Source organism: Enoplosus armatus, chromosome 2 (genome assembly GCF_043641665.1).
Source record: "Enoplosus armatus isolate fEnoArm2 chromosome 2, fEnoArm2.hap1, whole genome shotgun sequence".
Classification (NCBI taxonomy): Eukaryota; Metazoa; Chordata; class Actinopteri; order Centrarchiformes; family Enoplosidae; genus Enoplosus; species Enoplosus armatus.
Window position 1 is genome coordinate 16,018,442 of NC_092181.1, and position 246,424 is coordinate 16,264,865.

The 246,424-nt window shown below is 40.9% G+C and overlaps 10 protein-coding genes across 11 annotated transcripts; 5 read left to right on the forward strand and 5 right to left on the reverse strand.

Annotated features, from left to right (window-relative positions):
- The first annotated feature begins 1,896 nt into the window (after positions 1-1,896).
- LOC139302238 (G-protein coupled receptor 83-like) lies at positions 1,897-10,933 on the forward strand. Its single transcript, XM_070925873.1, has 4 exons — positions 1,897-2,340; positions 2,973-3,098; positions 8,750-8,883; positions 10,216-10,933. The coding sequence occupies exons 1-4, from the start codon at positions 1,897-1,899 to the stop codon at positions 10,931-10,933; spliced, it is 1,422 nt and encodes a 473-aa protein (XP_070781974.1).
- A 24,406-nt stretch (positions 10,934-35,339) lies between these two features.
- cdk2ap2 (cyclin dependent kinase 2 associated protein 2) lies at positions 35,340-41,781 on the forward strand. Its single transcript, XM_070922663.1, has 5 exons — positions 35,340-35,396; positions 37,137-37,292; positions 37,753-37,844; positions 40,467-40,587; positions 41,111-41,781. Exons 2-5 carry the CDS (start codon positions 37,238-37,240, stop codon positions 41,176-41,178), a joined length of 336 nt encoding a protein of 111 aa, XP_070778764.1. The 5' UTR covers positions 35,340-35,396; positions 37,137-37,237; the 3' UTR covers positions 41,179-41,781.
- A 334-nt stretch (positions 41,782-42,115) lies between these two features.
- aip (aryl hydrocarbon receptor interacting protein) lies at positions 42,116-46,912 on the reverse strand. Its single transcript, XM_070917660.1, has 7 exons — positions 46,804-46,912; positions 46,039-46,221; positions 45,563-45,751; positions 44,797-44,973; positions 44,520-44,661; positions 43,428-43,651; positions 42,116-43,298 (listed from the first exon to the last, which is right to left on the reverse strand). Exons 1-7 carry the CDS (start codon positions 46,900-46,902, stop codon positions 43,293-43,295), a joined length of 1,020 nt encoding a protein of 339 aa, XP_070773761.1. The 5' UTR covers positions 46,903-46,912; the 3' UTR covers positions 42,116-43,292.
- A 3,761-nt stretch (positions 46,913-50,673) lies between these two features.
- On the reverse strand, positions 50,674-54,067 carry tmem134 (transmembrane protein 134). The gene is made up of 8 exons (XM_070923287.1): positions 53,892-54,067; positions 53,158-53,414; positions 53,001-53,068; positions 52,822-52,908; positions 52,659-52,735; positions 52,019-52,063; positions 51,160-51,213; positions 50,674-51,045 (listed from the first exon to the last, which is right to left on the reverse strand). The coding sequence occupies exons 2-8, from the start codon at positions 53,368-53,370 to the stop codon at positions 50,963-50,965; spliced, it is 627 nt and encodes a 208-aa protein (XP_070779388.1). The 5' UTR covers positions 53,371-53,414; positions 53,892-54,067; the 3' UTR covers positions 50,674-50,962.
- Positions 54,068-55,805: 1,738 nt separating this feature from the next.
- On the forward strand, positions 55,806-60,063 carry serping1 (serpin peptidase inhibitor, clade G (C1 inhibitor), member 1). The gene is made up of 10 exons (XM_070923196.1): positions 55,806-55,853; positions 55,980-56,088; positions 56,186-56,347; positions 56,513-56,815; positions 57,052-57,267; positions 57,680-57,823; positions 57,945-58,148; positions 58,233-58,372; positions 59,079-59,301; positions 59,816-60,063. Exons 1-10 carry the CDS (start codon positions 55,806-55,808, stop codon positions 60,061-60,063), a joined length of 1,797 nt encoding a protein of 598 aa, XP_070779297.1.
- Positions 60,064-63,377: 3,314 nt separating this feature from the next.
- Positions 63,378-93,282, reverse strand: doc2g (double C2-like domains, gamma). Its single transcript, XM_070921125.1, has 10 exons — positions 92,895-93,282; positions 92,309-92,388; positions 91,611-91,685; positions 85,223-85,332; positions 77,003-77,129; positions 76,715-76,771; positions 75,929-76,053; positions 67,986-68,067; positions 67,593-67,689; positions 63,378-63,517 (listed from the first exon to the last, which is right to left on the reverse strand). Exons 1-10 carry the CDS (start codon positions 93,280-93,282, stop codon positions 63,378-63,380), a joined length of 1,281 nt encoding a protein of 426 aa, XP_070777226.1.
- Positions 93,283-112,131: 18,849 nt separating this feature from the next.
- cabp4 (calcium binding protein 4) lies at positions 112,132-128,038 on the forward strand. Its single transcript, XM_070920853.1, has 8 exons — positions 112,132-112,187; positions 112,731-112,832; positions 113,155-113,290; positions 119,068-119,098; positions 119,517-119,660; positions 124,085-124,194; positions 125,870-126,017; positions 127,910-128,038. The coding sequence occupies exons 1-8, from the start codon at positions 112,132-112,134 to the stop codon at positions 127,936-127,938; spliced, it is 756 nt and encodes a 251-aa protein (XP_070776954.1). The 3' UTR covers positions 127,939-128,038.
- Positions 128,039-128,576: 538 nt separating this feature from the next.
- On the reverse strand, positions 128,577-141,390 carry lonrf1 (LON peptidase N-terminal domain and ring finger 1). The gene is made up of 12 exons (XM_070921307.1): positions 140,679-141,390; positions 137,943-138,061; positions 136,984-137,106; positions 134,420-134,611; positions 134,082-134,295; positions 133,625-133,730; positions 133,387-133,501; positions 133,132-133,253; positions 132,858-133,016; positions 132,441-132,603; positions 132,056-132,208; positions 128,577-130,479 (listed from the first exon to the last, which is right to left on the reverse strand). Exons 1-12 carry the CDS (start codon positions 141,280-141,282, stop codon positions 130,321-130,323), a joined length of 2,229 nt encoding a protein of 742 aa, XP_070777408.1. The 5' UTR covers positions 141,283-141,390; the 3' UTR covers positions 128,577-130,320.
- A 6,198-nt stretch (positions 141,391-147,588) lies between these two features.
- On the reverse strand, positions 147,589-223,538 carry dlc1 (DLC1 Rho GTPase activating protein). Of its 2 annotated transcripts, XM_070911861.1 has the most exons (17): positions 221,622-223,538; positions 216,527-216,661; positions 216,055-216,168; positions 203,441-203,474; positions 163,904-163,975; positions 162,237-162,318; positions 160,959-161,022; positions 156,862-158,510; positions 155,993-156,172; positions 154,101-154,260; positions 152,854-153,061; positions 152,044-152,260; positions 151,489-151,603; positions 149,954-150,169; positions 148,548-148,765; positions 148,252-148,425; positions 147,589-148,130 (listed from the first exon to the last, which is right to left on the reverse strand). In XM_070911861.1, the coding sequence occupies exons 1-17, from the start codon at positions 223,536-223,538 to the stop codon at positions 148,031-148,033; spliced, it is 5,655 nt and encodes a 1,884-aa protein (XP_070767962.1). In that variant the 3' UTR covers positions 147,589-148,030. The 2 variants fall into 2 exon arrangements, with proteins under 2 accessions (XP_070767962.1, XP_070767969.1); XM_070911868.1 differs by lacking the exons at positions 203,441-203,474; positions 216,055-216,168; positions 216,527-216,661; positions 221,622-223,538 and adding an exon at positions 170,565-170,852.
- Positions 223,539-233,375: 9,837 nt separating this feature from the next.
- Positions 233,376-242,809, forward strand: slc44a1a (solute carrier family 44 member 1a). The gene is made up of 16 exons (XM_070914123.1): positions 233,376-233,599; positions 233,863-233,949; positions 234,931-235,073; positions 236,173-236,309; positions 236,501-236,594; positions 237,114-237,283; positions 237,856-237,945; positions 238,082-238,224; positions 238,450-238,636; positions 239,723-239,891; positions 239,990-240,146; positions 240,238-240,321; positions 240,419-240,556; positions 240,660-240,896; positions 242,105-242,179; positions 242,358-242,809. Exons 1-16 carry the CDS (start codon positions 233,576-233,578, stop codon positions 242,379-242,381), a joined length of 1,959 nt encoding a protein of 652 aa, XP_070770224.1. The 5' UTR covers positions 233,376-233,575; the 3' UTR covers positions 242,382-242,809.
- The last annotated feature ends 3,615 nt before the right edge of the window (positions 242,810-246,424 follow it).

Genomic DNA, 246,424 nt, shown 5'->3' on the forward strand with positions numbered 1-246,424 from the left:
TTAAAGTTGTGACTCAGATGGTGATAAGAAATGATCATGAGTGATGGGGCTTTTAAGTAATTATTCTAAATTATACATTTTATTATCCACATCATGCTCAGAACAAAAAATATTTTTATGTCTGGTTGCAACACAGCAAGGAATAATTTCGCTCCAGATGTTTATGACATTTTGATTACAGGCCCCTAATTACTATACTTTACCTCAGGCCCCCCTACGAGAAAAGACCTGAGCTGACTACATGGTATTACATGAACTAGATGTAAACTTCATTTACACATTAAAATGCCTGAGGGTGAGTCCTTGCCTTGGGCGACTATGACTCAGGACGCACAACGTGGACTGGAGGGAAATGTGGAGAAAATCAGTTTTGCTCCGAACAAATAGGTTACCTATGCCAGATAGAGGAACTAATTTGATTTGTTTGGCTACCGAACACCCCGCGGCTCAATCTGCGATTCAAACAAGACAAACATTTCCTCTTTGTGTTGGATGGAGATGAGTATCTGACTTTTAAAACAACCGCTTCACCCTGTGGACAAACATCAAGTCACTCCGCTCTGCTCCCACGCTGCCCGGCAGACTGAGTCAAATGAAGTTTTAGCAGCGCAAATCAATAAGAGTGGACAACAAGAGGACGGATGGTTCTTCACACACAGGCTCCAGTTTCTGTCCTCAACTCACTGAACACCAGGTAGCTTTTCTCTGAAGTGTTCATAGTGGCAAGCCCAAAACAAACTACAAAACAACAACAGAGACAGAGAGCGAGAAAGGATTTCTATTGAATATTTGAACTTGAGATTTGTATCGTTTCAATGTCACATGAAAGATTACTTACAACTGCTCTTCAGAAGAATAGTGATTTTGCTGCTGCTCAGCCTGTTCAACAGTGACCACATATTGTGTTTTTTCTTTGGGATGCCAGTGTGTCTTCCTTTTTGTGGTCACTGAGCCTGTACTTGGTGAGGATCTGTCTCTGCTTTCTGTCTCTGACAGTAGAGAGATATTCTGCAGGTTCATAATCTCTGGGGCCAGGTACATTTAATCTACTTTGGCTTTTAGTTTCTTCTTTCCAAAGCGGTGTTGTTGTGAGACTGCGTCTCAGAGGGGACAGTTAGTCTCAGCGCAGACTGACATAGGGGACTCTCTTCTTGGCTCAGGTCTTGGGTTTGGAGGGCTTTGGAAGGGAGGGTGACTAGGGAGCTGGATTTAAGGCGATTAAAAAATGTTAATGAATGTTAATAATCAGTGGGAATCTGCCTAGTTCTGCTCTATGTACATTTGTTTTTCTGTGTATGTGTGTAAAATGTATTAAACCCATTTTCTCTTAATTGCATTTTGAGCTTTTAAGCTTTTTCTTTTAGTGAATTCACCGCCACGTTGAAACTCACTGATGTTGCTATGGTTATACCAAAGTAGGTATAACTCATACTTTATTGAACTATTTGATTATTTATGGTAATCTGGTATTTGTTCTCCTGACATCTGGGGCGTTTTAGAAGTCATGACATTATTTTGCTTCATATTACTGCCAGGGTCCAGTTCTTTTCTACTATGTCGCCGTAGTTCTTGTTCAGTAGGAGACATTATAACAAGGTCATCACCTCCCTATCCAGGAGGAAGAAGCCAGGAGCAGCATATTGATATAACTGACCTCTCTCTCTCTCTCTCTCTCTCTCTCACACACACACACACACACACACACACACACACACACTCAAGGTTTAGGAACAGCAGCCGCGCTGTTGAGTCGCATCAGTAACTTGTTGCTCATGCTTCAGCATCTCCACATCACTTGAGTGACACGAGGGACGGAGCCGGTGTCCAGCTGACAGTCGCACAGGTTTTCCAAAGAGAATAAGAAAAGCCAAAAAAGAAAAAGAAAACAGTGATAGAATGAGAGCTGTGCGTGTTTGTTTATATGTGGTCCTCTGCATGTGCAGCCCTGACGGGGCAGCAGCAGCTGGACGAAGCCTCAACGACTCCTCACTTCTGGAGGAGGAGATATTTTCTTACACGGAGCGTTTACTTAACGTTTCGGGGCAGGTGGATAACCGGACTTCTGGATTTTACCTCCTGGACTTTGACGAGGGGATGCTGGAGGACTGGCGCTCTCTGGCCAGTAAGAAGCGCCGCGGGGGGGAGTCGCAGGACGGCAGCGTCAAGGCGCTGCTGGTGGCCGCTTACTCTCTGATCATCGTGATCTCCCTGTTCGGGAACACCCTGGTGTGCCATGTGGTGGTGAAAAACAAGCGCACCCAGTCCGCCACCAGCTTATTTATTATGAACCTCGCCGTGGCAGATATCTTCATCACTGTGCTCAACACGCCCTTCACTCTGGTAAGACCCGCCCTCACCGTCCATTGACAGCTGGGCTGCTCTTGTCTTAAGAAACAAAGTGCAAACTTTCATTACTTTCTGTGGATTCAGGAAGGCTGGTGAAATATTTGAAAATGACCTAAATGTCTCTTCAAACACGTTTTTATTAGGAATTAAAACATTTATTCCCCCCCACACACAGTATCCCACCTGTTTTCCTTTTCTTTTTTTTTCACCACCTTTGCAAATGTCTGCATTTGGGCCATACCTGCACTGCCCCAAGTGTATAATGCAGTAGGCCTATTAAGACTATTGACACCAAGAGATGGCGCCATTTGTGTCATAGAGAGAGAGGGGATCTCTCTGTGTGGAGAGAGAGACTTGATACATGTATCTATCTAGGTCCTATCTATTCCCTGGATTTATGACTTGCTGTGAAACCCAAACTTTTAAAGCACGTTCCCATTGCCAGTTAAATATTTAATCTAGAGACACGACTTCATGAGTTTGATCATTTGTGTTTTCATCACTATTCCTGAACTTGACAGTTACAATTGATGTCTTATCTTGATGGATGGATGAGGTTGGTGAATTGATGTGCGTACATGATCTACTGTGTGTGTGTGTGTGTGTGTGTGTGTGTGTTCCCTCAGGTCCGATTTGTGAACAGCACCTGGGTGTTTGGGAGGACAATGTGTCACATCAGTCGCTTTGTACAGTACTGCTCCCTGCACGTCTCCACTCTCACACTCACCGCCATTGCACTGGACCGACGGCAGGTTTGTTCACATGAATGTTTTAGTCAGAAAGGTTTCTGCCTGCCAAAAATCAGTCCCACTTATTAAAGTGGTGGAAAGTAATTAAATACATTTACTCAGATACCGTACTTAAGTAAAATCTGAGGTACTTTTACTTCCTACATTATTTCAATATTGCACTTTTTGCTCCACAATATTTACACAACCAACAGATTGTAAAGTTTATTTATAGTGTAGTCTGTTTCATTTGTTTGCTTACTCTTACTCTCTTATTAAAGTTATTAATAGTGAGTCGTTTTTAATGCTGCCCAGCTGTGTAATAGATAACATCTCCTGCTGCCTTCATAACAGAACAATCTCTCACAAATTTCATACTTACTTACTTACATACTTACTGATTCTTAGGTAGAAGGAAATTGAATTTTTTCCAACAAAACACTTTAAAAACAAACCATTAAAAATGAGTCGATATGAAGGTGTGTTTGTTTATTATTTAAGATCAGACGCAGATTACTGTTGGAGCTGTGTGAGCTTTGCCCATCTCTTGCAGTGCGTGTGTGGGAAGGAAATCAAATAAATGACTTTAGCTGAACTGCATGAGATATACTGTCTTATAACGAATGCTTAAACAGTCACACACCCAGAGAAAGTTGTAGATTTATTGCCATTGTCACTAGCAGCACAGAGATGGCATGAAAAAAATCACCTAACGCAGATCAGACTTTTTTCTTTGGATTGAAGGTTTTGGGCTCGACTAAGAATTAGCAAACATTTAGAGCAACAGTTATTGACTCAGACCGGCCTCCCGACCCTGACGGGACTTAAACCTCTTCTCTCTCAGCTTTTCAGCACCTTTATGTTTTTGTCATCTCTCATCTTGTTCCTCTCCACTAATTATCAATGTAATGTCACCAACAGAGATGCGAAAGTGGCGGGGAGAGAGAGGCTGACAGAAGTAACACCCAACCACAGTCAGTCACACAGCACTTGGTTATTTTTATTTAACAAATAAGAATAAGATAAAGTGTTTTGTGTCTGAAACACTGAGAGGCAGGTTTGATGCTCATGAAATGAAATGAAAATTGCAGCCTGTTGCACCTAATTTCCATAAGCCTGTATTCTGACCAGAGGGGAGGATGTTTCATTTCCTTAAACAAGATGGTCTGGATTTACCCAGAAGTACTCAAGGGACAAGGGAGCCTGCTGCTCACCAAGGATTTTACTGGCTACCCGGTTTTATTGCTGATTTATAAACCTGTTTATAAAGCCATTAATGCAACTAAAACATGCTCAATACAGTTCACCTTATTATAAAGTGGCCACATGCATTCAAATATGGCCTGTTGTCCATTCCTTGGCACTGGACAGATTTATAGGCAATGGACAAAAATCTAAATCTAAAAATGACGTGTATCATGTCTGTGTGTTCAGATTTGAGGCAATTCTTGTTGGCTCTGAAAGTAACAATGAAATCACAAGTCAGACAGACTTCCCCCCTCTACTCCTCATAGCTGTGTAGAAAGACAAGAAGCTACAGTCCTATTATTTAAGGTGAAGATACCAGAGGACACTGTGCAGGTTATAGGCTGTAATCTTGTTTTACAGCTGGTTCTGAAATTGCTCCTTAGACAGTTGATTTTTTCCCTACATGAATCTGAAGTATGTAGAGTTCACACAGTGAAAGCTCCCAATGCAAAAAATTCTATTATCACCACCACACATTGCCCACATAACAAGCCCTCATAGGGTGCTCTGCAGTGAGTAGTAAACAGGGATTTCAGACTTTCATGAATCATTGTGTCACTTCTGCAGGTGTTGTTGACTGTGATGTATGACTTACCTCTGGAGCTAAAGCAATGCATTGTATTGTGTGATTTATCTTAAATAAGTAGTGCACATGCTACAAACACTGTACTTTATTTTTACTTTCAAAGTTCCTCTTTGACTTTGGAAACAGCTGTTGACAAGACAATCTCACCTCAAAGTACATTTAGTAGCTGTTCTGGAGCTTTTAATCATATCACACAATCCTCATTAGCAGATTGAGTTTACTCATTTGCCATGGAGTTGCAATTTAAAGACATTTCGTCCATGTTTGTTTGTTTGTTTAGTAATTTTTTTAACTATATATCTTGCAAGGGAGTCTTCTCACTGAGCCAGATGTGACACAATATATGGTGCAAATAGTTAAAACTTAGAATTCAAACAAACCCTCAAATAAGATGGCAGAAAGTGGATATAGTGAACTACAGTATAAAGCAGAGAGAGACAGTGAGAAAAAACACTGCTGCTGTATCTGCAGGCTCATGTAATTCCCAGTAAACATGACCTTGTAACAACAAATATAATCAATGATTGGCATCTCAAACAATAACAGTCTAATAGAAATGACATGCTGAGAGAAAAATGTTTTAAGGCAACAATAACAATAACAATAGTATTTTCATTCAACCACGAATGAAACAGGACTGTCTATTGACACTAGATAACCATCAACTACATTTTAAGTCTCATAGTGCAACACAAGCATGATTTTTTTTGCCAAATGAGTTTTATAGTTAACTCCTGCTGAAACTCTGTTAGACCTCTGAGTGAATGGGAAAATTACATCTGCCCTCAGATACAACCAAAAAATGACATCAGGCTGCGTCTCAACCTGACCTGAACAATGCTGAAAAAACTGGCCCACGATTAAACCTAATGGTGACTCCTGGTAAACAGCAGATTACAGTAGTTTTATAGTACACTGTTTGCAGTTAGTATAAAATAAATCAATAGAAATGATACAAGTGAAGAGAAAATGTTTTCTGAGGTGTCCCTGGAGCTTTTTCACCACCATTCACAACTCCTGAATTCCCTCTGTGCCTAGCATTGTGGGAGACTAGTGTCCACCAAATCCCACTCAAAAATCAGGGTATTTTAGTATTCATGCATAGTAAGTGCTTTTCAGTGTGAACACACTGCATATTCAATTAACATGTAGTCTGGATTTGGTACACGGCTACAGTGAGAGCCTGCCAGCGCTGTCCATGGTGCTGAATGTGAAGGGAGCGACAGTGTTGAGATGGAGAATAATGACTTCATGTAAATTATTTTTTTCAGGCATCCCATGATATCAGAGAAATGTGGGTGTACATGTGTATATCAATGCAGTCAACACCGGGCAGTAAAGGTTACATAATCTTACAGTGTCTTACATTCACTGTCAGGTAAAGGTAAGGGTCAAGGGACACAGCTCTGACTCGAATGTAGATGTGCTTGAGGTGAGTTTTAGTCTTGAAAAGATCCACTCTTTGGATGCCGTTTTTGCCGTAAACACAGAGAATATTACAATAGCAATGAACTGACATGGATACAGCTTGATGGCCTTGAAAAGATAATGTAGCCGATAATGATGTTTAATTCGAAGGCTTTCATTATATTCCGTTAAATTTTTCTTGTGCATTGCCTCTATGTGCACCATTGGGTCCAGCAAGTGTCCCTCCTCTGCTGCACTGATGTCTGCGCTGTACAGATCCCCAGAGATGTTTGGAAGTTACTACTTTTCTAATAGCCTTACAAATGGAAGATAAAATATCTTCTGTTGTGAGTGTGTGCTGGAATGGCTCCCCATATATACTGTATAGTGCTTCATTACCGTCCACGAACCACGTTTCATAACACCATCGCATGTAAATAACACAGTAGAATAGAGGTGATGATCATGCAAAGAAGAGGATTCATTTGAAAAGAAGGGCTGTAAATGGAGCTCATCATTTAGGCTGCTAATGTACCAATGTGCAAAAAGCCTCTATTTTTAGAAGTAACAAATGTACAGGCACCTCATACTGGAGACGTTTGATGTATCTGTATAAAATGAACAGACGGTGAGGCAGAATGTACGAAGATCACATACTGTCTTAATTGTGTTTGGGTGATTGTGAGTGGCTTTTAAGCCCGCTGTGCTTTTGGATGTATTCCTATTAATAATTGTTCCAGTCTGTGATGTACCCGTATATCAAAACATTTTTTGCTCAAGTAGCAGGTGTACTTCCAACTCCAACTCCATAATGCTCCTTCCACAGCCTGAATGTACCTTGGGTCAAATCTTTAATGGCACTTCTGATGACTAATGTGCCCTCTGCTGCTGGTGAAAATTACTTTGAAACATTTTTATTCTCAGATGATTTGTAACTCTACATGTTTCATCACCAATGATGCCTAGGAGAGTTCAAATATTACAACCACTCTGAAGTCCAGCTTAATTAAACAAGCTACACCCGTTGGTGAATAAAAGCCTTCTTCTTCATTTAATGTGTAATGAATGAATATATAATTATTCTCAGTTGTCTCCCTCAGTTTAACAGTGAAGGCAGCGTTTGAGTTGCATATATACAGCTGTGGAGCTAAAAAATGTTTCTCTCTACACTTGTTTCATTATTTGTTAATCTACAACCATAAAGTGTATTATGTGAATTAATAGAAAATATTGTTTTTTGTCAATGTGATCCTGTTTGTGGCAAGAGATGAATTTCTTCTACTGGTTCCGAGAGTTTGTTCTGTGCGATGCTTCGATTCTGGACTGTCTAACACACATTTGTGAAATAGCTGGTCCCTAGGCTGGCTGACCTTTCACCTCCTAACGTCACAAACCCGACTACTCTGCTGAAGCCTCATATTAACCTTACTTCACTTTTGAATATGTATGGGCTAAAACCTCCATTCTGTCTGAGGTTCTCACATGGAAATTACAAAATGTATTTTATTCTATTCATATTCAAATATTTGTATCTATGTTCTGTTAAAATTTTAAATGCAGGGTTCTTACTTGTGATGGAGTATTTTTATAGAGTAGTATAGGTACTTTTACTTGGGTAAACAATCTGAATATTTCTTCCACCACTGCTCTCTTAAACTACTTAAATGCCGTACATGTTTTCACACAGCCTCCCTACTGAGGCCAACATGCCTTTTGAAAAAAAAAAAGTATCTATAGTTGTAGAAATATGAAGGCAGCTGGAAACTTGAGAAAAACTGAAATTGTATTGCACCGAATAAACCAACCTACCAAAATAGAATATAGAAAATATACAAAAAAAACAAATAAACAAAAACAAGCAAGCATATTTGGCAAAGAAAGAAATGCAATACAAGTTTAACAAGTTCACAAGTTCAGTTTACAGTAACTAGACTGGATTTTCTAATTTCTCAGGAACAGGAAGTCTTTTCTTTTTGCTCAGTTTGTTGATGTTCAAGGTCTGTGCAGTCAGTGCAGCAGGGACGTTGTGTCTCCCCTTTGATGCCTCTGGTCACTCAATACATTCACAGTCAGGAAATATATAAAAACCCTCCGCTTTTGATGAGCAAGAGGTTAATGAACAGTTGTATAAAAAAAAAAATGTTTTCCACTGGTCGCAGCTGTGACTGTAAAAATGCTCCCAGCAAATTACATGACCTAATGTTAACACACTGCTTCACAAATTGGTTTGAGCTTCAGTGATGTTATTCTTTGGCCATTGGTGGACTTTTGATTGGATATGAGTCATTTCTGAATGTGTAATGTGTAAAAAACTGATCAACAGAGTGCTGATATTAAAATTCAAACCTCAAGATTAATACACAGATGTGGACGGATGTATTTCATGTATTGATCCAACGTGTGTGTGTGCATGCATGAATATTTTATTTTCCAGGTGATTTTACATCCTTTGAGACCTCGCATGTCCCCAGCACAAGGTGGTGTTTGGGTCGCTGTTATCTGGATAATGGCCAGCTGCTTCTCCCTCCCACATGCAATCTACCAAAAACTCCTGACTTTTACATACAGGTAAGATGATACACACTCGTACGTTTTAAAAAGGAGGGATCAGTTGGAAGTGTTCAAAAGTATTTATGGTGGTTAGCAGCAGAGAAAGATGTTGGTGATTAGACTCCGTCGATGTGAAGCATCTTCATTGAATGTAGGCTCATATGAAGATACGTGATTGGACAGGGTCCCTCTGAGTCTGGACTAATTTGACGGATTTTTCTGTGCTTTACAAAACCGTTACAAATCACTGCTGCCAAAAAATAAATGTTTTGTGATCTTACACAGCTCTGGTGAAGGTTTGGTTAGGTTTGGGCACAAACATGAAGGATCATGGTTTGGGTTAAACAAACTACTTGGTTAAGGGTTAGGGAAACATTGTGGTTTTGGTTAAAATTCAAAATTCGTTTAGGTTAAGCAACTTTCATTGTCATGGTCACAATAATAAACACGTGCATGGTTAAGATTAGGGAGGCAGGGAAGAAAAGAACCAAGGTTGATTGTCAATTGACAAAAAGTCCAACGCTTTGTTGACCATCCATCCCCCGTCCTCTGTGGTTCTTGATCAGTGTCACCCGACTTCCTCCTTTTGGTGACATCAGAATTGTGAATGTAAGCACTTTGATAGCGTGGGAAAGCGGAGGTGAAGGAAAAGATCAGAGTGGGAAAAAATAACAGAAATTCACCCAAAATAAAGACAAAAATGTGGGAGATTATTGTTATTATTGCTATTTATGGGATGGTATGCTGAATATGCAGAGTACATCAGATTAGGGAGGTGCGACTTGTCAATATCCCTCTAGTATGAACAACCTTTATCTTCTTATTTCTCCTCATTTAACCCTTCTCTGAATGTTTTATGACCATATCTGAGTCATTCCCCCCGTCATGTCCTCTAAATGTACTCACAGAGAGCTTAAACGATAAGTTGATTAGTGGATCATTAGGAACGTAATCAGCAAACAAAAACAAAAAACATTCATCAATTGAGTCAGTTTTTAAGCAAAAATGCCAAAAACTCTCTGGGTCCAGCTGCTCAGATGTGAGGATTTTTTTGTTTTTTGGTCATACAAGACAATTTTTTTTTGTGTTTTTGGGCTGTTAGTCGGACAAAATAAGCAATTCAAATATTTATCAACGTCCTCTGGGGCATTATAGTGTGGAATTTCACTATTTTCTGCCATTTTACAGTCGCAACAATTAATCGAGAAAATTAATTGTGTAATCGATAATAAAAACAATTGTTATTGTGTAATTGCAGCCCTACACTCACCTGTGACCTTGTCCTCACCTCCTTCCCTCCCTCACTAATGTGTCTGTCCCTCTCCTTTGTGCTGTAATTCTCCGCACCAGTAAGGAAAAGGAACGCAGCCTGTGTGTCCCAGACTTCCCAGAGCCATCAGATGTCTACTGGCAGTATATTGACCTCCTGACCTTCATATTACTGTACATGCTGCCACTCCTCATCATCACTGCCTCCTACGCCACAGTGGCCTGCCGGCTTTGGCGCCACAACGCCATCGGTGACACCACAACAGCTCAGCACGCCGCCCAGAGAAGAAAGCGCCGGCGGACGTTGGCCATGTTGCTCCTGGTGGTCGGGGTGTTTGCCATCTGCTGGTTCCCACTCAACTGCTACGTGGTGCTGCTGTCCAGCCAGGCCATCCACTCCTCCAACGCCCTTTACTTCTGCTTTCACTGGCTGGCTATGAGCTCCACCTGCTACAACCCTTTCATCTACTGCTGTCTGAATCCCACCTTCCGCCAGGAGCTGAGGCTCCTCTTCGACATGTGCAGGAGGAAACGGCGGTCGGCGGTCGGGTTGGAGCCAGCGCTCCGCCCCGCAGCTGCCTGCGCTCCTTGTCACAGGACTGCCTGGCCCGACAACCACGAGTCCTCGAGGCCAAGGCTCGCTCTGTCCCACCCGGGCCACGCCTCCTCACAGCGGAGTCACGCCTCCTCCAGTCAGGCCCACAACCTAAAAGACACACATGTGCTCTTCACCGCCAGGCAGGCCCTCACAGGACGAACCGATATCCTCTCAGTGGAGCCCATCGTGGCCGTGAGCTGACTGGGAATAGATGCCACAAAGTGATGGGACTTTGGTATTTGAGATTCTTCATCCCATTTTAGGATTTCATCATGTTCCAAAGAGGACTAACTGAAGTTTCTTAATATTATATTCTTGTGAGAGAAAAAACAGGCTCCACAATCTGAATCTGATGTACATTTTTTGTCCAAAGAAATCTTGTGCAATGTCAGGCGTTGATGTTGATGGTCCATATCTGTTTGCTCTGTCTGTGTCTTTTCTTTCTGTGACTTCACAACTGAATCTCCCTGAAACTGTGAAAAAATGTAATGTATCACTCAGTTGTGACAGGATCTGTTCATAAAGGGTTTCCCTTGAAGACTTTGGTGTCTGCCTGCAAGGACAGCATCTCAGTTGCTATATGAACATGTTGAGAATGAAATCGTGTTCACATTGATCCACATGTCACATCCTGCTGCTTTTTTCAGTTTATCTGTGATTTACATATAGCCAGAGGGTTTGTAGAGTTCACAAACAAGATATTACAGCAGTGAGGGTGACCTATCTTCCTCATCGCACAGTTCACAGTATTACTCTGTACCATGGACCGTTTAGTCTCTCAAAAGTGGACAGTCATGAGAGAAACGTGGTAAAATCCAGAGCAGTGATCCTAGATTGCACCACGAGACACGTCCAACGATGGCTGATTTGGCGCTTTGGTGACCAAACACAGCCTGTGGCAAAGATTCTGACAGAAATCTTGGACCAAATTCTCACAATGTGAATCTCTGCTACGACCCACATCTGCAAACTGTCTATGATGCAGAATACACTTGCCAGTGTGACATTTTGTAAAAATCTTTTTGAATAAAGTTTAGGATAAAAACACAAAACAAAACAATGGAGGCAGAAGTTTGCGAAAAAGGGAGAAAGAGCAAAACCTTGGCAGAGCCGTTGCAAAGCTTGTTTATTGTTTTGCGACACAGGCAGATGACGGTGCTTCTGCTCTTCTGCTTTCTTTTTTCTTCTGCGCTGTTCACCACGCATTCATCACACAGTCTGACATGGCTCAATTGATATTGTACAGCCATTTTATTAAACCCGTCTCACACAGTGTGACATGCATTAAACTTACGCAATTGTTGTTGTTGTTGTTGTTGCACAGTCTAAAGGTGCATTTAGTCAATCAGGTGATGTGCAGTTTAATAAATAGAGTATCTTCGTTTCAAAGCTGTTGTATGCTTTAAGAACAAGCTAAGCACTTTTGTTAATTTGATATTGTGTTTACGCTTTTAGGCATTTGAAAAGTATTGGGTCTTTATCTGGTGTTTCAACAGCGCATGCTGAACAAATATGATATGAACAATATCATATTTAAAAGCTTGCAGGTGCATCTCTGTTTTCATTTTGAGGTAGAACATCAGAGCAAAGTCATAGTTCATTTAGCATTGCTTAAGTGGAATTTGTTTTTGTTCACTTCCTTCATTTCACAATGCTTAAATAGCCAAATGATAATATGCCTGGATTATGTAATCTTGAAATTATACTCTAAGCGTTTGATAGGCTGCAAAATAACCTATTATGCTACTTTGGATGCAATTAAATAGGAAGGTAGAATATTTCGTTCTATACCTCAGGTACACATCAACATAGTCTCTGCATTGCTGTGTTCTGTGAAGATCATAATAAAGTCATAATAAAAACAAAGAATGAGTACATTTCCATTCAAAGACAGAATACAACAAAGCAAAAAATGCAGTGAAAAAATAAATGACCTGCTCTTGTGAATGGTATAACCAGCATTCCAACCACTGTATAACGCTTTTCGTGTCTTCTCAGATCAGATTCATGTTAGCACCTTTTGTAAAGCGTGCGTGTGGTTACTTTACTCCACGCCAATGAAAGGAAGCAAACCATGTGTGTGCATGCAAGCACAGCACATGAAAGTATGAGTAGGTTTGGTGTTCATGCCAGCTGTGCATCTTTGTGTCTTGTAAAGTTTATTTTTCTGCTATTTCAACATCGTCTCATTTTGAAAAAACGTGGGGGAACTGAAAAGACTGACATCATTCTCTTGCATCATGCCACCCTCACATCACATTACAGGCCGGAGAAACACAAACCAATGAAATTCTGATGATGTTCAACCGCAGAGCTGAAAGGTTAACCATAAAAGTACCACCGATGGTTTTCAGGACATTGCATGTGGGAGAAGTTTGCCGTCAAGGCTTTCTGCCAAAAGCAGTAGTTCAACACTGACTTACTATTTTACCCACACCATGATCTTTTCCTAAATCTAACCAAGTAGTTGCTTGGTTACTGCAACTGAAAACTGAAAATAATTCAAAAAAACTGAAAATGAGAAATCGAAAAATAATCAGGCACAATTGTCAAAATTGGCCTCACACAGAACCTTAATCTCCTGGATGAAAGTCCTGTGTTTGACCCATTCATCCACCACAACCTTCTCCCCTCATAGACTTTGTTGCTCTTTAAACTATGTCAGCTGACTTCTCTCATGTGCCAGAACATCTGGAGACAACGTATGCATCTAGCTGAGGACGGAAATTTGGTTTAACATCAGTACTCCACACAATCATACAAAAAAAAAGTCTTAATTCCAAATATGTGTTACTGTCTTTACTCACATACAGTGAATATTTAATTGTAGCAGAACTTCAGATAGAAAAGTGTACGTTAATCAAAACAGATTTTATACAATGTCCTCATGACAATCACAGTTGAAAAAAAAGAACATCATGGTTTCAAAATGTGTTACATATTTTCGGCTTTGAAGGGTACGACATTATAATTCCAGCATCGTTAAATTAAATAGAAGCTGAGACTTCCTGCAGTAAAAGCATGATTGGCAGGGAAAGATATTAAAAATATATTGCTGTGAGTGTTCAGTGTTTCTTGTGAGCAAAATATATTTTATGTCTCAGAAAGTCAAAACAGTAAAATGTCTGTATTTGTACATGTGGGTGGCTGCGAAAAACTGCGAAAATTGCATTTTTTCTCACTGTAATTAATGAATCAATTGCTTTATGTCCGGCTGCCACCCGGCTGCGAAAAACTGCGAAAATTGCATTTTTTCTCACTGTAATTAATGAATCAATTGCTTTATGTCCGGTTTGTTGAAGGGAAACGATCAGTATGCCAAAAAAAATTCTTTGCAACTTATGTCTCTTCTTAATGTAGTTTCATCTTCCAGAGGTAATGGTTCAGGAATGTGTTTTTCTGTGTCTGTCTTTGTCTGTTTGTAATGTTTTTCTGCAATTTGTGAATGTTATATAATAATAATGATAAAATATATTAAATTAAAAAAAAAAACTATCCTTACCTGTTATTTCTTTTTTTCTGGAACAATTAAAGGCACTGATGACGCGGCTGGGCAACTGTGAAGAAACTTTCTCACACACTCGTGACATGAAGCGTACTTTTCTGTTGAAGCTAGCCTGAGTGACAACTCCAAGCAGAAAAACAGCCTGGCACAGATAGTTGGATTCTTCAGACAAGTGACCTGTGGAGCCATCAGGTAGCAGGCAGGTATTTGTCTGGCTGGTGGGAGAGAGCACTCTGATCCGGTGGATCCAAACAGCACCAAGCGGGGTGAACCAGAGTGACCACTATGAGTACAGGACCCCATACGTATATGACAAAATACCGTTTAGGTTCACTCTCTCCGCCACAGAAGGCAGCTATTTTCAGTGACAAAAGCTCAGATAAAAACACTGTACACCACCTGTTCACCAACTGTCCTCCCAAGAAGGAACTGAGTGAGTATTTTTGTCACCTAACGCTAGGCTCACGTGGTACTCCCACAGGCTTTGACTAATTGACTAATGTTCTAGTATTGAGTGACAATCCAGAGAAGCCTCATTTGAAGCAAACTAGATAACAAGAGTGGTAGGTTGGATGCCGGTAACTGCTCAGTGGGCGTGGGAGTCAGAGGCTCGTGTGCAATGCATCTCTGCAAGCGGGAGAACTCAGCTTTCTCTGTCCATATAGCACGCACTGAGGAATGTATAGCTTCAATTGACTGGATTTACCAACAACAGTGAAGGAGGTGGCAGCACCCTCAGCACCCGCGGCTATGGGTGAACCCGCATAAGGCTGACCGGAAGAAAGCACTATACCGCTACTGAGCAAGCGGCCGGGCTTTTCTCAAATAACACATTGTTGTAGCGTAAACGTCACATCGCCTGGCTGAAGGCAGCACAGGAAGGTCTGTGTGTCAGAACCAGAGCACAAATACATTCGAGAGATTTCCTACATGTATGTATTTAAACAGTTCTGTTGTAATCATTCAACAGTAAAACAAGTTTATATCTAACAATAAATAAACAAGTTTATATTCATTTATTTCCATATATTACATTTATTGTTACAAATTGTATTCTTATCAAACATGGCTGGGTGGGCCCATTACTGGTTACACGCCTGGATGGAAGTAGACATTGTGGGTGATACTTGCCTTTTGATAAAGCCGTGGCAAAATGTTTCTCAAAAGCATTACTACATTACACTTTAAACAGTAGCAGTCAGCGTTACTCCCTTCCACAGCAGTTTTCTCTAAACTATAAGGGACTTGTTATGGATGGAGACAACATAATCGAACAGCTTCCGTAAAAGCAGCAGCAGCTTAGCGGGATGTGGGATGCTAAAGCTGAAGTTCGGTCTGTGTTGGAGAAAAAAAGGTTTGGGTTGTGTACGACACAATGTTCTCTCTCTGCAGAGTGATACAGTTTGAATAATACTATGCCTGTGTTTGAGTTGTGTGTGTTGGAAAGACATGCTGACTACCTTGACTCCCAGACACCATAAATGCAGACAGAGTTTATCAGCTTCCATGCCTGTAGCATGCTGGGCCTTTCAATGATTTCAAAATGTTTTTTGTATGAGGTTTGATTCAAGATGCAGAAATGCTGGTAGTAATGGTGAGGTATTTTTGGTGAGGTAATAGTCTCCAACTTAGAGTTTCTGAAAAAGGTTTGGCCTTCAGTATTCAGGTATGCAGCATTTCACTAGCTTTCATAATTCAAGAGAATCTTATAATCCAAAGTGACTATTATGTATTGTTGATAATAAGCAAACAATACATAGTCATTTTATAACATACAATTTTAAAACCAAGGCAACAGCATTGTATATAACTGATGTTTCTTTTAATAGATTGTTTTCATTCATCAATCTTCTGAACTCACTTAACCTCTTTTAGGAATGAACATTATATAATGTTTACCAGGTAATTCACAGCAGAACAAGTAAGGAGAGACTGCTAACCCGACTTGTACTTTACGCATGTACTGCCGAAGCTACACCATAGCTGTCGTGCACCTCCACTAAAATGTAGCTACACATCAGGGCAATGGAGATACCATGTAAAGACCCGAACAACTGTGATTGGTCAGCTTGGGCTTCTTGTGTTTTCTCTTACCAGTTTCCGGCGCCGGTGGAGATTGTTGATAGTTAAGATGACGGTCAAGCAAGTCGAAGACAGGCTCAGTAATTGTCTTCTTTTCAGAAACACACATTCAGCAAGGCTACTACAAAACGTTGTCGCTCTTTATCACAGTGAGGGAAATAATGTAAACACAATTTGTGCACGCTCTGTATCACAAAGCGAATGAAAGGATGTGACTACATTTACAACCTGATAATGTACGACAGATCCATTGACAGGTAAAATCAAGATATTGAACTTTAAATCAGTACCTGCACCAATATAGTTTAATCTGAATTGTGGAGAGAGGGAGATGCCACAAGGTCGTTGGTGAACCTCCTCGAAGCCCACCAAAGATGTTATTTGGGACTTGAGGCGCCAGAGGATTTATAAACTCTGAGAGGAGCATTCACCTAATGTAGGTGTGGGAGACAAACAGAAACAGGTGTCATCAAGACCCTAAAGTCTGAAGGATTACAATGCAAAGCGGAAGGGCACAGACCGTGCTCAGTTAAACCATCCTTGGGGTGTTGGTCTAATCTTTTCCAGGAGCTCTATTTCCCGATGCATGCAGGTCTTCAGCATCCTGGCAGCGTGTTCGATCAGGATTAAAGACAAATCTCACAGAGACAGACCTGCAAAGTCATCCATCTCAGCAAACTCAGCCAGCCTTTTGTAAACAATTTGCAAAAAACACAAATCCAAAGACAACTTTTCTCAAAGTTTTCTCAAACTTGTCTTTGGATTTGTGTTTTTTGCAAATTGGCTACTTGGCAACTTAATGATTTTTGGCCATGCCAGCTGTGTGGCTCTACATGGATAGGTGCGCCAGTCCACCACTTTGTTCCAGACTGAAACATCTCAACAGCTTTCGGATGGATTGCGATGACATTTTGTACAGACATTCGTGATCCTCAGACAATGAATGATACTGACTTTGATGATCCTCTGACTTTTTCTTTAGTGCCAAAATGAGTTTGAAGTTAATTTTTTTAATAGAAATTGAAACTGCTGAATGAATTGCCATGAAATTGGGCGGAGACGTTCTTGTTTCCCCAGAGGCTGAAATGTAATAACTTTGGTGATCCCTTAACTTTCCATATAGCACCATCATCAGGTTAAAATTTTGATTTTATAACCGTATACCAACAAAACTAATGATATTCCCATCGGCCTCAGCTGTACTTGCAAACTAGCAAATGCTAACACGCTAAACAAAAATAGTAAACATTAAACCTACTAAACATCTGAATGATATCAGGCTGACATTAGCATTTAGCTCAGTATAGCCTCACAGAACCACTAGCGTGACTGTAGACTAGTCTTGTTTGAAAATACAGTATTTACATCCGTGACCTGATGGGATAAAGTGAAATTATTAGTGATGGAGGGAATGCTTTAACTCAAGAGAGAGCGCCTTTCTTTGTCCTTCTAAATGACTTAAAGTCTAAACTCATCTGTAGGGCCCGTGGATGCTGCCACTAGCTATTTTAGAAAAATGATCATTTTGCCCATTTTCTTCAAGAAGGGAGTTATTTCCCACTTCCACAAAAGAGCCGAGAACTTCACTGAACTACTCTTTTAAAAGAGCTGCAGGTGATTTACTGGGACTTGCACAATCTGACAATTGGCTTAAAATTATTGCACCATTCTGTCACTGACGGAAGTTCTTGAGTAGACGTAGAAACGTGGGATGTGTGACGCCAAATGGGTTCTCTACGAGCTTGTGAGCCGATAAAGGTCACCCTGACCTGCAGAGTCAACACAATGCCATTTACAGAACATCACTGTTTCAGGAGTTGCATATTAAAGGGGGGATGATGGGACAGAAGCACACTGTGCTCTCATCATGAGTCAGCCTTCATTTGATTGTGCAAGAACTGACCTACAGCACATTTGGCCATTATGAAAATGCCACAACAAGGCTTTATATCTTTATAATGATGAGAACAATCTTGACTGAAGATGTGTCTTCACTGGTATTGTCTCTTACTGACATTAAACCAAAGAAGTTGTTGCTAAATGGTCTTTGACAATTTGATTAAAATTATTCTGGCAATTCACAAGGCCAAATGCTTTCTGAATTATGCCGTGTCGTGACAGATCAAACATTGGACAGGGCACTGAGTTTTAGTTTTTAACTTGTGTTAACAATCGACCCTATTTTATTCTGCTTTAAGAAGCATCTACAGAAGTTTGTTTGTGTGAGAGAAAACGTGACAAGGAGGAACAGGGAATGGTGTATTTTCTCAGTCAGCTTCTTACAATGAGAGATGAGATTGTACATGAAGATGCTGATTTCTGTCAAGAAATGCTGCACACGTACGGGGCCCCAGATTTTATTGCCACACCACTTATTAATGAAACGACATCACAGGAGTGAAGTGAAGTTTTCCATTGAGAGTTCTTGTGAAGGAAAAGAAAATAACTGGCTTTGAATTTCAAGAGAGAAGTTGGGTTTTTCCACATTCACTAAACATTTCCTCAGCCAATAGAGAAAGTGCTGCTTATAAGGTGGTTTCACACCAGCTTCAACAGTCAGCCGTGGTGGTTGCAACTCGTGTTGAACAGGTCCATCTGCTCTATGACCGCCGCCTCCAGTGTTTTAAATCATCTTCTCGTATGCTAATCTGAAAAACCTTGCTGACAAGTGCTCTGCCAGTAAACCTTGCAGACCACAAACTCAAAATCACAATTTCAATTATTGATTTCCATGATCTCACCTCTTCTGAGGCTGAAAAGCTAACATATCCTTGGTCCTGCACTCTTCTATAAAGGTTTTTTTTTAATTTTATTTTATCTTCTGTTCATTTTGTGACATTTTCCTTTGTCCTTTTACATTCTACCTGCATGCTGGTTATGTAAACTGTCTCGCTCACATCACCTGCTTCTGTCTTTGAGTCTAACGGAAGTCAACTTTACATAAAACGAGCACAATGTGGGCGACAGACATCTGGCAACACTTTACAATAACAACTTTACAATATTGTACACAAGAATGTCAACTAGTAGCCACTCATTCATTACTAATTACTTAATAACTAGTTACTCTGTTTGGGCAACCCCAAGCAAAGTGGTACATCACACTGAGTAGTTACAATGTAGTCCTTCGTTACTTTGTGATTTTGATTGGACTTTACAACTATTAAAACTATTAAAAAAGTATATAGTCATGAATGAGTGGCTACTAGTTCAGAGCTAATCAGGAATGACTTATGAAGAAAACAGTCGTTATTCTGATTCACGGATACTTATGAACTAATCATTACCTAATGATTCATCAATATAGTATCTCCCAGTCTGTTCTCTAGTGACTCATTATGAGTTATTCAGGAACTACACACTAACAATTCAATAGAGGGTCATTCCTGATTCCCTTGTTCGTTAGTAACTACTCACTTTCTTGTACTGTATTGGAAAGTGTTACCTACAATCTTTCCTCCTGAACTGTTGACAAAATGTTCAGTGAGTCTGAAGGCTTGGGACTTTGTAGTTACGGGAATATTATGTGGTTTCATAAATATGCAAGGCTTGCTGAGGCAATTACAATAATAGCCAAACATTTCTGCTCTGTTATTAGAGGATTGTTTTAAATAATAACTCTTCTGTTCACGGCTGTTGAGATATTGACTGCAAAGAAAAAGGTGGAGTGCCAGACATGAAGGTAGAATCTTAAATGCTCCCTCAGATCAAAGTGGCAACATGACTGTCAATACAATAAACTCTCAGTTCTCCACAACAATGAGGGTAAATGATTGTAACAGGCAATGCGGTTATTGACTAACTGAGTCTGTGGAAAAGAACATTGCTTGGTTTGGACTGTTGTGCTGCATAATGCATCAGTGAGATGGTGTTAATATGGACTGTATATAATCCTCTTTTTGTCCTTCTAGTCTGTACAATTGTCTGAGCTACATTCAAGGCGTCTCTGAACTTTGCTTGTTATCTTGTCTGCTTCGTTTTTGTTTATACCAATGTTCAGTTTGCCATGCCAACTCCTCTGATTTTATTTTTTTAAATTAAACTATGAGGTTCTAAAACATTTCATTTAATTTTCTGCACCTCGATCCTGAAACTGAAGCAGCTAAATGGAATTCAGCCGTCATTTATTTTATTAACACATATTGTGCTTTTCCTACACAGCCATGTCTACATGTCTTCAGTGAGAAAGGCCTTCAACTCATTTAACATACATATTGTCTGTAGGCAGCGTCCGATAGAAACATTAGCAACAGAACACAAAATGATTAATGAGTAGTTAGAGTGTAGACTACATAGTGGATAATGAGTTATTAGAAAACAGACCAGGAGATTTGTACATGTTCAGGTTCATGATTAATTCTGAACCATTGTGGCACAAAACTAGTTACGACTCATTAATAACTAATTACTTAATCAGTAAAACTACAAAACAAACAAGTAGCTACTGATTTTTTTCTGGAGTATTCCCAATTAAACCAGAGACAGCAGAGTTCTTAAAAAATACTAAATACGATTCATTTAATATAGTAACTCCCATTCTGCTCTCCAGTGACTCATTATTATCTTCATTTATTGGTTTATTTAACAGGGACAATGCGCCTTAATAAACATCAACTCAGACAAATTAAGATGACAATTTGCATGCATCTTTTTTCCAACTCTGGCATTATTGAGTACATCCTATGAGAGTCTTTTATAGTCAGAATAATCCAATTAGTTTAATACAAGCAACATTATTTGCTTTGACCTCTAAAATCATATTTAAGTTGAACCAACATCATTTCAAAAGTTGTGGTGATGTTAAAAGGTCAAATGTATGAAAACCAAGAACGGCCTGCTTGCAATCCATTTTTTTAATTCTGTTATGTCGAGGTCACGCGTTAATTATTTTGTTATCTCAAGATAATAACGCTTATTTTTTCGAGACATGCAGCATGTTAATTTATTTCGTAGCCTTCTCCTTAAATGACCAGGACTGATCTGAAGTACCACGTTGGTAAACTGATGAAGACTGGAGAGTTGAGCCGGGGTAATATACTGCAGGGGCTTGATGAGTGGATGGGTTGCAGGTGTGCAGGAGGATCAGCAGGTCCCCCCCCCCCCCCCCCCCACACACACACACACACACAGAGACAGGACAAACATGGGAGTCACAAGAAACACGAAACACAGGGAAGGGGTAAACAGGTTGAACACAAGGAATGAGGGAGAGGCACAGCCGGGACCATGACACTGACGAACATTATAAGTAGGCTAATAAGACGAAAAGACCTTTTGTTTTCTCGTGATATCGAATTGATTATCTCATGACCCCAAGATAACGGGATTAAAAGAAACTGCAGGCATGGATGTTGTCAGCACAAAATACTTGATTAAAGTTTCTAAGTTCTTTAGGTTACTTCCATCCTACTCAGAAATGTCCATGCAAATTGTTGCCTTAATTTATTTTGACTATTAGTAATTTATTTCACACACACAAGTCAGAATAAGTTACACATAGATGTTTCAGTTCCAACTGTTGAAACTATTTGGATCAGGAGAGACTTTGTATGAGTTAACAAATATTTTTCTTTCAACCATGAACATTTTTTTTTTATCACTGGTGCATGAATGTGTATGCTGCATTTTACTGCTGTAGATGTTTAAGGTTGTGCTGATTTTAACCACTTCATATACTGTTGGATAGTTTAATCTGCAGCAATGCATAATGTTCTAATGTTCTAAGATCAATGTATGTTTGAGATATACGTATCTCTTAGAAGTCAACAGCCCTGTTTTCAGCTTTGTGACGATGCATTTGCTGGCTAATCAAACGGTGGGTTTAAATAGTTTATTTAGCTTAAGAAGTTGAAGAATTTGGGGGATTCAAATATTAGAATTTAGAATATTAAAACATATTTTACATTTCACTTTTAATGCACTTAGATGAAGGTGCCTTTTTTTTCGAAGGATCACTCTCGCGCCAAATATTTATTTATTATTTCATATCATATGATTATTTCATATTCATATTTGAGAAACTGTATTTTGATGCATTCAGATGTGGTGAAGCATTGTGGAGCACAGTCCAAAATGTAGATTCACATTATCGTTGCATGCCATAACCAAATTGAACATTTTGAGCTTTTCATTGAAAAACATTGAAAATTGAAATAATAACATAAAAATGGCATGCACTGAAAAAAAGACGTTCATAATGATAGAAGTTAATAATGATAATGGAATATCTTCCCTCATGTCGTCCCTCAGAGAGAATTACGCCCAGGCCGCACAGCTGCTAAATACTTCACTATGTTCATCAGCGAGTCTCTAACTGCTGAGTAGGTGGTGTACTTTGGGTTTTAGAGCTCTTTCACTGAAAACAGCTGCCTGCTGTGGCTGAAAACCACGCAAGTTGTGAGCCGGAAAGCTAAACTATGAGCTGAAACTCACCACAAAGCTTTGTAAAGCCGAGGGGAGCTGCAGACTCAGGCGATAATTCTATGTAGGTCATCATGAGCGACCCCTTTCATATTGTCACACTGACATTTCATACATTGCTATCATAAAGATATCAGTTAAAGCCACTTTAATATAGAGAATATGAACATAACTTTCTCTTTTTCCAGAAAGTATGTAACTATTTCACATCTCATTTCAATGTCCTTACCTGTGGCTGAAGCTTCTTTTATTATTTACCATCATGAACCCGGTATTTCTCTTCTTGTATGAACTCCAGGAATTGTATGCGTCGTAAAGACCTCCAATCTCATTTTGTGTCTCAGGGCTTAAGCTCTTTACTCATTATATTGTATTGTGCAAAGAACAATACATCCGTTGCTGTCTGCACTCTCTGTTTGTGTTTTGAATTGCCATAATGCACTCTTAATCCCACCAGGATACTATACTTTGACTCTTAATCTTTTCACGGGATATTTCTTGGTGCTCATGGACTGATACAGGATGTCAAAGAACCACCTGGGATAAACCGATCTTATCCAGTATAGTTTCTTAGTTCTACCTCTCTTTCCTGAGAGAGATGAAAGCCTTTGAAAATCCTGCTTCGCCCTTCAATAGAAAAAAAACAGATGCACCAACTGTTAATCAACTGTTAATCAGTGGGCCGTGGAAAAGATGGTATATACATCATGCGTTTCTTGGATACATCATGCATTGCTTGGATACATCATGCATTGCTTGGAAACTAACTGATTCTGTAGTTTTGGAGCTATGTTTCTGTTGAAATTGAAAACCAATGAATATGCTTTTAATCATGTACCTACCTAAATATCCCAGTCTTGCACTAGTTTTACATGAAGACAGAGTTGAAGGATAAGGCTGGCATTATTTTATCTTTTTTTATTTTCAATAAAGCAAAGTCATCAGTTAATTTAGTTAAGTAATCTGTGCAGCCAATGCCCGAAGGAGCCTGACATGAGGGACGTTGACCATGTAAGCTCTCCACAGACCGACCTCCTCACCTAAAATTATGCGCATTAAAAATCCCCAACACAAACCTCTGGACAGTGGTAATTCAAAACAACACACGCCAATTAGTCTATGCAACCTCCATAGTAAAAGTTGTTCTATTGTACCTCCAATTTAAGACATTCACCCTATAATGGACCTGCTCTATTTTTCCTCCTGTACTACTACTACTCCTGTACTTCTTCCATAATACCTGCTTCGAAGGCACACCACACATTTCACAGCTCTTGCCATTAGTAATTACATGTTGAGTGTTACTTTGTAAGATATAAAATGAAATGAAAAGAAAAAATTGAAGAGTCCTTCAGCCTTCACTTCATAAGACGCTGACCTAAAAAGATCACGTTATTCACATAAAAAAACTTTTTTCCTGCTACCTTGTCCAGTTTCTTTCCCGTTTCTAGTTTCTCATTATTCCAGCCATCGATGATCCATCACAGAGAATCTTTGCCCCAACAAATCAGAAAGTAAGTCTGCCGTCACCTTGATAAAGCTGATAAACACAATTATCTCACTCAAACACATCGCAAGTTTAATCTCCATCTCATATTGATTTTCTGTTTTCCTTTTTTTGCTCTCAATTCTGTCAGCTGTAAAATGTTTCTCCCTCTCCGACTTTCCCTTTCCCTTTGGTTAACTAATAAAACTGGTATAATAGACCGATTACAATTCAACTGAGACACCAATTCCATGTCAACTTCCCCAAGATTCCGTCTTCCCCCCCCTGCCTACAAGTTTCCCTCTTCTCCATGTCTCACTTTACACAGTTACTTTCCTACCTCCCTGTGCGCATGTATTTCCTGCCTGTTGATTCTCCTGTTTTCTTGCCTGACTTAACCTCTCTACCCTTTTCTAACTGAAAGCCTGCGAGGTCATGGACTCTGGCCCACATACCTTCTGCCAGTAACCCATTACAGAAAACGGCCGGCAGCATCAGACGTCTTCTAGTCTACCGTACTGAATGTGCCACAAAAATACCAAGCTGAACTCAAGTCAAACCAATACAGTGAAGTATGTGGAAGCCAAAGGAGGTGTGGCTGAATGGCTATTTTTTTTTATCCCATTATATTGAGACAAGTTAATTTTCTCATTATCTATGGTCAATTAAGTCCCTTTCACATGACTATTGGGTTAGTTATCTCATTATCTACCTGGACACTTTACTTTATTCTGGTCACTGCACTGTTGTTATTTATCTTATCTTATCTTATTTTTATTCTTATTCTTATTTTAGCTTTTATATTCTACTTATTTGTTATCAAAACAATAGCACCTTCAGACCACAGCAAATTCCTTGTAATGTATGTTACTTGGCAATAAACAGTTTCTGATTCTGATTCTGATTCTGATTCTGATCTTGTGGAAGCAATTTCTTTTTGGTCTACAGGATAACTCTCATGACAAAACTGTTATCCTGAGATATCAATATAATTAACTCATGACCTTCCGTTAACGTTTTTTTTAAAAAAAAGTAACTACAACCACGGACAAACAGAGGCAGGCAACTCCCTGCTTTCACCTTGAAGTGGGTGATGGCGACGTTGGTCTGGCAGCAGAAGCAGGATGTGCAGCGCACGGGGATTATTACACAGACAAAACCATATAACTATAACTTGATGGCTATTGAGGTTCCATTTTATAAAACTTGAATGCCTGCTGTGCCGGAGAAGGTCAAGGAAATTACATGAACATGCAAAGAGCTCTCATTAAGAAGAGTGACATTAAAAACTGGACCTCTTGTTCTGCAAGCACATATCTTGAGTGAATCCGCAGCTTATATACTGCAGGTTGTTGTTGAAAAAAAAACTCTGCACCGATTCCCCACCTGGATAACCCTGTTTTTTGACTTCTCCAGTGCGTTCAACACCATCCGTCCGCCTCTACTGGGTGAGAAGCTGACGGAGATGCAGGTGGATGCCCCCTTCATGTCCTGGATTGTCAACTACCTGACTGGCAGACCACAGTATGTGCGCTTACAGCACTGTGTGTCAGACAGAGTGGTCAGCAACACCGGGGCCCCGCAGGGGACTGTCCTCTCTCCCTTCCTCTTCACCATCTACACCACGGACTTCAGCTACTGCACAGAGACCTGCCATCTTCAGAAGTTTTCTGATGACTCAGCAATAGCTGGATGCATCAGTAAAGGTGATGAGGATGAGTACAGGGCTTCTGTGGACAACTCTGTCACATAGTGCGAGCAGAACCATCTACAGTTCAATGTGACAAAGACTAAGGAGCTGACTGTGGATCTGAGGAGGACCAAGGCGCCGATGACCCCTGTTTCCATCCAGGGGGTCAGTGTGGACATTGTAGAGGATTACAAGTACCTGGGAGTTCACATTGACAATAAACTGGACTGGGCAAAGAACACTAATGCCCTCTACAGGAAGGGCCAGAGCCGTCTCTATTTTCTGAGGCCTGTGGCCATCAAACTGTTCAACTCCCCCCTCTGAGTGTCAGACACTCAGAATAAACAGACTGATTCTGGACCTATTTCACCTGTCACATAGTACTACCTGTATTTGTACATACTTTTCATTTCTAAATGTATGCTACTTTCTCCTCTTGAATTGGAGCACCTGTAACTGTGTAATTTCCCCCTGGGGATCAATAAAGTATTTCTGATTCTGATTCAAGCTGTCTCCTCAAGAGAAGTGTTTTGTTGATACTTGAAATCGTGCAGCATGGGGTTTGTAGTAGCCCATGCCAACCTTTTACCTGCTAAATAATTATTTTGATTTTTTGTATTTTGGCTCCCACCCTTTTGAAGAAAGAAATACTCAAGTAAAAACATATCTAGGATGTCCTAACATGAAATTATTATGTCAGTAAATATAAATACATGTGCTGACTGGATAGACAGCATACACCAAATGCTGCATATGTTGTACTTATCGGAAATTGTGACTCTGGTGCAGGAGTGTATTTGTATATTTTGAAAATGGTGGAGTTTTATTGTAATGTTTGTATATTTTGAAGTTTTTTTTGTGATACGTGTAATGGCTGTTGCGCTGTTGTGCTTAAATACAAGACGTTTGGAAAGTTTTTGTTAACATTCCCTCAGAGCCTAAGATATTTTTTATTTCATTTATACCCATTAACCTTTTCAGTGAGTAATGTGTGTAATGAGTAATTCATTACAATGTTCAAGGAACTTGCCCAACACTAGCTGGTGAGAAAAGTGAGGAGAAAGTGAGGGAAATTGGGGGGAAGGGATTTTGCCATTCTTCCATTTATATATTGTTTACAGACATATGATGTAAAAGGGCATGAATATTTGTTGGGAAAACTGATCTTCTTCAAAATAGTTTTTAAATCCAAACTAAATACTTCCTTGTATGCACTGGCTTTTTCGGCCACTAAACCTTTGATTGGTTGCCTTATCTACACTTCTGTACTTGCCCTTTGTTGTTTATTGTTGCCGTTGATATGTTTGTGTCTTTGTGTGTATTTAATGTCCCTCTGTATAGCACTGGTCAGCTTAAGCTGTATTTAAATGTGCTCTATACATAAACTTTACTTACTTACTTACTATGTATAATGTATCGGTGGCCCTGAGAGCTCAACGCTCTGCAAATTAAGAAAGCATCTCAACTTTTTTGTTTCCACTGGAAACAGTTTCTATTGTCGTTTGTGCTACTTGCAGCGTTTCTGTATTTGGTTGTTTTCTCACTTTGCAGCAGTTTTTTTTCTAAAGCATGCGTTGTCAAATTGGTTTGCAAAGATGTTTTCTTAATTTGCTTGTGTTTTGTCCATTTGTATGTGTTTTCTTAAGTTTCAGTGTTTTGAGCTCTCAGGGCCACCGTACAATGATGTTTTTTCTATATTTAATGTCATGTTTTACTTCAGACCAATGGTCAAAAATAATAATATATAATAATAATAAATAATAATAACATTTTTACAGTAGACTGAACAGCATATAAGTGATGTATGAGCCAGTGACAGATAAACGAATGAGACTTGTCTCCATGGAGGCACCTTGTATTAGACATTGGAACAACCCCGTGATGGAGGAAATAGGCAGAAATCAGATGTAGACTATACTGACTTGACAGTATAGTCCATGCCTTTTAAATGTTTTCCTTTCCCCCCAACCACATCTTATTCCCTGAGCCTACATTTTGTCATAACTGCAAGACATATCTATGACCTCAGAGGTCAGATTACTGAGTTTGTAATCATAGAGGAATGTGTTTTTTTGTCCAGATGTGGTCCTGCTCCACAGAGAGACAAAATCAATGACAATGAATAACTTGCTGACATATGTGTGGAGCTGCAGCCCCTCGCTGGCAACAGATCGCCTCTGTGAAGTAAACAAGAGTCACACTTACCTTCGCTGTCATTACTGCTAGAAGGTTTTGGGGTATTTCTCTAAAAAGAGAACCTGCAGACCGCGTTGTCAACACAGCGAGAGACGTAATTAAAGCACAAAGAAGTGTGCTGTTACAACAAGGCCAACTATGGAAGTAAGAAGTTTTCTGATCATGAAAAGAAATTACACTCAGCCTGTAAATACATATTCTTACACAGCCAACAAAAGGAATTGATCTTTACACTCATATAGATTCAGATTTATAATTGTCCAACTTGCTAAGATGCAAGATTCAAAGCTCTTAAATGCATTTCATTAGAGAAACGTTTACACTGTAAATCACTTTGGCTTTATAAATTTCCTTCTGACCAAATGGTTTATTAAGGAGAGCGCACTTTTTAGACTTTCCAAAGAGCAGTGGCCAGCCTTATTTAATGTCTTTTCAAGGTGCTGTTTATGGTGTAATTTCCAAACAAAGCAGATGATACAAACACAAAGGCAGAGTCTGTTCATGCAAGGGTTTGTGATTTTTGCCCCACCACACATTCAATGTTTGATGTGACCGGAATGCGGGGAGCATATCTATTATCTCAAGTTCTGGAGTCAGCTGTAGTTGGACAAATCACACCTCACATGTGAGATGAAGAGAACACAGTCTATAGAAAATGGTTCCCGGGAAAACTGTTGAATAATTCTTAATCAAAACAACCCATTGATCGAGATACCCTGGAGTGCACAATAAAAAAGGGAAAATCTATAAAAATGCAGATATCTGTTTTTGAACTCTTACAGACACAAAGGAAACACTTTTTGAAACTCGCTCAGACCACATGAGCTCTGAATGGGACAACAGTCAAGATACAGTCCGAGTAGAAGATCTCTAATGCGACGCACTTTCTTGGAAAAGCTTTGCCTTCAGCTTTTGTGGCATGGCTGGAGTAAAGGAAAGAGGTGCCACAACTTCCAAAAGCTGACTCTTTTCAGCGGAAGAACTCCCACAAAAACACTGGAGATGGAAACACTGTTTTCATGACAGACATTTTTTTGCATCCGAAACAGTGGAGCGGTGCGTGCTGCGCGCACAACCATGTTGCACCACAAGCAAGTGAATGAGATTGTGATTACTGTGCTGACTAACTTGAGACATTAAAGTTGTCTATGTTAAAGATAGCACAGTATAAACATGAAGTACACCAGGCTATGCTCAAATATATGAATGAATTTCAAAGGAAAATATTTTGAGGTATTTGTAATTTACCTGACTATTTCCATTTTATGCTACTTTACACTTCTACTTCACTACATTTCAATGGGAATTATCATAGTTTTTTTACTGCTCTACATTCATCCGACAGCTGTAGTTACTTTTCAGATTTCATGGGATTTCATGAGATTTCATCTAAAAGATCAACGTCTTCAAGAACCTAAAGCAAGTCCAACTCCACCACGAACAGTGAAATCCTGCCTACACATTGATGCAACAGTATTAACCATCTGATGTCATATATGATAATAGATCATTTTCATTTTTTCTGCAGAATAAAAGTGTATATAAAGTATATTTAGCAGATACCACTGCTACTCGACTTAAGAATTCTTTAAATGCATGACTTTTACCTGTAATGTATTTCTGTATGAGTATTTTTTCATCGTTATATTGGCACTTTTACTTGCGTAAAATATCTGGAAGAATATTTCTTTCGCCACTGCTCCTGTGTGTATTACAGTAAATAGAGAGACTGCATGTTTTATTGGTTATTTATATTTATTATACATTTTCATGTGTAAGAGGAAAGTCACAGTCTTGCTTTATGCATGCATTTACTGTGTGATAAATTAACTAGTTTCATCTTCTGGGTATGATATGCAAAACTAGTATTCTTGAATACTGATCAGCCCACTGCTGTTACCTTGTTTTAAATTTTATCCTCTGCTACCCTCAGCCAGTTCAATTTTCCTCTCCGTACACTATCCAGAATGCTGAAATCCACAAACACGAGGGAACAACAGATAAAGGCTCAGTTGGAGCCAACTCATTTTCACGTAATTCTGCTCTCCTTTCCATTTCAGCTATCAAAATACAACGCTCAGTCCTGGCAGCCTTATCAAAAACTAAATAAGGCTGATAACACCACTCTGTGAACCACAAACTCATACCATTGCAACAAGGCACTGTCTCAAACACATAACTGATTCTGTTGTTTCCGTTCACTTCCTTAAAACACTCACACATTGTGAAATTAACCCCTTATCTTATCTTCCTTTTTTTTTTAATTTATTTACTGTTCCCCATATAACTTGCATTATTTGTTAACTGTATCTAGATTGATCACTGGAATCCTTATGGCCTTCTGATCAGGGTCACTAATGCTTCCTTCCACTTTCTTAAATAACACTATATCTCTATGTACTTTTCTTGGTCTCTTTTTACCAGCCCTGTCTCCTAGAAATGTTTTGCAACATCAAATACATTTAAATGTAAAAACAAGATGCTGGCCGAATTATGTTTAACATAATGAGGAAATGTTTTTAATAAACGTATCTGGCAAGTGGCAGAATGTTGATGATGATATTCAACCTTTGGGGGGGGTTTTCTGCCAAAATATCTTGCAACACATTAAACTTCATGGTTATGTTAAGACAATGGCAGCAGTTGGTTAATGTTAGGGAAAGATCGTAGTCTGGTCTAATACAAAAAAGGCAGTGACTTGAGACAGAAAGTGTTTAACATTTAACCAAAAGCACAATCTTTCTCCAACCTCAAACAAAGTGCCTACACCTCTCCATAGACGGGGGTCAGGATACGAATCCTAGACTCTGGTGTCACAGTCCTGTGTTTTGTATGACCACCTCCTTGTGACTGTGCGGCAGATAAATGTAACACTTCATTTAGGCAAAAAAATCAAACGTTGCCTCTGAACATAATCCAGGCAGTCTGTCAGTTTAAATGGGAAACAATCATAAATGTAATATCTAGGAGACTTGGTTGCACTTATCTACTTATGTAACTTATTCATGATGTAACTCATGTGATATTTTCCCTCATCTCATCTCTCCCAAGGACAAAGGAAGATCCATTAGCCAGTCAACATTTTTGCAATTCTCTGTGGCAAAAGAATGATTTCTGCTGTTTTCCGCCCTCTAACAGGTTCTCTGAGCTATGAGCCTTACAAAAGACCATTGTCCCATCTTTGTCCTCATTACACATTACTAACACTAGATATCACCGTTCTCTTTTATAAGCTCCCGTCTTTTTAGTCATTCCATATTTATGTTCCAATTCTGTCACAGAATCGTTTTCAGGTTTTTCTTTTTTGTTTGGCATTTTGTTTTTTTTTCAGCACGTTTGTAACTTACCATGCTCTGAGCATTATGTGTATCCTTTAGCCTTCTGAATGCCTTATTCCTCTCACTTGTTGCAGAGGAACATACCTGTGTAGAACATATAGTTCCTCTTTGCATCTCTCCCTCACCCTCACAGTACCACACCTCTCTACAAAGAATCATTAGGTGAGGTCCAGACTCCAGAAGGATTCAATTTTTTCAGACTTGAGTGCATGAGACTTATTTACAACTGCACAACCTCAGCCCTTCAGTCGAGTCACAGTCAGACAAACTGGACCATCTTAAAAGCTTACATACACTGAATTGACTTACTAAATTAACTATTGACCCAGTGAATTAATGAGTCACTCACATTTGTGCAATATTGTTTGAGTAATCGGTGACACTGCTCAAACAGGCGAACGCCTCTTTCAGTCTAAAAGAAAGAGTGTTATCCATCAACTGAGCCATCACTGAACTGCTGAATGAACCAGATAAATCAGAGTCTGCTTACACCTTTGAGTATTAAATATTATATCTAGAACATTTCTTCTAGATTTGACAATACTGCTATTATAGTATGGACCCCTATTTAAGGCAAAAGATAGCACCATAAACAATTACTGTCACTATTAAAGAAGCAGTACTGGATACTGGGTAGAACTATTAAAAATGAATAAATAAAAGTAACACTTGTTCTCACCAGAACTCTGCCTCATTCCTTGTTAAAGATGCTGTCATCCTCAGCCTAAAATAACTGCATCTCTGTCTTACCAAGACTTCGAGAGTTAAATCAGTTGACCGTCATCCCTTACAAACAACCAGAGATGTGCACTAAGAAAATATCGTCTGGGTTTCTAAGGCTCTGACCTCCTCCTTGCTTCTCTTTTCATATTAAATTTCTGTAACTTTGCTGTTATTGTGAATCTTCACTGTGAAATCCCTGAAATATGAAATATTCTATTTCTGAGACATGGAGGATTTCTGGTGTTTAATGGGGACACATTTTCGAAAGCTTTTAAGTTGCCTGTGCCTAAAGGTCGAGTCAAATACCTGTCAGTAATTTATGGTAATTGAGGCAAATGTCTACTTATGTATCTCTGAGCAAAACCCTGAATATCTTCCATCTTAAAAGCCACTGCTCTATATCTTACCCTGCACCCAGGGGAAAAAATTGAAGTAAATGATTTGTGCTCTACTCACTTCTTCATTCCAGCTGATATACGTATGTGAGCAAATTGATATATAATGGAGATATGTGATTATGAATATTATGCCACAATTAAGGAGTAAATAGTGAAACAACAAGAATCCTGCATGTTTCTCTCAGTAATCATCCTTGCTGATTGTCACTGGCTATCATTTATACACTGATGAGGACCGTAGCTTAGAAACAGACAAGTGTGTAGTGTCAGATCTAAAACTATGAATCAGATATGTCCAAACATTTGCAAGGTAAAGCCAAAAATGGTGAAAACAAATCTATTTTTGTCTTACCTTTTTGGCAAAACCATGTTAAAGTATTGAGAACAATCAACATTCAAACATTTGAGAACCAGGCCTAAAAGGGTGAATCCCATCATGTTTCCTGGGCTCCATCATCAGCCAGGACCTCATCAAGAAAGCCCAACAGAGGATGTACTTCCTGAGGCAGCTGAGGAAGTTTAACCTCCCACAAACAATGCTGGTTCACTTCTACACTGCCATCATAGAGTCCATCCTCACCTCCTCCATCACTGTCTGGTACGCTGCTGCCTCCACCAAGGACAGATGCAGACTGCAGCGTATCATCCACTCTGCAGAGAGGGTGATTGGCTGCAACCTCCCATCTCTCCAGGACCCTGAGGAGAGCAGGGAAGATCGCTGCCGACCCCTCCCACCCCGGTCACAATCTGTTTGACCCCCTCCCCTCTGGCAGGAGGCTGCAATCCATCAGGACCAAAACCTCCCGCCACAAAAACAGTTTCTTCCCCTCTGCAGTCAACCTGACAAACACGGCCAACGTCTTGCACTGATCCCCCCCCCAACACAAACACAAGTTATACATTATATTAACGTACACCGCCCCTGTCCCCCCTGCGTTACATTAACGCACACACCCCCTACTGGACACTTTATTTTGGTCACTGCACTGTTTGCTATTTATCTTATCTTATTCTTTTACCTTTATATTTTGACATGCTTGTTGTCTGTCAGATTATATGTTATATGCCAAAAAAAAAAAATGTAGCACCATCAGACCACGGCAAATTCCTTGTAAGGTATGTTACTTGGCAATAAACAGTTTCTGATTCTGATTCTGATGTGAACAACAAAGGTGCGAATCAGTCAAACGAAGAACTGGCGAATATGACAGAAATTTCTGTACCTACGACACAGGACAAGGGACTGGATGATGCTCTGTCTCTCAAAGTCAAGGTAGCTCATTTACTGTACAGAACATGATACCCTTAGAGGTCGAACAAGGGGCAGTCTGCTCTCTCTTGTTATCTTTTTACTCACATGTTCTTTCAGCCAGGAAATCAAGCACCTGGTGGGGGCGGGCAAAGGCACTGCTAGTCATCACACACCTGTCAACCTAAAGTTATGAAGTACTGCCTTAAGCACCTGATGTGTGTTCATACATTACACTCAACACCATGATTTGTAGTGAATGAATATTCATTGCTCTGATAACTACAATCAGTGGCTTGCTTCCTGTTTCTATCTCTGCTACGGCTGATTGCATGCACCGATAAATAAGCCATGCTGCATAATAGTCAAGAAATCATTTCCACTCAGCAAACAAGGACATTATCTACACAACAAGTATTCTGGTGTCAAACTGTGGAGATGCTACAGAGTCAATGGGTTTTCTGTTCTGCAGTCTCTGGATGCAGCAGCTCAGATGGGTGAAATGTTACAGCCATGGCAAGACGACAGTGTGATACTTAATGAAATCATGTAGAGATATGAATTGTTTAGCTTCTTTTTCTCTTTTTTTCCAAACTACATTTAGAACATGTGTCACACTTGCGGCATGAAAACCAAAACCGAACATTGATATCATCATTGTCATAGTGTATGAAAATAAATAAATTACAAAAAAGTAAAATGCACATTGACATATAAACACCTGGCAGAAGTACTCAAAACTGCGATAGTTCCCACCACAGTAGGTGTCTCCAGGACCACATTTTGCCATGAAGAGACACACACAGACTCACAAGGTGAAAACAATACCAGCCACATGCGGCTGATAATTAAATTAAAACATGAAATGTCAATAAAGAAAAAGCTAGATAAATACAAAGTAGTAAAAACAGAAAAGGAAAAAGGATAAATAATAAATATAGTAAACATATTAAGAGTAAAGTTAAGCAGATAAATTGATAAAAACATCCATAAAAAATAAGATGCAATGGGCATTTACTTCTATTTACTAATCTCTTTAAATAAGTCCTGAAGCAGACTAATTGTATGTACACATTTTCTTATTATTGATAAGTTAAACAGACTGAATGTAATTTCCAAACTCAATAATGAATAACAGAGTAGATGGGAGCGATTTAAAAAAAAATGGACTTATGGATATGATTTTTACCCAATTAGACTAGTAAGTTAACAGCCACTTGTATTTTCTAGTCTACAGTCTATATTTTCTCTCTCTCTTTCCGGTCTATGACAGTGCGGTAGATGCGGATACCTGGGAATTAATGATGTTAAATGATAAATTAAGATGCAAACTGTTTAACATATTACATTTATTTATTTGTAATTTAGGACTATGTGTTCATTTCTCATGTTTGGTGCTGTAGTGATTCCTTGTGACGAAAACGTTTGGAACAGACGTCATAGGTTACATCATCCAATCGCATCGCTCTAAAAGTAAAAAAACGGTAGTACACTACGCTTCTCTTCTGCGCAGACTCACACACAGAGGAAGAGACAGGTCTCCCTTCCCACAGAGGATTTAAAGTCTCATTAAAAAGGTAAAAATAAACCACTGTTTTGAATTCTCAATGGTCACAGGTGTAGATAACGTTTCTGTCGTTCACTGTCTATATGTAGGACATCAACGCTGTATCACGACTATTTTTCTGCGTTCTGCTTATGTTGTTATGCTAACCGGTGAACGTTAGCTAATCTAGCTAACATTACCAAGTAGTAGTTAGCTTGGCACCTTCCTCTAAAGCTAACGTCAGCTTTTGTTTCACTGGGCACCTCTGGCTCTGGTTCGTATGCCTTTGACCGATCACATTCAGACATCCAAGGTGAAAGGTTTTTGTAAATCCGAACACACGAAGCTGATCAAGTAAAATCCATATCTAAAATGCATATCTCTAAGAAGTTATCAGATACAATATCTACCAGAATTGAATGACAGGTGAACCCTGTCTGCATTGAAAGTTGTAAAGATTAACTCTAGAGGTTATCGGGGATAAACCTCTGTCTCGTCTCGCATACATACGATAGATAGATAGATAGATAGATAGACTGTCCAACGTTACTAATCGGTACTGTGTCACCTTGTTCACTATATAAGTATATAAGTGTATATATAAGTACATGGGAGCAATGCGTCCTATAGTTTTATTTAGGCATTTCATCCACAAAGACAAGTGCTTTACATAATGCATAAACAATGTTAGAGACAGTGGGAAATACGACAACACACATTTAAAGGATGGAAACCCATTTTGTATAATTTCCCCCCAGGGATCAATAAAGTATTTCTGATTCTGATTTAAAGTCAATTTTAGGATAAAAATAGGGACTGGGAAACGGTTAGCAGATGACCTATGGTAACAGACAGTCATAGATGTATTGTGGTTCCAAGCCATGGGGGGATTTACAGAAAAGCAGGAGTCATTTAAACTCTCTTTGCTGTTTAATTGGTGATTTTTTTTACATTACAACTTTTTATTTGGTGCATCTTCCTAAAGCTAACTACTTGGAAGTTATATGTAGTTGAACTGTAATTATAATGAATTACTTGCAGTTGTTGTTGCATGACAGTCTGATGGTCTGAGGGTAAATGCAGCTACAAGGACTGTGAGCATAAAGCTAAACTCACTTCAAGCTTCAAATCTTCAATCCACAGTCCAAATGTTCAAACTGAACTGTGCGGTTGCCCCCTTAGCTATGGGTTAAGACGCTGACTGTAAGCATGCATGCCAATAAGCAATGCAAATTTTGCCAAGATGTTGGCAAAATGTTTGTAGTGCTTACCCATAAAAAGTCAGATACCGAGAAATGTATCAAGGTTCAGCCCTTGCTTTTAGCTATTAAGCCACCTTTTTAGATTGCGTCTACAGAGTGGTAAACAATGAAAAAATGAACCAATGTGCTTGAATTTTACATATTCATATTCACTGCTTTGATAACTACAAACTGTGATACAACTTTAATAACTTTGGCTCTGTGCGCCACGGCAATGGATTTAAAATGAAACAATTAAGGTGCAGACTTTCAGATTTAATTTAAGGGGTTGAACAAAAACATTGTATGAAACGTCCCCAATTTCCAGGGGCTTGTGTGTAATTTGACAAATTAACATAATCGTAAATTAAAAGTTCATTATATAACTGTATAACTTGAAAATATTTTGGTGCACAGCTAAAATAACAAAAATGGGGTCAGTGTCCAAATATATAGGGGCCTAACTGTAGATTTGATACCATCTTCTTTTGTTTGTGTTTCTGTGTGTGTGCTTATTTTCTTTGCCTCAGCTCTTAGGAGCTCATCACCACCAGTAAAGCTGTATAAGCACCGGGTTGACGGGACCGAAGGAAGTGGCGCGTCGTACGGGGAGCTGCCTGCTGACATCGCCATGAGTTACAAACCCATTGCCCCTGCGCCATCTGGCTCCAACCACACACCTCCAGGTTCTGATACCACACAGCTTTAATGTTGGACATGCAGTGATTGGCCCGTTGCCATTTCTCTATGTTATGAATATAAAACATTTTATACCATGGCCATGGAAAATAATTCTGGTCTACAGTCTTATTACCATTATAAATCAATGCTAATCTAGCCAATATTAGAGTGCAAGTAACCATAGCAACAATACATTATTATCATCATCATGCACCTACCACATTAACTAGGGGAATGGAATGTGGCCATGGTATGGAAGATAAAACACTTGAGGTGTCTTTAGTGTAAAAAAGAATGGACTTAATAATAATGGCTTATGCGTTTTAGGGAACCTTACAGTGAATGATTACATATATATCTTACTGAGATTAAATAAAATGTTTCAGAAGGCAGCTTTCTTCTCATTGTTTTTGTGTTACAAGTTCCAGCTGTAGTGAGTTGCAGCTGTTCTCCTCTTCTGCCCAGGCTCTTCTGTGCCCTCTCCATCTCTGCCCTCGTCATCCAACTTTAGGCCGGCTTTCAGTGACTTTGGCCCTCCCTCCATGGGCTTTGTTCAGGTATGTCTGCAGTGCAGCTATCCATACTGTTGTGTCGTCTCATACTTTGATAATGCCATATACAGATAGGCCCAGAAATATTTGGACAGTGACACAAGTTTTGTTATTTTAGCTGTTTGCGAAAACACATTCAGGATACAGTTATATAATCAATATGGGCTTAAAGTGTAGACTCTCAGCTGTCATTTGAGAGTATTCACATCCAAATTGGAGGAAGGGTTTGGGAATTACAGCTCTTTAATATGTAGCCGCCTCTTTTTCAAGGGACCAAAAGTAATTGGACAATTGACTCATAAGGCTGCATGGGCTCGTCCCTCGTTAACCTGTCATCAATTAAGCAGTTAAAAGGTCTGGAGTTGATTCCAGGTGTGGCATTTGCATTTGGAAGCTGTTGCTGTGAACCCACGACATGAGGTCAAAGGAGCTCTCAATGGAAGTGAAACAGACCATCCTTAGGCTGAAAAAAAAGAAGAAATCCATCAGAGAGATGGCAGAAATGTTAGGAGTGGCCAAATCAACAGTTTGGTACATTCTGAGAAAAAAAGAGCCCACTGGTGAGCTTGAGAACTCAAAAAGGCCTGGATGTCCACAGAAGACAACGGTGGTGGATGATCGCAGGATCCTTTCCATGGTGAAGAAAAACCCCTTCACAACATCCACCCAAGTGAAGAACACTCTCCAGGAAGTAGTGTATCAGTATCTAAGTCTACCATAAAGAGAAGACTTAATGAGAGTAAATACAGAGGGTTAAATAGAAAGGCCAGATTAGACTTTGCCAAAAAATATCTGAAGAAGCCAGCCCAGTTCTGGAACAGCATTCTTTGGACAGATGAGACTAAGATCAACCTGTACCAGAATGATGGGAAGAAGAAAGTATGGAGAAGAATTGGAACAGCTCATGATCCAAAGCACACCACATCGTCTGTAAAACATGGTGGAGGCAGTGTGATGGCATGGGCATGCATGGCTTCCAATGGCACTGGGTCACTAGTGTTTATTGATGATGTGACAGAAGACAGAAGCAGCCGGATGAATTCTGAAGTGTATAGGGATATACTTTCTGCTCAGATTCAGCCAAATGCAGCAAAGTTGATTGGACGGTGCTTCACAGTACAGATGGACAATGACCCAAAACATACTGCGAAAGCAACCCAGGAGTTTTTTAAGGCAAAGAAGTGGAATATTCTGCAATGGCTGAGTCAATCACCAGATCTCAACCCGATCGAGCATGCATTTCACTTGCTCAAGACAAAACTTAAGGCAGAAAGACCCACAAACAAGCAACGACTGAAGACAGCTGCAGTAAAGGCCTGGCAAAGCATCACAAAGGAGGAAACCCAGCGTTTGGTGATGTCCATGGGTTCCAGACTTCAGGCAGTCATTGCCTGCAAAGGATTCTCAACAAAGTATTAAAAATGGACATTTTACTTATGGTAATGTTAATTTGTCCAATTACTTTTGAGCCCCTGAAATGAGGAGACTTTGTATAAAAATGGTTACAATTCCTAAATGTTTCATAGGATATTTTTGTTCAACCCCTTGAATTAAACCTGAAAGTCTGCACTTCAATTGCATCTTAGTTGTTTCATTTCAAATCCAATGTGGTGGCTTGCAGAGCCCAAATCATGAAGATTGTGTCACTGTCCAAATATTTCTAACTGTACATACATACAAGTAAACCAGTAATCAAACCTCAACCACTCTTAATGATGATTTTTTATGTGGGCCTGTACAGGTGTCGAGTTTGTACTTGATGCCATGGCTTTGCCAGCCACTTTCCATTAAATTCCTCACTTGGGCTGAAGCAGTGTGATACTTGCAAAGCAAATGAATGATGAATATGCCACAAAATTGCCTACTCATTGTCTTATTAGTTAGAGAGTACAAATGTTGAGCTGAACACACCCCCAGCTATTATTTGAAAACTGATCGTTAATTGTAAACTGGCTTTTATTTTGGAACTGAGGGTGATTATAAGAGGGACCTTGTCTTAATTTGCAGCAGCACAGGTCCTGTTAAATTTTAGGTTTATTGGAGTTTTGTACCTAGACAAAAGACAAAAACAAAGGCACAATCAACAGTTTAGTTGGAGTAGAATTTCCATTACAACATTCAGATATACAACAAGATGGAAGAGAGAGTCTGCTTCAGTTAATTCACCTTCAGAAATCTTCAGTAAATTAAATTATCTGCAGACAAACATGTCTTTCTGTATTCATGGAGTACAGTAAATATTGATTGCTAGAAGGCTGTTACTGTGAGGCATCTGCAGGCATGTGACATGCATGGGAGTGTTGAGATAGATAGATTGATTGTAACCATTTGGAATCATTTGAAACAGTGGAAAGGAGGGATGGGCTTCACTACGGCCATGAAAGCATGGCAATGTAGAGAGGATAGGATGGGAAAAGTTATGGGACTATCTGTCAGACAGACAAAATAGTTCTAGCTTAGTATCATTTTGACTTAATGTCTTGAAAATAAAGATACCCAGGCTTTCCTCTATTTTACTTACACACTATATCATGTCAGCAAGAGTCTACATATTTTTTACTTTGTCTTGATAGATCTTTTTTTTTCCCCTTCCCCAAACGTTACATGTTTGTGGAAATACACAAACAGCCTGTCAAAGTGTCTCAAGGGTCCACCTACAGTGAGCTTCTGTCTGTCATTGAGGAGATGAGCCGTGAGATCAGGCCTACATACGCTGGGAGCAAGAGTGCAATGGAGAGGCTAAAGAGAGGTATGTTTTACTTGTCAGAAACATATACCTGTTTTCAGCGCTAGTCAAGATTTTTATGAATGATGAATAATTTTTTTGTGGTGGGACACCAAACATTAAGGAAGTAAAGCCGATGTCAACAAAACGCCCAAGTTAAAAAGACCATGTTCTGAGACAACAGTCCCCGACACAGTCAGCTTTATGTGTTGTGATGTATAAATGTGGTCCGAGGAGGAAATTATCATCTTTTTCTGATGGATAGTAATTAAGATATGTAGAAGTAATGGACTGGTGTGATTGGCATAGAATCACTTGCATTAGAAACCTCAGTAACTGCAGTGGCTGTGGTGTTAATTTACCAGGCAGACAGACCCCAATTTTGCCTTTTAACTTGACCTTATCTCAGCAATAATGGCTGTCTTGAATCAATTAGATTCTTGTAGATGGGACAGACTCTGACAGATGGCAGAAAATGACAAGATAAATTGCAAAAAATAATTAGAAGCAAACTGTTGATTTAACCCCTCGTGTTTGTCTTCTTCAGGTATAATCCATGCCCGTGCACTGGTCAGGGAGTGTCTTGCAGAGACGGAGAGAAGCGCCCGCACATAACCTTTTGGAAAGATCCCTTCACCTCTCACTTGTTCCCTGTAGAAGCCTGGCCTCATTAAGATCCCCATCGTCTGTTTTGCAACCATTTTTTATCCTCCCTCCTTTTGCGCTTTCCTCGCTTTTTATAGGTGCATTATGTCCTTCTCGTCTCCACTGTTCCCTGCATTCCACCACGCCCATTTTGTTCATTACAAACTTTCTGTGACCTTTGGGGTATATGCAAAATGCAGTTTTATATCAATTTTGAAATAAGAGTGTGGGTAAAAACCTTAGTAAAATGGAGGGGAATGTTTAAAGTATTTGTTCAATAATGGCAATTGACCAAGAAAGTTTTTTTTTTTTTTTAAATCAATGTTCCAACTGCGCCTCAAGTTTCTATTCTGAACATCACTAAATATTTTTTGTTAATCTGTCGTCTTGAATATACCCCATTTCCATTCACCCTTGCTTCGTTTATTGTATTTTGTAGCGTAAACACATAATAGATGTTTCTCAATCCCAAGAACTCTGTACATCTCAAGTCAATTTGTTAGAATGGAAATTTTGTAAACCAGATTTTTGCAGTTCAGTATGTATATCTTAATTAAATAACAGAAAAAAACACTTTCAGTGTCTGTTTCATTTGTGAAACATGGTTGATAGGTTGCTATGGAATGAGTGGGCGGATTTTTCAAACTGATGATTTGTCTGACAGTGATGAGACACCTGAGCGTTCATTGACCGTTTTGAAATAGAGGGAACTCTTCACACAAGATCATTGAGGGCATTGAGCTACCATACAGTAAATATGCTTGAAATGTTTGTTCTTTTTTTTTTTTATGTAATATGAACATTTTATACACAGGATTGTACTGATTATTCATCTAGTTGCAACAATACAAAAGGACATTGATTAGACATCTGCCTGCATGTCAAATGTTTTTAAAAAATGCAAAGCTGGGGATAAACACATTTATTTTCAGTTACATAATCACAACCTCAATAACAACTCACTTCAGACAGGTTGGGCGACCGACCCGCTGCTTCACATGAAGAGAAAAAAAGTGAAGGAGATACTGGGGCTTTTGCCAAGTACATATAGACAAAAACAACATAATGATATTTCTTACATACATGAAATAAGTACATAGGAGAAAGCAAAGACAACAAGTCCATGTGTGTAATTTAATGATTGTCACAGACAGCTCGGTTTCCCAGTCACATCTACCAGGAGATAATGGTCTCCTGCTTTTTCCCACTGCTTCCGCTGTGACCAAGATAGAAAGGGGGGGGGGGGGGTCTGGTGGTGCAAGGCATGTGAGTACATAATGTGGCTTGTGCAAAAAAAAAAAAAGTATTCCTGGGATTTCTGAAGGGACAGCATTTCTGTCTGGAAACCGTTGAAACCTCTACTTGTTGGGCTACGATTACTGAATAAGAGTAATTGTAGGATTATTCAACAGCTCTGCACATATTCCAGAGAAAGCAAGACAACATAAAATGCTTAAGCTACTTTTTTCTAATAATGTGGCCAATTGATGTTTGCTATATAGATTGCAATGCAACCGATAAATTCATCATTAAATCTAAAAGAAATTCTTTCTGCAGCAAATCCTGTGAACATTCAGCATGACATTCTGCAGGTCACCCATTACTGCGAGCAAGTTATTTACCAAGAATGTACACATTTCTGAAACCACAACAGGCTAGAACATAAGTAAGAACATGGAATTCAGAGTTCCATTAGACTGAAGACCACAATACTAAGAATGAATGGTGCTGCTAGCCAAGACAGACCAATGGTTGCTATGGGGATTTTTGGACTTTCATTAAAGTCAAGCTGAAAATGTCAGCATTTCCTAAACAAAGACTGAAGTTTACATTTAACGAGGGAGTTTAGAGGCATAAGGCAGGAATGAAAATCGCACCTTGGTATATAAATGCGTGACTTTTGGGTGCATTTGTGTGTATGAACTGAAAGTGTGTGAGGATGTTTCTGCGTGTACCACAAAGGGCAGTGTGGCCGAGTGTTTGGTTAGGATGCATGGATAAAACTGAAACACCAGCAGTGTCTTCTGTTTCTCCTCCATCTTGAAATTCACAGGTGTCCCTCTTGTTCCAACCCACTGTGAGATTCAACCCTGTGAGGAGGCAGAGCAGATATGTCTTTTAATTTCTAATACATGATGTTATAACAAATATGATTCAATGGACTATCTTGTGGCCAGATAGGAGATAGTTGCAATTTAAAAAACTTGAAGTAGACTGACTGTAGTGGCAGTGGCTGGTGGTGTGTTGAATAGGCCTTTGTAGCGACCCTTTTCCTCTTTGTCTTTGTTGCGGATCCTCTCCTCCATGGCCCTCAGCTCTTTGGCAACTGACGACTCCAGAGAGGGGTCCAGCTCCAAGACCTTAGCAAAGTCCCCCCGAGCCTCTGCCTCATTCCACACTGCAGCGTGGGCCTTAGCCCGCTTGTAGAAGGCCTTGACATTGTCTGTTAGAAAGAAAATGAATGACAATTCTTCATATGCACGTAAATGCAAGTTGGGAAAAAGACCACGGACATTGTTATCAATAACTTAATATGGTAAACAATTAAAAGGACAGGGCTGAGTTTGGAACGACACAAGGAGGATGATCGCTCCCAGGATAATGACAATAGGAGCTTTTGTTAAGCTAAAATAACATCTAACGTCTACTGGCCACATGGTTTAACCACTACATTACAGTTGTATGTCAGACTCATGAACCCTGATTAAGCCTAGTTGTTGTGTGTGAAGACAGTATGAGATAAAATGGTGTTAGGTTGGATAAATAAAGTAAATGTAATCTATGTATAATAACCAGTCTACGAGGTATAAGTTAGGTATGAAGTTGCTTTAAAATATATGGTTGTGTATCATGCCACATTTGACTGTTTTTACTATGTAAGCTGTGCAGTAGATTTTCTAGTAAAAATGTATTGCTATACAAGTGACAGCAATAGCTATTATACGGTATAAATAAACCACAGGGAATAACTTAGAGTTGTAGATTTTGTTTTTCAAATACGAACACAGAATGTAACAATTTCAGATCTGCTGTCAACACAGCAATCGGACCCAAAGTATCATACATCATGTGCTAACAATCAAAATTACACCTGAAAAAAAGTAGCTAGACAGGAGGAGTAATTGTTTCTTTCTGTAGCTACAACATAAAATGTATCCCAATACCATAGCAAGGTATTGTGGAGGAGGGTGCAGTCAAGTGAGCACCAGATAGACAGCTCCCTCTTTGAAATCACAAATACTTAAAATCTGCAGTAGCACAAATCTTTCATATCTGCTGGTTCTTGAACAGCACCAACAACAATGCCTTACCCTCGTACTTGAAGATCAAGGATGTGCAGTGTTCAATAACTTCATAGTACTGGCCCTGGAGCAGCTTGCACTGGCAATAGTTGAGGAGCAGTGGTGTGATCATATGGTCCAATTTTACCCATGCTTCATCTCCAGGATGCTCCTGAAAGGGGAGACAAAAGTCACAGAGAGGAGTTAGACAATGCATGTCATTGCCTTTTAGTGTGCACACTAAAGAAAATGGAAACTACAAAACTGGATGTGATCTCTTTTCTTTTGTATTGAACTGTGCCCTAACCTTCATCTGTAGGTTTTTGAGGCAGGCAATGCCATTATAGTACTTCTCTGTGGCTTCCTTAATTTGGCCCTGGTTGAAAAGCACATTGCCCTCCTCGTGGATCTGAGGCACAAGCTGGAGTTTCTCTGTGTCGGTCATAGCCCACACGTCGAGCTGAAACGATCCCGGAGGCAGAACCTGAGCACAGAAAGAGACAGAAGATCAGTGGCAGCTGGGGCTTACACTGTAGGAAAGTGAAACTGTAGCAACTCATATACAACATGCAACATATGATACATATATATTACAGTGTATTAGGTGCACCTCTGCAATCTAATGTAATTCATTATAAAATTCATACAATGAATCCCATCTTAGTGGGAGGCTTATAAGCTTCAGTTTTTGCTGAGACTGTGTTTTAAAGGAGTTCATCCAACTCTATGACAGTGATGGTGTCATATTGGACTGCATTATACTGAGAGGTGTTTCCAAATTTTTGGCACTGTCAGTATTGACAACTGTCAGGCACCGAAAGCTGGCATCAAATTTTTGATCAGATCTGTAATCTTGATAAGTATCAATATAAATTGAATAGAAATTTATATTCACATTCTTGTAGAGCTCCTTTTGCTCTGGCAACATTTGAGAACTTTTGCTTCTTTTGTACAAACAAAAAGATATTGGTACCAAAACTCAGGTATTGCGTTGGTGCTCAAACAACACTGTTCTGAGTACAACCCAATAAAATACCACCATTCATATTAAACTCTCTCCTGTGACTGCTCACCTCCAGCAGCTCGATGCTGAAGACAAGAGGCTGTGGACTGGCCTGAAGCTGATCCAGGTCCTTGTGTCCTAGAGAGTGGTGGGAGTGGATCTGGGCGATGCCGCAGCAGTGCCTCTGGCCTTCCAGGGGGTCCTTACCAGCACTGATGTTTCTCAAGGACTGAGACACGAGCGGGTACAGTGCTGTATGCTGAGGGGTGAACAGAAACAGTCAATGCACAGAAAGAACAAGATTACTACCCTAACATGGCATGGTGGTGCAATGGTTAGCACTGTCGCACAGGAGGTACAGCAGGACACTCAACCCTAAGTTGCTCCCGATGGAGGCCAGCACCTTGCATGACAGCTCGGTTGCCATCAATGTGTGAATGTGTGAGTGAATGGGACCTGATCTGTAAAGCGCTTTGGGAACCGTTAAGGTTGAAAAGCACCATATAAGTGAAGACAATTTACATCCCAAATGGCCTGCTCACTAACCTTAGTGTCGCAGGTAAATTCTGAAATTTCGCCTTGTCTCATGGTGATGATCACTCTCTCCCACACAGCTAGTTTAAACTTCTTGCCCAAGATGAGCTCCATGGGTTTGCTGCGGCCCCCCATGGTCCTGGAGTCATCCAACACTTTGCCATCACACAGGCTGGTGCGGTAGTGGAAAACCACCTGGTAGAACAGCGATAAGACGAACACGAACAACATTAAACACTTGTCAATACAGCTATCTGGTTAAAATAACTATTGTGACATAATCATTTTAAGGTTACGAGATCGATGCAGCCGATTGCTTGTTTACTAGAAACAAAAGAGCAATCTGCACTTCTCTGACAGGCCTGCAGTGCGTCTAGGCTCCATCATATTCTGACCAATCACAACAGTGGAAAATTGATTGACATGGCGTGCCGACCAATCAGCATCCATATACACATGTCATCCTGTCCCGCCCCTGTTTTACCATCAGATGGGGGAAAAAATAGGAAAAAAATCTAACCCGGCTAAAAAACATACCGTATCAAATCTAACGTTGTATCGCCACAAAGGCTGCCACGCTCACAAGCTTGTCAGCGGTGTTTGTATACAAGCACAATGCATTTGGTGTAATGTTAACATTAATCTAGCTAGTTTAACTGACAGTCTAATATGTTAGCCAAGCTGGTGATAGCATTAGCTAACGTGCTTCGTCGCATTTCTTAAACTAATTCAGAGGACTACACTCAACATGTACGACCGTTGTCACTGCAGTTTTACCTTGGTTCCATTGGGAAAGGTCGATAGCTCTCCTTTACCAGGACTGAACAATTTCTTTCTTATTCCTTCTTCGAGAAGCTTGCGTGCCTCTTCCTCCATCCTTGACCGAGTCTCAGTTCACGACAGATGACGATGTTTGCCGAAGCCAGCCCTTTCACTTTAGGCCTCAGAGCGCCCTCTACATGTAGACTGCGTAAGTGGCATTATGGTAGAGGCTAGGCTTTTTTTTTGTACTTCTTTTTCAATACCATAATAGCATAGGACAAAATATTCAACTGTCTAAGGTACTTGTTCTTTACTTAAGTATTTATTTAACAGCTGTACTAGTCACTAGTAGCAGATGGAGGTTTTATATACGAAATCTATGAGGAGCATATAAAATACAATGCATTACTATAGGTTAATCTACCCAACAGCATATCGATTCTTCACCACAACCAGCTGCAACATTGATGCATTACTAATACTGATGCATTATTATAATAAGTAATGATATCAAGTGCTTTATTTGTCATGTGCACAATTACAGTGAAGCAGCCATTGGCAATAAAAGTCTTTGTTCTCAGGCTCCCTCCAACAATGCTCACACAAAATGTATAAACAGAAAATCATGTTAGTAAAAAATTGAGAATCTAAAACATAAGACATAAAATACTGCAGAAGTTAAAGGCACAATGAGGAGGATGCGACAGTTGCAGTTTGTAAACACAGCATTCCTCTTGGATGCGTGTTTACAATCTGGCACCTGATTGCGTTTTTATAGTCCCACCGCCACTTGCTAGTGAGTCATAAGTGATGATTTAGAGGGATTATTTTTATGGGTCTATATATAGCTTTTTAGGAAAATCCTACTCATTCTGCCTTTAAAATATAGGAATAAAAGGTACATACTATATATAAAATAGAATAAAATAAAATTTTATATAAGACACAATACTTAGACTGGTAGTGATAAAATGAATAAACTGTACTGTAGACAGGTTGTGCAGTAATGTGGTAAATGTATATGCGTAATAAGAACCATAATATAACACTGACAGAAGCTATTCTGTTCCCTAAAGAGTACTTTTACTTTTGTTACTTGTGTAAATTTTTCTGCTAACACGTCTGAACCTTTACTTTACTAACTTTCTGTGTGTGGGGCTTGTATTCTTAAATTGCAGTACTCACTACTTACAGTAGTGCTTAAGTATCTGCATACTTCTTCCACCACTGTGTACAGCACATACAGTATCACATCACAAGCCATGCATAGGTATTACACACATCCAATGTGGTAGAAGATAGAAGTTAATAAGTCAATTTATCCAAATTATTAAGAAAATGATTTTCTTACTAACCTCTCTGGTACGAAGCCACATCAATTAATAGTAATAATTAATCAATAGGTTAGTTCACAGCATTGAAAACGTTCAACAGCAACGTGACTTTCCAGAAATAATGTCCCAGTTACTCTGGATAATCCACAGACTTCATTGTGAGTATTTCTGTTGACATAATGACAGCTTTGCAATATTTTCTGCTGAATGTAATACTCGTACATACAGTATATGATGCATTGTTTGTTTTTTATGTAAACCTAAATCTGCAGTCTAAATGTCATACTGTGATTTCTATGTGGTTTCTTGTCACTTCACATCTAAATAGATTGATTTTAGCTTCCTCACACATTCACCACATGCCTTGCCACTGCGAAAATGAGCACTGGTTGTTTCAGGGTTTAAATAGGCCAGAACTGCAGCAGAATATTTTGATCTCTAAAGAGCTGAGTTTAAAATATTGCCCACAAAAGGAGGAGGCATTATGCTGGTTGTCTATCCTACTGGGTTGATAACTGCCTGGCACTCGGAGAGTGCAGTAGTTCTTGATTGAAAAATAGTAGGGTTTCCCAAGGGCCAGGACTGAAGATCAATGTGTACGACACTGCAACTGAAGAAACATTATCCAGAGAAAAAGTAGCTGCATTTCACAAGGATGGTAAAAGTTGGTGTTCCCTAATAGGTGCGACAAAATACAGTCGAGTGTAAGAGATGTCAGTAAATTAGAGCCTTTCACACCTACACAGTTCTGAGAGCAGAAAAATGACTGAAAACTGTTGTGTGGGTGTACCTTAGATGTGTAGGTGTGTCATTTCACCTTTTATCTAAACTGGCTGATTTTATTGCCACATTTAAATTGGTACCTGATGTACCTCTGTTTCAGGGTTTATACAGAGATGAGTGTACTCATTGGTGTGTATATGGATGCTCTGCTGAATGACTCATTTCTTTGAGCCTTTCATGTTTTAGGGCATTTCTTCTGCTTATGTGTAAGCCTAAAGCTTGTAAAGTACCCAAATAAGCTTTTTATTTTAGCCTCCAAAAGCAAAGCCAAACGCCAACTATTTAGTCATATTTTAGGATAATTATCTGTTGAAAACAAAACATTTGTTCAATTGTGTACTCATGAAATGTCAGCAAATGCAAAATAACTAAATGCCAGTTAAAATGTATGATAAAACTGGATAGTACTACTTACTACCTGTGTCTTAGAGACATTGTGAATGTACATGATGTTACAGAACAGTGAACTGTCACATCTGTAACCAAGCAAATATTGACATAAAATATTGACAGACATCTTATGTCTACGCCCTAAATGCTCTTGTTGGCGCATTAACAGTCAGTGCTCTTTTTATTATAGCTGTTTAGTAATTGTTCATTCACCATTTGTTAATTTAGTTTTCCTGCGATAAGTTTGCTGCTAACCAAGCTAGCCACTGTATTAGCTCCTACTGTTGAGCTAACAGTTATGTATTTTACTCAATTTAATTTTACTTTTTAAAATTAAATTAAATTATGTTTTTATTTTTAATTTGATTTATTTGTTGGCTATGTTTGTGCCATTCTTCCTATGGGGACTTAATGTTGATCTTTTGCTGGTGTCATGAAAGAGAATGTAACTAATTTGACAGCCAGTTTCCTTGTTAGTGAATACCTTTGGTCTAACAATCGTTTATGGTATCTCAACCTTTTCTGATTTGTAATGACTTTAAATGAATTTGTTATACGGTTTTCACTTTCACAATTGGCCTCGAGTACAAGCTCTTTGCACATCATAGTGATGGCAGAAGATCCATGTTTTCCACCGGCAGTTATTGACAGTGCTGGAATTTAGTATTAGTAAAAATCATAACTTAATCTTTATCACAGTTTATATGCTACAAGTTTATATTTTTGAGTTTTCATGAGGATTTGAGGATTTCATGAAGGATTGCTAAACCAAGTGTGAAAACCAATAAATAGAGGGTACTCTGTGTAATATACACACTGCTGTATTCAGCATTAATTCATTTAAAGCGGAGGTGGCAACTGATTAGAAAACCAGCAAATCACAATAAACAGCTTCATACAGTCTGGGTGCATATTAGTTTCTGATTGGCCGGAGGGTGTGCATTAAAACTATTGTACTTGAGTTTAATCTATGTTGTAAACTGGCCATTGATTTACTAATAAAACCTTTGTAACCATGGCAACAAGATGAAACTGTAGCAAACCCCGTAAACTAAACCCAAATTCAGACAATCAAAAATAGCTGAAGGTATTTCTCTTCATTTTATTTTGGCAAATGACCACGGTATAGGCAGGATAAGGTAATTTTGAAACCAAGACAAGAAGTGTGCATTAGAGGATTTTACCACAAGCCACTGAGGTAACTTTGCCTTTGTTGAACTTTTCAGTTCTGAATCACAAACCTCGTCATAGATTATTTTTTACTCAAGCAGAGCTGCAGGTTTGACCCCACCCCAGTCTATATACTCTCTATAGACTCGAAGCATACTGGGAGCTCTTACTTTTCCCTTGTCTCGAAAATGATCTCAACTGACACAAATTAAAATATACAAATGTTTTATTGTAGTTTCACAGTCATTATTCACACAACACTTAAAACACAGGCAAGACCAATCTCCTTCTTTCTCGTGTACACATACAGCAATGTCAGTTCATGTAGTGGAAACATAGTCGAGGCACTGAGTGGTTGAATTAGTAGTGGTCATTACAATGACAAGAAAAAACAACCATGTGACAATACGTTGACAAATGTGACAAGTGACAAAATACAATTCATTTTGAGAGAGCAAACAAAGAAATGTAGTGAAAATGTAGTGTCTCATAAAATGTCATTTTTCAAAATAAGGCAGGTAGAACAATTTGAAGCCTCGTCTCCCACGGACAGCACAGCTGATGTATATCACATGGTACACTGGGGGAAATACAGGGAATGACATTGTAATGTCATTAAACAAGATGTGCATTTACTGGTACAGGCCCAAGGTCAAGTAAAACAAAAGTTCTAGGAACCAAATGGTCAATTTACCTCCAGGGATGAAGAGAAGAAATCCAGGTACAAAGAAAATAGCACTTGAAACACCTGTAAGGACAGTTTCATTAGTTACAACCCACAGTCACCAACACTAACCAATGTAACCAAACATTAAAGGAATAGTTCAACATTTTGGGAACTATGCTTATTTGTTTCTAGCCGGGAGTCAGGTGAGAATGTTAACTTAGCTTAGCACAAAGACTGGAAACAGCTAGCCTGGCTCTGTCAAAAGGTAATGAAGTCTGTCGAAAGCTCACTAATTAACTTATATCTTAAAACTGAACTTTTGCCATCTTCTGGATCATCATAACACCGTGGACCCGACTGTCCCATACTTTTTTTGTTTTTCCAGCTCCAGTGTGTGTGATGGTGTCACAAGATGAATATAAAGACAAGATTACACATTGAGTCACCAAGCTAGACTCCAATCTAAACAGTCCTGAATTATACCATTTAAATACGCCGAGAGACAAAGACTTCTTTTTAGTAATTTGTAAATTTTGTTTCATTAAATAGAAATGTTTTGTAATTAGTACTTTATTTCAAATGTATTATGTGTTAGTTGTTAGTATTTTGTTGTAAAATGTTGATTTGTTTCTGATTTGGTAATTTTCTGTCTCTGCTTTTCACTCAACAATCTACCGTTTTGGTTTTCTTTTTTTTAACTTTTACTTTTCTGATGTTTTAAGCATAACTTTTCTTTTGAAATATCCCCTACACACATTTAGCATTATATGCTTGTTAATAATGCTTAAATTATTGCAGAGAATATTGCATCTGGACTAACAGACTTATTGTGTCATCTCTGGACACAGAAGTCATAAAGTTTACCTACCTGGTTTCATGTGCTTACCTGCATTTGGATTCAGCTGTATGACAACACCTGTGAAAATAAGAGCTAAAAAGAAATGATACAAAAGCACATCAGTGAGGTGGGAAACAACCCAGTATATTTCTAGCATTTAAATATTTGTAATTAACTTACATAACAGGAAAAGATCTGTTATACAGAGAGGATCAACAAGGGGACAAAGTTCAGTGTGCCAAGCATGTCACTGAATGACACAACACTGAACAAACTACCTGAAACTTGTAAACTTGCAGAACTATTCAAAGCAGTGTGTTAATAACAAAATAATGGAGTACATGTACAATTTCATATGATGCACTCTTCTATCATATAAACCTATTTCTGTGCTGTAATATTCATTTAAACGTTTAGTCATTTAAATGTCATTAAATCTATTTCATCCAAGAAGAAAATGCACAAAACATTGAAATTCCTGAAGCATCTCCAAGGGTAAGAGCTATTATGGCCATACATTATTCCTGTGACACTAGAATAACCATGAGGAGAAACTGAGGAAAACGTGAGTAAACAGCAGAAGACAGAAATACATTATTTTCTCTTTAAGGACAGACTATCACAGCAAAAAACTCTGGTTGCATATTTTACATGTAATTAGTAATAAACAGCTCTGCTTAAGACTTACCAACTCCAGTGATGAGGAGAAGGAATGAAGCAAGAACGACTCTTCTGTTTTTCTTCACCAGCGGATGGGACACCCACCTGAGCAACACATTAATTTTGAAGTAACTGTGTTTGTTGTTGCTCCTGTGTGAGTGAGTGTGTGTGTTTGAGTTGTTTGAACTTACCCGCAGCAGTGTGCAGAGAGCTGTGTAACAGAACTCAAGGTGCTGAAGGACCACTGGGAGCTGCAGTAAGACAGATTCGCAGGGTCGCTGTGGAGAGAGCAGAAACAGGCTTTATCTCACATTCAAAGAACATGCAGGGAAAAGAAAATCACATCAATAGTCCTACCTATAAGACCCACCTGATTTTGAAGAAGTTATTGAAAGAGTAATTGCCGTTGCTGCCCAAGGCCTCTTCATTTTCCAGATTCTAAAGAACCAGCAGATGATAAAGGAGTTGCAGTTTCAAGTTGACAACTTATAGGCCTGTATTTGTACACACAGTAGGCGTATGTGTACCTGGTACTTTAGGTTACTGTGTTCAAGGGAGCCGGCGGCAGCAGGCGAGGGATGAGTCTGAGGTTTGGAGAAAGTTAGAGGACCGAAGGTCATCTCTCCTCCTTCCCTCTCCTTGTCTCTGCCCTTCCATCCCTCTGTCTCTCCATCAGACACGGCTCCCTCCTCGTCTCCCTCCAATACAAAGGCATCATCGATACTGAACTGCGTTGCCATGGTGATCGCCTCTTACACCCTGAGGTCCTGTAGCTTGATTCTCACTGTGGGTTCAAAGTAGAAATCAATGCACATGTGCTGTATCTTTTAGCAGTAACATTTACAATTTGTCTACAATGCTAATTTATTTCTGTCAGGCCAATAATACACGAGTAATGGAGCTAAAACTTTAACTTTAGGGACTTTTTTTTAGATTTAGGGTGTAATTTTTGCTCCTGCCCATCTGGGTATTTCCCTTTAAACATCTAAAAGTACGCGCACACATGCCTAAACGCGTAAGAAAACATCAGTCCATAACATCTAGCTATGCAACAAACTTAACTTCGTACTAAGCTAAAACGGCGAATACAGCCATAAAGTCAGAAAATAGCCACAGTATTAACTTGCTGCCTCGACTTGGCCTACATATTTGAGCGGATCGCACCAAAGTTAAACCAGCAGCTAACTGGCTGTGTTGGTGGTCTCTTCCATTGTTTGTGCTCTTTCCGCTAGTCGATCAGATGACCAGGAGGAAAACTTACTGTCTTAAGTAAATCTTTTCTCCAGGGAGGCTGAACTCGACTCCACGTTGTGAAGACCCGGGTCACATACTTGTACACTCCGAGGCAACTCTTTATAAAGCCTTTCAGCCAATCTTTGTTTTCTTCACGAGTGCGAAAAACGCTTGTGCAAAAGTTTTGAGTGTCTTCCTTTGGATGTTTAACACCCGGCTCTCGATTGCACAAGTCTGATTACGCCCAAATATCTCCTCGGGAGTCAGTCCACTTAATCGAGAGTCGCATCGTCGATCGACCCAGTGACTTACATAAGTATAATCAGGAAAATCAAAGTATTAAAGGTAAAAGTACTCCATGCAGAAAAATGGCCCCTGTAACTGTATATATATATACATACATATATATGCATTAATGTATATACAATAATGTACATTAATATATGCATTAATGTATAAGCAAGTTACTGTTGAGGTATAGCTAACTATTAACTATAACTACATAGGACTGCAACTAATTCTTTTCTTTATTGCTGAATCTCCTGATTATTTTCTTGCTTAACTGATTTGATTGATTGTTTGGTTTGTAAAATGTCAGAAAATAGGGACACATTATCATTGAAATTACAATACAAATACTAAACAGAAATATATATATATTTTTATCGTTTATTAATATACTGACAAAGAATATTGGATTTTTTTCATTTTATTTAAAACACTTAACACTAAAGAAAACCAAAAAGATGGAGCAAATGTTTCCTTCTGAAATGTATAAAGTTGCACAAAATGAAAGTTCTGAAGTAAAGTAATCTAAAAACTACATTTACTGGTTAATTCAGTACCTCCCCCGTCATGATCTAGGGGATCCAGGTGATCATGACAGGGCCAATACCCACCAACATATAAATAAAAAAAAGTACTTAAAAATGTGCTAATTAATTGAATGATTCCATTGAAACACTTATTGGTACATTGCCTCCATCGTTTTGGCACTTTACTAATATGTTATGATTAATGTCCACAGCACTGTTTTATGCCTATTAGCACAAACTCAGGTTGTGTTTGCCTTCCACTACGTCCTTGTCTGTGTATAGCTCCCCATGCAACCTTTGACAAAATCAAATTATGTAAAACACTTCAGGCAAAAACATTTTATTATGCAAATTGGAAATGAGCCAAAGTGAAACTGCTTATCCACCCACCACTACTCATAACTATGTTCCACTTGTCAAGACTGAGCAGGAATAAGTGATGATAAAAACCTGGACTTATAAGCACTGATATCATAAGTAATAAAATATCTTTGCAAGGCTAAATTAAATGCAATGAAGACAAAATAAAAACAGGAATATAAATCATCCAACTTGATATCTGTTGCCAACATGTGAAATCATGTGATTTCCAGCAAGTCAGACGACTTGCATTATGCAAACAAACATCTCTAAACCAACAATCACAGATTAGTCATTGTTGGTTGCAGTTTAGGGGAACAGACAGTCAGAGGTAGTAGATTGATTGAACAGTGGTCGGATGTGGCAGCAACATTACTGGTTAAAAAGAAACTGGTGACTGAATTTGGATACATTTGGAAATTTAAGAGGTGTGAGTTATTTCATGACTTTTTTTTTATTAATCCCTGAATTTACATTATATTATGCATTACTGTTATAAACGACTATACTTTATCCTCTGAAGTTTGTTTTATGAGATTAATCTCTGACAAGGGTGTATTTGTTGCAAATGGAAGCTGTATATAGATCTATATAGATGATCAAAGTTTAAAAAGTTTTAATAGTGGGGAACATCATTATGTGTCACAGATCGCGCCACATATTGATCTTTTTTTCCGGCTTGGTGCCATTTTCATTTTGAAATCCTCACTTGCAAAACAACTCCATCAGTTTGCTAATCTCATTCTACTCCCTTTACTCTGCTTTAGATGAAACTCCAGGCCATACTTTGCCTCTTGCTGCAGCTCAATTTTGAGGTACACTCACCTGAGAAATGTAGAATTAGCTCTTTAATATTTACCAATATCTTTCACAGCCATAACCAAAGTGCTTAAATTTACTCTTGAATATGGCAGCTTGTTTAACACTGTGTTTGTGTTTAGCTTTCTTCATGCACACATGTCCGGGTGATACCTGGTTCCACTCTGGAGCTGCCCTGTTTGTCATTTCAGACAGACTTCAACGAAGCTGCCATCACCTGGAAATTCAATGGTCTTATTATATGTCCACTACTACTACCACTATTCTCACTGTATTGCAAAAGTACACTGTTACACATTGTTTTTTCTGTTTGATTTTTTTCTGAAAGGTAAAGACATAAGCGTTCAGCTGCCTGACTCGATTACAGTTAAAAAGAATGGCTTGTATCTCTCTATATCCCCTGTAACTGCTGCCAACGAGGGCGAGTACCTGTGTTTGTTAAAGGAGAACAATATGGAGATAATCAGGACATACAACGTTACAGTTGATGGTGAGAAACACAGATACACACTTGTCTTTTGTCATACATGCATTTATTTTATTTTGTTTACACTAAACCATGAGTAGATTTCATATATATATATATATTCAACATTCAACATTCAACAAAAAGCTTGAATGTAAGAGTTTGAAGTGTTTGTGTCTCTTTCTACAGCACTAATTGGCTATACCATTAGGGTAACCGAAGGCTCCACCCTTCACCTCCCGTGTAATTTCCCACCTTCCAGCCAAGTCAGTGCCAATGCACTTTGGTACAAAGACACGGTTGCTGGCAAGAGGACGCAGCTGAATCTTTTAGACGAGTCAACGGGTGATGATGCCAGAGTGGAACTGCTTTATCCACTTGATCATGATCAGACCATATTACTCAGAGACACCGTCATGGAGGATGCTGGAGTTTACAATTGTGAATCTGCTGAGGGGGAGAAGCTGAGCACTGTATACATTATTGTTGAAGGTAGGTTTGGAAACCTTTTCTATATACTGCTGTGTTACTGCACAGTCCATTCATTATTATAGTAACAAGCTCCAAATGAGTATTGATTTTAACAGCCATTTATTGATGACAATCATTTCTGCAGACTAAAGTTACCAGTAAGCTAAATCTCATTTCCAAACCCTGTTGAGGTGTTGTTATAAAAGTAGATACCACATTTATGTACATTTTTAATCATCTGCTTAACTTTCTTTTAGTTGCTCCTACCCCTGTTCCTTACTCGTGCAGGGGCTTCATGACACCATGGGAGCCCTGCCAGGACAAGAACAGTCGCACAGGGGAACCCATGTTGCAGGAATCCATGACAGAATTTTCCATAAAGCTGTATTCTTACCTCAGAGAATCAAATCCCTCTGGCAACTTGCTCTTCTCTCCCATCAGTATCAGCGGTGCACTGTCCCATTTGTTGTTAGGTATGAAGCTAGTTCTTCATTTTTTTAAATGTTCTTAATGGTTATTAATTATTCTTGATGTTCTATATTTTTCTTATTGTCAACAAATCAAAAAGTATGTGTGTCAAAAAGACCTCCATTGCTGTCGAAAAACACATCACTGAGCCACACAGTCGCAATGTGTGACAAAAAGGAAAATACAGAATAATGCCAACCTTGTCCTTTAAGATTCTTTGGTCTAACAAGCAACATTATCCCTTTGTTGCCTACGCACACGTAGTTACAAAGTTACATAAGAACATTTCTCACTTTGAAATGTCACAGAAGTTATCCTCCACTTATATTAAATGTCAGACAAACCTTGCAGCTTCCTACATCACTCTACAGTACAGTATTTGTATATTATGTCTTTTCTTCATCCTGTTACCTCCAGGAGCAAGAGATGACACCCGCAGAGCCATTGAGAGGGCTGTCTGTGTGCCTCATGACTTCCACTGTGTTCATTTCCAGATGAAGAAGCTGAGAGAAAAGTTGGCCAGTTCCTTGCAGATGGCTTCTCAGATCTACTATAACCCACGTATAACTATCACAGCTCACAAAACATACAGCCAAAGAGATGCAGAGATTCTGATTGCATAAAGAGCTAAAATGAACTCTGTCTCTGTAGCTCATAATGGTTCCTCTGTTCTCTTCCTCAGAACTGAATCTGAGTGAGTCCTTTACTAACCAGTCCATTCAGTTCTATGAAGCGGAGCCCACTAGGCTGCTGGAAAACAGCGAGGAAAACGCACAGATGATCAACAGCTGGGTGGCAAATAAGACCAACAATAATATCAAACAGTTGGTTGACTCCGTATCACCCACTACACAGCTGATCCTGCTCAATGCCGTCTCCTTTAGTGGTCAGTAAAGTGTGTGTGCACAAGTGTGTGTATGTGCATGTGAAAATGGTGGAAACTGAAATAAACTGTGTGTGTGTGTGTCAGGTCAGTGGAAGGTCAAGTTTGATCAGAAACCCAAGAAAGGACTTTTCACAAAACTGAATGGTGATCTGGTAAAGGTGCCACTCCTCTATCATCAGAAATACTTGGCGGCCATGACGTATGTGACTGAACTAAAGGCCCAGGTAAGGACCAGCCAATACCCACCTTAACCCCACCCTTTCACATACTACACAGCAGAGGTTTTCAAACTGTGAGGAGAGTTGAAGGGGAGCATGGAAGGACACGTGAGACAAATACTGTGAAGTGAAAGGCAATTAAAGTACTTAAAAAACTCTTAGCACCTGATTGCCACGAACTGCATCAAAATTTGTACTCCTTCTCCGAGTCATAACTCAAGTCAAATCTGACTGTACAGACATGAAACACAATTTTTATAATCATTGTGACTTACAGTTTCTGAGGATATCATTGATGTTCATCGCAAATAAATGTCCATAAATCCGATTAGCAATCACAGAAAATCCTTATCACTCCAGAAGTTTTCTTCAGTATCAAAATAATGCAGTGATACTAAAATGTAAATGTAACCAAATATTGGGGCAAATAAACAAAGAACTTGAAGTTAACAAACTGACTCCATAGCACACTTCCTGTTTACATCTCCTAAAGCATTATGGGAAATGTCATTCCAAAACTTGGAGAATGATTATCCCCCAAATCAAAGTAAAAATATTAATAGAAGTGATAAAATCCATTCATGTTTCATGTTGCACTATCAATGTTGTTTTTGTACTAGTTTAATAATTAGTGTACACGTGGCCCACAGTGTTAGACTTTGAACACCCATACAGCATACAGTAACACCTCGATTTTCTCTTTTGCCAACAGGTGGCGAGGTTTGCTCTCACAGGTGACAGCAGTCTTTACATCCTGTTGCCTCGCTCCAACACAGTGACTGACCTGCAGCGGGTGGAGGATAAGATGACGGACACAGCTGTGCGACAAATGATAGAACACATGAAAACAACATCTTCTCAGCATGTCGAGGTCACTCTGCCCCAAATCAAGCTGGATTTCCAGCCAGACATGAACATACTTATCAAGAAATTAGGTTTGTTCCTCTGTCATATTCTTTTCTGGCTGTCAGACTCAAATTCAGCTTGTTAATACCATAAAATGAACACCAGATCAGAATCAGAATCAGAATCAGAAACTGTTTATTGCCAAGTAACATACATTACAAGGAATTTGCCGTGGTCTGATGGTGCTATTGTTTCGATAACAACTAAGTAGAATATATAAAAGGTAAAATAAGAATAAAAATAAAAATAAGATAAATAACAAACAGTGCAGTGACCAGAATAAAGTAAAGTGTCCAGATAAAGTGTCCAGTAGGGGGTGGGTGCGTTAATGTAACGCAGAGGGGACAGGGGTGATGTAACGTATAACTTGTGTTTGTGTTCTGGGGGGGGGGGGGTGTCAGTGTGAGTTTGTCAGGTAAGCCATGCTTTTAGCTTGTGCTACCAAGCAGTAGACCGCCATTAAGTCTCACTTGTGAAATAAGGATACCCATCTTACCCCACCATCATCTTTCTGTTCTTTTCCCTCCCTTTTCACCCGACCAGGACTGTCGTCACTCTTCGAGGGTGCCAACCTGTGTGGCCTCAACTCCGAAGAGAAGTTGGTTCTGGACGATGCCAAACACAGAGCCTTCCTCGCACTGAACCAACAAGGAGTTGAGGCCGGAGCCGTCACCGCTATGGCGTTCTCTCGCTCCTTCCCTTCCTTCTCTGCCCTGCGGCCTTTCATCATGCTACTATGGAGTGACCAGGCTAATGTGCCACTCTTTATTGGCAGAGTGACCGACCCATGAGAGAGCGAAAGAAAGTGGGGGGGGGGGGGGGGGCAGACAGACAGACACAGGACAGAGAGAGAGAGTGGATATGTAACAGAGGCAAATGGGCAGGAAAGACACAAAGATATGGTAAACAAAGGCTGTCTGATAGAATAGAAATACAAGTCATTTCGCTTTGATATAACACAACATGAATTCATTATCAGTGTTGCCTCAAGTAGTTAGTGAAGTGAGCAGTGGCCCTCACAAAAAGGCCTGGGTGTGCATTGTTTTTCAAAGACAATGATGAATAAACACATATAAACACAGCACATATGCTGCCTGTCTTGTGTTTTTGAAGGATTAAGCACAATGTGCATCACGTGTCATTCAAAGGAGGAGAGACGACCACTGAAACAACTTCAATTTATTTTGCGAAGTAGTTACACAAACCCACCACAGGATGGCAGCCACACTGTGTGATTGACATTGACAGTGAATACACAGGAACTGCAGTAGTGAATTCCCATCTCATTCGCCCCTGCCCTCCTGCATCATTACCACTGATATCAATTTAAGGAAGACAAGTGTCAAAATCTGTGACAGTAAAAGTTTTGTTTTGTTTTTTTAAATCAAGAGCTTGCTTGGTAAAGCACAGCGACTGAGCAAAAAATACCCTGAATCATCGTATTCACAAACAAACAAATACACACTCATGGCAAGAGACTGAATGGATGGCATAGACTGTAAACACATCAGCATTCAGAATGATCAGCTAAGGTTGCACTCTATTACACAAGCTGATAGTGATTGCTAAACATGCAGCTGTATTGCAGATAAAATGATTACATAAGCAAAGCAGGGTCAATAGACAAGAGTCAGAAAATTCGGTGACTGTAAACAAAACCAACAGATCCAGAGACGGGAATAAGCAAGCATCCAGCCAGAAATGTGAACTCTATTAGATCACTGTCACCCAGCCTAGCCCCAATCAAAGTACTGAGTATTCCCAGAAACGCATCTTTGATGCCTGGATAACACGATAATGTTGTTGTTTTGGTTTGATTATCTCACTGCTGACGTGCTGTTTTGATGTGCATAGAAAAAGTACAGAATAAACCCACCATCCATGCCCTACCCTCATGTTAATGTAATTTAAGGTCTAACTGAAAATGTGTTGTGAGCTTACTGTTGTAACACATGCTTTAGTTCCAAGCTTCTGATAATGCCCAAGCCCTTTTTATTCGAAACCTAATTCACCACTGAAGGATCCATTTTTTGCAGTCAACGACGAGACACAAGGTTGTTGAAGGACACCAAGAATATGAGCAGCCGGATCGATTCAACAGTTAGAAAACTCCCGGAGGCCACTGACCGACTGTGGGTGTGCTTTCGTGAACCAGTGAATGGGCAGAGCTGTAGTGACAGATGAACCGGGGGAGTACATTTGATATCCTTAGACTATTCAGCGATAGTCTAGCCTATATACACCGTCAATATGCAGAGATGTGCATATAGACACATAACACACATGTAGGTTAAATGTGCAATCTAGCATAGTTTTTGAATATCTTGGATCCTGTGACTATCCACTGTCCCCTGCTGCTAAATGTGTTTCCATGCAGGGTATAATCCCACTTTACCTCCTGTGGTTAAAATTGTAGGGGGGGGGGCTCTTTATGTCTGCATTTCTACTAACTGCACACAGTTTATCTCAGCAGGCAATCCTGTGTCACAGACATGGACACAGTAGTCCCAATCCTGTCCACAGGATGAAATATATTTTACTATAGACCTGATATTTAATAGGTCAGAAATAATGGGATGAATGGAATAATGATCCCAGCAATGATGGTTGATTTCAGTTTCTTTTCTTTTACACATTTTCTTTTTAGATCCCCTCACGGACGGTGTCTGAGGGTGTACAAAGGTGGATTAGGGGCGATTTCCAAGCTTTGGGCAGCCCTATTCTCATAAATCAGATAACAGGACCAATAAAATGCCTGAATTTTCAAATTAATATATTACTGCTGTGATGTTGCCCTGCAGGGAGAAAAGCTTGCATCATCTGTGACTCTGTTGGAGCAGAATTGGAGTTACTGAGGTAAACCTGCTTGGATCCGGTTGAAATCTGGTTCACAATGCTGCAGCGAAGTGAAGGTACAAACGGTTACCTCCAAAAGCAATATCCGTTCTGCCTGCCGTGGAACTTTTTCACCAGGAAAGTGAAAAAGAGTGGTCAGAGGTTATGTATCACGATATATTCCACTCTTAAAGTTGCTCTATGACTGTCTGGCAATGGGAGAGAGAGATGGCAAAGGTCTGGCACACATAATTGACAGCTTGTCAGTGTCCTCCCGCCAGGATCACTCACACCACTGAGGCCTGTAGTGGCGACGGAGGATTTCTCTCTTTTACGTGTCTTTCTTGTCCTTTGTTATTATTTCTTCACACCTCTGTGCTTCGGAGGTTGAATGGAGACATTTTGAATGGGGCATGGCGTGAATGACGACAGACACACACACACTCACACTGCACAGACCGAAAATGTAGGCACTCATATTCTCATAGCCCTCATGCACACACACACACATGCACACACACACACACACACACACACACACCGACATGTTAATGTCATGATGTGAAGGTGTATAGAAAGCCACTGTCACTGAAAGACAATGAAAGACATAAGAACAAGAACACTGAAACGGTAAAGGTACAAATCCACCAAATGGATCATTTTGTGCTTTATATATGGTGTGTTGTTTTGCATCAGATCAACAACCACTAAAATAGAGACTTCTCAGAACAGAATCGCCCTTTTTTTTTTTTTTTTATAACGTCCCCTCTCCGGTAACTATATACCACATTATGAGTCACTAGGGTGCACATACGTTTGGCCCCTTTCACTGAATGAATTTTGAGTACATTAATCTCAAACCTCTTCATTTGGCGTAAATTTGAATGACAGAATATGAGCGACTTCCACAATACAGTAAGGTCTAAAGCACAATATTGTGAGTATTGTTTTGTTACGTCAACACTTTAATGAGGACATTGTCACGATTTGGTTCACCTTTAGAAAAAAATACATTTAAAAAAATGTATTCAGATTACACATTATTACCATCACTAATATTAGTATGAATATCATATACTAATAATCGGTGCTGTAATTATTGGCGTTATATGACGGATTCCATTTTCAACATTATATTATTATTGCATGTTTTATCCTTTGCACTTATTACTGCTTTACTTGGTATCTGTTATCAACCATCTTTCCAGTGAGACAAATGTGTGTGTGTGTGTGTGTGTGTTAGTGTGTGTGTTTGAATGTCTTGTGTAATCTAGTCCGGTTTATCACTGCTCGGGGCTCCTTGCTGTGTGAGCGTATGCCAGTGCTCCACTTTCTTCCCTTTGTTTTTGAGACACTCGAACCAGTGTTTGAGTCTCTGTCCGCTTGCATTGATGCCCAGCTCCACCCCACCTGCACACAGAGAGGGAGACGCAGAGAAGAAGAATCAGGAGGCGATCGGAAACTGTTGGTGGGTGAAGGGAGACAAGAGACAGACATTGGCAGGAATGAAAGAAAGAAAGACCAGTGGTGGTGAAGTACTCTGATCCTTAACTTAAGTAAAAGTACTAATACAACAATGTCAAAATACTCCAATGTGAAATGTGACTGATATATATATCACTTTTTTTGACTTATTTCTGTGGTCTTTCTTTAATTCTACCTTTTTTGGCCTCAAGGAAGGACATTTAAACATGCAATAACTACATTTTTTTTCACTTGGGGGGCAGCGGAGACAAGTTGTTTACACAACACTGACATTGAACTGTTTAGCTGCTTGTTTAAACATTCAGCAGTTATGGAGCAACATTATTATTCATTTGGAGTCGTGTTTCTGGCCGCCTGATGAATGTAAGTATTCTCTCTCTTTTAGCTCTGTTTTTGGTCTCTACCAACTCCTGAGGGAAATATCTGTCTCTTTAGCTGCTAAGTCTTTCACTAAGTTCACTGGCTGGTCTCTAATTGTGTCTGTCTGTCAAGTGTGTTTTTAGAACTTTTTTCACTGAAAACTGCTGGCTACTGTGGCTGAAAAGGACCCTATGAGAGTGAACCAAGCTAAACAATGAGCTGAAACTCGCTATAAAGCTCTGTAAAGCCAAGGGAAGCTGCAAATTCAGGTGATAATTCTCTGTAAGTTCATCACTATGAGTGACCCCTTTCACATTGTCACGTTATTTTCACATTATCATTTGATACATTGCTATTATAGATGCTTTAAACGACACCATATGAGAAGTCTAGTGACAAATCTTTGGGGGAACTGCTAACAACTCATAGACATTTAAAACATGACAAGGGGCTCCAACTAAACTTTGCTTTTTTCACAAGCCAAAAAGGTTGGGAACCACTTGTTCAATTGTTAACAATGCATTTTATTTTATAAGCTTATTGTATGTTTTTAAGTAAAATCATAAGTAACTACAGCTGTCAGATAAATGGAGTGCAATAAAAAAAGTACAATACTTCCCTCAGAAACAGTTGAGTAGAAGTACAAAGTGACAAATGTAAATAATCACAATAAGTACAAGCACCTTAAAATTATACTTACGTGCAGTACTTTTATTACTGCATTACTGCGTATTATTACTGGTAAAGGTAATTAGTTCTTTCCACCACTGGTTGTATCGGAAAATAACAACAAACAAGGGGACATTTTGTTTTCTTGTTAAAATCTGATATTCAATAATATGTAATTGAGCTCTGGCAATAATGTACATCAACATTCATGCCAATAAAGATTATTATTATTTGACTGGCGGACAAACATGGGCGCAAAGACGGAAGCAAACAGACATGGGAGACAAATTCCTCCAGGCAGAGAGAAAGAGAAATAGACAGGTAGCTGGGGAATTACAAGAAAGAGAGATTGCGATAACAAAAGATTTATTGAAAGAGAATGGGGGGAATGAATATGCAGAGAAGCAGGAAATGACTCAGGTGAAAGTGAGCGGAGGTGATGGAGGCGTTGGTGGAGAGGCAGGCTGTAAGACAGAGAGATGCAGGCAGTTGTCACACCGAGGTTATTACAAAGCCATTCCCTTGGCTGTGATTGCACAGTTAATGGAGCGTGAAGTTTTAAACACGGTATTTTGGCAATGCTGCCTTCCAACAGCGCCTTGGAAAATGACAGCCGCGAGCAAACAAGGCTCGATTGTTGATCTGCGTCTCATCTGAACTCGGCATTGAACACCGCCTGAGATGCTGCTGCTGGCAGGGGAGGAGCAGCCTTTCAGTGTTTCCCACCCTGCATAATCTTTAACTTTCCTCTCACACACAGACACACACACATGAGTCGGAGAGCAGGTCAAAACCTGCAGACAGAGTTTCGACAGGATAATCACGCACAACACTTTATCACCTCCACCCCCGCCCGACAAAACTCCCACCTCCTCTGAAACGGAGATCGATGGAGTGTTCCCTGAGCCTGCGGGTTCCTGGTGACAAACAAACGGTCAGACATATTGACATGCGTAGGGGGACAGAATAAGGATGAGGAACCAGAGCCGGAGGAGATGATACAGACGAGGGCGAGGCTGACACACAGGCTGGCGAGCAGGTGTGCACCAACACTCGCACAGGTTTGACCCTGTTCTCTGTCCACATATTTTTACCCCTCTGCTGCACATCTGTCTCATTGAACCCAACCACCAGATACACAAGTACCTGTGGTGAGTATCTAACAGAACTGTAGACCTGAAGGCACGAGTAAGCTACAAACAAAGTGCCTTTTCGGATCATCAAACAGCATCTGAAACCCCATCCTGGCCACACGTTGGCTTTGCCTCTCCTTTTGTGGGCTGCGTTCGACAATTTTTGTTACTTTCTGAAACCCACAGCCCAACAAGCATCCACACTTCGCACAGCGATTGGCCAGGTGTGTGTAGGTGAGAAAGTGTGCAGGATTATAACTTTGCTCTCAACCTCTCTTTTAATTTTTTAAAACACCGGTAGGTGAGTGAGTGAACACCACGAATGCCTTTGAAGGCCATTCTGAACGTGTACAAACACTTTTGCCTTAGTGTGGACGGGACTTTGTACAAACCCTTAAGACTTGACCTGTGAGACTCAACCTATTTGAGACTTAACTGCCTAAAGACTTCCTTTGACTTTAGAATTGAGAGTGAAAACAGTAAGTTTTGACCTGGTGAACGATAAAACAATGAAACTTGCTTTGACAAGACTTTTGACTAAAGAGACTTGACTTTGACTTCCTCAATTCAGCATGTCTTCAAATCCGACACCAGGTACAAATCTGTACACTTTACTGCATGGAACTCATTGGAAAACATTTATACGTGTAAGGTAATATGAGGCCAAATCGGTTCAATCCTACGTGAGACTTGATTTGACCTTGTCTTAATTGACTTGAGACTTGACTTGTGCCATGAGACTTAAAACACTTTTGGTACTTGTAGTGTCTCTTTAGCAGTTGTAATATGTTTTCTGTAAGCTTTTACAGTTTTCCTGTGAGATGATATTAGATTTAGTTCATGGTGAAGATGAAATTTCCTATCTCTACTTGTTTATCGATCTTTCTCACAAGTCATCCACTTGATTTATTGCTGGTGTTTTCTTGTGTACTCTTACCCTCACATTTTTTCCCCTCCACGCATCTCTCAAATCTCACCTTTTACCATGTCACATTCTCTATATCTCCTGCTAAGCCTATTAGCCCGCTTGTTATTGCTCTCACTCGAACAATAGTACACTGGGATTGTGTTCGCTCGGCCTCTTCATCTACTCGTTTTCTCCATTCTTTTTTGTCTCAGTGTCATTTTTCTCCCAACCCCAATTAACATAACTGGCAGGCTGCTGTAGCTAAACCTGTAATGATAATGGTCAGGGGAATGGCTCTTATCTGGGGCTGTACGTTAGACCGATGGCCTTTTCTCCCAGCAGGGCTAATAACTCACTGGGCTTATCTAAACACTGGGTGTCTCCCAACCCACCCACCCACTGCCTCATACACATGTGCGCACACACACACACACACACATTAGACAGAGTAAAACGCTTTGATCTGAAGGCCTTCAAGCTCACAGGGTGGTAATCCATTCTCACTGTGCCTCCCCACTACTTCCCCATCAATCTCTAAGCTCCCAAGTGCTCCATTGCCGTGATATACACACCAGGCCACGCCAAAGCTGTTTAGCAGTCTGACGAAGTGGCAGCGATCTGATGTGCCAAGTCCACGAAGGATGGGGGATCCAGAGAGAACGTCTTCCTTTTTGATTTGTAAAGCCTCACCATTTCCTTTTTCACTCAAACTCGCCTGCTTAATCGTTCTCCTCAAGCCTCATAATTACCCCTCATCTCGCCACTTTTTTTTTTTTTTACTCCTCCCTCTGCCCATGCTCACCCTGGTTTTTTACGTTTTCTGCAATTGCACCATTTTCATTCAAACACTCTAGTGCAGTCATCTACTTTATTGCTGCCGCTGCTTTCCTCTACACCCTTCACCTCCACACCTCAGTTCTTCTCAGCCTACCTATGAAGTCGTTGCTCATTCCCAAGTCGTAGTCCCACACAGAGATCTCCAGGGTTTTCTTTGCCAGCTGGTCCAGGGATACTTCATATGAAAACTCCTGTGCAGGTGGCGCACACAAGAGCATATTTATATCAATGATTCATAAACACAAGAGTTGAAAGGAACTGAATACGTAATTTAGAGTATTTTCAGTAGAAACATGCAGATTGATGTGGAGAACACGTTGACAAATGACAAATGTCAGATTTTAAGTCATTTTAAAAAAGGTGTGCTTAATTGCCATGCCATCCAAATGTCATCATTTCTACAGAACATCATTTTGAGCTCAGCAAAGAAATCAAAGAAGCTGCCAGGTGTATTGTGGTTGTTTGTGGAGCAGGAGACATGTTGTACCTCATTGAATTCAGGGTTGAGAGTCTTTTTCTTCACTGAAGTCTTGTACTTGGACTTTTTCCCCATATCAGGCTGCAAGATGCTGAGAAAAGAGAAAAAAATAGAGCAAAAGCTAAAGAGGACAGAAATTCATTGGGGCCTGGTACACTCTTCAGGTCATGTCAAACCTCAGGATAACATGATAGAACATTTTGGGAGCTACGTTCATTTGCTTTCTGGCCAAGAGTTAGATGAGAAGATCGGACAAAATCTGTTAAAAGATAAACTAGCCAATTAGCTTAGCATAAAGACTGGAAACATGGGGAAACAGGGGGTTTGTAGAGGTTTTAATCTTTTTCCCTGTTGTGACAGTAAACTTTGTTGAATGGCAGAAAGACACAAGACAGAAAGTTTGTAAAATCTCTTTCATAGATAATTGTGACCCAGAAGTCTTTTCAACAAAGGCGGGGACAGAAAGAGAGTGAGGGAGGAACAGAAAGAGAACAAGAGAGAGAGACAGTAGACCACAGCAAGATCATAATCATGCCGATGTTGGAGGACTATACGCTCCAGCGAAGAGGCAACAGAAGGATCGCTAGAGGGCAATGGGAGTCATCATCAGCATAAATTCCAAGTCAAGATGTTCAGGCGGTGAGATATCTCAGTCTTCCAGCCCCCCCACCCCCACACCCCCGCTAGTGACGAATCCTGGCCTGACAGCTGATGCATGAGATGGGCTTGAGGTTGTCACTGCCGTGCCGGAATCAGAGCGAGTGAAGGATGGAGCAATGGAGGAAGGGAAGGAACAGGAGGAGGAGGAGGAGGAAGAGGAATTGATAGAAAGCAAGGTGGTGGCACAAAGACTTGAGTCGCTGTACGTTGTCAGTACTGAAAATGTCATTTTCCATGATACGAACTGATTGTAGTTATCAGGGACGGTTGTGACTTCAGTCCTCCCACTTGTTGTTGACAACTAAAAGATGATAACACACATGGTTTACTGTAAGTCATAACACAAAGACATATGTATTAGTTACACAAAATTTGGTTTAATTTTTCTTTCTCTAATTTAGCTTTTTACTTGTCAAATGAAAAAATAGAAAGATTCAAATGAAACAATCTGAGATGGAAAAGTAATTATTTGGTTGAACTGCTCACAACTCATGTCACACTACGGCCAAGCAACCTGTGAAGGCAGACACAAGTAGACACTTTTGTGGAACATTTTTACTCCGACAGGAGGTTAAGGAGCTAATAACTACCAAGGGCTTCCTCTATTTTGGACTCAGGTCAGCACTGTCAAGACAGCTTCCTATTGGTCAATAGAGTGAATTCACGTGTCAAATTTCAGTTTAACTCCATGTGGAACATTCTAGTGGATTCATTTCGCCTCCTCTTGCGGGTCCTCTGATCGATTAATTAATCAATCACCATGAAATTTCACCATTTTAATTCCTGGTGTGTCCGGGCCTTTACTGTGTGTTCAGACAAAATTTAGAGGCAGCGCAATTGCTTATGAAGTCAATGGAAAGACGCAAGTAGACACAAATTTGCTTGAGATGGCACAAATTGACATGAAGACGCATCTGCACGGGTTGAAAATGTTTCAACTTGAGCGAAAAATTTGCCACGGACGTGATCGGAGCATCGGTTGCTAACGTCATTGCAGTTGGTACATTGTCTATTTGGGGTGAATAAACATGTGAAAAAGCCATTCAGTTGATGACATATTACCAAACAACTTCTTGTCTCTGGTCACAGGCTCTGGTTGGTGTTTATTGTATTTTAAAAAGGTCATTTTCTCCATAAGCTAAACAGCATTTATCCTCCAAAATACCTGGTGCTTATACAATGGTCTGAGTGCCTTCACAAGAAAAGAAACGAGAAGAAAGAAAGGAATCAATTGAGAGAAGCAGCCAAACAAAGCCTCTGTTTGACCAGCACCATGTGAGAGCCTGGGGGACATCTCAGCCTGAGCTGTGCCAAATCACATTTTACATACGGCTCTGAGGCAGTTCAGACTAGGGACTGCAATTTCCAGAGTAACAAAACATCATTTGACAGTAACATTCATAATAATGGTAGCATAAATGAAAATATTTCGTACAGCAGCAACCAAATTACCGTAGATAATTCAATGTGTAGAATAATTCATACCATGGGAGGCTGGTCCACAGAGATAGAGAGGATTATCCCCTCAGTTTTTGTTTGCTGTTTCCTTAAAAAGTAGGTTGTTTACTGCAGAATACAATAAACTAACTAACCACATATTTCTGTGCTGTACACACTTACTATTTTAGCCATGTGTTAACACTCTCCGCTGACCGATAAGGTTAACCGGGATTGACAGCTGCTCTTCACAATAATGATGATGGTGTTTAAATACTGTTCCAGAAAACTACATAGTTTTTCTAACATGAAGCGACATGGACAAGTAAGGACCACTCATGTTAAGAATGACATAAGGGGTGGACAAAATAACAGCTACACGTAGGATACTCAGAGCTAATGCAGTAATACCACAACAGCTTCAAAACACCTGCCACAGTCTTAATAAAGCCTCAAGCTTATTAGATTTACGCTTTCTTGCAGTGCATATGTATGTGTTAGATATGTATTGCAGGTGTTAATGACTTTGTTGTCACCCCTTGCAACTATGCTGTCTTCACTTTACCACACCACGCTAAAGTCAGTAGCTCACTAATATTATATGACATTTGATTTTAGTCTTTTCTGATCTTTCTTTGAAGATTTTTGTATGCGTGAGGTTTTTCTTTTATAGATTAATAATTTCAAGTCTTTCATATACTCACACAATACTCACATACCTGTACGTATATTGAAAGAGTTATTAGTCACTGTAATTGACTCCTTTTCCATACTGGCCGTGAGACAATCCCTTCCTAGCATGACTACACTGTAAAACATGGGAGATAAAAATGCTTTAAGCAAAGCTAATATGAAGCTTCAGCAACAAATCCAGTGGGTATCTAATGTAACAGTCTTTTTAGGACAAAATCCCCTCTTTAAGTTACTATATTCTTCATTGCTTGAGATTCCTTGATGAATCTCATATTAAAATTTGGAAGATACCTTAAGAGTTGTTTATACTTCAAGACAGACGCACACGGCTTCTATTCATAATACAATCGGGAGCCTGCGAATGCACATATGTTCCACGCATGCGCACTAGAAAACAAGATGTCAGCTTCACTATATTGAGAGGAAGAGCTTCTTTGCTTGTTGGATTTGGCTGAACAACAAGAAAATGTCAAAAAAAAAAGAAAAAGTGGTGGGCGTTCTGCGTTTGTAGTGTGTACAGACTGTGCTGTCACAAATTGGGTGGCGTGCGGGGTCCGTACAGTCCTTTGCAGGCAAGGGCAGATGACCCTGGTGGCTATGTGGAAGCGGCAAGCGTGAGTTGGGGTTTACATTGGAGTCACGCTAGAATGTCTTTGCGGGCAGTATGTACAGGAGGAATGTTTACAGTGACCAATAACTCTTTCAATGTACATATGGGCAAAAAAAAAATGCAACCTATCCTTTATATAATTTGTCTTTTTGTTCTTTGTTTAAACTTGGTAGGATGTTTAAGTACTTTATTTTTTGCTTATCCTTTTACGCAAAGTCTTCTATGTGCAATGAATCAAATCAGGTCCTGTAGCAGGACAGGGTTGACCACAAGCTGAAATGTAAAAGATTTACATCATATTTGGTGAGTACCAAATTATATATATATATCTCTTGTCTTTCTTTGGCCTTAATGTCATTGGATCCAGATGACCTAATCACATGACAACTTGACAAGTCTAACTGCCGGGGTCGTGAGCATTTGGTACCTAAAACCATCCTGACAGCAAGTTTAGGTTATGGAGCGACAAACAGAAGAACAGGAGCATCCCTGTGAATTAGAGGGAGAAATAACAAAAATACAGAAGTGACAGGGAGAGATGAGGGAGAGGGAGTTAAAAACAGGACCCAAAGTTATGACACTGAGATGCAAAAAGAACAGAAAAGAAGTGATAGAAAAAATGAGCGACAATTGGAAAGAGGAGCTAAATATACGCCTGCTGCAGAGAGGAGTCGTGATTTACACTTCACACAAGCGTTCAGAGGGAAAAAGAGAGAGAGAACAAAACTGTAAAGGATGGCATGTGTGCTTGGTCAGCAGGAAATATCTGACATGTTTTGCACTTTTCCTGCCTTCACATGTCTTTTTTTCTTACAGAGTAATTCATTTTTTAAATACTTTAGGTAAAGCAGCGGAGATGAATGTGGGTCCTTCTGAAGGATGTAAACTCATTTGGTGTTTAAATGCTAATTTGTGCTTTTAAATGGAAGACAAATTAGTTCTGAGATAATTCTGACCTTGTGCCACTTGAATGGCTTCTAAAGGTTGATTGAGAGTCACAGAGAGAAAAGACCAATTGGAAAAGCCCTCTGGAAAAATGCGTGGACACACACACACACACACACACACACACACACACACACACACACGCACACAGACAGCATAGATAAGAGAGACTGGTATCATGATCAGCTTTAGTTACAGATTCCTCAAGAGGATTGCTGGTGTTAGAGCTGCAGGACATCACCGCTCTGACAGTGAAGTAAGTCTGAAAGCTAGCTAAGCAAATTAATACCTTACCTCTATGTCGACTTAATTGCTCAGTATACTCTAGAGAGACTAATTCACCTATGCCAGCAATATATTAAACACCCAAAACTTCAGAGAATGAATTATGTTGGGTCTATGGTGGAAATCACTAAAAGGATGCATTAAAAGAGCAGTCTATACTCTGCAGACCAACCACTGAACTGAGGTAAACAGGGCTCTTTGTGATGGATACAGAGACTTCCTGGTACAAAAGAGAACAAAAGGAATTTCTGGCAGACGAGCAAATGAAAAATCCAAACCACTCAAGTGCCAGAAATTAGAATCAGATCAGAGCCGTGGCTTAAACAAATCATGTCAACTAAGAGTCTTTACAAAAGAGAAGCAGCCGGTGCAGGGATGAAGAACAAGGGGAGGGAGAATAAAATGCAACATAGCAGGTAAGAGCGACAGAAAGAAGAGGAAGAGCCAGATACTCAGGGTGCATATGTAATTTTCTGGTGCACTCAAAAACTTTGTACATCAAAATAGACGGATGAAGCACAAAGTAGAGGAACAAATCTATACCATGGAGAGAAAGAAGGAAAACATCCACGTGTTTGTGCGCCTGAGCGAGAGTTTTCTTTTGACGTGAGCTCCCCCTCTGTTTTTTTTTTTTGTTTCTTTCATCTCTCCACAGAAGTTCAGAAGATCTTCAAAATCCCAATACTGTGGGTGAGCGTTGAAGTTTTGCTCAATATTTCTCACTTGTACAACCTACTGAAAACACCATCACATAAAAAAAATGTTTTTCGATACAGTAATTGTAGCCCTCCCTCTCATTCAGACCAAACTTCTCAGTACTGAAAAAATGTAGATCCCTTCTGCTTCTTATCTTTCATCTATGACAACTACAAATACATTGTTGGTCCATTCAGCCAGTTCTTTCTGTAAATGTATACAGAGAAGGGGGTTATGGGTAACTGTAGTGTACACCCCCGAGATCTCAACAACGTGTCATGCCGCCGTGCATTTCAAACACGCTAATCAGTTGATCAAATTTCCTATCAAGAGGTTGGGTTGGCTGAAAACAGAAAAGAGAATATATGTAAGAGTAAAGCATTAAAAAACAGCCATGTCTCTGAATGACACCAGTGCACATTGGCTTCCATGCCGCCGGCAGACACATGTTCCAGCTTTGAACTTACATGAAGCACTCCAAGGATCAGGAGGATACTCGAGCTAATCCATCTTTTACCATCATCCTCAGGCCATAAACAAATCATCTTGGTCAAAGGGATCAAAAACAAGTCAATTATTATTGAACCTTAAATAACTGCACAATCATACTATTCTGCATCACTGTCTGATCAACTGAAGAAACTAAAAGCTACTTTAGAGCTGTTTGAACTTCTGTTAGAAGCAATTTAAGCATCCTAGAGCTCCTTCTACCTCGAAGCCTCCCACTACTGGAGGTGGCGTTGGTTTCAGGATTGGTTGTCCTGTGTGGGCACTCTCTCACTCCCTGCTCTGTTGGTATTTAAGTGCGCCAGGCAGATCAGAGATTGAGCTGTGTGGGTTTTATCTGTCACCTTTCTGTCACCACTTGTGCCTCACGGGCAGGTTTGCTCAGGTGTGCAGTGTCGGACACTTTGCCTTTACACGGCTCCGTGTTTCACACTTTGAAAAGACCTGCACTGGCTGAGATGAGCGCTCAGTCTCACTGAATGGTAGCACAGTACGATTGGAAAAATAAGTCTAGGGCCACAACTAATCTGTTGATTATTTTTTGGATTAATCAGTTAATCGCTTAATCTATGTAAGGTCAGTGTGAAAAATGCTTGTCACAATTTTCCAGAGCCCAAGGTGTCGTCTTCAAATTGCTTGTTTTGTCTGACCAATAGTCCAGAGATATTCAGTTTACAGTGAAGTGACGGAGAAATGCAGCAAATCCTCACATTGGAGAAGCTGGAACAAGTGAATGTCTGGCTTTTTTGCTTGATTGTTTCAGCTTTAAAGTCATCCACGTCTCTGTTTTTTTCTGTAGTGCGTTTGGTGGTGTCGCCACTATCTGCTGGATGGCAGTGACATTTTAACATGTTCTCATTGGTATTGCAGGCAGCTCGCCTGTCTTCATCATGTGTCTTGGGGATTGAAATGGTTATATTCTCCAACAACTCATTGAGATTGTTTCGTGTTTTAGTGTGTTGAGGCCAATCAGGCTTATATGGACTTTACATTTGTTCGCCCACGCTTTTGCGTTTCCGAGGTTTGTGGGTGTTGTGTCAGGCTGGTGTGAGAGCAGGGCATCTGGCTTCGCCCCCTCAGTCCCGCCAAGCTGGTTAAAAAGTGAAGCGTGTGTGAAATAGACCAAAGGTTACGCACTGTAACTTCGGGTTCTATGAGCCCTCTAACCTTAGCTGTGTCCAGACTACACACGGATTCAAAGCAGATTTTGAATATGTGGTGTATCAACAGTGGACAAGTGACAAAATTAAGCATACTCAAAAAGTCAAAATGCAGACTAAAAGAAATGCTTGATTTTTGAGTGTGCTGTTAAAATACACTATTGACCCACAATGCAATGCACAAAGTAACACAGAGGAGCTCCAGAAACACAATTATTATACCTTTGGAGAAACATTTAGCTGGCTCTTTGTGAAATAAAACTGTCATTTTTTTGTGTGTACAAACTGCTAAAACATTGTGTACACAATTAGTACATCGCATGGACTTTGGACCTAGCTATTGTCTCTGTTTTTGACTCGCTGACTGTGAACAGTGGGTTTGGGTATGACAACCATATAGCCTGCATTGGGTTGTTGGGTCCATCCTGATTGGCCAAACAAGGTCGTTAAGAGGGAAGTAGTTTATGTGGGTTCAGGAGCCTTCTTCAACGATGTCAGGTCAACTGTCCATGCCTGTTGAATACTTTGTGTTTGAGCCCTTATTGAGGTTGGCAGTTTTGGTAGTTTGTGAGATGGGACTTAGTGTTTTCTATGTTTTGCAGCTGGAAAACAGAATAGGTGCAGGAGTAGTAGCTGTGAGGTTAGCTCTACCAAGCCTCAGATGAAAATCCACAGACTGTACGCCTCCTTTCACTGTATCTCTTCAGTGGAGGAGGCGAGTGGAAAGTTAGCACGACTGATAGCGTCATAATAGCCACATTTATGGGAAATACGTCAGGTTGAAATGAACCAGAATTTTTCCTTTAACTTCAGCCATTGTTGAACCCAACGTGCCAACCTACACATCCTGACTTTCTGCACTGGCAAAGAACATTGCCATCCAATGTGAATTGCCGATGCAGATTAGCTGCTAATTTGTAGGATACCAGGTTTGTTCATGAATATCTGACATGACTTACATTTTGACGAAGGGGTCAGAGTAGCCGTTGGAGTCCATGGCAGCCAGATGGGCGCAGCGTATGATCCCAACTAGCAGGCAGCTCTTCTCTGTGTTATAGCACAGTGACACCAGGATGCGGCCACGCTGGGGACACAGAAAACAACAGTGTCAGACACAGCACCTGTTTTCAGCCGGATGTTTCCCTCTTTAATGAAAACACAGTGGGGAATCCTGCAACCAGGGTCAATGAAGTTTCTCCAAAACACTTTTCACTCAAGGCAGCAATAATAAAGCATTAATACAATGAAGATGGCATTCAAATAATGCTTGACAATAGATTAGTTGTGTGTGTCTGTATGGGCAACAGGAGTATTCAAATTAAAGCTTGTAATTAAAGGCTTTATCTGAGCCTGGCAAAATGACACTGCTCCCTTCTCCCTTTAATCTCCAGGTTGAACCATAAACTGAGACTAATCAGAGACCAAAAGCTATTAGCCTCTGTCTCTAAAATCATGGAGAGAAATTGGATAATGGCCACCAGAGGAGAGAAATACACTGGACCAGCAGCCCTGGCGTAATTTACAACATGTTGCTGTGAGTAGTTTCCCTTCACACTGGTCTGTTAGAGTTCATGCCTCAGACACATATATACTGATTCAAAAACACCTAATTCAACTTTATTTTTCTCTGGAGATGGTGTACTTAGGGGATAGATTTGAATAGCTGAAAAGATAAGACAGCGTATTAGATATAGGTGAGTAATAGGACATTAGATTGGTGATGATAAAGCTGATGATAGTTTTACCTCCTCCTCTCCCACGATCGCTCCCTGCTCCACTGTTTGATTGTTAGTTTCTTTATTCTGAAATGAGAGAGCGAGGGAGAGAGAGACATCACGGTTACAGCCTACAGAGCCTGCAGGTGAATATCTATTACACTTTGTAATGCAGCATTTCAAATTGATGCCTGATCGCCCCCAGGCAAACATGCACAATGGAAATAGGACACATCTTGATATATATGTCCACAGAAACTCATTTGGTATTTATGTGAATAGTCTGTGTGCACACACACACACACACAATGCACGTACCTGTGCAATTCTCTCCAGGCCCATATTGTAGCGTTTGCTCTCGCCCTCCCTCAGTTTCTTCAGAGCCACTCTCACCTCTCCGATGAATTCATTTCGTCCGAGTCTGTCCATGTCACATACACACAGCCTTCACGCGCATACAGATGGAGAGACGGAGAGGAGAGAGAAGCAGGTGAGTCAGTGAAAAGTTACAGATGAAGCCTGCTGCTGCTTTGCTCCGCTCATTATTGTGAAGCGAGCGGAGACTGTGCCAAATATAACCAAAGTGCATCTGAACAATCAATCAGCTCCTCCATCTGCAACACAGGACGAGTCCTCTGTGGCTGCATATGAGCAGCCTCATGAATGATGGGAATTTGTGTGACTGCTGAAGAGAAAGAGGGTTTCCAAAGGATTCCAATAATTTCCTTCCTGGCCGTTACTCCATCAGACTCCTAATTTGTCCTAATTGAAACATGTAAGAGCAAAAGAGATTGTTTAAAGCAGGTAATCAGATTTCCTTCTGCGTTTCCCAGAGTTGAAAGGACACTGATTGTGAGTTGTTTCGAGATAAAACAATTAAAAGGACTGCAATCACTTCATTTGCATTCATGTAAGGAGACTTTTGTGCTTTCAGGGTGTTACTGAGCTTGAAGATGTTCTGTGATACAAGACTAAGAGTCGGTAGCCATGCTAGTGGCTCAGTGAAGCTGTACTTAGCTAAATGCTAACATCAGCAGGCTAACATGTGGAAATTTAGCAAGTATAATGTTTACCATGTTCACCATCTTAGCACAGCTGAGACTGATGGGAATGCCACAAGGTTTGTATGTATTTGGTCATAAGATTTTGACCTGATGATGGTCCTAGATGAAAAGTCAGGGGACTGAGGATGAGAATTCAGCTTCTGGGCACCATGCATATCTGCACCAAATATCATGGCAATCCATTAATTTAACTAAAACCCCAAAATGTCAATCTCATGATGGCTCTAGAAGAAAAGACACTGGATCACCAAAATCAGTAGGATGTTATTCAGCCTCAAAACACTAGCATGAAATTGCTGGTGTTGTTTTTTCCTAACGCTGAAGTTTATCGTTGAGTAGCAGACATCAAGTCATCTATTAAAACTATTAAAACATCTATTGGCATTTTGCTGACATAATTCAAGTTCTACAGGATCATAATCAGTTAATAAGTTAAATCCTTTACAGACATACAGTGTTATTGAGCAGGAAAAGGACGGCTTGATTACGTCCACCTACAGCTCAGATTAGTCTATATGAACGCTCTCTTTCCTGTTGTGTATCTCTCTGTGGTTTCACTCTAAATCTAAAAAGAGACAACTGAGTCACCATCGCCTTCTATATTGCTGCTCTTCTGTAAAATTATTTCTTCCACAGGGTGCACTTATTTAAACTGATGGTGAATTTTGACGGAGGGTGAATATTCAATCAGCCACAGTACAGTCTTCACAGCCCATCACCTGCTACAATATTCCCTCTGAGCTCGAATATTCCCAGATGGACTGTCACTGCTCTTGATTTCTTCCTCGCTCTTCACTTTCTATTCTCAACCTTTCTCTCTCGCTCTCTCTACACAAACACACACACAAACACCTTCCCCTTTCTTCCTGTTCTCTTCCTGTCCCTCCGACATTTGGACGTTTGACATGCTGGTTCCAGCCTTTTAGTCATAACGGATGAGTATCCCTAGCAGAAGCTTGAGAATAACTCTGACTCATGACCACTGCTGTCAGAAGATTTATGTGCATTTGCTCTGTCATACGTGTAGGGTGTCTGTGAAGCGACTAAGGTTGCCGTGAAATGTGACACCAATTCCGCCCAAACTTTTGGCTTCGTCTGTGCAAGCGCGCCATCCGTTTCCTCGCACCCTCTCCCACAATTTAGAATTCGCTTTAGAATTCCAACCAAACAGACGCTCGTGGAATCTGTTCAACCTGTGGTGCCACATTTAGCGTTGAGACGCTGACAAAATCCGCTTCATGAGTTACATGTGGTTATCAGGGTGTTTTAGCTCTCCTGCGTGGTGTCTGTACTTGTGAAAGTATCTCTTTAATAGTCTCAAACAAGTAGGAGAAGTGTCAACAAAAAACTGACTTTGATGACAAGGATGATCTTTGCTGAGGTATTTTTTTCTATAGTTTTTTAAAAGGATTATCAATATGGAGCTCCTTGGTATTTTAAAGTGTATATACAGTGCTTAACAAATTTATCAGACCGACACCCAGTGTAAGGTGTTTGCCACCGCTGCCCTAAATTAACAGTATTGCTGATTACCAAAATATTTTATGTTTCTGTAATGGTTAATCCACCAGTATGTGCAAGTCAAGCTCTTTAATCCAAATGATATCTTTAATGCTAAAATATAACTATTGTTGTTATCCATGAATTCTCAAATTTACTGTTTTACAAAAAAGCAGAAAAAAATAGTAAAGCACATCATTATTTTTTGATTGAGATGCCAAATTACAGTTATTTACTTGCATTCCTGAACAGAAAAATTTGTTTTGTGGTTGCAAGAATGCAAGCTGTTATCAGGGCCAAAGGAGGTCATACAAAATATTAAGATTTTTGGTTTATATATGTGAATAAGGACTATTTAGTTGTTCCAGTTTGTTATTTGCCTAATAAATAACAATGCAATTTTCAGTTTGAAACAAGTTTTTGACAGATTCCTAAAAATATTTGTGTTTTCTCATTTTTATGACAGATGGTCTAATAAATTTGTTAAGCACTGTATATACTTACTGAATCCCCACTTTAGCCTGCCATCGATTTGTTAAGCCATGTTGCTTTTAATTCCATTTTATAGGGATTTGTGTGATTAACCCATAAGAACCCAGACCCATTTCTCCTTAAAGGAAAATTATGGGGAATACACCACAGACCAAGTGGACCACATTGAAGACATTTCTGATGGGTTTTTTTTATACTACCCCTTAATGCCAAAGATCTGCGATGGTACATATACGTTACATTGGGCGTTTATGGTAAATTTACTTGTTTTATTGTTTTATAGTAATTCGTTCAAGAAATATGGTCAAAACAGGTTGACTGTATACAGGACACACTATTAAAGTATTATAATCGTTAAATGGGTTTTAATTTACCTTTAGTACCAAAATACAGAAGTTGCTTCCTTCACTTGTGTTTACATGTCACACCACCATTTTGAAAAGGTCCCGACCTGTCACAGTCACATGACTGTGACATGACCACCACACCAGGATGTTACGTATATGTCGCTTAGGGACTTAATGAGTTGAGATCAAGCACAAAGCTGGATAAGGAAGATTCTGGGGCCTTTGAAGTGTGTGTTACACTGGTGTCACCATGGGTTCTTATGGGTTAAATACTTCACTCAAATTCTACAGTTGGGCAGTACTCCATGTCCCCAAATATTAAGTGAACTGTTCAAATCAATTTGAAAATATTGAATTGCATGGATACTTAAAATCATACTCTACATTTATTTGGGGGGGAAATCCCAGCAATGCATGCTTGTTATTAGAGATGCAAATCTAACTTCAATACCAGAAAATGTTTTCAAAGAATCAATCTGTTAAATACTAATTAACTGATTTCTTATTACAAGACTAAGTGTCTACCATCGTGCTAGCAGCCAAGTGAGGCTGTGCAAAGGATCACCGGTGCAGGAAAGCTAAATGCTAACGTCAGCATGCTAAGATGTTCACAATGACAATTGATAACGTGCTAATGTTAGGCAGGTATAATGTTTACCAGGTTCACTATCTTTATTAGCAAGCTAACATCAGCTAATTAGCACTAAACACAAAGTACAGCTGAGGCTGATGGGAATGTCAGTAGTTTTTCAGGTTTTTTGTCTTAAACCAAAGTGTTGAACAGATTAAAATTTTGACCTGATGATGGCGCTAGATGATTATTACAATTCTTCCTGAGGGGGACACGGATGTCTGTAAAAAAAATTACATGCCAATGCATCCAATAACGTTTTTAAACGTTTCACTCTTACCATAAACCCCATAGTTTTCAACCTCATAGTGGCGCTAGAGAAAAACTGAATCAGTAGGATTCATCTTCTGGGAACCATGAATGTCTGTACAGGATTTCACAGCAATTAATCTAAAAATGCTGAGATAATTTCAGTCTGGAAGTATGGTGAACCAACCTGGTGACATTGCCTTCTGTAAAGACAAAATAATAAAACAACCCCAATCAAAAATATCATTCTCACCCTACTGACAACTAACACCTAATCAAAGATTTTTTTTTTCCCTCCCTGACCAAATCAGTACCCGACTATACATCTCACCTGAGGCATCCAGTAGCCAATCTCAGCCTCACCCTCCATCCAATACCAAATCAAGTCCTAGATTTGTCCCTATCTCCCCACAGCCGAGGACAGTGCGAGTCTATTACGAAGCCTGACAGCGGGACGGAGAGATAGAGGGAAGAAAATGAGAGAGAGACTAGACCTGGCACTGACATCATGTTGGTAGTCCTTTAACACACACGCACACACACACACACACACACACACACACACACACACACAGACATACAGACACTGGATCTCTTGATACCCTCCTCTCATCACATCACCTCCACATGCTCCATCTCTCCTCTGTTAACTGGCAGCCTGATAATCGTTTTAGTGATAAAAGCCACTAGGAGTCTTAAAGATGAGATACTCCCCAAAGTCATAACTTTAAATTAAAATGCACCAAAAAGCATTGTGTCATATAAAAGGAAAGGGGGGAGGACTGAGGCACCACATTATCACTGTCACAGCTTTCTAAATCATTTGAAATGTACCCAAAGGCAGAGGCAGACTGCACCAACTGATCGAGAAATTTGGAACTTATCTCAAAATCATGTTGGTTTCACTGCAATAAAACCATCTCCAGAGCAACTCAATCTGTCTCATATTGAGACTTCAAAGGAGACTGTTAAATCAACTTGTTCCCAGTGCAGTTTCTCATGTTTCAGCTATTTTCTAGAAATTAGTGACAGCTCACAAAATCAGTTTTGAAACAAGCAGAATTTTTCTTTCAAACGAGACAATTATGATTGTAAGACATAACTTAACAGACTAAATAACTTGTCAAGATGGAGATTTTTGCAGTGTATTCCAGTTTGCTTTACTTTTCAATAATGACCTGAGTACCTCAGGTAATTGCACCAATGCTGCACCAATTGAAGGATTATCTGGTATGAGGCCAACTGTGAAGTCTGGATTGAGGACGTTAGTTATAAGTTTACTCAGCTGGTCCATTCTTAATAACAGAATGGACCTCCGCTGGCCCTTAGAGATAAAGTCTGCACACTGAGGAATAGGGCTGTTGAATACAGAATAATAAAAAGAATGTATGCTCTTACAACTTTGAGAGATTTTTTTTCTCGAAGCCATTTCATAACCAGGTTCTATTTAGCCATCCCTTTCTATTTAAGTGCATTTTGCGTCAAGATAATGGCTTTATATAATCACTGTAGCTGCAAATGAGCGAATGAATGGTGGAAAAAAATAAATAAATGCCAGAATTCGCCCTCCACTTTACCCACTGCATAACTCTTTTACAGCATTTATCCTCCAGTACAAAGAGCAGTGCAGTAGAATGGACTTAATACCAAAGAAATTTTTAATGACTCAAAAGTTTTTGCCCGCACTCCAGCTTTTATCACAGCCTCTGATGTGGACTGAAGTACCAAACAGTAAGAAACTGCTTAAAGACAGAATCCTTTTTCATGACATCAAACCCCATTTTTGATACTATATGTGGCCTGCAGTTTTCTGCAATAGCAAGTCAATGTATTTACATTCAACAATTACTGCTCTATATGGTAGTTTTTATTGGCCCTTGCCGCGCTAGATTTAGATTGACTACATGCATGCACATAATCCAGCGCAATTGATAGTGATAACAGCCTCACTGTTTACTGTTCCCTCTCTCTACATCATGTCAGAGCTGCATTAAGTTACTGCTGACACAAACAAACATTCCCTACCGTCTCTGCTTTACATTGAAAGCTCAACGCTGACCATGATTGTTCAACAAAATGTGTCTACAATGGTCATTCTCTGCATTTTTGGTCATTTTTCATTTTTGCTAAGGAGTAATGGAACAAGAAGGAGCAGCCACGGTGAGTTGCTATGATGAAGAACTGCAAACCTCCATCTCCTCAGCAATGTAACCAAGTTGACTGTTCGACTGTTTGTCCTGCTGTCGTGTGGGAAACTACAGCATGAAATCAGATTGCAGTTGCAATTATTTTTGAGTGACTTCTTTAGTTTGTTTGGCTGCACTGTAAACAGATACATTAGTTGCTCTTCTGATGTATTTCTGACAAAGTAGCTGCTCAAGGAGTGTTTGCTGAAGGTTTTCCACTGCACTTGGGGTTACTGCGGGAACCGCAGGTGTTGCCAAATTAACCAGGAGTGAAAGGATTATAACTTTGATGTGCCTACTGTGCCTAATCCTTGTTCTCCCTTGAAAACACATATCATCTAAACTAGAATAGGTTTGCGCTGACTGCAATATGGCCCAGTTTAACTATAAACTTTGCACTGTCCAGGCCTTCAGGCAGCTCTACGGAGAGGCTTTGTCTGGACAGAGTCCTCCCGCTCAGCAGCGCACAGAGCACGGGGATCAAAGAGTACAGCATCCCCTCCTCTGCGCCGTGCTGGGACCGGCGGAGCGGGATGCAGCAGGCACAACCAAGTGAGTAAACATCTCTCCGGGGATCCCTCTCTGCTTCTCCATTCTCTGACTGTTCGCTGCTTTCTGTGGAGTAATGAGAACAAAGTCTGTCTGTTGGCTGAGGTATCATGCTGGCACCTGAACACATCCAGAGAGAGTCTGAGCAGATTTTCTTCCTCTCTCTCTATCTCTCTCTCTCTGTCTGCCCACCCCCTTTTTCCTTGCTCTTGGACAGCGTTTCATTCACTCCCGCTCGTTTGCTGTCTTACGTATTTCTTACTGTCCTCATTCTTTCGTTTTTTGGCTACCCTTTGAGTAAACTCCTCCCCATCTCTTGTCCTTTTTTCTCAGCTATGTGAAATTCTTCATTCATCGCTTTATCCATCTCACTACACTCTCTGTGAGGAAATCTCTATCTCTATTTCAATCGACCCTTGAATTCTCTCCATCCCATCTATTCTGTCATCTTTCTCAATCTTGGCCTCCCCAGTTTCCTCTTCCACACTGCCTTCTGTCACTTGATATCAGTCACGCTTTTCCTCTGCTCTCTTTGTTGATCTTGGCAGTCACCTCTCTCTTTCTCTCTCTCTCTTCATCTCTTGTTTGACACTGGTCACACTCCTCCTCCTCCTCGTTTTGGCTTCCCAGAGCCCCCATGCTGGTTTGTGTCTGTGGGTTATGTCCTTGAACAGAGGTCAGGTGGGTTTCCTCTAGTCTGAAGGGTCTCTCCTCAAGCTGCTGTTTGTGTGTGTATGTGTGTGTGTTTGGGGAGGGAGAGTAAATGTTATTTCCAAATGTGTGTGTTTGTAAAAGCTCAAGGACGTGTGTTGTTCGAGTATGTGTGTGTGTGTGTGTTTTCTCTACGTACAGAGGAGGGGCCATGTATGTTCTTTCCTGCCAGTGATTGCCCTTGACATACACACAAGAGGATAAGCGCACACCTGACTGCCTGCATTTGTGTGTGCAATGCAGACGAGATTCATGTCTCTGTGTGTGCGTACATGCACTTCCGAGTCTGTGTGTGTGTGCATGCATAAATCTGAATACGTCTGTGCTTGTGTTTCCGCAGGATAAACAATGCCATCCAACCCTATTATGAAGCCGCTGAACAAACTGACACTGATTGTACGCAGCACACACGTTCACAAACAAAACACATGCGAAACTCCGTCTCTGAATCAACTTACACATACAGGATGACACAAGTGCGTCAGAGTTTTTGGGCCAAGATGGCTACGCTTGACCTCAATTGCTCCATATGGAGAGCACTGTGGGAAGGAGGGGGGCGGAGCCTTAACACGTAGCCGGCACCTGAGCAGTTACCGCAGCAACAGCAAGTGGAACAGTTGGCTGGCGTCGCCTGGCTGCAATAATGAATTACCTGGAAAAGCCCACTGGGAAGCATAGACGGCTGCTGGCAGTTCACTGGAGGATTAGAGGCATGGATCTTCATCCTCCGTATAATAAACTGGTCATTTGGCTGTCTGGGGAATAGTGCTAATTGCTGGCCAAAGTGAAATTCAGAGCTGACCACCTACCTGAGTGTTTTGGTGGTCATGTCGGCTGCTGTGATGCCATGATACATCAGTGTTTCGTTCCACACTGGGTTCAGCGTATTCTTCAGGGTTTTTGTGCGTAGCTTGTTTGCCTGAGGAGATAAAGAAGAGGAAATATGAAAAGAAATTCATGGTAAGGGTAGGATCAAAAGAAGAAAAGAGGAATGAGGAATGTTTTAAAGGTGAGGGAGCAAACTCATCAGATCAGAATGAGAGAAAGAGAATAAAAGATCATGAAAAGGAAGCAAAACGAGTGACACTAAAAGATCAAGAAAGAAGGAGAGAGAGAAAAAGAGTGGGGAAACATCATTTATCTCTGTCCCTCAGGAAATCGCAGACATCTGCTGCCTACTTTGTAGAGGAGAGTGAGAGGACACCAGGCTTCCCTCGCTTCACCTGTCCGTCTGTCTCCTCCCCAATATGATAAGACAGTGCATTAGGACCAGCCAGACCTCCAAAACAAGCACTGTGTCTAAAACACAACACAACACAGCAGCCAATTAAACTGCACAACACATTCAGCATGAAAAATTAAAGCTTTCCAGGAGAGGAAATGCCCACGAGCCCTTAATAGCTTCACCATCCATAAATAAAGTTTGCAGCCACTTGCTGCCTCATTTGCCACAGTTGCCTTCAGGCCGTGTTCATCTTGTTTAAGTTTGCATTTCTGATTTTCTTTTATATATATTCTAATGTTTATAAAGCCTTTTAGGAATTGGGTTTGCGTCTCAATAAAATACATTTTACTGACACCCTAGATACATACATTCCTGCACACAACTCTTCCAAAGCCAAACCTCTGGCTCAAATTATGAAATTCTAGACACACCCTTGCCATAAAATGTGGCTTAATAAGACCTTGCAAAGCCAAAGACAAAACAAATTGGTTGCTATGAGCTGCAGGAGTGGCTATCAGTGGTGGAAGGTATTTACTTTAGTACTGTAAGTAGAATTTTGAGGTGCTTCCATTTTACTGTACATTTCACTCCACTACATTTGTTTGACAGCTATAGTTGCTAATTTCTTTGCAGATGTAGATTTTAAATACCTATAGTAAGGATATAAAATGTCGTACGTTGATAGATCTGGTAACATTATATATATTTCCTCATTGTAAACAAACAAATTAAAAAGACCAAAACCAAAGTTGAAAGTTTAATCCTTGGGACCACAGCCTGATATAAAGTAGCTTATTCCTCTTTGCCATAGATCTCAATTGTTATGTTAAAACATATAAAGGGGCCTTCCAGTGATTTAGTTTTGCACTTCCTGTGAAGGCTCAGTATAGGCAGGCAAAATAAAAAGTTCAAATTTACTTGAGGTCGAAAAAGTCAAAACCAGGAGAGGAGGCAAACATATTCAACAGGGGAACGGGTTAGATTGGGGGGCCAGTGATGGGGAATGGTGGGAACACAAGGATTACTGCAGGGCAGGTGGAAGTGGCAGGATCCAAGTCTGGTTCATGTGTTCCGTCTGTCCATGGGGGGTCTTTGGCTGTGGGTAACTTGGGCAGAGGAATGAAATGATAAGTTTTGGAAAAACGGTCTACAACCATAAGAACGATTGTGTTACCATCAGAGGGAGGCAGACTAGTGACAAAGTCCAGGGAGATGTGGGACCTGGATCAATAAGGACGGCAGGAGCCTGATGGGAGTTCTTGTGCTCTGAGCTGACCGGACGGGCGGCAGTAAACTCTTGGGTGTCCTGTTACATCACAAATCACCAGAAACATTGATGTAGGAGAGCCAGTGTGCATCCAACCCCAGAATAACAGGCCAGGAGGACCTGTTAGCAAAAGGTCAGCTGGAACAAAAGGGTGATTAGCAGGACAACCCCTGGGAGCTGGATGTTCAGTGTGTGACTGCTTTACCTTGTGTTCAATTCCCCAGCAGACTGGTCTCATGATGCAGGAGGTCGGGAGGATCTCCACTGGCTCAGCAGAATTGTCCTCGGTCTGGAACTGGAGGGACAGCTTCACATTCTTGGAGCCTGGGCAGTAGGAAAGAGAGCCCACCTGGTCTGGTGTGAATTCAGACACTTAGACGTGTGGATATATTCCTGGTTATAGTGGTCAGTCCAGACCACGAACGACTGCTCTGCCCCCCCCCCAACCAGTGTGTCCACTCTTCCAGAACTAGTTTGAAAGCTTGCAGTTCACAATTTCCAATGTCACAATTCCTTTCCACTGGGGATAGTTTGTGGGAGAAGAATGTGCAGGGGTGAAGCTTCTGGTCCTGGAGGGATTGCTGGAAGAGAGCAGGGCCCACTCCTGCATCAGAGACATTGACTTTCACCACAAACTGCCATGAGGGATCAGGAAAGGTGAGGATGGGAGCTGTGATGAAATGGTGCTTTAGCTCCATGAAAGCCTGCTTAGCATACTGGGACCACACGAAGGGAGTACTCTTTGAGGTGAAGGCTGCCACAGAACTGTGGCAGATGAAGTGCCGGTTGAAATTGGCAAACCTCAGGAAGCACTGCAACAGCTCGTGAGAGGATAGGACGTGCGTGACTGCCTTGACCTTGGTGTGGTACATCTGGATGCTGGTTCTCCACTGGTTCTCCACCGGTCTTTGGAGGACACACCGAAAAACAAACTTGTTCAGCATGTCCCATGGCACGTCATTTATGGGATTACTGGTGAACCCTTTTACCAGGCAGGAGGAGGCCGGCCGGCTCTTGGCAGCACTGTTGCTCTTCTGAGGAGAGCTGGTTCCGGCCGAGTTGCATTGGATCAAGGATGTTGTTGGGGGCGCCTGTTGCTGGTGGATGGGGTGGCGAAGCCATGTGCCGGGATGCTGAGGACAGGTTTTGTGAGTCTCAGGGGCTGGCGGCTAGGACTGGCTCCAGAGAAGACTATTGATGCGAATGGTGAAGCTGATGAGGATGTCATGTTTGGGGCAAGTTCATCTTTACTGAGATCAGACAGTCTGTTACAACATGTAATATACAGAGAAGAAGCATCCCACTTTTCTGCAGCTACAGGTCTGAACTCGATGGAGTGGTCAGCCTAAGCCTTCCTCCTTGCCTTAGCCCCCGAGTTGTTGGTGAACATCTTCACGGATGAGTATGTTGGCAACTGTCTCTCCCATTACTCGATAGCCCAATTCTTGGCTCTGCCAGTGAGACTGGAAATTATGTAAGCTACATGAGGCCGCTAAGATGGAAAGTTGGGCTACTCACAAGAAACATAATTGAATAAGAATGGTCAAAATCAAAGCTGATATCCTGACATTTAGACTATACTATGTGTCAAGCTCCAAAATTACTGGACCTACATTTCAATGATGCAACTCAATAGCGTCTTTTGTTAGACCCTTCCTGCTTGGTAAATTCCCATATCTTTCATTATGGTTATTTTTCAGACTTTAGAGAGCTTTCAGAGTCATAGAAGACGTTATACAACTATTTTCACAGGCTAATGACAACTAAACTGACCTTTATGTGTAAAATCTGTGGAGGGCCCCTTTAAAAACACATCAATGGGCCACACTGTTGCTGGTGAGATGCACCATCATTATTGTGAACACGGGCAGTTTATTTTGAGCCCATCCCACAGAGACTGTCCTTGTGCCATAAATACTCATTAGACCACCAAATGTCTATTAATCGAAAATACACTGAAAATAGTCCCCAACAAATTCACAATTCACTCCTGATTGAGTAACATTTGATGAAAACTACAGTGTCCAACTTTTAGGGAGTTATCTTTTAAAGGAAAGTCTGTTTTTGTGACCCATTTTCAAAGATTTACATCTTCAGTAGGAACAATTTGGCTCTGGGGTGAGTGCCACAGATTGGCATGGAGAAGTCTGAAGGCACTGAGAGAAGACTAACACGTTGTTGATTTTGGTCTTTTCAAGGTATTTGATGACACTAAGAATAAGAGTATTGACGGCGTTATCTTTTAAATTATATTAGAGTGTATGAAGGTTGCAGTTACATTGTAATGCTGCATACATTGTAATGCATCAGTTACAACACTGAAACAGAGCCATTCTCCCGACATTTCAATTTGATAATTTTACTAAAGTATAAACTTTTGTAGGCAGGACCTTCACTTGTAATAGAGTATTTTAATTTACATTATGGTATTGCTACTTCTACTGTTCAGCTGGTAGAGAAAGTGTGTAGACTATTCTCTCCAAATACAGATAAACACCTCATCTCTCTCTCTCTTTTCCTTTCTGCCACAGTCAGCCTCTTGCTCATGCCTCAGGGCCAGATGCTGAACCCTCCCTTCCATCTTCTTTCTCTTGGTCTGTTTTTGTCCCCACATCCCATTGTTCCGCCTCCACTCTCCCTCCCGTTCCTCCCACCACTGTCCCCTTTTTATTCTCCATTTTCTGCTGGAAACTTTTGGCTTATCTACAAGAGTCAGACCTCCAGAGCTTGCTCCATGAAGGGAACAAGTGTTTTCGATTCATGTCATTTGTTTGATTCATTAATGTGCAGGAGGAGCCGCGCACAGGCAGAGTCACGACTCTGTATGTGTGCCAGCGCAACTCAACAGCACAACTATTTCACAAAAAAAGAAAACGAAAATTATTGACTGAATGGGGTTGGTTTTCTGAGCACATATCTTACCACATGCTACATCTACAAACACTTAAAACACCAGTTCCCTCTTCCTGCCCTCTGTCACTCCCTGCCTTTATTTTCCCTCTACACCAGTGCTTTTGCATCTGTTTCTAAATGTTTTATCTCTAGCCCTCCATCTGTCCATCACCCTCTCCCTCCTTTTTTCTCCATCTGTCTGCATGGTTCTTTTTATGTATTTCACACTCCCTCTCTCTCAATCCCTACTTCCCAGAGCTCTGGATGAAGAGTCTAGCTGTGAGTGAAATTTTTAGGAATGGAGAGACGAAAAATATCAATGACCATCACAGAGGCACCGGCAACTACTGTGTCCATACATGTTTCTGTGTGAGAATGAGAGAGGGAGTGATGGAGAAGGAGGGACGGATGAAGGGAGCATCTCTGCGTGACTGTGACTAAAGCCTTAGCATGTGTCTGCATATACGCAAGGTCATGCGCCGCATGTGTTACAGTGTGTGTTCACATCACAAGACAGCAGGCTTGACTGTATACTGGTTAGAGAGCATGTGCTGGAGGATGTGAGGAGAGAAATGAGTGGGACAGAGGAGACGTGTACCTCTGCTCTCAGTATTTTGACAACTCAGTTCTTTGCAGAAACTGAAACCTTTTGTGTTCTGGATTATTCATTGCAACACTTGCATGCTGAGTCTGTGGACAAGAGTAGGTGTGTGTGTCCGTCATCCTCACTTCTACATGTGCACGCTCCCACTTTTCATGTGACGTGCCCCCCCGTCTGGTGGGTATTTAACAAACGGCGGTTCATGGGTACTTACCCACTCATTGACGCTTTCGCCGCGCCCCCCCCCACCACCACCACCACCTCTACCACCCCTCTCCCCCCATCAACACTCGCCTGTTGACGTGAGCCGTGTAACAATCCTCCCTGTTTCCATGACAACCACCTGCTGCTGTCCTCCCCTCATCTGTCTCTCCCTCCCTCCCTTTCTTCACTCCCTCTCTCTTTCTCTCTCTCTCTCCCCCCTTTCCTCCCTCTCAGTTGTCTCCCTTCTCTCCGCACACTGTTGGTATTTCAAGGTCAAAGAGGGTCACAGCCAGATAGTGAGATAGAGACAGAGATAGGGGTGGAAAGTGGGGAAAGGAGAGCGATAACAATGGGAGAGAAGACAGACAGAGGAAGGCTGGAGGACAAAAATCCCCTAGACATTGTTATTGTTAGCACCTTAGACCTCAGACAGTTGCCTCATTCAACCTATCTTGGCTCGGTATCCTACCCACACTTATCATAACCTCATTTTGTGTCAACCTTGAGCCAAAATGGCCGACAACAGGTTGCATTGTGCCGTAGTTGGGGGTTGCTGTTGTGGCGAACCTTATCTTCCCTGCTGCTTGAGCTGAAAACAAGACAAGAGCGGTGCAGCAGACCAGAACGTGTTTGTGCTCGATAAAGCAGTATTGGACGAGCCACATTAAGCAGTAACCAACCAAAATGCGCCCTGCTCAGTGGCTTGAAATGACACACTAAATTAGCCTGCTGCCATGTTACGTTTTTTTTGCAAGAGCATTTTGACTTTTCCTGATATCTGACAAACAAGAATCGACAAGGAAGACTATTATTTACAAAAAATAAATAATTGTTTTTTGTTTTCTTCAGTTGAGTTATGTATGAAATGTTCCCTATTTTTAGTCTTTCCAATAAATTATCTTCTTTTGTGTGACGTGGGCCTTTCCTGAGGAAGTGTGAGTGTCTGGGACAGCCCAGTGTGGCAGCATGTTACGTTAATTGCCACTGAGGTAAGGTTGGAGCAGTGACCTTGCTAGCCCCAGGGAGAAGATGAAGCTTGACGTATGGATCAGCCAACCCATTGGAGTCCATGGCTTTCAGTCCCTGTGGACACAAGCAGACACACACACACACACACACACACACACACACACACACACACACACTGTAGTGTCAAAGGTGACGTCATCCTGCCCTCAAACACTTCACACAACTGACAGGGTCAGAAAAAGACAGTGAATATGACAGACCTCCTCTACTATAGTTACATCTCAATAGTGCCTCTGGGTGTTTCTTTCTATGCCACTATTCTCCAGCCTTCTAGACTCCTTTGTGTTGTCCTCAAGGGAACAGTTCAGCAAGATTTACATAATTAACGTCATGTGACAGTACACTATATGTAATACAAGGCTTGTGTCCTTGTACGATGGCCATACAGAATGTGTCTGCCACAGCAACAAAGCAACATTATCCAACATTTTGTAGTGCCATGAGATGATTTAGTCTTCAATTGACAAGCTGCTGAGGGTGTGTGGCGAACACGTTACTTTAAAAAGGTCGAGAGAAAGCAGTCTGACGTCTTGTGCAAACATAAAAGCATTACAGGAAAATTGTTTTCGTAGGGCCTTCAAGGAGGATTATGCAACCGCACACGGGCAAACAGACAGACAGACAGACAGACAGACGGAGGTCTGTTTATATGAAGAAGATATTGAAATTGTGTGTACCTTTGCCTTGTGAATAGTACAATGAAGACAGTTGTTCTCCTGATCAAAGAGCAGGCTGAACTCCAGCGTTCCCAGGTAGGCTGAAAACAACACAAACCAAGGCAATTACTGCCAGTGAAGGGACACACACACACACACACACACACACACACTCAAAACCTCTGAGTCATATTTGTAGCAGATGGCCTCTTAAAAACATGACTCTGCCTAATATGAATTGATCTGTCTTGTTTGATTACTGTTTGGGAATGAGCAGAAACTGCAGGCTGAGTCCCGCAATTGTCCGCATTGTCTAATAAATCATCGGAGGTGCCGTTTCACATAAAGTGGGAGTGACAAACACTCTTGGAAAAATGCTTGACTCCACAATTACTCTGCAAGCATATGTTGTGTTTCTGAGGAAAATGCAGAAACTCATTTTGAGTAAAAAAAAAAAAAACGATGACTCCCCAAAGTTTTAGAATTGGAAGTGTTGTTTTTCCAGCCCTATTACCTTGTAGGTTTCCCATGAATAAACATACACACACAAACCAAACACACAATACTTTTCTACCACAAAACTTTGTTCACCCTCCTCAGAACTCACTGTCATCATCATCAGAGTCGAGCGTCTCCTCTCTGTCGCCATCGTGGCTCTCCCTCCTCTCCCCATCCTTGTATCCTCCACCCGTCTCCCCGTTGAAAGTCTCCTCTTTCAGGATCTTCTTCTCCCTCGGAGGCGGTGGCGTGCAGGGGTAGTCGTGGAAACGTGGGAAGAAGTCTGAGATCTGTGGGATGGGAAGGATGGGGCCTGGGCACACATTGATGGCAAAGTGCTCCTGCATAGAGATCTTGACCGGCGAGGGAGGGGGCAGAGCAGTTGAGTGGGACGTCGCCGAGGGGGAGGAGGCGGATGAGGAAGGGGTGGAGGTGGAGGACGGGGGGATGGCCAGGTGGGAGGTGGAGGGGGGCGGTGGGGGTTTGGAGACGCTCATGTGGACTGTCGAATGGGACTGTGGGACGACAATGAAGGGGTGAGACGGAGAGAAAAAGAAATGAATGAGGAAAGACAAAGAGAATAACAGCAGGGATCATAGCAGAGGGGAGGAACAAGAGGCTCAGAACTAGAAGAGAAAAACAAAACAACACAGTCATATCCTCTGCATCCTCTGTTTCCAACTTTCCCCTGTCTGTGAGTTCGCACAGCAGCAGCAGCAGCAGGGGTCAATTCTATTCAAGGCAAGTCAATGTTGGCAATATGTTGAAATTCACAGCACATCTAAAACATTCTGGAGAAAACTGAAATGTGTGTCTGCTCTCATCCGTTGACGCAAACCTGACTTCTCAAAAGCCAAAATAGAATTTGCCAGAACCTTTGGCACTTCAAGTGTGACTCACACATTGTGTCAGCACACCAAGTCTGTGCTCTGAATTAATATTCAAATGTAGTGCTGTAAAGTATGAACAAGTGATGTCACTTGTGCATCTGCACTTCACTCTAATCCTTCCCTTATCTCCCTCTTTCACTCCTCTTTCTCATATGGAAGTCCCCTGAGCAATATTTACATAATACTATTTGAAGCCTTTCTCAGTCCTTAGCATATCTGTCGCTAAATAAAGCGTAATAACTGTTACCAAACTACCACCTCGTTAAGCCAAATGCTATCATTTCCTGTTTTCCTCACAGTCATAAGGGGAAACTGAAGACATGCTTTCTCTCAGGCACTCCCACAGTGTCCCGGTGTCTTTTTTATTTCAAGAACTAGTTTGATTTCAGTGATCACAGCGACAAACTTCATACCGGGATGTGACAGTGTTTCCTTTGTTTACTGGTGCCGTCCCAGATTAAAAACAAAAAGGATTAGATAACAACCAAAAACATACAGCCAGCAGACAAAATAGCAGATCACTATATGACACAACTAATTTCACCACTGTTCACAACACTGCTTCATAGGCAGGTTATCTGAGGATGCATGTCACTTGTCATCCCCCGTATATATTGCATATGTCCGTCATGTCGCTGCTGTTTCGAGTCAACTTGCGACCCCTGTCAAAGGTCTATGTCTTTTGTCTGTGTTTAGCATGTCATCATGATTCACAAGTCAATTCTTTCCCCCAAATTATCCCCCAAATTTTGCTCTTTTAGTTTTTGACAGATGCACCTGCTAAGTGGCTGCACATTAATAGCCCCTTTCGACCACTGTTATTGGTCTTGTTGATTTGAAAACTCACATTATTGGGTGTTGACTCAAGGACTACAACTGATGATTATTATTTGAATCATCAGTTAATCTTTTTTTTTAGTTAACTGATTCGTCCTTTAGTTCATAAAATGTAAGAACATAGTGAAAAATGCCTGGCACAAGTTCCCAGAGCCCAAGCAGGCGTCTTGAAAATGCTTGTTTTGTCTGACTAACAGTCCCAAAGATTCCATTAATCCATTTACAACAATATAAAACAGAGAAAAGCTGCAAATTTTGAATCATTGAAAAATGATTTAAACGATCAACCACTCATCAAATTTGTTGCAGATTAATTTTCAGTCGATCAACTAACGAATTAATAGTTTCAGCTCTAGTTAACTTCCACCGCTCTGGGATTTGCCTTTGCAACAGTGTCAAGTTAATTTAATTCTGTTTAAATGATCATGTATGTCCTTATGTATGTTGTCATATACAGTATGCATGCTGCCACTAGATTCTCTGACTCTGCTTTTACATTGAAATATCTCAGTTGTATGAAACAGAACAAAACAGGTACTGAAGGGATTCCTCAGTGTAGGGGAAAATACTACACTACTGAGATTTTGCTTGACTTTGTTTACATCAGTATAGCTATGACTCATCTCTAGTGCATCATAAAGCATATTGACTCTCTCCGTCTTACACACACTGACATACATGTTAATATGCTGAACACACTGAAGCTTTTGTTAATCCAGCCAGCACACCATCCACATCCAGATCCATATCAGCAAGACTTAAGTCACTTGAAAACTTGAGCACATCCCTCCTTCTTCACTATCCTCAGTTATAGTACTTAAACAGACTCTCTCACTCACACACACATTCACACACACGTGCGTTAAAACCCTACACACAGATAAAGACACCAAACTGCCTGGTCCCATTTCAATACCTACACTCATTCAGTCACTCATGTTGTTATGTAACAACACCCAAATCCAGGGTACCCTCGTACGAATGATCACTTGCAGCATGTTGCTTACAAACTCAATCGCTCTCACCCCTCTTACATGCAGAGACACACACATGCAAGCACAGTTGCGCATACACACACACTCACGCACGAATATAGCCATCCACAAATACGTACCCAGGGACAGTCTTCATCTGTGCCAGCACTCCATCTTGCCTGCTCTCACGTCCTCTGTCTCTCACACACTGAGAAGCATGCAGACCAGCTCCAGAGTCAATATATCCCTCTGTACTCTCTCTCTCTCTCTCTCTCTCTCTCCCTGTCTCTGTTCGTTTGCTCTCCTCCTCTCCTCTCCTCCGTCCCTCCCTCTTTCCCTTCCCTTTAGTTGTGACGTATCTGGTTAAAATCCCAGTCCGTCGTTTGCAGACTGTGCACATAGTGCTGTCACTCACTTTCTCAGCAGTGGTGAGATGCCAGGAAACCCGGGAAAATGAGGCGTGTGTGTGTGTGTTTTGATGGTGTTGGTGGTGGGTGAGGTGTGTATGGGGGGATTGAATGAAGAGAGAGAAAGTCACAGACAGACACGAGCAGAGCAAGACTGAGAGACAGATGAGGACAAACCGACATCATACAGATGCACTGACAAACATAAATACACACCATGAAAAGGAAACACAGAGAGGCATATATATATATATATATATATATATATATGGAGAGGAAATGGAGAGGAAAATGGGTGTGAAAATATTGAACACACACAAAAGGAAATATTGCCCTGGGATGAGAAAAAAAAGTCCACCAGCTGAAGGACAGAGAGAGGAAATTAAATTCAACGTGTTGACTGAGCTGAACAAAATACTCTGCCAGCCATACAATCACACTGCCAGATTACTTTGTGTTGGCTATGACTATGGCCAATATCAGCCAAGCATAAGTGTGTGTGTGTGTGTGTGTGTGTGTGTGTGTATGTGTGCTTGTTTAGTCTCTATGCGTCCAACTGTGGCAGCCCTCATAGTGTCGGCTGACACCTGCCACAGTAATTAAATGAATCAAAGACAATCAATAACAGTGGACTTGTGCAAGGTGACACTGCAGTAAATTATTGGTGGACACTGGAACGAATGGATGAATGAGTTTAATCCCTTCTGTTTGGGATCCTGGAGACACTGGGCTCTATATGGTTAAATACAGTTAATTATCTAAATCTGTGATTGGTGCAGTACTTTTTACACGTCACATCCCTCCCAAATCCCCAATAAGTCAATTTGGGTTTCTGTTATAACCTGTCGGGGGTCTAATTGATCCCACACAAAAGTAGCATCACTATGTAGGATAACATACTGTAGATTACAAAGGAATATATAAATAGGCATTGTTCATGAATAGCCCATAAAACATTGAATATTTCCTTGTGTGGTGTAATAACAATGCTTTATTTTGTCACCTTCATCAAATGTTTGTGGCAGAGGGGAAGGGTTACCATTCAAATACATTTCTACACATGGGGTTTAAGATCTGAAGAGAAGAAAAATAATTGGTAGATTTTGCAATTATTATTATTATTTTTAACACATAAGTAAAAATGGGGTCTGTGGGATCCAAGACAAAGAGGAAATGAAGCTTTAAAAACACACACAGGTCTCACGGGGGAGAAATCAAAAGAAGTATGAAGAAAGTATAAATTTCAAACTTCAAAGGATTAGAAATGGACATAAAAAATGAAAAAACTCATTGAGAAAGTGAACTAAAAACACATTCCCTTTGTCACGTACAGCCGGAGACCTCATTGCAGCACATGGCAGCGAATATAAAAACATTTCAGTGACGTATTACTGCTTGGAAATCCATCAGAGCACTAATTGATAACTATGTAATTTTCCACGGTTGAAGAGTAACAGATGAACAACAACAAGCCTGGTCAATTGAATTAATGGTCAGCTGTAAATACATGTGGAGGCATGTGCTCATCCATTTGTAAACACTTTGATTTACTTGGGGCATCTCATTACTAACAGCATCACCTCATCAATATTGCGTTAACAGACCATTACACTATATATTCATTAATTTGCAAAAAAGAACATGAGAGCTCAATGAGATGAAATGAGATAAATGAATGCTCAGTCTACCGAGGCCAAACTATCTATCTATAAATAGGTGCTTTAGACATGGGCTACATGCTTTAAGTGGCTTGAAATTAATGCAGAAGTGCTGCTGAAGTACACAGTCGGAGGATGACGGAGTCCTCACATGGTCTGTGCGGGGCTGGTTTCTACAGAGCTGCCCAGCCCTTTGGTGAAAAATGGAAAAAAAGGCACACGTGTGTGACTGTGCATAGGTGAGCGCTTACTCCACCCACAGCAGCAGTTATCAGACAGCTGCAGAGCTCTCACAGCTGACCTGCTGACCACCGAAACTCTCAGACGCTCTCCATGTGGCTGGGCACCCAAGGGACACACTGCACTCTACCAAGAGGACTCTTACAGCAGTCTCAACACGTTTAGGTCAGCGGTGATTTACACAGAATTACAGATTTCTGATGAACCTTTGCAGCGTTGTTTAACCAAAATTACCCCAAAAGTGTCTCATTTACCCTTCGTGGTATCCTGCCAGGCTCGTAGATTCCATTGAGGACACTGAGGTAATTTCCTCTGTATTCTTTCTGGGAATTCAGGGGGTTTGGCAACCTTGTGGAGTTTACATTGGAGGGGATTTTATAGGCTGATGCCAGTAGTCTCCAGATTTTTGTCCCTGGCAGCGTGGTGAGGGCTTTTAAACTGAATTTGGTCCTTTTTGTTGGGGAATAAATTGGAAAAAAGCTATGTATATTTGGCACCAGCTATAAGGAAAATGGAGACGTTATTTTAGTTACAGTTTAGTTAGTTGAGATTATCAGAAGCTGTTGATTTCTAGAGTTAAGTTTTCTGGAAAGAACCATTCCAAGAAAACTAATATAACTGAACAGCTACCTCAATAAAGAAAATATGAGAAATCAAAACAATATCAAAATATAGAGGCTTTTGGTGTATTTCTAAAATCCTGTATCTACAGTAGCCATGCAGATTGTTAAGGGTTTTTTTCATGTTTGTTTTGCTATAGCAATGCGTCTACCCAGAAACAGTGTCTCAGTTACTTTGGATAACCCACAGAACTCACTTTCAGCAGTTTTCATTGGAACTACTTTCTGTATAAAGAAATAGTCCTTGATTCCACTCGAAACCGTCCGAGCAGGGACTGTAGGTAGAGCAAAATAATATGGAAAATTAAGCACAGCACATGGGAAAGGGAAATGATGCCGATGGAGAACCCAATGTCTAAATACTGTGTCATTTACATTTATACACATTTTTTTGTTCGAATAATAACAATTCATAGCTGGTAGAGTCAACCAAAACCCTTCAGCAATTAAATTTACACTTAATTTTTCAATTAAGTTGAAAAGTGACTGTCAAACTGTGTCCTTTAAGTGACTCACACACGTAATATGATCTGAATGGAAATGTGACAACATCATAACCACATAGTGACAATGCGGTGAGTGAAGTAATAAGTACATTCGACAAGCATAGGCTTAATTGACACCGTTATCCATTCACAGTGACACCAAACCACATGGATTTGTCTGGTTTACACTGTCCAGACCAGTTCTGAGGAAGAAACGCAATCAATTGTGCTTGAAGAATGAAGTCTGGACAACGGCGCTGCAGTATTGATCTTTCTCAGGGGTAAACATTAGGTAGCCTGTCAGATGGATATTTAACACAGTGGCATTGCCCATGAGCTGACAAAAGTGAATGATAGTCAGCAGCATCCGAAGAAAGAAAAGGATGTGAGATTCAAACCAGAAGAGTGAAGTCTGATGATGAAGAAGTACGGACAGAGACAGATGATTTCAAATTAATATTTAGTAATACTGCATTGTTTGCACACACACACACACACACACACACACAAAATCACAAAACCTACCTCAATGACAAATAACACAAAGCGCAAAATAGAAATAAAATGCACGACCATACCACAAATCCACCCAGCTGCCATACATCCCTCAGCCTCCATGTCAGCATTCACGTTGCTTATGAGTATAATATAAATAATAAACATCTAGAATGAGAGAGAGAGAGAGAAAGAGAGAGAGAGAGAGAGAGATATTGGTGGGAAGGAGGAAGAGGGTACACCAATTTGTGGAGGAGCATTCATCCAGTCCTTCTGCATGGAAAGATAATTTCCTCCCATTACTACAGCACAAAGCAGTGCAGGTTTTCCATTAAGTGTACAACCACAGCCTCCCCAGCCTCTCAGCCAGCCATTAGCTCTGAGATTAAGTAAACCTCTATTTACATACTGTAGCACTGGCGCATGCTGAATCTTTCAACATTTGGCACCACACAAGATGGGAAATTGCATACATTTTCTGATAAAGATCAAAGGAGGTGCTCATCCTATCCTACACTCGTCCTTGAAAGTCTGTGCAGACTTATCTTGAATTCCTGAGTTATTTCTCTGCGTCTTTTACAAAATGCAGTGCTGAAGTGTGTGCTGTAAGAGCTTGTATGATGAAGGTGAACTGAAATTAAAAGTCATATATATATATGTATATATATCTCATTGGTGTTTGTTTTGACTTACTCATTTGGTTATAATTGCACTTGCCAAAAACAAGAAATGTAAGTTGTTTTTTTGCAGATAAAACATGTCTTCTGGTGAGGTATGATGTGTTTACGTCTCACGTTTTGCTTTTGTGATAAAACCATTCATGTTTATCTGTGACAGGCTAAACGTAGCACAAGTAGAGAAGAGACATGAAGTCACTGAACTCACTTGGTAATGTCAGTTACACGGCAATATCTATCTAAAGTTTGCCACCATAAGCTAATGCTTATACCAGAACAAGACTGTAGCAACAGTGTAGTGAATTAAGGGTGCATTTTAATGCTCATGAATTGAGATTTTTGTTTGTAGGAGGAAGAATGTGTTATTTCTTCTTTCAAAAGCTACATAGACTCCCTTTCTACACACAGTATGTAAATTCTGCCAGTAGGGGTCTCTCAATCAAAACAACAACAAAAGTCAAAGTTCGATGATGTCATGAAGTAGCGTGGAATCATCGTTGTCTTCGTTGATAAACAATCACCATTGCAGATGAAAATCTATCTGATGTGAACAAGGCAGAAAATAGTAGTTGCTGGATTTAACTCCAGTTCTATGAGGTTAACCATTCACGGACAAGCAAATGTATTAAAGTTTTATTCATGTTATGTTTAGTCACATTTATTCACGTTATGCCATTTCATTCTAATGAAATGGCATTAACTTGCTTACTTACCATTAGATGAGTCGACTACCCATACAGCCACTGTAGCTAGCGTTATGTGGCAAATTCAATCGTGGGGATTCATGTTGCAAGATGGCATGTAATTAATGAAACAATGCTGTATTACTGTTACTGAGTATAATTGTATTCCTTCCTCACTCTCTGACATATCATCTGGTGTTTCCCGTGTTTTAGTTATAGCAACTAGACGGGGCGGGTATGACGCCATTGACAGGCCAAATGAAAAGCACGTTACCTTGAATAAAATTACAGATTTCTCTGGGTTATAACATTGTTGAAAACATTTGGGATAACGTTAACCGCACAACTCAACAAAATATATAACACAGGTGCAGTCGTTTTAAGACATTGGCTCTTTCCTAATGAGAGCAAGACGTGAACAACGCTAATTTCGTTAAGAGGCAGTCAACCCACCTCAAAGTCAATCACAAGACTTTGAATGAATGTAATAGGCTGTGATGTTTGCGAGTGCATTTTTTAACAGGTGGCTAGTTGTTGATGTTTCCCCGGGGTGGCAGTTGGTGTCACAGGTGCTGCTTGCGCTCCACATCACTCTGCTTCGGGGGGAATCATTGGTCGTGTTGGCAGAGAGTGCTGTTCTGTCAAGGTGCATTATTCTTTCCACCACACGCCACATCCCCAACTTCAGCCCCACATGGCTCCTGGTCTCGCGCAAGAAGCAGCTCCCTCTGTTTACCACCAAACATCACCTTCCACTTTCACCTCTCCCTCATTTTATCAGGCCTCCGCTCTCTTTCTTCCTCTGAGGGCAACTCTAACACAGACAGATCCCATTAACCCTACCTGTGATTTGTCCTTAACTCTGACAAGCGGCACACCAAAAGAACAGACGCGTGGTTTTTTTTTTAATCTAAATTCACAGAACAAGTTTTCATTTTTCTAATGTTTTGTGACAGGCCCAGCCAGCAATGCAAAAGAAAGAATGACCCCTGTCAAAAAAAATGACAGATTGACAGAATGATATTCCCTCAGGTTAAATGTGTTATTTCATTCTTTGTTTATTTTATACCTCTCCTCTTGCCCCTTTATGTGTGCTCTTGGAGAAAATGGACCTCTAACATTTAGGTGTTGTTGTTTTGGTCTCAATTCCATGTTTTCATATAGCAACGTTCGACACGGTTGAGTTAGAAACATGCAATTGGATTTGAACCAAAAGGGGGCAGGTAACTCATTGACGTTACCATATTTCTTGTTATATCTCCCATGAGGTTGAATCGCTCTCCTGCTGACGCTGATCTCCAACCAGCCTGCTGTTCCTACTCAAAGGAAAGCTCAGCACTAAAGCAGCCACATTATTTGCCACTGACCCAATTAGATCCTGCATAGATCCTGTTATACATATTTTTCTCTCTCCTCTTTCCCTCGTTCACCCTTTCCTTATTTTTCCTCGGCTCCCTTTGATGAATGGCTTTTTAGGACAAACGACAGCTCCGTGATTAATCGTGTATGCTCTTTCACTCTTCCGTCTTCTCACTTCTTCTTCTTCTATTTCAATTTCTGTTCCTCACCCTGTGTAACTAGAAATATTGTATCTTTACCTGGGTTTGCCCCATCAGCATATTCCCATAAATAAAAGAGGGGGAGAGGTTGCGATGGAGTGGAGAGGGGTGGAGGGAAGTGTGGCCCAGAGGCAGGGCAGTGGGCATGTGCGAAATGGAGGGGTGAATGGATGGAGAGGGAAGGGGAGAGATGAGCCAACTGCTCCAGATCAGGAGTGTGAAGGTGACTGCAGAGAATAAGACAAAGAGGGAGGAAGAGATGAAATGAAAGAGAAATGCAAATGTTAAAGAGTAGAAAATAGACAGATGATTAGAGAGAATATGCAAAAAAAATAAAAACAGAGATAGACAGATAAGAGCAGGAAGAGGCATGAACTAAAATGCCAGAGAAACTGAGAGGAATTGACAGGACTGATGAATAAAAAAGGTGGATTGTATGAGGATGTCAGAACAATTTCCACAGCAAGAAATGAAATCCACGAACTAAACCTTCAGATCCCCAAGTCCTTTCATAATTTGAAAGAAAAATGGCCCCCACTATCACACAATAAAGGGAGCGCAAATGTAATGCGTGACAGGAGGATGAACCGCAGAGCAGGAGATGAAGAAGTAAAATGGGGACGTATTGCAATAGCAGTGATCGTAGTGAGGTGCGCAGCCAGTGCCCCATGGCAGGACGTCATGCTGTGCTTAATGAGGCAACAGTGCAGGCAATTAGTTCCTGATATGACATTATCAGTCACCAATAAGTGAACACATCATTAACCATGAGACCCCTCCTATAGCCTCTCATCTTCTGTCTGTCGCTCAAGTAGAAACAGAACATGCATGTGATTTTAAATATAAGAATTTTTTTTTTATGACTCAGCATAAAGCTGACAAGGTTTCCTTTTATTTATTTATCCTCTATGAAACGCGCATACGGCCCAAATATCATTAACAAGTGTGTGAATTCTTTACCAGGAAAAAAATTCAACCCTGTCTCCAGAGATTACCTTCATATGCAACAGCAAATAAGGTTTAACGATGCACAAATAAAGTTTTTTATCAACATTATGAGGAAACATTGTTAATTAATGTATCTGGCAAGTCACAAAATGTTCGTACTGAATGTATGAGCAAAATATTCAACGTGGCACTTAAGGATCGGCACGAATAATAGATTAATCGATTACCAATCGAACACATACATGATTAATCTTTTTTTCCCCTTATTAGATTTTAAGTACCTTAAGTACCTGGATTATGAGCATGCGAGCGCATTTGGGAAATGTGGTGCCACACGGCCAAGACAATTTTAAAATACCATATTAGTCCAAATATACGCCGATATGTTTTTCTGGAAACTACATTTGGAAAAAGTCGGGGTCATCTTATATTCAAGAACATTACATATTCTTTTTGAACAGAAAGTGTCATCCAACAGGGAGTGTTACATTATGGGTTGTTTGAAACATTATTGTTGCTGGGCTAGCAAGTGTCTTCAAGCCAGTTTATAACATACTGAAATTAAGCAGCACGGAGGTCAGTAGGACAGTAAATGATCTTTCCCCAGAGCTGTCAAACACACTGCTGCACCCATAGAGAAGACTCTGCGCTATAAAAAAAAGAGACTCGATATATATACACTTCTCCGTCATCATCTTACAGCAGCAAGGTCTGGACAACCATGCTCTTTTTTTTGTGACATGGGAACCTCATGCGCAGGACGTTTATTCGGCTCAATCCAGTTGACGGAAACTCACCTAATTCACACTCAGTTTGTTGCAACATTTCTAACGGTCGGGCCACACATCCTGCGTGACGGCTACCTTGCTGAACTGCTGTTTGTTGCAGGCGTGTGGCGTCCACATAGACGGCGCTGCTGCTGCTGCTGCTGCTGCTGCCAGCCCTGTCTTTTTACACTGACTCTCCCTTTGATGGCCATCAATAATAGCAATACTTGTGTTTAGGCAACTCAAAGCACTTGGTTAAGGTTGGGGAAAGATTATCATCTTGGTTAAATACAGGAAAAGTCAACTTACTTGAAGACATGTTTAGTTTATTAACACGTAACCAAAACTGATGATCTTACCCATTAACCAAAGTTAATGTTTTTGCTGCCTAAAGCTAACCACACACATGACTTGGGATGCGAACCCTAGTCCCCAGTGTCAAAGCACTTTGTGACGGGCAAAACAAATTAAGCAACTGAGTGTAATTTCTAGGAGTCAGGGTTGGGAAAATGTCCCTTACAACGCTGTATCTGCACATAATTTAGCCTCATAAGCAGCTTTTTCACAATATGGCTTCATGCTGTTTAAAACTGCACCACAGCTTCCATCCGATCCAAGCCAAGCCAAATACATAGGTTGATTTCCACTTAAGTAAACAATTCAAAAGGTCTACACTCCATTGGGAGCTGACTGGTGCATGAAATGCGACAACATTATTGCACTCCCTTGTCTTTTTCTGTGACGGTAAGGGGTGAAATAAGTTTCCACTTCTTCAAAAAAAAAGCAAAGCGCTAAATAAGGGCTTTGGTCGGACGCGCTAAGCATATTTGAGCGTGGCGAGGGTCTGATCGCACAGGGGAATAGGTTCCTCAACAGATTCCCACTGCAGCACTGCCTCGCTGGGCAAAGAACAGGGAAACAGAGAGGGAGAACGAGGGAGGAAGACAGAGTGAGAGAAGCAGAATGAGAGGGAGAAAGCATAAAAATAAGATTATGCCTTACCTGCAGTTTTTGTTTTCTCATGAGCAGAACAAAGTTTTTTGCTCTACTTACTGGACTATCATCCACCTATTGAAAATAGAGTCACTTCAGTAGACCTACGTTTCATGCATCTGCAAAATTTCACCATATTTTTTTCACTAAAATGACAAGGCAGAGAGGATTTAGCAATTTAGCATTTTTTACACATTTTACAGCGAGGTGTGACATTTGCAGGAGTCATAGGTCGTGTCGCAGGTTTGTCCAGTGAAGTGAGACAAAGTTCATACTCCGACCACTGCAGAGCAAAGCAAAATGCCAAGGAGAGGAACAACAGAGTTTGTATGGAAAGTTACTCCTCTTTGATGGTCAGAGGGACCGCAGATGTGTCATTTATGTTACTTTCATCACACTGAGACGAATATAGAGACTTTTCTGACCTTGTTCACAGGTTAAACTGAAGGTGTCCTTTCAACAAGAACAGCGAGCATATTTGGTACACGTCGGCAGTCAATGAACAGTGTGGCGTTCAATAGAAAAACGGCCCCAGGGACATGAAATCCCTCTACATGCTTTGCCTGGCTTAACTAACAAACAGCAGTGAAGAGTGAAGGAAACGCTCTGTGATGAAAGGATGGACAGTACAAAGAGGAATAGATTGTCACTCTTCAGCTATGTATATAAACAGCACACACACTCTCACACACACACACACACACACACACACACACACACACTTACAAATCGCTGTCAAAACAGCTTTACAAAGCATCTTTAGCTTAAACCTCAAAAAGTGAATCCACTGTCATTATGCAGGCGACATTTAACATCCCATGCGTCAGTATGTGGACTTGTGACTTCAGGCTTAAATGGGCGTCAACATTTTTTTTCAGCCGTTACTTAATTAACCTCTTGAACCTTGAATTCACCCCTAGTTAAATAGCTTTTTTCCGCCACACTTGCCATATACAGTATATATTATACAGAATATTTTCTTCATCTGCTTGCTCCGATACTTCAATTAATATCCAACGACCCTCCAAAGATGCCATAGTTTACGAGCTGCAATTTTACATCATGTGCAAATGCATAATTATTTCGACTAAACTCAGCATGACTTTGGTATCTTTGTGGAAAAGTTCAATAACAAGTGCATAGGTTGAGTTGTGCTTCCTCACAACAATTCACACAGTGACACATTGTTTTATATATCATACTGACTTTATTTATGAGGGGAGATCTTCCTGGCTGCCTTTGTTTCTGTCCTGTTTGTTACCTGCGTCCCGACGTGGCATTGCAAGAGAGAGCCTAAGAATTGACTTAACTCCAATACAACTACAGAAATCCTGGTGTCACATCTGGGCTGGCCTCCGTTACACTGGCTTCTGTTACTCAATGCATTCTGTCATTGAGCATTTCTTTCATCTGTCTTTATGAAAAATAATAAGCGCTTGGGTTTACTTTCTATATTCTAAGACAAATATAATACAAATATATTCTAAACAACAATTACTTGGTGAGCATATTGAAAACTATTGCTTCCATAAAAGAAACTAGCAAGCTCAGATACTCAGTAACTTGGTTTCATCCATATCCATAAAACTCACCAATGCTGTCTTCTGAAGTATTTTGTTTTTCAACTTTCTAGTTGTAATCTCTACTGTCTAAAAACATCTGCAGCCTTCAGTCCTCTCTGTCCTGTTGTTGTCTGACACAAATGTCTAGGGCTCATGGGAAATGGTGATTATTAAAGGCCGCTACAAAAATATAAAATATCCAATAAATAACAATATTACACCATTTTTCAAAAAACTACCATCCTTATCTAAATATATGAAGCGAGCCTGTGCTGTTGAGAAAGGCTCTGTTTCCAGGCTGAATTTTTTTCACTTCGGCAGTTATCGCAGCGTGCTTATGCCAGTAGCGCAATTTCTGACTCGGACCTATAAGAGCTGCATTACTTTGTCCTGTTGACTGTGTTCACAAGTTAAAGTGGTTTGTTTTTCACTGACATTGAAATTTCACACTGCAGAAACTTCTTTGACTAGAATTTGAAAATAACATGAAGGGGTTTGGCACTTCACTTTCACTTATCTGTGAAACATGCACCTGTAATGATGGACCCAAAGGTTGGTCGATCGGGTTTCAAAAGGCTCATTGATTTAGCATCTTGAATCTAAAGTTATTCAAACCAAAATAGATTGCAATGAAATATAAATTAATCTAGATTCATGGCTCATCTGCCTCCCCCAACATATCTGCAGTAAGACAATATCATTGCCCTTTTTGTTCTTGAGGACAGAGGCAGCCAGTTACATCTCTAATCCCAACATATTTAGCTGGATAATCACCTTTGATTATATAATCCTCAGGTTAGGTAGGGCTTCATACAATAGAGATACACCTCATTCACATCTACCTGCCAAGACAAACAAGGAGAACAATCAGATGGAATAGAATTTAAATAGAATAAAATCATCTTTTTCTTTCCTTTCTTTTGGTTGCAGAAGAAGGTAAGATTGTGTAAAAGTGTATTTTGCTGTACTGATGATTTGTAGTGAAGTGTCAGCTTGTTTTACTCTGCAATGTTTAATAATTCAGAAGAACTGGAATCAGCTATGGTTCGTTTGTAGTGAGCGAGCTTTGTGCAGAGCATGTTCGAGGTAGCCACTCTCACTCTAATGAGATTGACAGACGTCTCTTCTCGGCTTTGTAATATTTGATTGTCTGGATCTCGAGTACATTTTGCTGCACAGGCCAGCAGATGGCCAGTCCACTGTTTGCATTTGTTTTGGTTCAATATTTATAACATCAACAGACTTATTTAAAACAGCTCCACCGTGTGATCATCAGGCTAGGCGAGGAGGAGGGGGTCGGAATTAGACAAGAATTACATTGTCGCAAATGAAGAGGCAGGAAAAGATGTCTGTGAATGAAAATCTCATTCTCGCCCTCTGTTCCCTCCCTATCTGCACCAATACTGAAGGCGACAGTCTCATTTCAGAGCCATGACATGAAATCAGTGCTGGGGTGGGTGGTGGTGGTGGTGGTGGTGGAGTGTGAGGTGGAGGAAGTGGTGGAGAGGTGTTAAGATAGGTGAAGATAAGATGGAGTGCCAGACCCGATTGCATTACTATCGGTTGTTTATGGATCAGACACAGGCTGGTTTGGCCCTCTGGGATTGATTGTCTTCTGACTGGACAGCAGGCGAATGGAAAGGTAATACAAAAACAAAGAGAAAACAGAGGGAGAGTACAAAGACGGGTGAAACCTCACCTCCACTCAGCCAATCTGAGCGGAGCTGTGCGTGTTTTTCTTTCTTTTTTTAACGTCTGCCAGGGAGATTCATTTTTGTTCCCATTTGCTTGCCTGTTAATTGGAGATTTCAGATTTCTACAACATTTGGTGTAAATTTAGGCCATGTGTCAAGGAACAAAGATGATAAGATTTTGACAATTTTCTGTGAACGGATTATATGGAAAAACATAAAATGCTTATAGGGGAACTCCACTGGTGTTAACAGTTTACAGGTCTTGGGGAGTACAACTGCATGTGGGGAAAAAAAACTGATATAGCCTTTTGTGGCTCCAGAGGGAGCTGCGCAAAGTTTGGCAAATTGCTTTAAGCGATGTCACTTGACTTAACAACCAAACAATCCATGGGTGTGGAGTTAGAAAGAAGTGAGCCTACCGGACCTCTGTAGGCCGCTACTCATCTCTGCTTGAGGCTAACAGCTACTAGCATAACACACCCAAATCATGGGCCAAAGTGTTGTCCATTGAGTTGCATTGTGGGTAATGTGGGTGCCAGATTTTGACAAGGAAGAAGAATGCGTGGAATAAAAAAGACGATATCTCTGGTTCTGCTGCATCCATTTTGATGTCCGTCGTGAGTCTGACAATTTTCTAGAAGTGCTAAATCAGTGGAGTACTCTTTTAATAACTGGCTATTTCTAATAACTTCACATTTCCTGGTAACTCCTGACTTCTCAGACGTTGACATGACTAATCTATCAGTATGATAACATTATTTATAGTTTCTTCAAAATGTGTAATATGTTTCTGATGAGGACCTGTAGCGGCTGTGTGAATTATGGCTCTTGTCTGTCAGGAGCAAAGCCGTCCCTAACTTTAACCAAGTAATTTTTATGCCTAAACCTAACCAAACCTTAACCGTAGATGTGGCAGATCACAAACAAACTGTCGCCCTGATAACAGGGTGGTCAAATCAGAAAACGCTCATATGTTTCGTTTTGGAAAGCAATGAATAACAAAGCATCTTGTCCATTAGTCTAAAGGACTTGAACTTAAAATTAAAATTCTTCTAGGCACGGCCTATTTGACATAAACTGTCATTACTCTTCAATGCATTTGCATCTTGCACATATCAACTCTGAGCAGAATTTAATAATAGTCACACAATATATGTGACGCTACAGGAACATGATCAACATTAATGGCCGTAACACGAGTGTCACTCACTTGAAATTTTGCTCGATTCATTCTTGTACAAAGCCTCAATATTCCCAAACGGGATGTGAAGTATCCTCCAAAAATCATGGCCACTTTCAGCCAATCAGCATGAATATTCACATCCAGACGCAGAAATAGAAATATTTTCTAAAAATAACAGATTAAAAGGATCGTGCGGCCTTGGTGGAGTAATGACCTCTGTGAGTGCTTTCTATGCGTCTGTTTTGTGTGTGTTGTATGTGGGTCTTGTTTGTCTGACATGTGCAGTGAATCTGGGCACCGTTTCACTCCAGTGGCTCTTGTGAAATATATTTAGAATATCCATTTAGTATTTAACCCCTAACACTCCAGCCAGGCCCATTCACCTCCCACTGCAGCGTTGCAGCTCTCCAGTGCCGCCCGCTCTCCATCATCAGCTGGGTTAGTTGTGTTTGTTTTAGCCCAGTCCACCTGGCCCTCTATTTCATTACTTCAATTAGCGTGATTAGGATCTAAAATTGCTTGTGTCGGCTCGGTGATTGACAGCAATTGGCCACTTAGGGAGGAGAGCTGCAGAGACACACACAGTGCTGCTCAATGGCTTGTGTAGTGAAACGCGCATGTGTGCAGTCTCTGTGTGTGTGTGTGTGTGTGTTTGTTTACTCTGATGGGAGTTGTGCTCACTGAAGATGAGAGCAATTCTTCAGGCAAACAATGTGAGACCACCACTATAGAAAGTCCAGATATCTTGCTTTACCCACATGTGCGATGTGAATGTTTGGGGGAATGGAAGAGACAGATGTGTGTGTGTGTGTGTGTGTGTGTGTGTGTTTGTGTGTGTGCAGCTATCTTTGTGAGAACCAATTTGAGTTTTAGACCTTGGTAGTGAGGACATTTTTGGAAAGTGAGGACATTTTGGCCAGTCCTCACTTTCGGACAGACCTTCAAAGGGCTGTTTGAGGGTTCAGACTTGATTTTAAGGTTCAGGTTAGAATTAGGTTTAGATTAGGGTTATGTTCAGGGTTGGGGTTAAGCATTTAGTTGTGATGGTTATGGTTAGGAGCTAGGGAATGCATTATGTCAATGAAGGTCCACACAAGTATAGAAGTACAAGGTTGTGTATGCTTGCAAATACAGTATGTGGGCAGGATTTTGTAAACATTATGAACTCATCTTTAATGCAAAGCAGAATCATCATCATCATCTGCTGTGTGTATATGTCTGCATAAATAAACCACTGCTATACTCTGCGCGTGAAGTACATTTTAGTATAGTCAGAGAATATAAATCATTTTCAATCATTCCACGACTGTACTTGTGTGAACATTCCTCGCTTCTCCACCCGTGCAGCTTAACATGCTCTAAGCGTGTTGCAATCAGTGTGTATCACATGCACAGTGATTGTGTGAAAGCGTGACAGACAGGCAATCACTCCTTAGTCATGGCACGTTTTGTTCAGCCCAGTGGGGAGTTGGGAATGTGGCTAGTTTTGCGGAGGCACATTAAACGGTCCGGCGTAATTTAGAGGACTGGCTGGTCTTCATGTCTCTTCTCATTAACAGCCCTCATGGTCCAAGCGGGCGCCTAAGTAGAGACCGCTGGAGCAGATCTTCGGGTAAATGTCTTTGCGCCATCTCCGTGGCATGTGAGATGGCGGAGTGAGGTGTTACGTTTATAGCACATCAGTGCCAAGTACGGCCGTTCATCATCAGGCGCTGAAAGCCAGAACCGCAGAGGTCCATGACAGAACATTAATCTGTCTCTCAAACAGACAGCCTCTCTCCTCCTCTGCAAGTCCTACACATGTGATTGTCATTCACATCCTTTTTTTTCTTTCTCTTTCCCATCTTCCTCTATCTTACACTCCTGTCTTTTCATTTTTTCATACCATTCTTCCTCTCCGCACCTTTGATCCATTCATCTCGGCTGTTACGAGCTTCCCACCCACTCGTACACTTTGTGTATCGTTTGGGTGTGTGTCCTCTTGTCCAAATTAATCCGCCTCTGAATTAGATTGGAGTGATTCCTCCTCCCTCTCCCTCAAGACGGAGTTGTCATACTATAAACATCACTCTTGTCTCTTGACGTATTTTAATTGAATCATTGTTTATATTTTTATATGAACAATGAAGTAACTGACAGTTTGCAATGTGAGAGGGGTCACTCATATTGATCATCTCCTGACTCCACCGTTCCCCTCAGCTCTACAGAGTATTTTAGCATCTTTAAGCTAATTGTTTTGAGTCTCAGTCTCCTGGTTTTAGTGAAAAAGCTCTTAGTGATAAATTTACTGTACACTATCTGCTCAGCACCGAATTGCAGATAGACAAAGTTAGACACTTGCCGGTGAACATAGTGTAAGATTAAACAAACTAAAAAGCCAGATATTTCCCTCACTGGATTTAAATTCATCAGGTTGCCAGAAACACGACTGCAAATGAAAGCTAACGATGCTCCTTGTCTTATGGACGTTACTCAAATGTGTGATAGCATATTTGCTGCTGTATAACAATTTTATTAAGGTGTTCAATTATGGATGCAGCTTGTTTTGCCCAAAATGCACATTTTGGAATCAGACTCTCGTTTTTTATCTCTTTTCACTGTTCAATTAGGAGATTTCTTGTTCTTTCCCCACACTCACATCCCTCTCCACATTTATCTTTTTCTTCCATCCAGGATGTCTATGAAAAGCGCAAAGGGAGGAGCAGAAAGTAGACCATCGTCTGCTGCCAGGTCAGTGAGATCTAACTAAAAGTGGTGGAGAAAATGAATAGGGAATGAATACACTTAAAAAGTCAAATTAACAATTTAATTAAAAGCTAAGTCAAGAGGTGAGATTGGAGTGATGATTAAACATTACATCACTCCAAATGACAATTTTGGGCTCCAACATAAACAAGACCTATCGGCACATTTATTTCTTATACAGTAAAGAGTGAGCAATTTCATGTAGAGAAAGAAGGACACAGGAGAGATAGTTTAGCCTGTTTTAGAAAGATGTTCACATTTTTCCAGAGTTTCTGGGTAATACAGTCCGTTTAACCTCCAAAAATTCAAACAATTGTCTCCCATTGCTGCTGCTGTCTATCAGCAGTCTGAATCCATCTTAACTTCCTCAGCAGGTGGGTCCATCCATATGCCAAGCCACAGCTCAGTGTTGTTGATTTTTATCATTGACATGAGAATTCTTAATTTAATTTTTAATTTTAAAGTGTTAATATTAATTGCGAGACATTAAGTGCACTTTGAACTGATTAAGGCTTCCTTCTCTCCTAGCATGTCTCCACGAGGGGGAAGGGGAGCGGCAGCTGGCAGATCACCCGCTACTGCGAGATTCAAAAACAAGGCCCTTCAACTCAGCCTCTCCAAGAAATTCTGGTTATTATCTTTCTGTTTCTAATCAACATTGATTAGGACAAGGGGTGTGGGCTGTGTAGATTTGTGCACCCAATTAGTGCCATCGATTGGTGCATCCTCTGCAAAACAAGCTTTCAGAATTTCAAACTAGCCTTCCCCAGAAACCTTCGTTTTTCTAGCGACTGACGTACCAATGACGTCAGCTGACGCAGTTATGTCAAGGAAGGCTAGATGGAGTAATCACCGAAAAGGCACTTACGTGTGTTTGTTTAAGTAAGTTAAGAGGGCCTGGCTTTGATGATGACAGCTCTCAACACTTGGCACACAAATGCACACTTCACAGCTCAAAGTCGCCTTCGGCCCAGGGGAAGGACTCTAGCAGTGATGACGAGAGTCGCCGGCGCGGTAAAAGGAGCCTCAGCAACAGCTCGGCGGTGGCCGCTGCCTACATCTCCTACCTCAATAAGCTCTTTGGACAGGTCAGTTCAACAGCATGTTACCACATTACTCTCATGCATGTTGTCACAGCCCTAACGCACGTGTTGGTTACAAGTAGGGTAACTCCAAAAAAGCAATTTGAGCTTCCTGTTTTATAGAAACCATCATCAGGAGCAGGTGTCAGGAAACAGCATCTAATAAATGGCAGGTGTGACAGCTGATTGCTCAGTTGCATCAATTAAGCTGATGATGTCACTACATGTCACTGCAAACACCCAATGCTCTCAACGTCATGTAAATTGTTTCCTGACACGTCTAAATGTTCCTGAGAGACCGTTCTCCCACAGCATCAGTCATAATGACATATCATGTTTACGTTCAAGTGACAAAGCCCTCTAGCAGCCGTAGTAATTATGAGTCTTGACCGTCAGGAGCATAGGAGGGAGTCAGTTGTCGTTATTATCGAGCGACCACAGAGAGAGGAGGTCGGGGTGGATGGATGGGGTCGACAAAACATCTGACTTTAACATGGGGTACCATTGTTCGTTTCCCATTTCCTACCATGAGTCAACTGTGGTGTCTTTCACCCAAGACCACGATTGTTCCGATGCCGTTTTCTCAATCAAGACAAACAGGGCAGAGCTGTGATTGGCTGTCCATTCATTCAGACCAAAGCAACTCCTGCAAAACTGCCACAATGAATTGGAATTAAATGAAAATGAACAACAATAGATGTAATTGTGAAAAGAATCAGAGTTAAGTAAGCTGAGGGTTTAAAACTTTATTTGTGTCATTTCACAATTTTATGGTTTTATTATATGTTTTGTCTGTATTTATACTATTCTTATTTATTCACTTTATCTTGTACATTTGGGTCTCCGCAAAGAAAGGTCGATAAAGTGCAGGTTTATAAACTGAGTCACAGCTGAAAAAAACTAACATTGACTTTAAAGTTACACAGAACAGAGTTGCAAAATTGATCCATTTGTTCAGCTGGTTCTAAGTGGTAACTATCGATTGAAAATATAAACACTGGTTGTAGCTGTTTGGAGTGAATGATGACAATCTGAAAATGCCCTGTTTGCAAACCAGTAATTGCTGATAGGTCAAATGACCGTGGGAAGTCAATATCATTACCCACCTGAATTAAAGTCAAACATCTCATCAGGACTCTGGACTATTACCTCATCCTCTAAATCTAAAAAAACATCCTTTCAAAGGAAGTCACTCCAATAATTCCACTTCACAGATAATTTACTGTCTGGACACTGGGCTGGCTTCCATTAATGCTCTGGTTGGTTAAGTGAAGCTTTGGCTCTGCTCATGCCTGATACCCTGATCCCAGATTGCTGTAGGGCATCACAGAATATTTGGGGAAATGACAAATGGAAATGAACCAACAAATCCAGCCAGCTCAATGGCACCTTCGCCATTTCTGTTAAAAGTTGATTTATATAAAGAAAGCATAAGTTACAGAATATGTTTAACTGTAGTATAAGATGTAATGGTTTGTTTTGGCATACAGTATGTTCAGCCCTGGAATCAAGAGGATTGGTGTAAACTAACAATAACAATAAACAGTGTAGGAGGTTGTGGGAGACAGAGAGGGAGACTGTGGCTACATGGTTGTGTCTTTGAATGGAGAAAATGGATGTGGATCAGATCCAGGATGTTAATGAGACTGACTTCAAAACTCTTCAGTCTTTTGTCAAGGACAGAACCCTGAATGGCAAATACCCATTAAAATAATTGGTGGGATGGACAGTAATTACAAGGACTTATTCTATGTTCCAAAAACGTATAAAATTGAAAAGCTAAAACTTCACGTGCAGAAGGTCAAAAGTATTTATTTCAAAAATTCAAGATGTCAATATATTAGTAGTACTTACCTACAGTGTATATGGGAGGTTCAGAGTCACTTCCATCAAGGAAGTGACCACTTATAGCAAATGGTTATACAGAACTGACAGAAAAGACTCTGAAGGAGCACTCAAAGATTTTGAGCAGCAACAAAGAAACTGACCGGCTACTAACTACGTAAACTATGTTTTAATAAACATAAATGACAATATAAGGAGGAGGTTGGGGCAGTGTAGGGAAGTGCAGAATTATCACACTGTACACCTGCATTGTTGTGTGATAATAAATCTAATTACTCAAAAAAAAGCAAACGTTCCCTTGGCCGCAATGTAGATTTTTAGTGTAGCTGGTAGATTTGACAAGGCCTGTTTGTATATTATACACTGTATGTTTATACATTTACATCATTCTACTTTTCATCAAACATCATAATGTGTGTGAATTTGAGGCCGCAAGGGCTCAGTTGTCCCAACATCCATGTTTTAAGTAATTATTTCATAGAAATTCTAGATTTTTATAGGTTTTTTAGGAACTTTATTTGTGCCTTACTCCACAAAAATACATTTTCTGTATAATAGTGATAATGGAGACTCATTAGTCACATCAAGGGCCTTTTGTTCAATCACTTCCTCTTTTATTTTGTATTGGTCCCTTATATGTGTTCTCATTCAGAGTACTTTCTAGAATTACATGGGATATTATTGTTGTTGTTGTTGTTATTATTAGGATTATTATATAGGATGAAACTCATAAAACATCCTTTTAATCGTTGAACCGTGTGGGACTCTGGTGAGACCTTATTACAAAGCAGAGCCAAAGGCTTTTCCATAAATGCCTTCATCACAGGAAAGGGATTTACTGTAAGAGATAACAGAGAAATCTACGCCAAGGGGAGTTGTGTGCCTGTGAACGTTTTAATTATGTTTCATAACTAGATTTCTTAATAACTAATGGGGCCGTTTCATTGTTTTAAAGCAATTTATCGGACTTGAAAACCGTTTCACACTGACCTTGGGCTACTGTGGACTTCCCTTCCACATCCTTCCCTGAGTTACTACCTCACCTGCCATAACGGATCTGCTTTGTTTTACTGTGACAGTCCCTGGTTTGAATTTACTAGTAGCCAGGTAGAGAGGTCTGCGTCGCATCCACAGGATAGAGGACACGCTGTTTTGGTTGCCGCCCTGACACTGAAGCAGGGAGACCATCCATCCTGCAGCAGTCCTAATCCCTGCCTCACCACAAGTATTAATAACCCCCTTAGCCAGGTTCACTGTCAGTCCTCATTAGATCCAACTGAAGAAGGGGCCGGGAGAGACAAATGGCTAAAGAAAAACAATTGATGCATTTACATGTCAGAGGCACAGAGAGACAAATGTGAAGCAGAATGGACTGTACTCATCAATCAGTAATGCATGTGCATACTGTAACTGCATGCTGAAGTGTCTCTTCTATGCGTCTGTGTGAAGTATCCGCATACCTCTCCTATGTGTTCATGCGTCATGCAGTAGGCTGCTCAATGGGCCATGTGAAGGCAGACAGAATGAAATTAACTGTTAATGGGCTCTTTCTGACGGATGAATTGAGAGTCTGCATGGCATGCTGTCTAATCCTTTCTGGATGAAAAAAAAAAAATCCAATTAATGTGTTGACCTTGCTATCTAAATATGCCCTTGTAGGCTGGAGGAGCCTGTGCAGGGTAAACAACGGTTCTGGACTCTGAGCAACTGAGGGCTTTTTTTTATGCTGCAGCATCAAAAGTCATATTAAAACTTAAGAGGTTTATATAAATCATAAGTGTTTTAATATTTGAGCCAGAGCACACGTAAAGTGAGATAACTCTTGATGCAATTGCGTCCTGGCATTGCATTCGTGTTTCGAGTCTGTTGGCAGTATTATACAGTGAATAATCATTGGAACGGCTGCCATGTGGCACAGCTTCCAAATAAACCATGGAGGCCTCTCCTTTTCCTGAAGCTATTGTGCACTTGAGCAGTATGACCTTGTATGATTTATGTATTAGCCACCCTGAGTGCCAACATGTATTAAGAGGAAAATATTACACTTCTCTTTGCATTTCACTTCCACTGCTGCTCTGATTTGCCGTTTTCATCTCTCACTTTTTCAGAACAACTGAAGGTTGAAACATCCTTTTCTTTCATAAAAGTAGAAACAAAGTGATGGCAACAGACACTTGATTAGAAGCAAAGGTCCTACACACAAATGTAAAAGCATAGAAGTAAGGAGGGCATTGGCATCAAAAAGATTAAAAGATCAAGGGTCAAACACTTGAAGTTAATGCATTCAAACTATTTTAACATTCAAAGCTGTCGATCTCCAAACGATGTTCGAACAATGCAACGTATCATTTCATGTAAAACCTCAAAAAGGTAGTTGCTATAGCAATTAGATATATGTGATGAGGTAAAAAAGGCAAACTTTCCCTCTGAAATACAGTGAAATAAAAGTAAATTCTGGCATAATAGAAATATTATGTAAAATACCAGCACTGAACATGGATAGATATAATTTGTTACTTCCACCTCTACTAGTGTGTCTTTATCTCACAGTTTCTGAATTCTATTGAGCCTCAATATTTTTCCTTACTGCATGAAAGTGACGAAGAAAAAGCCCACAGCAGATTTCTGCTCTCAATAATGAGCACTTTTATACGCCTGGTTGTCAGTCTTGTTTCTTTGAACTTATAGATATCCTCCGGCTTGTGGCTCTTTGTGCTAAGCGATATCTCCATATGTCAGACTCGGTTGCTCTATACGAAGATGACTGAGTTTGCATGTTTCTTGCTTCCCCTGTGGATGTGATGAGGTTTCTGTAGAAGAGTTGCACATTGCTTGCAAAGCCTTAGAGTCAAGATGCTGTTTGGCACACGCGTGATTTAAAAAAGAAAAAAAAGGCATCTTACTAAAGACACATTGTCTCATTGCTTTTAAAGGATGATTCATGATCTTTTAACATTGAAGCTTTACATATGTTAATTAAACATGCTTACAAAGGCTAATTAGAGCATTGTTTCAAGGACTGATGCATGTGATATGTGACATCACATTTTGTTTATGAACACATTTATGGGCAACATACTGTATAGTGTTGTTTCTTGCCTGAGAATATGCATTTTTACAGTATTGCAACTGATAACCAACTTATAATGTGCTTTCTAATCAAAATGATCTGTCTGCAACCAGTGGAATATATTAACATATTGTTATTTTAAGCCCTTAGCACACCTAAATTTCACTGCGATCCATTACTCTTAATGACTGTCTATGTGGAGGTTTTGTTCATAGCTCCTAGCTTTGCCTCAACTTCCCTCAAAACACATGAAAAGGGGAGAAAGATGGAGAAAGAGAGGGAGAGATCACCCTGAGCAAATGTCAAAACAAGGCAGAGAATACTGAACGCTTCACACACAAGTCTATATGCAAATGACATGTCTTGTGTCTGTGCAGGCAAAGTGTATACGTGTGTGTGTATCTGTGTCTTAGTTTACATGTATCTATGTTTCTTTGCGGCAGTGCAATGTTTGTGCAACTCGCTGTCACATGGTTTGTGCGTGGGCGTGTGTTTGTATACACACAGACTGAGCTTACTGGTGTCCCTCAGGATGCTGCGGATGTAGAGCATGTGTGTGTGTGTGTGTGTGTGTGTGTGTGTGTGTGCGTGGATGTAGGAGTGTGTGGTATTGTGTCATTTTGCAAATTAGAAAGACATGTCGCTGGGTGAAATCCCATTAGAGTTTACTGTCAGCATGCGGCAGTGTTGACATGATATGCATGTTATTCTAATTTGGTAGTCAAAAACAGATTATCACTGGAGTATTTCTCAAGAGAATTTGCTGTTTTAAAGCCACCCTGATTTTACATCCCGTCCTCCTCGATGCTGTCTTGTAATTATTTCCACTGTCTTTTTTTTTTCTTGTCCTTTCTTCTCTGCTCCACAGGAGAGAGAGCTGATGCCAGAGGAGTTAGATGGTAAGATGTTGTTGGTGTAATTACGATGCAAACACATGATAAATTACTCGTCGACGGTACCGCTCTATCAATCGCATTGATATTTTCTCCTGTTAAGCTCGCTCCTCTTCGTGATTCATGTGAGAGATTGGCGGTTTTTCAGACTGCCTTGAAATGTTGTTGGCCAGTGACTCAGAGCTACAAAATCAATTAAGGCTGTATGTAACTCACTGCTCTTGAGAGCTGGCTGTAGTTCAGTCTACTTACAGAAAACTTTGTTCAAAGTGTAACTTTCAGCATCTGTGCACACTGTGTTTGTATGCGTGTGTGTGTGTGTGTGTGTGTGTGTGTGTGTGTGTGTGTTTGACTCATGGGAAAAATATTTTACCCTACTTTACGGTTTGTTGCCATTGCTGTAATTTGTTTGTCTGTCTGTCAGAGCTGCAGGTGGCCTTTAAGGAATTTGACTACGATGCGGATGGCTTCATCCATTACAAAGACATCGCCGACTGCATGAGGACCATGGGCTACATGCCTACAGAGATGGAGCTCATCGAGATCATCCAGCAAATCAAGATGAAATGTGTGTATTTATCTGCTTATGGGTGTGCGAGTGTAGTTTTCATTTCTTCCTCGGTGGTTAAAGTATGTGTGCATGATTGATGGGTCTTTCTGAAGCGAGCAGGTGTGAATGCGTGAGTAATGTGTCTACGTGTGTTGCACAAGCACGTGTGCTTGTATACGTGCACATTCCTTCCTATGAGACCGCGAGGAACTGATGTTTGTCTTTGAAGTTGGGGACATTCTAGACATTTTAGCAGACTGATTAATGGCCCTCACGCCTGCCGTGTGCAGGGGTGTGTGAGTGTGAGTCTGCATGAAGAAGTGTGTGTTTAGTTTGAGATCTAACTTTGCTCCCTCTGCTCTTAATGAGGGTGTGTTTGTCTTTGCTGTCTTCTTTGAATGATCAAGTATAGATCTGTGAGTGGTTAGTGTTCAGAGTTTAAGGTGAATCACCATTGCATTGATTTCTGCTGCCACGAGCCTGGAGAGCCAGTTCCTGTAACACCTACCTAGTGTCAGAGTCAGAGCAAGGTTTGAAAATGTGAACAAACCCACAGTATGAGCGCCTGCCAAGACTTTACATAAACCCTCAATGGACACGCAGGACCTAGACACATGGAGCATGCTATCAGTGTGATGTTTTGTAATATCCTAATTAAGACATCATGAATGCAGAAATCCAGCTGCATTTACGCACAATATAAACTATGCCAGTAGCACACCTACACTGCATCAGCACTATTTTTTTTTTTTTTTTTCGATGTGTATGTGTTTACCATTTGAGTAAATGGAACAAATTCTTACAAATGAAAAGTTGGATTCTTATGCACTAAAGTGCTCATCACCACTTTTCAGCATTACTCTGTAACTGTCAGTACACCATGACATCACTGTTGGGTGTGGTTACAGGTGATAGAGAGCACAACTTAAATGAAATTGCATGTTTTTGTCTCCATTGAGAAAAAAAATCCAAAACCAAAATGGGAAAAATGTATATTTTACATGATAGTTTTGCATTATTTTATCAGAATACCGAACACATAGATGAAGAACGTAGATGAAGAACTGAAGCTTTGAATAACAACCACATTAGCTTTCCTGCTAAAATCTCCTTCTTATCTAACTTACAAACATGATCACGTCTCGTCCTGCACTTTAGGTAATGTCAGTTTGCAGTGCACTTTTCTTCGGTGAATGTTTAGATAGCCAATTATCTGCTCAGCTGCAGCACATTAATAAACAGCATGTAACTTACCTGCAAATGTCACTTTGGTCCTTTCAGACGCTGATGTGGTTCTTACTCTTCCCTATCACTGCTAAAAAACACTTTCTGCCCACGACTTGTAAGCTACAGCACAACTTTCTTTAGTTTGTCTCTCTCGTCCCTGCTGGTGTTCAGTACCGGAGCTCAGCCAGCCAGCTGGTGTCAATCAAACACAGACACCCACTTACCCCTCCAGCTCACTGAGACAAAAAGCAGCGTTTCCCCCATATGTCTATGGCATAGACCTTTTTGTCTTAAAAATAAAAGCTATTAAAGATACATTCACATTCATTATTTCTGACTGCCAAAAGGAATGAGTGATTGTGATTTCAGTGGGACTCTAAGTTACTTTTTAAAGCATAATTTCTCTGATATATGTTCTTACTTATCTCTAATGGTATCTAGCCTTGCAGACAGTTTTGGTTTCAGTTTCCTACTGAAGAAATAGTCCTTATGTTAACTGTTGACAAGATGCTCTGCGGATCAGAGTAATGGGGACATTGTTTTTGGGAAGGGATGTTGTTGTAGAACGTCTTGTCATTTCTCGATGCTGTAAGCACCACACAAAAGAAATATAGTATATATAGTATTTCACTTCCATTGTACTGGTGTGGAGTCAAACATCTTAGACATAGCCAACTCAAAATGTAGGCAAATGAAATCAAACATGGAAAAACACCATTAGAGATAAGTAATTTATTTTATTTATATTTTTTTTTTGCAATTGGCTGAACCAACCCTTTAACCAGGTGTGTGCAATGTAACATAGTGTTGACCCCCCCCCCCCCCCCCCCCCCCCCCGGAAATATTTAACTGCAGCTAATAATAATGAGCAAAATATTGGACCTTGGGTCCACAGTGTAATTGTTTGGCCACAAAAACAGTTGCATCACGTTGGATACAGTGAGGCAGTGTTTCTCAGCTGTGATCCTCAGGGACCAGAGTGCAGCTGGCTTCTGTCCTACCAGCTAGTTAATTAGATGCACCTGGAGTCTCAGGTGTAAATAATTTCCAGATTAGATACAACAGCGAGGATCTAGAAAACCAGCCACTGCTGCGGTAACCTCACCGAAAAGTCTCATAAATATCCCCATCTGATGTGCAGCGTAGCGAAAGGTGACAGAACACAAAGCACAAACAACTGTTGTTAAAGCCTACAGAGCCCAAATCCTTGTAAAGATTTCCAAAAATAAGCACATCATGCTGAATTAAAGGGAAATGTGCGACTTTACCGCTTGATGTATTGTTGCAGCCATAAGAACGCATTTGAATTATAAGCTTTACACACTAGAACTTTATATCTCAACCTTAAAAGAGAACTATTAGAGAAATATTCAGAACATGGGGGCTTTGGTGGTGGTTACTACATTTTATATTTTACGCTATGTTTCATACTGTGTAATATGAATTATTCATCTGCTCAGTGATGCCTTAATTTGACCCATAAGGTAGAATGAACTTAATCTCTGTAGCGTAATCCCTATAGAGCCATTAATACCATGAAATTCAGTCTTTTTTATCTAACTAGCATTGCATTATCAATTAAAAGAATAATAATCAGACTTTTGGGAGAATTTTTCTACTCCATGATTATAGACTGACCCACTTAAGGCGCAGAAATTTTTCAAGGCGGTGTCAGGAATCCCCCACAGACTGCAGCTCCACAAGGGTAAACCCAGTCAGCCAAAATAAAAAAACAAAGTACAGTACCTTGAGGCAAGTATGAAAATTGTTCAAAATCATAGAATTAATGATCTTTAGTTTCAGAATCCTTCAGCTGCGGCTGTAACTAGTACATGACAGCTCAAGCCATTAGTTTCATGATTCAGCACCAGTAAAAGTGTTTTCCATGCAAGCAGAGTTTGCCATAGTTTGATTTTCATCCTCAACAGTCCTGTGACTGAGCTCTGATTAAATGTTTTGAACCACAAAATGACCGCATGGCTTTATTGAAGTAGTCTTTCACATCCACCAAGGCCCAGATAATGAAAACAGGCCGAGCCTATTGGTCTACACTATCAAATAAGCCTGTCTTTTGTTCAACTAATAACATGAGCCTTCCCATTGTATCGGTCTGTTTTGATAATTACCATGGGGATCAAACAAAACAAAGCTGGTTCTAACTGGGTTGAAGGAAGCATAGTGAGCACATAGCTGAATGCACTGTTGCAGCTTCCATGCACCGAGGACATTCATGAACCTTTCGAAGACAAGCTTGATATTCAGGAAGGCCAGGTGCAGTACTACTACCTTTACTTAAGTACTGCATTCTAGTACAATATTGAGGTACTGAAGTTGTACCAGTATTTGTACTTTGAACATTTCTGTTAGGTACTGTAGGTACGTACAGCTGCAGGTACATCATCATCATTGGAAGGCAAAGGTGTTTACAGCTAAACTGTGGTTTTGCTACTTTAACTTAAAACGTCACACATCAATATTTTTGTATTAACAATGGATAGCCTAGTGTGAAAGGGGTCACTCAGTGATGAACCCACAGAGAGTTATCACCAACTTTGCAGTCCCCCTTAGCTCTACAGAGAGTTTAAGCTTCTTCTTTCAGCTCATTGTTTTGGTTTTTATGCTCCCCAACTTTACTGTCTTGGTTTAGTTTTATCCCTCTCATAATTATTGTTTTTGGCTGCATGGCACCCTTTTTTCAGTGAAAAAGCTGACCTGTCCGGCACCAAATTGAAAACAGAGCGACAAGCTGGTAGCTAAAGAGCCAGATATTTCTCTCAGGGGTTGGTGGAGACCAAAACTGAGCTAAAAGGAGAGTGAATATTGGATTTACAAACACTAGGTCACCAGAAACATGACTCCAAATGAATGCTAATGTTACTACTGCATGTGTAAATAAGCAACTGTTTGCTAATATGTTCACCATGATGACTTTACAAGGTGATAATATGTCAGTGTTGTGCTTTTAGCTCCCCAAAAAAGAACAATTAACCTATCATTAATACGATTTTAATACTTCTTCCACCTCTGTTACTAAGCAGATAATGACACAATAGATCTACTGTAGGCGCCAATATCCTCTGACACCTTAATGCTTAATGCATGAATCCACATGTCTCGCACAGACTCTCCAGGCTCCAGGAAGGCTTGGAAGTTATTGCTTGGTAGTCAACCTGTGCATGTGTGGGTCTCCATCTATGTGTGTGTCCTTTCTGCAGGGGGTGGTCATGTAGACTTTGATGATTTCTGTGAGCTAATGGGGCCGAGGATGCTGGCCGAGACGGCTCACATGGTCGGACTGAAGGAGCTCCGCTGTGCCTTCAAACAGGTACGAGGTCCCCGGCTGGAGACTCTAAAGAAGTCTGACTTCAAGCAAGCGAAAGGGGTAACTATGACAGGTTTTTTGAAGTGTGCAACAGGACCTTTCCTTAGAGAGTGCCAAGAGTGCATGGTTGTAAACAAGTCCGCAGGAAGAGGGGAAGCTGGCTATGAATGCAGAAGAAAGAGGTTTAAGGGGAAGGGGAAATATTCACATTGAGTTTTTATGAAGCCTGGTCCCTGCCATCCAAAGAGCCACCATTTATATTCTATATTTGTCTCACCTTTGTGCTTATTAGACATGCCTATTTTATTTGAAATTCTCTGGTGCCTCATTGGTCTGGAGGAAATATCTATTGAGTTGCTGTCTTTGACATCAATACAGAGGCAGGAACACGAGTGCTGAATTGATTGTCCCCCAAAAGCCAAGCCCTGGTGTGACGTAGTCTCTGACCAAGCAAAACAAATGAGGTGATCATGTTATTTATAATCTCAGCTTCACACACCTGAGTTCATCCATTTAACACATTACAGCATGATAGGATTTTAATGGTTACTGCAGACAACACTGATTATGTGTTTTTAATAGTTATAACTGGAAAGTGTACAATATGCTACTGGGATTCATTTATCTATATTATAAATTGAGCCTCATGCATTTACGAATTTGGCTCGTATGAAAAGCAAGGGGGAATTGGACATTGGCTGCACAGCAAAGTAATTTATGTCACTGTGATGGCAAATTGATATTTAAATTCTGTACCAGTTATGGTATGTAGAATGTGCTTTCTACATGGAAATATCTAGTTGTTCACTTCAAAAAGTCACACTGTCAGGAGCTATAAAGCAAATTGTGTCAATTAAATAACCCACCCTGGACTGATCTTGAACTGCAGTGGTATTACAGTGATCTTTGTAACAACATTTATATCTCTATCTTCTTCCTGAACCAGCTGGGCTACTTGATAGATCAATAAAAGAGAATGCTGCTCTGTTCATGGATCACACATATTAAGCTTTTTAACTGTATTATCTATTTTGAGAAAGCAAGGTCACATGGTCATCTGCCATTGTATCTGGAGCTTATTCATCCCACGTGCGTCATCGACAAGGTCCTGCGTAGTGCCGTCAAAGGCCAGAAATTCACATGTTCTGATGTTTGAATCCGTTTGCGGAGAGTAATGAACTGGCTCTCAACTCCACTACTTCTGAACAGAAACTTCTGCAACTTCATAGCATAGTCTACTTTCTGAACGATTTTTCAACTCATCCCAACTCCTCATAGTCACTTCAAAAGTCTTTCGCACTCATGAGTCAGCATTGCCCTGTCTGCAGACACAAGCTGTTTTCAGACTTCCAGTCTCCTCGTGCAGTCATGTTGTAACTACTGTAAATGGCAAACTCAATACTTTTTTTGTAATGCATGATCTGTGAACCTCTGTTTATGGCTCTTGATTAATTCTTCTCCCTCTGTCTTTATTGCTCCTCCTCTACTCATTACATCATACTGTATTCAATCTCTCCACCCTCCTCACTAGTCCAGAAGCATAATGCTGTTGGTTCCTTCTCTGTTCCTTGTGTCACCTCTAATCCTCTTCACCTATGATCTATTTATTAGTCTCTCCTCACTCACTACATGTTCATGTCTCCACTTCCTTGTTCTCCACTAACCGTACATGCTGCAGTTTGACTGTGATGGTGATGGAAAGATCACGATGGATGAGCTGAAGGAGGGCATGAAGACCCTCCTGGGGGAGAAGCTGAAGAAAGGCGAGCTGGAGGAGATCCTCTCCGACATTGACCTCAACAAAGACGGCAACATTGACTTTGATGGTGAGCAGTTGGGGACTTGGGGGGATAAATGTGTGGTCGGGGAGTGGATAGACTCCAGGCAAGGTGTGAGAGGACATTATTACAATTAATAAAATGCAATGATAAAACATTGAGACAGGAGGGCGGCTACTTCTGCATTGTCAGAGGGTCCATGACAAGACTAACTAATTCCCATCTAAATGCAACTTACACAACAACAAAAAATTGTTATTTGATAATGAAATACATACACACATATTTGTGTTAAGGAGGAAAATAAACCACTATAAGGACTACAATGGTTGTGATGCTGATCTTTAGTAAATTTAAAATAACCAGCAAGTGGCCCATCCTGAGTCAGTTGCAGTTGAGAAAAATATACCGTTGAGCTTTCTGCTAATCCAGTAGTAATAGCCTTAGCATCTGGTACAGTTTAGTATCATTCATGAGAACACATTTGGAACATGATGGATGTGGTGTCGATGAAGGGCAGACTCAAAAGGCTGGGAACCGCTGGTATACAGTAAGGAAGAGCGAACAAGAGAGGACCATGGAGAGGACAAAGCAGAGGAGTCAGTGAATCTATCTGGAATGGGTTGAGGATGAAGGAGACAGTAGGAGAAAATGAGTAAGAAATGAGGCGGGAAGAGGGCGAGATGGGAAAGGCAGGATGGTTAAGTCAAGGTGGGTTGGCAATCCAATCTAATCAGTAGTGCATTAAGCCAATCAATACACATGCCTGGACACCTGTCACATGTTACACGAAGAGCACACACTGTTGGACAGCTCAAGGACTTTGCAGATATGTCATTACCACGTGTTACCTCACAAGCAAAATAAACAATACAATGGGACACAATCACACACATAAACACATACACGTCGATGCGCACGCGTGCAGGCGCCATCAACATACATGCATGTTAGTGCGATTGCAGGCTGCAGCATAGAAGGGGCGTGGGTGTGATCCTGTTTGTCTTGTCTCAGCAATCCAATCAATTACAATTATTGGGAACATATGAAGAGGCGTGTCAGTCTTAGAAGGGATCAATAAGCAGGTGCTCCTCGTTATCATCAATTAGCCCCTGGGGCAGCGTTTGAGTGTACCCGTCCCTTTTAGCCACATGGGCAGAAAACACGGCAGCTGTGAAAGGATCACTCTGAATATCCAGGTGTCAGGTCAAACTCAAGTGTAAGGACGACTAGGACCAAGCTGTTCCGCTCGGTTTACTTCTTTGTGTAGAGAATGGTTAGAGGAGCACCTCAAGAGATAATGTTAGTGGGTTAATCTGGAATTAAGCTTTAGTACTCAGTCAATCAATAGATTCTCACCTACAATCAGACGTCTTTCAGAGCAAAGCGCTCCAGGAAGTCAATGGGAAATGGAAGACATGATTGATTGGATGGATTTAGTGACACCTGCCTTAAGCTATCTGCAGCTAGAGTTTCATAGACAGGACAAATCAATAGCTGTCTTGATTGACAAGTGAATCTACAATAATGTGTACAGCGAACTGAAACAAGTGGTAATCAAACTGATTACTGATTACAAGAAGAGATGAACAGAGCCCGGACACTGGCAGTCGGCATAATGGAGTTGTTAACCTTTTAAATCTAGGACTGGGTTTAATACCTTTATCTTGCTTCAACAACAGGAAAAACAACGAAACTGCCATTGTCCTCTCTCCTGTTTTTTTTTTTCTTTGACATATCACCCCATCGCCACTTCAATTTTTCATTAACTTGGTGATAATGGAAACATTTTGTCATTACATCACACCATGAGCTGTGTTAGTTTCTTGTGCAATTTCATTGTGGCTGATAATGATGTGGCTCATGCTGTCCTGTTATGATATTAGAGCGTCGTTAGTCCTTATCGGTGGATCTGCTGCCGTCTCTGTCTCCCTCTGCAGAGTTTGTTATGATGCTTTCTGCACGATGACCTCTGATGGAAGAAGATGGAGCACACAACGCTGGATTCATGAGCCGTCTACCAACTCGTGAACACTTGTCTTCTTCCGGCTGTTGTAATTCTCTTTCTGTGACTTGTGTTTGAAATGATTGTAAATACATAACAGAGTCAAAGAGATCTGTTAATATTTTCCTAATAAAAGTTGAAGTTGAGTAAGTGCAGAGGGTAAAGGGTGAGTTATGAAACACTATATGTTACAATAATGCTCTGCTGTCGCCCCCTTGTGGTTCAGAAGTATACAGACTCTTCAGTTCTCCAAAATGAAGCTTGATTACTTACTGATTTCCTCCCCATTTTAATTAAGGTTTGTGAGGGACTGTAGTATATCTAAAGCTATCATTCACATAAATGGCTTAAAGGCTCTGAAAACGGATTTTCTCCACTCGATCTTACTCTAAGTGATGGAGTCCTACATGAACACACTATTCTCTGCCAGATTGGACAGTTTTGCTTGTTTCACATTAGAGGTGTGTTTGTTTTTTTCTCTGTACTCTTCTGACTGATTTAAAGTGGGCGGGGCTTTGGGGGGAAAAGGTGATGTCACATACTACCATGCACCAATCAAGATTTGGTAACATTTTTATTAAAATATGACAGTGGTTTATTTGGCGGTCAATCAAATCTGATAAAATCACACCTACCCTGTCTTAAGTTGAGTTCTTGAGTGTTAAAACTCTGAATTAATAATACCTGACAAGGGTTTTTATTTTCTTTTTTACTTTGACCTTGCTCATTTCGTCATGAATATTCAGTGTTATCGAGAGAGAGGGGGGGGGGGGGGCTTTAAAGTGAGGTCCTGCTGTGAGATAAAAGCTCCAGTATGCAGCTACAGATTACTCAATCTCCTCTATTAAATTGGTCAAATAGTGGACACTGACGGCAAAGTTGAAAAAATAAGTGCATTTATTATTCAAATTGATAACGTAAAACATCTGTCCAGAAAGCCTTATTACAGATGATTTACATAGAGCCTTGACATGAATTGTTTTTAAAGATTTTTTATACACATTGTGAGCAAATGGTGCCTCAAACTAATTGAGAGAAAAAAAAGCAATTTTAACAAAAAGGAATGGTAGCCAAGCCAATGCATCGTGTTATTCAACCACAATGCAAAATGGTGTAAGGCAAATGCAGTCTGGACTGAAGCACTGCAGGTACCGTCCTCTCTCCTCCAAGCAGACAGAGAGCAGCTTTGACTGAAGAATAATGCTAACCCCTCGGCTGTACACGTGCTGTTTGTGTCTTGTTTTGATTTGTCATAATATTGTAAGACCCCTTTGAATTTCTCATACAAACACAAGGTCAGAATGTACAAATACTTTTTACTTATAAATTAATTCAGTTTAAGTTAATTCAATGGGCAGCTGAATCTTTTGGTTTAGAGCAGAGACAAGTAACACAAGAACAGAACCAATGAATCTCAAACACTTTGCAAAAATCCTCACACTCCAGCAGGATCTCCAAAGATCCGCGACCAACAGTTTGGAAGATTGAAGACTGTGAGAGGAAGAAAATGGCCGATCTCTGCATGACAACTTGGAAGAAAGTCAAAGTGGGAAACGATGGAAAGAAACACAGATTGTCTCATTCTTTCAATGGGAGGGTCCTTTGCCACTATTTAGAGGCAGCGATGAACGTTATGGTAAGCATGAGGGGGAAGAAGTGAAGAAGAAGAAAAGCAGATGCTCGGAAGAGACAGATTAATACTTTCATCAGTGTTTTGTACACATACACCAGCCATTAGTCGCACAAACGGTCTTCTCAGTGGTTCCTCTAAACCACATATTGCTATCACTTTTTGGACTTTCAGCATTTAGGATTTTGTTCCACTGAATCACCTCACAACTCTTCCATATCAACATAAATCTTACAGGCAGCAGACAAAACACACAAACCTCCTTTTCAGCTGGTCTCACCAGAGATGATACAACACAAACTATAATACCTCAGCTCCATAAACACTATCCTTAAACAAGGGACACTCAAAGGTGATTGTTAGATATTATCTTAATCTGTCGTCTTCAACAGCATCAACAATATATCAACCTAGTGGAATAGTAACTGCTCTTCTCATTTTAACAAGATCATTCAGGGAAGTTCAATGTCATTTTTGACAGTCACAAACAAATAATGTGTGTCATTGGAAGTATCCCTGAGGTGGTTTGTCCGCATCTCTGGTCTCAGTGATCCACAGTTCAAGGATGTTTCAACTTTGCTTTGTAAAACAAGGGGCTGTAGCTTGTAGCTGTAAAAATAAAAGTTGAGGGAATCAGGTGGCAAAAGTTGGCGAGATGTTGCTTGAATGTTATTTCAAAGTCCAAAAGATGTTTGTGGTGATGAGAAGAGGAAGCTCTAGTTGTTGGGGATGCTCTGCAGATATGTGAGGATGTGCTGGATCTTCACCAGGCGTTCTTTGAGGCTGGTCATGGAGAGGACAGAGAGTTGGTACCGTGGGTCGATGGGCAGAACAGCCAGGAGCCACCAGCAGCAAGCCGGACCATTAGGAGTTGCCTAGAAGAAAAGAGGAATAGTATAAGACTTTTGCTTTTCACACCTTTTCTCAGGACCCATAATATCGTTTCTGTGGAAAAAGTGTGTGTAGCAAGTAACACACAGCAAAGGCTGGGTGTCAATGTATTGAGTGAAACAAAACAATCCCAAGTACACCAGCAATCAATGCCTACATACTGTAGCTTGTTAAAGCTGCCATTCTGCCGCTACAATCTTGTTCATGCAACTCATTTAACATACAGAAGCCTCACTGCTCTTCTATCTGCCCCCTTCTGGCATGATTTGACAGAGCTGTGATGAAATCCAGTCACCCGTTGCATTGTTTCAAACTAGTATTAGATATACACTCTACAACCCTGGAAGGAGTTAAAACATTAATGACCTTCTACGGTAATCTAAAATGTGATTAACATGAAGTAAATGATGTTTACTCTGTTAACCATAGAATGTTCCCTGAAACAAACATGATCAGAAATTACATAACACCACCAAACATCACGGTCAATGCTTTGCTGTTTTAGCGCATGTGCACGTGGTAGAGTTGGGGATTCTCTTCATGACACTCTTCTGACGCAACGGGGCTGGTGGGATTTAGGTATGATGCACCCATAAAGCTCTTTAGCCTATATTGTCAATGGACTCCGCCCCGTGGTTGTCCTAAGAGTGGAGCTGTAATCCCTTTCAGCGCTGCAGGCTGCGAGCCGGAGCCAGAGCTGAGCACACACAATAACTGTGTTCCAGTATTAAGACCTCTGAGGAAGGTGAAGCCATGGTAATGTGGGTTTCCCCAAAAGGCAAGTGTGTCATGAGATGATCCAATTTTAGACTGAGAATTTGCAGTGTCTTTCAGTGTCAGATGAAGTAATAAATGCTCAACAAACCATGCAGTATTTTAAAGAAAACGTCTGCTTTCGTAGAGCTCAGCTGATGCCGGTTCTCATAATAATAACAATAATAACAAAAGATCAACTGGTGTTCCTTTGCTTATCTGTATATCTGGTTATTTTAAAAGTTGTGAGGACAGCATGTAGTGGAGACGGGCAGTTAAACAAATGACTCCTTGTTCTTAACAGACTCTTCTCCACCGTCTGCTTAGCTGTGATACACTGCAAAGTATTTTCACAAATTCATGTGATTGACAAACTATATAAAAATGACACTACCTCTAAATATCTAACACCACAAATACTGTTTTTCATATTCCTGTTCTGGAGAGCCAACACCCCAAGAGAAGATTAAGGGATCATTTTAAAGTTCCTAATTCTAAATAACCTCAAGCTCTGCATTGCATTCTTGCACACTGTATCGAATCGTGTCATATTCAGCATTACTAATAAGGCCAATGCCAGCAATTCATTTTAGACTTCCGATATCAGCGAAGTGCATTTTTTGGGGGGAAGGGAACCACTGCAGATGTTAGGACAAAGTCCTCGCTACAGGCAAACAAAAATATATTTCTATTGTTTAAACTCTAAGATGACGTGTGATTAAAGATTATACTCCTGTTTAAAATAAAGTCCTTACAGAAGCTAATCTGGGGAGACGGAAGTAGAGGGACACTGCGTTGGATGTTTACCTGGATGTCAGCTTCTCGTTCTGGCATTGGTCCAAAGTGCTGCAGGATCTGGTTGTGGAAGCGGATCTTGAGGTTCTGGAACCAGACACGGGCCTGCTCATACACTGCATCATGCAGCTCTTGTAGTGTCTCTAGCTCATCACTGTCCTCCACCTAATAGAAAGTCATCAATTATCAGTCACTTTTGGATTGTTTAAACTTATACAATATACATTAATATACTAATATACATTACTTTGAAACAAACTGCCGATGAATGATAACTCAGTGTCAAAAACAAATCTACCTAATCCCCTGTAGACTGGAAAGGTGGTTTCATATCTTAAACATAGATTTTGGGTGGAGTATGATTATAAAAGCACAACACACTCATTGTGGTTCTTACCCTGGTATCCTCCAAGTGCTCTATGTCAGCAGTACTGTAGCCATCCTTCATTCCTCGGGACAGGACCCGGAAGCGTTTTCCCCCGATAGTGTCCACTACTGATCGTCCATCAGGGAGGAAATGGACACTCCTGATGGTCAGCATGCAGCCATGATCCACAAATCTGCAGGGAAGGACACAAAGGTTTATTTAGGCATGTTTTGGCACTTTGTTGTTGCTGCCATGAATAGACAACCCACAGCAGATTGTAAGCAGCTGATTGCCTGCTTTACATATTTAACAGTTCATATCAGAGTGGATTTTATAACTACTGACTGATGTCCTAAAAGGAACTTATTTTGTAAATATGTAGAAATGTCGGGTTTTAAGATCCTCTAATTTTGTAATTCATACAAATCCATGTGCTGGCATGCTTACCCTTTCTGGGGATCATTAATACACATCCCAAACTGCCGTGTTCCCGTTTCCATGCAGCGGCGAATCATGAGGCGGTAACGTGGCTCGAAGACATGCAGGGGGCAAGGCACGGTGGGGTAAGCCATGGTACACACAAAGATAGGCACATTCTTCGTCAGACTGCACAGAGGGAGAGAAACATGTTAGACCCTCTGAGCCTCTTTGCACCTTTTACACACAGAAACATCAGATTATGAACATTCAAATCAACCAGGCCAGAAATATAAATGCTTACTCAGAAAGCTCTCTGGTCTCCTCGAGATGAGTTTTAGTCCTCTCTGCATACTCCTGACTCAAGTACTGTTTGATCAGCATGTCCAAGACAGTGGTCACCATGTACTTCCTACATGCTAGATACTGGAGAGAACAGGATACGAGTTAATGATTAAAACAGCGGGAAGCAACACATATTTTGAGTAGCACGATGCTAGCCAATCAAGCAGATTAATATCCAGAATCAAAACATGCCAAGACTAGACTGGTCGCTCACCTCTTTCAGGCTCTCTTTACAGAGGGGACACTGGGGTGTATGGTCCAAGCAGCGTTCCAGACAGTTTTTACAGAAGGTGTGGCCACATGGTGTAGTCACAGGCTCATAGAACAACCTGCATTGATCACAGATTACATTATCACTCTGAATGCTCAGGCATTTTCAAGTGTACAATGTGAGCTGGCATGTAAACTTCCTGGTAAATGAGTGCATGTAGCCCACTAGAGTGTGACCTTACCTCATGCAAAGGGAGCACTCCAAGTCATTGGGGTCCAGCAGGTCCAGAGGAACACTTCTGCAGGTTTTAGCTTTGGCAGCCTGTTGTTTGGAGCCTTTCTTCACACCTGAAGAAGAAAGCATTTCACAATTATTTTCCTAAACATAAACTGACATAAATGTGATGCAAAGTAGGTCATTATATATGTTGTTGGGATATGAAATGTGCTTCTTAATAATTTGGATTAATTAGAGTAGGGTAAACATAACAGAATGTGTGAGTGTTTACTCAACCCATTATACATTATTCCTGCAAAAAGTGTCCAATTAAGCTTAATTTTACGCGCCATTACTACTATTATAAGCTGAGTTCTTATACATGATATTGATGATACAGCAAAATAGATTAGATTTGGAAATCAAAATATAATACATTAGGAAGAACGGAAAGCAATACAATGGTGGGATTGTCCACTGACCTTGTTTTTTATGCTTGCTACTTCCGCTGTCCACAACACAGGGTTCTGCATCTGACACTGACAACTTCCTCTTCAGCAGGCTGCCCTTGTCCTGGTCCCCCAGCTGAGGAGCTGAGCAAACTCTCTTCAGCCCCTCCTCACCACAACTCGAGCCATGCATCCGTAGCGAATGAGCTCGGCTCAGACCGGGCCGCTCCACTCTTTCCCAGCGTTTCTGAATAATGACAGAAGACCAAGGGTAAGAAGATGATGGTGGTTCCTTCTAAACATGTGGCAACAAAAGCATTGAATCAATTTGTTGATAAACTATGTGATATCTGTATTCAGTGTGCTACTACCTCCAGGTGGTCCAGATGGTGGTGTGCCGAGGCAGCGCGGACCTGATGTTGTCTTTGGACTGGGCTCTGTGGTTGAGCTTGGGCATCAGCCACAAGGGTTTTACTGCGCAAGTGAGGTGACGTGTTCTGTGTTGTTTCCCTCAGGCCGACCTTGACGTTCTCGTCAGCCGGGGAGAGCAGGTCACACAGGATCTGTAAAAAAAACATTCAGTTTGTCATCCAAAGTCAGTGTCACCAAAGATAATTAACATAACTGTGACTAAGAACCCAGATCTCCGCAGGGGTAAGATGAATATGAGGGTAGTCAACTGACATGAATGAGTATGCTGGTGTTATATATTTGTCATATTTTACTTACATAATCACGAACAGTTTTGTCTTGTTGCTGATGTCACATAATATTCAATCTAACCACCAGATGTTGGCGTCAATCTAAATATTGCTCTCACTGATTCATGCAGATGAGTTTTTCATTAATTTAACTGCACTTTCCCCTCTGAAGGTGCGTCTTGTAGGATTTAGCAGCCATGGCTACTGTTGTTAGCATTACTGCTAGTTGATATCAGCCTGTACGTAGGATTCTATAAGTCTTCACATTTAAGAGGCTAAAATTTAGTTTGAAAAGGGTTTGGGAATGAAACTTTTTTTCTCTCTCGCTATTTTCAATTTGCCAGGTTTTGCAAAAAAAAGAAGCGCTCAAACATTGGGTTTAAAACAACATGTTTCAGTTTTTCCTGAGGCTCAAGTGTGTGGTGAGGAAATACAGACTTTTTGTCCTCTCTGCACAAAAGGGTCAATACTGCATACTGTAAATCCTATTCCATAACTGAGACCAAGAACAAACTTGGTTGTGATAATGTACGTGGCGATGCGAGGTGAAAACAGAGAGCAAACTTTGTTCAGAGAGTAGCCTTTGTGCTGTGTTCAGAATAGATGTCAACATGACCTCAGTTTGAACTCAGCCAGTTTGAAGTTCGACCATCAACCTTTCTTCCCAGTCTAGTTCAACCTTGAGGGCCTGAACTGTGATCTCTGAAATACAGATCATTTTAAACATATATATAGTGCATCACCAGACACGCTCACTCTTCACACATCTCTTTCCTTTTCATCTATATTTGCATTGTTTCCCAGCAATCCTGTGTAAGAGTGATTTTAGTGTCATTTTTGTAGAGTTTTTAATTTGTACATTTTTACTCTTATGTAACCTTATGTTCAGCATAGTTTGGAAGCCTTGTCATCTCTCAGTGAGGGCAGCAAGGATGGAGGCTGTCATTTTCAATTTCATTAATTTGCTGTTTTCATTAAATGGGTATTGGGAAGGCCTTTGAGACTGTAACTGTGATTACAGGTTACATAAACTTGATTTGACATTCTATTGATGCACGCTGTCTGGTTCCCACACTGTTTCAGATTGATGTCTAGCCTGAGCTGTGTCTCTGTCAGGATCAGAGAGATAAGGAATTCAGACACGATGTCAATACAACCCGCAACCCTTAACACCAGGTCCAATCAATTTCACACACTTTACACCAAGTGAAAACTGGAGATGACTAATGTGATTATGTACGCTTCCTTATACAATGATGATTCAGCGATGATTACACAAAACAGTTTCAACTGTCCTGTTATTCTGAAAATGTATGTAGCACTGCATACGAATAACTGCATGTCATTTATGTAACTACAACACTGCATTCTGTCTGTTAAGTGGTACTAATGTCATTACAGACAGAGTCACAAGACCTGACCGACTAACAACATTTTGTTCCATTTACTTCGCACTTTTCATATATAAACACAATATATGGTTGCAGTGCTGCATGTAACATTTGTTTTCATTACAGATTAATATAGCAATTATTTTTTTCAATTTGTCTATGACCTGTAAAAATATGACAAATGATGATCAGAAACAATGTGTTTCGCTGACAAATTTGAATCCATGGTCTGTGAAACAATCTGCAAAGACTGGATTTTATTTTCAATTTATATAGACTGACTTGAATGAGCAGAATAATATGACCATAGTAATTTCTTTCAGCACATTCCACACACATTTTCTATACATAGAGGCCGATGTAAAATGTAAATCCTATTAAAAACACAGCAATAGAAGAGGTACTGCTATCAGGATACCTATAAAACACAGCATTGTTTCCAGTTAAACTGTTAATTTAGTCATAAAGCTTAGGGGGGGACTTTAAGATCCATGAAAAGATACAGCTTCCATTAAGCCAATGTAGTATAATAGCAGATGCTTGCTATAAAAACAGAACAAATAGCTTTGTGCAATAAAGATCACAATGGGAGAGCTTTACGTTCACGGCTATCCAGTCAAAGACACTCGTGTGCCTAGATTCCTTAAAGCAATGGTTTTACTTAAATCTTTGCCTTAGTGTATTGAGGCTAGCTCCGCCAGCCTACTTACATAAACATTGCGTGACCTAAACTCAACGGACTGCCAGACTTTAGGATGACAACAGGATGAGTAACTTGAGACTTTAGGATGAGTCACACTGCCAGCACACAAATCATAACTCCTTTCTCTTAAATTCTCTCACCTTTTCCACTTGTCTTTTAGCACAGGGGAAGTCCTCGTCCATGGCCAGGCAGTGGAGGAAGACTTGGAGAGACTCGTCCACTTGGCCCATCTCATGCAGCACCATAGCTTTCCTAAACACAGCCTGAAAGGGCAGAAAGGAAGGACAGAAAGAGAGAAATCACACTTATTTACCAACATTTAAGCATGTATGCATCTTAAAAAAAACACTGGACACGAAATCATGCTGGACTGTTTTAAAACAGCCAGACAGAACACATATTACACTTCTTAAACACAAGGGAGAGATGCAGCTTTTTGCAATATGCAATGCAACATTTCTACGCCATTCAATAAATCAGTATGAAATGACCAATTACGGAAGTGCTTCTGCATGATATACTCAAAAAATACCCTAGGCTTCAACCCAGACATTTGGTCTCCTGAAGTAATAGTTACGAATGGCTTTGACCTTAATCACTGTATTCTCAAATGCGGCAGTCATGATTCTCTTTTGTAACTTATTTACCATCAGAGAAGGCCTTCTATATAACATTAAAAATAGCATGCGGTTGTTACAAATATTCCTTATACTCAAACAAACAGGATCCGCACAAAGAAACTATTCTATACTAATGACTAGTAAATTCAGCTGCCAAAACATGCATCCAAAATTATCTTTTTAAATTATTTTATAACATAACGAATGAAGAAATATGATTACATTCAGCATATCTGCCATCTTGTAACTATAATCCAATGACACGACAAATGAGGTGCTCGCTGCCGAGGCTTTCCGGACAGCAGTCTTAAAATACACCTTTTCTTAGTAATGGCCAGCTGACTAATTGAACACATGCCAAACTCTAGTAAGTGAAGGCAGGTGTGTGATGCGTACACAACCAGGCAATGCCTTACTACACCAACAAAATTTCTGTAGGAGGGGATAATAAATTACTGCAGTATCAGTGAGTGACCTACTTCAGCAGAACAGCTGGACCCGGGACAGAATTCTGTGTCCTCCAAAGCCAGACGGTACTGTTTGAGAGCCATGTACGCCTCCGCTCGAGACAGACGTGCCACCGCTGTTGTCTCTGGATCTGCAGGAGACATAAGGAAATGGAGAGGGGGGAGAAAAATCTTTATCGCTATAAGAAAATGTTTTACTTTGAACATTTTTCTTTCATATTAGAAAGCACAGAATTTTAGTTTTAACATATACCAGTAACACAGTAATAATCATACTAACTACATCTATTTGTAGTGTTTGCCTCAACAGAAAGTTTTAAAATCTGTCATTTCCTGCAAGTCATACGTTACATAAACACAAACACAAATTATATATTAACTGTGTCACTGAATTCTCTGCAAACAATGCAAAAGAAAAATAAGTTGCATAAACCTGAAAGAGCAGCTAGAGATCAATGGATTTTTAAAAATTATTTCTGTCCCTAAGGGGACCCAAGAGCTACAAATACTGGTATATACTCAAAAACAATAGCAAACAAAATCAAGAAGCCTAAGACAACTCTTAACACTTTCAGGAATGGCTAAATTATTCTGGATAATAATTAAGTATAAACATGAACATGGCCATTTTATTCCTGTGGATATGGATAACATTAAATTCAGGTCTATGGCATTCATTTAATAACCCAACTATGTCAATTTGTTATGAGCAAGTCTGGACCTTTGGACACAGTCAGTCCTGCAGACATGACTGACTAATGAATTCTGCAGTTTACCTGAATTCCATCAAAAGTTCAGAAAGTTTAATTTTCCTCACTGACTGAGTTGCAATTTTTCAGCATATGGCACGCTATCAATCCAAGTAATTTATCACCTCTCACTGAGACACATGGGATTTAATTCATTTTTCTGATGTATGGCAGATGCTAATGTGAAAGAAACCACCGGTCATTTGTCTCGACATCATAACATCCACAAAGCACCCCTGAATATCTGGAAGTTTCTGTCCTGCCTCTCAGGTTGTCTGCAGCACTGAGGGCCAACACTGTCAAAAGCAGGTGGTGCGACTGCATCATAGTGACATCAGTCTACATCCCCGACCCAATGTCAAGTGACAGTCTTATCAGAAGGTGCCACGCCAGTTATGCTCATTTAGCTTTTAAATTACATGGATGACTGCTTCTTCTTTTTTTACATTATGTTTGGCAATCCACCTTTATTGGACAGAGAGAGAGAGGGGTATGACATGCAGCCAAACCATAGACGGTGTGTTTATGGTGTGGTTATGTAGCCTACGCTGTCACCATTCCATAACTGGTTTACTGGCTTTGTGAGTCCACCAGTTACATGATGCAGGACCACAGCAGTTTGTGCGTCCACATTTTGCAAATGGATGTTATGTTTTTACAGCATTTTACATTCAATTTGTAAGTAGTAATTATTGTAAGTGGCAAAAGCAATAAATCATAACATGTAAATATAAAAGTAATTCTGCAGTAGTTTAGGTTGTCCTGCAGGCAATGTTTGACTAACATGAGGTCAACAGGGATAAGCCAAGGTTACATGTGCGTTATATCATTTGACCCAAATACCATGGATGTATCCATAAGCTCCCTTAAACCAGGTGAAGGTCCGGAACAATTCCAGCCATACTGTCAGACCACCAGACCATATTTTCAGGGTGTGGGAGATCAGATGTGAATCTAAACTACTGCACATAGGGACTAGCAATCACCACATTATGACAACAATAAATGAAAATGGCATTTAAACTCATTGACTACAATAGCTTAAAATAACTGAACAAAAGGAAGTCAACATGGTTATTTCCTGCATGAGGTAATTTGGGATTCAGTGGTTCTGAAGTAATAAAAGAAACCACACTAACCACAACACTTTACCCCACTTTTATCCATGAACTGTTCAATAAACATGGAAGGCAGTTTCCAACTTAAGGTCATCTCCATGAGAACAGCTGTGCATTTTACTCAAAGACCCATTAGACCATTAATGTTACTTGAGAAAGGAGCATATCTCATTCACTTCACTGACTTTTACAGCCATTACTGGTATTTGCACCAGCAGCCACAAACCTCCATCATGACTTAGTTGTTGTTAACTATAAATCATGTGCCATAAAAAGAGCCTAGTTTCTCTCATTGCATAATATTGGGGTGTGTTACAAAAGCTAATTCACTGCCTAACTAAGGGTCTATCTGGACCACCAGCCTTCCCTTGCACCGCAAATAGCGCATTCATTCCCTTTTGATACATTTATGAAAGCGTTGGCTCGCATCAGCCATAACAATTGCAAAATACAAATGCCCAACCCCTTTTATAAGTTACAAAACCTGCCCCAATATGTGTCATGACCTGCCTTATGCAACTGGCGCCGAGCGCGCATGCCCAGCTATGCGCAATTTCGTAAGCAGGACGTACCAGGTTCCACGACAGCCAATGGGAGGAGATTGGCACCCGTACAACACATGGGTGTAATAGAAACGGTTTTCAAAATGTTGGTCAGTAGAACTCACTCTACTTAGCCCCTTGGGATACACTGACAACAAACAAACACTATTAATAGTATCATTTGTAGGTATCTAATTGTCACACAGGGTTAATTAAGTTACGTCTCAATAACGCATCATATTCCTATCGTCCCAACTGAGCGTGCGCAGCAGACACAGTACCAGGAAACACCTCCTTCCTCTTAGAACATGGATGTAAGGTTATGTTAACAACACTTACCACACTGAATAATATCTGTTGCTAGCGACACAGCCTCTTGATAGCGTTTTCTTCTACACAGCTCGTCCACTTCACATAGTGCTTTCGACGTTTTCAGCTCTTCGGGGAACCATTTATCTAAAAGTCCGCACAGAATTACATTCACTTTCTCCTCACTCATCACTGTCTCGCTGCACAGCTTGCATTTGGAGAGCAGCCGTCGTTGTAAACATCTTTTACAATACGAATGTCCACAGGCTAGGGTCACAGGTTCACCTAAAAAATTATGACAGTTGGGACAGGCAAACGCGTCGTCCCCAGAGCTGTCCCCTGCGTCCCGACTCAGGCCCGAAAGTGCGTCTGGCCCAGCCGCTTTTCTCTTAAAGTTGCGGAGGATACATTCCACAAAAGTGCTTAACTGTTCAGGTCGCACGGGGCCATACCGCATAGCCGCCGAAAACCAGTCAATGGCTTCTTTGAGGCAGTTTTCCGATGCTAAAGCGTTAGCTTTCTGTAGTATAAGTTGATGGTGGTCCTCATCTTCCGAGACGTTGTCCGAGTCAGCGCCGATGAAGAAGGCGCTTCTCTCCTCCGTTGAGTCCTCCACTTGCTGTTGGAGCGACATTGTAGTGTCCAAAAAAATGAAATAAAATGTTATTTGTGGCTGGGTTTTCGTCTGGTAACGTGTCTATACATTTTTGTAGCTGCCGCGGTCCTTCACAGTACTAGTGAACCGACTTTCTCGCAGACAGCCGTTTGTTACATAAAAAACAGCGTCACGTGAACAGCAAGCAAGAGCCGTGATTGGTCAGAATGTCTCGGTTACAAAACCTGCGTTCGAAAGTTTCATAACTGCGGAAGAGACGTAGCGAAGTTGACTGACTGTGCCGGATCACACCGCTCCTGTGAAAGTGCCCCCAGGCTGCAACTGTGATGTAAACAACACAATATAACAAAAACATGTAATATAACTCCTTGTTGATATATTGATCAATAAGTTGGGCGTTTTTGAAAGCAGTCAGGAAACACACCTAGCAAACCCCTTCATAACTGGTTGTGTAATAAGATTTTGTAACGCCCTCGATAGGTTTTCTTAAAAAACTTCCAACGACGTGTTTCACAACAACCTTCATATTTGTCTCTGTTGCCATGACAACTAACTGTGCGTCTCCTGTAAATATTTCGCATAAATTATCCCAATACTTGCTAAATAATTCAATCCAAAGAGAATTAAATACTAAATCATTTTAAATATTTTGATTTACTTCTAAACCCTGCATTACAACAAGACATTGAGGTCGATCTCCAAAGCCCCAGGCCATGGGCACTGAAATCCGTTTTCACCTTTTATCTTTGGATCTTTCATGTGGGCTGTTTGGGATGTATCTAGACAACCCAGTTGGGCCCCATAAAGATAAATCATTAGCACCAAATAGACCCAATGTGTCCATGTGAATAAAATCTGAAACATGCACTGATATAAAAAGACCTATTCCGAGTTTTACAACGGAAAGTCATCAAGGTGATTCCTGCACTCTTAATTCTTGATCACTTTTTTTTGTCTGGGGTCTTTTTTGTCTCAGTGGTATCTTGTTGCCATTTCTCCTACATGCAACTTGTTCTATATGTGCTAATATTATATTATATATATGCTTTTATGTTTTGGTGAGCCAAAGACAATTTTCCACTCTGGTGGAAAATAACGTATTTTATTCTATGCACAACTAAGTCTCTTCAATGATATGTGTAAATATACATATTGTAAAGGTCAAAAAATGACTGATTGGTCCTTGGACCCCATCCAACTTTTAAAACCCAGTTATAGCTCAGACACAAGAGGCCTACAGATCTGCTGTCACGACATGTAGCGCTGTCTGTCGCCTTCCATCATCACCTGTCATCTTGTGCAGCTCGGGCCACCGCTGGCCTGTAACCACTGTGTTGTTGCTTTTTACAACACAGAAGCTAAAGTTAGCAACATATCAAATAAAAAATGAAAATTGCAAAAGCAAATGACCTCACAACAACAAAAAATATGATTTATTTGAGCTAAATTTGACTTGAAGTAAACAGTCCTTCAATAGACAAGCAACATGTGAACAGCACTAATCTCAACAGAACTATTAGATGGCAATGATATTAACATAGCCATCAAACAAGGTAGCCTCCTGTCCTCTTGTCACTAATTTTTAATTCAAACAGCTCCAGTCTCAAGGAAACACATGATGTGCTGTGCGTCACCTTTTTTAAGAATTCTGTGATAATTACTAATGGATAAAAAAAAAAAGCATGAAAAGTGTTATATAACTTGCAACAAAACCAAAACAGTTATGACTTCATAGTGAGCCAAACATCGGCCTGCAGAAAAACAACTCATCGTCAGAATAACCAAAACAACATGTTGTCCAGCATCAAAACGTCTTCTGCATACTGTATAATATATTCTTGTCTTGTGAAGTCACACTGATTAAAATGATCAGCGTCTCTGCCAATGTTGATGCTCATTCATCTATCTATAAATATATGTAGTGCTATACTGATAAATCTGGTTTGAAGGAAAGACGTTGCAGAATGTGATTGGGGTTATTTGAGGCCAAACAAGGTGTGAGCCTGATGCAGCTTTGTATACTGTGGTGGGACACTGCCCTCTAGTGGTGAAAGTGCTCCATTACTCCAATAAGAGACGGGCAGAGAAGTGCCAATGGAAAGTATGCAAACAATTTAGAAAATGCTTCTTGAAGAAGCCTGCCCTACTGACTGCATTCCCACTTTTATGCTTTTATGAGCCTGATTGCTGCTTGGCATCCTCTGGCAGGGCCCTACTGATCCAAAATCTCGACTTGTCACTAAAGGTGGCCAGTCCTTTGCTGTCCAGGCCCCTCAGCTGTCGAACAGCAAACTCAGCGTCCTCTTTTAAATCTCTTCTTAAAACTCACCTTTATCTTATGGCTTGGTAATTGTTTAAATTATTTCATCTTGTTTTATGTCTGGATCTTACTGACTTTTAGTATTGTTTATATTGTATAGCACTTTGTAACTTTGTTTTTGAAAGGTGCTTTGTAAATAAAGTTATTACTATTATTATCTTGTTCACCTTGATATTTTTACTAAAATATATTTAAAAGCTTAGGTTTAAGAGGAATTAATTTAAGAATTAATATACTTTAATCATATAAAAATACTTACCTCCAGTGATTTTGTGTCACCTGTAAAATGCAAATTTAAAAATCAAACAGAAGTAATTCAATATATATTTTGCAAGACAGATGTTTTTGGTGCCTTCATACATTATTTTAATGTTATGTTTTTAAGGGAGTGTGGCTCCGGTGAACAAAGGGGCTCAAGAGTGCAGAGAAGTCTACGTGGTTGGTGAGCATGCTAATCTTATTCCAAACAGCCACTAGAAGGCAGTGTTGAACTGTAAAACAGACATCAGTTGGGTGAGACAGTTCAGTGACCCCTTGTGTTTGGCCTGAGACATTTCAACAAGGCTTCAGCTGGATGTGTTCCAGGCTTTAATCTCGTGTGTGCCACACAAGTTAAGAAAATATCTGAAGGATGGCAGATAAACATCTTGAACCTCAGGCAGAGAAAGATGTACGTGTCGGTACACTCAACACTCTTCCTGTTTTTGTATGATTTTTACTTTTTGTTACCTGTTTCAGTAAAAAATATTCATGCTACCACATCAAGACTGTGACAAACATGTGTGGGATTTGGATTTGACTCTGCCACATCTGGGACACCAATCATTAGGTCACTAAAACGACTAGACTGTGAGTGTGAGAGAGTGTGTGTAGGTGTATTTTTGCAGGCACAGTCACCAACATATTTCTTTGTTGAAGACAGACTCATAGATCTGTTTCTTCAGTGCTTAAAAGCTTTACTTCCAGTCTTTGGAATCTCTGGAGTGTCGAGATCTGATGAGGAATGATATGAGGTCAACTGTAGAAACATGGTGTGACAAAATTCTTTGTCATTTTTTTTTTGTTGCCATGTTGCCTCTTAAAACACAGTGTTATCATGATGACATACCATTTCTGTTGCCACAACAACACCACAAGTGATCCATCAGAGCATTCCAGTCCACATGGAGATATGTGTCCCTGTCAGATATTTGGCAAGCCTGATTTCTTGTGACCTAACTACGACTACTCACTGCTCGTGTTGGTGTTTTAATGCATATGCCAGGCTTCTCAAACATGCAATGAAGACCGATAAACATGTGCAAGTAGATGCAGAAAAATCACCTCTTTCAGTCTGACTGCCCCTTTTCCATCATTTATTTCAAAACCCACTGCTGATGGAGGAAGATAGAATGGGGTATGCCCAGTTATACAAATATAAAACCTTCACACTGCTCTGATGCAAACTGAAAACAGCATTTTTGATAAATGCCTGACAAACTGGACGAAGAAATGTGCACACACACGCAGGCATGCGCTCACACGTTTGTATTCATTTATCAATGTGGGAAACCTTCTGCGCCTGATTCTCAAACAACGGTGCAGGAATGCAGCCCTGGTGCTGACTCTCGGTCGGCCTTATCTGTCCCTGCATAATCTCCCAGAGGTGTTTGGGTTCCCAGCAAAACATACGTACACATGCACATGCAAAAACATACCAACATTTGGAATGAGCACGCACACACATACACACTCAGAATAGAAACAGAGAGAGAGAGAGAGAGACAGAATTTGCCTGACCAGGATTATATTATTCAAACAAAAAGAGAAGTGAAGACAAATCTGTTGAACATTACAAAGTCAAAGGCAAGAACATGCATACATCTGTGGTTACGTGTCCTTTGAGACTCTGGTTAATCTCTACTTCCTGTGTTGCATGAAGCGTTCATGGTCCAACAGAAAAAAAGTGAGCGTGCCAGCACGAAATGTAAATGCATTGTCTTGGCTGTGGGCTTTCACAGTCATGTTAACACTTGTTTCTGCTTTCACACTGCACATGTGTGGAAAGTACCCGTCCTGAAGCAATGTAAATACACACAGTCCAAGTACATAGATCCTAACACTGTTATTCCAACGTTTGGATAAGAACAAAACAAATACAGCATGTGACAGCTTCGTACAGTATGTGCTCTGGAAAGATGTTCCTCCTTCAGACCTCTCGTTGTGTCAAGCGATCACAAACATAAAGGGGTACATTAGCCCCCACTCTGACCCTTCGACCCCCCCTCCTTCTTTGCCGCATGACTGCCCCCCTCCCTGTTGAGTCTGCCGGGTCTAGACCAGGACAGCTGTGGTAATAACGGACCCCATTGTCTTCTGCTGTATGAAACTATTATGTAAGACACATGACGAGTGAGATCACCATCTACCGAGCCAGTTGATACCCCAGTGCCCGCAGCTCACGCCTCTCTGGCCTCAACGGTGGATTTATTGGTGTGGAATGAAGGCAAGACAGAGAGAGGTGGATGTGGCCGTGAGGAGGGAAATCCAGATCTGAGAAGGTGTCCAGACTGTGGTGTAAACAAATGACTATGGAGATTATGAGGGATTTAAAAAGCTGCATTCTTTTGGTCTAAAAGGTTGATGTGGTGTGATCTCACATTATTACATAACTCTCAAGACACACATTTCTTTATTTTAATACATTTAATAGTGCACTTTGATTAACCTGTACAGAAATAATATTAATAAAAAAGATAAAACATTTGTTCGTTTCTGTAACACAAAGCTTAACATTTACAATAAAATAAAATAAAATAAAATGATATGATACAAAACAAACATATATCTGAGGTATAAATATATTTGTTTTAAATTAACTGTCATTGTCATGCGTTATTATTTGGCAAGAGACGCAGTTAAAAAGGTACAAACATTTATGATATGAACAATGGCTTAGTGAATTAATCCTACAACTCAACACACAAACGCGGGCCCTCAGATCGAAGCGTGAGTGTTACGAATGAAGGTCAGCTTTGTTATGACGACCTGAAACTTCTTTTAAAACACTGACACGACAGCACGGAGAAAGAAGCTTACACAAGAGATAGTTTTCCTTCCTTTGAAATCACACAAACATTCAATCTGCCCTCTTCTTTACAGTAAAACCTGTAAAATCTCCACCTTTATAAAAGGACCTTTTTTTTTTCTCAGTTTACTTCTCATCTTTTATGGGACTAGCCAGAGGTTTCCGTTGCAAGTTAGAACAGTGCATTGCTTTTTTTCCTGTTCTCATCAATTGTGAAATCAATATTTTTCTTTCTTTTTTTTTTTAAATGTATACAAGTGACGTCCGGCCTACAACAACAAAAAAAAAAAAGAAAAGTGAATTGACTGTGCTCTTAACAACACTACCTCTAACATTTTTAATAGTGAGGAAATCTCAATATGGAAAAGCTACCATCCTTTTCCAAAATTTGGTCCATTATTGTACATCTGTTGGTCTTAGATTTCAGTTTTGTTGGTGTGATCCTGTAAAATATGCAGCGTTCACTGTCTCCAACACTGATCCTCAGTCACAAACAGTTCCTTATTCAAACTCATGGCACGTCGAGGCTAGCTGAATGTTAGTTCTTCTTGAGGGAATGAGGAGACTGATCTGTTTGTATGTTAGTAAATGAGGCCCTCTCTTTGATCGTTCCTTCTGTTTTTTTGGTGAGCCAGCCACCGATTCTCCTCTGTCTCTGCCTTCCTCTACTGAAACACTAAAATCCTCTATGCTATCAGCCACCTGTCATCTCACTATATCCTGCCTATTGTCTCCACTCAGTCTGCATATTACCAGCACGTTCACATCTTTCTTCACCCATGGATTCATCAATCAACTGACCATAATATTATCTATTATCCATCCTGTGCTTTGCTGTAACAGAAATAAAGGGGACAGAGGTGACACAAGACCGACACAAACCATTACCGTGAACAGAATACTGTATGTACACATTATGCTGCCACTGGAAACCAGTGCGAGGAATATGTATTTATTAACCGTTTCTTGCTTTCAACACTCATGCACACACACAAACACTCGTTGAATCCCCCCTCGCTTCTCAGAAGCAATAGCACCCTTTGGATAAAGTTTAAACCCCACATCCTGTATCAGCAACATCATTTCCTTTGGCCCGTCTTGGCGGCACACTCAGAGCCCCAACAGAACAGTTTTAAACGATAACATCAGTCTGTTGTGACAAAATCAGAGCAAAAAAAAAGAAAAAGTCCTTCAATCCAGGATCCAGGATTTGTCCTTTAAATGTGAGTATAACAAGGCTTGGACCCCATCTACAGCTCTGTTGGAATGGGTGAAATGAGTCATTTTCGAGTCCTCTAAAGGATCCAAATTATGGTCCAACAGTCCGCGGTCCAGTTGAGCTGTTGAGTCTGTTGTTGCCCAAACTGCACACTGCTTTCTCATTTGTCCATGGGCACAGTGAATGAGTCACGTATCCGCGCCACCTCAGCAGCGCACAAGTGTCCACACAGTTTATTGTACCACTCTGGGAAACGACCCCTGGAAAAAAACAAAAACGAAAGAGACATGATGTTAGCGCATTGTGCCGTCAGCTAAAAGGGTTTTAATGACCCTACAACTAAAGCCAATTTGTGTTTGCTCTGGTCAGCCGTTTACTCACCTGCAGTCGATCCTGGAAATATGTGTGAGTCTGGATTTGTTGGCTCCGTAGGGCTCAATGTAGTAGCGTGAGGTGAGGACGTTGGCCCGAACGCCTACAACAGGTGCGCCTTCATGGTCCACAGATGTACACACCAGTGCACACGCTCCCTTTGGCAGCTCTGTCACCCATGTTCTAGTAGAGAGAGTAAAACGTTTGAGTTAAAAAACAACATTAAATCAGAGCAGAACGTCGAAAAAGACAAAGAGAGATGTGAGATAGACCGGAGGGAAGAGAAGGAAAATGGGCATGTTTACCTGAGCACCAGGTGGTCTCTGGTGGGATGTGGAGCCATGCTGTCCCTGACGTACTGATAGACCTCGGTCCTCTCATCCAGGGTCTCCACCACACGGCTCTCGAGCAGGTCCTCGTCCCAGTGGCCCTGCTCCCGCAGCACTCGCGTCAGAACCTCCTCGGGACTCGCGGGCACCTCCACGGTCACCTTCCACAGCCGCAGTGGAAAGCCATCATGCACCTGGGGAAACAGACGGAAAGAAAATTACTTTACATACAGTCCTTTTTTTTAAATTATTAGTATTTTAGCACATTTCATGTCTTTATTTGAAAGCTGAAAGCAGAGAGATGACAGGAAATGAAGAAGAGAGAGAAATTGGGAATGACATGAAACAAAGGGGACCAGAACAAAATGTTAGTTATGAGTCCTGAAGGTAGGCCTGGGTGATGATTAAGGGTTATTGTTTCTCTCTATATATGTGTGTTGTAAAAAACTAAACGTTTTTCAAAATCTGTCATAGTGTGAGATGTTTAATACTTGAGGACACATATTGTTTTTTCCATATTTGACATCATGCATTTTCTAAAGTGGGCAGTAGGGGTTCATGTGGTGAATATGAACGATGACTGCAAGTGATCGGAAGCTTCCATTAGGATATCTAATCTCATCAGTCATATTCACAGAAATTAGACGCGGTAATTCAGCCATAATTTAACTCAACAACAGTCAGGTTGTGTTTGAAAACCTCCCAATGCTCTTTGGCCAAGTCAGCTGCTTCCTTCTGATGATGATAAAGAACACACACACACACACACACACACACACACACACACACACACACACACACACACACACACTGCGCCTTGTGACTCTCAAACTGCAGAAAAGATAACCTCATACAGCAGCGCCCTCGCACACTAGACACAGGAAATGTAGGCCTGGGATAATGGTGAGGTTGTGTATGTTTGCGTGTGTGTGTGTGTGTGTGTGTGTCTATGTCAAGCTTATGTCATTCTGGGATAGAGTCCAGTACTGGGATGGGAATGAGAAGCCGAGCGCCAGGCCAGTTTCACACGGATGTGTTTCTATACAGGAAACCCTAACTGCTGGTTTTCCACTACATATTTAGAGAAGCAGGAGAGAGTGAAAGGCAGACATGAAGGGGAAGACAGGAAACAGTTGAAAAGGCTTCATGAATGGTGGCTTGTTTACACTCTAAAGACAGATTGACTGATTATCTGTTTTTTCTCTCATTCATTAATCCTGAATCCTGAATTGAACTTTTACTCTGCAGATCTCTACAGATTCATCCCTGTATTCACCCTCTGCCACAAACAAGCACACTGAAAGCCGCCATATGGACTGAACAGACGACGTGTCTTTCTAAAATGAACTGTAGTGAGTTGATGAATAAACACGTGGGCTTACCTTCCTGCAGGCCAGCTCGGCGTGCTCGGGTGTGGAGCAGCTGTCATAACCTTTAAACTTGTCCTTGGCCTCTTTGAGGAGGGCGTCCAGGCTGTCCTGTAGGTAGGCCCTGTAACCTCCCTGCCCGGCCTCTTCACCTGCGAGGTCCTCCAAGCGTCGCGGCAGCAGCGCCTGCTCCACATACGAGTTCCTGCAGCGATTCATCTCCTCTGGGATCTGTGAGGGGAACGATGAGGGTCAGTCCTTAGTCCTTAACTTTCCATTGTGTTGCTGGAGGCCATGAGCAGCTAAGGTGTGTGATGGTTAAATGTGTTTGATTTGGTTTTGCTTTCTTCTTTGTGAGAAATATCAATAAATGTCTACAACAACACAGAGACATAAAAGCAACGTCTATATTTGCATATTCATGTATTCTGGATTGTTAAATGTGGGAGAAGGAGTAGATGTAATTTTAACAATCAGTAAGGGATCTCTGACTTATAAATGTCCTCTGATAAGAGTGATCAGTGTTTTTTGTGTTTGTCAGGCATCTCCTCCCTGATTACATTAGACCCTTTAATTAATGGGAAACTGTATTAAACACAACTTGTGAAAGGATGCATAACAAACATGGAAACACACCACATCCTATTTTCATCTCTTTGTTTGCCTAGCTCATTCTCTCTGTCTGCAATATTTCAGGTTTAATTGAAGACTAACAATATTACTGTCTAAGAAAAGGATTTTCATTAGATAATAAAGGGCTTGTTGAAATTACATTTCATAGGCCATATCCCTGTTATAAACCTCCACAAAGAAATTGAGATCTAATTAAAAGAAAATAATTCAGGAGGTAATTGAGTTTACTTGTTGCGTGATGTGTCCGCGAAAGGAAGCTCTTCCATAATCTAATAAAACTTTGAACAGTAATGACCCACAGTATGCCGCCTTTTAGCATTTACTGTCAGAGGAGACTGCATTGGGTTGAATGGGATTGAAATTGGATTAGTAATAGTGTAGTTTGCTGATTATTTCCTGTTTATCCAGTCAAGTGCTCTCCGTGTTGACACACAGAACCACACCGGATGAGGTGGCTTCATTGGGTTTGCGGCTTTTGTGGGACTATGCTGTGTTTTGAACTTCCTTCACAAATGCTTGAGTTTGATTTAAATGGACAGAGACGTGAAATAAAGTCCAGTTCTGCACAAAGGGGGCATTTCAAACTGAAGGTCGGTCTGCACATTTAGTTTATGTAATCATAACATTGCTTGAACAAATGACAGCATGAATCGGATCAACGAGTTATGTAACTGAGACTGTGTTTGTCTACAGGACAAACACGGGGAGACAAGGTGTTTGGCGATGACATGATACAGCGAACCAGGTGAGGTTCGTTCTGTCAGCAAACACACCTTCATTGACTTTAATGGCAGATCTGATTTATCTTTGCATGTGACCTCTTCAGCTTTTAATTTTCATGCCAACCTTGACTTTCAAAGTGATGAGTCTGCTAAGTGAAGAGTACACATTCAGCTCCAGTGTTGTTAGCTACTGACCCGGAAGAGTTTTCTGCACTCCTGGATCATGTGTGCCAGGCCGTGAGTGGCAGCCAGGTTCTCATTCAGGTCTCTCTGGTCTGGCTTTCCCAGTGTCTGCTTCCTGTTCATCACCCTTTGACCAAGGAAGAGGGGACAAAAGGAAGACAAGTGGTACACAATTAGCATCCATCATCCTGACAGTGGGTGTGAGAGAGGGCAGAAGTACACCTGATGAACCCTTTTCTGCCAAATGTGGCGCAACATATGTGTTTCTTAATTAGGTAAAGATGTTTATGTAACCTTTCTATTTCCTCTGTCTCTCTCCCTTCCGCCTCTCTCAAGCTACAGTACATCCACATCCACATCTACAGTATCCTGCTCTTTTGTTTCTTTAGAGGGACCCTTTCCTGTTTTGAGAATGTACAGCATATTATATGTTATGTAAGCTGCTAATACAATAACTGTGTCAGTGACGGCAATCAAAATAAAGACAATATCATTCAAATGTACTGATTGCAGTAGTGTAGAGGCACACACACAGACACACACACAGACACACACACACACACACACCTTGGCGAGGAGCTCTCCTTGCGGCGCAGGGTGTTGAGGTGGAAGAGGGACGGGGCCAGACACACAGCAAGGTTGGTGGGAGTCATCTGGTTCTCAGACACGCTGGCCGTCACGTCGCTCAGCAGACACAGCAGCGTCCGCAGAGCCTCGCGGCTCTCGTCAGGCAGCAGCAGCACAGCGGCTCGCACCGCCTGCAGACGGAGCTCTTTAGGCATGTCTGGAGAGGAAGAGGGAGGATGTCAGGGCTCGCTTTTTATATTATATGCAGAAAAAGACTAATAACCACTGTCATGCTACATCCTGTCATCTTTTTTTGTGTCCGCTGGTTAACTTGCCATGATGGGATCTATGTTGACCTATGTAATATCTGAAGTGTGTTATATAAGCCTACGTGTGTGTGTGTGTGTGTGTGTGTGTGTGTGTACAGTATATGCTTCATGCTTCATACTTCATGCACAGCAACTGGTTTTGTGTCAGCTTATATCAACAGTTCCTAATGGAGCTATTACAATCATAAAGGAGCAGAACTTGAGACCATGTGAGTCACAGAAGGATGGACCAATACTGTACCACATAGATCACCTCATTCCGCAGGTATTTCCTGCGCTCACCTTGTTTGTTTTCTTTTTAAAGTTTCACAATTTCTTGCTCAATGGCAGGCAAGCGTCTGCAGCTCTAAAACAATACGCTTCATGCAAATCCTCTTACAGATGTGTGGCTGTGTGTGTGTGAGGTAAAGGCATGTGTGACCGCATGTGGATGCCTCTACAAGACTTTGTTTATACTTTGAATGTACGTGTGTGTTCTTACACTGATATATCTGGAGGAAGGTCTCAGACAGTTTGCTAGTGAGCAGGGGTTCTGGCAAATCTCTGAAGTACTGCTTCAGCATGTCTGCAACGTCATATGCGGATTGGCCCTCGTAGTTGACTCCTCCCCCATCTGCGCCGCTCGCCTCGTTCATTTGACGAAGAGCTTGGATACGAGATTTAACTCCTGATTTCCTAAAAAGACCCACCTGGACAAAGAGTGAAGGACAAAGAGAGAAAGAGTTACGTCATACATACATGCACAGAAACCTTGTAAGTCAGCTTTGAACTATAATTCCCTTATTAGCCTCAGCGTTAACATGAGTACAGTGTTTGATCCTTATAATTAAGGCGTATCAAAAACGATTAATGTGCTCAAAGCAAAGAAGCGTCTTTTAAAGCTGCAGGCTGTTATCGTTGAAAATAATATTCTTGACTTATCCCCAAATCCAGAGCTTACAGTCAATATGGTTACATCACAACGGATCCTGTTATTTACACGAAGCTCCGTGACTCCCAGTGGGCATTCTTATACTGAATGTTGTGTAGGACCTCATCAGTGGCCTTTTAAGGCCGCATGAAATGGCAATGTTGGGGAGGAAAAGAGAAAAAGGCTGTTGGCTTGTCCAGCCTGAATATTTTCCATGAGCTTTCACCACTTCCAAACAGAGGCGCCTTGTCCTGCTTTGAAAAGAACACCATCACTCTGTTTTCTGTTTTTCCCTCCATTAATAGCTATTTTCTCCAAACTCCCTCTTTCTTTCCTTTATGAATGTACACACACACTCTGAGATAAATCTTCCACAATGTCTCTAGATTAAACAGAAAGATACAGGTGAGTTAACAGCTGCACACTTTGACTCTCTCCAGGCCTCCCCGCTTCATCGAATGTGTGACAGAGAGAAGAGAAAAAGGGGAACAGGCAGAAACTGTATACACACACTGACTAAGTGGATATCAGGCTTTTTCCGATCCACTGCTCCATCTTCTGTAACATCCAGTGAAATATGAATATTTGACTGATGGCAGATGTCCTAAAATTAAGATATTATATAACTCCAGCACCTTTAAGAAAAGTTTTTTTCTCTTAGTTGTGGAAACTGAAAACGATACTTAAAGCTAAATGACAGGCTGGCAGGAATTGTGAAGTTATATGTACCCTGAAGTTACAGCGTATGCACAGGTTAATGTATACATCTGTCTGTACATATTGCTTATGTACATGTTTATTTGTGTATTTTATGTTACCTGGTCGAGGCACTGGTTGCGTAAATAACGCATGGCCTGCTGAATTCCCTGAGGGAGGGGCTGGCCTGTCCGCTGGACGATGACTTGTAGTGGCACACCGAACACATTCCTGTCTTTGTAGTCGCGCACCTTGATCCGCTTCATAAACTTTGGCACAGCCCTGCAACATACACACAGGAGAAAAGAAAATCATCAATATCTGCTAGATATTGACATGGATTTTTATATGAATTTAGCAATTAATTTTTAAAAGGATTTCTTTAACAGGTCGTATTCATTCTTACTTGGTCTTATTTGAAGAACCTACCTTGTCATCAACAACTACACATCAAAACACTAACAAAATCTCAGACATGGTTGTTCATTTAGTCTCTGCGAGACTAAATCAAATTTTTACAGAGTCACCCTAGCTACCAAAATGTGTGTGTGTGTCTTATGTGTGTACAAGGAGGAAACCAAGCAGGCTGCGGAAGCCTGTCTCCAGGTTCATGACGGGGGGGGTATACAAGGTGAGGGTAGAATGGGGGGGCGGTGTACGTCGGTGTATCAAAAGGGGAGGATCCCACTGCTTTATACATCCACACAAACTGCCTGTCTCACTATTTCTTACTCTGTGTGTGTGCGTGTGCACTTGGACACAAGTGAACACCAAGTCTACAACCACAAACCCCAGCGTTGAAACATGCAACTCTGACCGATTCACAAGAATGCCGCCACAGATTTATGGCTGTGTATCTCTCTGCATGGGTGTGAGTGTGTTTAGCAGAGAGACGCTATGCGTGACTCAGGACAGGCTCGTCTTTGTAAGAGCAGGCGTTCACAAGACTCCGAGCGCTTCTCAGAACCACAGTTTGGGAAAACTGGAAAAGGAGCATGTTATGATCCCGGCCCGGAATTCTGAATATGTGTGGGCCTCCAGCAGCCAACAAGTGGCCTCTGTCTTTCAGTGAGCCCCAGCCTGTCATAAGACTGTCATAACGCCTTCTATTCCTGTCCAAGGAGGGCCTTGGGTAGAAGAAAGAGGGGAAGTGGAAAAACACAACAAAATGATGCGATTTTTCACTTTTAGTTCATTTTCCTCATTGGAAAGCAGTTCTTTCTTTCTTCAAATGTTAAAACAGGTAATGCTGGGCAACTGCTAATGTTTTTGCACGATAACGTTTTTCTGTATTCTATATTTTGACTGTGAAGAATATCCAGTGATGCAGTAGATGATGAAGCGAAGTCTAGTTTATATCAATGCTTTCAGTTCAGCTTATCTAATAGAAATTCTCCCAGTATTTGACTTCAGAAAAAGAGAGAAACACGCAGGAATATAGATGAAAAGAAAAGGAAGAAGTTAGGTCTAAAGCAGATACAGTAACAAGGAGGATATTAAGTGCCATTATCGTGAGCAGCATATAATGTGACGTCAGACCAATAGTCTAGAAGTGGTAAAGAACGTAGTGGTGGAGGGATAATTGTTGAGGACAGATCTTTCTAGCCTCCAGCTCTTGTAACACCATGTGTGTGAACTGCCATGATTGTCCCGTTGAGAAAAAGACAATGTACACCCCTTCCCGGCAATTACAGGCCTGGGAAAAGAATGTGAAACCCAACCTCTGCGGACAGCCGTCACCACACTATACAACAACCTGCAGATGGAGGGGATTGGGAGACGGGTGGGACAGAGGGGTAGTAGTTGGATGGATGGCTGAATGGGTAAATTCAAGGGCATCACTTACGAGGAACAATTAGCCAGACGCAGAAGGCATTTCACATGACAAACTTTGAAAAAGCTTTTAAAAAAACCCAGTGTGTTTGTCGAACAATCCCCATAGGAGATCGCCTTCTCTTCAATACATATTCTCTGTGCCTTACACAAGCATCCCATTTTCCTCCAATCCACTCACCAGCTGAAGCCATGTTTGTTTGTAGGGGTGTGTTTCTCCAGCAGAGCAGTGAGCTGCAGCAGGGACAGCTTCTGGAGCAGATTCATCTGTAGCACAGACTGGCAGCTAATCTGGAGTTGGGCCGAGGCCAAGCTGGGCCGATGGGAGTTCTGGAAGCTCGGCCAGCGGAGTTTCTGCGGCCTGGAGTACAGGAAAAGAGGAGGTGAGAGCACAAATTGAGATGTGAGAAGAAGAACGTTGATTATAAAGGAGCAGTTTAAGTCTTGGGATCTACGTCATGCTTTTGTGTACACATAAACTCAGAAAATAACACAGCCTTACACAGTATTTGTAGTTTTAGGTGATCAGTTTAGGGGTTACAGGGATTTACGTACACATCAAGGGACTGTCTAAAAGACAAAAAAAAAGGAATAGCAGCAGTCCCCATGGAGACCAAGCAGCATTCCAGTGCATTCAGCACTATTACGTAAGCAGAGATGTCTCAGCGTGTCCCCTTGTTTATCCTTTGCTGTCACTTTCTATGGAAAACTCTTTTTTGTTGCTACCTCAGTGTCTTTCTATTGTTTTGTTGTCGTCGAGCTTTTCGTGCACTAAGGTAAGGGGTTTTTCAGAAGAAATCTAAAAGTATGAGCCTGTTCTCTGTTAAAGGATCAGTTCACCAAAACAACAAAAAGCAATATAAGAGTAGTATAAAAATGTTATATAAAAGTAGGGCGAGGTAGGTTGTCATTGGAACTACTTTCAACAGAAGAAATAGCCCCTATGAAATTGAGAGAGTGAGGTCTGTGGATTACCCAGAGTAACAGGGACCTTGTTTCTGATTTTTTTAATGTTGTGAGCACCACAGTGTTCAGATTTTCTTTACTGACCTGCTGGTTCTGGTTAGAGATGCCCCGACACCAGAATCTCTCCTCTCTCTCATCCCTTCCTCTCCCTCGCCCAGTGGGTTTCCCGTGCTGTCTTGGTCACTTCCGTTCTCCGTCTCCTCCAGCCGGTTCTGCAGAGGAGAGGATGGGCACGGGGATGCCGAGTCCAGTGCTGAATCTGAGTCTTCTTCTTCATCCTCCTCCTCTTCCTCCTCCTCACCGGCCACAGCCTCTGACCAGGCGTTAACAAACCGCTGCAGGCCGCTGACATGTTGTAGCACCTCCTCCAGTTTGCGTTCATCCCCCTCTTCCTCCTCCGCTCTCTCAGTGTGGGGGACGTTGTCATAAAAACTGAGCCGGCTGTCGACGGAGCCTGAAGAGCCGCGGCGCTGGCGTCTACTTTGCCGCCCCCTGAGGATCACCGAGTTCCCGTTATCATTCCCATTGTTGTTGCGTGAACTCCCGTCCTGCAGGGCTTTGGGAAATGTTCCAGGCTTGTGACCTTCTGGTAAGTAGAAGAAGATCATGCCCTCCTCTTCCTCCTCTTCTTCTTCTTCCGCTTGCCTGCTATTGTCTCGAACACTGCAGTTGTTTCTGTGGTTCTGCTCATCAACCGTCATCCCATTGCTAGCTTGGCAGGGGATGGGCGGGGCAGATTTGGGTGGGGGTGTTGGCTGTCGATCTGCAGCTTGTTGGGGAATGCTGAAAGGATCAAAACCCTCCAAATACATTCCTCCTCTCTTACTAGAGCCTGCCGCTGTGCTGTGGCTGCGAGCGCGAGTCACTGGGCTTGGTGTGCTCACTGCACTTCCACTGCTTGCTTCGGACTGGCTACTCCCAGTACTCCCAGTGCTGCCGTTGCTGGTCTGAGTGGAGTAGGATACAGAGCGATTCCGGTTAAGTGTCATAGTCTGAGTGGGAATGCGTTGGTGATTGAGGTTCTGGTTGAGGTTGATACTGGAGATGTCCACACAGTTGAGCCTCTGCAACTTGTCATCATCTAGACCCTCTTTGATGACAGGACCACTGATTTCTATCTTCCCTCCGCTGGTGCTCCCCTTCTTCTTTCTCTTTGAGGTGGTGCCGCTGCGCAGCCGTAGACTCTCCATCCTCTTGAGGAAGCTTTTAGCTCTTGAGCGTGTGCTTTTGCCACTGCCACCTCCTCTGTCCAGACTTCCTCCCATTCCTGTCTTCACATCAAAGGTGAACTGTCCGAGTGTCTCCAGGGGCGATGGAGGCATACCATCAGACAGGGAGTCCTCATTAGCGCATCCTGACCCGCCTGTGCCAGAGGACGAACACATGCTAGCTACAGAGCTGGCACGAGTGGCACCAGCAGGTACAGTTTCATTTGTCAGGGTGGCACCATGGCACTTCTCTTCTCCTCTTCCTCCACTCCCGCTGCTGTGGATGGAGCCCACTTCAGGCTGTTCACTGAGGTCAGTCAGCACACTCTCTGAACTATTGCCTTCACGCAGGGCGAGCTTGCCCTTCTGGGATACTTGGTCCTTAGGGAACGGGGGCGGGGCAGCATCTGTGGACAGTGTGGAAAAAACCTCCAGCTCCTCCATGCGGGACCAGCGCTTGCTGTCCCTCTGGAAGGTCCAGCGGCCACTGATGGCACAAGGCTCGTCCTCATCAGAGTCCTCACTCTGGGTAGGGGAGAAGGAGGGGATAAGGGAGAGGGAGGAAGAAATAGCAAGAAGAGATGGAAAAAAGAGAGGAAGGGAGAGGAACAGTTAGAAGACATTATGCAGTGCTACGTTTTGCATTTCTTTTCCAAAATTCCTCACCTTGGTCCAGGAAAACTTTCTTATGGAGTTATGGAATTCATTTTGTAATTGTTTCACTTGCACATTTCCTTCTGTGCATTCATGTTCAGTTTATCATGTCTCATCTGCTTGTCATTAGTGTATCATATCATATTATGGGCTTGTTATTATTTAGTATTTTGTTTGGTTTGCACTGGTCTGTCTGTATAGAATAAGCTACAACTAATGAGGAATTCTTCTTGGAAGATAAAGAACATGCCAATGACATAATGAGAGAACAGATTTACATAACATTATCTCAAAAAGAGGTCGTGTGGTTGAGCATATAACTTAATGAAGCCATGGACAGCCAATAAACACAATTCAATCACTTCCTGACTGCATGGACAATACATACACAAAAAGTGGCCATTACTGAGTCACACATAGTGCACATGCACCTTCACAAAATGCACACACCTCCCCCAGTTTGGTTAATCTATCTCAGGCCCTGGAGGGACTTCAGGAAATTCCATTATGACCCCCATAGTTCACAATGCAGCCAGCCAGACTGGGGTCATACCCCCCTACAGTCTTTATCCCCTCTGTCTGTACATATGCACACACACACACACACTGAGTGTGAGACAGTGTCACTGATACACTGCTACTGTCAATCCTTATTCCTCATCCATGACAGAGGTATCCACCCTCTTTCAAACACTAACACACACACAAGCTAAGATGGGAGATTTCAAAAGGAGACTTCCTCGCAGTTCCCAATCACAGTGGAGGACCAAAGCTCATAAAACCAAACCACAGGCCACAAAGAAACCACCTCCTCCTCTTCACCTTTTATAAAGCTGTATCTATAATCTGAATTCACAAAAACTTTCTTGTATCTGTCAAAATAAAAAGTTTAGAAAGCAATTGACTTGAAAGGTTTTTAAACAATAATCATAACCGCTTTTACATAGGTGCCAGGAAATTAGCAATTTGAGTAAAAAATTCCAGTAGAGAAATGATCAAATCCACAAAATCCATGTTCCACTTGTTGAGTGCCAGTGTTCCTGTTTCCCTGCTCGCATGGGCTCCACATACAGGCATCATTAATTATATGTTTTGCAGTGGAAACATGATGTAATTTCAAAATAAAAATGAACAAAGAGTACAATCTATCCTTGCCATGCACAGGGCTTTTATTGAAGTAAATGATTTAAAGACGACAACAGAGATTTTCGTGACATTTTCAGATTCCATTGTGGCTTTTTTTCTCAAGTTATGTTTGTTGGAATGTGAGATAACGGTAGTATGCTATTCATTGTGCAAGGAGAGCGGCAACTGGCCAATAGAGCGTCAACCATTTATCAACAATCTGGTGATATCTTATCCTCAAACCATCAAAACCCACAAAGCATTCACTGCAACGGTGGGCACATTTAACGGCACAAGGAGTCTGCAGAATGAAAACTATTCATTATTACAATTAGACAGATGGAAAGAACAAACCAGAAAGAAGGACCAGAAACAGGGAGATTTAAGAGAGAGGGAATGTTAAGACATGAGGAGATCAATGCATTCCTAAGCTGTCTAAGGGGGGGTTGTTGTCCCACAAAGATGGCAAATAACCTCTTTGACTCTTCTACTCTTCTCTGTTGACTCCTGAAATGAAAGGTGCCACAGAAAGGGTCATCCTAATGAATACCAGCACACACAGAACAAGGATGTTACTACGTAGCACTTAAGGCCATTTGGGAATTAAGGTTGATTTGTATAAAAAGGAGCAATTCTTGACATAAAGTGACAGTGCAAGTCAGTCTAGACTTTCTACTTTACTTGAATCTTGCATTGGTCTAAAACTGGGGTATTCACAGAATCATCCTCCTGTCTTTGAAGAGGAAAAACATTTTCCAAGAGGCCTGTTTTCTTAAAAGTGAAATCTAAGAGTGTGGTGTTGTTAAATTTCTCTTAATAGTAACTTTTAAAACAAACCATATTGCAAGAGTGCCACAAAAGCAACATACTAATTCCTTTTATGGTGAGCGAGAAGTATGAGGAAGTATTTGGGGAAGAAGGGGAGCACGCCTTGAGTAGGGGGAGGTTCTGGTGAATGCAACCCCTTCATTTAGACATTAAAGCTATCCTCCTTCCCCCTAGGGTCCTCACAGCCCACTTGATATAGAAATAAACCCAACAGGTGCCTTCTCATTAAACAAGATGAGAGAAAACACAGCTTTGCCCTGTGGCCAAGAGTGAACTGATGGTTGAGGTGAGGAAATGCAGTTGTGGTTGAGGAGATGTGGAAAGGGACTTTTCAGAAAGGAATGGAGCTTGTGCGTGTGCACTTACTCTTTTTCTTTGCGGTGATATCTCCAGTCTCATTAGAGCACACTTGTTAAGAGTATTCAGTCTCCTGCAAACACAAAAACACACACACACGCGAAATTGGTTACATTTAAATGGGATTATAAATATTCTCGCCCCCTGAATTTTTTCCTAAAACACAAACCTCTCATCACCAAGAGGATGTACGATGGAAGAAAGGATGAAACAGGACGAAAAACAGAAGAGGGGAAGAGAAAGACAGAGGGGGGGCTTGGGTGCACCCAGGCTGGCTAATGAGCTGCTGAAGGATAATCCCCATATGAGCTGGAAGAGAAAGAGAGGGAGACAGAAGGAGAAGCGAGGAGAATGAAATCTGCTGGAGTGGCGACGACAACTTTGGGAGGGGGGCAGAAAGCTTATCCCCCCAGCCACCTGGAGAAGGGGAGCGAGGGTGGTGGTGGGGTCCACCCTCTAGAGAGCTCTTAGAGCAGATCATGTAACAATGGAGAGATGAAGGGATGGGAACTGAGGGATAGTTGTGTGTGTGTGTGTGTGTGTGTGTGTGTGTGTGTGTGTGTTTGGGGTGGGGGGATGCCAAGAGAGAGACATTGAGATGATAGCTTCCAGATGTATGGAGGGACACCTGCTGTGGTTTATTACGGAGAGTCAGAATTTGATGAAGGAGTCGACTCCATTAAAGAGCCATTAACCTCCTCCTCATATGTTAATGAATATGGCAGGGGCACCAACTACAATGCAAACCCAGTCCTCTCGAATGATACTTGCTGCCATTATGCCCTTTTTCATATACACAAACTAAGATGTCTGAAACAAACAAAGCTTTGAAAACTTCAGTTGTGAGTACCAATGAGTGCCCTGTGTCTGCTACAACATGAAAAGAAAGACTGAATGTAAAGAGCATTGCGTGACATCCAGCAGGGAAAGGTAGGAGTGAGATATGTGCTTGCCATGACGATACAAAAGACTATAATGACTGAGGTAAACACTATCAGCCCCAGAGAAAGAAGAAAATAACGTGAGGAGAAAGTATGGGCATAGAAAACTAATCAGAGAGGAAAAGGTACAGTACATGCCTCCAAAGTGCTTATCGCGTCACTCTTTCATCTCATCTGCAACTTTCTAAAGCATGCCTCCTTTTGAAGTCATGCCCTCATGGTTTCATTTGGGGGAAAACAAGAGATAGTATAAAACAGAAGAAGAGGAACAATAAGAGGAACGGCACAAAACATCAAAAGAAAGAGAAAAGAAGTACGGAAGGTTTAGTGTGACTTGTAATCTCACCTGCAGAGTGCCTCAATAGCATCACGATCGAGGAAGTCATGGTCTCGGGTGACTGAAGAGATGTCAATGGGAAACAGGGCGTCTAAACAGAGAGAAAGACCGATTAGTGTGGGCATCTCCCTGCCGCTGATTGGATCAGTGTGTTCAGATAAAAGTTAAGATACAACCCTTCGCCTCAAAAACACCCACCCACTCAAAACACCCACCAGGGCCTTTCCGTCCCACCTTCTCCCCCCATACTGCCTTGATGAAAAGCTAAAAGAGGAAGTAGCGTCTTAGCCAACCAAACAAACACAGCTGCAGCTTTCAGACCCGGCAGGCAGGGGGGATGTGGAGCACAGAGGGAGAAAACAGGGGATTGATTGAAGAATGACAATAGGTACTCCACTGCTGCTCAGAGGTCCCACTTCCTTTTCTCCTTCTCCTTCTCTCTCCCTCGTCTATCTCATTAATGGGATCACTTACTCACTGAGTCACAGCATTAGTAAATCATAAAGAATATTAAAGCACTGTGGTCTGATGTATCAATGGATGGACAGATTTGAAGATATTTTCCGGAATGCGTTGACCCAACCCATAATGGGAATCTTGCATCTAAACCCCCGGGGGTGAGAATGATAAGAAAATGCTATTCATGGGAGGCCAGCACCTTCAGCCTACTGTACCGAAACAGGCTTATCAGTCCGCTTATCTTTAGTGGGGCAATAGTCTTGACAGCACAGACAATAGAGATTGTCCCACGGATACAAGGGAAGGAAAAATGTGTCATGCATCGGCACAAATTCCTACTCGCGTGGAGACGGCTGCAACTGACAAACCAGCGAGGGTGTAGAATCTGCACAGTGATTGATTGGGGTTTGCACTTTTGTGTTGCTGTTCATGTATGTATAAAAACAAGCTCATCACCTGTGCAGAAACACAATGAGCTTTCCGTTCGAATAGGAAACCTTTCACGGTTAAGTGGCGACAAGCAATAACCTGTTGACAATGGAAGCTTGGTCCTGCTGTCATCATCCTGTAGTTACATAAGGGCAACTGGTATGCCCATGGTATGCCACAGTATGGTTGGAGTAGCTATATGGAGTGTAAAGAATGTTTGACGTATTTTGGTGAGTGTGTATTTAAAACTCAAGGGTCGGGCAAAGCATTCTTTCTCAACCATTTGTCAGTGTATGAGTAACTTCAGAGGGTGTAGAAAACATGTTTTGTATTTATATTAACAATGTAAGAAAGACCTTTGGTCCTCAAGGAGTTACTGTATAGGTTGCGTTATAGTTAATGTTTGGAATATAGTAGAGTATGAAAAGGTACGTGTGGCTTTACCTGCACAAGCACAGCAAAGTACTGGTGCTAAGAAAAAGCACACCCTTTACTCCTCAGGAATGTTATGCTGTGTGTGGTGTATATGCATGCACAGGCGCAAGTGTGCATGTTTGTATTTTGCGTGCTTGACATAGGACATTGTGGTCTTCTATATGAGCTAAACATCATCAGTTGTAAAATACTAGTTGTGTGTATTCACAATTTGGTAGAATGACTATTTTAATCTCATTTACGTGAAAAAATGTGATCTCAATTTAATCGAAATTCAAAAAAATGTGTTTTATTAGCTACTTAGCGTTAGTATATCTGATTTCAGTTAAGGGGGGTCTCATAGGTGTCCTTACCTTCATAAAGCTGGGCGTACTGTGGGAACCCTGCTGCTCGGAGCCAGGTACAGGCCTCTTTGGCTTCAATCTCTGCAGAGGAGAAAAAGTGAAAGAATCCAAAGGCATGTTAGATATTGTGGCAGACACTTCAACCCACCTGAACAGAAAATATAATCAAAGTACACATACAGTAACACACCAAATATCCTGTAATAACATGGGTTATTTACAAAAAACATCCTTGAGTGCACAGCAAATAATGAAATGAAACATAATTTGAAAAACGTTATCCTGTCAAAATATCAAAGTAAGACAAGTAATGGAACTGAACACTGCGACATGCTAGCAGCTTATCAAATGTGAGCCCCTTGACCTTATTAGCCATCTCACACGCGGTCACTCTCCTCTCACATGCTTCTAAAGCTCAAAGCATCACTAGTGCAAATTGCGTTAACCCTCTCACACCCAAAGTGTGTACCACAGTGTGTGTCCTTATCCAGGTAAGGCAGTGGTTTTCCTTGGTCATACATTGATCTCCAACAGAAAACGTCCTTGTGGAGCATATACACATACACCTACCCATAGATATGAATAGAATATGCCATTTTTATGCTATTTTAATGTTTTAAAAATGATTTGTTTGTTTTCTGGGTGCTGTCCTCTAGCTGATGCCAATACAAAACATTTAAGGAACCTCTGTGGGTTAAGATGCATATAGGAAACGGTGTTTTACATACATATCAGATGTATGTTTCTCAAGTGTCCAACGTGTTCACAAAGCTTCTCCAACAACTCCAGACAAACTCCGCCATAACCCCCTTTAAACACAAGGTGTGACATTTAGGCTTGCTATGCTAAGTACTGACTGAAAGTTGAGGTCCACTGTGTTAGAGGAGCCATTGCAATATCTCCCAATTATCTGTGAAAGCCCTTTAGTTGACATATGCCAAATGGCTGCCCACCCCCCCAGGCTCTTCAATTGCTCCATCACCCCCAGAAGATAGAGGGAAACATGTCTCCAGGCCTTAAAGGAGCTGATTTTACAATGTCTCCTTCAGTGGAATGACAGCAAGTACAAATGTAGCACAACCTTGAGAAAAACTTGTAAACCAAACCAGTGGAACAAAGGCAGGAAAAGACACTGGTAAACCATGGGTGAAAGTGACAACATATAGAATGGCTTCTAAACATGAAAGAAAAATACTTGCTAATCCCACTACCAATGTGCGGGAACTGTGCATGAAGTCTGAAATTCAGGCAGGACAGTTAATGGTTTCCATTTCAAATTCTATAGTCCTTGCATTTAGACATTATAGTAATGTCCTATACACTTTTAGTAGGGGTGCTATGTTTGGCTGAGCGTGACTGAGCTAATAGTAACCACCGGGAAAGAGATGCAGAGTAGTTTATTTTATCTTCGAAACACCAGTCTGGCAGTTCCACCCCATTTCGAGGCTAAATTACACCAAGGAATTGTTCTTTTTTTTGGCCAAGCTCAAGAACAGCAGCATAAAGGGAGAACAGACTGTGTCTAGAAAGAGACAAAAGACTTTTCAGTATTTTGGTGGAGAACTACGCAGACAAAACAAAGGTAAATGTGTAATAAATACTGTCAAACGAGTGAGACATTAACTACTGGGAATTGACTTGACATGGACAAAAGAAAGGTGACCATAAAGTACTGTCAGACAGACAGAGAGGTCAGAAGAAGACTACTGCTGCAAAGTCTGGGCTCAACCATATCAGCATTTACATACCAACAACAAGCCTAGACGGCAGACAAACCCACTAACAACAAGGTGTGACACGACCAAGACAGGGTCTCCCCTCTGCCACTGCAGGGGCCAGCACTCCTGAAGCAACCGCTGTGACACTAGCATGCACCCAAGTGTCAAATAACACATTAACAACTATGTTTTAACGCTATTTTATTTGACAAATGGGCCCTATTTTTGCTTGTGGATGTGAAATGGCATGTCTCAGAAGCTTTGTGTTTGGTGGGTGTGTTGAGCCTAGTATTTTTGGAGCGTAGTGAACCCAGAGGAACGTAGAAACCAAAGGGTAATTATACCAACATTCTTGAAAGCAAGCACTGCGTAGGGCTAGAGATTCTTGTGTTTGCTTGTGTATCCGTGTGTGCACATGCAAGTTTGTGTGTGTTTGCAAAGACCAACCTCATGTTTAAAGACAAACCACTCAAAAGACAGTAAAGCTATTGAAATGCAAATTAGACATACAAACACATGGTTAGAGTTCCACCCCCAAACCCCAAAAAGAGGACTATGGGATCCATTAAGTGCCTTTGGAGGGAAGCTATCCAGTGACACACCCCATTGGGCTAGAATGTGTGTCAAATCTACTTTACAGTGACATAATGTGGACCGTGCCTCGGAAACAAAATAATTCACCACGCAGATGGATAAAACTGAATAATATTTGTCACTGCACCTCATTGTGTCTCCATTCATTCACAGAGTGAAGCAAGGATATTTTTCTATCTTTTGTTTGGCTGCAGGAAGTGGACAGGGGCATGGGGGCATCTGGCACAAACAACCTAACAATAGAGTCGCGCACACATACAATTGTATGCATCTGGAATTAAAAAAAAGTTGGATCAACAAAGCCATAAAAGAGGTTTACAAGAATATCTCAAGCACTCCAGTCATAAAAATGTCATCCCACCCAAACCTTTAAATTTTTGTTTGCTTCGAACTGAGATTGAGATTCACGGGTCTATTTTATTTTTTGTCTTCCCTCACTGTCAAGGTTCAAGGTTTCTTTATTAGTACCATGTCCACCTCAATTCCTTAGCCCTCGCCAGGGAACTACCTCACTTCCTCTTCCTGCTTCCCTCACAGGAAGAGAGCCGAGCGGCGCTGCAGTGGCCGCCGACCACCCGGCTGTAAGGCCCTGCCTTCGTTTGTTCCTGGCCAGATAATAGGCGGGGAGGCAGCCAAGACAAACACTGGCTCCGGTGATTGTGTGTGCTTACCAAACGTCCTCATGGTTAAAGGCAGCTACAAAGCCACACTGGACAAATGTATGTCTTACAGTAAGCACTTAAATATGACAGCAAGAAATGTCAACCTCTGACTTATCCTCAAATAGAAAACTGAAGTTAGGAACTACCTTGATAATGATAGTGATATTTGTTCTACATGTGCCAATTTGGCTGAAGTACAACAGATTACAAATGGGAAAGGAGTCAGGCCAGCACCAGAGTTTCAAAGCTAACTACAGTACTGAAAATAATACTAAATATGCTACAGTTGAGCCCACATTTCCTTTTGTGCAGTAATTTCTGGATATTTAGATACATTTTTTTCATAGTAACAACTGTTAGGAATGAAAGCAAATGCAGATAAATGTAGTTATGCTAAAATACACTCCAGTCCACAAGAACTTTGTCAGCCTTTTGTCATCTTGACCCTGAAGACTGCTACAAGCAACATAAGGTATCATCAGCATGTAATTCCCTGACTGCAAAAGGTAACCTCTGCCCCCTTAACCAAACCTTTCTCCTGTTTGGTCTTCTTATCACCATCACTGGTTGCAGAGACAAACAAACAACTGGATAGGTTAATAAATGAGTACAGCCTAGACCACAACTTCTGGTCCTGCTGCCACACAGGATGTCTGAAACATGTCCGTCAGGTTGGACAGAGAGACAGATGGATATGTGACTAAAACTGAACTAGCCTCATAAGGAGAAGTTACCTGGAATAAATGTTAAATGTTGTTCTGTGAGAATTTAGACCAATTTTAAACTGAACGTATTACTTTGTGGACAGAAATGCAGTCAAATCCTCTCAGCTGGAACGAAAAAAGTAAAAGCCACACATTAGTTCTGGCTGATGTGAATGAGCAAAAACAACACAGTGAGATACACTCCTTCTCAGTGGGAGAAAAAAGATGAGAGCGATTATCAGCAGATAACATGACTAATAAGAGCAAAGCCGAAGCTAATAGAGATTTCATATGGATCACAAGTGGCTTTTCTCCTGGAATGTGGCCAAAGCTGAACTGGTGAGCGGCCGGTCAGGGTTAAGCTTCACCCACTGCCCAGTGGTATTGACTTCTAAAATTATCCATCATAGTCTTTTCTTTGCTTTCCTTTTCCCTGCTCTCACCCTTACCTCCTCTGCACTCTCTGCTTATTTCAACTCCGTTCAGCCCTTCTCTTCTCTCCTTTCCTGTGGCAGGAAATTCTCACAATTGCCGGCCAAAGTTACCCTCCATCGCAGGAGACAGCAGGGTCTGGCTTGGCCGAGTCTGAATGCTCAGCTCCAGTGGGAGTTTGTCCGCAGCTAGCAAACAAAGGATGCTGCTCCCCACCTCAAAGGCTCTGCTACATACACGGCAAACTGGAGGTCAAGAGTCTGAATACAGTTATCACCGGGGCTGGGTCTTTGAAGTTGGCAGATAGATAAGAATGCTTGACTAACTGAATTGAGGTGGCTTATCTAGAATTACCCGATCATCGCTGGGTCTCAAAGTGCCGACTGTAAAACAACCCAAAAGGCAGGCAGAGGGTTTTTATCAACTCTTGAGTGGGTCACTCTTAAGGAGCTGCAAAGTGGGTCTAGACAGGTGATGTGATAAACCAGGCCAGACTCTGTGGCTCAGCAGTAATCTACAACAAGCAAAGCCAGGAACCTGGATGCTGCCAGTGTTTGTCCTTCACCTCAACGGTGACAAGGACAAACTCCTCGTGTGCTCATGAACTTGAAGAGCATGGTTCTGATTGATTCATGATCTGACACTTTGTTAAGCTATTTCATGAATGATTGCAATGTCCTCAACAGCTTGAATCGGTATAGTAGCATCAGGACAACTGGAGACAACAGTTAACGTGACCAATGTAAAATCCATCCAGTGCCTCTACTGGAATGCAAAGATGGCCGATAACAGATTTTCTTCCTGATGGGTATTAGGTTTTGTGATCCCACGGTTGAGACAGCTGGCGTTCCCTGAGAAGGTCTGGCTGTTAGCAAAGTGAGACGATGCCAGGAATATCACCATCTGGCTGGCCTCAAGCTATGCCCCGTTGACACACACGAAAGAATAATGAGGTTACTGCCATGGTCCGTTCCAGTTATCTACCACCAGCCGGGGCAGGCACGAATGCACGGACACATACGCATGCAAACACACAGCTGGCCCAGATGGATCATCGCAGAGCTAACCCCAAAGGCCCCTGTGCTCCCTGGCGAAAGATTTACGCTCACACAGGGGGCCCTATCAGGTGACCAGGCACATTCAAAGCCTCTGATAAGCTTTCCACCAGCCAGATGACTGCCTACCTGCCGGGTTACCCCCCCTTGATAACTATCAATTCATTAACAGATCCCAGGACTGCCCCAGTACCTTCAGCAGAAGGAAGGTAAGAGCAAAAATGAACATATGTGTCTCCTCACAGGACATGAAGAAACAGAGTGCCAGCTGGATGTAAATCTTTCAGATAAGGCCCCAGCTCACTTCCTGTTTCACAAAGAGTGCCGATGAAGTGTGTTTCCTTTATTTGCTCTTCTCCCACCACAACCACCAACTAAACTGCTAAACCATCTGGTCAAATCAATACATATATTAAGAAATTACAAAATAAAGAGACATGCAGTAGGAGAAAGAGTGAGTACAAAAAACAGTGGCTCCTAGTATTTGTGTGACTGGACTTCTTCTCCGTTACGAAGAACCACCAATCAAAGGTGTGTGTCATATAGAGTACTTACTGTAGGTAATGTTCATTCAGCTTGCATCATGATGTCTCTGTGTGTGTGTCTTTGAGCAGTGTCTTAATGGTTACATGGCTCAACTGAACCTCCTGTGCTCATATCTGTTCCAGGCATAAGGTAGCTGATAAGGAGCCATGTGTTGGAACAAACAGTTGAAACAGTTGAGAGGAAGGGCCGAAGCCCACAAATCAAGTTAAGCCTGCCAGCACAGGACAGAAAACGGCATTTTGTACAGCCACAAGACATCAACCCTCAAACCCCCCCCCCCCCCCCCCCCCCCCCTTAGCAAAAGGTCGGTAGTCCGGCAAATGGCAAAGGCACTTAAACAAACTGGAGGTACTGAGATGGCAGAAATGTCGCGGGCTGGTACGATAACTTCTGATAATCTTTAAAGACACTAAATACGATTTAGGCTGAACATTCCAGTTCACGACTTTGTTTCCACAACACAGATCAAAGTTTGGTCCTATTCAAACCGTGGAGTGTGTGCCAGCCTCCCTTTGACTGTGCGCGTAAAAGGGGGGATTTTAAAGAAGGATGTGCATTAAGTCAGAAATGCGTACTCCCTAAGGTCGTGCGTAATTTGCGAAAACCTACAGGTATACGAAACCTGGGGGGTTTCAGTGAGTTGAGAACAGGAGTGAGGACATTGGAGACGCGGAGTTATGCGCAAAGCGAGGAGATTTCTTATCTGACAGCCCGCAGCGTTGAGACTGTGAGACGACTTAAAGTTCTACTTCCAAGCAAACCTTCAGAGTCTTAAACAGTAAAAGTATGCCTAACTAAAAATAAGAACATTATAGACAAATTACGCCTACAGGCAAGCCATGTTGCTCCCATGGATAAACAGGAAACCGCTTGAATGTATGGACACATTTTACTTTAAATAGAAAACCATCAAACATAATTTCCAAACACTTAACGTAATCATTGTGGGATCGACTTACGTGTTAATATCATGTTTTAATGTCTCGGTCTCGACCAGCCTCAGCATAAAACCAAACTCCCGGCTGCGCCCCGGCAGGCTGCGACTGTCCGGTCAGGTCTACTCCGCCGTTAAGGCGAAGCCCGCATGATAAATCCAATGCAAAGAAAACTCAAACTACACAGCCGGTCGCAAATGTCCTCTGATCGTTGCGCGAGACAGTAAATCCATGGTTATGATTTTGTTTTGGCTGCGATAAACAGAATCCCGCAATCTTCAAATCCTTCCAACACTGCGAGTCCCTGGCTGAAGCGGACCCCAGCAGGAATGTGAATGGAGAGTTGTGTGATTCAAGCTTTAGGAATGGGCAACTCTGCCGTGGCTCCACCCCCCCCCCACCCGCTCCGCTGCTCCCCACCTGATAAGGAGCTGGAGACACACAGATCCACGCAGAGCAACCTCAACAGGTCATGATGTGTAGGGAAGAAGTTTATAACGACTCTCTGTAATAACAGTGTGTCAAAACGCACTAATCATGACAACAAAACGGCTTTTTTTTTATTTCTAGTCTGCACTTCATCTACTAACCTCTGCTTATCTTGTTCTTCTTTTTGTTGTGTTTTCATCATCTGAGTTTACCTGTTCTTAAAACTGTGCTTTACAAATGTCACCCACATAAAATCGAAAGGGATTAACTGGGCTCACCAGGGTTCCCGTCTATTCATTTCAGCTCCTGCCTCGTCTGAGCCTCAGCCGCCTCTCTTAATAGGCAGCAATTGACTCGGAGGTTGGTACCCAGTTTGCATATCATTAGAAAATACTGGAGACAACTGAGAGACACTCCTTTGTGAGGCGAGATTAGTCAGAAAAGCGCAAGTGGTGCAGTGAAAAGGGAACAGTTGCAGGTATGGTAATGCCTTTGGTCCTTCCCCTGTGCGTCCATGGCGCACAGGACGCACGCACACCACCTCAGGCTGACTCGACAATAACAAGACATTTAGTCCTGAGTGCAGGGCAGATTTTGGGAAGTCTTTATGATGTTAACACTTTGATAGCATCTAAAAAGAATAATTATTATAATTACTAATTAGTGTAACAATGGGATCAATCTAAAATTTGATTTCTTGACACCCTGAGGGTATACTAGTTTATATTAAAATGGAATTTATGTCTTTTTTTTTTCATCCAGAATAAAAGTAGTGCCTTTTGTCAACTGTATAATTTACATTCCATGTCTCAGCGTTGATATTTTTCAGATTAAAATGGATTTGTGTGCCTGTGTGGGGAAGGTTCACACATACTAATTTGTGATTAGTCTATTTCAAAACAGGTGGTAGAGTTGTCCATTTTTTCCCTCTTCTCTTCTATCCTCAGGGACTTTTCATCCACAGTTTTCCAAGAACTCCTCAGCGACGTCAGCGCTTGGCATCGGCCAGCTCTGTGTTATTGCTATGGTAACACACAGGCGCTGAGATGGTGCAAAAAAGGGAAGGCCAGATGTGTCACCATGTGGCAGGGAAATACATGTAAATCCAAAGCTTGGACTGCGAGGGGGGAAAGGATGATGCAGAAAATCCTGGCTAACTGTGCAGTCTGTTGGCTGCCATACTAGTCCCAGCTGACTGAGGAGTCACAAGTGATTCACCCGAAAGAGATCCTGCCAGCTATTAAAGTGAGCAAAATCATGAGTCTATACAGCATAGGCATTCATAAGAGGGTGTGACAATCATTTCAACTCTGTAAAACCTGATTAAATACAATTGATTTTCACTTGCTTTATATCTGTAATTGGCGTTGACAGTACTTTTTACGCAGCACTACAAAATAAGTATATTTGGATATCGGTTATTGGAGTTTAATAACTGCTTTGTCAAAAAGGTTGAACAGAGACATAGACCTCTTTGGTTTGTGTAATTGACTCCAAACATAAGTAACTTAATTCATACTCAACATACTGTACATTTCTTTGTCTGTGGGTGACTGGCAATATGTTTACTGGGATATATATATATATATATATATATGTGTATATATCGTCATGCATAGCCCATATAACATATAAAACAAGAAATATTTCCTTATGTGGTGCAATAACAATGACAATTTATGGTAATTTCCTTATTGTTGTCAGCTCTGTATTTGAAGTGAAAAAAATCGTTGATTTTGCAGTTATTATTATTTCAACACATACAGCATTGGGGTCTGTGGGAACCCAAACAGAAGTAAAGCCAATGTCAACAAAACACAAGGGTTAACACAAGCAGCTTTACAAAAACTTCGAAAAATCTAGAAAAGTTTCCTGATTTTGATCAAGAAATATTCCAATAAAGATTAAGTCAACAATAAAATAAATATGACAAGTGTTCAATATCAACTTTCATTACTTGACAGTTTCAGTATTAAAAAAGTGTTGAGTTTCTTGAGTTTCACTACCCATAAACATATCCAGTTAAAGCATAAGCATTATGTCATCAGATCAGCACTAATATCAGTGCATAAATATCAAATAATATGTCAACGGAAAACGTGATCTTATGAGTTTATAAAACTGAGGAAAACCTCTTGTGATTTTTATCCTAAATCTGTAACCTGACGGGAGGGTGAAAGATAATTATGGTCTGTTAGTGTGTGTGTGTGAGTAAGAGAGAGAGAGAGAGAGAGAGAGAGAGAGAGAGAGAGAGAGAGAGGGAGGAAGGAGAGATGAAGAGAGATTACCAAACAAGGCCAAATCCCCGCGCCACAAACCCCGACCACCCAGAGGCTGCGCCCAAAACCCCAACCCAAAGCTACCCTCGACTGAGGTGGGTCAACAACCCTGCACAGAGTTGATGGGGTTTTCGCTCTCAAGTTGTTTTGTGGTGAAAAATACACAATATCGCCCGCGATTGTTGATGACTGTGTGTGGTAAAGTGTGAGAGACCAGACAAGCAGACTGCCGCTGCTGCCAGTTGCTCTGGGGCAAATGAGTGTCTCTTTTTAGAACGTCTACAATTTTCATTCATCAAAGCTCGCCAGCGTCAGGCGCTTGTTTGGCTTATGATTCAGATACAGATCAAATGCACACGAGTATAATGAGGGCTTTGGACAATAGAGAGGAAATGAGAAGATGTATCAGTGTTACGGCAGGCAGACACATGGGATTAAGCCTGCATTAAATGTAACTTTTCCCTAGAAAGGGAATAAAAATAAACACTTTTACCATAAAGGCATATCATAAGGGAAGTTTCAGTGGATTATCTCGTGATTCATAGTACATTTTACTCATGTCTCAAGCTGTTCTTAATTATCACTTCTATTTTGAAACAAAAAAAAAGTCCAGGTGTAAAAACCAAATAAACCACAGACATTTGATTAAAATTGGCCTTGTGCGCCCCGTCAGCTTGTTGCTGCTGGGTTGTTGGGTGAAGCTACTGTTGTAGGTTGTAAACTTTACAGTGTCACCTCTGACCCTGAGACGCAGAGGGAGGGGCTGGATGAGGAAAATGGAGAAAGTGAGCATGAAAAATAATAAAAGATGTTACTGAGACAGAGATAGACATAAATAAAGAGACAATGGGAAGATAAAAAAGACAAAAGGACAAACACAAAAACAGAAAAGTGAGAGAAAGATGAAAGACTTTCCCCCGCCATGGAGAGCCCTCCTCTGGGCTCGCCTTGGGGTTTATGCTCCCCTCTTCTACCATTCCTAACCCCAAACAGCAGGGCCAGGTGAGGGTCAGCGGACGGACGTGTCAGTCCAACACACACAAACACCCAAGGCCGTGTCAACAAAGACTCACAAAAGAGATAACCAAATTCTGGGATGCAAAGGTCATAGTGGCCATACTGAAATAGAGATGAACATGTTAGGTGTGTGTGTGTGTGTGTAAGTGTCTGAAGGGCTGTAATCTCATAACAAGGCCGTAAAGATGCTTGTCACAGTCAATGGGTAGGTCATAAAGTAATCAAAAACAGAGAAGAATGGGGTGTTTATGTATTTACTACAATGCTACTTGTGTGTGATTTTGTTTTATTCAGAGGCAAGGTACTGCTACTGTCCTTGAATCTTGAATATAAATGCCTCCAATGACAAGCGTGTGTCCTCTGTCTTTCGCTGTTTGAGATAATGAGTTTAGCTGCCGTGTGTGTGAGAGAGAGAGAGAGCGCGACAGAGAGGGTGAGCGAGACAGAGGAGGGAGGGAAATAATCTTTTCATAACAGGAATCTCCAGAAATAGCTCATCCATGGACTTGGGGATCAGCCCAATAAGACACTGATTAGAGAGAGAGAGAGAGAGAGACAGAGAGAGAGAGAGCATGTGCTTCCATACATACAATGGCGAAGAGGAAGTGTAGGGAGACAGAGGCTTGGGCCAGCACACACACAAACACACACACAAACAAAGGAAGTGTGAAGCAGACAGCGGACCAAATGCCTCGCCGACACCCTCTCCGGGCTTTGATGGACTGACCGCGATCACAATAGAGGCAGGAGGCTGACACACACACACTGACACAAACAATGGATCGGTGTTGTACTACCATGTATTTTTCAACCAGGTGGTGGGGTTCAAAAAAACAAAAGCTTTGTGTTGGACCGTCCATTTATCAGTGAGGTTTTACTTATCCAGCCACAGCAGTTAAGGGTCTATTTAGATTATGGCACAAGTACAAAAAGTCTCTACCGAAAGACTGCTTCAAGTTTCACAATCAGTGAAGCTAAGCTAGGTTTAAGTTAGCCTGGATAATGGCCTCCTCTTCAAAACAAGATTGATTATAATACAGACATTTTCCTTTAGAAAACACCAAAGAACATCATTAATTGTATCAGCCAGACAAATTCAATTGCAGATGCTGAATATCAGTACAGATGCTATTGTGCTATTTGAGCAACGCATGTTAAGTGATCTCACTGTACACCAAACTCTCATGAATACACACATATTCACACACAGTCAACACATACACATAGTATGAGTGCTCACTGGCTCATTAGCCTTTTACTACATGATCAGGGAGCCGGAAAGTGGGCTGCAAAAAAACAGTCCTGCGTGTGAAGTCTGCAACACATGTTCCAGTCTTCTTGCTAAAGGCTTCTACCTGGAAGTTTATTGTTTCATCTTTATTTGGATCCATATTAGGTGTTACCAAGGCAACGAGTAGTCTTCCTTGAGCCCTTTTAGAGCACATAGAAGAAGATACAGCAAAACACATGGAGACTGGGTTTTAGATACTAGGTAGTAGTATGTAAAACCCAACCCAGGATCTGAGCCAGACTGGGCCCAACTGCATTGCCGTAGGTCTTAGGCCTGTGTGTCAATATGTCTAGTACAGAGTTGATCTGCGTGGGACTCGCTATCAACCCTGATCATGTGGTGCGTCATAATCATTAAAGGAGGAAATACGTTTTTGTGACGGGAACTATAAGTGGCCAGAATCAGCTGAAAAGGTCATTGTTTTTTGGACTCAGTTGACGGTAAATCTTTGAGCACGACTGACATCTTAAAGGAGTTAAATCACTGTTTCCCTGTAAAGCACTACCATATGTGGCTTCTGCTCAACCTTACCTTCCAGACAATGGCAGAGAGAATTATTGGCCAATAGTAATGTGTAAATGCTAAAGCAAACAGTGTGTAAGTTAACATACACACACACACACACACACACACACACTTAAACACACACAGAGTTAAATACACACATGTGCAAGGAAAGGCACTTTTAGATACTCAGTTGTCTTTTAGTCCACACATGTCCTAATCAAGATAAAAAAAAAGCCAGAAAAAGAACACACACACAGCTCCAGATTATTGCTCATATTTTTCATATTAGTCATGCATGGGGAAAGCAGATTAGCGATGGTTTGCTTTCGGGTGTGAGAGGGATGGCAGAGGAAGAGGCAGAACCAGAGGGAAATTGTTTTGGAAAAAGACAGAGAGGTATTAAGAAAAGAATGAGCTGACATTAAAAGTTACATTCAGAGGATGAACAAAGAAAAAAACAGAGTAAAACAGGTTGGGAGTAAGGGTCATACATGTCCAATAAAGTTGGTGAGATGAGATTGTAAAAAAAAAATAGCAGAAAGCAAATATTGAAAGGAGACACAACGAACAATAGAAGCTGATGTCGGGTGTTACAGGTAACATGTCAAGTAAGTGGATTCCGACTTAAAAGTGCTGTAAAAACTGCCATGGTTTTTCTGCATAACGCTGGTTAATTATTGCCATTAATCTCACTGCTAAGACTCAAAAACAACATTTTATGGTAAAGTGCAGATGTTACTGGCCTAAAGTGAATGAACCAAGCTGGTTTGATTTATTTCTACAGGCTCTAACACTGGAGAAATGGCATTTCAACACATAAGGAGTTACTGTGTGTGACCACATTTTCTAAGAATTACAAGAGGTGGAGGTCTGCTTGGGAAACCCACTGAATACTTGGGGAGTGGTTAATGATGCCAACCATATGGCTGTGAAACGAACACACAGCAACATTTTGAGCTGTGCCGCAACGCCTGGAAACTTCCAGAATTCCTATTCCAAACCAAGTGAGGTATAATAATGACTGTTTGGAATAATTTTGTGCTCCACAGTGCGCAGTTTTCCAACCTGAACATGTAGGTTCATCAACCACGTCAAAATAATTCAAACAAGAGCATGTCTTATTCATCCCATATGACTTTAGCACCAAAGTACTGTTCCTCGTAAAAGATGTTTTTATTTTTTCTGCCCGCCAAACTTTCCCGCCCTAAGCCTTTGCTTTCCATATTAGTGCTCCCTCTATTGCCTGGGAGATTCAAAATGAAACATTTAGCAAATTCTCAAATAGCAATTGGTCAGTTCAAATTTCTTGACCCCATCTATACATTTGAACATCTACAAATCTATGTGCTGATGAAGATCATGTGATATGATCAAAAGCAGCTATTAAATGGACCTCAAGGTACAGTAAGACTGTTTTTTCCACAACATCTTCCCTCGTTTGATGACGACCACATGCATCCCAATGGGCTGGAGACTGGATTTTGCCTCATTAAAGCATTGGCAAGTTTAAAATAATTATTCTTGGACATAAATATAATGACTGCGTTCCCTAAGAATGTAATGTCTGTTGATATCGTCTGACATCATGATGAATTGTTCTGGATAGAGGCAGACTTGGCATACGACTGGAGGAGTTGGCATTTGTGTAATGGGTGCCAACTACCTCTCAGCAGCAATGAATCATGGGGTCTTGGGTGCAAGATTTAAATTGCTTGAGCCCTGCAGCGATATTGTGGAGGGTTAAGTGTGTATGAATGGGGAACAGGGTGGGAGTGGATGGATGTTGGATGTGCCAAGGAGATGGGAGAAAAAATTGGTGCACGTGTGTGTGTTTGTGGATGCATGCCTGGTTTTTCTGTTTGTGTGAGTGGTATGTTATTATCTTTTAAATATATGCCTGGGCGTCCTGCAAATGCACGCCCATACGGAGGTGTCCAATAACACCTTTGACAATAGAAAGTGCAGAACTCTCTTCCCTTTTCTATTTTCTTTCCTGTTTGACTTTTGTCATGGAGTCCTGAACAAGTGGAGCGAAGACCAAATTCCAAAGTACCATATGTCCATTCCGCTCTGTGCAGAATCAGCCAGTGAGTAACGCAGGAAGTTGACGCTTTAGTCTTCACTGCCCCGACCCGTGACCTCCTTTGAACCCTGACCTCTAGCGAGCCACGTGACAAGCCATGCAGACATCTCGGCTGTCATGACAAACACAAACCAGGTTCAGCCGGGAGATTATCACTGATCCAGAGAATCTTTTGCCAAAGTGCACCGAGTAGGTTTGAATTTCAGTGATTTTTTCCAGTTCCCAGCTCCTGTGTCTTGTGTCATTTATGAGAAGATAAGATGAGAGAGAGTGCTACCTCACATCAAAGAGAGATGGGATAAAGGACAGACACACCATGACAAACCCTATACCAAAACCAAAAAAATGACATTGCCAAGGTGAAAAATCTTGTCACTTAAAATCTACTTGTGAAGACGTAAAACATATATTTCTATCTCGATCTGTTTCATTAGTTTTATGTCTGATTCATTGCTGACCTCTGGTATATCTTACTGAACATTTCTGGACACAGAAATTATGACTGAACAGGATCCATTTGGTAGTTTTGTCTCTTGGGTCCATAGCAATCTCACACACAGCATTTGTACACACCTATGCAGTGTGTGTAGGCCTGAGACACACTTTACTATGTTATATGCCTCAGGAAATTTGCATATTGACAAAAATACCCAGTGCTGGTGTACATCCAATGAATGCTGGTCTTCTCTTCCTCCAAGTAAAACACTTGAGATTCAACTGCTTTTTTCATCTCTCATTTTGCTTTGAGTGAAGGTACTTTTCTGCCCTTCAGCTCTGGACTGACAAATTACAGCAGGAAGGCAGACATCAGCCGGTGGATATTAACTCATTCCTCATGTGACAACCTTGACCTGCTAAACTAGACATGGACATGAGACTCACAAGAAAAATGCCTTGCACATGCAGGACTCAAGGAGATTAGGGCAGAAATAGCTTTTTGAGTGTGCCTGAGCAAACCTACGTATGTACATGAGTTTATTTGCATGCTTGACATATTTTTAAGGTAGCCTTGTGTAAGCATTGACCAACAACGAAGGTTTTTGACATGATTATGAAGGACCTTACTTCAGTTGGAAAAACTAAATGTTTGTCTTTATGCATAGTTGACCCAAATCCACTGCACTAGAATCTAAGGAATCTGGTGTATTAAGCCAAATACAAATAAACAGAAGGAAGCTAGTGTATGTGTTTAGCTGTGGAGAAGGCAGCACCCCTGTAGGTATGCAGTGGACAGAAACTTGTTATGAATGGACAGTGATAACTAGGACTCAGGCTTGAGCACTTTAATGGCCAAATAAAATGACTGATTAGGTATTTGAAATATTTATTAGTTTTGTGGATCAATTCTGTTTTTGATAGAATGTCCTCAGTTTTATTCTCTGAGTTTCCTTCTTAAGCATCAATAATAGTAGTATATATCCTTAAATGCTTAATGTCTGAGTCTCTCTTTTCTCTGGTCACTTAAATACACTTTAACACTTTATGTGATTAACCCTTGTGCACTGAACCCCCATCTACCCACTCTTTCACTCTCTGTCCTACACATAGACACAGTTGGTTTATTTACTTTAGAGCTAATGGACAGCACTGATGTGTTTGAGGGTGGGGACTTTGCGTGATGAACAGGAGCCTCAGTCAGACCTGTGATACCCCCCCTCATCCCTCTGCTTCTCATCGGTCCCTGGGGGATGATAGCTCAACTCCTGAGTAACGAGGGGGACTAATACTGTCCAGCTGGAGGTTGGCAGCAATGACAGAACCTCCATATGCCCAACAGATTGGGCTCTGGCTCTCATGCTGACCCTTCTCTATTTACTCGGTCCCCCCATCTTTCCAAGAGCGAAGGAATAGGAGTGGGCAGGAAACTTGAAACAGGGATACTGGAGAGACACGAGCAGAAATGCAGGAAAATACTATGGGTAACATTGTCATCAAAGGTGTAATGGTTCAAATCAACATGGGAGATTCATGAGAATAACATATTATGTTAGTAGTAGGTGTGATGAAAAGCAATGGACCAGACCACCATAACGTTGAATTGCCTTGGTAGTAGCTGTGATGAAGACTAAGATATTCTACTTATTAGTACTTAACACAAAGTACAGCTGAGGCTGAGTTAAATATAAGTTAAAATAATGGAGAAACTAAAATTTTGACGTGATGGTGGCGTTGGATGAAAAGCTAAGAAAGCACCAAAGTAATTTCAACTCATCCTGTCCCAAGGCTCTGTACTTTTCATGACACATTTCATGACATGCAATAGCCAAGTCATATCATGTTGAGACATTTCACTCAAAACCACAAATGTAAAGCTCATGGTGGCGTTGGAAAAAGTCATTAGGATTCATCCTTTGGGCAGCATGAACACCTGTATCAAATTTCATTCAAGTATTTTACAAAAAAACTAAAATGTAAACATCATGGTAGTAATAATAAAATTCAGGGGTTCACAACTGCAAAAAAAATTACAAAAAGGAAAAAGCTGTGATTCCTTCATTTAAATTGCAAAACCGTGTGCATAAAATCACATGATGCTATTGCAAGTCACAAGCAACTGTAATTTTTGCAAACAATGATCTCTGTTTTCTCAGAGGACAGCAGAGTGTTTCTAATACTTTTATTGAGATGGTATGTGCACAGAGAGATGAAACCACATCATTGTCTGAAGAAAAAAATGTTTCAGGCATTGAAACCATAAAAAACAAGACAAAATCCCCCTTTGCTTCCTCGCTTTTAGTGCTAATGGCTTTAAGGCAATGAGGCAAGCAAAGGACAAGCAAATAAAGAAAAGGGGACGCTGGGTTACTGTGTTCTGGCTTTATTCACCCGCAGGTTTTGAACTCGATCCTCAAAACTGTCATGCTCATGATGCTTCAGACAGCCAGGCTTTTCTAGCTCACGTTTCAGTGCATACGTATTAGTAAGAGCCACTCAAGTGATTCACATGACAGCTATATTGACCCTGCAGAAAGACAGGCAAAGAGAAAAAAAACCCCAATGTGTTTACCATTCATTATGTTTCAAATGAATGCTATCTGAAAAAGGACAGACGCACACACAGGAACCTCTGTTAGAAAAAAAAGGTCCAACGTCACCTCAGGCAAAATCAAACAAACATTAATTTTCACAACATTCCCAGAATTCCTAGTTTAGAACATTACGGACCTGCTGCTTTGTTTCAGAATAAAATAATGAAAAATATTGTGTTCAAGAGAACAGATGGCAACTTTGTGACCTGTTAGGGCATTTAGTCCAAGAAATGCTGGACGCACATTATGTTCACTGACCCTGACCTCAACCACACACACACAAAAGACATTAAGTTGTCAAAGTGTTACTTACCCAACATGCTAATGCTAAGCGCTCCACTGCTCGTATTATTAACAGCTGTAAGGAGTTAAAGTGGAGGTCAGCCTGGACACAGAAGGTGACAACACTCAGCCAGTGGCCTTGTGTTCACCCATTCATGGTGGCAAAGGGTTATGATCCCTGAGGTCACTTGCAACACCTCTCGATCAGAGTGAGAAACGGACATTGAGCGTTCAGTCTAAAGAGATTATGTTGAAGATCCTTGGAGGTCTCCATTGGGATGAGCAGGGAACAAGACACACAGTGAAGTTTGGCCACTGAATGTCAGCACTACACCAGCAACTCATCTCATGACTCTTTAAAATAGGAAACAAACAACAAGTTGCTACAGAAACAGACTGTATATCTGTGCCTTTACAGTACTGGATCAATTTGATGGCATTTGATGGTAGTCCAGAACACAACTTGTGATGGCTCACAATGTTGCTTTTCCTTTGAGATTCTTAGAAAAGGCTTTTAAAAAGGACCAGCAGGGGCCCGAAGGCATCCACAACGTCTTCCTCAGAAGCTTGCCAGAACAGTTGAAACATTTTTCTTGGTCTGTTCACAGCTCCAGACCTCTAACTAAATTCTTACTGATGATCAGACAATTCTTGGAATGACGCACATTTCGGTAACTACCTCACCTAATAGCAACGGCCACAACTGAATTTTAAGACAACTGGAAGCCATAACCATAACATTTACAACATTCTCTATCAGATCTAACAAATGCCTGGAGGACAGTGTAGGTTCAGAGGGTCACTTTGGAAATGGTCCTCTTAGCCGTGCTGCTTTTGTCTGTAATATAGTCTCGACTGTCAGGGATCTTCAAGTCCTTCCTAACACAATGACAAATGCAGAATGGAAAGTATGAGGAGATGGAAAAAGTAAAATGTCTTTGCCTGAGGACACAGAGCGCCTGTCAACCTCCTCGTAAATAAAAATGCCAGTCACTTTCTAGTATGGAGAAAATAAGGAGTCAAGAACCAGGTCATACATGAGATGGAGGTGGTATGTTAGACGAATGCCATTCTGAGAATCCATCTGTAATCAATTCCATTCCCAATTTTTTCGCACATCCACTCACTCTTCATATCTCGCTTACCCTCAATCCCATTTCCATTTGGATACAGCCAATGTTTATCATCCCATGTTTATCCAGGCTTGTGGCATGGCTCTAAGGATAGCAAAGTCAGTCTGTTGGTCGGTCTGTCAGTTGGTTGGTCAGTCCATCACTTGGTCAGTCTATCACTTGACACTTTGAGTCCAGATTGAAATATCTCTACAACTATTGGATGGATTGCCATGAACTTTGGTACGCACAGTCACGGTCCCCAGAGGATGAATCTTAATGACTTTGAGAACCCCCTACCTTTTCCCCAAACACCACCATCAGTTTCAAAATTCAAATGTGTTTAATACTTTGGTTAATGACCAAATACCTGCAGAACAATTGACATTCCCATCAGCCTCAGCTTCATTTTTTGTTTAGCGCTATATGTTAGGATATTAATACACTAAACTAAAATGATGAACATGGTAAACATGATACCTACATAGCATCAGCATTTTAGCATTGTCATTGTGAGCACATTTGCATGCTGACATTAACATTTACCTCAAAGCACGTCTGTGCATGACCTATTGGTCTTATTATAGGGCACTACGCTGAAATTCAAACTAAAGAACTGGTACAGTGCTGGGAACAATATGTGAGGAGAGGTCAAGGCATGCAGCTATGTCCTTGACTGAAATACATAGAAGCATTTCACTGATGTAGCAACTTGTGTATTTGCAGTCTAAGGATGAGTGGTTGAAGACATATTGTCAGAATTTCCATCAATACTGTTTGGTGTAGCACAATCGCGGACGACAAAATCTCTCTTCCTATTCCTCTCCTTTGTCCAAAGTCTCTTCAGTCATTAACATTTTTGTTAAGAGTTTTAAGATATTGTACTGCAAAAACTTTAACTTTTTAACTTCTCTTTATTAGAAAACACGATCCTTTGATTAATACTCTATCCAAGTCCAAATGTCTATCTTAGTTTTATTTTCGAACAGCATATGTGACTTGTGTAGTCTTGTGACCTACATCGAAAAGAAAGACATCTATTCTGAGGGAAAGACAGAAATCTCCATAAATAGTTGAAATCAGCTGTACAGATGGATGACCATCTTAGTCAGTAAAGTATGCTGTCTGGCATTTTACTTTTCTGTGCTTGGGGAAAACTTGCACATGCTCCCACTAAATAAAACCATCTTGCTTAAATTTATCTGGCAGGTCAGTGGGATGATGATAATCACAGAGTGCCTTGTGCTGGTGACTGGAGTGACACGTGAGAAAAGGGGTCAGTGTGTTTGTGTTTCTGAAAACAATGGGACATCCTGACCTCTGATCATTTCTACGTATATTTAATTCATTTTGATGACTTTGAGTCACACACTGCTCTGTCCCTTGACTAATAGACACACAGTGAGGGACATCTGCTAGTGTTTATGAATCACATGGCACCATTTGAAATTGTCAGGTATCCAAGCTAACATTTATATTATTTGCTATTATCAGATCTGTTATCAGAAGACTTACACTCATGTCTGCAACGTACATTAAAATCGTTTCTTATGGGGCAAAAGTTAAATTCCATTTTGAGATCAGTATCATTCCCATTAACTCTTGGTCTCAATAAAGAGCCAAAATCAATTGTGACTCATTGCTCCAAAACTGTAAGGGAATGCCCCCAATCAATGGCATTTGAAGGGTCAAAAATACCAACAGCATTAGCTCAAAATCCCCTGTGGATTGACTGAGTAAATTAAGATGGCTAACCCACTGAGACCCGGTAGAGCTGCAAAAAGCAGACACACAGGAAATGAAGGCCCACTGGAGAGTAAACAAACAACATACCATGAGATCAGGCACCCCAAGAGGCAGTTAAGTCACCAAAGATGAGACCATTTTAATGGGGCACTAAAACTTGTTGTAAGTACCCATCTGGAATAGATTCTTCTGGAATGTGACTGTTTTACAACTAATGACCAGTGACGAGTTGCCACGCCATCATCTTCCTCTTGTCTCGCATCACAAGTCTTGTTAGACACAGCATCACTAGCACAACAGGTACTAAAACTCTGAGCTTTAAGACACAGACTGCCTTGCAAACCATCTATTATACTCTGATAGCTAGGAAATTATAAATATGTAGAAATATCTTCCTATACAACTGCTATGCAGTCCATGTGGACATTTACGTCCATTCACTGTTACTCAGATGTCATATTCTGACCTCAACCTCCCATCTCCCCTCATACCTCACAGGTGAGGATGGATGGATGTGCATGGAGGAGGTGCCAACGGATGCACAGACGTTCACACACTCATAGAGTTTTACGTTGTAGTGAATTTGTCATCCTGAAATTCCAGGCTTACATTCATCATCCTGGTTTTTGTTCTCAGCATTTTCACCTCAGGTCCTGATACACATGAATGCAAAACAATTATGGGCCTTTTGTAATTGCCATGTGCTTTTTTTCAGGAGTATACTATAGGGAGGAACCTATAGTATAGCAACTATAGTTAATTCAGTCTTAAGCAATCATCAAACCACAAAATGTTACACATCATCAACCTGTCATCTGTCTACACTGACACCACTGACAACGTGCTAATGATGAAATTCCTGTCTTTTATGGGCCAAAGACAATTGTGCTTTACATCCTTTTATTGTGCAAAAGCCCTCATTGTTTGCAGAGGTTTCTAAATCATGTAGGGTCAATTGAACCTCTTGACACATTTTCTCTCTAATTCTCTCTCCACTCCGCTCTATCATCTGCTTTCTCCCTCCTTGGTTCTCTCATTGACAGTACATGACTATATTCTAAACCAGCACCACTAATCGACCCAGTAGTATTGATTAAAGCTGGGAAGGCACACCGCACACAGTGACTCAAGGTAATAAAGACAGCTCTGTCTTTGCCAACAAAGCAGCACTGCTCACAACAGCACTCACACCATTTCTGCTGACGGAGGGTGGAAAGGTGTAGGAGTGGACCGGCCTGAAAGTCTGTGGTGTGAAATCAGACATTCTCCAGTGCCGAGGCAGCAGCGAATTCCACAATGTGTGCAAATATTTGTGCACACCACTTTGGGAATCCCAAGCTTTGCCAAATCAGGAGTTCTGAGAGTGTCGGCTCTGCAAGGATCTCCTCCTCATCTCTGTACAAAGTCAATGGACACTTGAAATAGCAAGCTCGTTGTTCCAGCTCAGTTATATCTGGATGTTTGAGTCTGCGAGGGAGATGAGTGTTTGCCCAAGCTCTGTGCTGAACAATCACATCACCCTCCAGCTGCTGGAGTAAAGCATGGGCAGTGAATGTGACAATGAGAAGTCAAGAGCGTGCATCAAGTGGGCTACTTGTGGTCTCGCTGAAAAGTGCTAGACGTCCCACTTGAGGGATGATTAGGGCGAAGAGAAACAGAAATCAAAGAATAGGCTGATTAGGATTCTGCTCACGAATCAGCAGACTGAGGCTGCAACTACATGTCGAGGGATCAAATCGGGCTTAGGACCTATGCTGTGTCTTTCTTTTTCTCTGTCTTTTATGGGTCTTAACAATGTTCTCTCTATACACAGTAAAGTAAAAACAAAATAAAAATAATAATAAAAAAGAAAAAGAAATGATTGTTATTTGCTGTAATGCTAGAATCTCATGCTAAAAGATGGTCGACGTGGCTTTTATGTTGCAAGCTACAGAGCTGCTCAAACATCTCTTCAAGGTTCAGAGTTTTACCAAAGACAGAACAAATCAGAGATTGCTAGATCAATAAAACAGAGAAGGGTATTATAATGAGAGAGTCAAAAGACATATTGAGTGAGTTCATGTATTCAAAAGGGAAAGTGAGAAAAGACTGAAGGAGAGGGAGCATGGTAGAACAAGCAAAGTAAACAAGTTTGGCGTGAGCTTGCTGGAGTCACTGGGTTTAGCAAAACATTCCAGAGTCTTCGAAACAAGCGGCCTTGTGAGTCCACAGGGGCAGAAACAAGGAGGCTTTAAATCACTGAACAGGAACAGCGTCGAAGGACTCTAATTCAATCATAAATATCTCAAAAGTGTCTCACACACCGACAGTGTGCACAGAGTGACAACTAGTCACCTATATAACTGCAGGACAATCAGTCAGAATAACCTCGCCAAACCTAATAAACTGGAAGAGGACAATATGGTTCACTAACACGAGCCCAATGGAACAGAAATGATATACACTCTATATCCTTACTGTGGTTTCTACATTAAAACATACAGACACACTAATGATGTATAATTTATTGCACTGAAGAAATCTGAAGACCTTGGTAACCTTACAAACAGTGAGATGTATTGTACATATGCTTGTCATTTATCATTTATATAGCCTTATTTATTATGTTGGTATAGGCTATGGTTTATATAGAATCATATTTAATTACATTTCTGCTAAAGATGAAACAGAATAAAGCCATAAGTACATTATCTCACATCACTCACACACTGGCCAAACTGCAGTCTTACAAACTGTGAATTAAAGTTGTGGTAGGCAGGTATATTTTGTCATCATTGGGCAAAAAATACATAATAAGCTTTCAGTATATTGTAATTTAAGTGGCCTGAGAGGAAACTTCTGCACCTCCTTATGGCTCTGTTTTCAGGCTTCAGAAAATCTAGCCATGGACGGACGGGAGATCTTGGCCAATCACAGGTCGTTTCAGAGAGAGGGCGTTCCTATTGGCTGTTAACCCTACCTCTACGAATGGAGATGCACGTGCACAGCCACTCAGAAGGAGATAGTCTGATACAATGGCAGAAAATACAGCAGGAAAAGTTGGCATGGGAATTGAAGGTAACTTTATAGCTATGTAAAAAGCAACCGGTTGACCCGACAAACTCCTGAAGATAGTTACTCGTTATATTCCAATATATAGTGCTTATTTATGATTATAATGCATATTAGCATTTGATATGTGAGGGAGTTTGATGGATTAGTAGATCTATTGAACAGAGCTCACATTTTTTGTGTTGAACTAGTTTCGACCTTCTTCCTTGTTCCAGAGCTGGATGCTCATTGGTTGTTATGTAGCTGATTGCCAGGTGCAATGCCAGTTACCTTAGAGTGTATCGCCTGTGTGTTTGTTATTTCAGAAGCATCTACACTGCATGATTGTGACATGGATTTATCTTCTTCTTCTTAAATAAAGTGACTTCTTATCGTCGAGTACGACCCTCCTCTGTCAATATTACCATAATAACGAACCAATTCTTCTGAGGTAGCAAGTATCAAGTAAAAACTGAGAAATTTAAATGATACATATTGGATAAATGGTGTACTACATTTTGACTACAATGTACAACAGATACAAGCTCAGGAAAAAGCTAGTAAGTGGACCTTGAGTTGGGAACGACTATTCCCAATGTCAAGAATTAATTTCCACTTTAAGCCAACAAATATGAAATGGAAGAAATCAAATCAGCTACTGAGCTTCCATGTCAACAGATCCATCTCCATTTTATATATAAATAATGTATTTATAAAGTCTATAAAATCTTCCTTCCTGAGGGAACCACAAGACAAACTTAGTTTTGACTGACATGTTTTTAAAGTCAAATGCTGGATTAAAAAAAAGCAAAACAAATACAGAGGTAGGAAAAGAGGGATGGTGAAGCAGAGAGAGAAAATACAGTATGTCCCTGGCACGTGTCCCATAGTCATGTCTCGTCGAGCTTGGCTGTAATCTTATAGTGCACACATACACATGCTAACACAGTAAAATAGTCTGTGCATGCTTTCAGGTATGCTCTGACACTCACACTCACTTACACACCCACATACACAAACACTGTATTTATGAGTCTATCAGTGGTTCAAGTGTGGCACGCTTTACTCATGAGACACACATGGACTTGAATAAAATCTAAGGCACAAACAGAGATGACAAGGAACAATGTTCTTGGCCTACTTTTTTGTATCCTCATGACTAGGATGGGATGCAGGCACACAAGTAGACAGTGGATCAGTTCATCTGCCTTGATAAAATAATAAGGAGGTGCTATTTATAGCCGCACAAATTGAGCAGCTTGACCTAAATGTGAAGGCATACTGAAACGTGATGTGCCAACAAGAGAATTGGTGCCCAGAAGGAACATCACAAGCTGTTCTACAGAATGAGTGACTTGAGGTGCTCAAATGAAGCTGCTGGAATGACCACATGATAAAACATCACAAGCAGCATCTATTGTGGGAAAATAAACCACACCAAGAAAAGATTCAACTCATTACTGGAGTGTTATGGTCTCACTTGATCACTTTGACATCAAGATGTAGATGGAAAATGTCTCTTTAAGTGACAGAAATATGCTGGGAGAGATCTACCCAGGCTTGAAACACATGGTGGGAGCAAAACCACAAACACTTTAATTGTTACTAAGACCAGGATGATGAGTTAAAGCTCAACAGCAAAGCAAGGCCTGTGTGGGTGTTTAAAGTGCTTGTTATTTTGATAAATATGCAGAAGACGTAGACATCTCATATGTGTTTATATGCAGTTAATGCTCATGTTTTCAAGCTAAATTCCTGATTAAACTATAATAGCTCTGTACATTCTGAAAGTATCTTGTTGAAGCTAATTTGTTACATGGCTGCCTGCTGTGTTTTCATTCAAAGAGACTTCTGCTGATGTCACAGTGGTGCGCCCTTTCTGACTTCCTCTTTGGGCGTCCTTGAGGCGCGAAATGGCCCTGCTGGGTCCCTGTAGAGTCCTGTAGGGTCACAATAGGCCCAGGACATCTGTGTGGTTTAACAGTAGGCAGGGCTTGAGTCGACCGGAACATGTCTATGGACCTCCCACTGGCCTACCCTTAAGCCCCATACAAAAGCCTGGTTGCAACTTAACAATAAACACATTCAGGCACAAGTAGGGGCACACATACACACTCAAACTCTGGCACTTTGGTATTACAAATATATTTTCATGAACCCATAAGACCTTTTATATTATTCATTGTACTTTTAGGCGGACTTTATGACCTTCATGTCTCTTCCAGTTGCAGTACACTTTGGATAGTGATGCCTTAGGCACAGTTTGAAAAACCTCAGTTTTACTTTACTGGAGGTACACAAGGCTCTATGGATGGCAATGTGAGGTGGTCGGTGGGTCATTTGTGTCCAAACCACTTTGGTCCAGTTGGTTACATGCTGACAGATTTGACAATTTCATGTGGTACAAGGCAGCTTTTTGTCTGCCTGTGCTTGTGTAGTCATTTTGTGGTTTGAGAGGGACCCACCTGTGCTTGCCAAGATGAATGGAGTGGCGTAGCTGGGGATGTGGTGATGCAGATTTGGTAGGGCAGTGCAATTTTGGCATTCATTTTGGCATCGAATTGTGGCTCCACTAAGACTTAGCACAAACGCAGGCAGTCTGTGCACTTTTTTTGGCTTTAGCAGGCGAAGGCACACACACAGGCCTCTATATAGTTACACAACCCTTTAATGAAAGTTGACTTTGACTTCTTTCACTTTCTTACAAATTGCTCACCCAGTATGCCTTTTTGTTTCACATTTTGCATCAAATATCTGGCTAGATTTGAAATGAAGAGGTTGCAATTACATGGCATGCATGTTAGACCACTGGGCCACTAGGAAGTTCCTATGCACATTAAATACCAACGCACACCAACAATAAAACAGGGATGTTGCCATCCTGAGGAGGCAACTGCAAACTTTGAAATCACCAACTAGGACTGTCTGCTAGGTGCATTCTGAGAATGAAGGAAAACTAGTGCAGTTGAAATGCTAACCAGAAACTAATGTTACTGAATTTCACAAACAAGCAAGGCAGTCAATGCATATTTGCAACTCAAAGTCTCCGCCTTTCACACAACAACATCAGTTTCCTCTTAAGAGAAGCCAACTGAACTTACAAGCCACTACAGAACAGAGAGTGAACTGCTTTCAAAGGGTATGAAAGAAACTGCTTGAGGTTTGTGCTTATGCCCAGGTTCACAAAAATATAGCCCAAAGTCTTGTTTTTCTAACTATTAGAAGATGAAAGTCTGGACAAACACGTGACTGCATTACCAGCTGATATTAAGAGAAAATCCACTTGTTATGGTTGCTGTGTTAATGCTAAAGGAGAATGTGAATATTGGTGTAATCTTACATAAATGCAGCAGCTGTATGCATGTTCGCACTCATTTGACATTCCTCAAACTTGAGTTAGAGCAAAACAGCATGACAGAGTAAAGCGCAAACCCCTAAACAAAAGAACATTTCTTTATCTTCTGTAACTTCTGCTTAACAACTAGTTTAGCCTGATTCTCAACAGAGCATTTAGTCTACGACATGGCAACAAAACTTCAAGAGATGTTTTTTTTTTTGTATTTTTGTCATTGAATAAAACAGTAGAAAGAAGATAATACATGCATTTGTATCTCCATTAGGCAAAAGCTTACACAGTGTTTCGCAGATATCTAGATATCTCCTGAAATATTCTAAGCCAAGATGAAATTAACCAACCTAATAGGCCTATTACCTCCTGTCACATGACTTCAGAAAATGGACTGATTGACAAATCTCTGGTTGTTATACAATAGCATTAGCCCGGTAGCATTATGATAGGCAAAATAAACTAATTAGGCCTCTCAGGTAACCAGCCAAGACCGGTATAAAGCAATAACCTTCACTTTGATGCAATCCATGATTACATCACGCCGTAATCCTACAGAAGTGGCACTACATTGTAAATGAGACTCGACACAAAATGTTGATATTCTGTAAACGTGGCATTTAGAAAGACTGTTACACAATATCCAGGTCATGTAAAGCATTTTAGTGCAAGGGCACACGTGCAAGTGTCAGCTGGGAAAAAAGAGAACATGTCAACATAAGTGACATGGAAGAGGAAAATAATTCATGTGCTGAGTGGTGTTGACATAATTCAGTGAGCAGTTACTGTGCACTCTGAGTGCTGCATCTCCGATCAAAACTGCTCCTCCTTCTCTGTTAGTTTATTATTGTTCAGACCGCTGCATTCATTAAAAACCTATTCATCTTATATCATGGAAATGAGTAATTACCTGAAGAGTTCCATTCACTTTTGGGTTTTCGGGCTGAGTGATTGTTGTGAAACAAAAAATTCCAAATTGTTCCACATTTGTGATGCTATCTTCTGTACAGCTAAAACCAACAGCTCAGCTCAAACGCACTGATCTCAAATCTTTTTGACAGAAAACTTTACGATTTGACTCGAGTCCTTAATGAACGGACTAAGGGGAATATTTTGCAGGCAGGTATGATGACAGATTATGTCGCTGCCCTCTTTCTTTCTTGCTATCTGTCCTGATTCCAGATGCCCTTTGACCTGTCTGAACTTTAGCAAAATGATTTAAAACAGAGCAGAAGGCATGCCACTCATTCCAGACTCTGCTCTCTTCTGCTGAGTCAAAATGTCCACATTTAAACCTGACAAACTCAATACTTCACTTTCCCAAGGCCGTGAAGCAGTGAATTTAGCAGCATAAGATGAATCATAGGACAAGTCTAAAGGCTTTTCAGCAAGAGACAAACTTTTTTCTATGGTAAACTGAAATCCTCAGAACTATTAATCATGAGCTGATGAAAAGTATCTGTTACTGTCTTGTTGGAATTTCATACCTTTGGCCTAAAGGGAGGGATCAGAAAAAGATGTCAGCTCGAAGCTTTGGCCCCTTAAAAGCTCCATTCATACACCTTCACTGCCTAAAGAAGCTCTGTCTTGAAAGGGGGTTGATTTAAGGGGCTCCTGGGTGACAATAGCCTGACAAAGCAGCGCTCTATTTGATGACGTCTCCAGTAGACAGTGCGCACAAAGACTGTGAGTGACGGCTGGGTTTTGTCAGTGTTTTGCATGTTTTCCCCTTCAGCTGTAAACATGCTTAAATATGTGATGTGATCACAGGGATGACAAGGGTGGGAAATGTCAACAAGGCTATTGGGTTTCAGGACCGGGATGCTGCACAGAACTGACATGCAGTCCTTGAGAGCATGCTAAGTGTTATTAGCTAATGCACATACGTCATCAAGGATCACATACCACAATAATGTCATCTTTATGTGCGTTATAGTGAATAAATATCAAGTCCTAGTTGATTTTTCCAAGGCAGTTCAAGACCATTTTGCCGCCAAAAAAGTCAGTAAGGTCTGGAATATTTTTCACAGGGAACCAAACTGAGTCATATTCAATTGGTAGCATAAAAATAAATGTAAAAAGTTAGAATCACATATAAAATACAGTTTAAAAGGTTATGGAATCAGGACATTTTGATTATGATTCATAATTTAAGGCAACTTCCACACTGAAAGCTTTTTATGATTATGTTTAGAGGTTAATGGTACAAACATGCTGACTAAGACTCCGACAGCTCTCTTGGTACAGTCCAATGTGTTCCCGCACTTTATGGCCAGAAACACACACACACACACACACACAAATGCCTGAATTCACACACAGCCATCCTGATCTAATTACGCATGCATTTCCTGTCAAAGCCACAACATTCTGCCGACATCTTGAAGAAAGAGAGCAAATGGAAAGAGGAGAAATTAGTGACATGTCAGGAGAGCTGTAATTAGATCCTGTCATAATTCTTTGACCCACTTTTAACTCTTCCCTCTTTCATGTGGGACAGTGAGCTATGTTTCAACAGCCTGACCTGGACAGTGTTTGTTGGCGGATATTTATCACCTAGTGCTCGCTACTTCAATAGAGAGGTTAGGCCACAGGGCACTGACCTCAGTATTCAGAGGGAAAAATGATGTTACCTCCTTTGAAAAGAAGCACACCAGCACCTGTACTGACTTGGAAGGAGTCAAGATTTCAAACATGATGCAGCCAAACGTCATGTCAATCTATTATGTGAACCTTAAAGATGATCACACCTCTCTTTAAAAACACTTTGAAGTGGCCCGGACCTGTATCGGCCAACATTCCTCAAGAGCAGCTCTGTTAATCCATTTTCCTTGCTGCTGCTCTTATATGATAGAGCACTATCTGTATTATTTACAAGCAAGCTAGCCAGGGAGTCTATTCTAATGCACTCAGTCCTGTGTGTGTGTACAACCAGCTCATCAGTAATACATGGGCAAAACCCCGTTTTCAAGCAACTGTGGCGCAAAGCAGGTGAGAGGGAAAATGCCAACACTGCTATCTAAGTCCTACACAGAGAAATGTATCCATGTACATGCACACAAATAGACCTGCTGTCACATAAAGCACAAAAAAAAACCTGTACACAATCCAGTAAACGCTATCTATTGATCTGTTTGTCAGAAACACTGTTCGCTTTACAGGAACCTTGCAGCGTGTCATGTCTTTTCTCTGAGACAATGACAACGCAGTTATGCCATCGTGTTGTGTGTTGTATTAAATAATCTGAAACTTCACGTGCTTGGAGTAAATTACAACTGTATGTCCTGGAACAAAACATAAACATGTGTACACAATCACATGCAAAACACAGGCAAACAAACATGTATGACATACATACACCTGCTGTGTCTGTCACTGTTTGTCACTCACCTGCTAGTCGACTCTCTCGAGCGGTCTTGCTGAGCATATCTAGGGCTTTGGAAGTAGAGGACCTGAGGTGGTCACTGAAGGACCTCTGCAGCAGCAGCAGCCTCATAGAGCGAGACATTGTCGATTAGCATCCACGGACACGTATCTACGTCAGGCTCCTACCTTGTCTCCACACCTGTTCCTGCTCTGGTCGATTATTGTGCTTTTGTGTCTCGTCAGTCCCACCTCTTTCCACCGCTCCTATTTTTTAGCTTGCAAGATATCTATGTTCAAGCATTCAATTATAATCTGACTAGTCTCTCCATCTATCTGGTTCTGTTCTATCCTCTGTACTGGTCTGGCCTCTACCTCCTTCTCTTTCCCACTCTGTTCTGTTCAGTATGGACTGTACACTCCCGTCTGCTGCAGTGAGCATTAGTGCAGTAACTGCTGGGACACATCCAGCCAGTGCTGCAATGCTCTCATATTCTATTCTGCCAGTGTGTGTGTGTGTGTGTGTGTGTGTGTGTGTGTGTATAGATGTGTGTACGTGTGAGTAAGTGCTTTCTGACACAAGCTTCAGCGCTCTCTGTGAATATCTTAGCGCTTTAGAGTCACGACAAGCATCTCTCCCTCCCAGTCTTTTTTTTTTATCTCACATCTTTTTTTTTTTGTTGCATCTCTTCTCTGTCACCTTCCTCCTCTCATCCACTCTGTTTACACCTGCCCTACCCTGTCTAGACACAGAGAGCCTCAATGCCAGTTATATAACCCATTGCCCAGGCAGCTGGCTTGTTGTGAAGATCCACCTGCCCACAAGCAGCTAAAGACATCACAGAACTGAAACCAAAAGACAGGACGTGAGATGATGAAGGGGTCCAGGATAATGTTTGAATCATTCAGACAAAGACAATTCAATGGTTGCCAGAAATAGTGACAATATTTTGATTTCCCAAAAGAACATTGAGATGTCAAGAGTGAACAAATGCTGGGGTTTAAAACTGTGCTCTCATTGGTTCCTCCTGCATCACACAAACATCTCAGTTATTCCCCACGTCAATAGTCACATTTCTCTGCCATTCAGCCATGGGAAATGGTCCAACCCATGACATGACTTTACTGTAAATACATTATGGTAGGAAGAGAGGACGTAGTGTACACACACACAAACACAAGAGAATCCCATTAGCTCTTGAGAAATATTCATGTACTGCAAACCTTATGTAACAAAACTTAAGCTACTGAGATGGACACAAACAACACAATGGACTCCATTACTTAGACTGCTGCTGAGTTGATCGGATAACACTGATTTAGCTTCTATTAAGCAAGCACAACTCTCTGGGGTCCGTGCAGAAGCTTAGTCATGAAAAATGTAAAAATATCTAACTCAGAGTAGCTGTAGTAACACTGTAACACTAGTATATATAGCTGATGGGTGTTTTATGCTTTTTAGAAGATAAAAAAGTACTTTTTATAACTTTTGTGGAGGTTTATCAAAATAAAGTACAATAATATATAATATAATATAATATAATAATATAGGACTATAAAATACATAGTCCTGTATAATGTATATTTTCATATGTTCTACATTCTTAAATCTGCGTTAATTAATATCTTTATATCAACAATGGGTGGAGTGACTGAGTGTAATGTGAAAAGGTCGCTCGTAGTGACAAATGCACAGAAAATTATCAGCCATCTCTGCAGCTCCTGTCAGCTCTACAGAGCTTTATTTTTTATCATCTGTCAGCTTATTGTTTTGATTTTACAGCCCGCAACATTACTGTTTTGGTTCACTGCTCTCACTGACACTATTCAGCAAAACACGCTCTGTTAAACCCGCTGTACAAAGTTAGCAACTAGCTGGTGAACATAGTGGAGTATTTAGCAGCTGAAGAGGCAGATATGAGTTGGTGGAAACCAAACCAGAGTTAAAAGGAAAGTGAATATTGGGTAGCCAGAAACACAACTCCAAATGAACGCTACGTACGTTTGCTAACACATTTGCCATGTCACCTTTATAAAGGTGATACTATGTCACTTTGAGTTTACACCTTGTTCTGCTGCCCCCAAGTAGCCAGAACACTCAATTAAATTAGAAATATTGTAAGTATGTGTCTTTCAGACTGATCATGTGTGTATATGGCAAGTTACTCATTACCTGAGTGTATGAAGTCATATGTGCGTATAGCTGTGAGCAGTATGTTCTGTTCAGATTGCCCTCCATTACATTCCACGCTAAGCTCACACTTGAGAAAGTAAGCCAATCGTGCTGATTGCTCCAGCAAGTGAAGGTAATGTACCCAGCACTGGTTTATTGCAGCCTGCTGATAGCATTGTGCTCATCGCGGCCAATTGACTTTATGGTCCTCTGAGGTTTGCTGAGACTGATAAGGCTGGATTCCCACATCTTTGCTTTTTCACAACCCTTTCGTCTGCGCTTCTGCAATTGTGGAATGACCTCTTCAACGATGTTGTAAATGAGGATTAAGGTGGGATACGGCAAAACAAACATCCTATAAAAGTATCACATTTTTTATTATCCTCCCTCACACACCTGCTTTCTTGACTCACATGACATCTGAATCAAATCATGGCTTTCATGCATGCGTGTCAGTGTGTGCGTACTCTGAGACACGCAAATACAAACCATCTGGGTCAGTATTCGTATCACAACAACATATCAGTGTACTTTCCCTCTCTCTGTCTGTGGTATACCTGCGATAAGGGGGCAATACACAGACTGTAACCTGGATATGAGGGAAAATGTCCTGAAGGGCGGAGGAGAGGGGGTGGGCAGGGGAAAACAATGGAGTTCTCATAACTCAGTAAGGAAACTCTTGCCAAATGCCCCCTCTGTCAAACAAGTGTAAAGTATGCCAGGAGTGTGTACCTACATCTAACTCCACAGAACAGAGGCAGGAGAGAGTTACCTGCCAACATACTGACCTAGAAATGGAGACACGGGAGGTGAAAAACGAGGGGCAGGGAGGTGTTTCTGGGAGGACTTCAAACAGTGTATATAAACAGTATGCAAGAGTCTATCATCAAAACGTCTGTTAAAAACAATGCACTATACTCTATTCTCTACAGCACAGCCAAAAATGTGTCGGTATGCTGAAGCATGTATGTGTGGGTGTGCCCGAGTGTGGCTGTAATTGTGTGCGAGTCCCTTTGATTTGACCATCTGCTTGAGGTCTTACTCTGCTATCAAACATACACTCCCTCACCCTTACTGTCTGCCCTACTTCCATATAACTCCATTCTGACTATCTGATACCTTTGCACCTTGTGTGCCACTTAATTCAATAACTGAATATTATGCTAACAGCAAGATATCAGACAACCAGACAGCTCAAGATATCAAAACACAAAATATCCCATATATAGTTTATCCAAACAATCGACTTCTCAGCCTCCTGCATGCTCTAGACGATCTCTCCCCCTGACACCAGGACGAGGAGGGAAATAAACCAGCCAGGAAGTGACAGAGCCTGCTGAGCCAGGACTGATTCATTAGCCTGGGGACAGCATGGGCATCTCACCCCATCAACACTGGGAGATTTACAATCCCCTGGTTACAGATGAAAGTTCCTGCAGGATCATTTCAAATGAAGCATGGGATCAGGTCAGTAATAAAACCCCAGTTAAAACGATAATCACGAGAGTAAAGAGTAACCTGTGCCGAAAAACACTCCTCGTTTGCTTGGTTAGCTCCAACACATTCTTCTGTCATATTTGGAGAGTGTGATCTACTCAGACAAAAGGTAATACAGCAAAATAATACCCTTGTGACATGACTGAACACTTTGAAGAAAGCCTCCATGTATCTATACATCATATGTACATGTTCAGGCCACATTAGTATTTCCCTTGTACAACATTATGTTTGACTACAAAACCCTCCAGCCCAGTAGGAATTATGTCCATATAGGATGATTAGTTGCCATGGACAGATATTGTGTACCAGAGACATGAATCACCCATTCCACGGGCCATTACCTTACTTTCCACCAAATTTCAGTTGAAATCCATATGCTGCTGACAAACAAACAGACACAAGGGACTGAAGGGATCTTGCAGGTGGAAATAAAAATGTCATTCATGTAAGAATCCAGAACTTATTCCTATTCTGGATATACTGTAATTGTCCATGGTTTACTGCTGCCAAAATAATTAAAGACATGCAGTTTCTCTCCATACAGTTACTCATTATTGACCAGGTTCCATGTGCAAACAAAAAGCATGATGGTATGTTTTCTATAAAAAGCAATACCTAATTTCCATGCACAGTGGGTGATGAAAGACATACCAATCTGTTGAAAAATAAAGCTAAAATAATAATAATGACTCAATCCCTCTAAATGTTTCTTAGTTTTGTATCAGGGAGACTTGTCGTTGTAACTCTGGGAGTTCAGCAAGCTGACTTCCTGTTGTAAATTCCCCTTCATGCAGTGGTTTCCTGTTCAGAGTACTTTAGCTAGGGAGATAGATTCCCGAAGAAAGAAATCACAAAGTAGCAAAGAGATTTTTGAGCTTTGACTCAAGTAAACCGGCGATACGATGGAGATGAGAAATTGTTTGTTCGTTTTTTTTCCAAAATTACTCTTTTCCAGTCTTATGAAATGTATTTCTGGAACAAGAGGGACACATTGTCATTCAAGATAATTCAACATGAAGGCTGAACAAACAGAAGCCCACGACAAAACAAAGCGTAACTTTTTCAAACTTGTTCAAATGACAAAATGGTATATCCATGCATAACATCAAGCATAAGAAAGTAGAATGATTTGCCTCCAAGGTGATTCGCAGCTGAGTTGGAAGTGTGAAATATAAATGGGATGAGCTCCAACATGTTACAGTACAGTACCAGTCTCCACACAGGAAGCTGGGGAGAGAGTGTGTTAAATGGGAGGGGAGAGGATGGGCTGTTTTGGGGGGGGCGTTGAGGCTGGCATAGACTGACGGGGGAGGCCAAGAATGTGACCTTGCATAAACACAGCGACTGCTATTTTGCGTACGGAGGGGTGGCAAAACAAGTGGGATAAGGCAGATTCAATCAAAGAGCAGGGACAAGTAAGTCATGTGCTATTATTGACTTGGCTCCAGGCTAAGGGAGCCTCATTACATCTGTCAAAGCACCTTCTCAGATGAAAGCAATGTCCTCAAAGAGCATGTTGCTGCAGGCTGTAAACAGGGAGAAAGTAATGAGGAAAATAAGGAAAGCAAGTCATTCAAATCACTGTGACTGTGAAAATTTGTGTGCAAATTTGCCCATTTTGCAGACTGGAGATGTGGTCTATTGGAGCCAAGAAGCTCAATCACAAGATCTGTGGATGAACAGAGAGTCTAAGACACCATCTGTACTGAAAGGACTTTGTTAGTTGTTTACCCTGACAATCAAGTGCGTCAGATAATAGCAGATATTCCTCACACCAAATCACATCTCTATGTCAGATTTTGTTCAAGGAATAGTTTCTAATTTCGGGAAATACTCTTATTTGCTTTTTTCTGCAAGATTTCGATGAGAAGATTGATTGAGTCTTTTGTCTGTACGCTACATATGAAGCTAGAGCCAGCAGATGATTAGCTTAGCTGAGCATAAAGACTTGAAGCAAGGGGAAAAAGCTTGCCTGGCTAGCACCACAGCAAGTACTTTTTACATTTCTGTTCGTCTATGAATTTGTAAAATTTAGAGGTGCTGGTAGGCGATTTGTTTACTTTGGACTGAGACAGGCTTGCTGTTTCCCCCTGTTTCCAGTCTTTATGTTATGTTAAGCTACTCCATATTTAGCATACAGACATGAGAGTGATATTTATCTTCTCATCTAACTCTCATCAAGAATACATGTTGAACTATTTCTCTCACCGATTTAAGCAGAAAACCTTGAATGTGACTTTAAAAGATACTATTTCCTACACAGATTGGTATTGTTTTTATTTTTTTGGAAGGCACCAATAGAGGGGACTTTTCAAAGTCTGTAAAATGATATGATGATAAATACAGGGATCCGCAGAGGTCAACACTCAGGTCAGGTGTAATTTTGTGTATCAGCACAGGAAAAAGACAGCTGCACTTTAAGTACCAGTAACATGAATTTGTTCCAAGAAGAGAAGAATGGTGACTACAAAGGAACAAAGGATAACAGAGAGAAGGAAACAAAAAGGAGTGCCAGACAGACAGAAATGATGAGACAAGTTATTAACAGGAACCACCAATTCCCTGAAGTCTGAGTGCCCCTCCCACACAGGACTCCACTGAAGGTGCTAAACCACTTCCTCTTTCCTCAGTTTTCCTTTCCTCCACCTACAACTGAGGCAAGTGCTGTAGACTATGAGGCTAAGAGTCCAGGTAAAAGGTCATGATTTAACCCTGCTGTTGGTTGGATGCCCATCATTGTGTTCTGTTTATATATTCCCACTGGTTTATATTTAGATCAGGAAGGCGCAGCATGGTGCCTCTAACTTCAGCTACCATCAAGGAAAAAAAGATCCACTCTTAGAAGCAGGAATCTCTAAAGTGTGGTGTTGACAAGCTCTAACACTGGTGGGAGAGAGAGAACTAGAAAGAGAACAGTTACACTTTCAGTCGTCTACGTTCTTCTGTTGCAGACATTAGTTGAAAAGTCGATATGTTGATGTCAATCACTTCCTGTAGCTCATGCAAAACAGTGTCATGTGCAGTCAAGATTAGTTTAACAATCTGTAATCAGATTTAAAACAAGGATTGTCAGTCACTGAGCTGATGATCGTTCAGACAAAACAAAACTCGCTGTATTTTATCCACCAAAGAGAAGAGCATTTCGATCTAATATGAATGTTACTTTGTCTTGCCTCTTAATCTGTCCTTCTCTGTCCTTCACTCACACAAGGTAAACCTGTCAACTTCCTAGATATGAGGATGTGAGGTCAAAGAGCCAAACAAGCTGCCTCTGAAGATAAGCACAGACTGATTTGGAGTATTTTTTTTGTAGAACACAAATTACCTCCACCAAAATCTGCCTACATACTACAGTACCTGCTGCCAAATAAACACTAAACTGAAGAATTAATGTATCATGTTGTATCAGGTGAGCAAAAGACAGTCACAACACAATTCGAAGGTTCAAACTTTTAGCCTACTCCAGTTTATTTTGATGATACATGTAAATATGCAGAGCTACTGCCTAATCGACTTTTCCATGGTCCATCTCTTTGCTCAACAGCCTGTGATTTCGCCACAATCGACTCAAGGAGGGTGATATTGAGATACCTAGCTAAGAGAATATCTGTTATAAAATATCAACAATCATGCTTACATTGTATGAAAGGCCAATACCATGAAAAAACTCCAGTAAGTCAAATGATGAAAGCTTTCCTCTAGATGTTCCTCTAGAAATTCATTATGTTGCCTAATTGCTTGAAAATACTGGTAATACATGAGCAGACAGCATGAAATAAGTTTATTTATGGCTTTCTTGATGTCCCATTTAGTGCTTCTTGAGTTTGATTTCAATAACATACACATCATATCTCTCATCACATCACACGCATCATCTCCTAGACCATGCCCAACCGATGATAAGGACGGTCATGCACACTTGATGCATGACCGTCCTTATCATCTTCAGATGGCATGTGGTATGAGTTATGCCATTTCTCGTCATTCCATTCCTTCTACAGACGCCGTGAAGCTGAGGCTTGGCTATGCAGCGTCACAGGAGCCCCATAAAGAAAACTTCTAAACAACAGGTTGTCAGTTGTAACTCTGCTGTAGACACATCCTCTTTGTGTACAGGAAAGCCGTGACACTGACCCGTCACTAAGGTACGACCGCCGCTGCGGGGAGGTCATCAACTGTGTCATTACAGAGCGTGGGCTGTGGAAACTTCTTGTTGATCACTGGTGTGCTTCCGTTGTCACAGGGATAGTAAAATTAACCATGAATGAGCTGTCTTTCATGGCAGTGCAGCAGGAGCCTTTAGGGCATGGAGTGTGATGTAACAGTGTCACAAATGTGTCATTCCCAGGGGCTTAAATGGTGGAGATACAGAGGGGTCTTTGAAGTGTCACAATGAACACAGGGCTTTGTGCTTCATCAAGTCCCCCAAAACTCCGCCAGCTCCCATCGTACCCCCACCCCCCCTCCAGAGTCCTGGGTTCCATCACACAGACCCAGAGATGGAGGTTACATAACTTGCTTACAGGAAGTCAGACTGATTTAAACGAAGAAAAATGACCAAGAACATTTGACCCCTTTGAAGTCTTGTAAAAAAAGTTTGGAGTGGGCCTTTGCCAAAAGGTAGTCCTCTTGTATGCACACACACACACACACACACACACACACACACACACACACAACAGAACAAACATACTGACAGCTTCTGCACATTTCCCATGAAAGGTTTTCAGCAAGTGGCGGTAATTAGAGGGAGAGACAGAGCGAGAGTGAGTGAGGAGTCCCAGCGGGTTTTGAGGCAGCGGGGGGCAATATGAAAGCCTCGTCCCCATGTCAAACCACCTCTCTGGTATTGTTTACCAGCGGACTGACGACACAGGGGGGTGTTTAATGAACACTGCTCCCCTGCTGGCTGTCTGAAAGTAGGTCTGTCCATCCATAGTTTCCTGATGACCCTGTGCATTACCGGCAGACTGCTGACAGAGAGGTCGGAGCCAGAATGGAGGGGGCAGTCACTACAGATTGAGTTTCTTCTTAAGATCGATTCATAATAAAGTGTGCAAAGTGGATGACTGCAAGCTTTGCAAACTAGTGACATAGCATGTCAATACTGTGATTGCTATTCATCAAGAAGAAGTCATGAGTACTGATACTTGCAGGCCTTTAATTGAACAAATACTACACAAGTCCAGTCACAAAAATGTATGCGTGCAAGGGTGTGTATTTGGATAGTTTTCCATGTTTTAGGCATTTAGGTGTTTATTCTGGGTTGCTTTCTATACTGGAATCATTTTTTGATCACTGAAAAATGTCATCAAAAAGTAAGAAATGAGGGCAAAAGGAAAATAAATACGGGCAAAAGTTTTGGGCATCCAACACGACAACCAGTCTGGCTCTTATCTAGGAGAGGCGACTGGCTTGATGGTTTTGTAGATGAGTCTAGGATCTTATCTACACTCACATCCAGTGTCTCATAGAACCAGAGCCTGTCCTCCTCCACTCAACCCCTCCCTCCTTCCTCTCTTGCCCCGTGTTGTGAAAACCAGACAAGGCTATCAATCAGAAATTGTCCCACAGAATCAAACACTTTTTCCAAACACACATATGACAAAACAATGAAATCTAGGAAATCTAACAAAACACAACCTAATGCTATTAATCTGAGTGTCAAGATCTGTGAGTGAACATGAGGATGAAAAAAACAGCAGGGACTCACCAGCTTTTTCTTTCTCAGGAATGGTAGAGGTGCTCTGGGAAAGAGAAGAGAAAAAAAGATTATAGTTGAGATAGCTTAGGTTAGATGCATTTTCATGATATAAACTCTAAAATCTGCTTTAACCATTTCTAAAACTATTTTATTACAGTATTTATGTGTTATGATGTTGTGTTGTGAGCTACATATCTAATCCTCTTGCATGCTCTCCCTCCCGTTCAATAGATATTTTCTGAACATCAGAATCTACACAATATTAAAGAATAGAGCAGGAGGCTTGTCTGTGTGTGTTTTGAGTGCTGTGTCCAGTTCAGTTGGTCCATGAGTGTGACTACAATAGTCCTGGCAGATAGTTGCACCCAAAGATCAACAATGATCAACAATATCACAATATCCTGCTCTGTCCTCTAAAGAATATTGTTTTAAATCAAAGGAAATTGAATGTGCAGCCACAGTAATGTGTTGCTACACACACCAATAAGAAAATCCTAGAAACACAGACACACCAAGAACAAACTCCACATGCATAGTTTTCTGATGTGCAAGCGTCGTAACAAATGGTCACAACAGATAAGTAACCCACCAGAGACTTCTGAACAAATATCACATCATTAAAATCCTCTGATTCAGTGTTGATCCAACCCTCACGTAGACATCACAGATAAAATCACCACATAGTTTGTAGCCATTGTAGATTCTCATCGCACGTAATATTTCCTTCTTTGGCTTTGTTGTGGGTTTTTAGAAAAATCTACTGTGTCAACAAAAGGGTTTCTGGTAAAAATAGAGCAGCTGTGTGTCATTTAATTGTTAAAGTGTGTGTGTGTGTGTGTGTGTGTGTGTGTGTGTGTGTGTGTGTGTGTGTGTGCGTGCGTGTGTGGAGAGCAGCAGTTAGTTGGAATGCAGAGGTCTTTCTGGCCTCTGACTTTTGACCTCAGGTTCTTGGCCGACCTCCACACCCTGACCTGTTTTAATCCACACTCCCCTGGAACAGATCAGACAGGAGAAGAAGGACAAGGTGCACTCTCAATAAAATGTATCCACTTTGTCCACATTGCCATCTGTGTGCAAAACTGTTATCTACCTTTCCTCATGATATTCCTGTTAAGATAAATGCCCCCTCCTCCTCTTCAGGCTTAATTCAAGTAATTTAGAGGTGTCCTGCTGTGACTACTTTAAAGCCTGTTTACCCTTTGACACCTACAGATGGCAGATACAGCACAGCCAGAGCCACACTGATTATCATCTTCAGGGAATAGTTACACATTTGGGGGAAATTATTACTTATTTGCTTGCTTTGCCAAGAGTTACATAAGAAGACTGATGCCACTCTCATGTTTGTATGGTAAATATGAAGCTAGAGCTAGCAGCCACTTAGCTTAGCTTCACACAAAGACTGGAAACAGGTTGAAACAGCTAGCCTGGTCTGTCCAAAGCAAACTAAATCGACCTACCAGCACCTCTAAAGCTCACTAATCAACATGTTATATCTCATTTATTTGATCTGACTCATTCACTGGCGACAATTTAGGATAAGAACGTTTAGTATTAGTATTCATTTTAACTCATGCACAGTCAGACTATAGAGCATGTCCCAATATGAGAAAGAAACAGGATGAATCATTAAAAAGCAAAAATGTGACTACAGGCCCTTTGCCTCTCAAATATCAAGGGAGCGCTTATATTTTATGATGAACCAGCACCAGCGTGACACAGTCTGGTGAGAGCGAATACAATGCCTGCTCTCATACGTGAGTTTGTTTTTGCTAACGTGTTGGCTGATTAACGCTGGATAAAGTGTTGTCTTGGTCCCAATCTGTCTCACTCAGATTTTTTAGAAGCCAGTGGGTGAGCTGTCTGCACATACATACTTTATCTGAAATCCACACAAGTCCATCACTAGTGGTGCGTCTGCCAAGGTGTGTGTGTGTGTGTGTGTGTGTGTGTGTGTATAAATGTGTGAACATGTATTTGTGCATTATGTGTGGGCAAAAACAGCATTTAATCACTTCCTTGGTCACGTTTCAGACACAAAGTGGGCTAAATTCCCCCTGTGGACAAATAGCTTTACGATTTATTGCTGATTAATGACCTGAAAAAGACACCAGGGAGAAGCCACAGCCAAAGACCTCAACTCTCTCCTCTGTCACTAAATCACCAGCACAAACAGAACAACAACAGGGGGGCGAAATCAGAGACAGATTTATATTCAGTGCTGTTTCAGCTGTTGGACTCCAGTAATATTAGCGCTGCTTTTTCAGCCACAACAGTGTCCTCGCTACATTCCCATGTGTGCAAACTATTTTGTATTTTTCTTATTGTAAACAAATCTGATGGAAAGGCTGAAAGAAACAAAATAATGAATTGAGCCTACTAAGAAGAATTGCATGTATAGCCAAAGCCTGGTACAGTTGATTTGTTTCACAAACTTATACAAAATATATTATAGCACCAGTGAGCCACTGGGTGTCATGCTCCATAATTACTTTTAACAGAGGCACTGCAGTTTGTTTTGAATCAACCCCACATACAGTCCTGCTGCTGTAAATATTCACTAGCTCACCAAATGTATATTAATCTACAGCTGAAAATAGTCCCAACAAATGTACCATTTGAGTAACATTTGCTAAAAACACTGTCCAGCTGTAAACTGTGCCTTTTCTAAAAGTGAAACATTATTTAGATTTACATTTTAAGTAGGAATGAATGGTCTTGGGGCTGAGTGCCACAGAGAGAGAAGGGAAGTCAGACAGTATCAAGACAGATGGACTAACACGTTGTTGGGTTTAGTCTTTTTGAAGGATTTGTTGACAATAAGAAGAATAGAGAAAAGCACCAGCCTTATGCTTTAATTCTGCTGTGTACGTTGAAATATATCATCATACAGGATGTTACATTTGGACAGCACTGCGTCAATTCATGTGTGGATTTGAGCCGAAGATTTCTTACCTTATATTGTGGCATAGTAAAAAAAGAAGAAAAAATCAATACCTTCCTGTATTTTAAATCAAATCAGCTACAACTCCACAACTCACTGAAAGAATGGCCTTGAATAATGGAATCAATATGGGAGGTCTGTGTAGCTTCTCTGCTTAGCACTAACAAGACATTTCAGTTCATCAGTGTGCGCCCTTCCTATTGTGTAAACACCACACCACGGGTTCCTGTCAATGACCCATGAAGTCACTTACACACAGTGTAAATCTCACCTTCACACAATGCCGTGTTTTCCCTCATAATAGCAATTACAGTTGAATAAATGTGAGTGAGAGACCACAGAGCCTAACAAGAATGTGAATGAATGGGTACCAGTAAGTACCAGTGTTTTCATAGCACCACGGTCGCATATTTTCACGATGTTTGCCTACGTTTTCCCCCTGGCATGCCACAGTGCAGGTTGTCCCAGTGTGGGGTTGTCCAGGCCGTGTCAGGTGTCCGCTGGGGAGCTGTAGGCTGCAGAGCACACAAGCGTCAGCTGCCTCATTTACTGCCACTAATTTACTGGAAGTGGGTTGTGTGGGGGCACAGGGGGTATGGTATGTGTTTGCTTTACACATGTCCGTGTGTGTGTAGTGGCCTACAAGCATGTGTGCCTGCATGATTAACCACTGAAGGGTCATTATTAGTAAAGTAGGTTTTACTTATTACTTCAGAAATCTTAGAAGAAAAGGTTGACCTTTTCTGGTTCTTATATAGTTAAACCTAAACAAAAGCAGCAATACATTTTTTGATACTTACTTTTGAGAAGGTTTGGTGGAAAGGGTTTTTCCACAAAATTTCCACACAATAACATTGCCTAAATGTTCTGGATGTGGGGATTTTGATCAAAATGTTGCCAATTTGGAACATCCAGTTTTCTAATTTTTTCATTTAAGGTTGTTAAAACCGTCTCTGTTTGACAGTATTAAATATATTGTGTATCGTGTTGTTCCAGCTAAAGAAAGTTTGACTGTACAGAATTACTTTATTCTGACTCATTTACAGGCAGAGGAGTTTTAAATCAGGTATTATCTGGTCAAAGAAAAAGAATAGAAGAGTATGGAGCTGACCAAATATTTGGTGTCAGCATTTGGTACTCCATGTTACAGACACATTTCGGTTGGTACCAAAACAAGCACTGAGGTTCAATACCCAGCCTTAGTAACAAATATTTTGTTTTTCAGTAATGGACTCCACATTATGTACAGCTGTGTGCTTTTCTGCGTGAGTTAATCAGAGAAGTTAAGCAAGCCATTGGCATGTGGCTCTTGCACAACAAATCCGAGCAGTCCACCATGCCTCTCAACCCCACCGACACCCTCCCATCCCCAGCCCCCCTCCTGCACTGCAGCTGCAGTATGTGTGTGTGTGTGTGTGTGTGTGTGTGTGTGTGTGTGTGTGACCACCCATGGTCTGTGCTGGCCAAGGATTAGGGGGCTCAGGCTAACCCAAACCTTTTTCTCCACCACTTAACGCAAATGGCTAAATTGGTGCAGATGGCTTATGGTCAGGTAAGCTGGCGGCTCCGGCACTAAATGTATAAGGTAACTGTGTGTGACAGAGGGAAGAGAGACATTGTGTGTGTGTGTGTGTGTGAGTGCATGCACACGCCTGTCCAGGGCCTTTGGAGATGTTATCTGGAGCTAATTTCTGTTTTTTGACTGGCATGAATGTGCTCTTTCTGCCCTGCACTTATACAAGAATTTATTCTCCATGCTCTGTCGACCCCCAAGTGCACGTGTGCAGGGAAACGTGGGAAACAATTTCATTTTAGCCTTCTCCTTGAGGAAAAGTGCAACCCCCCTCCCCAACGCTCATACTTTCTCCCCCGCATCCCCTTTCCACATTTTAATAGTTTCCATATGTCACACTTGAAGTGTGTCAACAGGAAGTGATGCGATGACTTTGTGTAATGATGCGTGGACTGTTTCCTGCAGAACATGTATATTAGTGTCCAGATGTTGGATTTAACAGCTATTTGAAAAAAAATAATAATAATTTGGTGACACTTGAAAACGTCTCAGTAACACGTATTGACATCTTGTATGACGATAATGATTTTACCATACCCACTGCGCACACACACACACACACACACACACACACACACACACACACACACACACACACACACACACACACACACACACACACTGACCGCCAGCTGAGGCCTCGTTCTCTCACTCAACCTTGAGTCATGAGATATGTTCTGTATGGGGTGATGTTGACTGAAAGAGGGTGAGAAAAGTGGGTATGCACACACACACACACACACACACAGGCACAGATATACACATATTTGCCTTTGTTTACAAGAGTGAGGCAAAGAAACAGGCTTCTGGTTTCAGGCTGTGTCTGGTGGGATTTAGTGCTGGGCCCCAGGAGCATAAACTGTGAACTGTTGACTGGCCCTTGGAATCCATTACCGGATGAGACAATAACTCTTGTCTGACCATAAGGCTCTTATTCCAAAAAGGCAAACTAACTGGTCATTCTTAGAGAGAGAGCATGCAGATGTAAGTCTTTTTCCCGGACAAAGTCCTCAATGAGACCCGATGGTTCTAACTATGCACCCAATGAAATTTGGTCAGGATTGTGTATTTCTATTTATAAAATCATGCAAAATGTTTCATCTGTAATAACTAAAACAAAAAACAAACCACTTATGGACTCCATTAAGAAAAAACATTTCAGGTTTCCTTCTACATCTGGTAGGTCAATACAATACAGAATAAGGATCACCACTATATCATTTCAGCATTGACGTTATAATATCGACACCAGATGCAATGTAACATGGTAAAATATGCCCACTATGTACATTTTATTATACATAACATTTTACTGCTTGATGGAAAATAAAACAAGCATAGTATACTTTTTTATGATATTAAGAGACAACATAAGCAGCATCATTCATCCTGATTTAATGCATTTTGGTTGCCTGTTTCACCTGCACAGTGAATGACCAAGTAATAACCATACTGTGTGGATTTTGTAATCTAACTTTAAACTGAGTGAGAAAGATCAATGAACTATGTGAAATGTCTTGGTTTCAAGATAGGAAGATCATTGCAGTCTAGATGTTTTTAAAAAGATCAGATAACTACACTTACATTTTTACAAGCAGTTTTGGTTCTCACAAAGGATAGTTTAATCCACATAAAGGGGAACAGTATCACACACACAAACACACCAAGAAAACACACACAAACACTCACGTACCCATCAATCAATCATCCATTATAGACTACTCTGACAAGGCTAGTCTTTTCTTTATGGTGTAATAGCTCCACAAGTGGTTTTAAAAACATGGGATAAAAAGTTGGATGGATGACAAAAACGCACATTTATCTCCCTTGTCTTGTTGCACTGATTAAGAGACAAAATGTGTCACCTGTTCCCGCTCACCAGGTTGAATTTGTGGCTTAATAGGGATAAGCCTTATGATCCCAACTGCACCAACAATGCTAGCCTGTGGATTAGCCGCTGACATTTTTGGGAGAGAGCGGAGAGTGGGTTAACAACACAGAGGGATTAGACCGTCCTCTGTAGAAGACTGTGGTGGCCCCATAGCAGTCAGTCCTGTGGCAGACACACGGCTTACTGACTTACCAGAAGGACCAGTGGGCGAGACATAGCTGGGTCACAGTTTTGTAACATTTACTAAAGAATGCACATCTTGACTGTCAACTTTAGAGGGCACTGCATGTTGCGTAACCTAACTGTACACACACTTTCTGCACAGGTACAATTTTTAAGTTGTTTAGCTCTAAATAAAATTAAAAAAAAAACCTTTTATAAGCAGACCACACTCCTTCTTTAGGCACTGAGGGCAAAGATGATTCATTGAGCGAGACACTCAGGTGTGTATTGGCTGAGGTAATGTAACTTCAAGGCAAACATGAATGAAAACACATTCAAAACAAAAATGTGAACACATGCTCAAGACGAATGTCCCAATTAAAACCCTAAATCACAAGCCTGAATAAGCGTTGCATAAATTGCACCTGGTTTTTCAATGAATTCCTGTGTACATGTTTCAGCGTCTATGAATTTGAGTGTGTGTGTGTGTGTGTGTGTGTGTGTGTGTGTGTGTTTCTGAGGGTGCATTCAGTTTGTTTGTTCGTTCTGTGATTTATGGTGGTTCATTATCAGCGGGCTGCAGGGGTGTTTCCAGATGCCTGCATATTCCAGTCATCCTTAAGATTTACTGTCAACAAGTACCATCATCCTGCAACTATTCCCTACACTTTTTACTGTCTCCTTTACGTAATAGATGAGCGCTTCACTTCACTGACTCAGTGCGTGCCTTCAACACTAACAACTAGTACTTGTTAGCAACAAATGTTTTCACGTTGGATGAAAAACTATGAATCATTTCAAGTTTTAAAAAAAAGTACCAAAAACCATATGGAGCCAGTAAATCACATTGGTGATTAAGTTGATGTGACTTAGGCGTCATGCCGCAGCATGTTGTCATAAAAACAAACAAAGAGAGAGTTGCCATTGTGCACATGGTTGTAAACACATAGATTTATGTGATGTTCGACTACCACAAAGAAGCTAAAACAGAAAAGTAATTCTGTGAAACAATTAAGCTCAAATCCATTTTGACAAAATGTTCAGTATGCGCACTGAGGCTCAGGCAGATAGATGTGAACAGCTTTGGCTTCGTGCTCTGCTTTGTTTTGGATTTTGTTTTCTGATGATACGCTGCCAACTACAAAAAATGAGAAGTATATTTATTCAGTATATCCCTCTCTCTCCTGTTCTTGGAGTGCTTTATGCAACGGCTATAGCCTTGAATCGACAGGAAAAACAAGGTTTCCTTGTGGGGGTTGAGGAGAAGTTCATTTTCCACATCCTGTTCCAAACACAAGCCTTTTCTTTTTTCTTAACCTCTTTTTTTAAACCACAGCAGGTCTGTGTTTGTCTCCTTGTTACAGCTGTGCTCAGCAGAGGAGTGACCTTGAAGACAATGACACCACACAAAGCGGCTTGCGTGGCCGTGACCAGAGCCACTACTGGCACCCCTTGACAGACTGAATGGCGGTTGGTTTCATAGCTCGCTGACTCATTATGGCCTACTACAGTCTTTAAGCCAAATATGTGGGAGGAAAGAAGGCAAACATAATTATGCCTGCCGCACATGGTGTTGACTGTTGACCAAGGACGGGAAAGAGAGAGAGTGGGAGCAAATGTAGAGATAAATAAAATGCAGCGAAAGAAGCTAAATATTGAGTCTTTTATCTGAGTGGGACATTGAGAAGGTGTGGTTTGGACAAAGGATGTTTGGGGACTGTGAGGCTACCAAAGCGGAACACGGAGGAAGGACAGAGCACAGATCTGCTAGTGACCTTAGCACGCAAACCACAGCACTTCTATTGTCCACCAAACCACAGACAGATAAAGAGCTATGTACATACATAACCCACTGACAGGGAATAAAGTCCTTCCGTCATTCTAAAATAAAAATATCTCTCAATCAATCATCGTCCCAGAAAATCCCTTGAATCCTGACATGAAAAGTCCAGAGATTGGAAAGTAAAACAGTGGCAAGTTGGGTTTGGAGCGCTGTTGCTGTGGAGACAGAATACAGATCCAAACATAGGGTCAAAGGTTGCCCTGTTATGGAATGTTTGCCAAAGACGGAGAGGATGAGGGTTGGTATAGGGCAGCGCCTTACCTGTCACCATATGCATGACATGTAAAACACCCCTGTGCTAAATTTAACAGACAGCCATGGTCTGCGCCTTCTTCAGTCGCTGAGGTCTTTAGGGGATTCTGAGTTAAGTCTTTCTGCTGAGAACTCTCCGTGCTGAGGTTGACTGATATGTTGTTTCCGACTGTAACATTCAGAGGAAGGTGGTCAGGGGTCAGCGGCCTCCACCCGCCTCTGTAGCTTGGCACATCCTCTGCAGCCACAGAGCTCTAAAAATAGAGTCACATAACAAATGGCTCTCGCACCACGCATAACTTAAGTTTGCCTCTCCAGATACTCCAACATTTTTCTCTATTTCTTGACATTTCATAGACCAAACGATTGAGAAAATAATTTGCAGCCTAATCCATAATGTAAATAATTGTTAGCTGTACCTCTAAATATAATATACAGCCAAATCAATAGATACACATCAGTCTATAAACCAAATAAAAGCCACCTGTTGCAACACAACAATGCAAGCTAAATAACATTGCAAGACACCTGCTACACTAAGCAAGTAATAGGAACCTGCCAACAAAAACACTCTGGGGCAAAGAATAGCAGTTCCACCATAAGAAAAAAACACCTGCTGTGGCACAACATCCGCTAGATGTTAGCCCCACATTCGATGCAAGAATAACAGCCACCTGCCGAAGGCTAACAATAGTCACCAATAAGCTAGCAAGGAGCCAAGAATCTGTTAACTTGAACCCAACGCCTTATCCATAACAGTGAGTGAATGATACTGTAAAGCCACGTACCACTACTTCACATTTATCATTGTTACATAAAAGACAGAACAGCTCGAGTATGCGCTTGGTACAATCGCACCACGGTGTTACACTGAGTGCCAGGAGGTGTCAGGGGGACAGCTTTAACACAAATACCAGTTACCTCTTGCATAATCCCACATAAGATGGAAGGAATGCAAATGCACAATGATAAACACTTCAACATAACCCATATCAAAATACACACACACACACACACACACACACACACTCACACCAGCCACTCCTCTGCAATCATCCACAAGAAGAGACAGTCACATTTCTTTGCCCCTGACTTTCTACACTCACATGTATCTGGGCATTAAAACAGATGTAATGCCCAGACACATATCTGGCGGTCACCCAGAGTTCATAGAACTGTAGTTACATATGTAACTCTCGTTTTAACATCTATATATCAACCGGTAACAGTTGTGTTCCTCATGTTTTCACACCAGCCCGAGGTAACGCTTTTTTTCCCGGCCGACATTGAAACCAGTGACAGTGACTTCAGTCCCAACATTCACTGATGGCCAAGATGGTACTTTAAAGCCATTTGAAGTGCTAGCTTGGCTTGGCGAGGCTTCAGCACATAAATACCACAAATAGTTGCACACTTTCAATTTCTCCATGTCTTTGCAAATCATACCAGATTTTTTTTTCTTTTCTTTACAGATTTCTTTTAACAATTGTATTTTCACTGAAAAAAGGAACACTACATTAACTCTATAGATCAATTGATAGTGTAATAAAGTGATTGTACACATAATTTACTTACTCAAAAAATTGATGGAGTCAGTGTTGAATTACTCTTTAAGTAAAATATTAACAAAGACACACACCTAAAATGCATTGATCTCACTGTCAGTTGGTCTTACTTCCTGCCAGAATTTCAGATTTGAACCTCTCACTGACCCTCTGCATGGAGATATTTATCTTGGTACTGCATATATAGTATCAAGATTGTGCTGTAATACGTCCACATGCTGCTACTTATATCTCAGCTGCTTGGACTTCTTCTCATTAATTACAGGAGTGTGTACAGTAGCAATTTCTGTGTTGACGTTACCTTTAAAACGGGTTGCACTCACCATCGGCTTAGAAGACTAAAAAGATATATGTTGTTTGCTGTCCTGTGTAAACTTGCAAATGCCTCCTTGTTAGGATTGATGTCAAGACATTTTCAAGGCAACACATGCAAATGCCAGTGAAAATGCTATGTAGCACAGAGGCAGTGATTTATTGTCTAGCATTGTTTTTACGGATTGTTAATTTTTACGGCTGGGTTTTTGCTTTGTTGAACATACTGCATACAGTACAAGCTTTGTTTTCAGTCTATAATTTTAATGTTTGGATGTGGCTATTCACTGTGTAAGGGGTGAACAGAAGTGGGCATCTTAAAATGTAATATAATCCAAAAGCCCTACAATAAATCCTATTAATCTGAAGCTTGCAATGTTCTGCCTTTGTCATCACAGTGTCAGACGGGTATTGATTAAACTTAAAACGTTTTTGAGGCTGCAGTTTCTGGTGGTGTATTTTGTTGCATTGCACGCAGTAGGTTGGACTCGAACCCAGGCCGCTGCGGTAAGGACTCAGCCATGACACATGGTACTCTACCCAGGGTGCCCTCTGAGTAGTATTTTTATATAAAAACAAATGATAGTAATTATTCTGTGCTTGAATAATCTATTATATTATGTATGCTGTCATCTTGTAAAACACAACTGTGATGACTGAATTAAAGCTTTAACCTCAACCCTGGTCCTTCCTCACATCTGCCTCGTGTTTACATCATTTAAAGGATTTGTATTGTCTAGCTAAAAAGATTAAGTGGGCGTCACAACACTTTAAGTCTGAAAGGACTCAATAGTCCCCTACTACCATTAACCACTGAGAATCCCCTTCATGAAGTCATCATCTCTTTGGCCTCAATCAATCACCCCACAGGGCCTCCACTGTAAAAAGCCTCCTATTAGGCGCAGTGAAAGCACTGTGTACCCAAGCTTAGCGAGTTACCTCGGGTTACTGCAGGAATGGAGGTTGTGGAAACAGTTGGCCACAGACATAATACATCACACTTCATAGAGTATGTTGCTCTGTGTCCCTTAAATTAACCGTCACACATGAGTGACGTGCAACAAGACAAAGCAATATCAACACAGAGTTGTGAGAGATAATTCAGGAATGTGAGACGTCCCTTTCGTCTGACGTTTCCACAGGTTGCAGTGTTTTGTTCTAGCAAGATAAGAGGACTGTTTTGAAACAGAAACATCCTGTTCGGAGATCCTGAGATAGTGTCTCAAAGCAGTTCAAATCATTTTTTAAATTTCCATTCAAACGTTTACATGTACTGGATACCGGCCTTGTTCACTTGACCTCATTCTGAAGGCAATAGCAAGCAAGGCTGACAAAGTCATTAAGTGAGCAAGCAAGGGGTTTGAAGACGCACGTCTCACTTGAAGCGTGTCCCCCGCTCCCCCCTGCCCTGGCTTTTCACCCCTGGACCTCCCTTCTGACCCCTTTGTTGGGGAGAAGCGGTCTAGATCTTTGGAACCAGCTAATTACAGAGTTTTAACGTCTGCTTGGCTAAGCCCTAAGTGCTGGGGGACATTCCTACAATTGGGAATTTGTGTGTGCCCTCTGTGTTTGTGAGAGAAAAAAGTTTGTTTTATTGGAGACATAAAAGCTATTAAACAGTAGCTCTATGCTCAATGAAAAAACAATGCAAATCATTTTAAATGCTTAATCATCACAAGAGAAACCAGAAACCTCTTTAAAACAGCCACAACTATGTACAATTGATAATGTCGAGGTCTTAAAATCCTCTAGTTTTACTGAAGTTTATAATTCCTATAATTCCTCTGGATCTTTCTGGGATGAACTGTAAATGATGCGGAGAATAACATTCATACTTTCAAAATGGAGACACACAAACCAGGCCATTTCAGTTTAGATGAAATACACAAATGAAAACCGAAGTAAAGAACGATGGTGAGGCCTGACAGTGGCAGATGGTATGTGTGTGTCTTAATTGGTCTCTCAGCAATCATGCTGTTGATATTTTGGTATGACGAGTGCTATCTTTCCAGATGTGTCACCTCATAACCTGCTGATTATGTTGTTGATGTATGTTGGTATATATAGAGCTCCTGACTTACCCCACTCTTGGGTTTTGCTCCGAGGGCTGGTGTAGGTCCTGAGGTGGAGGCAGCAGGAACGTGTAGCTGTAGAGGGTTTTGTGATGCTGCTGGCACAGATCCTACATCAAACTCCTGCACAGGTAAAAAACAAAAATGACAATGCAAGCGTTACATTGTTGTGCAAAGAGCAGTGTTTTCCTCTATTTTAAAATTTCCTCAAAGATCAAGATCAAGATCAAGAGCATAGTTAAATGCAAAGCACACTACATCAGTAGATCAATGATGCCCAGTGCCTATAGACATTGCTATGCCTCATATTGGCCACTAGGGGACACATAAAATTACTGTAGGTGAAGGAATGAATGAATGAAGGTCATTTCTGGATCCATTTGGTGCAATACAAGCTACGACAGCAGGTTTAAATGAAGAGTTGTTTCAATCACAGTAGAAACTGGAGTCAAATCCAGCAAGGTAACATGCAGGTGTGTACCAGGAGTTGTCGTCGATGGAGCGTTGGGGTGCTGTCCATCGAGGAGGTGGCACTGAGGGCATTCTCAATTTCCTGGTCCAACTGGTCCAGCTTCATCAGCAGCAACACCATTGAGTCCAGACGAGCATGCTCACGCTGAATAAAGAGACAAATCAGAGAAAAGGATATTATTGAACTGAGCTCATAAATGTGGAAGGATAAACTATTATAGCATGCTATTTATGACCAACTTTATTTCCATTTCTATCTTGGGCGACTGTGACTCAGTTATCTGAGGATAGGGAAAGTGACAGAAGGGTGCCACTGGAAATGACAAAAACCAATGGTTATGTTCTTTAAGGTTGGAACAAATGCATATTTTTATGCACATGCACAGGATGACATTTGTTTTCCTGCGTACTGAAGTGTTCAGTGTGACGATTGCTTACTCTAAACTGTCAAAAAGGACATTTCCTGAACATACTTGTTGTTTTGTTTTCCAGCTACCTACTTAACCTGAAGAAAGTACATTTAAACTTCATTCAATGTTGTCTTTGTGTTTTCTGTTAAAATGTGCATATATCTAACCATTAATAAACCCGATAAATCAATAATTCTGATAATATCTATTTGCAGTCATTGCAGTTCAGACTTCATTTTGTTGAGAAACATCAGGGATAGCTGCTTTCCTAAACTATTTTTCTTACATGTGCCTTTTATGGAAGGTTACTACCTTTTCTTACTATAATATATGAACAGTAATAAAGACAAGAACACTAACTGGCAAGTCATATATTTTATAGATTCATCAGCTTGTTACCTGCTTGCTGATCAGTATGGCATCACAGTATATTAAGTATTATCAATATACAGTTTCAGTACAGATTCAATATAGAACCAAAGACTAGTTGACTAGCAGACTGATTGGCTTGGATGGCACTAGAATTAGCTCATCTCTACAGTGATTTTACTTTCATCTACATCAAGGCCGCCCAAGTGATCCACAATAATCCATAATTATTTTTTTTACAACAGTTAATTACATCAAACCTATAATTACTACTTGTGACGTCTCCAAACAATTAATGTCAAAGTGACTCAGCTCTGTTCCACGTCCATCTAATATCTAAACTTTAGCTTTTGGCCCGTCATGCCAAAATAATTGAGGAGCTCTACTCTGTAAACTCTGCTCATCCCTTCTCCATACTTCTCTTTCCTCTTCCTTTTCAACTGCTGCTGATAACTCTTATCTTGACACTTTCACCCTCTGCTCTTCTGTATCCCTCTCCTTTCTGCACTTAAAATAGTCCTGGTCGTTTTGCTCTGTGTTTTCCCACACATCCTGTGCATTTAATATTTATCTCTTTTGTATCATCTCTGGTCCATTTTTAATCATATGACTTCAAGACTTCAAATATTTTCCCCATGGTCCTCTGATCTGCAGTGTTCAATTATCCAGTCTCACAGTGACCTCAGGTGGTGCGTCTCCAGTAAGACAAGCTAAATGACAGACAGTCCAGCCCACCTACCACTCTGTCTGTTTGATATCCCTCAATCCTGTTTTGCTTGATGCAATATAAATCTCTTTCTGTAGTTCTTAACACAGTATATGTTTTCATTTCCTTCTGCCTGTCTTTTATCCTGGCTCCGGGTGTGGCTCTCTGTCTGAGCTTCTCTCCCGAGAAGAACCCCAAGAAATGACATCACACGGCTGGCTCATTAGTCCCAAACAAACCTTGTTACAATCTCCAATAACAGACCCTGTTAAACACTTTATGAGGGTGAGCTCATGGGACACACAGTCACTGTGATTGTATGTTTGTGCAACTTAGGTACAGAGGCATGTTAACATGTGAACGTGAGCCTGGTTTTCATGTGCTGTGTCTGTTCTTAGGTGTGATACATTAGAGAGCAATCTTATTGGGTTATGTAGGATAATATAAGTGCTTACTTTAATCACAAACAGGTCCTGTGGAGTGGTTAATGTGGCTTGATCTTGCTTTAGTTAAGTGTACAATGGGTGTGTTGCGATGACGACATTCACATGGGCTGAGATGTGACTAATGCTAATGTGTGCGAGGTTGACAGGCTTATGGATCCTAGATAGAATCTGCATCACGATAAACAAGCTACAGCTCCAACCCTGCGCCTGGCTCCCAGCTCCATCCTTAATAACGTCTTATGACTTGCGCTTACATTTATTTTCCAGTTAGTGCCCAATTAGGCTGTCAAAAGCAGTTCCTATTGGGTTTGCTGAGAGAGCAAATAGACATCGAGTAACATGTGTCTCATGGAAATGTGTCTCACATTGATGCATTCATTGGCATTCCTAGCTGGTGGCAGTGCACATCGCTACGTGCTTTCTCCTTGGCAAAGAATCACAATGAAACATTGTATCGTGGTAAAACAATGACATCTTTACGAGGCCTCACTGAATGAACAAAAGCATCTGGCTCGAGATGGCAATAACAACCACAAAACAGCAGAGTAAAAAACAAGTGCAGAGCAATGTCAGGCGCCTCAGAGAGGCAAAGTTTTTTTGGGGGCATTCTGGTGGTTTGGGTGTTCTCAGAAGGTTTCTTTTCTCTCTTTCCCATCTTTTGAGGTTTCTGTTACATTCCTCTCGACTTCCTGTTTTTTGAGATGGGAGACAGTTCCCACACTGTTTGAACTCTTAGACCCCTCCTTCTCCTTTCCTTGCTCTCTTTTTCAAACCCCCTCTTATACCCGGTGGCCTGCATCCCATTTATCAGACCTGTCCATTAAACCAAGGGTTCTCTTTCTTTGCTGTGCATACACTCAATGTAGGTAACTCATTCATAAATAGTGATGAAAAGACAAGCATTTAATTAAGCAGAAAAAGAGACAGCGAGAGCACGGAGACGATGATGTTGCCAAGTCGTCTGCTGTCAGATAAATGACAGTTGAGCCAGTTTGGCCCTGAGGTCAGGATAAGGCCTTGTTGCTAAAACAAATAAACAGTAACAAAGCCCAATACCAGGTTAATCTGAAGCCATTATGCAAACCAGATGGGTTCACTCTATGAACTGAATCTTCAATCTGCAACAACACGGTTCACCGGATACATAATCATTAGTTAGTACAATATCTTGTCAGAGATAATTCCGCGTTGCTGCAGAGATAATAACATCAGTTTCATAATTTCCTTCATGATATTAAACAGCTTCTTCTCCCTTTTCTTTATACTAAATACAGTATGTTACCTTGGTTTTGATAATGTTAATTTTCATTGCCTAATAATTTTTCTGTCCTCATGACCTCCCCTAAAGCACGTTTTCTTAGTAAACTGTATATACATTATGTAAATGCACCTCATGGTGAAAACCCTGTGGTGCAGTCAAAGAGCAGGCAAGCCATCACCATATGGTGGATGGATTGCTTTGGCGCCTTCCACTTTTACGGCTGAACTCCTTTTTTCGAGTTCCAGGAGCCAGTTTTTTTGGATATTTAATCCAAAGGCTTAGAGTCATTCTAAGATTGAAACTGGAGCCAAAGGTAATAAATGCGGCACTGGTTTTCCATGTCCCTGCACAGGACTATGATCTCTCGTTTTTGGCAACTGATGGAGTGATGTCAACACTGGTCATGACTAAGAGGGCCTCCAACGTTTCTATGCAAACACGGAATTTATGTTGAAATAATGCAGTGATAATACAAGAAAATCTCTGGGATTACACAACTCAGACGCTTTTCAGCAACACAGATATAACCAGAGTGTCAGTGTGTGATGCATCAAACTCTGTGACTGGTCACTCGGCATCATAGCTGGTTGTAGGTGTTACATTCAACATTAAAAGACATAGGTTTTATTGAATTTTTCAAAGTTAAATATGATCCAACATATTGTCACATCATATAAACCATCCAACATTCCGCACACTGACCAACAAGCCACTCTTAACCGCCACATCAGAGGCTTGATATATCACAAGAAACACATAAAATACCTGATTATCTTGTTTATTTTATGCTGATATACAAAAAAACATCACAGTGATTAATGATTAACAGAACTAAACCTTGATATTTATAGTCAGGCATTTTTTGAGGTAACTGTTTCCTTCTGAGCGCTTAGCATTAATAAGCAGTAATAAATTGAATAAAAACACACTATAATGTAGTGGTGAGCAGATTTTTTTTTTATTAATGTATTTGTCAACAACTATAACTGTAAAACTGACAGATTCTGTACATGAATAAACACTTGTCCTCATGTCTGCTTACAACTACATTATCATGTGTTATAATCAATTTAATAAATGTTTAAACGCTTGGGGGGGGGGTGGCTAGTGTTACTCAAATTTCTATAATCAGTACAGATAGATACAACTATGAAAACAACTCAAGCATAGGATTTCACATGGGATTAAACTCTAACTGTAAGAATTGTGATTTACAAGCAGGTGATAGTCTTCAACAAGAACACACAAGAAGAATTTAACTTTCCACAATATGGTACTTGTCTAAAAAACATGCCTGCTGAATGCGCCCTGCGTTGTAAATAATGGATTTCTTGTCGCCATTCCAAAAAGGCCAACACCATAACTACTAATAGTGAATAAATACTCAGACCATTGCTTTGTTCCAACGAGCCCAAATCAATGAACTGCTTATTACATTTTTGGCACTTTACTGTTCCAAACAAGCATGCTGGCTAGCAGTGTGTAAATAGTACAACATACAGTATTTGCTGTACAAAGCTGTTTAAGCCTTTCACCCCAGAGATTACTTGAGCTTCCACCCCCCCCCCCCCCCCCCCCCGTTCATATTCTCCATGCCCTTATAGGACCTTGTTTTGCAATGAGCAGTTGAGAAAGAGTAAAACATTTCACAGATTCCCCCACTCACTGATCTGTAAGCATGTGAGAGTGAAGTCATTGTTTTCCGAGACGCTTGCCAAAGTGTGGGACAAAAATTATTTGTGGGCCGTATATGCCCAGTAAGTGTCAGTTCATTTTAAAAAAAGAACTTCAGTTTGAGGTGCTGAAGTGCCAGAACCACAATTACAACACAGAAATAAAGACAAAATGCATTCAAACTAATATCAATTATGATCTACTGCATTCTTTCCACATCTTATTAAATATAGCCTTACCTTTCTCATGCGCACTTTGACCACGTTGTCCTCTTTCTGATCTCCAGGCTCATTTATTCCATCTAAAACTGGACTGGCGAGTTGTGTGTCACCATAAATAACTGTGTGTGCGGCCTCATCTGCCTCCTCCATTCTAGAGACTGTTGCTCCTGGCCTGTGGTGTTCCTTCTGACCATCTGCCACCTCAGAGGCAGGTGACTCACTGAGGTAACAACCAGAGGCTTTTTGGTTGCCATGGAGTCCCTCTGGTGAGAGCTCATCGTTTACCTCTGCAGAGTGTGGTGGCAGGTTTTCTGTGTGCTGCTCGGTAGGTGCAAGTTTATCATCCATATGGGAGTGCTGAACATCTGGATTTTGGGTGAAATCCGAGTTCTTTTGAGGATCCAGTACAGGGGTGTCATCTGGCTCAACGTGGCTAACTTCTGGGATGGTATCCAGTTTTGAACAGCTATTTTCCAACTGCTCAGCTATGGTATGATCCTCACAACAAGCCAACTCTTTGGACACTGAACTTTCATCAATGTTTTCCATTGGTTGACTTACGGAGGCTGTCGTTTCCACATGCTGGTCTGCACATCGAGAAATGTTTGTCTGTATGGGGTTTCCTTCTGAATATCCATTATCCAGCTTTTCAGATGACATACTGCTGTTAACTGTCAAAGAGCAACAGTGATCTTTGAAACAATTATCAGCTTTCTCGCCGCTTTCTGCTTGTGCACTTTCCTCTCCCTGAGGTCCATTCAGCGCTGTCATTTCAACATTATGCTGTTCCAACAGTGTCTGGTAGGATATTTCACAACCATGAGCCTGATCCAATACCCCAGTGCAGTCATGCTCTCCTCCTTGAATGTCTCTTGAGTGGTGTTTAAGTCCTGTATTTTCATTTAGAGTTTCTGAGTCATTTAATCCATCCAGCTTGTCAGCAGAAATCGCGCTGCAGCTTTCAGTTACTCCTTTGTCACATACTTCTTCTTCTACCACTAAAGTCACAACGGGTTCCACAGTTTTGTTAGCCTGTGGCATCACATCACCGCTCTCCATCGTATTAACCGAACTGTGCAGCACACCAACAGGCAAGGTTACACTTGCGTCAGCATGGTCAGAGATGGAAATCTTCTTTTCCTCTACATCTGGGAGGTCAGTTTGAGGTTCCAGTTCAGCAGCAGAGGGCTGGTTTAGTGTGGCCTCAGGGATTTCAGGAGGTCTGCTGTAACCCTCTGTATGGCTCTCCTTTGTTTCCTGATGATTTGGAAGTTTGCCAGACTGTTCACCAGCAGATTCAGACAGTGGAGGCCCATTGTTTGAGGAGATAGAGATGCATTGTTGCTCTTCACGAGAGATATGTGGACTTTTAAAGACATTATCGTCATTGCAGATGTTGTGACTCTGTCTGCTCTCTGCGCCAACTTCACCTTCATCATTGATGGTTTTCTCACTGTGACTGCTGCTATCAGTTGCACAAGAAATATTTGCAATAGACATCCCACTGTTAGAATTACAGTGAAACTCGCTACAATTGTCAATGTTTGCAGTTTGGAGATGCTCTGATTCAGAAGACCTTTGGGGAATGTCGACAGCCACCAACTCATGAGGGCCATGAACTGACTCCTGCAAATCCAGTGGAACCTTCACATTGCTTTCCATCAGCTTCTGCTCTGATCCAGTATCGTCATTCACAACAGAAGCTGTAACCTCAAGAGTCTGAGCCAGGTCCTCTGTGGGCAGCTGGTGGTAGCCCTCTGGCATGGAGGCACACCTCGTTCGTCGACCTTGTTTGGAAGCCCCTGCTCCCATCCAAGGCCCCTCACTGTCCACCCCATGACAGCAGACCAGATCCAGGTCATCATAGCTGTACTGTAACCCTGAAGGGTGAGTCACATGCTCCTCCCAACTTCTTTTCCGTATGGCTACTGGCATGGTGGACAGCCAGTGCTAGCCCATAGAGCTGCTTTTGACGCCAGGGAAAAATGGAGATGCAGATCTGCTGCAATTGAGAAGAGAGATGGGAATAAGGAACCGTCGTGTTCCCAAGTTCTGAGTTTACAGTAATTGAATGTGCAAATGTCAATATGGTAAATAATGTTTCACTTTTAAAGTAAACAGCTAGGGAATAGAGAGTGGAAGTTCAAGAGGGGCTTAATTATACTCACAATTCCCTGTATATAAGTATATAGCTGGTGGATCTGTATAAGATGACAAGCAGAGCTGTGCCAAATTTCCAGCTTTACAGCATGCCATGTAGATTGAATGTACTTGATGTGGAACAGTTCATTTTGCCTGAAGTGTTAAGAAGCTTCCAGGAATACATTCAACAAAGCTGCCTGGCTTCTAAAACATCAAGATAATCATCAAGACAAATGGAGACGTCCCTCGTTTACTTTTTAACATGTTTGACACGGTGAACTGTAACCGAACCAGCTTGTCAAATTTACACCGCAAACCTTCAACACACATCAACTTTAACTGTGCAAAAACTGGTCTGAAAAATCCAGGGTGTTGGTTAACTGTCATTCTGTATCTACCCATGCACCCGCAAAAATGAGAATGATGTAACTAAAGGGAACTAAAACAGCAAACGACAGCCAGTGTCTCTGAACAGCTGGGTCTCCACAAGCCAACATTATCATAATACATACTGTGGGTGTTATCACATGAATCAAACCACGCTCTTTATTGCGCTCTGTTTTTTTCCCTGTTGTTCTAGGTCAGAATGTACAGAACTAAAGGAGCACGGGGATTTGACAAGCAGGATGTACTCAAGCTCTACATCTGCTATATTGAAAAAAACATTAAGATTAAGAATAAATAGAGAAGAAGAGAGTTGATAGGAAATCCTGGATATGCCCACTGTATTCTACAGTACGTGACTGGAAACTAGAGACTAATAACAATTCAATACAATTTCTCTATCATTATTCATTCACAAAAGTACTTTTTTCAAAACAAATCAAATAAGTATTTTGCACACTATGTCAGAGCGGTTTCTTACAGAACATATTAAGCTGTCCTTTAAGCAGTAAAAGTAATGTATAAATTTGAGACAGGTGTTTTTTTCTCCACTTTTTCACCTTTTGTTTCCTCAGGAGAAGAGCTGAATGGTACCAAATGCCATCTGCACCTTTTGGCATGAACCTGCAGCTGGTTATTAGTTTAGTAATGGAGGTTACAAAAGAAATAGTTCCAAAGCAGTTGCACAACAGCACAACTGACACCTCAGTACATTTCAGATATTTTATGCTCGAGTAACAACATTTACTTCCTGTAAATTCTACAGTGATTTGAAATATAATCCAGTAGCTGTATATGAAGTCATAAAACACCAGGTGATAATCCAACACATAGGTTATAGATCCAGTATTTGCTTCGAGTACAGCTATCCAGAGATGTGTCACAAGTTGCCTTTTCATTCATCCACCGAAAGCAATGCGTCCACGTTTGGGTTTGAATCCATCTCTTTCCAAGTGACTTGACGTACGTTTTGTTTTGTAAGCAGTCCTTAGTCTAGGTTTCTGCGAGCCATTTTCTGAACTCCAGTAAGTATCTCCGTTGTAAAACTGTCGGAAAGGCAGTGAAGCCCCCAAAGGCAGGCAGAAAGCCGGGGAGCAGTGAAAAGTCCAAAGACAACTTCCATCTTGATCACATTAGGGTTTTTGCTGACGCTGAATGCCGAAGAGTCGGAGTGGTGTAAGAGGGGCCGGGTTTTCTTTTCCCCCACTCCACCCCTGCTCTCCTCCGTTCTATCCCTTTTCTCATCAGGTCCCCTCCCCGCTGGTTTTGACAGGGAGTCTGAGTCACATCCTAGGAGCCCCATCCCCCGTCTCACAACTCACCCAGCACACTACACGCATTTATTCACTCCACCCTCCTCTAATGTACTTTCTCTCCTCACCGTTAAAGAAACTTCCTCTCCGCTTCTTCTCTCAAAACTTGTCTCTTTCCTCTCCTCAGTGGACTTTTCCTTAGTTCTTCCTTAGCTTGCTCTTTCACTAAGCTGGGCAAGTCTCCCACCAGTTGGTTTTGATTAGTAACAGACAGGCTGCCTTGTAAGACCTCTGGCTGTGGGCCAAGAGAGATTGCTCTAATGTTTTGGCAGTTATTTCTGAGGCATGCTTTTTTTTTTAAATTTGTCATCTTGTAATTCTACAAGCATTCTTAACCAAACACACTGGCACTAAAGAAAAAAAGCAAAGCAAGATGTCTTTACAGATACACTTTGAAAATGCATTTTTCACAATACTCTGAAAATACTTTGAAAAGTTGTATGACGATGGGGACAATGATAAAAGTGCTGTCAACCTGATATCTTTGTTTTATAGTAACCTAATGGAAGAGAAAACATTAAAAGGACCCAAATGCCAGTAATTCATTTCCTAATATAGTCATTAGTCAGAAACACTCAGCAGAAAAAAAAGGCAAAGCCAGGGATATTTAGACTTGATGTCACTGAGACAATTTAAGGCAAATGTTAATCAGCCAATTTTGTCTTTAAAGTTCGATCTAGACAGGGGTTGTAAAAAATATTCCACAGACTTCCATTTCCAGTCAAAAACCTCCTTATTTGCATTAGCACAAAAAAACATTCTCACAATAGCACCTCCATCCAAGTGCTCCATAAAGTTATGTCACCTAATTTTCCAAACTCAAGCTGTGACCAAATCTATCAAGACAATTTTACCAGTGGGGTCAGTTGCACAAAAAGAGCAATGCGTCAAAGCAACAGGGACAATGCAAGCACAAGAGAGAACTGGAATGAATCCCTCTCCAACTATCCCTGCAACCCTGGCCTCTGACCTCTGGGTCATCCAGATGTGAGGTGAGGCTCTGGATGAGTCTTTTCTTAGGGGCCTTGCTGGGAAACTGTATACTGCTGTCAAAGTTGGCTCTACAGGGACACAGATGGTCATACTCAAGGGGAAGGATCCAAGTTCAACAAGACTCCTCTGCAGCATGTCACATGATGCGCTCTGTGGTTATGCCGAGTGCAGTGTAACGAAATGCAGATCTTTTCGGTCACAGTAGCTTCGATGTGGATATGGGTGGTGATTGAAGTGCAGAGGCTGACACAGAGCATGACTCAGGCTATCCACTCATTACCTCCTGTGGACATCCAACACGGGCCTATAATTTAACATGCCCCTGTCAATCCAACCATCCTGCAAAGCCACAGGGCAACTGATCTACGTCACAATCTGATCCACCAGTGACAGATGCAAACACATGTTAAATCAACAACATGTGTGAGACTAGATGCCCATCAGCTATGTCTCTGTATGTGCGTTTGAGTGTGAGCTGCAAGTGTACTGAAGCATTAAAACAAAATGTAGCTTGAACAAATCTAAGAGTCTACAGCCATGCTAGCGGCTCTGTGAGGCACAGCTGCTTTGAGGCTGCTTTGCAGCTGCTTTGAGGAAAACACAAGCATGCTAGCATGCTCATAATGGCTAACACGCTGATTTTTATCAGGAAAAATGTTTACCATGTTCACCATCTAAGCTAGGCATGCTAACATGTTAACATTTACCAAAAAGCACTAAACACAAGGTATAGCTGAGGCTGATGGGAATATCATTATGTTGTCAAATTATATATGATGATATATTCTATTACCATTTAGCAGGTATTTGGTCATAAACCACAGTATTGTACAAAATTCATCCTGAGGGGGTGTGAATGTTTGAACCAAATTTCACGGCAATTCATCCAGTAGCTGAGACATTTCACTCAAAATGATAAAAGTCAACCTCGTGGTGGCGCGAGAGAAAAGGTCAGAGGATCACCAAAGTCATTAGGATACATCAGCTGGAAACAATGAATGCCTGTACCAGATTTTGTGTCAAAAGTCAATGAATGTCTGTATAAAATGTCATGGCAATCCATGCAATAGTTGTTGAGCTATTTCATTCTGAACCAAAGTAGTGGACCAACCGACAGACCGACATTGATATCCCAAGAGTCATGCCAAAAACGATTCACTCTCACAACAACTTTCCCCTTATTGTACAAAAGCTTCACACTTTTAACTATAACTTCACAAAACAGCCTGAGGTAATATGAGCTGCTATATTCTCTGTTTTTTGGCGGTATTTTTTCTGGATGTGTGTGGAATGTGTGTAAATGACTATGTACTGTATAGGCGAGTTATTTCAGAGATTGTGAGTATTTATTTGCCCTTGAAGAGTCATCGTCACAGGCCAGACTCTAAGTCCCACATCAGAGAGGACGAGCATGAACAGTCTCACAGGCATGCAGCATCACTGGTCATGTGTACATACACATGGTTAAGAAAGACCTATTCATGATTCACCCTATAATCCCCCACTGTTCAACCCCTCGACTTCTTAAGTGGAGCAGTGAGGGCCCAAAGGAAACAGCCTCACATTCCTCACTGATATAGTTTATTATTGGAAAAATAAGGCAGTCTAAATCATGGGCATTGAAAAGCACACAGTGTTTGCCCATGTAGGAAAATGTAGGTGACGCTCGTGGAGAAAAAAATATAATCCTGTCCCTCCTATAACTGAGTCATTTTGAGTCCTTGCATACACAAAGACTGCTTTGAGAAGATTTTGTTGCCCCCTTTTTAAGGCATCTTTAAATAACCATTTTCTGCTGTACTTGCCTAGTAGTTATGTGAAGTTGTAAAAACGGATCTTGGGTTCATTTACACTAAAAAGAAAACTAAACAAAATGCCAGAATCTCATCTGAAGATCTAAAATTAACATCAACAAACCACACCAAGATCCTTGCAATCCTTTCCTGTCACTTGCTGTGCCCTGTGGTTAACAACTCCTTTTCAAAAGCAGAGAGTCATGCCGGTTTAAATAACTGCGTCTGAGGCCTGGGTGGGAACTTGAGCAATCGCAATATTCCTGAATGAAACATCCCAATATAGATGATGCAACTTACAGTAAGAGCATTTAGAACGCCATCTGAGGGCTCCATTGCTGTCTTAATTAAAAAAAAAAAATCTTTAAGCACTTGTGGATTTTAACTGGCCTTGTTCGCGCGGGTCTAAGCGCAAGAAGTCGCCATGGGAGAAACCAAGGGGGCCTTAGCCACTGATCATGGGTCATAGTGTGACTGCTACCGTGGGAACAGGAAGTACAAGTTATTGAGGATAAAGACCATAACAATCTCCAGGCTAAAATAATCTAATCTAATCTTCTTGTGAGAGGATCTGTGTGTGTGTGTGCGTGTGTGCGTGTGTGCTGTAGGATACTATAACATGTTGTTCAGTTTGTCAAATCAAATGATGCAGACTGGTGTCATCTGGGCCTTACATTTTATGACGACAGTGGAAAATGCTGTCTCATTAGTGTTCACTGTGAACCATCTGTCCTTTGTTTTTTAGCACTCTGGCATGGTTAAAAGGCCTTGATGACCATTTTAGAAGTCACTGCTTTTAGACTGCTGTATGTAATATACCTGCTCTCGTCACTTGTTAGATGGTACATTTTTCTCAGGGAAGGAAAGGACTTATTCTTATCATATGTATTGTTCATGGAGTACGTTCAGTACAGCGTGTTTAGTATTTGGAGAGGGACACATTATTTGTTGTAGAAAACAAACATCCTGCATCACAGTCACTATTTGCGTTGAATATGATTTGGCCAAACCTATTAGGAATGACTGTATACTTCACATCAGCAAATGTAATAATGTAAATACAAAACCACAAGCACCATTCACAGGGGCTTATTTTACTCATATCTTGTATATATACTCAAAGCACACCAACATCCTGTTAATACTCCGGAGATTGGAAAATCCAATTTTTGAGTTGCTGCCATTATATAATATTTGGATAAGCCCTTATCCTGCTTGAAATCAATACACCTATTTTATACAGGCTCATTAGAAAATAGGATACTAATATACATGCACACAGCCAATTCCAAACAAGACCTTGACGACACCATGAAATGGAAACTTCAATGTCCCAGTAAATCCCACTTCTGAAAACCAGTACATCTCAAACCGTGACCACGTTCTGGACAAGCAGGCATAAACAAAACCTCCAACAAAGAAAACCATCACAAATTTTAAAGAATTCTTGCCTCTTTGCCCCTCTCCTTCTTGCTGCTTTGGCTGGAGGAGGTCATGTGGCTCAGGTCCTACCAGTTTTCAGGGCACATGGCAGTTGCATGACATCTTCCTGGATCCATATTCATCATATATTTTTACAATATTATATAATATAGTCGTTCTGTTTCTCCATATTGTGATTTTACTATTGTTATCGTTGTCTACTTTGCACACACAACATCTATTGCATGTCTGTCCATCCTGGAGGAGGGATCCCTCCTGCATTGCTCTTTCTGAAGTTTCTTCAATTGTTTTTTGGTTGACGTGGGTTTTTTCTTTATCCAACCATGGCTCTAAGGTTAGAGGCTGTCATATGCTGTACAGATTGTAAAGCCCTTTGAGACAAATATGTGACTTATAGTTTTGGGCTATATAAATAAAATTAACTTCTCTCCTTTATCTCCTCCTTAATATTTGCAGTTTGCAGATCGTAACATCCCAACATCCTGTTTCAGGGAAACATTGTGCAAGTAAATGCAGTCTATGTTGCTGCTCAGACAATCTACCTGCATCTCAAACAGACTGTTCCATATGGATCCAGGCAGGGCTAGTTGGCAACAACAGCTGGATTTCATCTGTGTACAAATGCCCCGTAACCCTATAAACACCTGCACGTGAGCACATTCTCACACTTCTGTAGCCTTAAAATGTGTGCCGGAATGCACACAGCCATAACTCTCACGTGTACGTTAGCATTAAATGTGTTAAAAGTTTCACAGGCTGATATTACAAACATGCAGCCTTCTAGTGTACTTAAATTTGTTTAACAAGCAGTTGTTTAACTTGGCTCTTGTGTTTGACCTTTTTTTAAATATCAAAACTCAAATTCAGATTTGCGCTTATTTAGCCAACATGAAACTACTATACTTGTCTTGAGATATTCCACATGAATGAGAAAGCAACTGTCAGTGCTTGATTTCATTGGCTCCTCTTGGAAGACGGACTGTTCGTTTTAACAAAGGTCAAGTGATTCACAAAAAATCTGTTATGAAACTGAAAAGTGAGTAATTTATCACCAACCCTTATATCAATTTTTGCAACAAAAAAAAAGTAGTTGTTGTAGACACTCTTAAAATGACTTTCCTTTTGGTATTCATCACATCCACCAAAGCCTGACATTTTCTTACGACTTGAATCTTGAAAGTATCTCAGGACAGAGACACATAATATTTATCCTCTTGTCTTGTTGTTTATGAGGAACGACTCTTGAGCTTGGACCAGACCCTGTGAGGGCCAGGATGGTGACGCACTACCCCCCCCCCCACCCAGGATTCTGCTGAACATATGCTGTGCTGGCATTGACTCTTCCAGTAGAGATCCAGGAAAAAAAAGTGTTGTCCTTGGACACAGTTGCCACAGCAGCATCAGCAGGAAATACTTGAGACCAAGAGTAAGGAGATCAGGGGGCCAGGAGCTGTTTCATCATATGATGAGAGAGACGTCTGAACAGTTATGTTTCCGCTTCTTGTTAGTTTGCATTTTGGTTCCAAATGTGACCTCCCAACATCTGCCCTGGTTCTCTCACCTATGATTCCCAAGTGTAGTCTTCATCATATGTCCTGGTCCTGCAAGATTTCTTTACTCTTATTTTTGCTTTTAATCCATATTGAGTAAGAGCGATTATCAGGTATGAGAAAACATGCATGTGTGTCTGTCTGGAATACAGTGTTTTAATAAGGGGTTATGTATAAGGTCTAAGGCTGCAGGAATTTTGCACTAGTCAGGGACGCAACTGATAAGATTGCCACAGTTAAATATTTACCTTCCCTTCCGGTCTTCTACGCAATGCAGCAGAAACGTTTATAGTGCAATAAGAGAAAAAGGAAAATAAGACACAAGGCTCCTCTTCTTCAGGAAACTGTTTGGCATTCCAGCCCACTCAGGAAGTGAACACGTCAGGAAACCTTCACTATGAGGAGAAGAAACCTCGTGAAAACCAGAGGGGCGATGCCTTCTTGAAAAAGATGCTACTCCAAACATATAACCTGACTCTTGTCAGGAGCTGCCAATGGCAAAAAAATTTAAATAGTGTAAAACCAACTGCAAGCATGGTGCAAATACTGATGCGTAAGTAGATACAGCACAGAAACAAGATTCAACTGGGATTCCAAATCACTAACCTTTGCCTCTGCTTGGACTTGTGAATATGTGTGCCCCTCGAAAGCTCCTACCACATGCAGTTAGGTTGCACAGGCCGTCCTTCAGCTGATGGAGCTGCAGCAGTGTCTTTGTCAGCAGGCATCCCCACTCAAGTGCCTCTGAGCAAGATGAAGTCCTGTAGTGCCCCCAACAGCAGGGCTACCTGGGAGTGTCTGTAATGAATCAATAAAATTAGCATTTTGATAGATTGTAATAACATGACACAGACTGCTGGGGGCGACAAAACCTCATATTTATCAAGTTGGGGCGCTGTGGCACATGTAGCATTATAAGTTTAGATTTGTATATGTAGCTAGCTTATTGTGAGCACATTATCAGCTCATTTAACTCACTTGAAAGAAAACACAAGTAGAACTCTAAGTTAGAAGATGGCTAAATTGTGTGGTCCACGTTAGTGCCACTCAAATTTATTTTGGGGCAGTAGAGGCAGGTAAAACCCTCAACGTCTCAAAGAGTAGATTTTACAAAGAGAAAAGCAAACTGTTCGCGCGTGTAGAAATAGTACCAACTGTTTAAAGAAACTCTCACAACCTGAGCAAAGACAGTCCCTGAACCTGAAGCTCATCATTACTCACCTTTGAGGGTAAAATGGCAGCCGCAAGGTGGCACAGTATTATTTGCTGGCACTTCCCCTGGATAAAGTCAATTCTGGTCAATGAAGCTTTGGTCTTTGGTCTTTATCATATCATTTTCTGGCATTACGAGAGCGTGGCCACACTATGAATTATGTTCATCCACAAGTCTTCACAGTTAACATTTACTTCTTTAGTCCAGTAAACGGCGCCAAATTCTACACTTGTGTTTTCACTACAAGCCTCCGGTATACCAACCGATATGCTGCTTTCAAGGTACCCTGTAACTTTCTAAATCCTGCATGGACTTCACTTTAGAGGGGAAACAATAACGCAAATGATAATAATCATAACAATTGTATTTTGGGTTTGCAGTGTTTGTTTCAATTGATGTTCATGTTGTTCATTACATGCACAACAGTTTTGTGTAATCCTTAACGCTCTCTACAATGTATAACAGATACTTACTGCATTATAATCATAAAATATATTAAAAGAGTTGCTGTATGATGTCTTATACATCAATATGCAATATGAAGGCTTTCATATTGCATATTGATGTATAAGACATCATAACAGTCTTTGATTATAATAGTATCCTGATTTACTATTTAGATTTTTAAAACAACATACCGTCATAAATACAAATATTTATTTATGAGGCAACCAATGAGGTCTGTGGGTTCCTGCCGACCCAATTCCCAAATATCGAGATGTTCTCTCAACAAAGCGTCTCTTCAGTGGCATCATTACCAATGTTTTTACAGAGTTACACAAGGGGCAAAAATGAGAATACAAATGTAGGCTTTGATGGCAACAGCTGCTAATGTATCCCGGCGTTTCTTTGCGTGAGAATCGGATATTTCTGACAGCCCCTGAAGGCAGCATAAGATATTTGGCTTCTTCCGCATTTACCTGCATATCGAAACACGGGAGTTTCACGAGTGGGAGTATGTGACAGAATTGAACAGGGCGTAAACAAAGCTGTATGTCTGTGTCCTTGTGTGGGTTATAGGTAGAAAGTGAAGGGAGAAGGGGAATGAGCTGAAATAGCTGACAAAGTTTAACCGAAGAAAAGGCACTTAAAAGTTTTGTTTACGTTTAAGTAAGCTGAAGTTGTCGTGTCCTCGTTCACAATGGGATGTTGTAGCAGCGCAGAGGTAAGTCAGATAAAACATGGTGGGAGTTATGGCTGCTTTAAAACTTCGCAGAGGAGTTTGAGACAACGCGAGTAACGACAACGTCACTTCTTCAGCAGTAGCAGCAGCAGCAGCTTGTTTTACAGCAACAACACAGTGATTTGCCTGCTGATTTTTGGAGCAGCAGGGTAGCTAGCTTACTGCACCGCAGCAGTCCCAAAACAAAACAGGGTTAAGGCTATCTGTGTCATCTTGTTTATCATCTTTTATTCATGCCTTGGCAGAGCAAACGTGACTGGAAACCGCTGGAGGAGCGCAGCTGCACGGACATCCCATGGCTCATCATATTCACATTGTTTTGTATTGGCATGGTAAGTTGAATGTGCGTATATATTCAGGTGCCATTTAATTAGGTGCACCTTGCTAAAGCTAATGCAGTTTAAAACAGCAGCTCTGCAGTAAGTCCTACGTTACAGTATTCAACTTTTTAATATAGGTGCTGATTCAACTTTGGAGTCTGTTGTGTTGCGTTGTATAAGAGATATTTCTAATACTTTGTCCACCCATGTATATCAGTTATATTCTATTGCAAAACAGTTCAACATCACCACCAACTATAACCTCCAAAATTATGATTATAAAGTTTATTCAACACCTTGCTAAAACAGTTTCAACAAAAACATTATAACCTTCATGGAGGTAGGATCTAATGCAGGACTGCTGCATTAGTAGACTATGTCTTTCAGCCAGTTTTACCTAATAAACTGACAATTTTGTGTTTTTATGCATGCAATAGATTCAGATTTGGTTGAAAGTGATTCAGAGAAGTGTTGATTCAAATCTGTATTCAATTTGGAGGCTGTAGTTTGTGGTGCTGTTGAATTAGATTGTGTTACACTGAGAGGTGTTTATAATATTCAGCCCACCCTCACTGATATTAATGAGGTTGACAAATAATTAGAAATACCTGTGAGTGTAACTCAAATCAGTTCGACAGCTCCACAAACAACATCCTGCAAAATGACTGAATCAACTCGCTCAAACAGTTTCAACAGATACTGAACATTTTAACCTTCATGAAGGTAGAATTTATTGCAGGACCGTTGGATTAGACTGCATTACTTTTAGTCACTGTAGGTTAACCATAAAACTGGAACCTAAGTGCAGGTTACAAACGTCTACATTTTTGATTGTGGCAAATTTAAATCATGTTTTGATTCAAGAATTTGTAGAAAATAAGCTATTAAAGATGAGTGCATGGTGTTATCTGATTATTAACATATTAGATCTTTGTATTTCATGTTATCCTGCAGATAGTTAACATGATCTACTGTAATCTGTGTCATCTGCAGGCGTGTATTTGTGGCTTTTCCATCGCCACAGGAGCTGCCTCCAGGCTGATTTCAGGATATGACAGTTATGGCAACACCTGTGGTCAGAATAACTCCAAGATTGAGGGAGTACCCCTCAGTGGCCGGGACATGAAAGAAAACAAGTTAGTCTGATTTGTTACACATGACTTAACCTGTGACTTAGGGGGTTTATTTACGTCAAATTCATATTTTTATTTGATTAAATATGTTTTATAAAATCTCTGCTGTCCCTCTAGTATTTTCATTTGCTCTGTTGTTCTGATTAGATCGCCTACAGTGACAGAACTTGTTATAGATTCAGTTCATCAAAGTAGACATATTGAGACCTCGTTTGCCCTCTGTAGTTGAGTGTTGGTGGCACAGAAGAAGGCATTCAGCATGAGTTGTGTGCATGTAAGGTTTGCGTCACGTAATCATAATCTGATTTGCCACAAACAACCGGTTGCTGCATTTTTAAACACCTCAGTTTACCTCCTGTTTTGTCAGGATTTGTTAATGATTCACTCTTCCACAAAAGTTGTAGAAGTTGACAACGACAGATGACAAGTCAGACATGTTAAGGAAAATGCTCAGTATTTTCTTTGTCCAGGACAGTGTAATTGTTGAGCAACGTTATTTGCATACACTGAGGAGAATAAGAGGTCATCAGTCTGAAAGTTAATGTAGATTAATGTCACCAACACAGAGCTACACTGACTCCTAGTCGCACCGTGTTCTGCTGCTTAAGTTCTTCACAAATCTGAATGAAGTGCATAATTTAAGAGCATATCTCTCTTTTTTTATAATTTCTCACAAAGAAAGTCTGGGTTAATGTGATATTTTTATCACCCTGACAAAATTGTTTTAAACTCTCCTCTTAATTTATGTGAGAAGTCGTTGATTATATGCCTCCTTTTTGGGCAGTAGCTTTCCATCAGCATGCAGCCTGTAGGCCCAGTTTTACTGAAACAATGGGTCATGCTTTATTGATGGGCTGATTGCCCGCGGAGGCTTTGAATAAAAGGCGTTTCTGCTACAAAGAAGGATCTGTGCACCAGAGCAGCAAATGTCACCATCTTTCATTTTCTCCCGGACAGAGCAGTCCCAACTGGCATAGTAATAACTAAATATACTGATATTTTGTTCAAGGGAAAAATGTTTCTTATTTTCGAGGGGAACGTGTGGCAGCACTTTATATTGAACAGTTCATTAATCTGAAATTCCAATTTGTCTTCCCATCAGGTATGTTTTCTTTCTAGACCCTTGCAACCTTGACTTAATTAATAGGAAGATCAAGTCCATCGCCCTGTGTGTCTCCAAATGTCCCTCTACTGAACTGAAGGCATACAGCGATATAAAGCAGTTCGCTCTGAATAACGGTGAGAAAACTGTTTTAGAGAAAAGGTCCTCCAGTTTATTAACTGAGAGTTTCAGTTTACACGTATTTATAATGAATGTTGGAGATAAATGGGATGTATATTTAATACCCTTTATAATTGCTTGAAGACAGGTTTTAAATATTTTAATGAAACTGAACATGTAATCTAATTTTTGGTTTTCTTGTTGATAGGATCTCATCTCTGCTCCTATGATATATCTCCTACAAGATACACAAGCCATTCAGACAGATCTACTAAATGTCCCAAACTCCCTGTTCCACCAAGGTAACCAAGCATGTTCTCTAAGTTTTAATAAGATATCAACTCATTAACGACATTCTTATTGGCACCAGTTTCCACTGTTTTGTGTGTGTCTCTGGTGTATAGGGGGAACTGGTCTCTTTTTAGGATTGCTGCATTTTCCTTTTTTTGTTTTTTTTGTAAAATTATTTTTGAAATAATTTTACTTTTTGAATCAGTTAACAGTGGAGACAGGATAGAGGGGTAGGGAGATGGGAAGAGGGATAATATCACAGGTCCAGTGAATTCCACCACACACAGGAAGTATACCGTTCATTCATTCAGTCATTATTTATTAATTTATTTATTTATTTCAATGGTTAATTCGAAAACAAAGTTTCACATAAATATGCGCTGTAGCCTAACCTACTTATAGACGTTTCAAGACCAAAGAGGACCAAATAAATAGATATAGACCGTCTGCTATAGTCCATAGTCCTCTGCTTCATGTACTATCCATTAATAATAAATGTACCCACTTTCTTCATTTTTTCATGTTTCTAGTAAGTCCGTCCCACTATTGCACCGCTGTATTCCTGTGGATATCGGCTGCTATGCTGAATTCGCCCAGGCATTCATCACATTCGTCAGTGACAACACTGTGCTGCGACGGGTCATCTCAGGGGTGATGGCCAGCAAGGAGATTATCATGGGCCTCTGTGTGCTGGCTTTAGGTATAACACATGGTTACATCTGGCTTACAATATGCATGTGGATATTTTAGGTGAATAATTAATTGTTTTTTTGTTTTTTTTTAATCCAATGACAAAATACTGGTATGCTTTTTTTCTTTTTCTTGCTGCGCCCATTGCACAAGCATGATTGCTCGTGAGGATTGAGTAGGAAGGCAGCTTTCGGAAGTGAAGCTATTTTTGTCATTAAAATAACAGGAAATGTCTGAGTGGTTACAGCCATTGTATCCACTGAAGTTTAGCCCACAGGCATCAATTTAAGGTCTGCTCTAACTCCTCCCATCGGGAGAGCACAAAAAAGACAGAACTGTTTATCTCAGTTATTTAATCTGGTCCGGTTTTGTTGTATTGATTGTCAGGGCTACATGATTCATAGCAGGACAGGTTTCCCTACACGGGACATCATTTTATTTATGTTTAAGATAAAGCAATATTTTATCAAACCGTACAATGAACAGATACCAAAAAATCTGCACTTTTCTGCAGCTTGATCTAACTTTTTCCTTGTTAGCAGTGTTTGATATACTCATATGATGTACTTTGTTTTTTCTCAGTTCTGTCCCTGATCATGATGGTTGTCATTCGTTACATCTCTAAAGTACTGGTTTGGATTATAACGGTTCTGGTAATCATCGGCTCTATAGGTAACTTTCAAATGCAACATTATTATATTATTTATTCTGCCACTCATTTATTCTCTTATTCTACTGCTCAACGATACAGGATGTTTTTTGCATTCAGTTTATATTTGAACTCTTTTTCTGCTCTGATGTTTTGCAGGTGGGACAGCCGTCCTCTGGTGGCTCTATGCGGACCACAGGAAAGCCCTTAACGATAACACAGTATCAGTATTTGGGAAAGAAGTGGCTTCAGACAATGTTAAGGCCCTGCTTGTGTATGCAATTGGTGCCACAATTTTCACGGTATGTCTGAGTGCACAGGTGCTCTATGTGGGCATGCATTTGGTGATTGTGCAAATCCTATATCACCAGAGAGTAATACATGCTTTTCATGGTTTCACAAAGTGCATAAAATACACTAATTTAGTACTGAATAAAGAACACAGCCTGTTGGATGTAAACACAGTTAGAGAGGACAGTTACATTTTCCTAATATGACAGGAAAGATTTCTGTGCATAACCCTCCAGGTGGTCCTCCTGATAGTGATGTTCTTCATGAGGAAGCGTGTGGCGCTCACCATCTCCCTGTTTCACGTTGCTGGTAAAGTGTTCATCCACCTTCCCCTGCTGGTCCTGCAGCCTTTCTGGACTTTCCTCTGCCTCATGCTCTTCTGGGTCTATTGGATCGCTGTGCTTCTCTCTCTCGGGACTTCAGGTGAGGACAAAGGCGACAGCTGGGAGCTCCAGCACTGGTAGTTTATTTTTGTGGATGTTTTGTCAGATTCAAAACAGCATTCACAATTCAGAATGCTTTGGTTGGTGTATACATGCTTCAGAATACTTTTTATTGTGAGTGCAGTGCACAGACTTTCTAGCATCAGGAGTGTTAGCGGTACCATTCCCAAACAAGTAGAATATTAAGTTACTTGTGACATTTTGTCTTGGTTGTCGTGGCGTGACTAAACGCCCACATTTTGAATCTTGTGCCAGTCTTGTAATGTGGGAGGATGGACTCAAAAGAACAACTTCTCTCTTCATCTCCCACATCTCTTTTCTACAGTTGATTTTTAATTCCTGCAAAGTAATATTTAAAACAAAAGGCCAGCACAGTCAAAACATCACATTTTCTTTTTTCATGTTTACTATTTTTGGGGTGTATTGTGGTAATTATGGAAATCATATTAATGATTACAATTGCAGTGAAACAGAAATTTAGGTGCTCACAGTAAACTGAGAGTACTGTGAATGAAATAATGTGTTAATATTGAAATATACCATATAATGAAGTTTTCCCAAGGCTTTTCTTTTGGTTAGATCAGTTAAATGAAATTCTTGACTTGTTTGACCTTCTTCCTTTCAGAAGTGTGAAAAATATTTTGTAATTCTCAGCAGATAGTGGCAGAGAGAGAAAGATAGATAGAGCTATGGACAGGAGGAATACTGTAAGTCTGAGACTTACGAATGTGAGATGTTTTGTGACGCTGACGGCTGTATGTACAAATGTGATTTGAATTGAACTTCTTACAGTGTCTCTCAGTCAAACAAGCTCAGAGGTGCAAGACAATTCTCTCTTTGTGAAATCCATCTCTATTACAGAGAATTTCCACGACAGCAGTCAGTCAGCTACGTTGCACATTAATTACAAGTAAAAGTCTGACAGGAACAATTTATTGTTTCCTTGTAGGGTGCTCAAAAATATCAAGGAAACATAGAGTGATGTACAGTAGATGCACTCGTGTAAAATGGCACTGACTGAACTGTAAAACATCCGACCCAAACCCACGCTTGTATTTCCTCACAGGGACACCAACAAAGAACAACTCTACAGGTGTGGTTGAATATCAGATGCAAGGGCCTCTTCAGTACTTGGTGTGGTATCACGCTGTGGGTCTCATCTGGATCAGTGAGTTCATTCTTGCCTTCCAGCAGATGACCATCGCTGGAGCCGTGGTCACCTACTACTTCACAAGGTAGGAAAGAAGCAACAGAAAATAATTTGTATTTTTTTTATCACATGGAGGTTATGTCATTTCAATTATGTCTTCTGACTGTATCTGATGCATTTAAGGAATAAATCCCAGATGCCAGCGACTCCCATCCTCTCCTCCATGGCACGTACCATCCGCTACCATCTGGGTACTCTGGCCAAAGGCTCCTTCATCATCACACTTGTTAAGATCCCTCGTCTCATCCTAACATATATCCACAGCCAGCTCAAAGGAAAGGTGAGCTGTCAAAAACTCCACTATGGCCTCATGTTTAGTTTCATATATACATTTTACTAAGTTAACTTGTGAATTTCTCCATTTTTCATAGGAAAACGCCTGCGCTCGTTGCATGCTGAAAGCTTGTGTCTGCTGTTTGTGGTGTCTTGAGAAGTGTCTCGCATACTTAAATCAAGTAAGTAATTTCAAGGTTGGTGAAGGATGAAAATCTGCTATATCGAAACAAGATCCCAAGTATTTACGGTGCACATGTCCATATCGCATTATTTCAGAATGCTTACACTGCGACGGCCATCAACAGCACCAGTTTCTGCACGTCAGCTCGTGACGCTTTCGTTATCCTGGTGGAGAATGCCCTCCGAGTGGCCGCCATCAACACTGTGGGCGACTTCGTCCTCTTCTTGGGAAAGGTACCACTCAAACTAATTCGTTTTTTAATATTCTTTAAGAAATACTCCCCAAAATCAAACTGACCTTAATGTTTTCTAACGAGTCTTATATCTACACTCTCAGGTGCTTGTGGTCTCCTGCACAGCTTTTGCCGGCGTTCTGGCTCTGAACTACCAGAGGGACTACACCGTGTGGGTCCTGCCTCTCCTCATCGTCTGTCTGTTCGCTTTCCTGGTGGCTCACTGCTTCCTTTCTGTCTTTGAGAATGTGGTCGACGTTCTGTTCCTCTGCTTCGCCGTGGACTCAAAGTATAATGATGGCAGCCCTGGACGCGAGTACTACATGGACAAGGCCTTAATGGTGAGAGGATAGTGTGTATGAAGGCGGCACAAAGGCTAACAACTGATGTTGTAGGAAATCATTATTTCTTCAGAGGGAGCTTTTTCTGCCCCATTGGGCCTCATGCAAGAAACTGCTCGTCATTCGTTCTTCAGCAGTACGTACAAGTGATTTAAGAGAATTTGTGGCACTCACCAATTTTCTAGTTCTTTTAGAGTTTTCTCTTTGGTACGAATGAAATACAAGTCCCGACCGGTGGTACGAGTCATGCACAGTACATGCACACTCGTTTAGAATCATAATGCCATAATCTGAATGAATTTGGAGTTTCAAAATGATACGAAAATTTACTCAAATGAAATATATAATTAAAACAAACTAATTCATATTCTCTGATCACCATATTAACGTCATTATGGCTTGCCAATTTACTGAAAAATCCTCTCACTCCTACAGCTGCCTCGGGGTTGTTATGCAGGTCCCTCTTTTGCACCCGACAGTGTAACATCACCTACTGTTGGCTATAATATTCTCTCATCTAATGTCTCTGTGATTGTCATATCATCTTGACAACCTCTCATAGTAATCATGGACTGCTTTGCTTTAGAAAGATGTTTTTTAGGCTCTAACTTTATGTCAAACCATCACACATTGTTGGCTGTTGTATTATTAATATTTTCTCGTAAATATTGTTTCGGGTCCCCTAAGACCACAATTTGTCTGCTGATTTCCCAAAGCAGACTTGGACGTCCGCGGTGTGAAATTCTTCTTTTGGCAACATCTTTGAGAATGAGACTTTCTTTCAAATGGAGCGTAACAGGTTGCCAGTAATGGCAATTTTAGTGGCGTTGACTGTACTAATGATGAATTATAAATGATATATAATTATAAATAATAATGAAATAAATATATTTCATTACAATTGTTGATTTACAACAAGTTTGTTCAGTTAAGAGAGTTTGGTGAATCCGATTTAAAACACTCAACAAACCTCAACATTTTGACTAAATTTACTCAGAAAACCAGAATGGAATCCAAAAAGGCATTCCTAGTTACCATTTTTTATTTTTTGGATATTTATGAATTTTAAAGACCATTGTCTCAAGCTCCAGTGTTTTCTAATTCTTTACCATAACCCTTTTATTCTTAACAACATACAAGAAACATGTTGTTTAAAATAAAATGAGAGTAAAAGAACTGCTCTTTAACTCTGTCTTTCCCCTTCCCAGGAATTTGTTGAGAACAGTAAGAAAATGGGTTGGTACAAGCCCAGTGATGGAGATGGACGGGAGATGAAGTCCATGGTGAGTAACAAAATCTTTGTAGTCTTCTCACCAGTATGCCGTACGGAAGCTGTTTCAGTCCAGCTGGAAAGCAAACACAGAACATTCTTGTGAAATGCTGCAAAGACAATACTGGGTTCATGTCCTTGTGTGTGTGTGTGATTGTAATACTTTTGCATTGTGTTTGTAATTTTTGCAGGCGCGTGGAGGGACTTTTGCTTGACCAAGCATCAGAGAGACTTCCAAAAACACTAAAAATACACCAAAGCTTAACTCCGAGGTTACCAGCTTTTCACTCCAGGGATATCAGCAAGATAACAATGCACCTCACACACAGACGCTACACATCGTTTCAGCAAAAGATGTGTTGGGTTTTAATTTTTATTTTTGAGAAATGCAAATTTAAAGTTTGACATTAATAGCTGTAATATGGCAAAAGCTTATTTGGGTTCGTGTTTTGTTATTAATAATAAGTTTTGTCTTTTATTACATTTTAAGTAATATGAACAATTTAACATGTTTCATTTTCTTTGTTACATAATTTTTGTTGGCTATAGTGGGGTGTACATTTTGAAAACAATAGCTAACTATGTTTTGTCAAAGGCTGTTTAAATTGTTATTTTATCTCTCAAATTTTATACCTAAATAAATTAAAACACAGAGTTTTAATGTTTGATCTTTTGTCCTTATCTATAAAGAAAAGATTGTGTAATGTGTCACTTCACTTCAACTGAGATATCAGAGCGTGTTCGTCTGGTCAGTATGCTACAGAGTATTAAATCCTGTCAAGTATACTGTACATCACCCACTTCTCGTCAGCAGGGGGCAGCAAATTAATTGAATTGTACAAACAAAATTTTATTGATACAGTAGCTTTAACAGGAAATGCAAATACAATGTAACCCTAATTAATAGAAAAATGAAACACTCAATCAATATTTCTTGTTGAGTTTAGGATATTTTACATACGTGTGTTGAGGATATCACTGTCAAGTCCTTGTTCCTAAAGCTCAGGGTCCACTGACCTAGAATATAGAAGGTGTTGTGCAGGAGACAGAAAATAGTCAAAAGCTTTAAAATGATGTAAAGAAACCCATGGAAAGCAGCTGCATCCGAACGGTCCATAAGCTTCAATAGAAAATTATGGTAAGGATTTCCAACTTATGTGGAAAAAGTAAAAGTAACAGAATGTTAAGTGGAGCTATAAGTTAAACCTTAACACTGTAATGTAAAATACTAATCTTAGAGATTTTCATCTGCCTACTATCCTCCTCAAATGCAACTGAGAAAACATCAGTTCACTGAGAGAAACTGAAGCGCTGGTGTGAACGTAAAGAAGGGCAGCTTTGCTCCAAATGTTCATCTGTGCAGTTCAACTTGAACCACCAGGGGGCAGCAGATCCTGTAAGATGAATTACATTTCCATTGTGTGTCCACTGTAGATGTCATGCCCTTCAAAAATAATGAGAACGAAATTACATGTTAACCTCGTACCAGGACTAACAAAGTTTAGAGTTCTCTGAATCCACTCAAGGAATTATTTTGATTATTCATCTTTTTTTGGACATCATTCCTTATTTCATGACCTAATTTAGATTTGATTTAGATTTTTTTTTGAATAACTTCTGGTTTTATATATGGAGATGAAATGCATTTGTATTGTTACAGCTCAACCAGATAGCTCTGCAGCATTGACAATACCTGTATCTGTAACATTTTTCCATGTATAAAGTCTGTTAGGTAGTTGTTGTTTTTTGTAAAACATGTAAACATATGAAGTAGTAACCTGAAGTAAATATAAATTGTATTATACATTTTTTTCCTTCAAAATGTGAAATTTAGAAGTAAATTAAAAGCAAAGAAATGTTTATGATCACCATGGAGATAGACTGACCTGCCATAAATCTGATTCCCCTTGAGTGTATCCACAATCTACTGATGTATAGATTACTGCCTCATCCCCTCCAGTTTCTTTCCAATCCAGCATTGACCACACAAGAATCAAGCCACTAAGCAGTTAGAGGTTATTGATGGGAAAGCTCTCTCTGCGCACCGCTGTCCGCCTCCATAAAACACGGGAATCCAGAGGAAAACCGCTCGATGGCTGGGTTAGTGAGTCACACCAAAGTGATTTCTGTAGTACTTACAGAACACCAACCATTCCTGGAAGCCCTTTGTCACTGGATAGAAAGACAGGAAAACATGTTCTGCTGGAGGCCGCCTCAGCAGGAAGCAGCAAGATTTGAGCCTGAATGGGAACGTTTTGTTTTTTTTTAAATGTTGTAAACTCTTCACTCTAATTCTGATTATGTTGGATATTATAGTGAGCAAAACAGGCAGGCTCGGATATTTGTGAGCTAATGGCTGGGTTTTACTGACCCAAATCAATCACTTTTCACATCCTATGAAAGCCACATGTTCAGAAACATATTTTATGTATATATTATTAGATTCCTTGAAATTATACCGTACTCTAGACACTGGGAGGTTTTCACAAGACATTTCTATATTTGCAGCACGCTGTCTCTCAACACATTCTGAAGAGTATGTGCCTTTTATTTATTTACCTTGTACGATATGTACTGTATATCGTCGTATAGTGTTCTCAGCACAGGCAGTGTATGAAATAATCATTTGCTTGTTGACAGAAGCCCTAAAGCTCTGATTCAACTGGTAAATAGTTTACAACCATTAAACCTGTTCTGTCCCACTCCTATATGGATGTCTATTGTTTGCGCTGACTCAGGCGCAGTAACATGAGCCTGCTAAGTGTGTGTGTGAGTGTGAGTGCATTGACCAACGGTGACTTAACCATTTAAGTGAGCCATACTGCCTCCTCAGCAGCTTGCCCTGGGAGCTCAGCTCAGGCCTTTTTCAACGCTGCTTACATTTAGTGCATAAACAAGACTCTGACAATGAAAAGAGCTCACAATGCTGCTGTAGACATGTAAACAGAGAGTAAAGCAGTTAAAAACACGAATAGAGAGTAATGACTGTGATCATAATTATCATAATAAAGTGAAAAGAACACACCCATGTCATGTTTAATTCAGTTTTTAGTTTCTCAAGCCACAGATGCAGAACAGACAATCATCACAGCTACCAGTGTGTTATATAGTAGGACTGGGCGATATGGTGGAAACATGGTATTGATTGTGTGGTATTAATAAACATTTTCTTACAAATATATACTGCAAATATATACAAAAACACATATAAAGTATTTAAGCTGATGCTGAGGTTCAAAGATCATTCTTGAGCTTGGAGTGGAGACTTCAATCCCACCTCGAGGTCCATTCAGTAGCTGTTCAGCTGTTAAGTCAACATGAGCAAGAAGTCTTTGCAAGAAGTGCTCAAAAAATTGAAGATTTCAGCGACAACTGTGCCAACTCCATCTGCTGAAAAGTTCAAAAGCAGCTACTAAATGGACCTTGTCGTTAGTATTGTTCCACTTTGAACTGAGATGGTTCTGCTGCTGCTGCTGCCATATACACTGACTTTATGTCAATATCAATATGTAATATCGTGTCTAATAACACACACTTAGCAGGTGATACATCAGACACCTCATACAGCAACAATACCTCATCATGCACCAGACGTCCCTGAGTGTGGAAGTGATAAAAGAACCTGCGTCACAGAGGATTGCTTATCCAAGAAACCTGATTTCCGAACATCATAAGTGCTTCCTGCAATTTGAGGCATTTCCCATCAGCGTTCAGTCATACCGTCTGCCCATACGCTGGCCGATCACTTTTTATTGTTGGACTGTCTCCAACAACAGGCTTCACTGTGTGGACATTAGCCATAGAGATGGTATCTCTCCACATTGTCAGCACATGCAGGCAGAGAAAAAGTGTGTGAAATGAACATTTGAGATTTACCCAGTGACTTCCCTATCTGGAGATGCTGATGGGCTCTGTTGCCAACACACACACACACACACATATACAACGATTTACCCATTGTGTGAGTTCCTGCAGCCTGCTTACTCTGGGCTGTGTAAAAAAGAACAAAACAAAACACTGTACTCTCACAGAAAAAAAGAGGAAAACTTTTCCAGGTCAGTGAATGTGCCTTTTCCCTGTACTGCTTCATTTAGTGTATGTGTTTTGCTTTTCATGTGTTTACGTGTGCTCGTATGTGCTGTGTGTAGGCATGCATGTATGGTGTGGGTGTGATGGCGACTCATAAAATATTCACCTGTTCCTCTCCTACATAATGCAGTAATGCTCCTGCACACAGAACTCATTGCCTACAAACAAG

Coding starts and splice junctions, on each gene's coding strand:
- LOC139302238 (XM_070925873.1), top strand. CDS start 1,897: ATGAGAGCTGTGCGTGTTTGTTTATATGTGGTCCTCTGCATGTGCAGC. Junction 3,099..8,749: donor TTGCACTGGACCGACGGCAG/GTTTGTTCACAT, acceptor TTTATTTTCCAG/GTGATTTTACATCCTTTGAG. Junction 8,884..10,215: donor CTCCTGACTTTTACATACAG/GTAAGATGATAC, acceptor TCTCCGCACCAG/TAAGGAAAAGGAACGCAGCC.
- cdk2ap2 (XM_070922663.1), top strand. CDS start 37,238: ATGAGTTACAAACCCATTGCCCCTGCGCCATCTGGCTCCAACCACACA. Junction 37,293..37,752: donor CTCCAACCACACACCTCCAG/GTTCTGATACCA, acceptor TCTTCTGCCCAG/GCTCTTCTGTGCCCTCTCCA. Junction 40,588..41,110: donor AATGGAGAGGCTAAAGAGAG/GTATGTTTTACT, acceptor TGTCTTCTTCAG/GTATAATCCATGCCCGTGCA.
- aip (XM_070917660.1), bottom strand. CDS start 46,902: ATGGAGGAAGAGGCACGCAAGCTTCTCGAAGAAGGAATAAGAAAGAAA. Junction 45,752..46,038: donor AATTTACCTGCGACACTAAG/GTTAGTGAGCAG, acceptor TTCACCCCTCAG/CATACAGCACTGTACCCGCT. Junction 43,652..44,519: donor CTTGATCTTCAAGTACGAGG/GTAAGGCATTGT, acceptor TCTTTCTAACAG/ACAATGTCAAGGCCTTCTAC.
- tmem134 (XM_070923287.1), bottom strand. CDS start 53,370: ATGGCAACGCAGTTCAGTATCGATGATGCCTTTGTATTGGAGGGAGAC. Junction 52,736..52,821: donor CTCTCTGCACACTGCTGCGG/GTAAGTTCAAAC, acceptor TGTGTTGCTCAG/GTGGGTGTCCCATCCGCTGG. Junction 51,046..51,159: donor TCTTCTCTTCATCCCTGGAG/GTAAATTGACCA, acceptor TATTTCCCCCAG/TGTACCATGTGATATACATC.
- serping1 (XM_070923196.1), top strand. CDS start 55,806: ATGAAACTCCAGGCCATACTTTGCCTCTTGCTGCAGCTCAATTTTGAG. Junction 56,089..56,185: donor CATCACCTGGAAATTCAATG/GTCTTATTATAT, acceptor TTTTTCTGAAAG/GTAAAGACATAAGCGTTCAG. Junction 58,149..58,232: donor CAATGCCGTCTCCTTTAGTG/GTCAGTAAAGTG, acceptor TGTGTGTGTCAG/GTCAGTGGAAGGTCAAGTTT.
- doc2g (XM_070921125.1), bottom strand. CDS start 93,282: ATGAGCGTCTCCAAACCCCCACCGCCCCCCTCCACCTCCCACCTGGCC. Junction 76,772..77,002: donor GCCTGGAGAGAATTGCACAG/GTACGTGCATTG, acceptor CTCTCATTTCAG/AATAAAGAAACTAACAATCA. Junction 68,068..75,928: donor TCTGACCCCTTCGTCAAAAT/GTAAGTCATGTC, acceptor CTCTTTTCTCAG/CATCTTGCAGCCTGATATGG.
- cabp4 (XM_070920853.1), top strand. CDS start 112,132: ATGTCTATGAAAAGCGCAAAGGGAGGAGCAGAAAGTAGACCATCGTCT. Junction 112,833..113,154: donor AGCCTCTCCAAGAAATTCTG/GTTATTATCTTT, acceptor CACACTTCACAG/CTCAAAGTCGCCTTCGGCCC. Junction 113,291..119,067: donor TCAATAAGCTCTTTGGACAG/GTCAGTTCAACA, acceptor TCTGCTCCACAG/GAGAGAGAGCTGATGCCAGA.
- lonrf1 (XM_070921307.1), bottom strand. CDS start 141,282: ATGTCGCTCCAACAGCAAGTGGAGGACTCAACGGAGGAGAGAAGCGCC. Junction 134,296..134,419: donor ACCATCTGGACCACCTGGAG/GTAGTAGCACAC, acceptor GTCATTATTCAG/AAACGCTGGGAAAGAGTGGA. Junction 133,254..133,386: donor GTAAAGAGAGCCTGAAAGAG/GTGAGCGACCAG, acceptor TGTTCTCTCCAG/TATCTAGCATGTAGGAAGTA.
- dlc1 (XM_070911861.1), bottom strand. CDS start 223,538: ATGCCAGTAGCCATACGGAAAAGAAGTTGGGAGGAGCATGTGACTCAC. Junction 216,169..216,526: donor TCCATCGACGACAACTCCTG/GTACACACCTGC, acceptor TTACCTGTGCAG/GAGTTTGATGTAGGATCTGT. Junction 152,261..152,853: donor CTTCCTCCAGATATATCAGT/GTAAGAACACAC, acceptor CTTCCTCTCCAG/ACATGCCTAAAGAGCTCCGT.
- slc44a1a (XM_070914123.1), top strand. CDS start 233,576: ATGGGATGTTGTAGCAGCGCAGAG. Junction 237,284..237,855: donor CCTCTGTGTGCTGGCTTTAG/GTATAACACATG, acceptor GTTTTTTCTCAG/TTCTGTCCCTGATCATGATG. Junction 237,946..238,081: donor GGTAATCATCGGCTCTATAG/GTAACTTTCAAA, acceptor GATGTTTTGCAG/GTGGGACAGCCGTCCTCTGG.